Genomic DNA, 233,385 nt, shown 5'->3' with positions numbered 1-233,385 from the left:
CATAGCTCAGCTGATCATTGGCCCCTTCCTGGTATGCCTGGTGTTCCACTTGGTATGTAGGATTTTTCTAGGATAAAACTTTTTTAAATGCAGATATAAACTGTGATGAAATAATGTATCCAAATGCCTTCCTGAGGCTGACATTGAAAGCCTGAAGATTTAAAGAAAACAAATCCCCATTCCAAAAGTGTGATTTTTAGAATGAATCTTTTTTTTCTTACTGTTAACTAGAAACTTAAAGAGCTAAAAGGGAGTGTTTTGACTCTCTTTTAACTAACCAAAGTCAATTTTTTAACGCAAAATCTCTAACCTCATCTGCACCAACACCAAAGGACCAAATCAGCTGGCTGAGTCCATATCAGGGGTCAAGAACAGCAGGTCTTACCTGTCCCTTCCCCCCAGTCTGTTTGGGGATCGTGATAACCAAATGGATGTTTTGTTCTCTTTGTTCATGCAGACAGTAAGCATAGTCGGCTGTTTCAAAGAGTAATTCTTCCACTGTTGTTATGTAGTTTAAAAAGCAGTGAGTTTAATTGTGGTTTAGTGCTGCATATCCTCAGCAAGCCCCCTTTGTTAAGTTCAGAACTGCTTTTTCCTCTTTGGGACATGTACTGACCCACATTAAATGTGTGTTTAACACATCTAATAAAGGTTTTACGTCTTAGCAAACACTCGTGCTGTAGCTGTGATATTTACTGCTTTATTATTTTTATCAGGAAAGGATGCAGGTTAGGAATAATTATCCAGAAACAGGTAAAATTGCTCTGAGTCAGACAGAGAGAATCTGTTTGGTGTGCATAATGATTCACCTGGGCTGTACAGCAGAGAGTCAGGGCACCCGGTGGCCCCCATGTGTGTGTCAGGTGATTGTGAGAGGGTATAATCACCTCCAGTCAAAGTGTCTGTGAGCGGTAAACTAGCTTTGGCACAACAATGGGATTGTTCAAGTATTACTCCCTGAAAATCCTTACAGGAACGCAAAACAGTGACTGCACTGTTCTTATAAAAGCTGCTCTTAACCTTTTGATTAATAAGTACCAACTAACTAACTGACTACCAACAACAGGCTTGTATAATCTAATGCAACAGAAATGCTGAATAGGCATTTTGACATATTAGGAGCCAGAAAGGCTGATCAGTACATATAATGTACTTTGATTGAATTCACCAATTTGACTCAAAAGTTGAGTTAGTGACTGAAAGACAAAATTGAGAAGGATTTGCAAGATTTGGGGATTGTACTTTGCTCTATTTAGTAGATTTTGCCACTAGTATTGAGGTGAATTAAAGGTACAAATAAAGAATACGGTTTTCTCAGAGGGGTATTGCAAAAATGCTTAGAGAAATGTTTGAACATCCCATATATGTTACTTTAAAATACTGTGTAGTAAACTCACTAATCAGTGGTAATATAGCTCCATCTCTGAAAACATGGTGTTTCAAAAGTTTTTTTTAAAAAAGAGAATGAGCTTCAAAGTAAAATTATAAAATAATTTTAAGCTGTGAGAACAACACTATCAAATCAGGAGACTGACCAAAACATTCTGCCATATCACACAGCAAGCATCTATTATATAACAGACTGCATACAGTTTGCAGTCTGGGGCTGTTGCATGACTGCTCAGTATAGAGTAACATATTCGTCTATCTGGTGTTATCATACCTGTTAGCAAAGGCAGTACATGAGCTGCAAAATGCACATCCATTGTTTGATTTCAACAAATAATACAAAGAAGAAAATGATTTTTGTGTTGAGACTGTAAAGCAGCTGTCTGTGATTTTATAAATGGCTGCTGAGGACCCCGTCAATCACCGATACATCATTTCATATCATTATTTATTTATAAAATGTATCTATTCATTATTTATTATTATTGATTTGTGAACCAAAAGAAAACCAAAAGAATGAGCTTAAAGACACACTGGCTACCCATTTTTAAATTTGGCACCATGACACATATAAATATATTTTTATTTATCTTAACAGTATGACAGCTTGAATATAAATCCTTAAAAAAAATAAAGTGAGAGTAAGGAGATGATGAATCACCCGGCGTGATGAGGTATTTGAATATTTTTCAAATTCAGTGCCAGTAGAAAAACTGCAACAAATGCATACCCTTAAAAATAAACAAATACAAACAAACACCACATTAGGGAGCTGATTAGTGTTTAGAAAATGAGACCATAAGATGACCATTAAAACAAAAGCCCCAGAGCTGAAATTAGAAACAAACCGACTACAGCAAAATGTAAAACAACCCAAATCAGACAGACAGCAACAATACCAGATGCAAAACAGCAAAAACCACACAAACCGACTTCACAAGAGACAAAGAACGGCTGCAAAGGCATGCAAAATTACTAAAATACAACCAAAATGTGCCAAAATGAAAGGGAATGCATGCTTTGGTTCTTCATAGGATGAATGTGGGGCCTTTACGTATTTGTACCCGTTTGACCTCATAGCTTCTTCATCTGTCAGTGACTCTTAGGTAAAGAAAAAGAAAGAAAGAAAAACGCATTGAAGAATAGAAGACTGACAGCCCAGTTGTGCATTCAGTGCTCAATATGCTTTACAGTTTTTACTTGGCGATGGAAACATATGAGTCTAATAAGAAGGTCCTCAAATCAAATAATCATAAAATGCTCATTTTATCGGAAAGATTTTTTTTAAGACATCTGCAAAAATAAAACCAACTTACTCCTCCTGATCTGCTTCTTTCTTCTCTGTATATTTTTTCCAGGAAGCAAAATAATGACTCAGACTCAGTCTCACCCTAGATATACATAGAAGTAGATTCATATTAGGCCTGCTGTGCTATAATAAACCTTTTTAAGCAAAAACCTGGTATGTTGGATACATGTGCACATCCTTTTAAAATCTGTAGAAACATGAACAAAGAGGGCGTATGCTGATGGGAGGGCTGTGGCTCAGCAGGCTCCTCCTCCCTGCATAATATGCCGGGTCCATTGAAATGAGTAGACAGCAGAAACGGCGCAGGCAGCTCCACAGCGGCTTGTCGGGACACTTCAGAAAACAAGTCCGAAAGTGTCCGAAAATCAGAGAGCAGAATGACTCGTTTCATGACTGGCACAGAGTTGTGAGCAAGTATCCGGAAAAAAAGAGAAAAGATTTTATTATCTTACCGAAGCGGATGGGAATAATTTGGGAATACAGCCCGCTCTCCTCCTCAGCTGTGGTACCCTGAAGTCAGACTACAAAGAGCCGTGAGGTCGAGCACTGGTTAAGATGAATACTTCCTTTTTAGAGGTGAGTTCGCCTGCTTTCTCTATAGCGGTATGAATACTTTTTAGTAGCTCTTTGCTTTAATTTGGAGCCCTACATGGATTTTTGAGACCTTCACGCTCCTTTGTTTTGTTTCACCACACTGTGTTTTGAGCTTTTTATAAATGCGGGATGGGTTCAGACCACTTCATGATTTTCACACCCCTGTAAAAGCAGCCCTTATTATGATGTATTCTGCGGTCTTTGTGATCCTTTATCAGCCGCTCATGTGTCCTATACCTCTACAGGATGGAGCCAGAGTGGCAACCTCACTGTCCACAGAAGCCTCTTAGTCATACAAATGTCTGCCCTGACAAAAACTACTACAGCTTCTCAGGGAAACCTGTGTGTAGCTTTAATTAGAGGCTACACAATGCAACTCTCAATGTAGTGACTGCTGAGCTGGATGTGTCATCTGCCAATCAGTCCAGAGAGCAGCACACTCTGATGTAGGTGAAAGCCAGGCTGGCTTTAGGTCTGATTTGTCATGCCCCTCTGACTCAGAGGAGGGCACACACACTCACAGAGAAGACAGATGGAGTACAGGGGAGTGAATCTCCTCCCATCCTCTACTTCTGTACCTCCCTATCAGCCATGCCCCTCAGTGATGCTGTGACTCACAGAAGTTTCAGCATGCAGGAGGTGCTCCATACACTTTTCTTTGCAAAGGCAGGTTTAATGCTGATTGGACAATTATCGATGCATTTCTATTTTTCAGTGACTTCAGTCATACAATAATAAATTCAGCAGCTTCGAGTGTAGCTTTCAATAATTTGCTGCACACACCGACTGTGTAGCGAGCAGATGGAGGAGAGCTGGATTTTGACTCATAATCTGCTTTTATTACAGTGATATGCTGCGAAGAGGAAGGTTATTATTTCAGCTCAGTTTTAATCTGGTTTGTGTCTGTTGACCTTTACCAACAGAGCAAGACATCCTGTAGTATTTGCTCCAAATAGGTGTATGTTTTTTGGGGTAGGTTATATTTCATTCTACTTGATTTGTTAGGTTGTCTTTGGACTTGACTGCATTCATTTGCAGTGTTTTAAAATTTTAAGCTAAAATACATATTGGTTTGACTTCGTTGTACTTACTGCTGCTTTTTTACTGTTAAAATTAAACTGAGTCTCTGTAACAGACCACTAATGGACAACAACAGCATAAAAATATATATTTATCTCTACCTGCTGTTTCACATCTCCGGTCTGAGCTGTGTTAGAGGGAATGACTGACCTGTCCTGGTTTTCAAGTGAATTTCGGTGTCATGGAAAGATGCCAGGGTCTTGAACTCCACAGTGCCACAGCTTGGATTTAATTAAGCAGGAATTCTGGAAGTGAATTAAGATAAGGATTAAACTCAACTCTATAAACAAGTGCACCAGGATAAATCATATGGATGTGTCTTTGCTGTGAATGTCGTGGTTGTATAAAGCTGGAACTGTGTAGATAGGAGCACATCTTTTTTAACCTTTTGCATCACAAAACTCTGTTGCAGATCATGCATTAAAGAAATATGCACGTTTACCAATTTGCCAGTTACTAATCTAGAATCGGCTTTTCCTCATAGGCCACTGTTTGTTAAGGTGGAGACGTTGACAAGGGTTAGAAATCATGGTGGACTGAGAGGAGTGGTCATGGGTGTGCTCATCCTGATGGCCCATCCTGTCCACCATAAAACCTTCAGCACTGTCCTTTACCCCACACCCAATACGTTATTCTAATGGAAGTGACCCAACAAAAACACACAAGTATCGAAGGGTGTTTTTTTTATACTGCAAGGCTGCTGGATTTGGCAGACTTTATATTCACATTTTGTTTTTTCAGACATACGAGAAACTCCCTGCCCGCGTCACACCCAAATTTGGATGAATCAGAGCTTCCATTATGAAATTAATTTTGTTTATTTAGCTTTATCCACAATATCTGCTAATTTTAACCGTTTTTCCAGTGAAAAGTTTTATGCAAGAATCCATTTCATATAGCGTATATGAGAAACATTGTTGTGCCTTTGGGCCTCTTCCTTCCTGGCTATTAATTTGCCAGGTAATATGAGCATTATCTATACCTTTGTGCGACCTCCCTTTGTATGTGTGAGCTCCCACACGCACTTTAGATACTTGATACCTTTGTAGAACATCCTGAATCCCAGCTATTTTCTAAACTTGGTAATCAGTTTCTTTATAGCAGCAGCTGCTACACACTGTAAACCCAAGCAAGGAGGACCTTTCCACACCCATTAACCCCTTCATTGCATTACACACCAAATTCCTTCCTCTTAAAGATACTCTGACAGAGGGAATCCCAAATACCCAGCCTTGACCTCCCAAATTCCTGGTCACGGCTGCATGTCATCCATCCTGTAGAGCTGCGGTTGCAAGGCTTTAGGTTTCACACCGTCACCGCTGACCCCTTCACCCTCAGACACATTCTTCCCATCCTAAAAACGTCCCTCGTAGCTCTACGTGTCGCTTATGTCTGGATCTCTGAAGTCGGGGCCGTGGATCGGTATCCGAGGCTGCATTCTGTGGTGAAATGGGTAACGTGAGAAAGGCAAACCTGCCGTAGTAGTAGGTGGACTATTTTCCCCCCTTTGGCGACAGACACTTTTCTGCCCAGTTGTCACTTCCTCCAGCTGCCACTTTAAAGAGCCGAGAATCATTGCTCCCATGCAGCTGGCTGATGGAGTAAGGAAAGAGCCAGGAAGTACAGTTAGGATGTGAAGAAGGAAGGAAGGAAATGTAATGGGACCAGCATTCCTTTTTTTCTTCTAAGCGGTTGTTTTCATTTGTAATTAAAATTGAAGTGCTTATTGTCTGCATTGTCACATCAAATTAGGGGATTTTCAAACAAGGCTCTTTAGAGTTTCGGAGCTGCAGTGAATTAACGGGGCCGGTTGTTTATGATCACAAAGAGGAAGGTATTATTAAGGCAGCGGTTTGAGTGTGCGACAGCAGAACTCCTGCAGCTTTGGAACAATCTGGAGGTGGTTTAATCCACCACAAGAGCACAGAAGCTAATTACCAGCAGCCATTGTCTGACCATGCACCAGAAAACATGGATAATCCGTTCTTATCATGTTACAGATTTGCAGCGTCAGGATTTCGAGACCACAGCTTATTCAACGATTTCCTGAATTTTCCGTTTTAACGTGAAATAAATTGGAGTCAGCGCTCTGCAATATTCTGACCCGATCCCTTCCTAACTCTTTAGCTTGTGTTTGCATTTCTTGTGAGTCTAGCAGTAACCTGACCCCCGTCTATCAGTGCGCTGACCATCACACAGGGAACTCAGCGCTGTGATAACCTCCTGCTGACGCCATGCCGTTGACTTTAGTTTTATCCGCTATGTCACCGAGCTCTTCAGACAAAGCCGTCTGTGTTTGTGGAAATAAAACATATCTCCATCTTTCCACAGTTTCTTTACCAGTGACAAATAACACTGCACAGAATCGTCTCTTCCTGTCTGTTAGCTCCTGATGATGGACGAACTGTTGCTGCGTGGAGTCTCTCGTGGTCTTGGTTGCCTGTAAACCTGAAAGAAATAGTTACCACTCTCACATCTTTACAATCTATATGAAGCTTCTTCTATGTGATGTTCTGTGCACACGTGTTTCTGAACTTAAGCTGCTTTAATACCACAGGAACTTCCACACAGCTTTAGTAACTATTGGAGGTGCCATCATGGTTCATCAGAACTTGGTTTGGAGGATCTTTTTTGTCCTATAGAGTAGATATTTCCTTAGTGATGTAGGCGATTGGTCCAAACCAGTGTGTATGTTGATACAGCCACCATTGGCTGTGGATTAGAGACCTCTCACTCAGTTGAGGCACTACACATGAAAAATCACTTGTAATCTTCTCTCCAACGCCCATCCTTCCTGCCGCCCTCCCTGTGTGTGTGCATCAGGGCCGTTCTGGGTGTGCTGTTCTCTGAAATATTAATCACATCAGGGCACTTGGGCAAGTAAGTCGGTGATGACAGAGAACACTCTCAAACTATTATATGCCAAATCTGCTGAAAAGATACAGTCATACTGATCTATGTACTTTCTTTATTCAATGATAAAACATTCTCTGATGGAAGTAAGTGACTGGCTGAAAGGCTGCAGGGTTTAACTTTGGACCTGGACCCCTTTCTTGAATGGCAGAGCCTCTTGGTCTCTCCCTTCTTTCTTGCCTGCTTACTAATAATCCTGTCGAATAAATGCGAAACAATGCCGCCCAAAAAATCTAACACTCATCCATCCATTCTTTTTTTTTTTTCACTTAGCAGGGACCAAGTTGTACTACAAGTTGGACCAGTTAACCCTACACAGGACAGGCCCTGTCTGGCTTCTTACCCAGGGTCATTTTGTCAAGGGGAGACCCTACCACGGGTCGGTCCTGGGATCACTTGGACATACAAACCCCTCCACTGACCACAAATATAGCTGTATCAGTTGTGTCTTGCATGGGTAAAAAGAAGGTCCTGGTTCTTACTGTTTATTAGTTTCACTGATTTTCTTGGGTAGCCTCCAGAAAGATGTCATATATGTAAATGTCCCAGACTGTTATTTTCACATCTCAGTGGCGTCTTTCTGTCACCAGCGATGTTTCTGAATGATGGGTTGTTGATATTGTAGGCTGACTGGATGTCTGTGCCTGGGCTGCTCATGTTACTGGTGTGGTATCTGCGTTTAGTTTAAAGTGTCAGGCATGCAGTCCCTTCTGTCATTCATATCTCAAAATGATTTTCAGTACATCTCCGTGAGGTAAAGGTGGACGACTCAAATCCAAAGACAAATCAGATTTGTGTGCAGGATTTGAGATTTTTACACAGACAAAATTAAAGATTATTGTCGCTTTCCCTCATGCAAAAATTTTTTAAAAAGTGTTTGTTGTCTTTCACCTTGACTGGCCGACCTGATGGACATAGTGAGATGGTAATGAGTGTCGCTTAAATCCCCTGGGTTCCAAGGTTTCGTCTGGCAGCTTAATAACAGCCAACCTGTGATTTACTGCTCCCAGTCCAGATGTTGACTTTCCTTTTTTAGTCCCCTATGATTACGCTGCACAGAGTCAGCCTATTATGGGATGGAGTATGCGTGTTTCTAAGCTACACCATCCTATGAGTTTAGGTTAAACACATTGCAACTACCATATGTGAATATAGCCTGAGGTGAATTTTTTTTTTTTTTTAAAACAGTAAAATTTGTTGATTCTCGTGAAGCGATTAATGCTATAGCTGTAATTCCAGGACTAATTACAGGGGTGAGCACCCTGTAGAGTTCGAGTACACATCCCACTCTGCATGAGCCTAGCTTGCCGTGGTGTGAAGAGCCTGACTGGAGAAAACAGCACAGCATGGCACAATCCACAGTCATGACATGTTAGCTTTCCCATCCACTCTAAGTGTGTTTTATTATAAGTGTGTGTGTGTGTGGTTAGAGGCCCGGGGCTTTTTGTAGGATGATATGCTGAGAAGCTGAGACTAACATGAGGAGGAATGTCCCGTGTTTTTAGGACTCTCTGTGTGTTTATCTCTGCCACTTGAACGCACTGCTAAACATACTTCATCCCCCTGCTTTGTATAAGAAACACTCGCCACAATCCAAGGAGAGGTTTGAGCAGTTTCACTCATATTTGTTCTGGGATTTCTGATTGGAATCAGTCTGTGTGCTGTTGAAATGCTGCGCGACCAGTGGATCTAATAGTTTTGGCCAAAGTTTCTTCATCCTGACCTCCAGTCCTCCCTCTTTCCTGTTATAAATTATACATCTGACTATAACACACAAAATCCCTGTCTGCTCGTTTGCCCGCAAATTCCTCCAACACCATCAGGAGCTGAGCAACCAAGACTGGCACGCAAGTACATCTTAGCTCCCTGAAGGTTCTTATCTATATTATGATGCCATCATGTTGCTTAGCAACCACTTACCAACAGGTTAAAATGACCCATTTGTAGCGTTTATGCACCTCCTAATAGCATCGTATCATTTCAATGTCATGACAGTAGCATCTAATTTATAGCCACAAAACTTGAATTATGCATTATGTGCTGTGATGTCATCATGCTGCCTAGCAATCACCTAGCAGCTGACGAAAATCACAGACCAGACAATACCATAGCATGGGCGTGTACTGGTAAAAGTAAAATGTGCATTGTAAGCATGTGATGCAGTTCAAATAAAAGTTTAAGGGCATATTTCAAGAAGAAAAGTACAGAGAATGGTTGCACGTCACTAGTGACAATTTGGAGGTTAATTGCAGTTACAAGTTGTAAACTCAGATTAAAGGCAGCTTATTATTTTATTCTGAGTCTTTTATGTTTGTTGCTATCATATCATCAGCTCCTGCTGGATGGGTAACATTTGTTTTAAGGATAATGCTGCGGGAGTGTTTCATGAAGCTTTTCACAATTCATTACACAGGTGGTACTGTTTCTGCAGGCGCTAAATCAGCACCATTTTTAAAAGTGAAACAATATCCTTGCAGGTTTTTAGACTCAGGACATGTAAATAAATTCACTTGTGACAGAGGTTAAAACTGCATTTATTTTATTTGCTTACAGAGTCCTAACAGTGACTTTAACATCGACAGTATCACTAATGTGCAGCTTATCATTGCCAAATTGGATTTGATCAAACCATAAATAGCTTCAGTATGAAACACTCAAAATAATAAAATGCTGAAGATAGGAGAGTTTCTAGTAATCAGTGTGGACAGCATGAGCTACAAGGTCAATGGCAGCGTAACAGTAGCCGGGCTGCTTTGTAAGCTACCACTTTGCTTACCGTGCCCCACACGTCTCACACTCTCAAACACAACACTGACTGAGCAGCATTCCTCGAGTACCTCTGGGTTTCCTGCTGTGTGACCCCATAGCTATCAGACGAATAACAGAGGTATGCAGATGCCAGACGGGCGAGATGCTGGCATGTGGCTCGGTAGATATTCCAAGTCATCAAGCTTTGCTGGAAATCCAATCAAACCTGCAGTAATCACATCATTCGTTGCCTATTTGCCCCGTCCTGTAACCTATTCCATTGTGTGCACCCAGGATCAGGGCGCACGCTTTGATCAGCAGTGGAGTGAAAATATGTTTGCACAGGATAAGGAGGTAAAACGCGACACTGTGCCTGGAGTATGTGGCAGAGATTCAAGTGTTTCTCTTCTTTCTCTTTCGCTCCCGAAGACACAATTTGTTATTCAAATTCTCCTCAATACACTCATTAGCAACACAACAGATTAACGCTGTCAATGGATGACAGGGTGGTGCCCTCGAACCCCGCCTTTGCAGACAGTGTGTATCTGCTGACTGACAGATAAATGGACTACCAAACACACTTGGACACAAAAAAGACACACTCACTTAATCCTGCTTGTGCACACAGACTTGTGCATATTTGTTAGATTAATATTGTAACTCATCTCTTTCAGGTCCATCAAGTGTGATAATGATAATGGCTTGCACGACAGTGATAACAGACTACTGTTTGATTTCCATTTAGCTACGGATACTTCTCAAACAGTCCTTCTCAGTTAACAAAAACATTTTCCTCGGTGTAAAGCTTCTTCTGTTCAGGGTTTAGGCTGTTCTTCAGATTCAAGAACAACCAGCGACCCAACGCCCCCCACCCCACATCATCACAAACAGGGAAAGCCCTGTTCCCCAGGGGACTCCTCCTCCTCCATTAGCTAATTTCTGATCAGCTGCTGTCTCCATCATTAATTCATACGTCTTCTAGCACAGATGCTAGAGGTTGCTTTTAATCTTCTGATTTCTCCCCTCGGTCACACACCCTGCCCTCACCCCATGCTGGCTGGGGGTCGTAGGCTGTAACGTGTGCGGCAGGCAGACTGTGTAGTTGCAACGAGGTAACAAAGAAAGACGAAGACATAAAAGGCATGTGCCGAGACATGAATCCTTGGAAAATCTGTGCAACGGAGGATTTTTCCTTTGTGCTGCAACAACCGCTGCTGAAAAACCCTTGAATTAAATTACCTCCCTTTGAGTGAAGCTGTTCACAAGTAGATACATTTATTTTCACACACATTTACACACTAAACATGTTGTATAAATTAAAATAATTCTCAGGTATACTGTAATAAGGTAATAAATAAGTAGCGTCTTGTGTTTATGAGGGTAAAGAAACTGCAGTTAAGCATGGGCCTTGCTGTTTGTAGGATATACAGGAGACAGTGGTTTAACCTACTGGAAAGTCTTCTGCTCAAAAACCCAGAGGGAGCTTTGCCCAGTTTCCCCCTCCAGCTGCCTAGTCCTACTTATTAATCTCACCATCCACTTGGAAGACTCCCACTCATCCCACTCACCCGATGTTCAGGAGATACCATTACAACTCCTAAAATTTGGCTGTGCTCTGCTACAAAGTGATGTGCTGGTTTTTAAAAATATATATATTTTAATGGTTATAAACATCTATGTTTCAGCTGATATCCCAGCAAACCACCCACTCCTACAAATATGTTTACTTTTAGTTCTGAAAGGAAGAAAAAATTCTTTTTGAAAAGTTCGTTTCAATGATTCCAACATAAATAACTAATAACATATTTTCTGTTGAATAATTATTGCACTGGTTTCTGTGAAAGTGCACAGCATTAGCGTGCAAGTACCAATTTGCTGCTTGACCTTATTAAATGCTACAGATCCCGTCAATGCTCTGGACTGCACATCTGTCTGCACAGTGGTAGCGACACAACCTTGTGACTCTGTTTGTTATGCTAATGCAGTCTTAATCTCTGAGGTGTAAATGCAGCACTGGATTACACTTCTATCCATAAAAATGATGGAGAGAAATCTAAATGAGATTAATCGAGAGCTCGAGTTTTGTGTTGATTTTAAACAAGCATGATTGCAAACCAGATTGTTATTAGCGTTAATCGCCACATTAATTCTTTGAAAGGTGAAGTAGAAAAGGGAGAACGGAAACATATTCCTTTTAGTCGAATATGTTGCTGCTGCACATGTTCCACTGCTAACTTTATCCTCCTCCACATGTGAGCACAACAACAACTGATATGCTTGTCAGGATTCGAGCTGGAGGTTCTCAGGCATCGGTCCTACCTGCAGGGCAGCCGTTCGTTCACCATTCCCCAAAACCACTTTATGATCCAAGAAAGTAGCTTATCATAACTAATTGTTCAGCCGAGTCCAAGTCGGGCTGAGTTAATTAGCTTTCTCTTGTTCTCTCTAATAGGATCACCTGATACATGCCAGACGGCAGAGAAAGAGCCGTGGCACCTTGTACTGTGTATGACCTTAAATATTTAAGGGACATTCATTAGCAAATCCTTGAGCTGGATGTCTTTATACAAGCTGCTGAAACTTAAGCCTCCAGCTCCAGGATCACATCATTCAGCCTGAGTGGTCTCTGTGTCAAAAGGCATGATGGGAGGTTGGCGTGCAGCCTGTTTTGGTGGAGTCAGATTACTATTGTCAGCTGGTTCTGCCTCAGCAGTGCTACACATGCTGAGTGACGTGCAACATTAAGAATTTGAAATTAGCTTGAGCCGGAGATGTCATGGCAGCGTTTCTGCTTTGCTTTTTAATGGCGCTAATAAAACATCTGGTTACCAGAAGCAGAGGAGCCCGCTAACCGACTCTTCACAATTAATCCCACTTGCAACTGGGCTTCATCATCAAATGCACACTGTACTTTCCCATGATTACAAATAAAGATATGACTCTGTTTGTCTAGCTTGGAATGGGAAGCTGTGCAGCAGGAGGTAACTGAGGTCTGTGGGATTTAATACGAGCCGCTACCCATGCTCCTTTGTGTCCCAGCTGGTCTTTGTTTGGGATATTTCCGCCTGGCTAACTGCTGAGGCCTCAGTCAGAGGTGATTGTCTTTGTCCTGACTTAGTGACAGAGCTCCTAAAGATGGAGAGGACGAGGGGGAGGAGTTTTGTTTAGACCATCTGTTGCTGCTTCTTAGACAATTCATCTTGACTTCATACCCTACGGCCTGAGACTCGCATACCAAAATGCAGACGAGTGTCCAATAGTGCCAATGTATATCACAGGCAGCCCTATTAATTTAAGTTTGCATATATTTAATACAATTCTACAGTTTTCTGCAGCTGGTGGCTTATATTTGGCTCCTCACATCACATAATAAGACATTTTTTGGAAGCTAAAGTAGTTAAAACAAGCTAACGTCTACTAGGGGTAACCCCAGTCTCTCCTATCTGAACTGAGCTTTTTCTGGTTGTGCATTAGAAGTTAGCAAGAGGGATTTCTGCCTATACAGCTTACTAGGAAGAACCCAGAACCTATTTAAATGATTTTCAAACCACATGTTTACTGATATAAACCGAGATGTCAAAGCTGGTCATCAGATGTCATCTTTATAGGGGAAAGAGTTAAGTTTGCAAGTCGGAACTATTATGGTGCAGGTGTTAGCTTTATTATTAAGTCAACTTCCTTTATGATTAGTTTTATTTTTTGTCTATAGTACATAAACAAAACAGCAATACGGTAGCACAGCACAGTATCTCGTTGGGTTTTTTTTGCCCACCTTTGATTATAGTGTCTGGGAGAGATTTATCCAGAGTGCGAGTCACTCTTTACAGATGCTGGTGCAGCAGGCTGAGCTGTTATTAGCATCTTTATGGGCCACTTTGTCACTGATGCTTGGTTTACCATATACAGTCACATTTTTTTTATTTGAATTCCTAATTACTTTAATCTAAAAAAACTACGTGTGGTGGGCATGCAGCTGGTATGCAGTGGGTTTTTGTTCATGTGAGTGGAAAAACCTCTGAAACTGACTCAGCTGCTGAGCCACTCAAAACTTTCCTTCACTTTTTGTAGTGCTGAAATTTCTTTATTGAGGCAATACTGGAATGGGTGTGGAAATTTGCCATCTTATGAGCCATCACAGTCCTCTCCTTGTCACGGCTTGCCCCCTGTCTTATTCTGCTGTACATCTCATGCAATCTGTTTGTTACAAAATACTTTCGGCTCTTTTGTCGGCCTTACTGTTAATGTCAAGTCGTGACACAAGAAAGGAAAAAACCCCTATAAGATGACGAGAACTAGCAATATTCTGCTGAATTCCAGTTATGTAACTGAGGCTGATCTTCTTGAAATCTATAGAGCAAACACTTGTAATCCCTGCACTTGAGCAAACTCACGTGAATCAGCTTTTCCCTGAACAGGCCAGGCATGTAAGGCTGGTACCAGGCAGAAACTGGTGTGAAAGTCACCAGTCGTCTCTGTTAATGGGTGGCCACGTGTTGCAGGATACCTCTGTTATATTTCTGTCCTGATGTTTCTGTTTGTCTGCCTCTTTATTCAACACAATAGGAGGCAGGGCATTAAGAGCTGCTCGCACCCTTCCTCTTTCCCTTCTCTCTTCCCCTCTGCCTCCTCCTCCTCCTAATTTACACGACCCTCTTTTGTCCCACTCACTCCTGTCCCCCGTGGTTTAAGAGCCACATTTAGATGTGCTCCATTAGCTGACTGAAAGAAAAAAATCTGCGATGATGGAAGTGTTTCTTTTATTTTAGACTGACTTGCTTTGTCTAAGAAAGAGGCCTGAATCGAAAAATAAAGAAAACATCAGCAATCAGTCATCACACAAGCTGCTGAGGGACTTCATTTATTAGATTTTTTTTAGCGTCTCTGTGTCTCATCTTGTAAATGGAGAGTGGATAAAACAAAAGCATGTTGGTCTTGTGGCAAACACATCTGTGCTTCGTGGATGAAAGTGTGCACACACGTGGCAGCCTGTTGTTAATAGTTAATGTGGATTGATGTCTGGAAGTGGTGACCTTGTCTAAGGTTTCTTAGTGGAATCCATGCATATTGATCTCTTCACTTTGATCCTTTGTTGGTCACACACTTTATTTGCTGATGCTCGTTGCTTCTCTGGCCCCCCCACCGGTGGCACTTGTGATTATTAACCGTGTTCAGCTGTTAAAGCCAAGCTTATTACAAGAGGTTGCAACTTTTTGGGTTAAATTTTGTTAAAATCCACATCCTAGTCGTCTCCATCAACTAAAATGCTAAATGAGGAATTTTCTTTGAGATCGAGGACATTTTTCATACTGCTTTCATCTCTCCTTTGCAAAACTGCAAGTTTCAATTTGAGATTTTGGCTCTAATGAAACAATTAAGATTTTAATTACACAGAAAGTTGCTGGATTATTGTAAGCAATCAGACATGAAGGTGGTACCATCTGTCTTTCTGCAAAACTACATACTCCCGTTTACTATCAGACAAATGCGTATTTAGTCATGCAAAAAGATTTTTACTTTTTATTCCACAGGGTCAGACAGGCGACTGTTTGTTTTCATTTAGTACAGTCTTTCAAACAAAGCCAAATCTATAAATGTATCCGCCGGTGCTAAAGTGGCAAATGCTGTAAGGAAATGACAGTTTGCCTGAGCAATCAGCCTCAGATTCCTGTTATTGCTCCTAGTTACTCACATGCTAACAAACATGTCTGGGAAGGTCAGCGACTCCGTATGGATACGCAAACACTGGAAACTGGGCCGCTGGGATCAGATATTAGTGTCTGTCTGGAAGCGGCATCTGATAATGGCTAGAAGTGTGCTGCGATTTGCCCGACTGAAATATAGAAAACAAAGGAAGGATGATAGACATTTGAATCGATTGATATGCTAAAGTGGTAAATGCTCATTTGGGGTCATAGTCTTTTCCTTTATAAAGGAGACCAGGCACACTGAAAGCATTTTTGACAGTGTATATGACTGAGTGGTGTTTTGACTCTCTGGCACGGACTCATCATGCAGATCTGGTGAACAACTTCTTCGCTTCTAATCATAGTTTAATAAGAGACTAACTGTGTCCATCCAATCTTGGTGAAACAGTGGCTACAGTATGTGGCACATAATGGTAAGCAATTTTGAGGGGATAAAATGGAAAAAGACAGAGAGAAGAAAAGCAGAGAGGATAATTCTTACTTTTAGAGAAATTCTCTGCTCTTGCTCACCCAGCTCTTTTATAATATAGCTAAAAAGCCTGTGCGTGTGGGGAGTGGTGGTCGATCTTTGTCTTCCTTTGTTTCTGGTAATATGAAGAATAAGAACATCAATGGAATACTTAGTATCTGTAATGCAAATGTGTAAGACCTTTGTGTAAAGCGCATGACTCCAATGCAAGCCCAGTGTCCAGATGTTAAGGTTGTTGTGCTATTGTGTTGCAGGGGGCCCGTGTGTGGCTGAGACACAAAGAGCAGCTCCGCCCCTCTACTGTCAGCTCTTGTGATGATTCAACCCTCATCCTCACCACCGACTATGGGAAGGTAAGAAGACGTTCTTTTTCACTAGTCTTGTCCCTGATTCGTCACCTTGGCAGTATATCTGGAACATGAAGCTTTTATCGTTGGTTTAAGCATTCAGACTCTGTGTTTGCAAGTTTACGCTTAAACCAACATTATTCCTTTTAAAAATTAACAAAGCAAAGGCGCTGAGGTGCTCAGAGAGTATTTAAGTGTCCATAGCTGATTGTGTCCATTTAAAATCTCACCCTGGTTTTGTCGTGATCTGCGGAGGCAGACCGTGCGGCGGTGTGTGTGGTGGACCCAGGTGCGAACACAACGAGAGTAGACTGGAGTAAACTTAACTGAAAGCGAGCCTTTATTTTGGCTGGTGACAAGGAGTGCAGACAAGGCAGAAACGCAGAGACAAACTAAACTATGACTAAACTGAGAAAGTAAAACTAGGAAAAACTATGAAGACACAGGAAACCATAACTATGAATACTAAGACTGGCTGTAACAACATGGAGGGTGGGAACACAGACGACACGACACAGACTACATGAAACACAGAGACTAAATACACATGAGGGATGATCAGGGGAAGTGGCCACACATGGGAGCACAGCTGACACACATGAACCTAACGACAGGACAGGAGAAGTGACACTGAATACGCTGACAATGAATACAGATTTTCAAAGTAAAACATGGAGATTAGACATGACAAGAACTAAACATAACCACGCAGACATGACACATGAACCAGGGAGACTTAGTACAGGGGGAGATGACATAAATAACTAAGGAACAAAACTAAACTGCAATCTAGAAATTAACTAGGTGAACTAAGCTAGGTGCAAATGAATACAAAAGATACATGAAACTCAAATACTGGGTCGCTTGACCCAGGACCATGACAGGTTTCTGTTAACTCGTCCAGGGTCGTATAAAGTAAAAGGGGGAGGTTTGTTTCCCATTGTGTATATGTGGGAGACCTAATTGTTTGCACATATGTGTTTCATCTGAGGGCTCTGCAGCGGCATCAACATCTTTTGTAATAAAGTAAGAATGACAGGAATGGAGTCCAGCAATTCACTGGCCTCAGCTTATCTGTTTGGCAGTGCGTGGTGGTCTTTGTGTCTGGAGGAAATCCTGTTACAGAGGCAGAGAGAGAAACAGACACAGGGAAGCAGACACACACACACACACACACACACACACACACACACACACACACACACACACACACACACACACACACACACACACACAGAGGTGGAAGGTCAAAAATAATTTCTCATTCAAGTCTTTGTGAGTCAAAAACTGTAGATCAAAAGAAAGCTGTTTTATCTTGTGTTATATATCTGTACTTATATGCGCTTTGCCTTCAGAGGAGTCCTTCTAAAAAACGGACTTATAAAGTAGAGAGTAGGTTGCTAAATTGTAAGGAAGCTGCATTTTTTTTTCATGCTCGTGCATTAACTGGTTAAAGGAGTACTTGCTTTATTGTCACTGAAACTTTGTGAAGCTCTGGAGTTTTTGTCAGGTGCCCATTTCCACTGGATGCACTGTTTTTATCTAAAAGAGTGCCCCTTTGTACATTGATGTTGTTAACTTTCACACTGTTATTAATATTGTGGCCACACAAAACCAGTATTGGCAGTCCTGTACTGGTTGCTTAGGGCTTATGACAGTTAGCCATGATATTCGATGTCATCCACCATCGTTGCAAAACATTTTGAGCTGCTGGCTCTGGGTCATTTTACATTACATTCAACATTAGAGCCACACTAGTCTATAACACAACAGCAGCTACACAAAGGGTGCTGTCAACGCAGCACAGCAACAACATATGTAAGTTCACTGTTCATCAGTTCTCTCTCATGATCCTCTATCCTTCCTTCCAAGCTGCATTCATAGCTTTGGGACTTTTGCATCCCCATCTCCCTTTTCACATGGAGACTGGAGTTTCAGGCCAGTTCATCCCAGTCTGTTAGGTTACCTGTTCACTTTCTAACACCATCATCAAGTCTGCAAGTGACATAATGGTGTTTGGCCCAGACAGGTGCAACATGACTCAGTTCACAGGGACGAAGCATGGCACCTTGGTGCAGAAACAACAGTCTGACCTTGAACACAAAGAAGAGCAATGAGCTAATAGTGGATCTAAGAAAACAGAAGCTTATTGCTAGAAGCTGTGAATGCATTCCCATCCATATAAATGGTCTGGAGGTGGAACAGATGTCTGCTTTCAAGTAAACTCTATGGAATATGGAATTAAGTACTGGGCCAGTTTTTGGTGTTTGTAGTCTAATTGCGACAGGACTCTGAATTCGAATATGATATTGTTGCAGAATTCAACTGTGGCAACAAGTCAGCTTGTGAAATTTCTTCCTTCATATATTTTCCACAATCAACTGTAAGTGTTGTTGTTAGCAAGTGCTTGGGAACCATAGTACCTCAGCTACAAGGTGGTTACCACATAAAATTATAGAGCTGAGTGCTGAGGTGCTCTGCTGAGTCAACTGCAGAGATCGAGACCACATCCTCAGTATGAAAAACGTGCGCAGGGAGCTTCATGGCATGGTTTCAATGGCTGAGCAGTGTGTAGGTGGCCTTGTACTCGTCCATAAATTGTATCTGTGAGTTCAGGACTTTTAATTGACTCTCAGAGAGAGCCTGGAACAAACAAATCAGGTGACTTTAGTTGACTGCTGCTAACACCTGCATCTGCTAACCAACCAATAGAAATGTCCCATGAAATAATGTGATGAAGTTGACAAAAAAATTGTAAAGAAACAAGAAACAGAAGAAACTTGTAGAAGGATTATTGTCTGCTATCATCATGACTGTATCGAAGATATAGTTGAGAAAGAGTAAAGAACAGTGGAGGACTAGCAGCTGTGCGTGTTGGTTCTAGTTTAGTCTACATGCATTGAACTTGATATCCTGCTCAGGTTTATTAGATCTATGTCACACAGTGTGGTTTCCACAGAGTGCTGGCGCCTTAGATCCTAGTGAACGTTCATTGCCAATGACTCTGCCACAACCACTGACTTTTTTCCATTCTGCCATTCAGGAAGCAATAGAGGCAACTAAACACTTTAGTTTCTTCAGTGCTGGTGTTCTTTGATCTCAGACAGTGAACCATAAATGCACAATCAATAATCTGTGTACATATATACATAATTTTCCCTGTTTTTTGAAACACGTATACATGGCCCATTTACTCATCCTCGGGCCATCGTAGCATCTTCTGCGGTGTTTCTGTGGTCTGTGGAAGGGATGCAGTCAACCCTGCGCTGTCCAAAGGGCAGGGACAACTCTGGGTAATGGAATATGACTGGAGAATGACGTGGAGTGCTACTCCCAAAATATTCCACCACCCTCAGTGGGAGTTAAGAAAAAATAGCATTAGGTTTATGTGGTGCTCCACTTTTTTGACTGGTAGTAGGACCACTGCATTGATGGTGGCCTGAAGCTGGTCTCATATGATCTCGACATGTGAGCAGTGGATGCTGCTTATCGAGCCAGGCACATGTGTCTCTCCTCTGTTTCCAAAGCTGTAACAGAAATGCCAGGAATGTGAGATTGGGAAACAGACCGTCTCCACCATCAGGATTCCTAGCTGACCTGATGTCATCCCCCGTTCCTGGATGACGTACAGTATCTTCTTTTCTTTTCTTTTTTTTCTTTTTTTTTTTTTGCCTGTCCCATTTGGTTCTTTAGCCATCAGAATTGTTGTCTGAAGACCAACAAGGATACCCAATGGATTTACTTTGCCAAATGGATCATCGTGGCATTGCCGTATTGGTCCATTTGGTCGATCTTTGTTTTTATTATTTATTATATTTTATTTTCAGATGTTACAGACGGGACAGACATGAGTGAGGGATAGGAAAGGGAGAAAGAAAGAGGAAGGAAAGGAAAAACAGAAGGGGAGAGGGACAGTGAGAAAGGGGGGGAGAAAAAAAATAAAAATCTCCTGGATCACCTGTTGAGAGAAGAATAGAAAACAAGCAGAAAAAAAAACAAAGCAACATACTAAACACAACACCATCGCATTAATCTAGCTAAGTGTAAACAGCAGTAAATACTAAATATTCAATGTTGTTGTGCAGCACGCAGGACAGATGTGCTTCGAAGTAGCAGCCAAGAAAGGTGTAATTTGGGTCTACGAGCAGTGAACACCCGTGTGCATACCTGTGTGGATCAGCGCGCTTGTATTCCAAAGGTTTCTCCATGTAACGATCTGCTAGGGAGTGTGGGGGGGCCACAGCCCCGTCCTCCGGGGTGTGAAGCGGGTATGGAGGAGATCAAAACTCCAGACATCCAGAGGCCCCCAGAACACAAGAGACCATGGAAGACCAACAGAGGGGCAGCCGCGCCACTGTTCCAGTAAGAGCTGAGGAGAGTCCCAGATGAGGGCTCACTCAGCAGCCGCGGAGCAGAAGCCAGGGGGAGTTGCAGTGACGCGCCCATGAGCTCCGCCGGCCCCCAGCTGTGCCTGAGTGACCGAGCCCCAGGCCGAGAGGCCGGGGGCACGACGTACAGTATCTTCTGAGGTTTATAGGCACTTACTGATCTAGTCTCTGTCTCTTATTTAATTAAGCTTCTCTATCAAGCCCAGGGTATTGTGTCTGTGTATATGTGTTGTCTGCCAGCCTGCCTGTGTCTGTTTCCTACCATATCAGAGGGTGTTTGTTAAATGTATTGTGGCAGCATTTTAAACTCGGGGGTTGGGATATACTATTATCCATTGCTCCCTGCCTGAATGCCCAGCTTATCTCCATAGAGCACCACCGGAGTTTCTTTACCCACACGGCCTGGGCCTGGCTCCTGTCATATTAGCCATCATATCAGCATTCATCACTGCCATAGTCCTGACCGGACGGGTAAAATACAGCAGAGTGAATGTCTTTGTGTGTTTGAGTGCATGGATCCATCTGTGTGTCCGTGTGTGTGTTTGTGGCCAGATGGCACAAGCTGGATTAACGGTGTGTGAGTTATCCCCAGAGGAGTCTACATGTAAAGAAAAGCAGAAAGAGGATCGGCCACCTGAGCCGAATACCTGCTGCTGGGCTGTCATTGTTGTCCCACTTGACCAGTGTTAGTCTACGACCACCAATGAATCGTTTTACACATACAGTACAAAATGCATGTGGCTTGTGGCTTGACTAACTGAGAAAATCAATGGCATTTTTATTAATAAGAAGTGAAAACAGTTCCTTTTTGATGGCCTCAGTTAATAGTGACTGTAAACTAGCCTCCGTCCCGAGTTGATTGTACACTAAAAGCCTTTTTCATGACATTAAGAATTTAACTCGAGCGAAAAACCTATTCTTATCCAGTGTGAATCCTGAAGTTGTCCAGAGCCTGTAGACATGCTGTCTGCAGTTTTAAATGGGTCATTGATGGCCCTTCAGCCTTTTCTGGATAATTAGTCAATGGAGCTATTATGTGAGCCTTTATGTGAGTGATGCACATACACAAGTAAGCTGGAAGAAATAACACAAACATTATTGTTAGCATCTGTTTGTGTGATAAACAAAATCGTTTTTGAGGATTTGGATTTACATGGATACTTTGCCTGATTTTTTGAGCTGTACACAATCTCTCTCTGTTATTTCTTTTCATATTTTCACCAAGCCTCACCCCCACCCCCTTCACTGCCTCTCTTCTCTTGGGTCTGGGCGGGATCCCCCTGCAGCAGATGGATTCACTGTAAGACAGAGGGACTCAGAGTTTTTAAAAAAATGAGAAAGGGAAACAGAGAGAGGCAAAACAGCAACAAACAAGACTGTGTTTGTATCCAGAAGCTTGTGATTTTGTGTCTGTCCATGTGCCCCAGTAAAGGCCTGAATACAGCTGACATTAAAGCATAAGTGCTGTGAGCCACAGAGCCTGACTCCACCTATATGTGAATATTAAGTAGAGTTGCTTGGACAAAGCGCAGCAGCAGGGTGTGGTTTCAAGGAAGAGGAAACAAAAGGGAAGAGCAACACAGCTGCAAAACAACTTTAAAACTCAGTTATTTGCTGTTGCTTCCTTTTAGTCTGTGTAATTTTTGTATCATTTTAATTTATGTTATATAAATTTCTTTCTAAGGATGAAAAAACCCCAAACAATCTGCCAGTTATGTATTTCTTTAAGTCATCTGCTGTAGCCTATCCCAACCATCCCAGAGGGAAAGCCGGGGTACACCTGGACACCATGAATGTGACTATCCATTGATTTTCTTTTTATATAATCATTTTTATTTTAGATTAATGTATTGTTTTATCAAGAAAGCAGGGATAGAGTGCAGGAGGAATGACATGGAGGAAATGGCCTGGGGCCAACTTCAGTCCGGGCCCTCGGAGAGACGTTTCAGGACATGGGTCATCTGTTCGACCCAATGAGTTTAATTTTATTCATATTTTTTTATTTGTATTTCATGCACACATAACGATTTTTTGTGGGCTTACAAGACACAAAAAGTACAGGCACAGTGGTCAAACTTTTCATTAAATTTCTTTTATGTTTGTTATTTTACAGCTTGGCCTTCAACAAAATAATCTTCTTTCTCTGCTCAGCCTACCAAATAAAACAGCCATAAAAAGGTTTTCTTGCAAAAGTGCAACTCACTTTTTATGAGTCAACAGAAATGGAGGACATTTTGCCAACAATTATGTAATATCATGTCTTTAAATGATGGGAAACAAAACAAAATGAGCCTGATTGTCTCTCTGAGGCTTATGCCAGTGTTTCTGAATGCATGTGTAGTATTGTAACAGTGTAGCTGTTCTGTGTAATGCAATAAAATCATAATGTATGTTGATGTCTATGTCTTTATCGCTATCTTGACATATTAACAGGTTGCTTAACCTTATACGTGGGGTATCAGATCGATTTGTCACAAAGTAACCTGCTCAAGGAAGTGAATGACACTTTTTTTCAAACAAAATAAAGATTTTTTTACTCATTAGTGTGGGCATGACTGCAAAATGTTAGTCTATATCAAAGCATTTGATATTTTGGGGGTGTGGGATAGCTCTTTATTTTAAAAGCACAGTGTCACAAAGACAGGAAAGTAGGGAGAGATGGACTCAAACCCAGGCCCCTGCAGCTTTTTGGCACATGCGTTATGGGAGGTTCCCATCCCATATCTCCAGTAAATTCTCCAGAGTAATGATGATTTATGCAAACTGGAGATATTACTCCAGTTTGCATAAAACAGAGTTACAACTTTAAGTTCAAGGAAACCCAAAACACCTGCATATGCAGAACACACATGACCTGTAGAGTTATGTGTCCGCACCGAATCCTAATCTGTTAAATTTTTGAAAATTATGTAAAATATGTCTTTTCACTGAGTTGTATAGGACATTAGGTTAAATTAGGAGAGAAACTAAGCGAAACACGGGGTGGTTAGCACTGTCGTCTCATAGCAAGAAGGTCCTGGATTCAAGTCCCCGCCCTACATGAAGCCTGCGTGCCTCCCCTTTGTCCTTCCCCGAGGACTTTGGCCTCTTCCTGCATCCCAAAGACATGCACGTTAGGTTAATAGGTGATTCTAAATTGGAAGTAGGTCTGGATATGAGTGTGAATAGCTGTTCTATCTCTCTGTGTGTTAGCCCTGTGATAGCCTGACGACCCAACCAGGGTGTATCCTGCATATAGTCATCATATAAATGAACACTGGGGCTTTTTGCATTTTCTGCTTTGTGTGCTGCGCGTGTGTCCAGCATCATAGCTCTCTTGTGCATACAGCCTCCATTTGTAGAAGATCAATTTGCACCGCAGACAGCTTTGCTAATCAATCATGTCGTTGTAAGTGGCATGAAATAGTTTCCATCATTACACCACTCCAATCATTAACAGCGGTGACGCTGCCCCCTCTGTGGAACAGGCGTTGTGATAATTGTCTCAGGGATGTCTTGTCTGAAAGGTTATGACTTAAAAATGTTAAATGGACAAATTTAACAATAAATTCAAGCTGTGATTTCATTTGGTTTCGTTGAAAGGAGGAAAAATAGAAATCCATGCGTCTCAGGTGTCTTTTATCTCTTCCCCAAGAGGAACTCGTGCAGTCGATAAATCATTTGAAAACAAATTAATAACGATAAATATTGATGAGCTGTGGCTATTAGGAGAAAGTTCAAACTTCTCTCACAGGAAAGCAACCAACAATGAAACCAAGATCACAGTGGGGCAAAACAGAGGAATGTGAAACCTTTTGATGCCCAAAACTTCAGCTCAGTTTGCCCCTGGGCATCTCTGATGTTTCAGGGAGGAAAAAGTCCCTGCGGCTCGCTCTGTGAAATCTGAGCCACAAGTTATTTAAAGAAGATCAGAAACAAGGTGATAATGTGCACGGAGACAAACACCCACTCTGTGTCCCGACATACACAAAAATGCAAACAGGTAAATTATCTCCCCGTGTTACACTCTGCTCCCAGCCACCTTAAAGCTGCTTTGAACTTGCATTTGGTGAATGCTAACATCAGCAGTCAGTGTTATTGTAGATATCTGCTGTTTGTCATCAGTGTCAACAGAAACGCTTTTTAAACCACGTTTTTGTTTGGCGGTCTCAGTAATTATCTTAAAAAGAAAAAGAAACCAAAGAAAATCCATCAGAGTGTTTAAAAATGGCATCATTCCCTTTAAGTGACTGGTGTAAATGCTAATGCTGCTGACTGTGGATGTATTCAAAGTGAAAAGCCTTTCTGATTTATTAGTCACTCAGGCCCCATAGTGAATCTTCACCAATTTGCCAAAGGAGAGGGTGGGGTTAAAGCCAAATGTTGAAGGACATCTGGCTGCAAATCTGCAAACTTCTGCTCGCTGAATGACATCATTGCACAAATTGCTTTTTCTCAAAGGTCTTTACTCATTTATAAACGTTAATACCACAGAAACATTACTGACTACATTGTTGTTGTGACTTTTTCTCATCATACACCCATTCTATTATTTTGAAAAGTACGAGGCTACTCGGTGAGAGTTGTGTTACTTTTGTGTGGACACAGTCGCCCCTGCTAAGACGGTACGGTGTTATCCTAATAACAAACCGTGGGTAACACAGGAAGTCAAAGCTGTCCTCAACATGAAGAAGAAGGCTTTCAGGAGCAAAGTGAAGGAGGAGATGAAAGCAGCACAGCGGGAGGTGAAACGCTGCCTGAGGGAAGCAAAGGACACCTACAGGAGGAAGGTGGAGCAGAAGTTGGAGAGGAACAATATGAGGGAGGTCTGGAATGGTGTGAAAACCATCACAGGCCACAACACCAAGAAAAGCACAGTGGGGGGGACTGTGGAGAAGGCAAACGAACTCAACAACTTCTTCAACAGGTTTGACCAGCCCACAACCCCCCCACCCTCACCCTCACCTTCACTACAGAGTCCTCCCCCCACTCTCCTGCCTCCCTCGCTTCCCCCCCTTCCTGACACCATGACACCCCCCTCCTCCAATCCCTCTCTCAGCAGCAAGACATCTCCCCCCCTCCCCTCCTCCCAAACATCTCCCAGTGTCACAGTGGATCAGGTCAGGAGGCAACTGAGGAAGCTTCGCCCCAGAAAGGCAGCAGGCCCAGACAAGGTGTGTCCTAGGATGCTAAAGGCGTGTGCTGCTGAACTTGGGGAGCCGCTACAACGAGTCTTCAACCTCAGTCTGCGACTGGGGAGAGTGCCCGCCCTATGGAAGACATCCTGCATCGTCCCGGTCCCCAAAAAGAACCGGCCCAATGAGCTGAATGACTTCCGACCGGTGGCACTGACGTCACATCTTATGAAGACTCTAGAGCGGCTCTTCCTCAACTTCCTCCGACCACAGGTACAACATGCCCAGGACCCACTACAGTTTGCATACAAGGCGGGTGTCGGAGTGGAGGATGCCATCCTGTACCTCCTACACAGAGCCCACTCACACCTGGATGGGGGAAAAGGCACGGTCAGGATACTGTTTCTTGACTTTTCCAGTGCCTTTAATACCATCCGGCCCTGTATGCTTCAGGAAAAACTGAACAGGATGGAGGTGGACCCCTGCCTGGTGGCTTGGATCTCCGACTACCTCACCGACAGACCACAGTACATCAGGCTGAAGGACATCACGTCTGACACTGTGGTCAGCAGCACAGGAGCACCACAGGGAACTGTGCTGTCCCCTCTTCTCTTCACCCTGTACACCTCTGACTTCTGCTACAACTCTGAATTATGCCATATTCAGAAGTTTGCAGATGACACGGCCATCATGGGGTGTATCTGGGATGATCAGGAAGAGGAGTACAGAAGTCTGGTGAGGAACTTTGTCGCATGGAGTCACACAAACCACCTGCAACTCAACACCTCAAAGACTAAGGAACTGGTTGTGGACTTCGGGAGGTCCAGAGAAGGTCCACTGCCGGTTCAGATAGAGGGGGAGGAGGTGGAGGTGGTCAACAAGTACAAGTACCTCGGGCTGTGGGTGGACAATAAACTGGACTGGTCATGCAACACAGAGCACCTGTATAAAAAAGCCCAAAGCCGACTGTACTTCCTCAGGAGGCTGAGGTCTTTTAACATCTGCAGGAAGCTCCTGAGGATGTTTTACCAGTCGGTGGTTGCTGGAGTACTTTTCTATGCTGTGGTGTGCTGGGGGAGCAGCACAGCAAAGAGGGACTCATCCAGGCTGGAGAAACTGATCAGGAGGGCTAGCTCTGTGGTCGGCATGAAGCTGGACACTCTGGTGAGAGTGGCAGAGAAAAGGACATTAAAGAAACTGCTGGACATTATGAACAATGCTGGGCATCCTCTGCACACGGCCATAAACAATCAGAAGAGTCTGTTCAGTGACAGGTTGCTTCTCCCCAAGACAAGAACTAACAGACTTAAAAACTCCTTTGTCCCACACGCCATCAAACTGTTTAACTCCTCTCTGGAGGGGAGAGGGAGGGGAAACAGGAGGACAAAGGAGGGGGGAACAACTAAGCTGTAGTGCCTCTTCACCTCACTGTACAATACCTTTTGTGCAATACTTTTGTAAATAGTCAACAGTGCAATAGACTCAATACTTGAAATGTGCAATTCACTTGTATTTTTATTTTTTATTCCTATTTATTCTATTTATCCCCTTTGTATATTTTATTTATATTTGTCTCTGTATTTATATATGTGTGTGTGTGTGTGTGTGTGTATATATATATATATATATATATATAACAATTCTGTAACTGTAACTTCGGTCGTTGCTGTGCTTTTTGGAAGTCGAATTTCCCAGAGGAACCCACCCGAGGGATTAATAAAGTTCTATCTTATCTTATCTTATCTCTATAAACGGCCTCGTCGACATTTTTCTTTAAAGATTTACTAACTGCACATGTGATTATTTAAGATATTCAGACTCTAACGTATGCCATCCCGGAAAGGGTTTTACAAAATAAGACACATTTGAAAATGCAGGTCATATAGTTTATCTTCATGCAGCTGATTTTTATAAAGGTATAATGTGCACTCACTGGCCAATCTATTAAGGACAGCTGCTGGGATTTTCATACACAACGATCTCTAGCAGACCGAATGTTCTCAGTCTGCTTTGAGCTGACAGGAAGGCAACAGGAACTCAAATAACCACTTTTACAATCAATGTATGAACAAGACCATCTATGAGTGCACAACACATCAAACCTTAAAACAGAGGGGTTACTCCAGATGCCATCTACAAGAACAAAAACTTCTATTTGCATGCTCTATTAAAGGAAAGATTTGATATAGTCCTACTTCATGTTCATTAGATCTACTTTCAAAGAATCAACAGAGCCTCAAATGTTTGACTACAGTCTATTAGCAGCCTCATCAGCCAGCCTTTGCTGACTCAGTGTTTCTCTGAGACACAGTGTCTCCTCCCTGCTGGGACACACATGAACATGCCAGGAGAGCAGCAGTAGTGCATTGGGATGCCACAGCCTCTTATCCATCAGTATCGATCTGGACACCGCTTCCCTGACTGGTGACTGACATAGTTGTGGTCTCTCTGCTCTCTTATCTTGTGCATTAGAGTTCTGATAGCCAAAGAAGGCTGCGACCGTGGCTCAGGGGGTTTGGGAAGCGCATCTGTAACTGGAAGGTTGCCGGTTCGTTCCCTGGGCTCTCTGTCCTGGTCGTTGTGTCCTTGGGCAAGACACTTCACCTACCGCCTACTGGTGTTGGCCAGAGGGGCCGATAGCGCAATATGGCAGCCTCGCTTCTGTCAGTCTGCCCCAGGGCAGCTGTGGCTACAACTGTAGCTGCCTCCACCAGTGTGTGAATGTGAGAGTGATTGAATAGTGGCATTGTAAAGCGCTTTGGGTGCCTAGAAAAGCGCTATATAAATGCAATCCATTATTATTATTATTAAGAACCTTATTCGCTCTCACTCTTTCACTTCCATTATATAAATGCCGTTAGATCTTATCCATCCCTTAATTTCTCACCCAGAGAGAGGTCGTGAAAGAGCCATCCGGACATGAGTAAGACAGGGGCTCTCTGCCTGCCTGGTATGCTGGCAGCAGGCACAGACAGGCACATATCAGGGGTGCAGTCTATCTTATTTTACTTCAGTTATTCCTGAGTGATATTTCTGATCTACCTGTCACCAAAGCATGCAGCGGAAGACTGACGTTCTGTCAGGAGTTTGATTAACATCTTAAAGGTGACCCGGACATAACTTGTTTTGTTCAAACCCTGATGTAACTGGCTGCTTGCTGTCTTTGTTAGCCATGATTAGAGATGCCATGAGTAAACATGGGGTAATTTATTGTGTTGCTATAGTTTTACAATGGTTTTAAACTTTATTGGTACTCTTTACTTCAGAAATAAAATAACAAAGTTCATTCCACTAAATTATCAGTTACTAAACATGAAAAAGGATCCCAGTTGAATTTTAGTGAAATGCAGGAGGTATCGATGTCGTTTACTCTCCTTTTCTTGTGCAGAGACAAAATGGTGCAGCTTCAATGTACAACAACTTGTGCAGTTCCACTTATGGGCTCATATAAACCTTGACAATACCTTATGTTAACATATATGTCTATGTACGTGTGCCTTTTGCTGTTACAGGTGATCTGCCTACAAAAAGAGGAGCTGAACAGGGAGATGGTGTACCCAATGCACCCCAGCAGCATCCATGGAGTAGAAGACATGTCCACACTGGCAGAGCTGCACGAAGCGGCAATCATGCACAATCTGTTTCTGCGCTATCAGAAAGACAACATCTATGTAAGTGTTCATTGATGTACCAGTAGAGTCCTGACTTGAGGTTTGTGAGTCAATATTTCTGGGAATAAATAATGTGAGGAACGGTGAAAAGTAGAACACGTCTCGAACAGGGGAGGATATATTTATATACTGGAAAATGGTCAGAAAGTTATACAGGGACAAACAAAGAGGACTGGGGGCAGGGTGATGTTTAATAATATTAAATAATACTTACAATACATATAAACTCTGGAATAATGTGCGCGTATTCAGAACAGGATTTCTATTATCCTTGTTTCACCTACTCTCACCCCCAGGATTGCTTTCAACGTAAAGCTCTGGGCTTCCACGGAAATATTATCCAGGTATTATTAAAATAATCACTCCCCACAGACACACATTAACTATGCCTTTGGAAATCCTATCTCCTGAGCTCATCTCGGAGCATTCGCCAAGCCTGGCTTCGTGGTATTGGAGAATAGTATCACTGTGTGGAAGGATGACCCACAAACACACTTTTGTGTGTGGGGGGGACTTTTTTCCCAAAGCGCATTAACCGAGCAGAAGCAATGGATCCTAAAATATTATCATCCTTACAGCAAACTAGGCCATATGCAGTAGTTTAATACTATTGCTGAATGCAGGTACTCAGTGAATCCACCGAAGTAGGAGTATTCACTAACAGTACTGCAGAGCTCAATGAATAGCAAAGCGATTAGTGAATTATACATTTTAGTGTGTTCTTTCATACCACCTGTGTTATCCTCTGACTTCTTTTGTCTTCCTTCATCTATCTGCTCTCAGACCAACATAGGTTCAATTCTGGCAGCAGTAAATCCCTATAAGCAGATAGCAGGCCTGTACGATGGCGCTGCTGTCGACTTGTACAGCAAACATCACATGGGGGAGCTGCCTCCTCATATCTTCGCTGTGGCCAACGAGTGCTACCGCTGCCTGTGGAAGAGACACGACAGCCAGTGTGTTCTCATCAGGTGAGTCCTGCAAATTTATTGGCTGCACTATAAATCTTGAGAGCAGAATATGAAATAAGGAATATCGTAGTCTTCCTTTGACCTTTGCAAAATAGGTACTCCTATCTGAAAAATGTTCTCTTGCATTTCCCAAAAATACTGTATGAATAGACATAGTAAAGAATACAGTTGACCAACTGAATGCAGCACCGTTGAATCACAGCAAGAATATCCTCGGTTCAAATCTTTTGGTGGAGTTTGCATATTCTCCATACCTGCGTGGGTTCCTGCAGTCATGTTAGGTTAAGCAGTGGCTCTAAAGTTTCCGTACATGCGAGTGTGATTGGTTACCTGTCTCTCTGGGTTAGCCCCGTCCTGATTCTCACCCTGTGAGATCAGCTCCCGCATCCCTGAACTGGATACGCAGTTTAGAAAATGGATGCATGGAGAGATTCAAGCAGATCCGTTTATGTATCTTCTCTGTTTTTTGCATGCTCAGTGGGGAAAGCGGTGCTGGGAAGACGGAGAGCACCAAGCTGCTGCTAAAGTTTCTTTCAGTGATGAGTCAAAACTCAGCAGGTACTCCTCCTTCAGAGAGGACAACCAGGGTGGAGCAGGCCCTCGTCCAGAGCAGGTACTGTGTAAATGCATCTCCCCAGGTGCAAGTCATTATTTTAATGTTTAGGTTATTTGATTTTTAAATTAAAATTATTTGCATGGTAAGATAAAAAAATTTGTTATGAGCTTACCCTCAAATACCAGTTCAAACTCTCCAAACAGCTTGTGGCAATGGCAGTGATGTTAACCTAATTCAGCTTCAGACATTATTAAATAATCTGGATCCACATCACCGTCACTGCAGTGTGTGCTCACCGGATACATTTTAAAGGCTTCTTTATAGTAACAGATTTGCTTGATTGTCTTTATCCTTTCTGTAGTCCCATCATGGAAGCCTTTGGGAATGCTAAAACAGTGTACAACAATAACTCCAGCCGCTTCGGGAAGTTCATACAGCTCCACTTTTCCCAAAACGGAAACATCCAGGGAGGTTGCATCATTGATTGTATCCTTCACACAGTAAATCAACTCTCACATACTATAAAGATAGTATTTTGCACAGATGATCGAGTCGCTGTAACTTTTTCCTTAACTTTGAGCTATCAGACTTGCTGGAAAAGGTAAGCTTATATTGTGCTTGTGATACAGTCAGTATCTTCAGCAAGTCTTCTTCAATGACACCAGTGTTTAAATAAGTAATCGGAATAACTCGTTCAGTTGTAAAGTACTTGTAGCAGTTTTTCTAATCACGCTGTCTTTCCAAGAACCGCGTGGTCCGACAGAATCCTGGTGAGAGAAACTACCACATCTTCTACGCACTGTTAGCAGGGGCAGACAAGGACCACAGAGGTTGGTTTTTAGTCTGTGACTGACTATGATACCCATATAAACACTTCTTTAGTGAAGACATATGACTGCTATGTGACTGCTATCCTGAAAATATGTACTTTGGGGCATCTCTACAGCTACCTCTGAAATAACGTCTGTGTTGTCCGTTTGAAGTGTTTTATTACATCTACTTTGTCCGTTTCTGTGTCACAGATATGTACCTCTTGTCTGAGGGTCCTGAGTCGTATCACTACCTGAGCCAGTCGGGCTGCGTGAAGGACAGCAGTCTAGACGACAAGCAGCTCTTCAACAGTGTGATGGTGAGGATGAAAAGGACTCTTGTACATCATTTGTTTCCCCTCCAGGGGGCGCTGTAACTCTTTTTCATGAGTCAGAGACCTTGCTTCCATAGAACATGAGCCTTGGGTGAACTTATTATTTGGCAATCTCACATTGGGTCTGGTTTGTAGGTGGTTGCATGTTAATTAATGAATTTAATTTGTTTTAGGATTCCTTATTGTGGCACATCTGTGTAACTTTGTGTTGCAGGAAGCTTTGAAAGTGATGGAATTCAATGAGGAGGAGATCAGGGACGTGTTCAAGCTTCTTTCGGCAGTCCTCCAGATGGGCAACATTGAGTTCATGACTGCCGGTGGAGCTCAGATAACTTCCAAAGGAGGTAGAAAAAGAAATTAATACCAAAATCTTAAAAGATCTGGTGGTGTGTTAAACTTTATGTACATGTATCAATTTGTGTAGAACGCACTACTGAATATTTGGTCTGTTGTTGCTTCATTTACTTGCCTCAAAGTTGAGCTCGGTGCACTTAGTAATGCCAGTGGTTACTTTGCGTGTCATTGGTATCCAAGGTGTCGAGTTTCAGTCGACAGTCTCTGGGCACCACAGAGTCACTTCCTGAGTGTGTGCTCTTGATGACACATTCTCAATGTGAACCATATTACTGAAGCTTGGAATTACACAGATTAAAAGCAGTATAAAAACCTAGAAATGCTCTAACTCTATGGTAAAAAAAATAGGCCATCCACTTTCTTCTGCTTATCTAATTCAAAGTCAGGGTATGCAGGAGGAGCCACTGTGATAACCACCCCACCACTGTGCCTCAGCTAAATAAGCTAAACTGTGTAACTGGGTGTTACACTTGTATTTGTTTATTTATTTGCTGCTTCTTTTCTTTTGTTGATTCCTTTATTAGACTTTAGTGAAAGGGGAATTTTTGTATGAAAAAAAAAGATCCAAGCAGTGGTTTTAGTACTGAAAGCAAATGCGCAAGCTATGCAGGTTTTATCAAGCAGTTTAAAAAAAATTCCAAAATAAACTCAGTCCAATTGTTTCTGGTGAAATTTCCGAAGTAGAGAACTGGGTTATCAGCGATTTTGGACGGCTCTGCAGTATTCCTCACGGCCCTGAGTTTGACTGACATTGTACCAGCACACAGAGCACCAAGCAGGCTGTAACATGAGCTTCAGGCTCCTTTGTTTGCTGTGTCCGACCTCTTTTCCAAAGAACCTGTGAACTACGGTGACTGCCAACACTACAGACTTGCCTGCAGAGTAGAGTTTCCTGCAGATGGTATAGGATTGCTGTGTATATGCCACATCTGTTGTTTAACATGAATAGGAGTCACCTGAACTGTTTGCGTAAGTGATAGATACCCTGTGTACATCTGTGTGTGCTTGTGTTTGTTTCAGTGGTGAGTAACGTCAGCGAGCTGCTCGGCCTCGACTCCTTCCAGTTGTCAGAGGTGTTGACCCAGCGCTCCATGATCCTCAGAGGAGAGGAGATCTGCTCCCCCCTCACTGTGGAGCAGGTAACAACACATCCAGCCCAATTTCCCCCTCTGTTGCTCATTACATGAATCACACAGTTAACACGGAAACAGAAAAGAAGCACTTGGACCTCACTTCCCAGAATTCAGCGTATAATTTTAAGTTCAGGCACCATGCTCTGTCAAGAATCTTAATCATGCAGTGGATCCATATCTGTCCTCGCCCCTCTCCTTCTCCTGTCCTGGTGACACACTCACACACACAATTTTCTCTGACGCGCTCCACCACATGCCTTTCCAGATCCCCTTGCGTGACTCCCAGCCATTTCCTGCTTTTTGTCTGCCAGATTTCAGGCACAATAAAGCCATCGTGATAGTGATCTGAGTCAAAAGCACAATAGAACCAATGACTGGTGGTGAAGTAAGAGTCTTCTCCTCTGGAGGCAGTGCAGCCAGGCACTGAGACGCTGGCATAAATATCCACTTGTGTCTCCCTCAGCTTCAAATGTCTGCGCTGACATCTGTAATACTGTAAACATTGCACAAGTTTTCATCTGCATGTGTTGTGCTTTTCACCATATGCCACAAGAACACACATGCCACAATCCCTTCTCGGCTGGGCTCAACCCATCGGCCCACTCACGCTCATAAATGTCAGCGAATATGCAGGGAGGACCTTTATTATTATCACCGGGACACGAAAGCTACAAGAAAGCTTTTCATCAGCAGACAAAGAGTCTTGTGCTGTCACCCTGCTGCTGCTTGTTCTGCCTGGCCTTTGAAGCAACTTGCCTCTTAATAGAGTTCATTATTCCAGACCTAGAGTTGGCAAGAAAGACCTCTTCTCACAACAGCCAGGGGTCACTCCCCCTCACAACTTCCAGCAGTAGACCCCCACCCCTTGTCGTGGACAAGCAGCCATTCTTCTCACCCCCGTGACGGAGATCCTGGAGCCAGCAGCGCTCTGTTCGCTCCCAGTAGTCGTACAAGGTGACCGGGCATGATGGATTACTGAAAAGCCCAGGAGCATTGTGGCTCTGAATAAAGTACACACGGCCGCACTCTTGTTTTGTTTTTAAATCAAGCACAATACCTGTCGAGGAAGTGTAGCTGGCAAGCTCAGGCTTTGTATATTCATACACAGGCTGTAAAGCTTCCTCAATGGCAGCTGGAGAAAATTACCCTGGACTCAAATGTGGATGGGAAGTAGATTTTCGTTGTTGTTCACATTGTAGCATCTGTCCTACGAACCACGGAGAAGTAACGTGTCAAGTTATTAATTATGTTCTTTTCATGTTCTTCTGTGGAACTGCGTGTAGCTCACAGGACTTCTCATCAGTTTTAGTTTGAGTAATGATTTGGACAGTTTCATTTTTAGTTTTTACTTGTGAATTTATGCCAAGCTCAAGGCCTGTAGGCCAGAACCAGGCTGCTGAAGGATCCAGCAGACTGGATCCAGAGTGTAAAAATTGCAGAGGAGCAGGGTGTAATTTTGAAACTTTTCACTATATTTTAGAAGGAAGCATTGTGTTTACGTTAAGAATGAATCCTTCATGAGAGGCTTTGTCCGACCTGCTAATTTCATCCTAAGCCTGGGGGCTGACTCATCGGTTTCACAGCCTTACTAATGACAAAGACATTACACCGAAGTAAGATGCAAAGGCCAATGAGTCCTGTGGATGTGTTTTTGTGAACTGGGACAGTTTCCTCGAAATGACAGCACGCTGGCTTAATGTGGAAACACTGAGACATTCTTATTTTTCTTAGGACATCTGAGACTGTTCGTCATCTGTTTTGTAAATGGATGGTTCATTTAACTTGAAGGTTTTTAGAATGTACTTCTTTGTCATTTTCAGAGGTCTGGCCAACAAGTCCGGCCTGTATGTGCTGTATGTGGGCCCATGAATGCACAAAGCTTGACACCAAGAGTTTAGCACATGGCCTCCGTCAAGCCTCTTACTGAAGTAAAAGTGCCAACAATTCAGAAAAAAGCTAAATACATTTAAACTGTATCAGTAATTATAGATCAGTTTTCTGCTCTGAGCACTCAAAGCACTTTCAACTACAAACCTCATTCAGCTATTCACACACACACACTCATACAAGCACTTTTTATGTAACGCTCATGCTCCAGTGGATGCATCAGGGGCACCTTAGAGTTCAGTATCTTGCCCAAGGATGCTGCAACATGTGGGCTGTGGGAGCTTCCAGTTAACAAATGACCCGCTTTACCTCCTGAGGGATCGCTGTGAAGATCTAATGTGAGAGAAATGGACCTGAAGTCAGAAAAAGGGGCACATGTTCATTCTTTCTATGTAAAATCTTACTTTTATTAAACAATAGATGTCAGATAAGCGTTGTACCGAAAACAAAACATCAGCTCTTTCTGAAATTTAGTGGAATGGAAATATAAACTACAAAGCAGCTGAAATAAATCTCCAAGTGAACTTGGATGCCTGCCACCATGAGCCTCTTTCTGCCAGGTGGGCTTTGGGATTTTTCTGTAGGTGTCATTTCCTTTAAAAGAAAAATACTTAAAAAAACAAATAAACTTTTACGCTTTATTCCAGTTTGCCGTTGTTTTCACTGGATTTTTCTAATGTTACAGTGCAGTGCGTCACTCTGAAGATATTTGGGTGATAAAAAACACTGACTGTTGTGAAAACAGACGTCTTCTCAACTGCAGACAGACGCTGACATAACACACCTTTGTCTTCAAGCCACTATTTGTTTTATGGAACTGAGGCCTCACACACGCTATCATTCAAGCAGTCCAAACATATCTTTTGTTTTTAACTTCTTTAACCGCCACCTGATAGAACCGATGAAATGTTTACTGTGTGGTCATAAATGCTGTGTTTAGGGTACAGTTTGCAAAGTTTCCTTTTTCCCCCTCCTTTTTATTTATGCCTGACGTGGTTTCTGGTACGCCCTCCATCTCTTTTTCCCTGATCTGTAGGCCGTGGACTCGCGGGACTCGGTGGCCATGGCGCTTTATTCCCAGTGTTTCTCCTGGATCATAATGAGGATCAATCAGAAGATCAAAGGGAAAGACAACTTCAAGTCCATTGGCATCTTGGACATCTTTGGCTTTGAGAACTTTGAGGTGAAAGCCCCAAAAGAATCAAATCCTGGTTTAAATCACCAGATAACTTATCTTCTCTGGTGCATTGTGAGAATACCAACACAATGACTGTTCTATCAAAGCATTTTGCTACATTTTGTATTTCTTCCTTATCTGTGCTCTTTTTAGTCACGTGCATTTGACAAACATGAGTCACATCTGCGGTAGTAGCACACACTTGCACACACACACTGAGAGTATTACACCTTTTTTAATACTGATAACGAGACCTGCAACATTAGAGTTTTAACAATTTCCTAGAACAACAATATGCCAAGAAAATATCCCCCACACCATTACACCACCACCACCACCAGCCTGAAGCAAGCTGATACAAGGCATTATGGAGCTATGCTTTCACGTTGTTTATGCCAAATTTTGATCTTACCATCTGAATGTCATGGTAGAAATCAAGCCTCATCAGACCAGGCAACATTTTTCTAATCTTGTGTCCAAATTTGTTGAGCACACACAAACTGTAGCCTCAGTTTCCTGTTCTTAACTAACAGGAGTGACTCAGAGTGAAGTCTTCTGCTGCTGTTTGACTTGTTCTGCATTCAGAGATACTCTAACCCTGCTTTAGTTGCTTTACTATCAGCTTGAAGCAGTTTGACCATTCTCTTCTGAGAGTACTACCACTCACTGAATATTTTCTCTTTTTCCCACCATTCTCTGTAAATCCTAGAGATGGTTGTGTGGGAAAACCCCAGTAGATCAGCAGTTTCTGAAATACTTAGACAAGCCCGTCTGACACAATAAAACCATGCCACTTTTGAAGTCACTTAAATCACCTTCAAGTGAATTGTTTGACCTTCAGGGGGTCATCCTGACCATGTCTACATGCTTAAATGCACTGAGTAACTGTCATGTGATTGACTCATTAGAAACATGCGCTAATAAGCCGTTGAACAAATTAACTAAATAAGGTGGCTGGTGAGTGTGTGCTTTTATTTGATTTTAATCTCAGAGAGTATACTGAAAGCATGTTCTTCCATTGTGTAGGTGAACCGGTTTGAACAATTCAATATCAACTACGCAAACGAGAAACTCCAAGAGTACTTCAATAAGCACATCTTCTCCCTGGAGCAGCTGGAGTACAACAGGTCAGAAACCTTTACATAGTTTAACATCATACATGGATGCATACAGTGGAAAGAGCAGACAGCGCAGACACAGATGGGGATGGGGGTTGAGCCTCTTCATGATCATACCGGCAAACTGCCAGACGTTTGGAAATGCCTCACTTTCTCCCGCAGCCAGTTGTTTTCTGGTACAATAGGCCAGCAGCCTGGACATGGCTCATTTCATCACATGCTCACACTGGATAATGCTGCCATTGTGTCTTCCTGGTTGTTGATGTTTATGTATACATGGTGTGTCTGTCTGTGTGGGTGTTTGTCTTCACAGGGAGGGGATCCAGTGGGAAGCCATAGACTGGATGGATAACGCTGAGTGTCTGGATCTCATAGAAAAGGTAACAGACAGTCAGACCCTGACAGAGCAAAGTCATCACCAGGACAGACCGCTAACCACCAGCCAGAGCGGGGCTGACCCAGACGCCACACTGTGCTTACACTGACTCCCATCTCGCAGTCTATCATTATATAGTCTCATTTTGCATGTTGTTTGCACAGTAATGTACACTAGTCAGCGGTTAGAGGTATGGTTAGAGTAAGGCATGAATTTGTGTTATTTTACCACCATACTTATAATGACGTTAAAACTGAGCCTCTACATAAGTGTTTGAAAGATTTCTGGTTTAAAATCACAAACTTGGCAAGTTTGGAGGAAACACTACACTACAACTACTTCATCCCTACATATCTGTCTGATTTTAGTTCATTATAAGACATGAAACTACTCTGCTGAGCGCAGTGCCTCCTCTCTCTTTCTCAATTAAAAAAAGCATATTGAATGAATAACATTGCTGTTTCCTGTACGTATTGTTATAGCTGCCAGATGTGCCCCAATGGGATTACAACTAGTTCCATCATGACTTTGGTGTGTTTCAAACTCTTTGCTCTCTCTCTCTTTTTGTCTGTCTCCCCTTTAGAAACTGGGCATGTTGGCTCTTATCAATGAGGAGAGTCGCTTCCCCAAAGGCACCGACTACACCCTTCTGGAGAAACTACACAGTCGACACGCAGTGAGTCCACACGCACACGTGAAAACCTACATGGCTCCTTTACACACTCTATCCCTCCCCGATAGACAGCAAAGCCATAAAAATGACCCATATCCGCGCACCAAAGCTTCTTAACCCCAGCTGGGGAAATGCCTTCACCGCCCACCAGCTCAGACAGCCTCAAAGAGTTAAACCTCTGTCCTGGCTGATGAATCGCCTGTTGCATTGAATGTCTGAGCAGCACTCGTACACACCCCCGGGCGCTCCGGCACATGAACACAATAATACTGAAATGTGATCAGCCATTCTCTGGGTCTGACCAGCATTGTGTGCAGGAGAAAAGAGTTTTCTATGGCTGACGGAAAAAACAAGAACGATACAGAGCGAGACTTAAGAACCGCATGACCTCGCCCTGAGGTGTTTGCTTGGGTGCGGATCCGTGTGTTACGTTTTAAGGTCGCGATCAGAGCAGAAGATGTTTGTATCACATCATGTAAGGAAGTTGCAAACAGCGTAAATGAATCAACACATGTAAACGTGTACGTTGTATTTTTTTGATAAATTTGTTTATTAATTAGTTTGTAAACCCGGGTTCTAGTATCTTCAGCACAATAGATAGAAACTCATTATATACAGTACTGTGAAAAGTCTCATGACCTACCCTTCATTTCTTTGTATTTTGCTTCGACGTACCCAGACTTTCGTGTATTTTATAAGTGGTCTTGAGCAATAGTTCTCCAGGCTTTCTGAAGGTCATTCGAAGTTTTCTTTGGACACTGGCTGCTTTTTACTCATTTTCAGTCCAAACTGACCTATGAATCATTTAAGAAGAAGAAAAAACCTACCTAACTCAGGAAAGAAAAAGTGTTGTGTTTACACATAACAGACAACTAGCAAGGAAGCAATTTAAAAAACTGTACCACAACTGTCATAAAAAGCACATGTGTTTCCAATTCTTAATTCGAAGGTACAAAAAATTGACAACACATAGTACAGTTTGACAGGCTCGTGCCCCGAAATAGAATTTTGGGATCAACAAAGAGCTGTTAGCCGCTTGGCTAATAGCTCATTGTTGCCCTAATTAAATACTGTTAGCAACTAGCATATCTTGTGCTAATGGTGGAGGACCTAGAAAAAAATCACTACCAATAGCAGATGAACAGTATCATTAAGAAAAATAATTAAGAAATAGCAAAAAAAGACCTGAGAGATTCATCTGGCGTTTCCGTTTATCCACCGACTATTCGCTGAAGCCTCATTGGCAATGGTTTCAATAGAAGGTGGTAATTTTATCTTTTTTTAACCACTGTTCTGGTAGAAGGGCAATTTTACAATGGCTTTTAAAGGACTATAACTCTGTTACCATTTGTGCTAGAGACATAATTCAGTGGTTTATAGAAGAAGAGAATGCTTTTATGGGGATATTTGGTGTATCATAGTAACACAAAGCATTCACAAAGTACTGTAGTCTGAGCACAGATGTAAAACTCAGCTGTTACCATGTGCACGCCACATTATGGGGTTCCGTTTGTAAAGTGAAACATGCTGAAATTAACGGCAAAATTTTTCCACATTTAGCTCAAAACCTTACAAAAACATATTTTTTCGAGTAATTTTTTACAACATTTAGCAAAATATTTGTAACTTTTCATCAAATGTTAAATATTAAATCTAAATGTTAAATATTAAATCTAAATATTATATTTAAATCTAAATGTTAAATCTAAATGTTAAATCTAAATGTTAAATATTAAATCTAAATATTATATTTAAATCTAAATGTTAAATGTTAAATCTAAATGTTAAAAGTTAAATCTAAATGTTAAATATTAAATCTAAATATTATATTTAAATCTAAATGTTAAATCTAAATGTTAAATCTAAATGCTAAATGTTAAATGTTAAACCTAAATGTTTAGGCTAATATGCAAATGTATTGTACGGATCAACGGAAATAACAAAATAAAAGCTTCCCGAAAACCTCCGGTGCAAAATTGTGTCTGTTCTCCCCGCCATGTGCTGCTTCACTTCTTGCCTACGAGCATGTCCAGCGATTTTGCTGGACATGTGCTGCAGCGATTGTGAAGTGGAGACTGCAGCTGCTAAGAGTGCACTACTGCTAAACCTTTGGATGGCCGACAAAACGGATCTTCCGATGTTTTCAACTAAATCGCCGGACGTGCTTTCTCATGGTCGGGTTATGGCTGAATTCCAGTGGAATGACGGTCCCGCCATAATAGACGTTCCAGCCATGTGTTCCAGCCCTAAATCTAACCTTATCTAACTATAACCTTATTCCTAACCTTTACTAGCAGTTAAATGACGTAAAATAGTGTTTTCCAAAGCGATTTTTAGAAAATGAACGAACATGTGTAGATTGAGTCCAAACGGTTCTCATGTGCTCTCCTTTTTCCGTTGCCGTAATTTAGGAACGTGTTGGGTACCCGAAAGCATAAAATGTTGACAATTTGTCACCTAGCGAAAATTATTACGCTTTGGGAGTGAGAACGTGTCTGACCACTACCGGCACACTTTTGCACCGGAGGTTTCCGGAAAGCTTTTATTTTGGTATTTCCGCTGATCCGTGCAATAAATTTGCATGTTAGCCTAAACATTTAGATTTAACATTTAGCATTTAGATTTAACATCTAGCATTTAGATATAACATTTAGATTTAAATATAATATTTAGATATAACATTTAGATTTAAATATAATATTTAGATTTAACATTTAGATTTAGATTTAAATATAATATTTAAATTTAACATTTAGATTTAAATATAATATTTAGATTTAACATTTAGATTTAAATATAATATTTAGATTTAGATTTAAATATAATATTTAAATTTAACATTTAGATTTAAATATAATATTTAGTTTTAACATTTAACATTTAGATTGAATATTTAACATTTAGATTTAACATTTAAAATTCTGTTTTAAATATGAAAAGTTACAAATATTTTACTAAATGTTGTAAAAAAATGACTTGTTTTGAGCTAAATGTGGAAAAATGTTGCCGTTAATTTCAGCATGTTTCACTTTACAAACGGCGCCCCATACCACATTACCCTAACTGTTTAACAGTCACATTAATCACATTAATGAAAATTAGGTGCTTTTGAGAACCCTGCCTTAAAGGATTAAACTGTAACTGTTTAACTGCTATTCATAACTAGGCCTTGTATTAATTTTATGTGTTTTATTTTGTTTCATGTGCTTTGATGTTATATTTGATGTTTAACTTGTCACATGGCATTTTATTGTCTCTGTGAATCCAGCGCACAGTGTCTTCTACTTAATCTCTTTATAACTACATGAGTGGATGTCATGATAATTTCTGTATCTTTGTCCTTTCTCTCCAGACAAACCCGTACTATGTCAAACCAAGAGTAACTGATCACCAGTTTGGCATCAAGCACTACGCTGGAGAGGTATTTAACAACATTTACACATACATACACACATGACACCAGCTTTTTTTTTTTTTTTGCTCCCTCAATTGTTAGTTTCGGGGAAGTGAGGTAGCTGTTGGACGGACAGTGGGATCTTCCTGGCCAAAATCTGCTGCGGGATGTTGATGCCTGATGCCTCCTCCGCCGTCTTTTTCCCTGAGTCAGGAGAAACTGCTTTATGATCGTCTTCTCCTCCCTTTGATTTGCAAGATAAGGGAGGTCACTACTGATGTGAGTGTAGGAAAGGCCAAAAAGACACCAGGGCAGGGGAACAATTGCAGTGATTGAGTGGGACAGTGGATGTAATGTGGAGCAAGAGTAGAAAGATTCGCTTTCATATAAAGAATGGCTTTATGAAGCCTGCCTCGGACAAAGTCTCCTTAGTGCAAGTGGGGTGGCTCAGTCACAAGCCTGGCAAGGATGGCTATGGTAATGACCTGGTCCAGAGAAGACAGGCGCTGCCAGGGCAGCCAGTTGTTCTCTCTCTAGACAGTATACTCGCCTCTCTGAAAGCCCTGTTTGTTATTTGAAATGTTGCTGAGGTTTCTGGAGGAAATCGTAGCATCTTCCCACAGATTAGATAATTTGCTCGGTGCCAGAGAAAGACAGATAATTTGAAAAACAGACGGAAAGTTGTCCAAGAAAACTTAATGTCTGATATTTAAGCTTTAAGTGTTTATTGATAGTCCAAATGTATTCAGTTTGTTACTGTGTGCAAACATATTGCATTAAACTGTAATTCCTCCAGACAAATCTAATTTGCTTTAGAATCACGAGACCACCCCTGGTTTACTGTCTGAGTTAACGAACCTGAAATTGAGTGACGCAGAGAGCGTCCTATATGAGATTATTCCATTAAATCTGCACTGGAGTGTAATTAGTGTGTCTGCAACAAACATAAACTCTGAGTGTATCCCTCTGGATCAGGGTGAGCTTAGGAATGCCGCGGAGCTGAACGGGACACAACAGGTGACGCCCTCGACTGAGCTCGACAAGTCACCCCCACCGCCACCTGCTCCCTTATCTTTATTTACATCAAGCCTCAAACGCATATTCATAGTCGCTGTAAATCACTTGTGTCGCATTCGTGAGCGTAGGACATGCAGTGCAAAAGTTTACTTTGATTTTTAAAGTTACGGGGCAAAAGTCATAACTTGTTCCCATCCACAGTGCATTTAAACAGCTGTATTCATCTTATTTCTTTGTATCCTAACTCCTATGTCTCCTATGCTGTTCTTCAATCTAAACACGCTCAGTCTTTTTGGTTTTCATTTCCTCAGGTGCTCTACGATGTGCGTGGAATCCTGGAGAAGAACCGAGACACCTTCAGAGATGACATCTTGTTCATTCTCAAAGACAGCAGGTGAGTAGGGCACGCTCTTTTCCTTTTTTATTCTGAATGCACACCTATGCGATTGAGCTCATGTGTTTACATTCACGTGCAGGCTTGACTTCATCTACGACCTCTTTGAGCGTGTTGGCAGCAGAAATGGAGATGAGACCCTAAAAATGGGCACGGCCCGACGCAAGCCCACCGTCAGCTCGCAGTTCAGGGTGAGACTGAAGCTCCTCAGACCTAAATATCTCTCTCAGTTCTACGCACATGACGCCGTGATTGTGTCATTACACTAACAATGAGCCAGTTGTCTCCCAAATACTGCTGTGTGTGGTGATCACTTAACCCTTAACACTACACTTTTTATATTGGCATGGTGAGTGCAAGTGCAGCGGCGTAAATGCAGAACAGAAGGTTGAAATCCTGGAGACACAGATGGGGAGGAGAATGCCGTATGTGTACTTGATCTGCAGTAGATGATGGGTGATGGGCTGTGTGAAATATGTTGTTGTGAGCTGGGCTGCGGGTGGAGGAGGGGGTGGAGTGGAGGACAGCTTAGCATGCTCTAACTGTAGTGTGGAGGGAAGGAGCGGAGAAGGATTTGGCAGGCTGCCCTGGCCTACAGTTCCCAAAGCCAGGGGATTAGGGTTGATGGCTGGGCAGAGAGGGGCCAACCAGGGGCCAATCACACTCAGCTCTGCCAGGCCAGGCCTTACTGGAGACAGTCTGTCTGAGGCAGGAAGGAAAATGAACCTACAGGAGTCTGTGAGGTTCAGGGGTCCTCGGAGTGTGGCTTTGTATATATACATTTGTGTCTCTTATGATAAATATGGGAGTTGAGAAGTACCAAAGAACATTTACTCAGTACTTTTACTTATTACACCAATACCTTAATAACAACCCACTTATACTTAGCAGACAAAGTACAGAACAGTGAGACAAGTGTTTATATTTTTCGGCAGACTTAAAAAAACAAACAAGCAGTAATATGCTCTTGTGTTTGATGCTTTTCAGGACTCTCTCCATTCCCTGATGGCCACACTAAGTGCCTCCAACCCCTTTTTTGTACGCTGCATCAAACCTAACATGGACAAGGTAAGTCACGTCATTTTTATTCATCGCATAAAAAAGAAAAAAAAAAAAGTTCCTCTCAAGGTCAGCGCCTGTGGAGGTAAACCTCCTCGGTGTTATTCACTGCTTGGGGTTAATATTTAGTCTTGTTGTGTTTATGTTCTTATGCCTCCCACATCGCGATCGCACTTTGCCTCAAAGTCATTTAAATGATCCGTATTGAAAAGTTATTTCTTTTTTTTCCAAGTACAAGCGTTCATAAGTAACAAACGTTGGTGCAAAGGCTCTCATTGTACTTCCTCAAATAAAAGGGCTGTGTACCAGCACATTCCTACCACTTTAGCCTCTTTGCCAGAGGTCAGAGGTCAGTACTGGCCACTCCAGCTGCAGCAGCTTGGCTAATGCTCTGCTGATCTGGCTGCACCAGTGGAATGCCAAGATAAGATCACATAACTGTATTTGCGTTCCAGCTAGCGGGGTATTTATTTACTACTCCTATGCTCCCCTACTGCTCTTTACCACAAAACTGCAACCTGCTTCTTAATCTGTGTTATGGTTTATTAGATAGTTGGAGTGTCAGTTATATCAGCTTCTTTGTTTTCCTTGTGAATGACTGTGGTGTAATCCAGGGACATTCTCCTTCTTACTGTTATTATTGTACACAGAGCCGTGGTTGTCCTTCCTTCACTACTCTTTACCTCCCACTCCATATACGTCATTCCACAGCTTCTTGCTTGCTTGCTTGGATGGAAACTACTCTGTTGTCTGTTTTTCCTCACCCATCTGCTTTTTTTTCTGCCTTTCTGTCTCATGTGTCCCCTGCTCTCATTGGCTGTCTTGTATTCCTTTACCTAGCTTTGGTTGGTCAAGATGGAACAAGCCGGGCCTCTGCTAATCCTACAATATGATGGCATGGCATGCACAATCCTCTGACATGATTACATGCATGCAAATGCATCCAGACACGCACACACCAAGAATGTATTTATGCGATTTCCATGCTCCTGCTTTTCTTAGGATAAATGTCACCGAGGCAAGGGTCAGCTTGTTTTTCACTCAAGCAAGTCAACATTTCGTACCTTTTTCAAGCCGCCTAAATCCTCCGTTAAAGAGCAGAGTTCAGAGCGCGGAGGGCTGCCCTTTCACGTGTGTGTTTGATTATGAGCACGAGCACATGCAAAGCGTGTCTGTGCCTTTGTAAGTATGCCTGTTTCCATGCGTAGTAGCATTAGCCTGTAATTAGATTGACACATCGAGGAATGCTGTGGTCGTGTGGGGCTTATCCAGCACTCTGTGCCCTCTGGGTGATAAATGGCCTTCGTGTGGAGAGCAGTGATCAGGCAGCTTGTGTAGAAGGGCGGCAGACATCACAGATCCTTTTTGATAAGTAGGTCGGAGGATTACTGGTAACACAGAACTGTGAACAATGAGGCTGATTATTCCTCAAAGAAAAGGCAACTCCGTCTGGTTATGTCTTGTTCAACACTGTTCGGGTTTCTCTCGCCGGTGGTGTGCGCTTTCCTTTTAGTAACCTGATTGTTAATGTAAAATGATAGTCCTCGCCATGGTAATTTACTTTTTAGTTCAAGTTTAACTCGACTCAGCAGTAAAACTGTTTGACTAGGCGTGCCTGCAGGTTTTAGCTGCAACACATTTTGCACTACCTACAATAAGGAAGGTTATATATAGAACGCACAACAGGAAAAAAATGGCATCAGTATTCTAAACACTGATGTCTTACTGTTATTATTTGACATGAAAAACATGTTTTGTTGTTTACCAAATACAGAAGGCCAACCAGTTTGATCCTGACGTTGTCCTGAACCAGCTGAGGTACTCCGGGATGCTGGAAACTGTAAAGATTCGCAGGGCTGGATTCCCTGTCCGGAGAACCTTTAAGGACTTCTATAGCAGGTTGGAAAAATATGTGCACACAATAAAACTGAGATAATTGGCTAAATATTGTAGTCGAAAACTATTTTTAAAAAATCAGGAAAGAAGATTTGTGCTGTATGCTTTTTTTTTTTCTGCAGGTATAAGATGATCCTGACAAACAAAATCCGCTCAGAGGACGAGAAGGAGAGTTGCTTAGAGCTTCTCACACTTCACAACAAAGACAAGAAAGAGTGGCAGCTGGGGAAGACAAAGGTGCAGCACGCGTTCACACATGGACTCACTTATACACATGCCCAGACTTGTTTATGTCACTTAGCAGTATGTGGCACTGACTTTAACTTATGTCCTGAGATCTTTCAGTAACCAGAATCACTAAGCCAACCCTGCCCCTACCAGTAATCTAAATTTTAATTGATATACCTAATATTATGCAGAAAGAATTTTAACGTTTTACCTTGTGAAGATGAGCTTTTTGTTACCAAAATAGGAGGTGAACCCCCACACCTTATCTCAGGCCCCACAGTGTATTAAATACAGTACAAATGCATGCACACAGACACAACTGGGCAGCCTGACGGATTATATAAACTGCCACTCTGTTTTTCTTTTTCGAATGACTCTCCAGTACACACCTCTGTCAGCTACATGCTCTGATAGCATGCTCAAAAAACAATAAATCGCCATTTGATACTTAAAAAAAAACACTCAGTTCCCTTAAGATGAAACAGTGCACTGAAAGGCTTCACTCAGTAATTATCTGGGAGCGAATCTTTCCCAAGAAGTCGAGCTGCTGTCTTTCCCGAGCTGTTAATGTGTACCACAGTTGCTGTGACTCATGTCACAAAGATTTTTCTGACCGGTTGTGGTCAATCTACGGCTCTCTTGTTGACAACCGCAGAGTTACTCGGCCGCTCCTAAAAACCCTGACACTGTTACTGTAACTGTAACCGAGGGGCTTACAGTAATCCTGAGACGAACTTATTGTAGCTAGCAGAGCGTTAGCCTCGACACCGACTGAGTTGCTGATTTAATAAACTAAACTGCAAGCAGTGTGATTTCGAGGCGGACGGCGCTGGTGAAATGTTGCAGCCAAGCAGAGCTTTGTAGAACGTTACACATCATGCTTCATCTTAGAAAACTTATAACAGATATGATTGTTGGCAGCACAGCATATCGATGGCCGTCCTTCCTTTTCTGCTCTCATTTTCCAACAATCATCAATCCCCCCACCGCCAACAGACTGCCCCTTTTTTCCATGCTATCACTGAATGATTAACCTTTAATGACTTTTTTGAACTGGACAGTAAAACCTGTGTTAATACTCAGCATGAACGCGTCAGTACTGCGACAAGAAAGGATACAAATAAAGCAGTTTTTGTGGAGCTCTTTCAAAATCGGCTAAATCCACATTCGACTTCCTGCTTTAAGTTGTGGTTCCTGCGTGGCTGTAAAAATCACTGAGACATTTCGGATTTGTTGGTTTCTTTTTGGACACTTTTGTTGTAATACCCAATTTGGCTGGCAGACTATGAATAGTGTCAGCTGCACACATGGCATGCTGTACATCAAGACAGAAAATAATTGATGCGAGCCACATTTGGTTCCTTTTGAATTGGTCCATAACCACTAATGTGCACATGCCAATCTATATTAAATTTCTTGCACATGCACACAGTATACATCCCCGAAGTCACCATGCGGGTAAAGCTTCCCTTCTGTGATCAGCCCTTTGACCTCTGGCTGCCGCTGCTCACTTCTTTGCTCTGCAAAGCTTATCTACACATCGAGGGCGAAGGGAAAAAAAAGGCTAGTTTCTCAAAGCAAAACCCAAAAAGACATAGTGCGGCTGAGTACGTTTCATTTTGTGCATGGCAGGGCAATATTTTGGGGTTTAGGTTAATGTAGTGTGGGCTGTGGGAAAGAGACTGAAACGGACAAGGGGGATACATTTCCTTTGGAGAAACAATCTGCGTGTAATTATGTATGTGCTGATTGTGTGCAGAGGAAGCGTGTACCCAGAATTAGGGGCTTTGGTGATGTTGCATGGATTGTGTATGTGTGTTTGTGAGCCATTTGTTTTACAGACGAGGGAAGGATGTGGATGAAGGGGAAGTTTCCTCCTCTCACAGACTTTACCGAGACAGGCAGGCAGGGCTGCAGCTGTGGGATCCTTTGATTAGCGCAACATCTGGGACACAAATACGCATACGAGCAGGGGTCTTCCCTCGATCACCCAGTTGAGCGACAGATACTGCCGTGTCTAAGCTGGCTGCTGTTCCCAGCCTCGCAGCATATTCGTACAGTGAAAATCTGATTATGTTTCATGCAGGCATGTTCATTTAAGTCGAGTGTGACTTTCGAGCTGTCAAAAGTCATACAAAGACAAGGTTGCGAGAAAACTCCAGTAGTGAGGGAAGGGTTAACTAAACTCTTTCTCTTTCCTTCATATGAGCAAAGAGGGGTGTGACTTTCTATCTGGACACCAGCCACCATCCCTCCCCCTCATCCTTTCATCACTCCTCTCTCCCTACCTCTCCCCTCCCTCTCTGTGCCTTTCTGCCTGTGCACGTCAGTCGAACTACCAACGCAGCGGTAACAGCAGAAGGGAAATGCTCAGGAAGGACGCTTGAACACAATGAGGCGCTGCAGCAGCAGTAGCAGTAGCAGCAACACTGCAGTCTCAGTGCCAGTTTTCCCTTCTGCTCTGTTCTGCAGACAGGGAGGGCAGCTAGCCTGCTAGCCTCAGCTGCACCACAGCTTCCTCTGCAGTGGGCACGGGGTTCTGCCAGCAGACAAGAGGGGCCCTTTACATCTCTGTGGGCCCTCTTTTACAGCCTTACCAAGAGGAAGAGGAACTAACCCATCCCATTTTTTCCCCCTCTCTCCCTCAACCTCCTTCTCTGTGTCTCTCTGTGTCTGTGTCACTCCTTGTCGGCCGTGGCGCTGCTCTTCCCGCAGGTGTTCTTGAAGGAGGCCCTGGAGCAAAGGCTGGAGAAGGAAAGGGAAGAGGTGCGGCGCAGGGCTGGCATGGTGATCCGCGCCCACATCCTGAGCTATGTGGCAAGGTGAGTGGTGGGAGTGTGGAGGTGGGGGGAAGATGGATGATTGAGTGGCAGAGACAGTTGTCAGTGTTTGTTTTGTAGTACAACCTGCGTGTATAGGAGCGCAGGGCGGGGGGGGGGGGATTAAGTGCATTTGTGGAATCATTTGCACATTTGTTTACCTCTGTATGTGCGCCTGTGTGTGGATGTGTGTTAAGTGGGCTTAAACCTTGCTGACTTGGCGATGGCCAGCGATTACCACAGTGTTGAAATTGTAGATAGGAAGCCGTTTTCGGGCATGCAGAACCGTGTACGTGCACTGTTTTAAAGTTTCTACCTTAGAAAGCCTTGTAGATTGGAAGGTAAACTCATAAACTGATGAACTGAGACTGCAGAATAGCCCAAACAGTGTGAATTTTTCTGGTCACTTTAGTACTATCTTTAGATCTTTTTACGTTTATTTCTTTAAGATGAACATTTATTTTAAAAGTCTGATGAAAGAAAAGATTCCTATCAAAGGGAGGACACATGGTTAAGAGTGCGCTGGCTTTCATTGAAATTACACAACATCCCGATGATTCCCTGCAATCTAATGAAGTATTAACCCACTTGTGCCGCTGTCCTGTAGCTTCAAAGATGAGGAATTGCATGATTTCAACACCCTTTCAAGGAAAAAAAGGCCCAAACCGTCATCTTTCAAGTTATAAATGGCTATCCCTGAATTACTACATCTCTAATGATGTTCATGATAATTAGACTGCTCTGAAAAAGACAGTTTTCTGAGCATAACAGAGATGTCATTTATTCCTACACTATCAGAAGTGCACTTCTTCTTAAGCAAATCTATGTAAATCTGTCTTCAGCCTAAGCAACAAGTTCTTCGCCTGTCCACTCCGCCTGACTGGCAGAACATCCATCACCGTGGTGGTTTAAGAAGCTGCATTCATAGACACCCAGGGGCATCTAGCCGTACTCCACCTGCGTGCTGCCATATACAGTATAACGTTACATACAGTCCTCTGAAAGGCTCCACTGGGAGACTATAATGGGACTGATGACAGCATTCAGGTTCTGGGTTTGCTTCCCCTTAGAGACATTCATACTAAAGAAGAGCTTTGAAAAGTTCCCCTAATACACAAGTAAAGCCTTTGTATTATTACGTGTAACTTTATCTTCAGTCAGGGTCCATCCTGAGACCTGATAAAGGCCATGAAGTGATTACCGTGGAGGCTAGGTCGGACTAAGGGTCAGAGAGTCGGAGCAGTGTGTGTGGTCCTGAGAAAGTCACGTGTATTTGTGCGTGTTTATATGTGTGTGTTTTCAATGCATGTATTGTGTGTGGGTGATGGGGCTTAGTCAGAGGGCTAAACAGAGCAGCCCACACCACCACAATGGAAGAGCACAAGCTCGTCAGACTCTAAACATTGCACAGTTCACAACTAGCTTTTTTACCAGTGTGTTTGTTTGAACAGAGAATAGCAGCGGGCGTTAGGAGGAGGCCATGTAGGGCTGTCCAGCTTTACAAATATGTTTGAGGCGAGGCACAAAGTTCCTCAGTGAAGCTGGATTAAATATGATTTTTATGCCGATTATGAATGTCAATTTTTGATTTCGTCCTCAGGAAACAGTATAAGAGGGCTCTGTCCAGCATCGTCACCATCCAGAAGAACTACCGCGCTCACTTTTGGAGACGCGTCTTTCTGCGCCTGCGCTTGGCTGCCATTGTCCTGCAGAAACATCACAGAGGCCAGCTCGCCCGAGCCCTGTATCGACAGCTCAAAGAGGAGAAGCAGAAGCGAGAGGAGGAGGAGAGGAGGAGGAGAGAAGAGGAAGAGGAGCGGAGGCGAGTAGAGGAGGAGAAGAAGAGGATGGAGGAAAGGAGGAAGCAGGAGGAAGAGGAGGAGGAGGAAGAGAGGAGGAAGAAGGAGGAGGAGGAGGAGAAACGGAAGCTAGCCGAAGAGGAGCTGAAGAGGAGGGCAGAGGAGGAGGAGTTGATGAAGAAGGAGGAGCAAAGACTGATTAAGGAGAAAGAGGAAAAGCAGAAATTAGCAGAAAACGGGGAAAAGACAAGGTACAATGCCCTGTGTTTACCGCAGTCTGTGTATGGGTATGTTGTGATGGCAGCTGGTGCAGGTGACACCATCTTTTGGAGAATCGGCCACAAAGGCAGTTTTGAGCCCTTTAGCAGGCATTTATGTCTCTGCCGAAACTTTACAGGTGTGCCATCACAATTAAGGTCGAGAATTCAGATGGGTTTGGTTGGTTCACGCGTAGAGCGACCATTGCGATTGGCTCTGGACAGACGCTTTTTTAAGCTCCGGCTTTTTCCCAGTGGTTGTGAAAAAGCAGGGAAAGGCTGTCATCGCGGGGTGAAGTGCAGGTTAATCTGTCAACATCTCATGCCGCCTACACCACGCTAAACAGGGAGAATTGAGAGGCAACATATAGTCAGGAGCTACGCGGAGATTCTGATGTTAAGCGATGTAGTACTCATGAGACTCACAAGAATAATGTGGCTCAGAAACAGATGTGCAGATCTATGTATGCATTAACACACAAAACAGCGCCTGAAATAACAGCTTTAACTGTTACTGGAATAGAAAAATGCTAAATTTTGTGATTCGTCAGGAATTTCCAGGAGTAGCCAAGTCATCTGTCAAGTCATTTTCTTTCTTCATTTCATGACTAACGTATTCATATTTTATTTTTAGGAACTCACTCATGAACGGTGCTTGTCAAAAGGTAATTTCAGTTTGTCTTCCAATGTCAAAAATAAAGAATGCCCATGAATGCATTCACATAAATAACACAATTCTGCACTTTCTTTACTTGTGTGGTCGATAGAAGGAGCTGTCCCAGACTCTGTCCAGCAGCCACACGTCTGAGGAGGAGAGCCGTCAGATGGAGGAGATCCTGCGGCTCGAGAGGGAGATCGAGCGTCTGCACAAGCAGCAGGAAGACAGCGTGTCGCTTCTTGGGGACGTCTCACGTGAGGAGCTGCGTCAGATGAGGGATGCCGAGATCTACAGACTGGAAAAGGAGGCTTCTCGTGTGGCTACTGAATTCTTGGAACTGCTGGACTTTGGTGGTTTGGAGCCATCCCTCTCGAGCGAGGAGAACCTCCACGACCCAGCTGAATCTACCGCACCTCTAGCTGAAGAGGAGGTGGATGAGGGTTTCCACGCGGAGGATGAGCGCATCGCTTTGCCTGACTTCCCACCTCCAGCTGCAGTTCCTCTTGATAAGGAAATATTCCAAAGTATTCCCCCTCCTCCGCCTGCCTTTGCAGGAGGATTAGTGGTCTCCTCCTCATCAGCCTCCCCTGCAGCAGGAAAGCTAAGCCAAGATACCCCCAATGGACTGAGTCATGCCCCTGTCCTCACAGACTCCCAAATCCCTCCACCTCCTCCACTGGTTACTAATGGAGAAAAGCGGCCACGCCAGAGGGCCTCAGACTTTGAGCCTGTAAATGAAGAGCCAACTCACACGAACCTGCCAGACGTAGAGTCAGACTATGACCAGGAAGAGTTTGAGGAGGCCCATGGGAGTTCAGGTGCTAGCACTAACGATGGCCATATCACAGATGAGGAGGTGCTGCGAAAATCCTCATGCACTCAGAACAGCCTGGACTCCTTCAGAGGCAGCTCGGACTCGGTGAGAAATAACAACAAAAAGTCATGGCTGTTAAATTCTGTGGAGTTGTTTTAACTGGAAAATGTGCAGAGTTTCACTTTTAAATAGCTAGACATTTGGCATGAACTCTGAGGTCCAGTGGAAGAAGAAAGTAAATCAGTAAATCTAGCCAAGACGGGAAATCCCCTCTGGAGAAATTGGATTGTTTGTTAAAATCTTTTAAATTTTTGCTCACAGAGTTTTCAAAAACATGGGGTCACTGAATTTTCTGTTTCCATATCCGGTCTAACTTAAGCCATTGTTCTCCAGTACACCGAAACCCACCTAGATTTCCTCAGCGCTTATTATACTTCCTCGTGTTGCCTCAAGAGAGATTGTCTTAAAGTCGGTTAGAAAATGCATTTCTGCAAGGCTGCGTCTTATCAAAAGGCTTGTTTAAGAATCGCTGAGCAGCAATGCTGAAAATGTTTGTTTTGGCTCTGCTGACAAGCATGTGAATCTGTACTCAGCGACCCAACACTGTGAGATCAGCAAAATGTCAAAGGGGAAGAAGGATGGGTGCATGTAATGGCACGTGTGTGTTTGTGTGGGTGGATGTGTGTGAGCCAAGTTTAAAGGAGATTGGCAGCACCGTGGCTACAAAGTCAGACAGATTTTAGGCCCTTAAAGTGCAAAATAACAGCTCGACTTCACCATCAGAAAAATTAAAAAACGAAATTAACTTAAATTGTTGCTATAAATTTCTGCCTTTGTGGATTTTTTTTGAAGTAATTATTACTTTAAGATTTCAGTTTAAAAGTCTGTCTAATCTATTCAAATGCTGATGTCTTTTTTTTGCAGTTCATTGACAGCGATGAGGACAATGATGGATATGTTGACACAGATGAAGAAGTTTGTAATGGCAGAGTGAATCTGCTGAACGGCACCGGGCCTCCATATTTCCATGGCTACCTCTACATGAAGAGTGAGTAGACCTAATAAAAACACGACACTGACCAGCAGGCATGCACATTGTCTTTGTGCAGCTTTAATGTCCATTTTGTGAGTTTTCTTGAAGGCTCTTTTTGTATTTTACGCATTTGTTTTCCGCTGATGTTTTCAGGTTTATGTGAGGGCTGTGAAGTTTAACTCACTGAGGGAGCTTTTCATGCGTTGTGTTTTTGGGATGCATCTTTCTGTGTGCACAAAGTTGTGCGATCTCCATCTGTCGTAGAGAGATTTCACAGTAAACAAAATAAATTATCATCCTTTTCTCACCTCTCAGGTGGTTTGATGATCCCGTGGCGCCGTCGCTGGTGCGTCCTGAAAGACGAAACTTTCATGTGGTTCCGCGCAAAGCAGGACTCCCTCAAATCTGGCTGGCTTTACAAGAAAGGAGGAGGAATGTCGACTTTGTCTCGGCGCAACTGGAAGATGCGCTGGTTCGTTCTGCGCGAGTCGAAGCTCATGTATTTCGAGAATGACAGCGAAGAGAAGCTGAAAGGCACCATCGACATCCGTGCAGCCAAGTAAGACTCAGTTCCCTGTTTTTTGATTTGATTGAACTCATTGTTACCAGCTTGAAACAAACATAGCCACATGCAGTAATGGTTTATTCTTTTTGTTTGTGCAGGGAAATAGTGGACAATCACGAGAAGGAAAATGCACTGAATATCGTAACTGAGGAGAGGACGTACCACATCTACGCAGAGTCTCCTGAAGATGCCAGGTACATCACATCCACAGATTTCTCAGAACAAACTGCAGCTATTTTGTAAATAGTGTTTTCCTTTCACCTCTAAAATTGATGTGTAGAAATAAAGTTCCCCCTTGTGGTTGCCAGTGGAAGTTCACGGTGTCATTTTCAATTACACTTTTGCTGACTTTTGCTTTTCGAACTCCCTCTGACCCATTTAGCGGTTGGTTTAATGTGCTGAATCGGGTCCACAGCGCCAGTCCGGAGCAGCTCATGGAGATGCACCACGAACAGGCCAACCCAAAGAATGCAGTGGTTAGTGCTGTTTTACCTCTCTCCTGCCTGGGCCCCAGCCTCAACTCCGTATTTCTGCAACAGTGAAGAAGCATGAAATTGAATCGCATAGCAGTCCAGTTCTGGCTCATATAGTAATCTAAACTGAAGAAGAAAAGTGCACATACCACCATCCATTTCTTTGGTCCTAAAAGATTGCTAGATTTAAAAACATATATTTTTATATAAAGATGATTATACTCCTGTAGTAATGACACATTTTTTGACAATTATTGCCATTAACACCATTTTTCCCTGTCCAGGGCACATTAGATGTTGGCTTGATTGATTCTGTTTGTGCGTCAGACAACCCAGACAGGTAAGAAATGAGCAATTTTCCCCAACACCTGCCTGATTGCATATATGTATTAAAACCCTGGCCTGTGGTCCCACAGCAGATACATGAGTAACAAAAACAAGGACAAAAAAACCCAATTTTGCTATGTTTTCTTTCCCAGACCAAACTCGTTTGTGATCATCACGGCTAACAGAGTGATCCACTGCAACACAGACACGCCCGAGGAGATGCACCACTGGATAGGCCTGCTGCAAAAATCTAAGGGAGACTCTAGGGTTGATGGACAGGAATTTATAGTCAGAGGTAAGAGGATTTTGATATTGGATTTAATCTATCTAAATAAGATAAGATAAGATTATTTGCCATTTGTACACATCCACATGTGCAGAGCTTAGAGTCAAAGCTAAAGTCACAAGACCCCCAGTAAAAAAGTAGAAATATGAAAATTTAAATATACAGAGAGACTGCACATCTTATTGTAATATATATTACACTTTTATCACATTTTTTTAGGTGGTCCTCCTTTGTTATTTGCCATCAGTTTGACTATGGAAGTGTGTTGTGTGTATGATCAAACTGCCCACTCTGCTGCGTCTCAAACTGTATGCTGGTTGTTTTGGTCTGAGGAGGTTGTGACCTGGACAATGGCGGGCTCTGATGATGCGTTGTGCTTCACTGATGGAAGATCAGTCCTGACAGCCCTCTTATATGTGCTGGTTTAACAGCTGTGCGCTACGTGATTGTCTGGTGAACAGAATATTGAAGGTATTACAACTCAGCCGTCATTTCTTATTTTACCCCCACAGGCTGGCTCCATAAAGAGATGAAGTCTGGAGCCAAAAGCACTTCTCTGAAGCTGAAGAAGCGCTGGTTTGTTCTCACCACTAACTCTCTGGACTATTACAAGTCATCGGAGCGTAGTGCTTCCAAACTGGGAACACTGGTCCTCAACAGCCTCTGCTCCGTGGTGCAGCCAGATGAGAAAGTCTTCAAGGACACTGGTCAGTTAAACTTACTTCAGTGTCATCTTAATAAATTAATGCTTATAGAAACATAAGTTATCCTTGGGTCCTAAGCTTTAACACTTAAGAAAATATATAAACCCCAATGTGCACAATTTAGCCTTTATGGTTTATTTACTGAAACTTTGTTGTCTTGTGCATGATTATCTTTCCTTCTCACCCAGGTTACTGGAATATAATCGTCCATGGGCGTAAACACTCTTATCGGCTTTACACCAAAATGCTGAATGAAGCCATGAGGTGGGCGAATGCCATACAGGCTGCCATAGACAGCAAAGTTCCCATTGAAACTCCAACACAGCAACTCATCAGAGACATCAAGGTATTTACTGTTTTCCCCCATTTTGACTACAGACTACATCACATTTCATTGACATTTTTGTAAATCAAACTTTTTTCAGTCATGCAAACCTCTGGCAAGGACACACTCTGTAATAAAGTGAGGTACTTGTACTCACTATCTGTGTGCTGTGATCTTCTCTTGGCCTAAGTTTTTCCTGCTTCAGTACTTGTTTGAGTCTCTTTTTCATACATACACTTGGCCATGTACTCGATTTACCGCAGTGATAGTCTGCATCATCGCCGTTATTGCTGCTCTATTATTTTCTTATCAAGCGTAAACTTTCTTTTATGTAAGAAAAATCGATGATTTGAAAGGTAAGATTACTAATCTGCTCCTCTGTCTTACCAGGAGAGCAGTTTGAACGTGGAGGCAGTGGAGCAGACATACTGGAGGAACCCTATCCTGAGATATACCCAGCATCCTTTGCACTCCCCTCTTCTACCTCTGCCTTATGGAGACGTCAGCATCCACTGTAAGTGCGCTGTCCTGTAGCTGCTGCATACAAACTATTGCAGTCGATGAATTTGCTTGTCGAGAATCAGGAAATTTTAAATATTCAGTGCTGAGCAGTTTTTGGTTGAAAAATGTACCTTTATTCATGGATTTTTAAAATTTAAATTGTTGTATATTTCTTCAGTAAGTAGCAGAATCTGCCACAATATCTATTTTAGGATATAAAGCAGTTTTTTTTCTTGCAAATCTTGCACATTAATTTAGACTTTAAATACATTAAAACTATTCAAACGTGCTCAGTTGTAAAATAACTGGTTACTTAAGGTAACTGAGCAAGTTCAGTATCGAGGCTGAAGGTTAACTTTACCCATTTCTGTCTCCCTCAGTGCAAAAAGAAAAGGGTTACACCAGCCTGCAGGATGAGGCCCTGAAGATTTTCAACTCGCTGCAGGAGATGGAGGCTGTGTCTGACCCTGTGCCAATCATCCAGGGAATCCTGCAGACCTGTCAAGACTTGAGGCCATTAAGGGATGAGGTTTACTGTCAGCTGATCAAGCAAACCAATCATGTCCCGCACCCAAACAGTCCTGCCAATCGCGCCCACTGGCATCTCTTGACCTGTATGAGCTGCACCTTCTTGCCCAGCCGAGGCATCCTACGCTACCTCAAGTTTCACCTGAAACGGTATGGGCATGTTCCAGGGAGAAAAAATTAACACCTGGTTGCAAACCATCCAGCCGTGACAGCATGACTGATATTGTTTTTATTTTATGAGTGCTTATGTGTGTGGGTGTTCATGTTAAAATGTGGTGCTGGAGACACGTATTTTCTTGGGAAAAACCACCAAGAAGGTTGTTTTGAGTTCATGTGTCTTCTGATTTTGTAAAGGAGATGAGTGTCACAGTAAGGAGAGATATGTCTGGAGTTGAGATCAAAATAATAATAATAATAATAATAAATTTTATTTATGAGCGCCTTTCAAGTCACCCAAGGACACTTTACAATAGGATAAAACACTTAGTAAAACAATGGCAGAATAAGAACAATAAAATAAAGCACAAGATAAAATGAACAAACAGTGGATTCACAGTGAATATGCAGATTTGAACAGATGAGTTTTGAGTTGGGATTTAAACTGGGGGAGAGAACCAATATTTCTTATTTCAGGGGGCAGAGAGTTCCACAGCCTGGGAGCAGAGCAGCTGAAAGCTCTGCTTCCCATGGTGGTGAGGCGGAAGGAAGGTACAGTAAGCTGGACAGAAGAAGAAGAACGAAGTGAACGGGCAGAACAAGTGGTGGTTAACAGGTCAGAAAGGTAAGAAGGAGCGAGGTTATGAAGGGCCTTGAAGGTGAGCAGAAGAAGTTTGAAAATTATCCGGAATTTCACAGGGAGCCAGTGAAGTTCCTGAAGAACAGGGGTGATGTGCTGGTAGGAGGGGGTTCTGGTGATAATGCGAGCAGCAGAGTTCTGAACCAGTTGAAGCTTATGGAGGGATTTTTGGGGGAGACCATGCAGAAGAGAATTGCAGTAGTCAATACGGGAGGTAACAAGACTATGTACAAGAATGGACGTAGACTGGGTGGAAAGAGAAGGAAGCAATCTGTTAATGTTACGTAGATGGAAGTAGGCAGAACGGGTGAGGTTATTGATGTGTGATTTATAAGAAAGTGTGCTGTCTAGGATGACACCAAGGCTCTTAACCTGAGGAGAAGGGAAAACTGTGGAGTTATCGATGGTGAGTGAGAAATGGTTTGCCTTCAAAAGGTTGGATTTGGTGCCAATAAGGAGGATCTCAGTTTTATCCTCATTGAGCTTTAGAAAATTAGAGGTAAACCAGGATTTTACCTCGGATAGACATTCTGTAAGGGAAGAAGGTGGGAGGGAGGAATCAGGTTTGCAAGAGAGATATAACTGGGTGTCATCAGCAAAACAGTGAAACTGAAGATCAAATTTGCGGAAGATGGTACCTAGAGGGAGGATGTATATTATAAAGAGAAGAGGGCCTAAAACTGAGCCTTGGGGTACACCAGAGGTGACGGGGAATAGGCGAGAGCGGAATGATCTTAGTTGAATAAACTGGGAACGGTCGAGGAGATATGATTGAAACCAGGCGAGGGGTGTGTCAGAGATGCCGAGAGAGGAAAGTCTGCTTAGAAGGACAGAGTGAGAAATGGTGTCAAAGGCAGAGCTCAGATCTAAAAGGACGAGAATGGTGAGAAGACCAGAGTCAGCTCCGATTAAGAGATCGTTAGTGACTTTAAGTAGAGCAGTTTCGGTACTGTGACATGAGCGAAAACCAGATTGAAATCTCTCATAGATGTTATTATTAACCAGGTGTAAATGAAGTTGAGCTGCAACCACTTTTTCGAGTATCTTAGAAATGAAGGGTAGATTGGAAATCGGACGGAGGTTGTTAAAGTTGTTAGGATCTAAAGAAGGTTTTTTCAGTATAGGAGTGACTAGAGCAGTCTTCAATAAGGAGGGAACGATACCGGTGGTGAGAGAAGAGTGAATGATAGCACAGATGAGTGGGAGTAAAGAAGAGAGGCAGGATTTCACAAGTCCCGTGGGCATGGGGTCAAGATGACATGTGGCAGGCTTTGATTTACATATTAACTCGGAAATATCAGATAAATCAGGAAGATGAAAAGTGGAAAACGGCTCAAAAAGGAGAAAAGGTTCTGGAGAGGGCGTAGACACAACATTCGATCTGAGTTGCTGGTGGATGTTATCGATTTTCGTAGTCCAGAACAGCATCAAGGAGTTGCATATTTCAGAGGAATAGAAGTGCGGTGGTAAAGCGTTGGGGGGTTGAATTAGTTTGTTGAAAACTGAAAACAGAGTCCTAGCATTACCCTCATAAGAACTGATAATACCAGAGTAGAAGCTTTGTTTGGCCTTGTTAATGGAGTCTTTATACTGAAGTACATGGTATTTATAGATTTCTGAATCAACAGTTAAACCAGATTTCTTATATTTACGCTCTAGCTGCCGAGCTTTGGCCTTCAGAGCTCGGAGGTCAGAGGTAAACCAGGGAGCAGAGCGAGTGAAGGAAACAGAGTGGGTTTTTACAGGAGCCAGAGAATCAAGGACAGTGCGTAGACAATTATTATAATATAACAACAAATCATCAGGAGTAGAATAGAAGTCCGGAATCTGAACATTGTCCAAACTGGTAGTGAGAATGTCCATATCAATGTTCTTGATGTTGCGGGTCCAGTTAGGCCCATAGTTGGACTTAAGATAAAAAATGTAAAAGTTATAGGGCCTTCGGAGCTGACTGCCTGTCCTGCAGACTTTATACTCCCTATATTAAGTATCTCTTTGTGGTTTCTAAACATGTAAAATTTTCCATCATGGATGTGGCTCAGTTAACCTCAATGGGAAGATGTACTTTGGCTGAAACTTATTGTTCGCTCTCTTTTTCTGTTTCCTCAGGATTAAGGAGCTGTTCCCAGGCACAGAAATCGAAATGTTTGCCCATTTCATTGGTGAGTCTCTGAAGAAGACTAAGACCAGAGAATTTGTTCCTTCCCAAGAGGAAATTATTGCACTGCTTAACAGACAGGAAATGACCACCGCAGTCTACTGCCATGGGGGAGGCTCCTGCAAGATTTCTATTAACTCCCACACCACTGCTGGAGAGGTGAGCGATCTGCAGTTGCAACATAGAAATTTTTAAAGGTTTCTCTGCAAGCCGGCGCTGGGATTTTTTTTTTTTTACCTTAGCATGCACAGCAGGGGAAAGAGCCATACTAATGTGCCCTAAAGGCGTGGTTTTAATTTTGTCTTTTATTGTTCAGGTGGTGGAGAAGCTAATCAGAGGTCTGGCAATGGAGGACAGCAGGAACATGTTTGCCCTCTTTGAGCACAACAACAGTGTTGACAAAGCGGTGGAAAGCAGGGTCCTTGTCGCTGATGTTTTAGCTAAATTTGAAAGGTATGTTTTACACCACATGGATACATTTTTAACAGATAATATGTTTTATCATGCAAACACTTTAAGAGGTACATAAACATTTATGTCCAGGACATGATGAGAAGAAAAGAAGATATTGCAGTGATAGATAAAAACAGATGTGAAAGTGATAGTTTTATGCGTTCTTCCTCAGACTGGCTGGCAGTGAGGAAGCCCAGGATGAAGGCCAATGGAAACTATATTTCAAACTCTACTGTTTCTTGGATGTGGAAAGCATGCCAAAGGAAGGAGTAGAGTTTGCATTCATGTTTGAGCAGGTATGCTTAACCATTCATATTCTAGTTTATTTAAGAGAAAATCAAGTGCATAGTTTGCATCATTGTGTTTTTTCGTCTTCCTTCAGGCCCACGAGAGTTTAACCAGGGGTCACTTCCCTGCCCGTGAAGAGACCCTGCAGCACCTTGCCGCTCTCCGCCTACAGTTTCTGTATGGAGACAAAACAAGAGTCACGTGGAACCTGGAAAACGTCTACCCCGTGGGTCGCCTGCGCAATCGCATCTTACAGTTTACCAAGGTGGGTGGAGCCTCGGGGTCAGGCCAAACTTTGGAGCGTCGGAGGACCAGTTTCCTCGATGGGACGCTGCGTCGCGGGCTGAAGACGGGCTCCATGAAGAAGCAGCGCATGGAGGAGGAGCAGATGCTGGAGATGTGGATAAAGGAGGAGATGTCTGCAACCAGGGCGAGCATCATGGAGAAATGGTCCCGCCTCAACGGTTTGGACCAGCACCAGGCTATGCTCAAATATATGACTATCATCAAAGAGTGGCCTGGATATGGATCCACACTGTTTGATGTTGAGGTAAGCTTAAATCTTAAACCGCATTGCTGTCAGTAATGGACCAGTCCGAGTTTTTATTCCCTGCATTATTACTTCCGATACATTAACAATGGGACCCTGTAGATGCTAAGTATTGATCGAGCGCTTTCTTTCTCTTAAAATCTAAAATTTGTTCACTTCACTATGTGAAATGATTTCTTTGAAGTTGAAAACTGAAGTGTGATTAATCGCCCTGCTACTGCTTTTCCTACATCATCATAATTAATGTTTCTCCAGCAGGAACACTGACATTGACCTGTTACATTGTTTCAGCTCGTAAAAAAAAAGCCTTAACATCTGCAACTAAAACCTGAACGTACATTTAGAAATAGAAGTGAAAGTCCTGTAAATTTAGAAATGCAAATTTCACATATTTGGACTCATGTGACGCAAAACCTTCAACCTCTGGGTGAAATTCCTTCATTTGAACCTTTCATTCAACCCCAACCTCATCTGAAGTGGACTTTTCTGTTTGATTTGTCTTCCATTACAGGAGGAGCTGTGCTTAGCTGTTTTTTTCTTAAGTTTCAAAGCCATGACATCATAGTAGTGGGATTTCTTAGCTCCAAAGATGATACTGATGCCTTTGGTTAGCTGGTGTGATTTGAATGTAACTCAGAGCTGAAACGCCAAAACTTTATAACGATAATAGCAAAGAAACTGTATATATGTGGGTTATCATTATATCTGGCCTATACCCAGTCTGCCTAGTTCATTATCAGCCTGCAATATTAAACTGACAATTGATAATACTGTATTTTCGTGTCTTGGCAGTGCAAAGAAGGAGGATTTCCACATGATCTGTGGTTAAGTGTGAGTGCTGAGAATGTGTCCGTCTACAAACGAGGGGAGCCAAAGCCTCTGGAGACCTTTCCTTATGAACACATCATCTTCTTTGGTGCTCCACAGCCCTGCACCTACAAGATCACTGTGGATGAGAGAGAAATGTTCTTTGAAACCCCGCAGGTACACATGTTTGTCCTCTTTGTTTTCATTAGCGGGAGCTTCTTTTCCAAGAGTGATAAAACATTGTGGCGAGAACAAAAGGGCCACAGTTCCAGACAAAGAGGAGTCGGTTCCCCTTAATTTAAACATTACTTTTTTAGTGCAGCTTTTAAAAATAAATAACTTTCATCTGTATATTGGCAGGTTGGAGAGATCACCAAGATCATGAAAGCTTACATAAACATGATCGTGAAGAAGCGCTGCAGTGTGAAGTCTGTATCCAGTTATGGAACCAGCTGGATCAGGTGATTCCACTGGGCAGGACCACAGCACGCACTCAGCCACCGACACCTGGCAAAGGAAAGGCAACAGAGATTTTGACTTGAGCAGCGTAGCAACACGGGCAATCTCCACTCAGAAAGATTCCTTTCTGCCATGACACAATGTTGATTCTTTACTGCTTGAAGCACATGTGGGAACCATTCAAGCGATGGTGTGCCGCCGCCCTCCGTGCAGTCGCCGAAAATGTCAGCTGATCGCATTTCTCTTTACACTGGTCCTTTCTCACGTTACTTGAAAAGCTATTCAGGTGTCCTTTCACGGATTTATTTTAATGTACAGGCTAATTCGCAGGAGCTCGCGTGCTCTTTCCTCCCAAATTTCATCGCAAAATCGACAGTTCAACTCTCTGATTGCCACTATAGCGCTTTTCTTCCCCATTTAGAGGTCGTAAATGTGTTGCAATGGAAAACAAACACTGACTGAACTGGCACCTTTAAAAGCGGTTATTCTGTTGAATACTGCAATCCGTTGTGATGAATGTTCCCCTAAAATGGAGTTTCCCTCAGGTTATTGTGTAAAATAACTGTCATTCTCCCAGGAAGCAGAAAGTTTAGCCTCTTCACTTTGCCTTGTGGCTATTGTAATAGTTTTAAGAGTAGACGTGGCCTTGCAGGATCATAATATAAAATGGTGAGTTGCAGTTCTAACTGCAGTTTGCCTCGTGTAAGACAAGAACGAGAAATTAAATGTGAATATCAACTGCACCACAGTGTCTATAAACACTGTATTGTCTCATAAGGCGATGATGAATAAATCGGTCATAATATTTGTGCTTCTGTCCTCAAACAGGCACTCTGAGTCGAGCTGATGTCATGTTTGAGCTGAGTGTATGTAAAAGCCAAAGCTGATGTTCGCGGACGTGTTTGACAAAGCATACATGAAAACGCCTTCTCTGATTTTTTTTGTTGTTTGTTTGTTTGTGGGTTTTTAAGCGATGTCAGCAGCCATGTGAGGATGGGTTATTTATTTATTGAAGTGTAAAAATTGTTTGGGAGAAGCGAATTGTGTTCTTGAAATGCAGTGACGCAGTTTTGTAGTAAGTTTCTGTGTCTGTTATTTGTGGACGGAGCGATGCAGAAAAACTGATGTGTTTCAGAAGCGGACGAGCTGTTCATAACTTACTGTTGATTTTTAGCCACTCTGTGTCATGTTTCTCAGCTTCCGCCACTGCTGAAGTAATTGCTGTGTGTGTTGCCCTCAGCACCCAACTCGCTGAGTTTCTGTCTCACTAACCAGAAGACGTTTGCTGCGCTTATGCCATTGTTAAAGAACACAAGTGAATCAAGCTTATGCCAACCTACAGTATAGTTCATGATAGGATGATGCGATCGCAACATATTAAACTTAGTATTTACCTCACATTACATCACTGTCTTCCATAGCTCTCCAATCATACTCACTTTAGGCGCTCTGGTCAGCTGCCGGCGGCCAAACCAGAGATTGATCTTGCCATCGATGATGACTGTATTTCTGAGATTTCTGATTGTTTTGAAGAAGAATCAGAAAATGTTTTATATCAGAATTTAAAGATGCTTTAATAAATTATTGTATTTCAAAAGCTGTTTGAATCTTGTCTTTTATCATATCTACCTGACAACATATTGACATGACAACATTTATACTGTAAGGTAAAGACCCACTCTCTGTGAGTAAACTCTTTCCTGATGGTGGGAGGGAAAAACTCCCTATGAACAGGAGGGAACCTTCAGCAGAACCAGGCTTGGGGAGGGCAGCAAACTGCCATGGCCAGTTGGGGGGGGGGGGGGGGGGGATAAAACAGCACATGGAAATGAAACAAAACACAAACCAAAGAAAAGACGAGACTTTATGACATGAAAATATTGCAAAACGCTACCACATCTCACTTACGGTCCCGCTACAGCATTTTAATCAGGTTGAGCTCAGGACTTTTCTGGGCCATTGCAACACCCTGATCCTTTTCTCTTTCAGCTGTTCTCTTGTGGATTTTTTACTGTGCTTGGGAACATTGTCCTGCTCTGTAGCACACAGATGGCCTCAAATTTGACCCTAGAATACTTTACAGACGAGTTCACGGTCGAATAAATGACTGCAAGGTGCCCAGATGCCGTGGCTGCAAAACACACCCAAATCATCACCATTCCACCATCATGCTTGACAGCTGGTATGAGATGTTTGTGCTGATATGCTGTATTTGGTTTTCAAGTAACGTGGTGCTGTGCATTATGACCAGTCATCTCCACTTTAATCTCGTCTGTTTTGAAGGCATTGCGCCAGAAGTCTTGTGGTCTGTTCAGATGCAACTTTGCAAAGCTAAGCTGTGGTGCCATGTGATTTTAAAAGAGAGGATACTTTCTCCTGGCATCCTTCCAGACAAGCCATACTTGTTCGGTCTTTTTCCAATTGTATTGCCATGAACTTTAAAATTTAACATGCTAACCGAGGCCTGTCAAGTCGGAGATGTAACTCTTAGGATTTTTGCAGTTTCTTTGAGGATTACACAGTCTGATCTTGGAGTGACTTTAGTGGCACCGGAAGATTGGCAATTGTCTTGAACATTTTCCACTTGAGAATAACATTTTGTAGAATGATGAACTTTAAATTGCTTGGAAATGGTCTAATAACCTTCCCCAGATTGCTACTCTAAGATCAATACTGATTTCTTTCCTGCTTCCACTGTGTTAATACACACCTGAGAGCAGCAAACTGCCAAAAGTAATGCTTTTATAGAGGTGCTCACACTTGCTGGTGATCAGCTAATCCTTAGTAGAACCTGATAGATAGATGGGACTGCTGCTGGTTGGTAGTGCTGGGGTCAGTAAAGTCGTATTAAAGTCCGTAATTATACACCATAAATTATTTTCTGCTTGTATTTTTGTTTTATAAACTCAAATCTGCAAAGTTTTAAAAGATAAGGGAAGACAGGAAATACTTTATTTATCCCAATGACAGCGAAATCACGGTGTTACAATAGCAGAATAGCTTGGAAAGGCACAAAATTAATCTAAAGAAGATAGAAAACACAACAAAACCCCAATAAAGCTCACTAAAACGTCAATATTATACGATAAGAAGCTTGAATCTAGAATGAATGCAAGCATTGTGGTGCGAGGTGGTAAAGATTTTCCATGTCTGTCAGATACGGAGTATAAATAATATAAGTGGGTTTTTTTTTTTTTTTCTGGTATGTGCTGAGTCTCAGAGAGCTAATGAGCACAGTGCGTCCTTACTCTCCGCTCTCCCTCCCAATAATAAAACATGTTTTTCAATGAGATGTGTCACCCTGCAGCTGCTTGATGACACCAGCGTCAGGAGTTCGTGACGTCACCGCTAGTAAACCAGGGGTTCAGCTTCACTCCTCTCGAGCCTTTCTGTTTTTTCCATGCAGTCCAGCGCTCGTGTCACCATGTACAGCCCGTCCGCCTTTGTTTTTGTCCTAATTTCCTGCGGTATTATTACAGTTACAGCGCAAACACCGACTCCTGCTCCAGCGGACAGTAAGTTTGTTCTTCTTGTATGTGTTAGTGCAGCGCTTTGTTTTGGAGTGCCAGAGACGGGTCAGGAGGCAGTCACATGACATCTACACAGTGGACTTATCGTGATCGTAGAAGCAAATGTAAAGATAATCCTCAGTGGCTTTATACATATTCTTTTAGTATTCACACACACACACAAACACAAAAGAAAAAGTTTCTTTTGCCTGCCTCAGTTAGGCTAACGTTACTTCTTTTGTTGCAGTGATCCTTAATATGTCACAGAAAGTTAAATTCTCTCAGGGTTATATTAGTTTACTTCTTGTAGGTGTGTGTCATAGCTTTTCTCTGTTTCAGCTCCCTGTGCCTTGAAATCCAACACCACTTGTGATGAATGCTTGCAGAATGTGACAGTAAGTTTCCTGCAGTTCAGCCAAAAACATATCCTGTAAATGTTTGCCATAAAAAGGGGAAGTTATAAGATAAAATGTAACTGTTTATGACTGTGTTTGTTGCAGTGCCTGTGGTGCATAACAACCAAAAAATGCATCGAATACCCGGTGAAGAGCATCCTGCCCTCCAACAGCGTTTGTCCACTGAATGATGCACGTTGGGGGCTATGCTGGCGTAAGACTGGCACACACACTTGTTACTATTATTATTTAATGCGTGATGTTTGCATGGGGGAAATTTTTTTTTTTACATTGTCCAGGAAAGCTTCTCAGTTGTGATGACTTTCTCATTTTCTTGCTGGACGGTAAAATGAATATATGAGTTTGGACTTTGAGTTCAGTTTGAAGATCTTACTGCAGCTGTAAGTTGTCTGTAAAATACATTTATGACATTTTAGACTTTGAACAAATAAGTGAAAAAAAGCCCAAACTGCAAGATTAACCAGTAAGAAAAATAATTTGTAATGTACCATGTCAGCCAAGAAAGAAAAACTTATAAGTGTGCGTTTTTCCCCTGTTTTGTGGTGCAGGTCTTCTTCATAAATCATAATCATCTTTGAGTAAAATACATTAGCATCTTTTCCACTTAGTAGTTCATTGCTATGTTTACTTAATGATAAGATTTGCTCATGCAAGCTGGCGTTTTTTTTACGCTGTCCTTGTGTCCACGTTTGATTTACAGTCAACTTCCAGATATTGATCATCACCGTGTCAGTGCTGGCTGGTATTATCATCATCGCTATTCTTGTTTGCTGCTTCTGCTGCTGCAAGTGTGAAAAAATTGGGTAAGCATTAAGTCACATGAAGTGCTCACTGTTAAATCTGGATCAAAATGTAAGCAGAAGCAGGAGGAGGAGGACGAGGAGGATGGGAACACAATGGGTTGTTATTCTGTGAGGCTAGGCTGATACGGCTATCTCCAGAAGGCTGCCAGAATTTGTGGCTGCAGTAACTTTGGTCTTTCTGATTTTATAACTGCCTTCAATTTTGTTGCTCTGTAAATGTATAAAGCTAAAAGCAAATGCTCATATTTGATATATAATATAAATGTCTATGTGCAGATACATAAAGGTGGTGAATTGATGTAAACAAAAATGTCTTTTTAATAGGAGAAAGAGAGAAGACATGCAGATGGAGCGACAAACTCGGCTGAGGAAGGACCGCCAGAAAGCGAGGTGAATGTCTGTGGAGTATGTGTTTTAACTTAAATCTTCACGCATATAACACAATTTCAGAGTGTCTGATTAACTGAAACCTTACTACTGTGCCTGACTCAGATGGGCAAAATATTAAGTTCTGTGTAAGGTCTTGAGTAAGTTGATCCATATACTGTAGTATAAAGGACCCAAGGCACGCAAAGGTTTTATTTACAATGTTATTGAATTTTCCTGCTTGTGCAGCTTTCCACCTGCCTCACTCCAGTGCAGCACACAGCTCTCTCATCAACTCCTGGCATCCTGCTCATATAGGGGAGGCATGATTAAGTAATAGAGATCAGCTGTGTGGGTCAGCCTCCTCTGACGCCACACCCTGATAATGATAATGAAATAAATCTAGTTAGGCTCTTTGCTCTTTTTGGAGCAAACGCCATCAAAAACCCATGCCAGGTGCTTCACAGCCTTCCCCTGTTTCTTTTTCTTCATGGGCTCCAGGCCAGCAACTGTCTTGTGATGTTGGGCATGCCCAGGACATCTCTACCTTCTCAGGCTCTCTTCTTCCACGGTCCATCGCTCTATCTGTTGCTGCAGGTTGATGTTGCTCATTTTTTATGGCCACTAGAGGCACTAGTCCACGAAAGCTTTTGTAGCTCTCCATGTCTGCTTCGCACAGAAGCAGAGACTCTACATTTTTCATAACTATACAGTTATGAAACATGAAGATTGTTCACAAAGTCTCCCAGATTATTAATTAGTCATCTAAGTCTTAAACCGAATTTAACATTTATCCTTTTGCTGGACATGAACATTCACAGGTTATTTGTACAATCAATCTCAACTATCAAGTTTTAGCCATTAAACATAGAATTAATGTTACTTTAGGCTGTAGTATATGTTACCACAAACCTAACCAGTGACTTAAACACTGGCATGTGAAACTTTTAAGGTAATCGTGTGTAAAAATCGAACTCATCCATAAGGAACTAAATGTGTTACGTTATTATGCGGCATAAAATCATTGATGTTACATCAAAAAATAAGAAACATAATGTCACGTGTTTATTGTTGAGATTGAAAATGAATTTAACTTCATTAGATAAACAGCAGGCTGATCTCATTCCCGGGGTGCTGGTTCATTTTGCTCCTGGACACCATGCTGGAAAAGTAAATATTCTGGGAATCCAGCACTACTGTTTGGCTTTGTGTTTCATCACAACTGTTATAATTGAATTAGACTAATTGGACGGTGCCAAAAAAGAGCAAAAAAGATTGACAGGCAGGAAAGGTTTTTTTTCTGTGAAAATTTTGCTTTCTACTTCATAAACTAAAATAAGTAAATAAGTGTCATGTGACAGTGTCAGCGTCCTCTGTTGCCTAACAATTTGTCTTTGTTTCCCTCTCAGGAGGTCAGAAATGCAGATGAGGCACGATGAAATCAGGCACAAATACGGTGAGACTAATTCCTTTTTCTGTGTGGCTTAAACGGGTTATGTCTGTGAAGGTTCTCAGTCATCCAGGTCATCGTAGTCAAAGGAGCTTGCAAAGAAAAGCGTCTGGACTTCTTTAAGTTGCTTGAAGACGTTTCACCTCTCATCCGAGAAGCTTCTTCAGTTCTAAGGTCAAATGGTGGAGAGTCCCAGATATAAACCTAGTGGGAGTATCCCCCCACAGAGGGACAAAAGGACCCCCTGATGATCCTCTAATCGCCTGAGCCAAGGTGGGAAACTGGGCGTGGGTCCCAATCAGCCAGAGTTTCGGGTGTGTTCATTGTGAAACCTGGCCCCACCTTATCATGCGAATTCCTGAGGTCAGATGGCCCAGGATGTGAGTGGGCGTTAAGGCGTCTGGGAAGGGAACTCAAAACTGGATTATAGATGGCAGAGAGTTGGTGTCATAAACCCCCGCCTCTGTTCAAAGATGGTCGCTCACAGTGGACATAGATGGCTTCTTTCACTCCTCTTTCAAACCATCTGTCCTCTCTGTCCAAAATGTGAACATTGGCATCCTCGAAAGAGTGTCCTTTATCCTTAAGATGCAGATGGACTGCTGAGTCTTGTCCTGTGGAGGTGGCTCTTCTGTGTTGTGCCATGCGCTTGTGAAGTGGCTGTTTGGTCTCTCCAATGTAGAGGTCTGAGCATTCCTCGCTGCACTGTACAGCATACACCACATTGTTAAGTTTGTGTTTTGGCGTTTTGTCTTTCGGGTGAACCAGTTTCTGTCTGAGCGTGTTGCTGGGTCTGAAATACACTGGGATGTCATGCTTGGAGAAAACTCTCCTGAGTTTCTCTGATACACCGGCTACATAGGGGATGACAATGTTGTTGCGTCTGTCCTTCTTATCCTCCCTCGCTGGTGACCAGACACCAGCGAGGGAGGATAAGAAGATGAGATCCTGAGATCCCTTCCCAGATGCCTTAACGCCCACTCACATCCTGGGCCATCTGACCTCAGGAATTCGCATGATAAGGTGGGGCCAGGTTTCACAATGAACACACCCGAAACTCTGGCTGATTGGGACCCACGCCCAGTTTCCCACCTTGGCTCAGGCGATTAGAGGATCATCAGGGGGTCCTTTTGTCCCTCTGTGGGGGGATACTCCCACTAGGTTTATATCTGGGACTCTCCACCATTTGACCTTAGAACTGAAGAAGCTTCTCGGATGAGAGGTGAAACGTCTTCAAGCAACTTAAAGAAGTCCAGACGCTTTTCTTTGCAAGCTCCTTTGACTTAAACGGGTTATGAAATGTAAATTTTGATTATCAGAGAGGTTTGTTTTGAAAGTGCTCAGTTTGTATGCGCAGTGATCAAACAGCAGCAAAATAGAAAAAAAAATAAACCACAACACTATGATGAGATAGATTAAGGAACAGATAAAGATAATGGAATCTGAGCAGAAGAAAACAAAATGTGAAAATTAAAAAACCCATTTACACAAAGAGGGCGGAAAAAAGCTATCATTGAGTGCCATCTACTGGAGAAATACTGTACTGCACATATTTGATAAACTACAATTCAGTGTCAAAAGACTTAGATTTTAAATCACATTAATGAAATGTAAACCAAACTTCCCTGAATAATTTATATTTTGGACTCAGTTTTATTGATTACACATCCTTCTTTTCAATTATTCTTCTCAGGTATGTCGAAGGATAACCCATACGCCCGTATGGATGATCATTGAGAAGCAGCCGTTCGTTAAGTTGATCCTATTGAAGCCAGTAACACGAAGATACAACCTACAAGGAGCTCATGATAAACTGTGACTGTCTGATTGATTTCAGCGCGACAGTGTTTTCAGAATACTCTTAGCCCGATGCTGCACTGTTTTGCTTGATTAATATTTCTTATGCATTAATTTCAATTTAATTTGAAAAAGCAAGCATCCCCAGTTTAGTTTGTAAAAGTCCAAAGCTGACGAGTGCTGTGGTGCTTCTTCTGTAACAAGCAGTTTCACTTTCATACTACAGTTACAATATTCTCGATTTGACTCATCCATGTCTGCAGCTCAACACTTCTTTTTCTTTAAATAGTTCATGTAACATATTTGTCCTTTTCTCCATTTTTATTGCATTCCAGAATTATTTTCGTTTTTTATTGAACAAAAGAAAATGCATGTTTTTGAACTGCATCTGAATCATCTGCCAATAAAAAATAAATAAATAAATAAAAATCATACATTTTTTTTAGTTGTTTTATTTTTTTCCCTCTGTCTCTCTCACACATGCTCTTTTATGTTTTGGCCTATGAACAAATCAAATTTCTAAATATTTTTAATAAGTTAATTTTCCAAAATATCTCAACTGACAGTGGAAATTAAGCAATCTAAGAATGTTTCAGTTCCTGAGAATAATATTCTGCTCACTTGTTTGGTCTTCTGGTCCAGCCCCACCATGACAATAACAAAACGGATAATACGTTTTGGGGTGATTCATCACTCATTTTTGTAATTTTGGCTCTTATACACCACCTCTGTGGATTTTGATTACAGACATTTTTCTATACAGTCCCAAATTTCTGTACAAATTAATCTTGGTTTCATCTGCCCAAATAATTTTTTTCCAGAACTGTGTAGGCTGTTTTAGAATCTTTCTGGCAAAGTCTACTCTGGATTTCTTGTTCTTGACTGTAACCAGTGGCTTGCACCTTAAACTAAATCCTCTTTCTTTACGTTCATGAAGGCGTGTCTTGATTGACAATAATACACGTCCCTCCTCAGGAGCATTCTTGACTTAGCTGGATGTTGTGGAGGTGGTTTTCTTATCCATGGAAAGAATTCTGTAATCATGCACTTTAGTCCTTTTCAGAGTTTTTGATAACTCTCTGATATGTTTATTTGTAATCTTGAATCTCAAAGCTGACAAAACAGTTTATGCAACACTTTGCAAAATCACTGCTCATCCATGATATAATAACAAGAAAAGGTGTGACTATCCAAAAACTTAAAGACCTAAGTGTATATGGCAGATCTCTAAAGATTAATAAAATTAAAAATACAACTTTTGGATTCAAGGGATAAATAATAACGAGTCTATGTAATTACTATGGTAATGAGATGAGTGTGGCCAGCTTCCATGGTAAATTAGCTGCCATTTGAAAGCTTCTGTCCTGAGCTCCCGCGTTTTCTTTGATCAGGGCCCTTTTGTTTCCCCTATGTCACGGGAGTGCGCAAATTAGCGGACGCTCACGCATCCGCGGCCCCGACGAAAAATGGATCACGTGACGTTTTTGGTCGAATTACATTTTAAATATCACTGCGCGCTCCCTCGCCAAACGAAAGAGCCGGAGGAGCTGATAAACCGCTTCACCATTATCGGCCGGAGTCCACGTTACTCTTAAATACCGGAGGAAATAGCAGAATGTCTGAAGAAAAGCCAAAGGTCGGTGCCGCGCTCCTACAGAGACACATCTGGGTCATGTTCATCTTTAGGTGCTCATTATGCCCGCTGCAAGCAGCCGTTAGCATGTTCTGCTAAGCTAGTGCTGCTTAAAGGCTGCAGTTTCCTAGTTTGAGCGGGTAGACGGGGGAAACAAAGGTTGCTCAATTTGCGGATATTTTGGCTTTAAGCTCAGTTTGTGCCTATCCTGTTCTGTATCTTCCATATCCAGCCTCCTGCCTATCGGCATACCTTTCAGTTAAACTATGTTTGCTAATGTCGGTAACAGAGAGTGCTAGCGAAATGAATGGCTTGTTTTTTTCCCCTTTACTGTTTGCGCCATTGTGGCTTTCTGCGCCAGTTTGAACACGGACTAGCCTGCTATGCTAACGCTGGGAGAAGGCGAAAGGAAGTGTGTATGCGTGCGGGTTTTGGGTTTGAAACCTACCTCCCTCCGTTATCACGCTTTCTTGTAAACGTAGTTGGCTAACTTAGGTTGGCTGCTACTTTGAACTAATCGGGGCTTACTCCCGGACGCTTCTGTTGGTGACCTTTTTGCTTTTGTTGCAGGAAGGAGTGAAGACGGAGAACGACCACATTAACCTCAAGGTAGCTGGTCAGGATGGCTCGGTTGTACAGTTCAAAATTAAAAGGCACACTCCATTAAGCAAGCTAATGAAGGCATACTGCGAAAGACAGGTATGGGGCCCTTTGAGCTTTTTTGCTCATATTATTGCGTATTACCTTGTAAATGATTAACTAGATGCAGAATCTAAGAGAAAATTCCTTTCTGTCTTTTCCAGGGATTGTCGATTCGGCAGATAAGGTTTAGGTTTGATGGACAACCAATTAATGAAACGGACACACCTGCACAGGTTGGTAAAATACTAAAGGCCCAGTTCATTATGGAGGTTTGAAGATGCAAAATAGCATTGCCCTTGTTTTCTTTAACTAGAAAGTCTTTTATGCCAGCACAACAAGTACAGCCTTCAGGCCAAGTTGTACATCTCAGCTTCTCCAGAAAATGCCCAATCACAACCTCAAAGTGAAGACTTACAGCTATAAATCATAAAGTTAATGCATTTGGTTGGATATTTGTAATGTCGTCATTAAAGTGATGCAAAATGGCATGTAACAGCCAAATCGGAGGATAAGATCTACTTGTCCTCTTGTATTTTTATGCGTAATGAAAAGATATTCAGCGTTGGATATCAGTTTTATATGTTTATATAGTGTGAAGCATAAGACCACTTTTTTTTTTCTGCTCTGTGTTTAGCTACTTTATAGTTGCAACACTGAAATAGTACAGGGCTTAACAAATATTTTGAATGTAAAGTAAACCAAAGTCAAATTCTTTGTTTGTTGCTCAAACTTGGCCAAATAAGTAAAGATAAAGATGTAAAACCTTTTTAATCAGTAATATTTAGAATGCTAAAAAATTAGGAAAAAATAATAAATCCACTAAAATGTGGATTTAGTTTATTTGCCTGATAAATAAAAATATAATTTTTAGTTTTAAGCAACTTTTTTGACATTTAAAAGAAAGAAAAGGAAGATGTTTCTGGCGCTACTCTGGGTTCTCTTCCCAGTTGGGCATGCCTTGCAAAGAGAGGACTTAACCACCTCGACTGGCTCCTTTTGTAGGAGGAGTGGTTCTACTCCAGAGATCCTTTCAGATTTCGGTGTTCCTTGCCTTATCTTTAAAGCATGATTTAGACTTCTGTGGGAAATCTACATCGTTACTTATGACGTAACTGAAAATCCCTATTAACCCTATGCTGTAACCTTTCAAGTAGGGATGGGTATCGTTTAGGTTTTATCCGATACCGGTGCCAAATCGGTACTTTTGAAACGGTGCCGGTGCTCAAACCGGTGCTTAAAGAATGGAGAACACAAAATTGGTCCAAAAACCTCTCATGTTCAGCTGGTTTTTGTAAAAAGATAACAATGTTAGCCTTTTCTGCAGCTATGGGGCATATATGGTATCACTCTTGGCTGGAAGCAAGGAAGCAGTGGAAGCAGTGCTTAAACAATGGAAAAAACACAAACTTTGTCCAAAACCTCTCATGTTTAACTGTTTTCCACTTTTTTTCTTTGGTCATTTTAGCCTTTTTGGCCAGGGTGAAGGGAGTATCTGCCATCAAACAAGAGGACAGCCGCATGTAGCTATGATGTTTGCTAGTTCACCTTACATGCATTAATTTAATAACATGGTTAGCCTACTCAACGTAAATTACACACGAACAACATTAAGCTACTCGCGCAGAGAAGAACGGCTGCTGCTGCATCATCATCCGTCATCATTTCTGCTACACTGGCAGGGCTAGGGGCCAGGACTCTACTCTTCGTGTTTTTGGGGGATGTTGCATAACAGGCAACCCACCCGCAGTAGATGTGCTCGGTGTGAGGTCTCGCAGCAAGCTATCAAATACGGTGCATTTCTGGGCTTTAAAAAAAACGCTATGCGTCGCCAGGTGTTTCATCGGATTTGAGGTGTTACCTCCTTTGACAGTATCACAGTATCAGCTTAAAGCACTTGTTGCAGGCTGCTGAGTTTGCATATTTTGCTGTGAAGTACAACCAGACTTTTGACCGCTTCGCCTTGGACATCTTTAATCTGTAGCTCTGCTCTAAAAGAACGTACGTACCTGGGCCCGCCTACTATCCTCGGAAACGTAAAATGATTGGCTAGAAGTGTATCACAGCTCAGGAAAAAAAGCACCGAAATGTGCGCTGCTTTTCGGTCTGGTTACTACCGTTTGTCAGAATGATGACACCGGTACCCATCCCTACTTCCAAGCCATTCAGTTACTTCGTGGTGCATCAACCATACATGTAGTTACATTTGTCAGGAGGTTCACATCAAGCTACTTGGGAAGTTACTGGTAGGATCTAAAGGTTCCGGTTACGACGTAGATTTCCCCCAGAAGTCTAGATCATCATCACACAGTCAGTTTTCCTGCCGTTAAGTGCAGGAACCCGGTGCAGTATTCTCCTGAATGATATATCTGAGCTTCTGTACTGGAATATCATCAAAATGACTGTAAAATCCTAAATGACTGTACACACATGTCTTTAGCTTAGCTGCGGCACAACGTGCCAGTTTGCAAAAGTCGAGAGGCGGACGACCAGTCAAGGCGCTACAAATACTGTGGGTGTGCATCAGGCAATGTGACGTCAAACTGTGCACACACCACCCATGACGGAGGGTGTGTGGTGAACATGAAAACGCCATAAATCAGGCCTAAAGCTGAGCCCAGCCACCCTACAGAGAAAACTCATTTCTGCCACTTGTATTTGTGACCTTGTTCTTTCAGTCACTACCCCGTATTTCATAACCACAGGTTAGGGATGGCATGTAGATGGACTAGTAAATTGAAAGCTCCTTTCAGCTTAGCCCATTTCTTTATTAATGAGCCAGCACAAGCGCATATTACTCCTGACGTCACACCAGTCGAGCAGTCCAACTCACGCTTCACCTTCCCATCACTTGTGAATAAGATCCCAAGATACTTTAACTCTGCTTGAGGCAGCTTGTCTTCCCTAACCTAGAGCGAGCGTTCAACACATTTTTAAATTTTTTTTTAAATTGGCGATGCTGTCAGTTCTAAATTTTCTTTCCTGAAAGACTTCCAGCCTTCTGTTAATAATTGTGGTTGAGTAAAGCTCATACTTTCTCACAAACCATTTGCTTTTTGCCACTGGACTGACAAAAAGCAGAATGAAAGTCCAAAACGCTCAGTGCAGATTTGAGAAAGGGAATCCTATATTTGTGTATGTGACAAATTCCTGAACAGCTGCACATTACAAGACCATCGGTTCAAATGGTCAACAAGTTAGCCAAAGTCTGAAAAGACCAAAGAGGTTGGCTGAATGGAAGCTGGTTTGGATGGTGTGAACCCATCAAGGCATAGACCCATCATGAACTTGAAGCTGCTGGACCATTGGAGACACTCATGAGTTTGTATTGCTGTAGACTGAGGCTGCCATCCAAAAAGGACATGCAAAGCTAAACAAAAGCTTTCTGCTGACCACATGCACAAATGTTCTCCAGGAGAATGTTAATCAGATTAGACAAAACTGTTTCTGAGCAGAATTACCTGAAGTATGTCTGGAGGAGACATCCTTCAGACATAAACAAAGGAACTGTTACTAGCTGTTCCACATGCAGGTTGTAGCATGTTGATCTGGAACTGTTTAGCTACCAGTGGAGCTGGTACATTGAACAGACTGGATGTTGTATCTACCTCAGGATTGTTCAGTAGAAATCATTTCAAAGTGCAACGACCTCAAACCTATCAAAAAAAAAAAGTGGAATTATGGTAAAAGTCCAGTGTCTGCAGTGACCTTTCGGGGAAACATTGTCCAATATTAGTTGTGCTTTACACATACAGGGTACAAAATACGTGTAAATTTTGTTTATTTCAGAAAGCTCTTTTTGTGCACCAAATTGTCAGTGTTCATTTTAACTCTAATAATATATATTACACCTCAGGGATAAGACAGACAAACAAAACAGTCCTAACATGGTAATTTAAAAGTGGTAATTTAGGCAGGGAAACCTGCCTACATGATATTATTAGCATTACTGAAAACTTCCTGTCAAGACATGGTCTGAGAGACTAATGTGCACGTGTCTTTGTTGCAGCTGGAGATGGAGGATGAAGACACTATTGATGTATTTCAGCAACAGACGGGAGGAGTCTGTTAAGTGGAAAGAGTCAACAATTTTTTGTTTTGTTTTGTTTCTCCTTTTCAATTCAGTTTTATTTTTCTATTAGGTTTATCGACTGTGCTTCCCTAAATGAAAGACTTCACACAACAAAAAATAAAAAGGATAATAATGATCATTTGGGGCCAAATACAGACTTTGAGATTAGGTAACTTAATGTTTTATTCACCAAAACCGATTTGAAATTCATATGGACAGAGTACATCTCATATTATGGTTTGTAATGACGGGACCATTGTGGGGTTTTTGTGATGTTCAGCTGTCTGAGTAAGCTAAATGACATGCTTTCTTTTCTGTTTCTTGATATTTGTTTAATTTTTTTCCAGATAATGGTAAGAATTCATATTCAGGATGGACTTGACTATTTAAATATTCATGTACTTATGAGGAATGCTGCTGGGATAGTCAGTAGTGATCTGTTCATAGATGGGAGATTTTGTGACATTATTCTCATGTAGATTTTAGTCGCGTTTTTAAAAGAACATTTAGAAATAATCTGTCCATGCACAGTTTATCTTCAACAGGAGAAATACTTGTGCTTGGAAAGCGTCATTATGGATGGTTTACCTCAATACTGTTACCTTCAAAGTGGATTTATCTGACTGGTAGTACAGTAAGGTTCTTGGACCAAAAATGCTAAATGAAAAGGTTTCTTTTTATAAAAGGGTTTGACTAATATAAAAATGTAGATGTAAAAGTTATTGTAACTCAGTGGTTGGTGGTATTGCACAGCAGAAAAACGGTTGTTTTCATGTGTAAAGTTGATTTTATGCCTGTCCAGGACTTTAAAAGGGGAAAAACTCCTCACCTTTTATCAGAGACATTTTATCTCATCCAAGAATAAGTATTTCACTCATTGTATACATACATACATACATACATGACATGTTGCCAATTTGAATACGTTTGTAAAAAGTCTATCCAAACATTAACGTTGTTTTATGCTTGTGTGTTGATGGAACCTTTTTTGTTCTTGTTCATTTTCACCTGCGTTTCAAATTTAAACATTTTAGATTTGCATGGTGATGTTGGCAAATGTTCTTTTTCTTTAATTTTTTTTTTGTCCTTATACTGTATACAATAAATATAGTTTGATACTCAGCTGCCTGAACCCTGTTGGCTTTCATTTGTGTCAGAGTACTGTAAAGTCTTTAGTTGCCAGTGCAGAGCGGGTGTAAAATATTTACATCTTTGGCATAAACAGGAACTCATTTAAAATAGCGGGCAAAGAAACGTGCCTGATTTTCTAAATACAATGATGTGTTGGGTATTTTATTTTTTTTATATATCTGTGGTTCTTCCTCGTCAAACTACATGTGAAAATAAGTATCCTGGACACTGGTTATGATGGGAAGTAAATATGTTAGGTCATCGTAGTCTAAGGAGCTTGGAAAGACTTCACAAGGCCAGGTCAAAGAAATCTGCCAGCATGATTCTTTGGGCTTAAATTCTAAGAAATAAATATGAAAATTTACAGAAACCTCTGGTAGCTCATTACCCACTCTACTGTAATAAGCTTTTACTATTTAAAAAAATAAAAATAAAAAAAATACTACTTTTAAAAAAACTCATTACATTTAATGTTTTGTTTTGTTTTTCTCATGCGGACCCACCATAACAATAGAATTTTCTATTGTAGATTTGGGGGGGGGGGGGGGGTGAATAGAAATTATTTACTTTGGTGTTGTCTGCATGTCAGTAGGAAAAGCTGTTAAACTTAAATATAGTCAAGTCCCAAAACTGCCCTCAAGTGGCCACTTTTTCTTTTTTTTCTTTATTTTTGAAAGGTGTCCTGTGGCCCAGATTTGAGTCCTTGGCAGGCTACTTCTGGCCCCTGGCCCATATGTTTGGTACCCCTGACCATTAACCATAATGATCAGGTTATTTAGTCTTCCTTTAAAGGGTTGTGGACATTTAGCTTTGTCTTAATCTGCTCCAGAGTAGGAAGCAATATACACTAGATGGCACCATTATCCTTACGATCTGTTGGTACTTGATTCAATCACTGCACCCTCCAGCGCCATAAGTTAAAATACAAAGACACATTTGTTAATCTACTCGAGCCTTATGAAGGCTATAACTTCATGAGTCTCCTTTTAAGAGAGCTTGATTTCACAGATGTTACTAAACTGAGCAGCCAAGTGAACTCCCTGTGAGATTCCTCACACACTGGCGTGATTGTGCTGCTTTTATTTTTGGCACCTCTTTTGCATTTTATATTTCCTCATGGACATATCTGAGGCCATCATACCACCCCCCCCAGGATTTTTCAGAAATGCAGCTGCAAGATGCCGCCTCCACCCATACATGCAACATCCTGCTGGCATCTAATGTACAATCTTTGGAAGAATATTCAGCAATTTGTGTTAGGTAGAAAACTGAGGTGCTGTTGATTAAATGAGTAAAAGAAAAATTATCTGTTGTTTATTTTAATTAAGCTTATGTTAATCACCTTTCTGCACATTCTATATCTACTAAAAATGAAACCATTATTTACTTTGAGGGGTAAGAATGAAACAGTCTTCCTCACTGTTTGTTTTTATTGCTGCTGTGTCACCGTCCGCTGTGTCAGGAACGCTTGTTATTTCAGCACACAACCTCATTTGTTTGACACTGCACTTAATCGACACACAGTGTTGTTGTCATTGTTTTAATGTTAAGTCATTGTTGAGCTCGTGTCATGTGCTGATCATTGTAAAGTAAAGGCTGTTTATTGTCTGAGATAATAGGTGGATTATAGAGTGAGCTGCACATTTAGATTTATGTAGAGAAAAAGAAACAATTTTCAGAGAACAAATGCAAGATTCAAAGTTAAATTATGTTGACATTATTATCGTTGTTATTTATATTGCCATAAAAAAAACATGGAGCCCCAAAAGTCTGTAAAAGCATACAAAGAAAATATCTCAAACAAAATTACACCACCAGTTTGAACCGTTGATACAAGGCAGGATGGCTCCATGTTTTCACAGGTTTACACCAGATTCTGGTTCTACCATCCAACCATTAAAAGTTGCAGCAGAAATCAAGACTTTTCAGACCAGGCAATGTTTTTCCAATCTTCTGTTGTCCAGTTTTGGTAAGTCTATGCAAAATACAGCATCATTTTCCTCTTAGCTTACAAGAGTAGCACCCGGTGTGGTCTTCTGCTACTGGTTCTACGTATTGTGTGTACGGAGATGCTCTTCTGTGTACCTTGGTTGTAATATTAGCTCAAAGCAGTCTAATCGTTCTCCTCTGACCTCAACATCAACAAGGCATTTTCACCCAGAGAACTGCCGCTCACTAGGCCGCCTGGCACTAATTCTGATGCTCAGTTTAAACTTCAGCAGATCACCTTGACCGTGTCAACATGTCTAAATGCACTGAGCTGCCATATGACAAGCTATTTGTGTTATTGAGCAGTTGAATTGGTGTATGAAATAAATTTGTTGGTAAATTAGTATCTTCAGACATCAAAATGAGCATAAATGGCTTTTGAATAAGCCAGTGCAGGGGGGAGGGGTTCTTACAGAGCAAAATAACAATACTCAACTTTAAACACGTAATGAGCGAATGAGGTCAGTCAGCTGTGCTTTGCATCCTTGGTGTTTGCAGCCAAGTAACCTCATATATGACACCCTCCCCTACTCGGTCAGTCAAGCAGGCTGAATGAAAGCACTGTGCATCTGGAGAACCTCTGGATTTTCTCCAAAAGGTTGCATGCTGATGTCACCCAGTTGTGCGTAATGTGGTCTCCACCCTGACCGCATCAGATTTCATTTTAAGCCATGTTGAAGATCCTAATATGTTTAAAAACAAAAACAGACTGGATCTGATAGGAACTCTACAGTGGATGTTGACTGCCCTTCACCACTGAATATGTACTTAGTATAATACAGAAATATATGTATATATGTTTATTACACAAATGTTAAGGTGTCACAACTGAGCAGACTGCTACTACTGTCACTGAATGTTGATCATCACATTTTACACTGAATCCAATGTTCAAGAGGTTCAAGAGTTAGTTTTTTAAAATGTAAGTTCATTGGGGGGGAAATGTTTGAAATAGCTGATAAACCATTTTGATCAAGCTTATAGTTTGGGTCGGATGTTATGATCCTGAACCACCCCTTAGTCACATTGAGGGACTTTGCCTGATGCACTGGGCACTTCTCCATCCATCCATTATTAACTTTCCTCGCATCTTTGTTTAGCTGTCATTTGTCCCGTTTTTTAGAGGTCTCTCTTTTCCACCACATAGCTGTCCCACCCGGAGCCTGATTCTGCTGGAGATCGCTTCCTGTTAAAAGTTATAAGTTATAAGTTTGCTGTTGCTATAGAAAAGTACACACAATTAAAAACACCTGTCTGTGTTTGTTGCTTTGACCGCAGTGATTGGTTTGCACATTTTCAGCCAATAAATATTGTCTAATAAATGACTGTTCTGAGGGAAAAGGTCATTGTGTGCAAATCTTTTCCCTCAAATAGTCATGGTCAAAATTTAGAAATAGGTGTAAATTAAAATAGCCTTATCTCATTGTGACTACTTATGATGCCTGGAGTTACTGATTTATTACACTCATGTGCTGTTTTTGGAAAACATTGTTCAATATGATAACTGGTTAAGCTCAAAACTGATAATCATACATGTGTAGAAAACGCTTGACTAATGAAGTCATTGTGACAGAGTTTGGCAGGATATTATATAACAAATTAAGTTTATCTACACAAAAAGTGAAAAACACACCGTAAGAAGGATGGATTCACTTCACAGAGTCCCTGCACTCGCTCTTCTTTTGCACGAGGGCGTCCCTTGATTACTGGCCCCTGACTCTGGACTCAAAGTACCACAATGCAACACCGAGCATCTCCTTAGCTACGGCTTTGGGAGCTACGCCCCAAGAAGAAGTGGGAGGCTCGCCCCCCTGAAAGGACTCATTGTAAAAGAGGGATGAGAGTGTGCGCGCAGGCTGCGAGTGTGTCCAAGTGTGTGTGAGCGTGTGGACACCCCCTCCTCCTTAACTAGCTGGTCAGCAGTGGAGGGATTAGGAAAGCCGGACCCGCTCACTCACTCAGTCACTACTAAGTAACAGATAGGGTTGCAGTAATCGTGAATCATGCTCGTCGTCATTACTACCGGCTGGGAGTGGAGCCGAAATTGTGCAAGATACGGATAACTGCATAGAAAAGGTCCGAGTGAGTAAGAGGAGTCACGTTTCCAGGTTTCTTCCCTTTGCCGTGAAAATGTTTCATCAGGGACTCCTCTGCCGCCGCCGCCGCTTGCGCTCGGACCCGTCGCATTATGTTACTTCCCTCACATGTGCTTTATGTTGAAGAAGAAGAAGAAGTGATCTGGATAAACCTGCGAGGATCCTGCCAGGGCGACTGAGCAAAGCGAAGAGCGTGCGGATATTTCCCCTTTTTATCGCCGTGCAGAGTTTTTTTTTGTTTTGTTTTTTTCTCAAGTGGACTAAGAGGGGAAAAAGTTGGGGTTTCTGGTCAAAAGAGGAATCATGGGGAACGCAGGGAGCATGGACCACCACACTGATCTCAGGGGACACAACATGCCCCTGAAACTCCCCATGCCAGACGCAGGTGAACTGGAGGAGAGATTTGCAATCGTTTTGGTAAGAAAAAAGTCGTTTGCATCTGTCTTCTCTTTGTTCCCTCCATGCTCCGGTGCCCCGGGACGGGACAGCTGTGTGTGTAGGTTGGACCCTCTGTTTCTCGTCCTGCACGCCCCGATCCTCTCTTTGTTGCTCAGTAAAAAAAAAAAAAGTCATTCCAAACAGAAAAGTGTTTGTTTATTTGCACAAGATCTGCATCTGTTCCTCTGATATGACGTTTTTTGACCTTGACAAAACTTCTAAACTTTGTTGTGTGTGTTTTTTAAACCGTAATCAAAGTAGCGATGAAGTTGTAGCAGGACTGGGAATTTATTGATACCTTCTTTCTTTTTGATTCAACAAGTATCTGAGTCAGCTTTTACACTTTTTACCACATAGTCCTGAAATAGATCAGACACTACGTTTTGGCCCTATAAATAAATAAATTTAAAAAAAAAAGATAAAATGTTAATATTGTAGCACTTCCACAAGTATATGCATGAGACACCTACACTGGTAACTTTATGAGTCCAGACACAAGCTCCCCATTGAAGCTTTAAGTGCCTGGCATGTCAGGTCCTTTGAAACATCTGTCACATCATAGGCAGGCAGTGGATCTGTCAACAGTTACCTTACCTGGGCACCAACATAAAGAGTCCTCCATGCAAAAAGTTCTAAACAGTTGATCAAGATACTGACTGTGTTGCAGGGATTCACAAAAGGTTTGTATATAATAGGTTTTGATTGGCCAGATGTGTTGCTCATTTCTTGGTGTACTGGTGTACTAAAGTGTTATTTACCATCTTCTTGGACAATTTTATTTATTTAAGCCATCACAGAGTAACACATGACTTTCTGCTCTCCAGCTTTGTGCCCCAGTCAGTGAATCAAAACCTGCACAGAGGAACAGTGAGGTGAAATTTGAGAGCCGGCAAAATGTGGGTCAAACGTGATTGTCGCCTGGCCTCGCGCCCTCATACACATTAACTGCTTTAGGAGAAGGAATTTGACTTGAGCAAGCCGGTTCTTATCACTGCATCGTCGTGCACTCGTCACGGAGACGAGGAGAAGGTTTTTCATTTCGAGCTTGTCTTTTTTTTTTTCCAACTCGCTACAGAGCATTTTTGTTATGTTAGTGGTGGCGGGGCAGATCGTTTAGCCTGTAAGCACATCACAAAAAAGCAGTTTAGGTGGAAGTCAATTCACTGTGCTGTGTTGGGGTGTGATTGCTGCTTGTCAGACACTGGTGAATCCCTTTCTGTCCTGGAGGCAGCACGGAGAGAGAGGTTTGACGTCACACTGCCGAGGGATTTAGGCCCTTTTCTTAATCACATCTGCTACTAGAACCACCTACTTCCTACATTTTACAAGCATTAGGAATTCCCCTCTCAAATGAGAAATAGCAAAACAGTTGGGATCTAGAAAATTTAGTTTGTTGATTATAAAACTCATCATTATTACGCTTCCCAGGATACAAACCCCCGCCCTAATCAAACTATTTAAGTCTAAAATTTCTTAGGATGGCTATCTGAAACGCCCGTCCTCATACCATGTCAGGAACTCCCCCGCTGACTCCCCTCCTCTTCCTTGCTGCCAGCATGATGCCTCATCTCTTGGTGGGATGGAAGCCCTCCAGCATTAAAAGAACTTAGTGCTATAATCACAGCATTTAGTGTTAGTTACTGCCGTTTAAACCCTAATGTGTCTCAGCTGTGGCTCATGGCAGTTGGCACTATCAAGTGGCACTACGTGACTCTGATCACCTCACTTCAGTTTGAGTGGCAAACGATTAGGATGATTCCCCTCGCTCTGCTTTGTGTCCTGACATAACAGAGGCCTTCAGAGCTGATCAAGATTTAAGTGGGCCATTTAGCCCCTTGTTAGTCACCCATAAAGTTTTATCGATCTGATTGGCTGGTTTCCCCTTATCAGTTATGTAAACTATAACTAAATGACTGCTTTTGGACATGATGATATTAGTCTTCTTGTTGCATATTGACACCAGATTGGTCAAATAATAGCTGCAGGACTGTTTACTTGCCACTTTTAATAGATTTGATCAACAGGCAAGCTTTGGATCACAGCAGGGAACCATTTGGATTAAAGGCTTGCACAGTATGTAACCACATTCAAGTTAGGGCTGGGCGATATGACCCAAAATTCATATCTCGATATTTTTTAGCTGGATGGCGATATAAGATATATATCTCGATATTTTTTTTAAGCCATAAAGTAAGAACAAAAAGAGTTCTTAGTCAAAGCTGTGTCCCAGATGTCACACAGGCACTTTTATTAACATACAGCACAGATGTACATGAAAAATTACTCAAAATTAAATTATGAGCATTCATTAAATAATAATGCTCCATAAATAAAAGAAAACAAGGTTGTTTTTGTGCTAAACAAAGAGCTCACAATTGTGCAGTCAAAATGTAAACTAAAAGACGCTGAGCGTAATAACAAAGACAGACAGATTTCACAGCTGCTCTGTTCCCAAGTTTTACTGTGTGACTGATAGCCTGGAGTTTGAAATCCGCTTCATAACCACGTCTCTTACAGGTGCCATTTATGGTCCTTATACACACACAATACGGTAATATTACGTTGATGCACAGTACGTATCACTCCGCGAAGCTCCTCGGTAGCCGTAATGCGCCGACAATCTATCAAGCGGTGCAGCTCCGTAGCTTACCAAAGTCGTACTCAAACATTTTTGACAGATTGCTGAACGCCGTGTACCACATAAAATCGGTTCGCGGCCACCAAGCACAACCAGAATTCATACATAAGGCGCGCTATCAACTTTTGAGAGAATGAAAGGATTTTAGGGTTAGCGCGGTTAGCTCGTTAGCGCGGTTAGCTCGTTAGCATGTTTAGCTCGTTAGCACGTTGACGCCGTCCAGCCCCACGCATGGGGCGATGCGCAGTAACTCGTTAACGGAGATTTGCCGTGTCCGTCTTGTCGCTGCCTGCACGTGAAGCGATGGGGTAGGAGGGGGAGTTGTCTTCAGTGAAGGCGAGGCGGAGTAACGTTGCGTAGAGACAAAAGTGGACGAAAGAGAGGCAAACTTGCGGCTCCACAACTATAATTATAACGTAACATAGACTATATCGATATAAAGGATATTGTCACATCTTATATCTCGTATAAAAATATATCGATATGTTTTAAAAACTCGATATATCGCCCAGCTCTAATTCAAGTTGTCCACAGCTTTGTATTTGTTTTTTTCTTTTTAATCGAGGACATATAGTTCTTTGCAATAGTCTTGAGTTGCCTCTCATTTCATGATATTTTGTCAGGAAAATGGGAAATAGACAGTGATTTATTAAAGTGTGCAAACATGAAAGATTAAAAACAAAACATATAAGGCAAAAACAGAGTTTGTACTATTCTAATGAGGTTGACCATCACTTGTTGTAATTTCTTTATGTATTAGTCTTCAGGATTAGTTCTCCAGGCTTCTTGAAGGACATTCAAAGCTCTTCTTTGGATGCTGGTTGCCTTTCCTCATTGTCTCTGTCACTGCTTCAATAATGCTGAGGTGTTGGCTCTGAGGAGGTCAATCCACGACTGATACTGCTCCATCATTTATTTTTTTTCTATCCATTGTTCTGAGCTCCTCCGTACACATGATGACACTTTGATCCAAAGATTACAAATTTTGATTCATCACTAAATAAGACCTGTTGCCACCGATTCTTAGTCCAGTTCTAGTGTAATTTTTCATAACTCAGCCTTTACTCTGTTTTTTCTTCCTTATGAGTATCTGCGTTAAAACCACCCTTTCATGTGTTATCGTTGGCATTTTTCATGAATTCAATTAAAGAAATGAGGACATATGCTTTTGCAACAGACCGAGTAAAATAGCAGTTAATGTCCAGAGAAAAACTTTCAGCAAGCGTGGAGAACTGTTGCTCAAGAGCACTTAAAAATTACATGAAAGTCTAGAGCCTTGGAAGCAAAATATAAAGAGAAATGAAGGGTGACAAGAGTTTTGCACAGAACTACACTCTATTAAAATTTGCACGGTGTGTGATGTGAAAAGCTTTTCAAATATGAACTCGTGACTCAAATCATCTGAGCAGACTGCATCTGTGTGTAACCACACATGTAAAATTAACCTAGTTTCTACAGTAAAGATTTTGTGTAGCTGCACAAGTAATGTTGACTTGTGTTGTACAGGAACTGGTGTCACGGTGTTCTGTTAAACTACCCACTGAATGCTAGAAGATCCAGGAAGTCCAGGATCTTGGCACAGTCCACAAGATGAGTTAATGTGTCAATGCCATTAAATGGTCCTTCACTGGAGATTGTTTTAGCAAAAATGTTTCCAAGGTCAAGAATAAACTGTTAAGATCAATGCAAAATTCAGTGTTGTTAAAGTTTATCACCATATTATGTCTGTAGTTAATGATTTGTGTACATGTGCCAATCTAAATTATACTTAGAAGTCCCCACTTCTTGGCCGTTGTAATATCTTGTTGTTGTTTTTTTGTACTTATCGCATTTATCTCATTAAAATAGTTGAAAGTTTGTATTTAAGACCCAAAGAAATAATAGAAACTATAACCTTTGCCTGTGCTCAGTGAGCTAACCCTAACTTATACTGATGTAGTTTTAACTGCCTTCAGCTCCTTCAAAGCTGTAGTAAGTTAAATTTCAACCCACCTTCCTTAGATATGGTTGTTTGCTCTCACTGTGTGTGATTGTCATACAAGTGGCTTGCCTCTGGTGGAGTCTGCAGTTTCTACCAAATGAAAAGCTCCCAGTGAAGTGGCTCATTAGGCCAAGAACTGATCTCTGAAACAGACTTGAGCTAATAGTAATCTGAGGCCTCTGCTGTGATCGGACTGCCTGATTCACATGCAGCCTTGGCCTTCAGTCAGAAGGAGATTAAACCCAAATAATCTTTGTTTAGACGGCGCAGATTGTCATAGAGACATAAATAGGAATTTGTTTGTATGCCAAGGCTCTCTGCTTTCTATGACTCCTCATTGTTGCTGGTTCTTTTAAAGCATCTTTGCTCGCTTGTTGTCGTAGTATTGGTAACATAAGTCAACCACAGATGAGTTCCACATGATCATGAGTGAGCCCTCTTGATGTCTAATCTGCACGGCACAGTTCTGTCATGTCAGTGTGCTGCTGTTCAGTTAACCATGCACTTGCCAGATCCAGACAAAATTTCTGAACGGCATTTTTAACATGTTTCTTGGCTTATAAGTGCACAATAGCTGAAAGCACGTGAAATGATTACAGTCGGTCTTTGGGAGTCACATGTACAGTATTAGTCAGTCTATATGCTTCACACTGAACCAAAGGAAAATGACTCTGTAACAGGAATGCAGCCAAGGCCTCATGTCTGCTCTTCTGCCTCAGCTAACCACAGAGTTGACAATCAAATTAGATTGCACCCACATCCAGGAGACCGTCGAGTTGAATCTCTGAGTATCGTGCCTGCTGTCATGGAGACAGAGAAGTTCAGAGTCATTACTTGTTTAAATGCCATATGGGGGGGGACTGTAGCTTGGATGCTGTTGTTGCTCTTCTCAGTAGTCTGCCCAGATTACGTCTAAGCTGCTTTGTTTAAAGGCTGCGACGCACCACAATCTGCTGTTATTTCTGCTGTGAGGTACCGCATCTGAAATCCACTCCAGCAGATTAATCACAAGAGTAGCCCTCATGTTTAAATGAAGTCTAATCTGTCACATCGGCAGGTCCAGAGTGGGTTTTTACCTGGAAAACGCTTTCTGGTACTTCCCAGGGTAAGGTGTATCCAAAGTGCATTGGTGGTAATATGCAAATTGGCTTTTTGTTAGAATGTCATTCAAATGTGCGAAGACACTGAGCCCTGCATCTCACACAGTGCTACATGAAACCCAGGAAGTGACTAAGCTAAACCTCTTAGGTTTTTCCACGTTGACTCTTCTTCATTAATAAAATAGAACAGTGGGTTTTGTCTGTGGTGCAGAGGATGAGCAGTGGCTGAATCCCGTGCGTCAGGACCACCAGACAGAGCTGCTCTTTATTCTGTGTGAAGCCCAAGACGGAGCCTGGCACTGGACCCAGAGCCGGCAGGCCACGAGAGGCCTCCACACATACCCGTTTCTAAGCGTGTGTGTGTTTGTATCGGTTTCTGCTGTGCTGGATCCCCAGGATACTCACCCACCAATTAGCCAGAACAGCACTGAGGATGTTATGCTCAGGGAGCAATGAAATCCTGCAACCAACGCTCTGGCCTGTGAAATCTCAGAGGGGATGTGAGGTACTGCGGTGTGAAGCGATAATGTGCTGCTCAAGATCCCAAAGCATAGCCTGGAGGCATCTTGCCTGGCTGGCAGAGGCTCAGCTGATTATGTGAGAAAAAGTCTCTCAGCTGTGTGCAGTCACCACCCAGTTGAAACTACTGAGGGTCCAATCAGTATCGTTGGTCTAACTTCAGTTTTGACATGTGCACATTCGGGGGTTCGGTTTTCTACTCCACTATGTGGGTGGCACATAAACCCAAAGGAAATCATTGACTCTAGAATAATCTTTAAACCTGTCAGCTGGACTTTGTTTTGATTTTACTTTGCTTTTGTTTACCTGCTGAATCAAGTTTCAGTTGCGTGGTTGTGGACTAATAAAGCAGCCGAACACTTTGTTTGGCATCAATGAAATGTTGAATGCCAGCTAGCAACTGTGTTAAGAGGAAAAGAAAATGTCCCTGGGAGTTTTGACATCAGCCTGGAGTCATTGTTTAGACTTGGCCATCCATAGTTATATTTGGTGTAATTCTTCCTGCAGGTGTATGATGATGGAGTCTTAAAAAGACCAGTCTGATCCTTTCATGTGGGTAACAGTCCATTGCCAGGACCAGTCCAAAATTCACACAAAAGAGCAACAGAGTTGCAGCTCTTTTGAGAAGTGCATTATGGTCAGGATCTGTCCAGGCTCCAAGGTGGCAGCTGCACTAGAAAGACATTCTGCTTGGTCTGTCAAAGTTCTGCATAAGAGTGGGTGTTTTGTTGTGACCTCTTAAGAATTAGTTAATGTTAATGATGTTGAGTTTTATCTAAAACTTCCAGCAAATTCATCAGTTATTAGTGTCATTATGACAAGGATACACTTTATCCTCTGGGATTGACACTTGTCAATCCTGGGCCTTGAGCTTAATTTTTGTCCTCAGTTGTGATGTGATGTAACACTTTGTCTCAAAAGTTAGCTTTAACATTCTTTTTCAGGCTTTTATTTTAGTACGTTTTTATTATTTTATTCTTTGTGAGACATAAGCTGCTTTTGAAATGGCCACAGTAAAAAAGGCAGGTTCTGTCGGGTAGCAACTTGCCAGAATTAACATCTGCGGAGCAGAATGGGAGGTGCTGTTGAATTTGAATGGACTCCATTAGACCTGAAGACAATGTGGCAGTCTGCTGTTTCAGGTTTTATTGGACAGAAGATTTGCCTTTTACTCTAGACTCTTTACAAGTAGCTACAGAGAAGCACCAGCCTATCCGGGGTTATGATTTGGATTCAGTACCAACTCAAGCGCTTCCAGTAAATCTCAAAAACAGAGATAGGAAATTGGCAAGACATCAGTTTTGTTTCTTTCCTACAGTAGAAGCTTCAGATTGCTTTTTCGTTAAAAAAAAACACGTTACCAACAAATGGTAAATAATTTTATGCACCTATAAAATAAATCTATAATATATAATAATAGATTGAATCCTTCAAATTCAGGTGAGCAGGCAATTTTCCTCTCCTATGAAAATCTTGTATTAAGATGCTCACCATGGGACAGTTGAACAGGTTTGAATAATACCTGTGATCACTGACGCTGGTGTTCAGATGTTTCAGCTTTGAACAGTTTGATCCACACTGTTAAGTCTGCAGGCACCGTGTCCGTGTGCTCGACAGGGATGCCACTTGCAGCCCTTTTTTTATACCATAAAAGCAGCTCTGTGCTCAGTAATCATGTGGTTTCAAGCTCCCATGCAAAAGTGTACTTTTGTGGCGGGCACCTGCTGTTCAGAGTGCCTCTATCGTCTCGTTAGAAAAAGTGAGTGTACGGCTCTTTGGCGTTTGAGGGATGCCGGTTTAGACAGGGTGGGATTGGAGGGTCAAAATTTACAGGTGTGTTTGGGGGTTTTTTTGTGGGGGAGGTAATCATGATTCTGTCAGAAATGTTTGCACGCCTTCCAGAAGTGTCACAGAGCAGGAAAGTAATGTTTTAGCTGCAGTGCCACATAAAGGCGTTGAAACTGCAAACTAGGGGACAGTAATTCTTTCGAAGCAACGGTAAAGCTTCCTGGTTTTCCAGTGAAAATAAAGCGAAAGCACTCAGCTCTCAGGTTACGTCATGCCTGCCATCAGTGCGTGCGGGTGACATCATGGAAGCCATTTCAAAGGCTTTTTATTTTATCACTTTTTCTTGTGAAGTTTGTATGTAATCAGTTTCGTTATTGCATTTAACCTTTGAATTCCACTCTTGTGACTAATGAATAAGTGTGTATAACAGGATAAAAAACAACCCCCACCCACCCAAATGCACACATAAAACAGGATGCTGAATACTTTTACTTTATTACAGATCTAAATGCGACACAGTGACACAAATGTGGCCATCATTGTCACAGCTTACAGTTAGGCACTAAGCTGGTTGTATTTGTCAGGCTTGTGTTAATAAAGGACAAATTAAATGCTATTATTGAGCAGTAGTATTAAATCATCCGGCTTCTTTTTCATTTCATTGAAGATTTCCTGCCACAGGAGGAAGATTTAAAAGGTTCTTTTAAATATTATAATCCATGTAAACTAATTTTTCTCATCATTTTTAACTCAGCCGAGCCATTTTTTATTAACTGTTTTGAACAAACAACATTTCGGGTTCATATTCGCTCTGGAACGTGGACTCCACCTCAGTCCAGTCACTTTTGCAACCTCACAACATCTGGTCTGGCCAGAGCGCCTCTGTGTTCATGTATCACTTGTTTTATTTGGATAGCTTCCTGCTGTTCCACACCACCTCCATGATGTTTCCGGAATTTGGATAGCATCCAGCACTCAAGCCACAGTTTTTTTCCTTTCTTTTTAATCCACAACTTAAACATATTTTTGCAATATTTTGTGTATTTTACCCACAAAGTGTTATAGATTTTTTTTTCTGTGTCATGCTTTAAAATTGAACAAAGCTGTTGGGCTCCGATTTCAACATCGATCATTTGACTTCTTCTGCGTTTCGCTGCATTTGTGGCGAGGCTTGCTGAAGGCACTTTGATGGCATTGTGAGCAGCGTGGATAAAATGAGAATAGCGAGTACCCACTCTTGTTAGAGAGTGTGAAGCTGACAGATGGTCTGCTAAGTCCAGTATGTCATGTTATCGGTGAGCGCAGTGAGGTAAATGGATGAAATGTCGTTGGAATGTGTAAAACGAGAGGCAAAAACATTTGACTCACCGAGTGGTCAAGAGGCATTCTAGTGAACAGCTTCACAAACACAAACGCTACTGTCAGGTCAGGGGGGTCCTGGGGATTACAAAGCTAATCTGAGGACAGACAGGGGACACCTGTGCCCCCAAAGAACGCCAGGGATTACAGATCCACGCTGACACTCCATTATGAATATGACAGATTTCGATTCTGCCTGAGCTGCGGGGCTCCTCCGCTCCCCTGAAGGTTAACGTGAAAAGCAAGAAGTGAAGTGAATCATTTATTATGCAGTTTTGCCGTCACATATTAATACTCATAGGGATGGTGTTTTACAACTCACACTAGCCTGAAGCGCAGCATTAACCTCAATATAAATTTGTAAATGCCTCAGAAACAAAACACCCCAGCATTTGATGAAGCAAGCATTGGGAGAGACCAGTACAGCATCCAGTCATTTCCGTAGCGTTGAGCAATTTGAGGATTATTGCTCTGACTAGTTTTTAATAACTGATGCAATGTGAGGTTTTCTTGTTGTGGCACGCAGCGTGGCATCAGTCTGCTCATTTAAAAAGACAAGTGAGACGTTTTAGCGAAAAGCAATTGATTAGAGGTCGGAACGTGGCTTTGAATGATGCAAATTGGTTGTTTACAGCAGAAAGACGGGTCTTCTATTAAGGTCATTAGTTTCATTAATGCTGACAAAACAGTTATGCCGCATCTGTTGGTTTGAACACAGAGATTAAGTTCTTCTGGATTGTGGTGCGTTAGCAGGGAGAAGGTAGACGCAGAGGAAGAAAGAGGGGAGCGTGGGTTTGCTACCAACTCATGGCAACCCAAATCCTCAAGGAGAAACCAATCACTGCGCTGAAAGATATCTGAGAGGAGAGCTGGTGACAGTGAGGTGATGTACGGCACACTTTTGTCAGGTTCTGTCTCATGTTACTGTGTAGTAAACACAAGTAAACGCAGTGGAGCATGTTCTGAAAGTGGATGTTTTCTTTAATAGGTGGTCTACCAGGGTTTCTTGATTTTCCTAGTTGGATCGAGCTCTTTTGTTTGCATTCGCTCAAGCCAAAATTGCTTGGTATGTGAGATCACAGCAGGCAGCATGTGGAGTGATGATGTGAACATGTGGTTGTGGATTCTATCTGATGTAAAATTGGTGCTTTATCATTTTTTTTGTTGGCTGTCACAGAAAATTCAAGTGCTTCTCCTTAATCCCAGATCTATGTTTCAACTGCAGTTACCATCAAAGACGTTATGAAGTTTATAACTACTTTTATGTATACTTCACAGTATATGTTTTACTCCTAGTTTGTTCTGTGACACATTTGAAGACCTGCAGGGTGTTTTAAGAAAATGGAAATAAAAATGTGTGTTTTGTTTGTGTGTGTGTATGTTTGCACACCTAAAGGTGCAAAACACTACATTTTAGACACGTTCCAAAGCAAGTAGTTAGTTAGCCAGTTGTGTCAATATAGTTTAGATCTTGTAGCAGCATTACTGACTGAAGCAGGTCCTTCATGTGGGCTGTGTGTTTGCTTTTCTAGCCAGCTGTGCTGTGAAGGCTGTGCCTGAGCAGACCTCCTGGTAGGTAGTGGTGGTTGGTGGGCTTTGAGCCAGCAGTCTATTTTTACTTCTTTTATGACTTAAGCTGGATAATGATAGGATACGTGGGCTCTAATAAGTTCTAATGTGAGTTAAACATTGGCATAAAGTTATTAGTAGCAACTGTTAAAGTTGAGCTACACTAAAATTGGCCCCCTGTATCTGAGTAAATATGGCATAGTTTAGCACGACATACTGGCTCGTTGTCTCCACAGTACTGACAGTTATTAATGACCTGGATTCATGTTCAGGCTACAGCTTTGTTTCTAAAGGAACTCACTCAGTAACTGTACAGATGTGGGACAGCTGCTTTGGAGATGAAATGTGACTTTGGCAGCATGAAGGGAGGCTGGAGAGCATTGAAACCCCACATTTCACTGAGAGGGGATGGTCATCTAGCACAGTGAATTCCACTATTTTTTTTTTTCTCCCTCTTGTCGTTTGCGTTTTGTTGCCGTCTGGAGGGAGTCTCCGATGCTTTGTCAGGGTCTCCCAACAGGATTGTCTTGTTGACTAAGTCCCTTTCATTGTGCTTTTTTAGGATTTAAACTTCCTTGCAGCTGCACTGGTTGCACGCATCTGCTTTACCAATACTTAAAATGGCTTTGCCACCATTTTATATCAGATTATTATTAATTTTCAGCATGAATGAGTGCATCCTTTTAGCGTGTTTGCCTGTGTCTCAAATTTCTGTTATGCTTTACTGTTTTACTAACCAGTTAAATTTAGGTGCGTATTCGTCAGGGTGGTCTGCCATCAGGTGTTGGTTAAAAGCTGCCCAGCCCTCCTCAGCTGCACCCCATTAATAACACAGTTGCACAGATACCAGTGTGGTTGTAGACATGGGGTAACCCAGTGAGCTGAGTGCTTGTCACAGCTCATTAGCAGTGGGATGAAATGAAGGCTGGTAGAAGTGGTCTTTTGCTTTAGTTGGAGCCTCACCAAGCAGTTCAGTGCACCCACAGCGACTCAGCAAACCACCCAAACCACCCAAGCACCCAGGCCAAAGGTACTCTTAATTCCAAACAAAACAAGGTAGACGTTTAGAAGTAAAAGTCTACCCTCCTTCAGGTTTCTCTCTCCAAAATGTAAAAGCACTTCTGTGTGTAACATAGTAAACCCGCTGGTGGTTTTCTGTCACTTAATGTGACCGTCCGCTCAGGCGTCAGATTGTATTTTAATGTGTTTAGGGAAGACGAATGGATACAAAGCCTAGTCATCTGGTCAGCAGCCAGAATGAGTCAATAGAACCCTTATGACTCCCAATTCCCTGCAGTCAGCACAGCAGCGATCATTCGACTCAAAGCTTCGGCAGAATACTAATTCAATTTCCTTTAGTTAAATATCTACAGGCTACAACCTGAGTTTTTACCATATCCATTAGCCACCCCTATTTTTTTTTTACTATTTTGCCAGGAAAATGAGAAAGGGGTGAACAATTTATATAAGAGTGTATAACAGTATATAAGAGAAAATAGTTTGTGCAATTCTAGCAAGTTTGAAAGTCAATATCTAGTATGACCACATTTATTCTTCAACACTGCCTGAACTATCTTACACAAGCTTTCTTGTAATTTATTTAAGTCATCTTCAGGAATAGTTCTCCAGGCTTCTTAAAAGACATTCAGAGCTTTGGATGTTGGCTGCCTTTCGTTCCATTTGTCACCAAGATGATTACAGGTTGTTTCAGTAATGTTGAGGTCCATGGTTTGGGGAGGCCAATCCACGGCTGATAGTGTTTGACTCCGTGTTTGTTCTATCCATGCGGGGTTTCACTGCACTGACACTGTTTGGGATCAATGTTAGGCTGAAAAATCAAAAGCTTTCCAGATGATGATACTTGGTGGATCAGACTCTGAGGATACTTTTCTATGTTCATATTTCCATCAGTTTTCAGAAGATCCCCAACACTGCTGGCTGAAGTCTGTCTTCTAGGAGGCAAAACAAAAAAAATAATAGGTGGTGCAAGTAGGGCTGTTGTTTCATTTTACGCTATTGTTTGTTTCGTGGTGTCGCAAAATAAACTCTTTACGGCAATGTTTTTTCATCGTTTTGATGGTCACTGTAGTGGCTATATTCATTTCTTAAAGTTCTCTCTTTCTCTTATATTTTATATAACCACACTACAGACGGACAAGCCCCTGTTTTTAAGCGTTGTGGTTAGCAACAACGACGGTAACACCATCGCGTGTTCCACATAAACCTTTCACAATAAAGCTCAAGATCCTGTTGAGACTTTTCAAAATAAACCGAATCACGTGAAAGAGCAGATTATTTACGGATGAGAAGTAAAAAAGAGCCGCCGGGTGCTAATAAATAAACCTTAGACTCAAACGTTAGAACAAGGAAAAGTAGAAGCTGAGTGCGGTACCCGCTCTGATAGATGATGCAGCCCAACCAGTGTGGATGGGAAAAACAACCTCAACTCTAATGGTTATGTTTTCTAATTTTTTCCCCTGCTCTTTGCTGAATGGCTCTCTCTCACACATCTGTATTGTGCATCTGTATTATTGTGTATTCTCTATGACCGAAAGCTGCAGAAACACTCAGTTTAGCTATACACCTCTATGCTATTTTTGTGCTCTTAATGTGTTTCTGTTTTATTTCTATAAGAATAGCTGGTTAACCAGTATCCAGCTGGGTCGCACTTGTGTTTCCATGTTCTTTGCGCAGCATACTGGGAGCGCTAGATAATTGTTTGTAGCCTTTCTAAATCCACACGAGGGTGTGGTGAATAATGCTGGAAAGTGCAACATTTTGGACAGCTGCAGAGGTGTTCGTACATGAAGCAGATGTCGATAAAGTAAAACCGGATAAAGAGAAAGAGTTGTGCAAGAGTTGTGTTTTTTTGCACGATCTAAGCTTATTTTCAGTCTTAATGTGTTCGCCAACACATGGGTCACATTAGGTGTGACTGAACAACAGGCTCTTCACAGGAAATCACTTGCTTAACCTCATCAAAGAGGAACAGCTTTAAAAAAAAGTTTCAAAGCAAAATACTGAAAGATGTTCAGAGCATCCACCTTTACTTCAGACTCACTTCTGTACTTACGCCTTCGTTTCTTGTCCTGGGATAACTGGCTGAAGAGTCATAGCAGTAACTTAGAAAGCAGGGTTAGATGTTTACCTGTCCTGCCTCAGCAGATTTCTGTATCTGGCAAGACAGATAAACCATCAGCTGTTTGGTTAGTGGAAGACTTGATATTTTATTTGTAGACTGATGGCAAAAATCTTGTAAGGAATGTAAAAAAAATTCTACTTAGCAACAGGCTCAAACTAACACACACACACACACACACACACACACACACACACACACACACACACACACACACATATTAGTTGGAAAACAAATTCATGGTCAGATTTCCTTAATCATAGAAAATCTTTTTCTGTGCGCTGTTTGTCCAATCTTGTTTACAGAACAGAATATTTTCTTCTTAACAGAGTGGAACTTTTTGTGTTTCCTTCTAAACTTTCCTTTTGTTTTCTGTTTATATATTGTGGCCCATTTTTGTAAAACCTCTAAGACGCCTTAGGGAGGGGTCAGTTTCATTTACAGCTGGATTATCCCAAATGAACAGGAGGGAAGAGCACATGTAAACATTTTTGGCGACCTTTCCCTAATGATCCTCACTCACACTTTGGCTAATGTAACTCTTCTGTTGCCTGCTCATTGCTATGTTTAGCAACGAGAGAGCCCGTAACCAGCTGTTAGGTCAGAGGTCCATTAAGCTTGCAATCTCTTAATTACTCTCTTTGGGAGCCACGGACACCCTGATGTTGTTGGTGCAGAGTATAGTGTATAGATGCTTGCATCTTACCAATGATGACAGGTTTCTTAGTTTGATTTTATGTTTGGGATTAATGATGGTATTTATTCATTACATTGATCATCGTTTTGATTAACTGGGACCTTTCTCTCTCTTTCAGAACTCAATGAATCTTCCTCCAGACAAAGCGCGGCTCTTGCGACAGTATGACAATGAGAAGAAGTGGGAACTGATCTGTGATCAGGTGAGCATCAGCCACTCATCTAAATGATGTGATCCGATGTAGCTGCTGCATAAGTCACATTTAATTGATTGTAGCTGCTTAATTACTAAATCATTTTAAATGCTGAAAACATCTGGGTAAGGTTCACACAGAATGATGTTATATGTGCTGTCTGGACTGTCAGCTGAGCGTGTAATCTAGGAGAAGGTCCCACCCCACTGTGTGTCGTGACCGCAACACTCATGCTCCATTGCCTTGCCTTTATCCAGTAAGCCTTTTGCCATCTTTACACGCCACCCTGGCTTCCTTGGTCAAGTGGGTTAAGTGGCACAGCAGGGAGCGCACATCACTTAGCTAGTTGAAAAAACTCAGCCTCTTATTGGCGTCAGTGCTGCGTGTAGGAAATAACAGAGGGTGCACGTTGTGCAATGAGCTGTGGTCTGAGCGCTCTACTCAGTCCGCAACCTCTGTGCCAGAAAGTTTTTCTGCCTCCTTGAACAGAGGAGAAAAACAGAGACAAGATCAAGACCACCACCCACCAAAAACTGTATTGATAGTTACTGACCCTGAGAGGAACTGTAACAGAGAGAAACCACCAGACTGCTGACCAGCAGTCAGAGATCTTCATGGGGCTGACTGCAAACTGTCACAGTTGAAGTAAAAATAGTCGCTTTCATTGAAGCTAAACGTTGCCCGGTGATTTTTGCTGACAGTCTTGGCTTCTCGATGGTCACGCACAGAAGAAGGGAACATGCTCGCCACAGTTCATGTTCATAATAAACGTTTTATATTGTGAATTTAAAGTTTCTTATCCTTTCTGTGAGGATGGGAACCTTGAGACAGACCGCTTTGAGCTGGAAAACTATGGTGGAAATTTTTCCAGCCAGAAAATCGGTTCTGAAAGGAAACTAATTTTCAGCGCAGGAAAGTTACAGCAATGAATTTGTGTGGTACTGAAATTAGCAAGGAAAAAACCACAGTAAATTCATCTAAATATAGATTTACTATGGTAATGCTTTTAATCCTGTCAGATATAACATCTAGTTATATAATTCTCTCTTATGAGAAAGGTTACATTTGGAAAACCAAATTTAGAAGCTTAACCTGCTCAGACAATAAAGGTGGACATCAGTCATTTGAAAGTATGCTCCATCTCTTTCCTACACTTTGTTTGGTATTAGGTTGAAGTTATAGAATGAAATAATGCATTTTCCTCAGTTTTACTGTTGACATCAAAGAATATTGCTAACCCAGTTCTTCCAGTTCTTTATTCATTTTTTGTTTTCAAAATAAACCTATACCCATGACACTGCAGGCAGCTGTGGGACTAAGTTACTTTCTGTGTCATAGCTACAGTGAAGCCCTTAATGTAACCATGGCAACAGAGAGAAGCAGAGACGACAGGTACACACCCCCTCTGGAAAACAGCCCTTGCGGATGAAATATTAAATGTTTTCTTTCCAGCAATTATGAGGATTTATGAAATATTGATAAATTGTTGAGGTTGTTCTTGAGGTGAACGCAAGGTTAAAACATCCCGAGTACAAAGAGGGAGATCGGCACGATCAACTCTTCCCAGTCGAATGCTGTGGTTGTGATCTATTTCTAGCCATCGGAGCGTTGTACAGAGGCGTAGTTCATATAGATGAGTCGCTGTGAGAGTACAACAACTGGTTGGCAACTCTAATTTTAAAAGGTTTCTCAGATGTAGAGCAGGAAGTAAAGATCACTGCTCAAACTTAACTTAAACCTGCTATTCTGGACTCTTCATTGCCACGTAGCATGTTGAAACCCGCTTATATTCCTCTACATACCAAACATATTTGCTCACTGTGATTTCACCGGTCTTTATAAATTCACACTTTTATATTTGTGAGGTATTTACACACCTCACAGGTCTTTGCGCTCGTCATGATTTGCACCGTACCGTTCGCTCGTTATTTTGCAGACTCTCCAGCTCGAGCTTCCAAGCTTTAGAGCTGTCCGCCTGCGTGTTGCTGTCTGCTGAGAGCCGGCTCTTTTTCCTGACAGCTCTCTCGTCTTTCCTGTTTTTATGCGACAGACCCTGTGGCAGTGACAAATGTGATGTTGTCGATCCGTTCTCTGTATCTGTGTGCGGAGGGTGGACACCTTTCCAGGATGTGATTCATGACAAAAGCGGCACAGCAAATACTGTGCTGATGAAGCTGACAGTTTGAAGTTGTTTGCATAAAAGCATGTGATATGGATGGCTTTTGGTTACCAGTGAGGGAGGTTTGCAAGTGTATGTGTTCCAGTAATTCGCACACATGTACGGCCAACCTGTAACTGTCGCTGACCTTTAACGAGATCAGAATCACTGTATCCTGTTACATTTGTTTGAAGAGATATGGCTGTCCGTTAGAGGAAAGCCACTGGGAGATCAAGTTCTTGTCACTGCCTGCTAAATTCTCGCTCCTCTTTTTGGGGAATCTGACGCTGGACAGTAACTTTCTTTCTTTTTTCTTTTTAAATATTCTTGCTAGTAAGTGAAACGAGCCGCCGATCTATATCACCTCCCGATCTATAAATCTATACAAGATCAGAGCATTCAAAATTAGGAAGAACACTGGAGAAATGTGACCGCACTGCATGAAGAACACATTTTCCTTTCTGTGATATGGCCTGCAGTCTCAAACTGATGCAGTGTGGGCTACGATGCGGCACTCAGCCTGATCCAAACGCTCTTTCCTGCTCAACACAGTGATCCAAATCCAGCACTAATCTGCTGTATCGTATATATTTAGAGCATCGTATATAATGGTCTGGCGTCAAAAGTCTTGCTGGTTGAACTTGGGAGACTTAAACATTCATGTAGCCAGGTGTGGCCACAGTTCTCAGGCAGGCAGCTCTTTACAGCACGCTGAAATTAATGAAAAGATCATCAGTGAAATTTGTTTTGCATATAAAGGCTGGTTGCTGTTTACTAGCCATGAGTTCAGACTTGTGAGGCTGTGGTGTGTGTGTCTGTGTGTGTGCAGTCATCTGAATGAACAAAGTGGCTCTGTCAAACAAAACTGTGAAACTGTGAATATAACTTCCACTATTGTTACACGAGAACTGTCCAGATGTTTAGCTTCTGCCCTGTGCTCTTGTTCTCCTCTTCCTCTCGTCTTGTTTCCTCCCACCCCTGCTCATTTCAGTATTTTTGTTCCTTTTTACAGGAGCGATTCCAAGTGAAAAACCCGCCTCACACGTACCTCCAAAAGCTGAGGAGTTATCTAGATCCAGCGGTCACAAGAAAGGTGAGTGGCCTTGCTAAAACATGCTTCCCTGTTCCACTGGCCGTTTCAGCGCTGTGGCTTTTCCTTCCCCTCTGACCCCTCTATCTCTTGTCCAGGATATCTCTACAACTGAGGAAAAATTGTGCACATGAGTTCTGGAGGAGACAACCTGGGAACTAGTTGCAAAACGGGCATCAGAGTGACTTAGATAGAAAGGAGACAGTTGTTTATCTGGAACCGCCCGGGTTTGAGAAAACCACTGGCCACTGCTGTTCTGTGGCTGAGGGCATGCTCTGCACTCACCATGCACTGCCAGAAAGAGCAATGGAGAAATAAAAGTTTGAAACAAGCTACTTGAATGCAGAGCGACGCAGTCACATGAAGCGCTGCACTCACATCACCTTGTAGCATAGCAGGGACTAACTGAAGAGATCAGGAGCGTCCCAGCAACATGATAAAGATGGTCTTATGTCATCTGAGCAGCCAGTTCTGGCTGTTTTCCTGGCAGCTTGGAAGGGAGAAGGGAGTAAAAGGAGGAGCTTCGTGAAGACAAGTATCAGCCAGCTCTTAGGGGTTTGCCAAAATGAAGTCTTTTTGGCCTTGCTGAGCGAGCTGTGGGGGGAAGGTTGGGAGACCAGCGTCTGTGATAAACAAATTAACCAGAAGACTCTGCCAGAATAACAACAAATCGCTGAATAATTCAATTTGGATTGACTGGAGTTAAGATGTTAAAGCACAACTGGTTAGCTAGAGCAGCACAAACAAAAGCTGTGATGACTAAGGTTAAAAGAGGAGCAGAAATGTTTTATTGGTGCAAGAAAATACCCCAGACAGCACATTCTCTGTGTGTAGCCAAAATCAGCGTTATTAATGGGTACAGTGAGGAGTGACTCCTAATGGTAAATTATGCAGCTTAGTCAGGAATGAAAGAGTAGCTTCAATAATCTTTAAAGAGAAAGAACATAAAATTAATGCGATAAAAGTTTTCTCTGCACATACTGCGTCTCCTAGTACACCTAAATTGTTGAAATGCTGACAGTTCAATAATACGAGGCTCTCACAGAATTTTAAGAGCATTTTGAATGCTAGTTTAATTTACAACCACTCAGGTTAAGACTGACTGGTGATGGTGGCTTAGGCTGCAAAATATATGCTTTTCAATGATAAGTTCAGCAGTTTGACTCCTAGTTCTCGGCCTTGCCAGGCTGGGACTTTGTTTGCTTTTTGGCACAAAGAACTGCATTTGCAGCATGTTAGATGGTGACGATAAAGAGCTAACTAGGCTGATCTGGAGTATCGACCGTCACAGAGACTGCTTCACCTATCTGGATAATGTAATGCCTGAGAGATTGCACTTAAAGATCTGATAAAGGCAGAAAGCACAAAGAAAGTGACGCATGTCAAAGGAGACATGATAGACAAAACACTGAAAGGCTGTGTCAGTGGTAGAGGTGCAGGTTTGTTGACAGCTAGTATAAATCTGCCTCGGTAACTGACACCGACTGTGAAACTATAGATGGAGAAGTACTCCTCTTCCCTTCCTTCACACATGCTGCTGAAGTTTTCACACATGAATGCCTAGTATGAGGTAGTTACTGGCTATCACTGTGTTTAATTTTCACATTTCTTATCTCATAAGAGAACCGGAAGAATATTTTCAGGTGTGTAATAAATCTGTTTAGCTGTAGTTGCTAGGAAATGCATAAGCCTGGTTCTGGCTGAAGGTAACAAAATCCACCTACAAGCACTTTTTAAGCTCTCAAATTAACTTTTTTTTTTATCCGCCTAAAGCTGAGGTGTCAAAAACAATGTTGTTGATTGAGCTTTAGTGGTGCTAGTAGGTGTAATTGTAAGCAAGGCTGAGCTGTCCACCTCCTGGTTGCAGCTTTAAATTTGGTGTCTCAACTTTCTCCTCCAAATCTCCCGTAAAATTTGACTAAGCAAATTTTCCACAGTGCCATACTTTTTTTTTTTTTTTTTTTTTTTTGCCATACTTGAAGGAGTTGGTGTCTAAACACTCAGCACACTCGTTGTTGGTTCAAGTCGCATCCTCCTTCTTTTCTCTTTATCTTAAAGTCATCTGTGTCTACATGACTAACTGATCTATATTAAACCCCTTTAAATAAAACAAAGCTCTCTTTATTTATTTACCATCATATTTTTACCGATTAGTCTCATAGGCTGAGTGGGCCATGTGGGATTTTGGAAAGTCTTTGCCTGTTCTTTGCCCTGATCGGAAACCTCAAGTGGTCAGGCACAGGGGAATCAAATGAAAACAGAAAGTGAGTCGGGTAATGGCGAGGGAGGGAACAAGAAATAGTGAATAATAGAGCGGGTTAAAGGGGTAGGTGGGGGGGATTTGAAAGAGATGGACAGTGAATGAGAGAGTGAGAGACAAAAAAAGCATGAGAGAGTGTGGAGGAAAAGAAAGAGTTATGGGCTTCTTTCTACATTCCTGCACCATCCCCCTTTTCTTCAAGCTCAAACAATTGCCACTTTGTGCCACTGTGAGAGAGCTGGAGGTCATTGCCTCTGCTTTTCCATAGGCAGGCTCCGGTGCATTCCTCGAGGCAGCTCTCAACCAATAGGCAGCCAAGGAGGAAGAGCTGCAGTCCAACTAGTCCCCAAGAATGTATCAGCTATTGATTTGTTTCCAGGATGAGCCCTCCTGAGCTCACACTTCCCTAAAAACTCCCTTTTTTACCCTCCCTTCTCTACGGTTTCAGTGCTTTCCATGCGCTTGCTTTCCCCTTTCACTTCTCCCTCCGCGTCTCCTCCTTTTTCTCATTTCCCCTCGTGTCGTCTTCGCCCTCCCTCCCCACTGTCTGCTCCTCTCTCTTCCTGCTTTCTCCGTGTTGCAGCTGGTAGCACTTAAAGTGTGGAGTGCGGGGTGTTTGGTGGGGGCTCCGAGAGCCTGCGCAGTTCTCCCAAAATTTGCTCGGCTTTCCACACAAGCGCACAAACGACTCCTCCCTAATAAAAACACTCTGTTTCTCATCTCCTCATGTTCCAGACACACGCCGCCTAAGCCCAAAGACACAGGTCATAGCTATGGGAACAGCTCTTGTGAATGTTAATAATAGGTTAACGTGGGACTGAGCTTCGTTTCCCCCCCTGATACAAACGCATCATGGAAAGTGACTAGGCCCTCCAACCCTCGATGGACTTCTCTTCTCTTCTCTTCTCTTCTCTTCTCTTCTCTTTTCAACCACAGCTATCGGCCCAAGATGACCATATTAGGGATATCCACTCTCAGTGACATCATATGGAGAACAGCAGAAAAAACTGTATTTGCTTTAGTCTCATGAGGATTGCCTGCACTTCCGCTGACCTCGTTATTTGAAACAATGGCAATGTTTAGTATATTGTATATATACAGCAGGAAAAACAGGACAACACTAATGCAGAACTATCTTCTATTTAACTTGAATATAAAACAGCATGAAAAGTCTACAGTAGAATTTACAGTATCCTGTTTTGTCAGGAAAAAATACCTAAACGATTACACGGCTAACTATTAGCATGAATATACCTGAGTGTTATAAGACCGGGGGTTAAAGTGGGATTTGGCTGGTGTGGGTACCGTAATATCCAGTGTAGCAATGCAGAGTAAAATACGATCACTTAGAAATAAGACATATAAAAAACTGGCTTGTGAGCTGCACTGGGTTTGTTTTTTCTGCATACAGGATGTGATCAGCTGACCTGCGCAGCTGCTGTGTGCTCTTTGTGGATTTGACTGAATTCAACGACCCTCGATGTAACCAAACATCGGCCATAAACACCCCATTTTGCCCTATAACAGTCCAATACGCTGCATTAGTGCAAAATTCATCACAATACTGGAAACGAACTAGTTTAACATGCACTAAACTGCAGATCATGCTCATGCAATGTTTAAATAATACAAAAGTTATATACTTTAAATTGTTTTTTTAAGTCATTCAACTTAAGTAAGTTCGATCCAATAACTGATTAAAAAAAGATATTTAAAGCAACATTTATAATCTACCCAAACTTGAATTTCCAGTATATCAAATTTTCCTTGCTGAGCAGTCCTTATTTTCTTATCTTCCTCTCCTGTCCTTTATTTTTTTAATATCTTTCTCCATCTCTTAGAGCAAATGCTAACATTTTCTCCTCCCTCTAAAACTTTAACTTGCAGTCACACGTTTGTGTTTGGTGATATTTCACGAGCTCTTTCCAACACTGGAAATTGCCTGAGTTCAAGCACCGCTCCGATTACACTCTTCTGAAGTTTTTATTAACAAGACGGCAACGGGATATGAGATGGTGTTTTCACCTTTTGACACACTGTGTTTCAAACTCCAGTGCCAGTGCTCTATTATACAATCAATTTTCTCCCCTCCTCTCCTCCTCACTCCTCTGATGTAACACTTTTACTCTCCCCCTCTCTGTCCCGCTCTCTGATCAGGGATCCTCCCCGCCCTCCTGTTGCACTGTGAGGCTGTTTGATCATCACTGGTCACTCACTTCTCTTGTTTTGTTCCTGTGATTGTATAACAGCCTGAAGGGCCTTTTTGTTTTTGGTTTTGCAGAACACCTCCCGTTAGAGGATGAAAGAAAAGAGGAACCCGCTCATCTTCTCTGTTCTCTCGTTTCTCTTTCCCTCACTAGTTAGTTCACAGCTTCCTGCGTGCTGTCTTCTGTCTGTAGCCACAGTAACAGGGTTGAGAATGTGTGTGTGTGTGTGTGTTTATGTAGCTGCTACTGCTCCTGGCCAGGCTTGAGAGGTAGCCAATTAGGTGACTTGATTTTATCATGCTACTTCCAGGAGGGATTATTGCTATTTACAGAACCAACATGAGCAAACAGAAACAACATAAGTGGATAAAAAAAAAAAAAAAAAAAATCCAACTCATGCACTTTCACAGTTTCCAATGACTCAGCTGGCCTTCTTGTTTAGCCTCTTTATTGGTTACTGGCAAATAAAAGCATCATTTAGAAACCTATGGGAACAGCTCCATCTCCTCTTTCATTCTTTTATTTTGTAATCAGTGTGCAGGCTGCCTGCTTTTATATCTAAATGCCAATGTGGTTCCTTCTGTCTGTTTGTCTGACCTTTCTGTCAGAAACAAAGCTTTCTCCAGCCAAAATATCTCTGTGCTACCACATGTTGATTTACAGGAGTATGATGAAACTTTACCTCCCCCACTTTCTTTCCTCCTTCAGAAATTCAGACGACGAGTACAGGAGTCCACCCAGGTCCTGAGAGAACTGGAAATTTCGTTACGGACCAATCATATAGGGTGAGTCACTGCAGAAAGTGCGCGAGGCTTGTGTAGCGTTGCATGTCCGCGACCTGCCTATATTAGATTTAAGGGGAAAAGTCTGGCATTCCAGACACCCGGAGACGCAGACACTGACACTAACCACCACCATCCCCCATTCCTATCTGTGCTCTGACCTAATATTACATCGAAAGCCATGTGGCGACGAAGAAAAGATGAATCAGTTGATTGTTTCGGGCAGCTGACACATGAACGGCGTCTGGAGGGGAAACACATTTCTCTTGCAATAGTTGCTCGCTAGTCTGCGATTCTGGAGACGTATTGATACGGTTGCTAAAGAGATACTGATGTTGTAACAGATAAAACAATGATGCATTCATCTGCATTTTCTGGTATTCCAGGGTAACAAGCCTCGACTGGCTGCAGCTGTTATTGATTCAGTGCTGTATGTTTAGCCTTGAGGAAAGATCAATATCTCGGTGAGAGTCATACAAGGTCTCAGTGTTTTGTCTTGCTGAAGATCACAGGGCTCGAGTCACTAACTAGAGACCCTGTATGAGGATAACGATGGCCTGCTCGACATTAATGAGTCCCACTGGATTCTGGGACATGTTGGATTCAGGAGACTTCTATTACTACTTAAATAAATGAAGATGGTACAAACATTTAGAGAGAGACATAAAAAAAATTACAGTTTAATTTTCTTTTGCTTGTCAGCTAAGCAGAAAATATTCTTTGCTTGGTTAAAAGAATTAAGAGGTTATTACTGCAGTACTAGAGAAACAAATAGCAACCAAAGCAAGGGTTAGAGACTCTTGTAATTAGGTATAATCATACAAATCCCCTTTGGGGTTGCACCAGGAAAGGCATCTGGTGTAAATCTGTCAACTCAAACATGCAGCGCTACCTGGTGTGGCGACCCCTTGTGGCAAGGAAGCAGCCGAAAGCAGCTATCCTTTGAAATGTTCATACTTTAAAGGGAGCGGTTCAAGAGCACTGCTTCCTCTTTGAAAATATTAGCATAAAGCGAGTGTAAATGATAGTTGGTTATTGCTGATGGCTTAAAGTTTGGAAGAGGACAAAATGTGTAAAAAATATGCAGAGCTAGAGCGGACCCACTCTTCTGCACAATAGAACACACAGACCTGAATTTGAATGGAGCTCAAAGTTTTTCTTTTAAAGACACAGATTCCCAGTCGCTTTGCTTTCCTATTAAAAACGTTCACCTGTGGATTGTTTTTTGTGTCTGATTGAATTAGACTGCAGAGAAAATACAAGAATTTCACTCACAAACACAGGAGAGCAGACTTTTTGGATGGTTTGTTAGTACCATTACCTGCACAGCAAGCCATGCTATCTGTCAGATAATTACATAGTAAAAAGCATCAGCACAACAAACATGTTTGAAAGGTCCATTTTAAAAGAGTAGGCGACCACGTGCCGCGTGGCTGCAGTGCAGCGACCCGCGGTTTGAATATGCGCCTCGGTCATTTGCTATATGTCCCCTCCCTTCTCCGAACTTTACTGTCTTCTGCATTTCTGCAATAGTCAAAAATGACAACAAATCTTTAAGATAATAAAGAAAAAAAAGAGTACATTTCCTTGACTCCAGTTTGTTGAGGTGAGGCCTTGCAGTCAGCTTGCAGCACCTGCGCGTCACCCAAAAGTGGTATCTAAGTCTCTAATAATGCACTACTTTAAGCCTTAATAAAATTTAAATGGGTTACACTATAAATACACCACCATTTACATGTTATTACATAGTAAAATATGCGATAGAGACCAAAACTAGTATTGTGGGCTTCAATGGAGAATGATTCACGGCTGTGCTTAAGAGATGTGAATATTTTTAGTATAACCTTGTGGAAAACCTGTGCTGCTTGTGAATGAGGCACCTGGATTTACTGTACGAGTAATGAAAGTTAGCAACTCAAAGCAGAATGGTGGGTTGGATGGTCACAGAAGACATGGACACCCTGTCGAGGATTGGATGAAGCAACCCTGAGAACATCCGCTGCCCACAGGCTGTTGTAACAGCAACAATACTCTATATCCTAAACTACATCTCTCAGTCTCTCTGGTTTTCTCTTTTCCTGCCTCCCACACACATATTGTTTTAGTTCAGTGTGTCCATGTCAGCGACACTCACGTAAGTTATCTCATGTGTCTGACAACGCTGTCTCTCACACTCCTACACGCTGTTTACACAATAGTCAAATTCTGCTCTTCAAACCAAAAATACGTTCCAACCACAGCCAGAGACGATGTCCGCCTTCAGAGCTGAAGCTATGTTTACAAGGATAAAGTTATTTTAGAAACCTTATTGTTGGTAACTAGATTACACAAATAGTCTCACTAATCTAGATTAAACAATGAGGCGGTACCATAATAGCAAAAGGACAGGGAAAGGGAGATTGGGAGGGTAGAAGCGACTGATGATGTTGGAACACAGTGTCAGAGGTTAACAGATATTAATTATGCAGGCTGTGTATAATAGACAGATTGTCCCTTTATAAGCACTGCTGATGTGAGCCTGCTTCTGACTTGGTCACCAACATGCAGTGAATGGAGGATTGTTAGTTAGGGTCCTTTGGTAATAATTACTATGAGACCACACCCCCGAGCCTACTTAAACCACCACCGACCCCACTAGGCACTAGTTCACTGGACAATCTTGTTAGTCTTTTTCAGTCCCATGTAGTTACACCACAGGGGAGCTAATAAAGAAGCAGCTAGTGGATTTTTAAAGCAGTTTAGCTTTCATCAGCGCACTACCACTCTGAAGCCTGCCTGTGTCATTATGTGTATGCCCTACAAATTTACTTAATCGCTGAGCAATCAGCCCCATCGAAGCAGTTGTGGGACCAATAAAACGAAACGGCACCTCCACAAGACGCGATTAAATAAAGATCCTCTGTGATTCAGCTAACAGTGCTTATAAATACGAAAGGAGAGCAGCACATACCAAAGGTGGTGGGAGCTTTCCTGTGAAAAGCTCAGCTTTTCTGTGCAGAATGAAAACTAGAAAGCAGGCAAAGCGCTGGATGGGTGGCCCACTGTAGTGGCTGTAAGGAAAGCGATAAAGGGCTTTTGATCATTCTTCAGCTTTGTCTTTATCAGTGTGTGTGAGCGATAGAGAAATAAATACATAAAAGATTAATAATGAGTTTCTATTTGCGTGTTTGTGAACACGTTTGTTTCTCTGAGCCAGGAAGCTTTGAAATGGTCAATGCAATTCTTCTCTGCAAAGGAGGAGAGACAGGGTGAATAATCTGAAAACATCTACCGAGGCCAGGTTACAGCCCGGGAAGAATGTTTAGAAAAAACTAATTGCACATAATGTGTTATACGTAATGTTCGGGACAAAGATTTGATTTCTAATATGAGGCACAAAGAGATGTTGTTGCAAATGAGTAAAGCCAAAATTAGGCAGAAAAACCCAAATAAATCTATCAGGGAGCAACACCAAAACACCTGAAAGACCACAGCTAAAATGCATGATGACAGAATTATTTCCATGGTTAAAAAAAGAACCTTTACAACATCTAACCAAGTCAAGGACACTCTCGAGGACGTAGGCGTATCATTGTCAAGGCCTGCAATCAAGAGACGCATTCATGAATGGAAATATAGTATATAGTTTGTGTTGTAAACCACTGATTATACTCCAGAGGAGGAAGGTCAGATTAGACTTTGCAAGGAAACATCTAAAAGAGCCTTCAGAGTTCAGAAAAATAATTATTCGGACAGATAAAACAAGGTTAACCAACAAGTTTGTATCAGAATGACAGCAAGAGAAAAGTGTGGAGGAAGAGAGAACAGATATCACATCTAATATGGTGGAGGCAGTGTTATGCAATTATGGGCGTGTATGGCTGCCAGTGGAACCAGGCCACTAGTGCTTCGTGATGATATGACTGCTGATAGAAGAAGCAGGATGAACTCTGAAGTGCACAGAACTAAACTCTGCTCAGATTCAGCCAAATGCTGCAAAACAGCTCAGACTTTTTTGTACCAGACAGATTATTTTTCAATGGTCAGTTGGCTGATCTCAACCGAACAGAGCATGCTTTTCCATTACTAAGTACTGAATGCAGAGAGACCCACAGACAAGCATCAACTGAAGGTGGCTTCAATTAAGGATCTCAAGGGAGGAAATGCAGAATTTGGTGGTGAATTCTAGACTTCAGACAGACACTGGGTGTCTGTCTGAAGTATTTATTTGGTACCCGGGTTGGGTTTTTTTTTTTTGCATTTTTTAAACGATTACATAATCAGTGTGATATTTTTTTTCTCATACTGAAACCTGAAAGAATTGCACAAAAATTGTATTTTTGAAGCAATAAATGGAAAAAAAATGCCAGATGTAGTAAAATTATACAAATAAAACTCATATATGCAAATTAATATTGTCATAAGGTTCAATAAAATATTTGAATTTTCTGGCAATTATTTAATGGTTCAGGCTTTAAATGGTTAAAAAGAGTCTTCACATTTATGTTAGTCTTTCCCATTAATTTTAAACCTTTGAAAATTGGGTGAATGAAAATGGGTGTAATATTTGTAAGACCCCTTGAATTAAAGCCCAAAGTCTGCACTTCAATCACGTACTGATTCTTTGATTTACAACCCACTGTGTGCAGAGGCAAAACTACAAAAAATGTGTTTTTGTGCTAAACATTATGGAGAGCACTGGATAATAAACATTTTTAAAATACCGTGTACTCTTAAAAGCAATGTATTACTCTCCCTTTCCATCTTTCTATTTTACAGTTTAGGCTCACAACTGTCCTGCTTTAACTTGCCTAATTTGTAATTGTCAATTAATTTAACACATTTGAAGTGTTTTTGGTTTAATAGTTTACACTTCTCGTCAGGTGGGTACGAGAATTCCTAAATGAAGAGAACAAAGGCCTGGATGTGCTGGTGGACTATCTTTCTTTCGCACAGTATGCTGTCACGTAAGTCTCCAGCAGCTCTTTCTCCTTGCACCACAATGGTCTATATGCAGAACTCATAATCAACACAACGATGCTATTCTGCACAACCGCTGATGCATCTCCACACAGGGCCAGCACCACCGTCGCTGCTGCCCGGTTGTCAGAAACACTGAGTCACTCGACGCCCAGTGCTGACACATAGGCACTGTGTGTTATGCTAACCATATGCTTCTATTCATGGATTGACAGTGTGGTTATTAGTCACTCACAGAGTCGCTGTTCAGGCCCAGAGTGCCACACAGTTAAATTTTTAATTCACCACTCCACTTCACCATATGTTATTATAGTCTGTCGAAATTATGAATGGTTAGCCGTAAAATTGTGTTTACACAGTACCACTGCAGCAGCAAATTAAAGTCAAAGGACCAGTCTAAAAACTGAAATAGATCATAAAAGGTATGATTTAACAAGCAGCTTTCCATAGTTTGTGCCAACTACAACAAAACATGAGCTTTTTTCTAATATACAGGATCATGTCTAACACGAAAACCCTTTAAAACATTTGTTACCTTTTTTTAAACATGGAGTTGAACACTTTTTTACTTTTAAAAGAATTAGCCTCATATATAATTATAATTAGCCCTAATATATAAGATAATAAGATTGCATATGTTATGTTTGGATATGTTATAGGCAGAAGCAGGGTTTGTGGTTTACTAATGGATTCCTCATCTGTTATCGGTTGGTCAGTGTGGCTTTTTTAAAAATCTGCTGGCTAGCCTAGCATCATTCGATTAGCTTAGCAAGAGTCTGGCTAATTATCAGCATTTTTCACTTCCTATTAATGCCACTGCTTCAAAATTTACTGCATGTTTTCCTTGCTGTAGTCCTCAGTGAATTTACACCCACATCTAGAAAAAAATATATTTTTGTTTTAGGAATGCTTATGACTACATGTACATTGCTCATAACATGATAGCAATATGCTAATTCATACACTTTGCAGAGCATAGTTCCAATGTGCCACTTCTGTGGCACTTACATGGTTAAACAAAAGTGCCTTCTGTGGCACTTTTGTTTAACCATGTAAGCATGGTTAAACAAATTTAAAAAAAAAAAAGTGTGTATCAGACACGATGTATTGATTTGGTTGTAGTAGTAGGAAATAACTACTTCATGCTACAGTCACACCAAGGAAATTTTTTTTTTCCTAAAACGGACTTTTTGACGTGAAAGCGCATATTGCTCCTCTCAATAAGCAGCGGGTGCTGCGGTGGGCACCTCGCCCGTGCCAAAGCGCTCACAGGCAGAGGATAGTCCTCCCCCAGCTGCTATCAGGGCAGGGCTCCCGCACTGACTGTAACGCAGTCAGTTCTTCTTTTACCGTTATGTTGTTTTGTGGACCACAACGTTTAAAACTACTTATGAACACACACAAAGTAACTCCACCAGAGTGCCTGTTTCGGGTCACTTTTGACGGTCCAAGCCCGGATGAAGGAGCAGGGTTGGAATTGTGACATTAAAAAAACAATAATTGCTAAAATAAATTTAATTTGTAGTTCTAAATAAATTCTAAATGCATTTAAGACGGTTTTTTTTTTTACTGACTTTATGTCTCTTCCACGATGTTATTTCTCTCTCCAACAGCGTAGGTTACAATTACATTAGCATGACCAATTATGCAAATTAGGCGATGACATCATTCAGCGACTTATAGCGACTTTTAGGACAACCAATAGCGATTTTCCTTACTGGGGAGTTGGCAACACTGAAACTCACAAATCAGTTGCTGTCTACATGCAGAAAAATTCACATTAAAATTTACATTCAGAGTCCAGCCATAACCTTGTAATTTCGAAGCAAAAATTCCTCCCCAAATGACTTAGCTGCTACAGGATGGTGTTTAACTACAAAATGACACAGGAACAACCAGAATACAACTAGTTGGCAGCCAGTTAAGTTGAGTCATTATTGCTAACAGATGCTTTGCAGAGAACTTGCACTTATCGGCACAGACTGATTCAGATTGATTGCATTGCATTGGCATTGCAGTCTTATAAATTAGACGACCTGTTGTTCACAGCCTGTAAACAGCATCAGATGTAAAGCAATCCGAGTAAATGCAGATGTTCCTTGTTACAACAGTTTCGATGGCGAGTGCCTGGAGAACAACCCAGAGGCTGCGATGGATAAGTCTAAGCCCTGGAGCCGCTCTATAGAAGACCTCCATGGAGGAAGCACCCTACCATCTCCCATCACTGGGAACGGTATCACCCGAGTCGGGCGACATTCCACGTTACGGTACAGCACACACACGAACTGCCCTCTCTGGCTGACGAAATGACTAGCCAAGGGAATCGTGATTATTTTGAGAACTCACACATTTCATATGATGCCTCAGCCACGTCCTTTGTGTAGTCATGAGGTCTAAGTCTTTAAATGGCTTAAGATATGTGCAGGGGGGAAGTACCATTTGCCTGGATTTTTTGACTGTGATAATCTGTGATTACATGAGTAACAGTAATTTCTGTGACAGATCTTCTTATGGAACTAGGTTTTCGTCAGGTTTTATTGTTTAGGTTTTTATAAACACCAAACAGACCTTTTCACTCAAAATCCAGTGTGTAGAGGATTTCAGAGCAGTTTATTTATAAACCCATGCCAGCATAGGTGCATAAATCCTGTTCATTTGTGCATTATTTCTCTAATCTTTCCCATCATTCCATTAATGTTTTGGTACAGCACTCCTGCTGACTTCTGTGGCCTCTAATCCTTTAGTTTGAAGAGGTTAACTTGAACACACTGCACACAAAGAGCACTATTGATTCATGGAAGCACATGTCTTTTTAATATGAGATCCTTAAATGATAATCAAGTCAGCCACTTTTTGTTGTTTTTCCTGTTGTGTGGTGTCACAAAGTAGCGGTGTTTTCTTGATAAATATGTAAATAGATGCAATGGAAGAAATGCAGACCAGACAAACTGACTTGGTGTTTTGGCTTTTGGACATTTTTCACCAGGAATTTAGATGCTAATTTGCTAAATGTGGAAGTTGTAGACAGACCACATGATGAGGTCTCATTTTATTGTTACTTGCACATATTTCATCCATGCTTTACTGATATTTAAATGACTGTCAAATATCAATATTGTCCCATAAATAACTTCACCCTCCCATGCCATGTCACCTCACCTACACATCTGCTGGCCCCAGATGTGACATCACTGTTGGCTGACTGTCTTTTCTGTTTTGTCCTAATGCCCCCCCACCCTCCTATAGTCATCTGCTCTTTTGTCTGCCAGTCTTCGACAGCAGGCAGGTCTCAGTTTCGCTCTGCTGGCTCAGAGTGAGCTTTCTTCGGCTGTAACCCCAGCATCCCCGTCCCTTCTAGAGAAACAAACACACTTATAATGCTACGAGCAGAGACACACATGGATGTCCACGCACGATCCCCGGCCTCATTGTACTTTATACCTCCCTGGTAGAGCTGCCCAGTTTATTTGTCCCGCTGTCTGTGTTGGGGATGTGAATTATTTGTACTGCTTGCCCACCCCCCCTGCACTTGTGACTGAATTCTCCTTTCCTTGGAGCAAATGGATTTTACTGCACTCATTGTTCCTGCCTGTGTGTCTGTGTGCTGCTTGTGTGGCTCCCTAAATGCCATTCTGTGCAGACGTTAGCCTAGTTTCTACAACAACCATTAAAAGCTCAGCACTAGGCTACAACCAGTATGAGTAGAATAAGTAGCTTCTAACAAGCTTCTGTATTTTGGTTGCTTTTTTCTGTTTTCTATATTTTTTTAAATGGCAAATGAATTATGAATCTTTTGCTTTGGCCTAAGTGGTTTTATAATTCCTAATAATATCGATTTTGTCCATTATACAGATTATTTTCCCTTATGCTTTTTAGACTGGCTTTGAAGTAGAATGATAAATACCGAGAAACTGTTAGATCCCACATTAAGTCTTATCCATATGTCTTCTTGAAACTGCCAACTTGAAGGACACCGAGTGCACTGAGCTGTCCAAAGTGTTCTCAATTAAGACGGTATGTGTGAAGCGTTAGCTAGTCACATGTAGCCGTGTTAGAGCTGTTATTGATAGCTTGTAAATAGAGTTGTAGTGATTGATGTTCTGTTATTTAAATTACATTTAGGATTTTTTGGTGTTACATTTGCTTCACTCTGTGTCTCCTTTTCCTTCTTCCCATTCTTCTGCTTTTTCTTGTTCTTCTACCTCTGCTTCATTTACTTCTTTGTTCTTCTTCTCCTCTATTTTTTGCTTCTTCTCATTCTTTGTCTCGTCTTTCTTCTCCCTTTCCCCTCCTTCTTCATCTTCTTTCTTGTTCCTTCACGTTCTCCTCCTTGATCGCCATACTCGTGTTCTTCTTCTTCCTCCTTGTTCTTCTCCTCCTCCGTCTTCTTCTGTTTCTTCTGTATCTCTTCTACCTTCTTTTCATTATCGTCCTACCTTCCTATTTTTCTATTTTTCTTTCCTTGTCTCCCTTCTTCTTTGTGCTTTTTCTCTCAAACTTCTCCTTCATGTTGTTGGTGTTACATAATAATGTATCTATTCACTGGTTTGAGATTAGAAAGCGCTGATTAGTCATTTCCTGGATGTTGCCTAATCAGGAGTGGAAAAACTCCTGGATGGAAGGTTATTTCTGCAGTTTGAAGCAGGTGCTCCTGTTCTGTCAGGAAAAGGCTTGTTTATCTACTTCATTTGTTTATTTATTTATTTTAATGCTGCACTTTACTTAATGCAATATGCAGTAATGCTCACATAGCAAATGTGGATACTTGTGTAAGCAGGAAAAAAATCTAGCTCATTTTACTGCTAATTTAGAGCCGTCTTCATCCTCAAACCGCTGCCTCTCCCTTGAAAGCTCCGTTCCTTTTCAGACAAACACACATGCACACTCACACACTGTGTTTTGACACACAGAGAAGTCACGCCTACAGGCATGGGTGATGACACGAATTGGCATGTCTGTCAGTAGCCCGAAGACACATTTTTCCCCAGAACTTGGGTTTGGTAATTGTACCTCGTGATAAAAGTCTGAAAATGAACTCCTTTTCTCCGACTCTTTTTGCATATTATTCAGTTAGACTGCTGCTCCAGCATTTCTGTTTTAGTGTGGGAGCTGCACCAGGAGCAGAGGCCTTGTTTTTGTCCAGATAAAGCTGCACAATCACTGTGCTGCATGCAAATGACTGGCTGCTGTGGTGTTAGCTGTAAGTGATATCTCCATGAAGGTCTGTTGAAACAATTGAAAGAAGGCATCCGGTGGCTCTGTGCTCGGTTGTAGATTTTATGGCCTTTGTGTGTGTTAATATAAGGTGCCCTGGCAGTTTAACAGCCTCATTATGTGCAGAAGATGGTGTGCAATGAGGGCTTGTTTACAAATGGCATCTGTTATCTTGTTTATTCAGTTCTTGTGAACTCTTTTGTTCAGTCACATAGGCTTAACATTTTATTCTGTAGTTTTATTCCCTTTAATACTGACTTCTGATCTTTATTTATTAGTTTCAACACATTGCCCAGCCGGAGAACGCTGAAAAACTCCAGACTGGTCTGCAAAAAAGATGATGTCCACGTCTGCATCATGTGCCTGCGTGCTATCATGAACTACCAGGTCAGCCCCCAAGGCCTCTACAGGGACCATCCAGTCCACACAGACTGCACGTCTCTCTGAGCTGAGCCACATTTTGTTAAGCTAAATTCAGTTTTCTAAGTTGTTTTTATTATTACAAGTCCCATCTTGCTTATTCTGTGTCTCATCTTCTCTGTTAATGAACTGCTTTGTCTCTGTCTTTCATCTTCCAGTATGGCTTCAACATGGTCATGTCACACCCTCATGCTGTGAATGAAATTGCACTAAGCCTCAACAACAAAAACCCGAGGTAAGTTCGACCAAAGGTTGAAAAACAAAAACAAAAAAGGAACCAAAAATGAAAAGGTAGGTAAATAAAGAACAAAATCTCAAGTTTCTTTTTTCAAATAAAAAAAGAGCTGCTGGATAAAAGATTCAATAAGATGGGTTTTATGTTTTACCAACTTGGACCCACATCCATAAAAGCACAAACGCTAGATTTTGTGCACCTGCACAGTCTGAGAGTGGGAGCCCTTGTTGCTCAGGGGCACATTCATCTTGACAGACGGGTCAAGGCACCGCTGGCACAGTCCACCACACTGGCAGCTGCTCACTGAGACGGCTACGAGGAGCACTCTGTGTGTGTGTGTGTGGTCGTGTTTTCACTTCATGCCCCAGGGTTTAAGGATTTTCTCAAAAGTGGATGTGGAACCACTTCGCATCACCTGTCACATTTCATCTCATCCAGACATAGAAATCCCGCGTGAATGAACTGGAGACGGGATGAGCCGGCACTTTCAGTGTCTATGCACTTTAATAAACTCACATGAATCAGGCCAAGAAGTATTCATTTTTTATACCTGGCCTTTAACCCCCCTTTAACTCTGGGCTTTTGACTCTCAAGAGGTTAAACCAATGAATACACAATGAAAATTTGTTTCGCTGTGACAGTGGTTGCTGTTTATGATCTGTCCTATGCAGACGTTTCAGTAGCGAGATGATCCTAAATTACACAGTTTTCCGCTTTGTTTCCTCTGCGATTATCTCCTGCTTTTCTGTTCATTCATTAATTATTCCTGACATCATTTTCTCCCTGTTTTTCAGAACCAAAGCTCTGGTCTTGGAGCTCCTGGCGGCGGTTTGCCTCGTGAGAGGAGGCCACGAAATTATTCTCTCTGCGTTCGACAACTTTAAGGAGGTACGAGCTGCAAAGATGGTTCGGAGGAGACGAATATGTCATTACATTTTGCTTCAAACAGTGACTCAGCCCTGGAGGAATGCTCGTCTGGCAGTTGTGAGGCCGGCGTATTCCTCGTTGCTTCAAAGGGATAGCGTCTAGGAATTAATTCTGTTAGTCAACAGATTACAGACACCAGTTTAGCTGCGTCGCATAGGACGACACACACAGCCGCAAGTGATAACAGTTATATGCGTGTTAACTGGATTTGGCAGTAGCTTCAAAGCTCAGAAAAGCAGTGAGTTAGTTGTAACAGATAGCCCTGCCTGACCTCTGCCTGTCTGGATGAGGCATTCTGGCTTCTGGAGAAAGAAGTGGGAGGTTTGTGATGGAGAGAGCGCTAACAGCGGCCCCATTTTGTAGCATACGGCCCGCAAACATGGGCTGACTGCAGTTAATGTAATATTTACACTCCCGGAATGAAATATTGAGCGTTGCTCTCAGCGGCACTGGCATTAATGGGAGATTAAGGCATAGAGTGAATGTTGCCCGTCTAATGAGACGAAGTTTGAGAAAGCATTTGGATAATGTGAGTGCAGGAAGCACAGCAGCATGTTTTTCTATTCTGGTGGAGGCAGGGTTTAGTTGTTCTTTTCTTTTTTTTCCTTTTAGATGAAAAGTGACACTGTCGACCATAATGCGAGATCTATTTTTCTGAGTAACTTAGATATGTTGCTGAATGATGGGGGCTGCAGGCTAAAGCTCACAGCATTGCATCCCTCTTTTTTTCCTTCTTCCCTTCCTTCTAAATTCTTTATCATCCTCTGTCTGCCTCATTGACATCCACATGAACTCCCTGAACTGCACAGCATCTCTCTACTCCCTCTTTTTTATCTCCCAAATTCCACTCTAAACACGCTTTAACATACTGCGAGTAACATTGAAAACAGGTGCACGGTGCAAACTGTAGCTGAAATAAAATAAAAGAATGATCCTGCAGCACTTCATAAAAACGTATCTTATTAATTATCGCTTTGAAAACAGCTCTCTCTGAGATCATAGGAAGCTGTAAAGTATTTTGCAGCTTACATCAGTAGTTTTTACCACATATTGACACATGATTAATAAGTCTATGAGGTGCAATTCCTGGCTAAATCCCTGGCTTTGTTTCTCCAGCTGGTCTAAAACAAATGAAGTAAATTAATGTGTGGTTTTCTTTGCAGGTGTGTACGGAGGAGCAGCGATTCGAGAAGCTAATGGAGTACTTCAAGAATGAGGACAACAACATTGACTTCATGGTCAGCCTACGCACAGTTGTGATGACTGTTAATTGTGCTGCAATCCCCGAAAACCCTTTCTGTGAAGCCGAATGATTTTTCAGTGTCAAAAGTTCAGAGAAAATGATGTGAACTGTAATGTGTGGGCAGAAGAGGTTAGAAACAGGTCCTCATATACCTGTCTAAACCCCAATCGAACTTAAATGGTAAACATACTTGTACCTAAATGAGCTCTTTATACAACTGTTTTCTACGTCCGATTCTTTTCTTTTTAGCATTCACACACACATTCGCACTCAGAGAACACATCGAGAGCAGCTCAGTGTCTGGTATCTTCCTCAAGATTACTTTGACATGCAGACTGGGGCAGCCAGAAATTAAACGACCAACCTTTCGAATGGTAGATGACCTGCCCTGCCTCTACCAGGAGGTAGAGCAGGAGTTCAGTGTAAAAAATTAACAAACTGTTCCTCCAGTTTTGTGATATGCAGTACTATCAGTTTCTGTGCAAGGTCACTGCATAAGCTACAGATGTGTGTTGCAGTGGATCAAACCTGAGGATCCCTAAGCAAAGACCTTCTGTTTTTTTCAAGGCTCAGCAGTGTTAATTAATCTGACAGAAAAGACTTAAGAACATCAATGGACATGCCACCTTATGCTTGATTTTATACGTCACACCTCTGTGAATCCATTCTAATTAATCTGAGTGAAAACCAACAGAGGCTGTGCTTGAATAGTGCTTCACTTTGAACAAGTTTCCCTTGCAGTCCTCCCGATAGGCAGTCGTCACCTGACAGCAGCTCTGAAGTGAACAGACTTTGCCAAAAGCTGCTTTCTCACACTGGGGCAGCTGAGCTTGTTGTAGGATGTTCATGAAGCCCATTTTAGCGTTGGGAAGCGCGCGTGTGTGCATTAGAAACTGTGAGTAGATCCCCCTTGATCTGTTTATGCAAGCTCCCATAGTAGTGTTGAACTGGCAGCTTTTGTTCATTTGTTTTTTCAGATCCTTTTAATCTGCCAGATAAGCTACCCTGCCAGCTAAGCAAGCAAAATAATAAGGATTTATATACCCGAGACATAATAAAAGGCAACATATATTATATATGAGCATAAAAACCAAATCGTGGAAGTAGCAAACTGGTGTATAAAAACACAAACTTGTTGCACACTGATCTATAAAGGTGTTTTACAGTCCTATAAACAGTGTAATATAGAAAATGCATATGCAGTGAACTCTCTCTCTCGCTAACCTTTCCTACCTGCCATTCCCCAGGTGGCGTGCATGCAGTTCATCAACATCGTCGTGCACTCAGTGGAGGACATGAACTTCAGGGTTCATCTACAGTACGACTTCACCAAGCTGTGTTTGGACGACTACTTAGATGTGAGTTGAGACATAGTGCTGCAGGAAAATGGCTAGACAGACATTCTTCTGAACACTCACAGTCCAGAGGATAGGCTGTCATTACAGTGCCCCTGAGACAGCAACCACTGTCAATAATGGCTTTTCCATTACTTCAGAAACAGTGGTCAGCTTTGTAGTTCTTTGTCTCCTGACTTTCTGCAGAAAGATCGATGTTATCCCAATGCTGTGAGCTGAAATCAAACTACAGCTCCTCTTCCCTAACTTGTTGTATCTGCTCTGCAGAAACTAAAGCACACAGAGAGTGATAAGCTGCAGGTCCAGATCCAGGCTTACTTGGATAATGTGTTTGATGTGGGAGCGCTGCTGGAGGATGCGGAGACCAAAAATGCTGCCCTGGAGCGGGTGGAGGAGCTGGAGGAGAACATATCACATGTGAGAACCCTCTAGTGTTGGTTGTACTCTTTGACTTGAGGCGAAGTTGCCGTTTTGATCTTATTTCTCTTGCAGCAGTCTGAATATTAACAATAGGAAGTTGATGGAATAGCAACTTGATATGGTGCAAAGTTTTGTTTTGTTTTTGAAAAATGCAGAACTTTTAGGCCCTGACAGATCATTTTTAATCCAGATACATGAAAATATGAAACCCTCGTAGTGCCTCAGTATATTTCTGTGCTAACATGTTGATTCGAATGGTGTCTCTTCAGTTAGTTCACATCACTCTGCAATCTTTTCTTCCTGATACTGTTCCCATAGATGACAGAGAAGCTGCAGGACATGGAGAATGAGGCCATGGCCAAAATTGTAGAGCTGGAGAAGCAGCTGATGCAAAGGAACAAGGAGCTGGAATCCATCAGGGTCAGAGCCGCTTTCTCTACCTTGACATCAGTTCTTCAACTTGGTGATAGCTAGTTAAGCTAACGGTAGAGAAAATGTAAAATATCGCCACACGTATTTTTCTGTTCTTCTCATAAGTTCCTTTTTTCTGTTTCCCTGTACCACACAGGAAGTCTATAAAGATGCCAGCTCGCAGGTGCACTCGCTGCGACAGATGCTGAAGGAGAAGGACGAGGCCATCCAGCGACAAAGTAAACTCGAGAAGAAGATCCACGAGCTGGAGAAGCAGGGCACCATCAAGATCCACAAGAAAGGAGACGGAGACATCTCAATCCTAACGTCGCCGCCCTCCGCTACGGAGAGCTCGCCGGGCGCCGTGTTCGGCGGAAACGGTGTAGCCGTCAGTCCAAACCATGTTGCACTTACGGCGGGCACACCTGTTCCACCTCCACCGCCTCCTCCGCCCCCGCCGCTTCCGATGAACGGCACACGTAAGTTTAATATTAGCTCAGAATATTAAGCCGATAACAGCGGGTCAGCCTGAACTGTTTTTCTTACCCCTCTCCCAGTGTCAAACGGACCAACGTCAACAATTCCAGCAGCAGCTCCCCCGCCTCCACCACCACCCCCTCCGCCTCCCCCGCCACCCCCAGGAATGCCTACAGAGACGTCAGCCCCTCTCCCTCCTCCGCCTCCTCCAGTGGCCCCCCCACTGCCCGGCTGTGGGACTCCCACCGTTATCATGAACTCTGGGTTAGCAGGTAAGGTCATCAAATCAACTGAGTCAATGTTCTTTAATGCATTGTGAAAATGTGTAGAATAGGGATTATGCACAATTTGTTCATATAGGATAATACAAGAGGTGATGTTTATGTGGCTCTGCTTTAGCACTGCTTTTGATTTGCTTTAGTACAGGTTTGCTGCTGTACACACAAACTTCTGGAATATTACATAACAGCGGCTAATGTACTCAGCTGCTTCTAGTTTACCTTGAGGCTATCTGATACATGTTGCTGCTGCTTCACAGTAAAGACCTTGTGTTCAGTGTTCACTTTCATACAGACTCAAACAAGCTAGCTTCAATTCATAGTTCACGGTTTGCAATCCTCTGCAACCTCTACTCGCCTTGCAGTGGCCGCGCAGGAGTCTCAGGGTGTCACTGCGGCTTAATTGCTAATTAATGGGTGAGGGAGTTTGGGTAAAGGCGAGCCTGAGGTTGGCTTTTGAGGCGACACCACTTCTTGCCTTCGTGCTTTCTGGGAGATAAGTAGTTAATCTTTTAGCTGAGATTATTAAGAATTTTTTAAAAATAAAACCAAGGTTTCGTCAAACTCTGGTGTCAGGCTTGACTCAGGTTGTGACATTAAAGTTTTGAGCTTTAGATTTAGCTCACTGTCCCCCCAAAAATCAGCTGGTTCATTTTTTCTTTTTTGTTTAATGAGCTGCTCTGAGCTACTTTTTAATCAAAACCTCCCCCTGCGATTCATAAAGTGCACAGAAATCACTGCATATGGAGTCATATGGCGATTACTTTAAATACAAAGAAAAACCACAGCAAGTTTGAACAATTTAGCAAGTGGGAAAACTTTGGTTGCTTAAAGATGTATTTTAGCCCTAAAGGAACTTTTGCCTCTTACTTTGTGCCAGTTTTTTTAAAACATTTTTTTATTACCAGTCACTTACAAGTGTTTCCTAGGACTGGCTGAATTCTTCAGCTCCGTATGATCTTAACAATCCTGTTACCGATGTGTCTCCTTTGCATAAAAATGTGGGGGGTTTTGTACCGATTCTCCTGTAAAACTCCTTTTCTTAATAAGTATTACTTTCAGCAGTGTCACTCTTACATTGTGGTCAAGAGTTATGTCAGGAAGGGCATCTGGCGTAAGACTAAACACGCCAAATCGTCTGCTGTGGTGACCTCTTGGGAGATAAACAAGCAGCTGAAAGGACCATCTAACTCCAGAGATACTGCTGGGAGGCTTTTTACTGTAGAGCTGCTGCCAGTTTGTGATGTACTGAGTTAGACAGTAGCCACTGATTGGCCTCATTTTAGTTGGTGGGCTCAAACAGAATATTAAAAAACAGCAATCAGATAAATAGAAAGACAGGAACATATTTATTATATATTTTGTTTCCCATCTGTGTTGAGTAGAACACCACAATACACGTTCAGACTTATTTTACTAGGATTGCTCTGCTCAGTGGATTAGTATTGATAAGTGACCCTTGTGTGACTTGATGACTAAGTTCTGTCACTAATCAGCTCTTACTGTATGTAGATGGGGGTAAATATTTCCCCCTCGGAGAGCAGATTCTATACTGTACTGTGTGATTTGAGATGTGCATTAATTCTCACTAACCCTCCTTTTTATTTGTCTTATAATTGTTTCCTTTTTTTGCCGACCAGAGGGACCCATCAAACTCTTCTGTAGGTTATGCTTGTCGTGTTTGCTGTTTTGTCCCCACCCCTCCCTCTAGTGTCCCACATTTCACTTGCCCAGTTAAAAACACAAACCTCTTTGCTGTATTCATGCTGTATTTTCACGTTTCTCAAACACTTTCTGTCTTCTTTCACCATTTTCATTAACGTGCGCTTGCCAACATGCTATATAAAGCAACACATCCCCAACTAGTTTTCCCTTGAAAAACACTGCAATCTCCACATTTCTGCAGTATTACTCCAGTGTTTGTTTAAGTGTTTATTTGAATGAAATCTGGCAACATCAGAAAGAGTTGAGTGCATGCTGAGGCACAGTGACCTGCTGTGGCATGCAGATGATTAAAGCGATAGGCGCCGTGCATACTGGAATGCTGTTTACCTTTCCCATGACGGCCTTATCTTATTTGTCCCTGCTGACACCTTGTCTGTGTGGGGAATCAGGGCACCATGTCAATGTTCAGCTTCAATGAAGCAGCAGTGGTGGCTACAAATAGCTATAATCTGTCCAATAAATAGTTTGTCATCAGGCTTACCGCATACACCGTTTACTTAACAGGTACACCGATCCCCTTTGGCCTTTACTGTCCAGCCAAAGGCTAAGAAGCTTTGCTCTATTTGGGGAAAAAATATATACAAGGCAGCGTAGTTTCTGTTTTATTTTGAAGGGCTTACAGAAAGCATTTAGTTCATGTAAATAACACAAAGTGGGACTTTGTTTTTAGAGATTAGACAGATATGGCATCTAGCTACCCAGAGAGTCATATCCATGTGTGTTACCAGTCCCAGGTACTTGTCTACCCTTTCACCTGCATGCTTATGTGAACTGTTGATTGTAGATAGACACCCTGTGCTAACTTGTCTGTATTCTGTTTAAGCTGTTAAGATCAAGAAACCCATAAAGACCAAGTTCCGTATGCCCGTCTTCAACTGGGTGGCCCTGAAACCAAACCAGATCAACGGGACTGTTTTCAATGAGATTGATGATGAGAGGATACTGGAGGTAAAGTTCTCCGCTGATTCAGAGGTTACGCATCCGTTTCCTGCCTATATCCCAGGAAAATGAATCACGAATTGACTGCTGTTGCTTTTTAGGACCTGAATGTTGATGAGTTCGAGGAGATGTTTAAGACGAAAGCCCAGGGCCCGCCCATCGACCTCACTGCAAGCAAGCAGAAGGTCATCCAGAAGGGACCCAACAAGGTGACTTTGCTGGACTCCAACAGGGCAAAGAACCTGGCCATCACGCTGAGGAAAGTGGGCAAGACACCCGAGGAGATCTGCAAAGCCATTCAACTGTAAGCCTTCAACTGGTGTTCCTGCATGCAGTCTGTTTTTCTAAACTCACATAGCTGTATGCCTGTTTTTCTTATAAAATAGACTAATGGTTCATAACACGTGTCCTTGTGTCTCCTCATCGTCCAGGTTTGATTTACGGACTCTGCCGGTGGACTTCGTGGAGTGTCTAATGCGCTTCCAGCCCACGGAGAACGAGATTAAAGTCCTGCGACAGTTCGAGAAGGAGCGCAAGCCTCTCGAAAGCTTGACGGATGAGGACCGCTTCATGATGCAGTTCAGTAAGATCGAGAGGCTCATGCAGAAGATGACCATCATGGCCTTCATCGGCAACTTCGCCGAAAGCGTGCAGATGCTTACACCGGTGAATAACGACGCTACGTTGTCATTCTTAATGTTTTTATGCTGCAACCTTAGAAAGCAACAGCGCTGTGCTGGATTTGATGTCTCATTCTCACCCACAGCAACTGCATGCAGTCATTGCAGCATCTGTGTCCATCAAGTCATCACAGAAACTGAAGAAGATTTTAGAGGTAACGGAACCATTTGCGTCCCTTATGACGCATCGTGTCAAATGCATGCGTGGTTTCCTTTTTCATTCTTGTTTGCTCCTGTCCTGCAGATTATCTTAGCTCTTGGAAACTACATGAACAGCAGCAAAAGAGGAGCGGTGTATGGATTCAAGCTGCAGAGTTTAGACTTGGTAAGTTGCATTTTGTTACCTTTTAGCAAAACTTTAAAGACTTTTAGAAAATGTTTCAACATGTCTGTGTTTTCTTTCTTTGCAGCTACTTGATACCAAGTCTACAGACCGGAAACAAACATTATTACACTACATAGCCAATGTGGTTAGAGAGAAATACACACAAGTTTCCCTTTTCTACAATGAGATGCACTATGTGGAGAAAGCTGCAGCAGGTGAGTCGTACAGTGAAGTTAAGTTGGGCGGAAGTGAACAGCGCATAATCTGACTGCGTCTGTCAGTGAGAAACAGACAGAATCTTATCATGTTTCTCTTGGAATAAACTCCAGAATTTAATTGTGTATTTCTTTCTCTAGCCGGCGGTGCAATTTATCCATCTAGAATCTAGATTATTGCAGTGTGAGCTGCCAACCTGTGCAGATGTGAGTTGTAGTCTGTTTTAGGGTGAAAGGCACCATGCATAGGTCAGCTGTCTATGATAGGGTGATTCACACATATGGACAATTTAGAATAGAGACAAGTGTAACAGGAGTAAAGGTAGTGAAGGTACATGAGTTTAAATATCTGGGGTCCACCATGTAAAGTAACAGACAGTGCACACGAGAGGTGAAGAAGGGTGCAGGCAGGGTGGAGCAGGTGGAAACGAGTGTCAGAAGGATGGCAGGATGAGTAAAAGGAGCGGTTTACAAGATGGTAGTGAGACCCGCTGTGATGTACGGTTTGGAGATGGTGGCACTGACAAAAGCAGAGCGCAAGATGTTAAGATTTTCAGTGGGAGCGACCACCAGGATGGATGAGATTAAAAATGAGTACGGGACAGGGCTGAGATGGTTTGGACATGTGTAGAGGAGGGAGACTGGATATAAAGTACAAACCATGTTGAATATGGAGCTACCAGGCAGGAGGGAACGCAGAGCAGATTCATAGATGTAGTGAAGGAGGGACATGCAGAGGGTTAGTGTGACAGTGGAGGATGGGAGGATTAGGGTGAGATGGAGTCAGATGATCCACTGTGGCGACCGCTAAAGGGAGCAGTTGGAAGAAGAAGTTAATCTACTCCATGCATGTATCTGACTGTGAGAGTAAGGGAATAGAAAGAAAATGGCAGAAATGTAGAAAGCTAGACAACTCATGCCACAACAATCTAGATGCTCAAACTGCACTACAGCCCACAGGAGAACAATGTGATTTAGATCTAGAAGATGCTACACACTTTACATGTACAGGTTTGTGTCATGTAAGCTAAACTTCTCTGTGTTCACAGTGTCGCTGGAGAACGTCCTGCTGGATGTTAAGGAGCTGCAGAGAGGCATGGAGCTGACCAAAAGAGAATACAGCATGCATGGCCACAACACCATGCTCAAAGAGTTCATTGCACACAATGAGAGCAAGCTAAAGAAGCTGCAGGATGATGCCAAGATCGCACAGGTAAAAGGGTGATTCGTGGCTCGCTGTCAGACACTGGGGCATGTATTTGTATGCAAACGTGATTGGTCCACATACAGTGCAGGCAATGAGTCTGTGTTACTTCATTTGACAGATATCTGTGCCTTTTGCTCTTGTTTTTGCTTTTTTTTAAGGATGCTTTTGATGAGGTGGTGAAATTCTTCGGCGAGAATGCCAAAACCACACCGCCATCAGTCTTCTTCCCTGTGTTTGTGCGATTTGTTAAGGCCTACAGGGTGAGTTGGATATTAGTCTCGCACATTGGACAGAAACAGACAAAACACACATGATAAATAGTAGTCTTCACTTCATTTAATTGAATTGAATTTGAACATGAATGTGAAATCTTCTCAGCAAGCGGAGGAGGACAATGAGCAAAGGAAAAGACAGGAGCAGATTATGCTGGAAAAACTTATGGAGCAAGAAGCCATGATGGAGGAAGACCAGAAGGTAAGCACCCCACCTCCCACCCTCCTTTCCCAGCTCTCCAACTACCCTTTTCTACTTATCCCCAACCCCCTACTTTCTAGGACAGGAGTCTACAGAGGATAACAATGACCAGAAGGTAAGACAGCTCCACTTCCTCCCCTTCCGCTTCATCCTAATTTCCTCCAGACTCTTGATCACAGGATTAGTTGAGTGCCGACTGCCTGCTGGGCGCGCTTGTATCTAGTTCTGCAGTCTTATGCCCTGCTGAGTCACATCGCATCAACTCAGAATCGGCGATTATACGACTTGAACGGTTCAATTAACTCACACACACGCCTGAATGAACCGAGGCATTTTTTGAGCTGAAACAAATTACAAGTGGGAGAATCCTTTGTCGAAGATATTTTACTTACTGGCCGTAACACTTTTATGTGCCTGTGTCTTCCTCAGTCTCCATCCCATAAGAGCAAGAGGCAGCAGCAAGAGTTGATCCAGGAGCTCAGAAGGAAACAGGTGAAAGACAGTCGCCACGTCTACGAAGGCAAAGACGGAGCGATCGAGGACATCATTACGGGTAACGTCCCCCGGATCACGTGGCTACAGTCTGTGGCTAAACTCATATTTACACACATCCACACTCACACAGACACACACACACACACTTGGTGCCCTGCATGAAGGTCCTTTTCTGCTATAAAAGCAGTCATTAACAGAAGGATTCAAAACTAACACAATGACTTTGGCTCTTTTAAGTTTCAACTGTCAGGTTCTTGAGAACCAAAGGTAATACCTGACTAGTCCAAACATGCACTGACGGCAATCTGTTCAACTCAAATGTGTCTCATCGTGGCTTATCTGCTTTGTCTTTGCTTTGTAACACCATCTGTACATAGGCAATCCCGGATATGATTATCTCCAGCAATAAAAACTTAGGGATGAAATTCACCCTTTGTTTACTGAGGGGAGATAAAACTTGAGTAAACTCGAGCAACTGAGTGTATTAACTCAGTTCAGTACCTAAGTAAGCTTCAGTGTATTTTTTAGGCACTCTAGCTTTTATTATAGTCTTTGTATAGCTTAAACTAGGCCTCATTGAATCTCTTCAGTTCAGTTTAACACCAACCTCCCTTTAAGCCATCTCTCTACTGATTGGCTGCCCCTGGCAAACAGAAGTTCTGAGAAGCAGCAATAAAAGATGAACTTTAAGTATTTAGTTTTATCTTTTATATTTAATTACATTTTAGAGAGAAATGTTAGATAGTTTCTACAGAACACAGGCTACTTTTATAAAAATACAAAACATCTAATGGATTGTAACAGTAACAACCCAGGCTTTAAAGATAAAGTGGTGACAGTTGGCTCATTATCAAAGAGCTATAACAGTAAAATGTTACTGATGTCTCCTTAACAGTATAACCTTGATATCATCTGTTTTTGGGAGAATTCGGCCGTAGAATTCGCTGTGACCTTCTTTAAAAAAAGACTTCGCCTTTGCATCGAGATGGTGTTGTTGGGTATTTTGCTTAGTGCTAACCAGTGCTAAACCCCTGTAGGAGTCTGCTTTTCTTACATTGTATTTGTCTTGTTTTGTCTTGGCTGTTGTCCCTGTCGTTTCCAATGCAGTGCTGAAGACCGTGCCCTTTACCGCCCGCACAGCCAAGCGTGGCTCTCGGTTCTTCTGCGAGTCCGCTCTCAATGAGGAGTACCATTACTAAGCTTGTAGAACTCTCTATCTTCTCAAAGGTTGCTGGAAACAAACAGTTCTCTTCTTGGTGTCCTTCTCTCCTTCCTCCTCTGCATGCCTTTTCCCCCCCCCCCACGATTCTCCTTTAACAGTTACGCTCACCTCTCACACCTCGGACCTGTGCATGTGCACTGTGACAAGCCCTGGAGACACGCCCGAGTGCGGGTGTTGTGTTTCTTGTTTTTTTTTTTTGTCTTTTTCAAAACAATTCTCCCTCACCCCACGTGTGTTCACATTTTCTCCCTCACTGACCATCATAAGGTGCTGGGGTAACAGTTTTCTTTCCACAAATGCATGGAGTGTGACACCCACATTGATCATCATTGTTTTATCAAATACAGCAAACCATAATGTCACAGAGAGAGCAGTTTCCAATCTGGACTTTAAGAGTGCTGAGAAGTAAAGAAATGCCGTTAAGCTGGCTGCTGCCATCTAGTGGCCAAGACTCAAAAACAATTACTGAGCTATGAACATACTTAAAAAGTTTTTCTCTTCTTAGCCTCTAATTGGGTCACTATGACATTAACATGTCGCACTACATCTTGCAATATACAAGCTAAGGTCATCATCTTCACAGCAGGTATGATGTAGAAGTGTCTGTGGCATTATACCTTGCTTTTTTTTGTGTGTGTTTTCAAAGAGTGTTTTCATTCAAAATTCATGTTTGTTCACTATCACATGTCATTATCACATGTTCATAGTTGTGTGTATGCTGATTGCTTCATCCCTGCTGCTTGCTCCTACTGCACCCCCTGCTCTCCCAGTTAGTCCATGTGCCACGCTCGCTTTGCCACTCTGGGTCACTTCTCGGTGACTCGGTGTGGTCTGTCAGGCTCGTTGCTATTCTGCATGGTGTGTGCATATAGATCATCTGGTGCATTTCAGGAGTTTGTGTGTGCTACTAACATGCAACCAGGTTGCTTCACTGAAGGTTTTGAGGTGTTTGAATCACTGGTTGTCAGTGTTTTTCCCTGGCTGCATGCATGCTTCAGTGTTTTGTTTTTTTGGTGGTGATGAATTGTGTTTGTTTCAGTTTACAGTTGTGCTGCACAGAAAGGTAGAAATGGGCTCTCTTCCATCTTGCTGGTAGCCACTTTGCAAAGCAGTCTGGGTCTAGTAACAAGGAGAAAGAAAAAGCTTTTATCCTTCTCTCCACTCCCTCCTCCCTCCTCTGCCAGTTGAAACAGTTAACAACCTCTAGCTCTGTCCTCTCTCGTGTCCTTACCCAGCTCTAGCTTTTCTACATCCAGCCTACTGCCACACCGCTTGGCTCTTGCAGCACTCTTTTAGTAAAGCCAGTGTGAATTGTTTGGCTGACGTGCACCGGTCAGCCTCCTTCTCCATTTTTAACCTTCATTTTGTCTTCTCTTCATCTAGCCCTAAAGAAGAATAATATTACTAAATTTCCCAATGTCTACTCGAGGGTAAGGAACTCCTCCAGTAGCACCCCTGTAGTGGATGTGCCCCAAACCTGGCAAGCATCTCTTTATTACCTCAGTTTCTGTCATACTTCTTTCATTTCAAGTCCACTCATCATTGACCTACTTCTGTTCATCGATGTACTCATTAATGCTCCTTTGTAGCAGGAAGTTTCTGTGTGTAGTGATTAGCACATAACCTTACTCTCCTCACTTGTCGCTTTGGCTTTATTGTAGAGAAAAGATACATTTTCATGCATTCACAATATGCATGAGAGATTTCCTAGATTTCTGGCAGAGGTTTTTAAAAAGAATTCTGTGGACTGTCTCATGTTTAAAAACCAAAGACAGGTTGTTTGGCTGTTGTTTGTGTAGACATCACACTGCTTTGAAAGACAGGCTGCCAGCACTGTGAACATGTGAGCTCATCAAAACACCCCGATGAAGACGCCTGACACCATCTTTTTATCCATGTCCATCCCCGACCCTTCTTTTCTATCTCAGATTTGAGGAATCAGCCTTACAGGAGAGCGGACGCCGTACGGAGGAGTGTCAGGAGACGCTTTGATGATCAGAACCTGCGGCCGGTCAACAATGGCGACGTAGTCATGTGACGAGGGAATAGTGCATGTGCTAGGGCTGGGGATGGGGGGAAGGGAGAAAGGTATTGGGGGGGTAGAGAGAGAGAGAGAGAAAGAGTAAGGAGTGACAAAAAGATCGAAGCAGAGTGAAGGATGACGCGTGAAAGTCAGGTGTTTGTAGCAACATGTGAGATGATTATGTATATATATTACATAAGAATACTCAATATTCCACATCTGTGCTATAGTATTAGCGCATTTCACTATGAAGGACTGGGACACGTATGGGACTGAATTTAAAGTGTCTGAAAGGTTGATTTAAAAACCTTTGACGAGCCAAGTGCCTGAATTTTATTGTTGTTGTTTTTTTGTGGTTTCACGTCACGTTGCCGTGTTTGCCTAATGACTGTTCTTAATAATCCCACTCTGAGCAATACAACGTGACCTGGCTTTAATTTTTCAGATGTGTAAAACTGGACATGCGGTGGCCTTAAGAGCCACGTGAAATGGCGTTACGTGGGGAAAGATGTTGAATGTACAGGACGGGTTCTCTTTTTAGCTGTTACAATTATTATTGTTACGGCCCTTTAGTCCGCTCCTCTAACAACATGAACATGCTCAACCTGCACTTTTTAAAAAAATTTTTACATCTCATGAGGGTTTCTCAAATTATTAAAGGGCTGTTAATGTGGTATGAACTCTATATTTGTACTAAAGCAACTATAAAGGTAAATAAAGACCAGTTTAATGTGAATTCTGTTTATAGCAGGTATCTCCATACTGATTCTTCTGTCATGTCTTATTACGAGTGATCAGTAAGGGCTGAATTTGTAGCTTCTAATCCATTAAAAAACAACTTATTTTCAAGTTGTGCATATCTGTAGCTGCACAGCTGGTTTTGTGGAAGGAATTATGCAGAGCAAGAAAACCGAATACCTTTTCTGTTGGGGGTAGAAACTGCACGCAAGATGCGAAACTTTACTGGATGATCTTATTGTCAGAACTGGACATAACTAAACGTCGTGCTTCTGCGAGCGTTTTACAGGTTAACAACATTCCAGGTCACCGAGTCTACTCGCTTTACTGTAATTTTAATGTATAGTATTTAACCACTTAAAAGATTCATTTAAGCTTATGTCGTCATCTAATGTGTGTTTTAAAACGGGGCAAAACAAAAGTATACAACATAAAAAGTTTCCTAAATGTACAGATATTTTGCTACAAACTGTTTTTTTTGTTTTTTTTTACCTAATTCACATCACCAGATGGTTAATATTGTACATATTGTTTAAACAGAAGTTTTCCCTGCCTTGTGCTATACAGCTTGAATGTTATTTTAACTTAGTTTTTCCCCCCATTTTTGTATATTTAATTAAGCCAAATTCAGCCAGAAATCTACAGTAGTGTGTTTGATCATCTTTTACTGTTATGCAGACGGCAGTGGGGTCACGCACTTTACCTGTTAGGGTGTCAGAGGTGCATAAAAACAAAGAAAGTCTGGAAAAGGTTCTGATGTGCAGATGTTTATACACGCCAACTTAATGGCTACACTAACAATCAAAAGTAGTTCTGTTCATTGTCTCCACTGAAGCATGTGACGCCATCGGCTCCTTTTCTTTGCACTTCACTGTCTGTGGCAGCGTAACTTCTCGAACTGGATATTACCAGCATGCTTTTCTCTTGGACGTTCACCAGAAATGTATTTTAGGCAGTTTGTGCTTATAACAAAGTAACAATTTTTAAATTAGGTGATGAGATTTTCAATATGTTCAAATAAACTATTTACATTAAATATAAAGTTCTTTACTCTCTGTGGTTTGTTGTCTGATTCTTGTCAAAACGATGAAAATATAAGTTCGTGAGTGCAGATGCATTCATGTAGCTTTTGTTTTTTTGCCAAGAGCAGAACCTCACATTAAAAAGCTAACCAGTGTTTCTCCATTTGTTCTATTTAAGCAATGTCAATTCAACCTTATATTATGTGTTTAAACTGTAAGTAGTTACAGTCCATACACAGTGTTTGTCTGACTTATTCATATTTAGGACAGTGACTGAATATTAACCAGTAGTAAAGTACACCATAACTGAACCACAATGCAAACTCTGTCCCTTAAAATAAGCAGAAAGATACATTAAGTGGTTATGGCTGCATTTGTGTTAGTAAAGTGTTACCAATAACTAGCAATAGATGTAATTTTGTGTTTCCGCAACACAAGGAGTTAATATTCACCCACTTAATGTTTGCCGAATATCAATATTGGACCACTTGTTTCCCAGAATTAAAAAATACTACAAATCAACTGCAATGCAATGCAAACTATATCCCTGAAAATTATCAAAAGGTTAATGCAAAGACTGAGACAACATTAGACAGCATAGGTGTTCCTAATAAACCAACAATGGCATCACCCATTTAGTCTTCTTTGTTGGCTATTTGTAAATCTGCAACAGCATGGCAACAATCCTATAATCTTGGAAGGTTTGGCAACAATTTATCGTCTAAGTAAGTCAAAGCAACACCTGCAGACAACTTCCAGTGAAACTGTTTTATTACATTTAACTAAAGTATCGATTTCAGCAAATCCTCCAATTAAAACCTTTCATTCATTCAAACCAGCTGCAGTTAAATTACTTCAAATCAGACGTAACCCCCAGTATTCCTGGACATGTGGACAAGTTTCTTGTATTTCTACACATTTGCAGTGTGTCATAAAGATATGCTTTTAAGTGAATATAAAAAAAATTGTCAATGGAAAACATGTATAACTACAGCCAACTGAAGAAAGGTAAGCTAACAAAAAAACAACTCAGTATTTAACAGCTGATCAGTTTCCTGATATGAAATTAGTCAAAGTCTATGTAAAAGCTCAGTATATGGCATTCCCATAAATACCACAAATCAGTCCATTATGGGCGTATGACCAGCACGGTCAGATGAGCTTGAAGGGGAATGCATGTTTGGAGAGGAGAGAGCAGCATGAATTATTATCAAGGTGCGTCCAGCTGTTCCAGCAAGTTTCTTCTCCTTTTCTCCAGCTCTCCTTCACTCAGCTCACTGCCCGACGTGTCCCAGCCACCCTTAAACGCACCATTAAAAAAATACAAAGATTCAGTCATAGTGAAAATTTGATCTTTTTAAATAACTAGTTAACCGCAAGACCTTTATCTCATGCTAGAAACTGTAAGCTAACATATACGCTCGAGACTTCTTTAAAACACTGACTTTGACCTGAGCCCCCCAGCTAATCTCACAATATAGGGGCAATTTTTTATAATAATAATAATAATAATAATAATAATAATAATAATAGTAACATTCACCTCCTCTTTGGCTGCTTTCCTTTTGGGAGATTTCTGTTTGGACTCTGAGCGAGATTTCCCCCGAGACTTGTCGTTCTCTTTCTCCTTCTCTACCTCCTTTTCTCGCTTCCCATCACGGTCTCTTCCTTTCTTCTCGTTGTCAGAATCTGGAGACGCCTGTTTGTCATAATTACAGTTAGTGCACACACCAGTGTTGCCAGTACATTTGTATTTAAGACATCAAGCGCACACATTTGTTTCTTCCTGCACACTTACAGACTTGTGGCGTCTCTTCTTGCCCTTCTTCTTGTGCTTCTTGGATTTTTTATAGCTTCTCTCTGTTTTCAGGTAGAACATGTCAATGAACACACATTGTGGCACTTTTTCCCTTCCTAGATACACAAATCAACTGATCGGAGCTGTAAAAACACTCACCAGATTCTCCACTAGATGAACGTTCTGAGGGGGATTTGGACTGTGACCTCTTTTTCTTCTTGTGGTATTCCTCATCCTCAGACTCGGAGCCCTATTAAAACATTACAGATTAGCAGTGCATGATATGAGCAATGCTTTTTGTAAAGTGTGCTTTGCTACATCATTTTCCAGTAAATCTTTACATAAAATACAGAATGGAATGATGTGCATTCAGTTAAACCCTGTATTTGACTAAAACAGTGGGCAGAAAAGTATTTTTTTTAAAAAACATGTTTTTTTAAACATTTGATCTGTGATTTAAGTGTATAAAATGTTCATTTTCTTGTGGTGGTACTAACTGATCGAGAGCGGGAGCGCTTCCTGTGGTGCTTTTTGGACTTCTTTGAGTGTTTCTTGGTCCTCGAGTGGTGATGCTGGCACTCATGCTGTTAAATTAAATAAAAAGTAAATACCAGGTTAAACATCATTATAGTCGTCGTCAAGTTTAAAAACTTCATGCCCCTGCTAGCGTCATGACTCACCTCCAAGACATGCATGAAATCTTTGAATATTCTTTTCCTCTCCGACTCCAGAGTCACGTCTTCAAAGGCAGGCTCTTTTAGGAACCTCTCTCTGACCTGAAATGGTAAAATGTCAGTTATCAGGAAACATTAAACACAATCAAGACTGGAAAAAAGGGATGAGGATAAAAACAGAAAATAAACTGTGTTGCGAAAACACACGAATTTGATCCGCATTGAAAGTACATACTCCCTCCCACGTAGTCTCTGGCTCCAGTGGCGGTGTGGCCTGCTTCAGCATGTTCTTGAAAGCAGCTTCTTTCCTTTTCATCTTCCTGGCCTCCTCCTTCTCTCGCTCCCTCTCTCTGGCTTCAGCTTTCTCAAGCAACTAATTAGGAAAAAGGGTTTCTAAGTGAGTTAATCTTATAATGAAATACAACAAACAGCCATGGTTCAACGCAGACATCTTTCATCCCAAGTGAAGTCTTTCAGATGGGACAGGGCACAGAGCAAAAGGTGGGGTACACCCAGGAAAGGTCACCATATCCACACTTACAGCCAATTCAAACCTGCATACATCCTCAAACAAGCAGGTCAAGGCCTGTGCTTATGTATACTCATTAAAATTTCATTGATTTGGGCCTGTTTATCCTGAAAGGTGTATTATTCTCCTTTTTCCATAATTTTATAATCTGTAATAACATTTTTTTGTTTATTTGGGGGCCGTAGAAACAAGTAGGCTCAGCATTGACACATCTTGTGACGGGGATAGGTGGATTACATGTGGATACAGAACTGATGAGATCACTTTTAACTGTGTGGAAAGATCTAACATGAGTTTTAAAATAATTATTAATTCAAATGGATATGATGAACGTATTTTAACACCTAACAACAGGATAAAACGTAAAGCTCTCTAAGCGAAGGAGAGGTGCTGGTTATTTAAACTGTGACCTGTTTTACATTTATTATGCTGATTTAATAGATTAAACCCAGCTGCTGTAGGGTCAGCTACTTAACAGTTCACCCTACTTTAATATCAATATTTGTGTCCATTAATGTTTACGAACAGGTGCCAACTCAAAGCATATGATGCAGAGCTGGAGTCTTACACTGTTGAAGGCTAGCTTTATATTTCCTGCATCCAGCGTGGTAGCTCTCTTATCCGAGCTGATGACTGATCCAAAGTCATCAAAGCTGGTGTTGACTTCAACCAGGAATCCTTTGTCCTGGGAAAGAACACATCAGATAATTATTAGATGTATAATTGGATCAACGCAAGGGAGGTGCACGAGTGCGAACTGTTCCTTAAAAATACCAAATATAAATAACATTTTATGAGGTTAGAGTAATACCTTAAGAATATCTTTGATTATTCTCTTTTCATCATGATAGCGTGCTTTCAAGTCTTCCACATAAAATTTGAAGAGGTCCAGGGGAGTGGAACCTGCGCAACAAACAACATTAAATTTAAAAATGTGTAAATATTGATCCTTGCAGCAAATAAACAAGGTTCAACAGCATCAATGGACCACAACAAGGGTGCAAAACAGTGAAGCCAAATAATTAAAGATTTAGAGACTAGTGTATTATCGGAATAAGTATGAAAATTAAAAAGGAAAAAAATATGGAAATAATAAGGAAATTAAAAGAAAATATAACCTCAAAAAGCTAAACTGTGATTCATAAATCGTTTATGTTGTCAGTTGTGAATGTTTTATTTCAGTGTTTATGCTATGATTCAAGTCCGACTGTCACATTCAGCTCATGCAGACATGTGTGCGTGTGGCCCGCTGTCCTACCCGGCTGGCCCAGCATGTTGGCAAAGCGGATGTCTGAGCTCAGTGTCGGGTACATCTCCATCCAAGCAGACATAGAGTGAAGTTGGCCGTGATCATGAAGCTCATCCAGAAATTTCTGAGAAAACAACAAGAAGAGATGAGGATCGGGAAAGTACATGTGGCCTCTTCTTTTGGCTTATATTAAAACTGTTATTAACCAGATTAAATGTGAAAAATTACATGCAGCGCATTTTTTTTGTTTCTTTTTGAGACATCAATTCTTTGTTTTTGCTTCTCACCTGGAAGGCCTCTCTATTCTTGCGCTGCCGTCTTCTTTCCCTGAGAAGTGTCTTTTGCTTCTCTTCCTCCTCCTCCTTCTCCAGAGCCCGAATATGTTCCTCAAAACATATAAGGGCATCTTCTTTGTCCATATCTGTAAGCAGATAACGGCACTATCAGTAGGCTGAACATATACAAACACACATTCATGCAGAAGCACAATGACCTGATAAGAAATGTTTTTCTTCTAATTCTACTAAAACCATTGTATTATCTCATACTTTGCAGCTCCTCATCCTCTGCAAAGGTAGGGTTATCTAGCAGATACTGCTGGGCCTCAGACCAGGTGGTGCGGTATGTGACGTTTGCCATGTTGTCCAAAATGTTCTTCAAAGCTTCCCAGTTCCTTTTTCTCAGCTGCTTGGCTTGCTCCTAAAGTAGAGAATACAACCAGATGGTAATTGCACTAGACCATAAAGCTCCTACTCCTAAATAGGACACTGAAAGAGGACTTATACACAATAATTATGCCAAACATGCTAACTAAAAATAAAATCAAAGATTCCTAATGCACTTTGGAGCCCTTACCTTCTCTTTTTTAGCAAGGTAGAACAACACGTCTTCATAGATCTCTAGCCTGTCTCTCTCTGGCACGCAGCTCCACACTTCAAGCTCACCAAACATCTGTTCTGCTTTCCTGGATTGCAAGAGTACGCACACAGACACACACAGACACTTTAGAATATTTTTCCCACAAAGCCACGTGAGGGCACCATTTCACTTGCCAAATTTAGCTTTAAGGCACCAGTTATGGTTTTTTGCGAGCCATCCCAGGCACAACACAGAAAAGTTATGTCTTTTAAGATGTGTGCTGAAAATATTCAATATATTTGACGTCTGTTGAAACCCTGTTGCTCAGAAGAGTCACTCGGTGTTACAGGCTAAAACAAGGTATTAAATGCAAGGACATACACCCACACAGCATCAGAAAGCCTTGCTCTCACCATCCAACTGCCTGTTGTGTGCCACCCCAGACTACAAACCCAGTGCCAGCAGAACACTGAAGCTGGCTTGTTGTCAAGGTCACCAGTTGATTACCCCTTTTCCTCTGCCCATCATCACGACTTTCATCCAAAAACTAAAGAGTGCCGATGAAAAAGACGTTCCAAGAATTTATTAAGAAGTTATATGATATTTTAAGTGTTTATGTGTTGTTCACTGAGATCGAGTAAGTTTCCAATAAGTGTGTTTGTTGGAAAGCTGTTGTAGACATTAGCAAACAAAATCAACAACAAAAAAAGCTAAGAGATTTTGAATTAGATATAACCTTTATGTCACATGCACCTTGACTTTGAATAGATTCATCAATCATTAACTTTCTAATGAACTCATTACACATGCGAAACTTTGACCTTGTAACAATTTGTTATTGTGTAAACAAATTCAGCAATATCAACGTGACTAGCACTAACAGGTCAAAGCAGCTTAAGTGGAAGTCAACAGTGCTGTAACTGCACGATGGTGTGCAAGCGCCACAGATGTCCTCTCACTCAACCAGTCTGCATAATCATATTGACAGTTCAGAGAACTGCAAATCAATGCAGGGGGGAAAAAAACAAAATACTTTATTGCCATATCACAGTAACACTTACTTGTATCTAGTGGTAGATGTCATCTTTTCATGGTTCTCCAAGAATCTCTGAAAAGTCTCTTTTGACTCTTTGTATTTAATTCTGGCCTCCTCCTTTTCTTCCTTCTCTGTCTGGACTTTGTATGCATTGAACGCCTGCTTCTTTTCGCTCAGCTTCGGAAGTGCACTTTGTTGACAAGAAAAGTAACAAATTGTAAGTCAGAGATGGTGACAGTTTAAACTTACTATTGTATGAAGGATAAACAGATCTCTGGAAAGCATTGTACCTGTAGCGAGGATCATTGATAATCAATTTCATGGCCTGTTCCCAAGAGGAGTTGGAGGATACACCCTGAAATACAAAGCATAAGAAATATTCATGGTGGTTTCAAATAAAATCTGCACACAAGAAATATTTCAAAAATATTCATATGGATTGCCTTGTTGTCCTGTTAGAAAAAAGTACATCAACCTGGATACGAAAATGGAGCTTTTTGCTGCTTTGGTCTAGAACAGAACACATTTTCTTAATTACTAATAGATGGTGGGTTAAAAGGTGTGGAGTGGCAATAAATCAAGAAGTGCCACCAAGGACCTTTGTAAGTGCCCTTTCTGCCACTTGCCTCTCCCAAGGAGTGACTACTTCATCCATTATGACTGATTCCACTATGTGCCTCGGTCTTGTCAGTTGTCACAGTTATTCTAACTCACTCAGGCATGCCACTTTCTCTCGCTGTCTTAATCCCAGCCAGTCCTCGTGCCTTTGATCCAATAAAGCTAATCATAAAGACACAGCCATTAAGATCTTGCAGGAAATGGCAAGCAATCTCAGAGGAGAGCTTTGTGCACAAAATTAAAAAGCTCCTAAATATAGCAACATTCAAGGTGGGTGGTGCTAGGCCGCCGTGCAAGCCGAACACACAACACATCCACAGCAACAGGAGGTGAGGTTTAATAGGCCTCCCAGGGGCTCAAGAGCAGGGACAGGGATTAGATCCAGGTCTGAATGCAAATGATGTGATGATGAACACATCAGGCACTAGAGAACACTGAGGTGGCAAAAGTAGTCTTAAAAACAAATCAAGATTTGGATTCCAGTGCCAACAACAGAGCAACAGTCAATGGATACTTAAACACACACATTAAAAAAACAACCCTCAATGGAGACAGTTGAAAAGCTGTAGGATGACTTTTTGGGCACAAAAATGTAGCAAATTATCAGATATTTGCTTTCTGATTTAAAACACACTCTGCTTGATTAAAGAACCAAATTCGTGCAACATCATGAATCAAATTTTGCTGCACACTTGTTGACTGCCTAACATCTCACATAATTAATTTATACACTGAAACATAGAGAACATTTTAGAGTCAGAATCTGAAAACAAGAATTACTCCCCTGCAGTAAAGGCGTGCCTTCTCTCCTACAGCTTGTTAACAGCCTGACTCACCTTCTCCTTCAGCAGCTCTTTGAAGGCCTGCTTGGCTTCTTCTTTTGTATTCCATTTGTACGTTTTCTTCTGAAGTTCTGGCCTTTCTTCTTTTACAACCTCGACACTAAGAGCAAAGAAAATTATTGACACTGAGCACTTTTGTAGTTCTCTGCAATCAAAGATGCATTAAAAAACGGCTTTGTTACACCAATATTATAAGTAGAAAGTGCTCTGTGAACGCTAACCCAACAGAGCTGTGGTGGCCTGAGATGACCATAATGGGGATACCCTTTAAAGCTAGTTTTTGGTTACAAGCCCGACATGGAACCCGACGTATTAGCCAGAGGTCCCTTTACTACAGTTTGGAGCAGCGGACCTTTTTTATATGCACGGAATAGTTTTCCACAAGATCGCTGCAAAAAGTGCAGCCTTACCTAATGTCCACACTACTGTTACTCATTTTATATTAATATTTAAAAACCGTGTTGGTATTGGTGGCGTAACAGTAATAGTAATAAATCACACAGCAATAGTACAGTCATGTAGTTGTAAAAAGCTTGATAACATATTAAGTAATCCTAAGTATTCAAAATACATTACTCTCATTGAGTAACGTAACGGAATACGTTACAGAATACATTTTGTGGCATGTATTCTGTAATCTGTAGTGGAATATATTTTAAAAGTGCACCCCAGGGTGGCTGTGGCTACAATGTAGCTTGCCATCACCAATCTGAGTGTGTGTGTGAATGGGTGGATGACTGGATGTGTAAAGCGCTTTGGGGTCCTTAGGGACTAATAAGGCGCTATACAAATACAGGCCATTTACCAATTAAAAGTAACCTTCCCAACACTGCTGACCTCATTGTTTGAAACTTTACCCACATTTAATAAGAGCACCGGTTTAACAATACGTGACAGGAAATGAGGAAAAGCATAACAGGTCCATTTAAAAATTTGCTTTGACCATCATGTTCAATTAAATGAGGAAGCGCAATCTAAGCTGTTGGTATTTTGATGGCAGATGTGTTACAAGCTTGCATTATATTAACTTCTCACAATCACATGGGTTTCTAGCACCACTATAGTGATTTTATGAAAACAAAAACAGCAAAATTTTTAAACAATTCTTAAACTAACTTTCAAAATGAATTACTTCAGAGGCTTCCATTCAATTACAACAAGTTTAAAATGTAAAACACTGTAACTGATACTTTGAGTATTTCATGTTAACATCTGCATAAAACTGTATGAAGACCTTTTCCTTCAATTCCTTACTCCCTGTAGCCACCAAAAGGCAGCAGGGTGTACAACAATCAATCAGAACCCTAGGATTTTATGAGTACTATGGTGGAATACACTGTCATAAACATAGTATCTACTGTGTTTAACTAATTGAGAGGAAGATGGTACAAAACTGAGGAAAATCTCTGGCTAAATCAGCAGATCATTGTGCATTACAGCCTACTTTCCAACTTCTTCTTAAGCCAAAGCCCATTCATTATTTATTTTCTGAAATGGATTATGATACAGCCGTTGAGTCATATCTTATGATATGACTGTTTAATAATAATACAACTAGAATAGCTCAGACTGCTGTGGTTATATCAGTGTGAGAATTAATCAATTTTTATTATTTATTTACATCAATACTGTAAAAGTTAAATTTAAAAAAAAAAATCCACCATCTGCATCTTGCTGCAGATTTGTGGAGCTATGTGGTCTCTCTCCACTGCTCTGAACCATTCTCACAATAATGTCATTTCCTGGAGAGGCCTCTTTTCATTTGCCGAGCTATTGTTGTCATGCATCACTCTGACCAGCACAGCTGTTCCAGATCGATGAGAGCAGCAATGTGGCTGGCTTTGAGTCCATTTATTAATCACTACACCTTCTGATTCATAATCCACTTCAACCACAACAGCAGGTATGCTTGGAGATAGCCACACAGGCAGACATGTCATTGCGCTTGCTCAGTTAAACCCTAGATTTATAATTGTTTACCTGGCTACAGCCTCGGTAGCTGCTGAAGTCTCAGAGGAAGCCACAGGTGCATCAGCCGTCTTCACCTCAGGTGTTTGAGTCACTGCTGCCTGGGATGGTTGTTCCTCTGAGACTACTACCGCAGTTTCCGCCTCCACTACAGTCGCTGCAGGAGCTACATTATCTGCTTGCACAGCAGGAGCTGCAGTGGTTCCAGGAGCCGCTGCCTCTGCAGTCCTAATGTAAGATCATGACAATAAAGCCATACGAGATTAATAATTGTTGATGACTGCTGTATTTGTTAACCTCAATACAAAATGAAGACATCCAGAGTAACAGCAAACTCTTACCCATTCTCCTCTGCTTTGATCATAGCTGGAATTGACAAAAGAGATAACAGTTAAGGCGCTTGCTTTCATTTTTAATCATGCAGCAGATCAAGAGACCTTTTCAAAGATAAATGTACTAAAGGAGCCAACAAGTGTCCTGTGTTTTGTAAGTCCTTTGTTTGCACATCAATCACACCACATCCCCTAATGTATGGAGTGATCTGTTGACAAAGTCAGCATTCTTCCAGTCATTGTGCCATTAAAGGCTTTTCTGTAGAAGGCAACATTTTTCAATATAAAAATCCCTGCCTTTCATACAACAGCTTTGATATAATCAGATACCGCGCTTTACCTTCCAGGTCCTCCAGCTCTTTGGGTTTTGTCCATCTTGACTCCTTTGTCTGAGAGTTGTAATAATAAGGCTTCCCTGTGTCTGACTTGTACTCCTTCCAGGGGCATTTTGACAGCATTTGCTAAAGAATTCAAAGAATGATGGGAAAGGTTTTTTTAATAGTTTAAATGAACAGCAAGGCCTTACCGGTAATTAGTGTGAGTCAATATCCATAGTCCAATAACAAATCAGTTTTTTTAAGTATAGATGACGCACATATTTTAAAAATAAAATTGTTTAATATATGCACACAAAGGATTTAAATAATTCCCCCAAAATGAGTGGGGCAAAATCCAATTTAGCTTAATCTGGTACATTTACCATTACTGTAATTTTAATACGTGAGCACTGCAATTGCTAAGTGCCAAATGAATTAAATGTGTGTGAATATGCAAGTAATATAAATAGTTCAAATTAAAAGCTCTGTACCTCTGCAGGAGATTTGAGTTCATCCGGTTTCTCCCATGTGGATTGCTTAGTCTCTGTGTTATAATAATAGGTCTTTCCATCTAGTGATTTATGTTCAGTCCACACGGATTTCTGAAGCAAACAAACACGACAGATAAATCAGATAATTATTTTGGTTGCATTTTGAATGATTTTATAGTTCCTTGTTAATTGTGTCTAGTCTTTCAATGTTTCATGTGCACAAACCTTCTTTGGCTGTTCTTCCTGCGGGGATCCATTTGTGGTACTCTGCAGGGGGAACGGAAATAAAGGTTGTGAGACAGCAGGAAAAATACTGGAGCTAATGATGGTAGCTCAAAATTGTCAAAGCTCGTAGACTTCCAATTACTACATATCAAAAAAAAGTTATACTTACAGATGTTCCAGGAGCAGCAGCTGTGAAAATAAACAAGACAAAAAGTAGTCAGACTTTAAACTTCTAAATACGCCTAAACATTAATTTTACTGCATTAAGTAAAAAATCCTACCTGTGGAGTCAACACCAGGCTGTCGACAGGAAAAAAATAACAATGTTATTGGTGGATTATTTTTTTTCCCCAGTCTTAAAGTGCACATCTACAGATTCATTATTAACAACAAAACAGTAAGAGACACAGCTTTACTAATCAGTACATTACTCCACAACCTCAAGATGTATAGCTAGTGTTTGGTTACATGTGTCTTATGATCACTAAACCCATCTGGACAATAATAGACACATTGCATGCAAGTGTAAAATTTTCATTAGCTAGTGTTTAATTAGGTTTTTTAGCTGTTTTGTTTCAACATGAAAATATATTTTTTATGGAAGGTTATAAATTTATAGCCATGTTCCATGGCTGTGCAAATGTTTCATTAGGCATTTCACAGACTGCAGTGTATTTTAAGAAGTGTGAAGCAGAGCACTCAAGAAACATAGTGAAAAGAGTTACCGGTCCCGTTGGCTGTACAGCCGCAGCTGGTATGCGAGGGGGCATCATCATTCCTGGCATCATAGGTGGCATCATGCCTGGCATCTAATAAAAGAGGCACCATGAAATATTCATCTGGTATTTCCATGCTACCTAATCCAGGCAGAGGTATTTAGACACAGTGTGAAACAGGTTGCTGGTGTGTAGAAGGCTGCTTGACTGATTATGCTGCGCTTACTGAAAGTGTGATGCCACAGCCTGACACCTGTGAAGCAGCAATATACCAAACTACAGTGTTTCACCACCTCTTCAGACTTGCGTTTCTGGCACTCTGATCAAACACTCCTCCCCATGATCACGCCTATTTATGCATGACAGGATTACATGCATGATCCACTTTTTTTTAATCACTAGATAAAAAAAAAGAAAAAAAGACTACAGCTACATCATGCCTATTTATTCATTAACTGTCAGCTAATGAAAGAGATTTAAACTGACGAACTAGAGCAGGGCGATATGTCCAAAAATATTTATCACGATAAACATTTGAAAATTTGCGATAACGATATAACTGACGATATAATTGACACCAGACAAAATACTTTACAACTCCACAACTTTATTAGTGCAAAAAAACCCCAAAACAACAACATCAATGTATTTTCACTTAAACAAGCAGCTGTTTTATGTGCATTAAAGTTATATAAAAATTTAACAGTGCAAATGCAAATTCCTTTCTGACAGTTTAACCAAAAGGCATTTCCAGTGGAAATTGGCCGACATATCCTCAGCATAACCATGTATAATATCCACAAAACTTAAAAAGAGGTATTACACACACAATACGGTAATATTATGTTGAAGCACAGTACGTATCACTCCGCGAGGCTCCTGACTATGGTAGTCGTAATGCTCCGACAATCCATCAAGCGGTGCGGGTTTGTAGCTTAGCAAAGTCGTACTAAAACATTTGACAGATTTTCGAGCGCCGTGTACCACATACAATCGTTTCGAGGTCAGTAAACACAACCAGAATTCATACATAAGGCACACTGGATTATAAGGGGCACTGTCGATTTTCAGAAAAATCAAAGGATTGATTTTAAATGTGCCGTATTTTCCAAAAAACACGGTAATAACGACGGCCCGCTAGCTTGCGCTACCAAAAATAGTGCTTTGTTGTGTTTTTGACGGACGAAAGCTAAACCAGTTCCACACCCCTGAAGTTGCAGCATTTTTACAAACCAGTTCTGGTTCATCCGTTTCATTTAACGATCTGCTTTCGCCGCCATGCTTTTTCTGCCGTGTGCATATGAAAACAAAGGCACTGCGCATGCGCGTTTTACCCATATTCTATCGCGATATTTCATTTTTCTATCGTTGCCCAACATTATACTGGTATTACCGTAAACGGTATGATATGGCCCAGCCCTACGACGAACAACATTTTTTTCTTCAGTTAATTAGCGCCCCTATCAAGCATTTGGAGCGCTACAAGATAAGAAAATATACCTGGTCTGTAAATGTTGATGGATGTGGCTAACATGAAAGTATAACCACTTGATACATGCAACAATGATCAGAACAATTCAAGCAAATAACTAGAAAAAAATGTTAATTCTTTCACTTTAAAACATTTTGAGATGTGTCTCATTTAAGGTTATGCTTCTCCCTAAATTATTAAAGTGGAGGGAGAAATAAATAGGCTGCCTAGTCCCTAGACTTTATAAGGCACAGAGGACAAAAAGAGGGAAAAAAAACCCCAATACAAACAAATCTATGAGGTTACTACAAAGCTCACCTGTCCCATTGGCGGTGCCCCCATTGGTGGCATTATACCCGGGGGAATTATACCAGGAGGCATTGGTGTCATGCTGGGAGGTCGCTGTCCCATAGGGGGCATTCCAATGGGAGGGAAATGAGGTGGTATTCCAGGTGGTCCCATCTTCATAGAAGAAGGAAGACAAAAACATTATATCGTAGTTAGAAGAAATACTTTCTTAACCCTCTGAAATTACCTGGATCTCTGCAGTGTTCCATATAATATGCAATCTAACATTATACTGAATCACAGTTAATTACACATAATGAGTAAGACCTAAAAGGGGGAAATGAAAGAAAGCAAGTGCAACTCTCTGCTCCTTCAAAGGCTAATTTAAGTTAGGTGTTCTAGCTGAGGAGATAAAATAGGGAGTGTGTGAACACTGGCTGCCACAGTGTGTGATGAACATGGCAGAGGAACTGTGCTTCAGTCACACTAACTTTCACAGGACCTTAGGAGAAGCACTACACATGCACTAAACTGGAAAGAGCAAAAAACTAAATCAAATCTACAGATGTGGAAGTTGACACGCGAAACAAACGCAAGTGAAGAATATATGATCAGGTTTGCAGGAGGATGATTAATATGAAAATCAAAAGAATTGTGATTTATAGTAAAGTTATTGTTTTAAATATACAGATGTTAATAATTACTGTGTGAGAGAGGACGTTTGTACAGTTTTCTTGAGATTGGGTCACCTATAAATACATAAATACAAGTAAGACTGTCAGGGTTTCTCCTGCACAGAAAAAATGTTTGAGCATGAAAAAATCCCCTCAGTTTCTAAATGTACCTAGACACGAGCCCAATCAGCCCAATATGCAATATTGAAAACCTGCAGAAATGTGTGCAAAGATAAAATCAATGTCTGGAAAGGTCCTTTCTTTTTTTCCTTAAAACAAAAGAAGAGAAAAAAAGGGAGTTTGTATCATTACTTAAACAGCTACTGGAAACAGTTTTTGTAAGATGTTGCTGCTGCTATAGGAAGCAAGAGTTTACTGGTATTCTTGCCTAAGAAATTTATTCATATAACTGCCTATAATTCTAACTTTAACCCCCAGCAAATTTATAAGTAATCAATGCAGAAATCAAAGTAATTCAAATTATGTTCTTTTGGATCTGTAAACAAAACTGCATTTTGATGACTTACAAATGGGGGAGGTATCGCCGCGGGCGGTACACCTGGATAAGGTGGTGCTTGGCTCGGCCCATTATTAGCTTCCGACGAAGACTGTGAGGAGTAAGAAACACCACACAGAGTTAGTGAACTCCCAACAGCCAGTTGTGCAGTTAGCAGTGTGCTTCAATCAGGAAAACTACCATTTCTCCAGATATGTGTTTAAGGAATTGTGAAATTAAGTAGTTTACAGCTAATAAAGCACTCTAAATAAATTTGGCTGCTCCCAAATAAAAAATGCACATAAAAAGTAAAGTAATAGCTACATTGCCCATTTCAATTAGTGCAGTTACATGAAACCACAACGAGTGTGTGAATATTTGGTTTGAAAGTTTAAATGAGGTAGTACTAATTGGGGTGTCAGTAATCAAAACATTATATGAAATCAGTTTTAATTTGACATATATAAAGCTTATAATGTCTAAAGACAAAAGACTAGAAAAACTACACAATTCTCGTTTTGCGACAAATTATCAAGCATTTGGTTTATTTAAAAAAACGTATTAATTTAAAAAGTAATATCTGCATCATTAACTGAGGATGAAACGGTGCCTACCTTAATCTACACCTTTTAAACAAGTGCTTCCTTTTTCTTTTTACATAAAGAATATTTCAAAGACTTCCGGTTTATTCAGAATGAATAAGGGTCCTCTAATGCGGACACCAACATTACATATGGCACAGGCAAACACATGTACCCATAGCCTGGGTAACAACAAATTCATGCGTGAAGCTTTAACATTTTTTGTATCTGAATAACGAACCCTAAAGAAAGCCTTGTAGTTTAACCAGACAATATATTATCATGAAATAGCATAGTAATGATTGTTTTCGGTGATCATATGTCAAATATGGTCTATTTAAGTCCACTCATTTGGGTGCATGAGTGGGATATTCTATTTTACTACTACGAAATTACTACTTTTAACCGATAAAGTTCACTTAACTCCTGACTTAATCTGATCAGTAACGTTGGCTGTGCTAATGTAAATTATGTGGACTGGTAACAATCGTAAGAACCTGAGATAACTGCTGCTGTTTGTGATGAATGACTGCAGGCTCCGTCTAATCTCTGGAAATGAATCGTAAAAGGCTAACGCAAGAGTTCAACTGCTTAATTATTCAACTAACCAAATACACTTTCACCACCGTAATTTTACTTCACGAATACCGTAACACGTTTTGCTGATTTTACACATTAACAAATCAAAGGGCGTGCTATACCCAAAAAAGCTTCAGCTAAAGGAAACCGCTTATAACACGAAGGTAGGCACATACCGCTTTATTAGCCCACTGCTAACAAGAAATGCTAACCCGTGGTCTTTGATACACGGCATTGTAACGGTATAGTTTAGAGAAGAAGATGGCTGCTAACAAGGCCTTAAAAATTCATACACATAGTCTTAACAGTTTTCGTCTTTTTCGTTACCGCTATAAACTATTTTTTGAACGCCTGCACTCACCATGTTGAAGAGAACAACCTCCGAGAAATTTGAGCACTTCTCAACAACAAGCAAAACGATTGGTTGAGCTTCCGCCTAGCGCTCAGAGGTCAAAGGTAACAATTCTGTAGCGTCATTCTGCGTTGGAAATGCGCACCAATGCGCAACACCACCGTTTCCTCCAAAAGAAACTGGCGTGTTAACCAAGGAAGAAACAGCGATGGAAAAAAAGTCCACTTTAAGTCAATACGCTATAGTCAAACTTAAACATAAAATTATATGTTTCTTGATGTTAAATAGCTTAAAGTAAAAAGCTGCATGAATGAATGAATGAATAAATAAATAAACAAATTCTATTTTCTATTATGAAATTTAATTTATGCCATACAATATATGCAAATATAGAGAAAGCCACATAGACTTGTCTCATTAATACGATATATGGTACTGTGCAACAGTCTTGATCCAATCCTCATTTCTTCATATTTTGCTAGGTAGAATGGGCAATAGGCGCAAGAATTTATTAAAATCTGCGTAAACGTACATGGAAATAAAAATATAAGCCAAAAACAGAGACTGAATCATTCTAACAAGCTTGAAAATCAATATTTTGTTTGACCATCTTTATTCCTCAACAGAGCCTGAAATCTCTTAGGCAAGCTATCTTGTAATTTCTTCAGGAAGGTAGTCTTCATGAACAGTTATCCAGGCTTCTTGAGGGACATTCAAAGTTCTTCTTTGAATGCTGGCTGCCTTTTGTTCTGTTATCTGTCAGGATGATTGCTTCAATTATGTTGAGGTCGAGGCTCCGGGGAGGCCCATCCATGATCGATAGTATTCAACAGCTTATCAAATCAGATAAGCAGCTTAATGCATATTACTAATCAATTAGTTTATTTTTCATTTGTTGCCTTAAATAATTAGGAACACCTGGTAAGAGGTAATTGTCATTATGGCACTAATTTACGAACTGTTAAATCCTTATTTTTAACTGTTTTAGTGTTCGTGAATAAATACCGATCAGGTTGCTCTTTACACCGTAACAGAGAGTGATTCCCTTTTTTATTTTTGCTGTTATTTTTTTTTTTTTTTTTTTTGCTGTTATAACAGGTACCTATTTCAGAAGCCGAGGTAGCTGGTGTTCAGACACAGCAAAATTACCTCAGTGTATTGGGGATCATTTGAAGGACCGGCTGTGATTTTCCAATTATTGGCTTCTGTGACACAGCTCTTAGACCTCTGTGGTGCTGCAAAGACTCCCCATGACAGCGGAAATTATAAAGCAGTCAGTCTACACAGTTTAGCTTTAAGTGCCTTTCACATGGCTGCAGCACTCACTTTTTCTCCTTTCCTTCTTGCTTCTGCATTCCAGTCATATATTTTCCACACAAAACAAGGTTAAGGAGTAGCTCACCCATTAAGGTGTTTATTCAAACAGAAAATTAGTTTGATGGCCTAATGAACATGTTTTCATTTATTGCTGTTCTTGCTCTGCAGATCGCCTGGACTCTATATTAAAGATTTTGAACAATCAGATCCGTGCGTGTGTGTTCAGATCTTTTCAAAATGAAAAATCGATTATACAGGTATACGCGATGTCCGGTTTATCTTTATGCTTGTCAGTGAAGTTGTTTACCGGAGTTGTCCCTGGGATTTAGAGTGCCACCGAGGTGTGAAGCATGCAACAAAGAGTTGGAAAACAGATGAGCCCTCACTTGAGGCAGACTGCAATAAACTCTGATGCATTTCCTGACAAGCGCAGGAGAATTCCCTATCGATTATCTTAACAAGCTAAAAAACAAAAAAAGGAAGTGACAGTGAGGGGCAGAGATAGATCAGGCTTCAGTCTAATGATGGGAGTCAGTCAACCACAGTGCATCAAACAAACAAAAAACAGCCATGCGTCAGCATCGCTTGTACATAGCTGCTTTGACAAACTGATTTATTTTTTATGAATAAAGACATATTATATTTAAAATCCTTGAGAATGCTATGATGTTTCCAAACTAGTTTTCACTCTTCAGTCCTATACGCTGTATATTTATGCGCATTGGTGTTCCATAGTTTCACTGTTTGCCAGAACCTCATTCTTGTGTTTGTGTGTGTGTGTCTGTTTGTCTGTGATTGATTCACAATATTTGATGTGGTCAATGTTTGCTTCTGGCCATTTTACCCAGTGAGCTTTGAGCCCAGCCTGCTGCTGACCTGCCTTACAGGCACTCTTCTCTCATCTGACAATTGGCTTCCTGTCAACCACAGTCACATTAACTATCTACAAAACACAGTATTACAATTCCAGCTTGCTTTTCCATTTCCTCTCATAAAATAAAGGAGCAGAAGAAGCTTTGTTAAGATTAGTTTTTTCTTCTCTCAGCTGCACAGATTTTACAAAGAAAAAACAATTTTGGGTTGTAGACGCATATTAATGGATTTTTTTCATGATTTATTTTTTAGCTCTTTTTAGTTAAGATTTTTTTTATGTTCACATTGCCTCCAGTTATTTCTTTGACAAGCAAAGGCACGCTGCTTAACCAAAGCTCTTGTGCTTTTTATGTTTCTTGAGAAAATATTTTTTTTCTTTCTAAAAGCCTTTTTAACCTGTGGGTGATTATTGAGCCACATAATCAATGAAATCATGACCTCTCAGCCCTGCTCTTAAAAAAAAAAGTCAAACATGACATATGGCGTCCTTGCTATATGCTGCCTGGTTTCTACTTGACTTTACATTGTACTGCTTCTAGGAATTCAAGAGATCGCAAATTAGGGATGTAATTTTTCTCACCCTGTGTTCTGCAGAGAAAATTTATTGCAGGAGTTGAAAAACTATTTTTGGCAAGATTCTTGGCTGGGGTGCAATTATCTCACACAACACAAATCTGTTGATTGCCGAGCACCAGCTAGTCACAGTCTCTGCTTCTGAAAGAGTTGCTGATTTCACAGATATCAGTCATTTTGGTCAAATGGTCTGTTTCTTTCCCTTTGCAATGCCACCCACACACATGCGTTCGTTGCTTTCTCAGACAGAAATGACAGAAAACCTATGACCACGGCACCAGGGCAAAGCGGAGTAAAGTAAGCAGGCATCTCATTGAATGTCACGGGAAATGTCAGACACTGTACTTGGTGTTATTTGTACACCTTTTAGACTTCACTTAGAAAATCTCTGAAAGATTAGTCTATAGAGTAAAGAGACAACTTGAAAAGGTTGACTTTCTGAGTTGCTGAAATATGACTATTTCTTGTCTGATAAGTAAGAGATGTTCAGCACTTGTAAGTTTCCACTGAATGTTTTGGTATACCAGATGAATTCAGAGACTCTAATTTAGTTTGAAAGCAAACGTGTGCATACAACACGTTCACACTGTCTCATCTGCAAGCCCCTGCATGGGTGATTTAATATGTTTACTAACACTGATATAGATATCACAAAAAATATGAATGAAGTTAAGTCTTGCTAAAACTACATCAGAATGGTATCTAGATGGTCAGACTTTCTGGACTTGAATTGCAATTTCCATGTAATTAAGTAATTAATACATATCAATTAACTTTAAGTATTGGGAATACTTTAGGTATTAAGTTACTACCAGAAGACCTAATGTTAGTTTGGTGTGTAGATATTTTGGGGGGCTGCTAAAGCAATTCGTGGTGACCATCTCCAGGGTTTCAAAAGAATGGTCCCAAAAAAGTATTCAGCTAGCAGCAGTTCTCTGTGAGAATTGGGAGAGTTCATAAATTGCTTTGAGATTTCAGGAAGGCATCAAAATTTGACAAAAGAAAAAAAAATTGCCTACTCTAATGGATCTCATTTTCAGCTGAATATTACTCCTGAGCTGATCTTCTGATGGCTACTTCCAGCAGGCCAATCTGTCTGTCTATATTTGCATATTTGTGTGCATGTTTGACTGTTAGTATGATGTTTTTCTTAATGAAATGCTGTGTTAGTTTTACACTAGATCATCAGCTTTTTTCTTGCTTTTTCCCAAAAAACTTAGAGGAGATTATCAAGAAGTTGTTTTTTGGGGGGCAAATGTGAGATGAGCCATTGTGTTCTTTTTGGTCCATAGTAGTTTTCACATTGGAACTCTCCCATGGATATCATCAGTTTTCTCCATCTGTGGATAATGGATCTCACTGTGGTATACTGGAGTCTCAAAGGCTCAGAAATGGCTTTGTTGCTCTATCTATCTATCTATCTATCTATCTATCTATCTATCTATCTATCTATCTATCTATCTATCTATCTATCTATCTATCTATCTATCTATCTATCTATCTATCTCTCTCTCTCTCTCTCTCTCTTTCTCTCTCTCTCTCTCTCTCTCTCTATATATATATATATATATATATATATATATTAGGGGTGCAACGATATTCGTATCGATATTGAACCGTTCGATACAGTGCTTTCGGTTCGGTACGCATATGTATATTGACAGTGGCTTTGACGCATTTGTAATTTATTTTATCAACTTTCCTTCTGACGATGCTGTCTGTGTTGAGCGCTCAGTGAATCTGCGTTCGACTACTCCGCCTAGGCTGCACTGTCGAGCGCAGATCCACTGAGCGCTCAACACAGACAGCATAGTCAGAAGGAAGAGCGCAGGGCACCTCCCCCACCCTCATTCAGTTCTGGCGTTTGGAATTATTTTGGTTTTCATGTGACGTATGACCCTGAAGGTAAGCGAGTCATGGACTAAAGTAAAACAGTATGTTGGATGTGCCATGCAATGCTCAATTACATTGGTGGGAACTAGTGTGTTAGCGCAGTTAGCTCGTTAACGTGTTGGCCGTCTAGCCCCATGCACGGGGCGATCGGCAGTAGCTCGTTAACGGAGATTTGCCGTGTTGTGGCGTTAAGGTCATTTCAACGAGATCAACCTGAAAGCACTAGTGGGAACACAACGAATATGACTGCACATTTACGCCAACATCATCCTAGTGCAAAGACAAAAACAACAAGCATGCTACTAACTTTAGCCGAGTCATTTAGACAGCTGTTAGCACATGATTCTCCTTATGCTGCTGAGAATATAGCCCAGAAGAAGCGGATAGTATAGCTTTTATTTTGGAAAGAGCCATTTCTCTGTAATAAACTCTCTTTTCCAAAGATGAGTGATTCCTCAATCAGATACAGGGCTTGCAATATCGCTAGCCTGACGTCCTGGGGCTAGCGATTTTTTCAGTCGGGCTACCAAAATCTATCTCTTCCCTGCCCGTCGGGCTATTGTAGGAAGGAAAAATATATGTCAATGCTTTTGCATTCTTTCAGAAATGTAGCTGGGTAATTATGTCATTGGCATCGGTGAGCCACTGTCAATATGTGACATATTGAAATCGCGTTTGAATTTGCGCTTGTTTTTTTGCTTTCACTTTGCAATCGTGCGAACTGTGTATAGAGAGCGACAGCACTGATCTGTGAGTGATGATAATTTGTGCACCAATTCCTCTGACATCGTCTTATTAATCGTTAGCTTACTATGCAAACATGACAAGTGAAATCTCCCGCAGCTTAAACATGTGAGAGGTTGATTGCGCAGAGAATCGCTGAGCTTATGTGAGTGCGTGTGTAAAAGCAGCAGGATTTATATTTGACTACGATGACCTGGATGACTGAGAACCTTCACAGACAGATATATATTTTAGTTCTGCTGAGCCAAATAAGACAGGTCAGGGTGAAGAAGTGACAGCCAAAGAAAAGCTTACCACAAAACGGAGAAGTTATGACAAATCAGACTATAAGGCAAAAAGAAAGTGCAGCTTTATGGTTTCATGGACAAAAGAATTTCTGTGGCTGCAATATGACGAGCTAAATAACCAGGGCTGCACATAAGTGGTCCGCAGGTGCGCATTCGCTGTCAAAATAAAAAACGCGCACAAGGGTTAGGGTTAAATTTAAAAACTGTACTTTTGAGTTAAAATATATATTTATAATTTTAATAAATGACAAATTAAAAAGGCATGAACATTTTTTTTGTATCGAAAAAATATCGAACCGTGACACCAAAGTATCGAACCAAACCGAACCGTGAATTTTGTGTATCGTTGCACCCCTAATATATATATGTATATATATATATATATATGTGTATATACATGTATATATGTATATATGTATATATATATATGTATATATGTATGTATATATATGTATATAAAAAAAAAAAAAAAAAACACCCAGCACGCCCCTGCGGGCGGTTTATCCCTCAAGCTCGGGTCCTCTACCAGAGGCCTGGGAGCTTGAGGGTCCTGCGCAGTATCTTAGCTGTTCCCAGGACTGCGCTCTTCTGGACAGAGATCTCCGATGTTGTTCCCGGGATCTGCTGGAGCCACTCGCCTAGCCTATATATATATATATATATATATATATATATATATATATATATATATATATATATATATATATATATATATATATATATATATATATATATATATGTATATATATATATATATATATATATATATATGTATGTATATGTATATGTATATATATATATATATATATATATATATATATATATATGTATGTATATGTATATATATATATATATATATATATATATATATATATATATATATGTATGTATATATATATATATATGATATATATATATATGATCCCCCCAGGGATCATATATATATGATATATATATATATATGATCCCCCCAGGGATCAATAAAGTATTCTGATTCTGATATATATATATATATATATATATATATATATATATATATATATATATGTATGTGTATATATATGTATATATGTATATGCATTCTCAATGAAACTTTTACATTAAATTATTTGAATTTCAGCTTTAGATACTGAAGATGTCATTCACTTTGTCTTCAGTCAATCCTTATATCCAGTATTTTCTGCCTGTTTCCATTAAGACAGGGAGGATAAAATATAGATTCTCATTTGATTCATCTGAGGAAGGAATAAAGGTGGTGAGTTGTTTTCATTTGAGCACTGATGTCCAGCTGTTGCCAGTGGCACTCACTCGCCTCCGTGTCTGTGGCCTATAATGAGGGGAAATTGCTGGAAAAAATGGGGGGTGGGGGGAGCGTTGGAGGCGTAAAGAGGATGCCAGGGGATTTATGTGTAATAGAAGCCTTTGAAATGTCCCATATTTCAAATTTCATGCAGAATATTTTGCTACTGAGATGTGTTCTCATCATTGGAGGTGGTGGGGGGTTCATCAGGAATGAAGGGCTGCTGGAAAATCGCTTGTCTTATATGAAACCAGTAAATCTACGTGTGCACATACAGTAGTTTGCTGTTGTCTGTTTTGTGACGGCTTCTTTCCTGAGATTATTTTCTATGAACACTCGTTCTGATGAAGCTATGAGTTAAGTTGAAGAAAGGAAAAAAGTTCTTTATAGTAAAATTGAATTAAAGTGTGTTCATCAACTTTTGTTTGTAATTCAACTCACTGTGAAATCTAATCACAAATTAATATTTAATGAAAAATAAATTTTTTGCTTAAGAAAATGGCATCACAGACATGGTAGAAATTAACAGTGCATAGAGATGTGTCCACTGTAATTGCTTGTTTGACATATAAATGAGAAGATGATGATGAATAAAGCTCATAAGCTCATTCTTATTCTGTCTGTGCAGCAGTTTAAATCATTTCAACCCTCCCATTTTTTATGACGCATATTACTTAAATTTATGCCTTATGCAGCCACACATTACACATCTGTAAACTCCACAGCTTTAATTAACACATGAGATCTCCATGGAGTGCAGCATCACATACACTGTCACATACATAAGACTTATCCTCAAACCCAAGATGAATATATTTGCCACAGGATCTTCAGCTTATCTCTATGAAGAGGGAATGGGTTACAGTGTAATCTCTGGATCAGATATGGCTTTTACCAAAGTCTCCATACTGCTCTCACAAGATTACTTCAAATTTTAAGCTTCTTTCAACACCAAAGCCCATTTAAAGCCGTCCTATCTCAAAGGAACAGCACAGGTCTTTCTTTTCCAAAGGAAGGGGAAAATACACAGAATCGATAAGCACATTGACTTACACTGCTCAATGTAATTGCTAGTATAGTCCCTCCACTCTTCATGGAACATTGTGTTCAGGACACGAATGAGCGGTCAATTAGCTATTACAGTACTCATTTGTGTGTTATTAATACCCTTCCTGTCAATCAGACAGGAAGGGTATCTCCATGGAGATAATGATGCTCACTAAACTTTCTGAATTATACAATCAGAAGTAAAAGATTCCCATCTATAGGGCTGACGTGACATCTGTTTGTGAAACTAAGCATGGCTGCTTTAAAAAGAAGTGCTGAGATCAGGTGGGTAACTAACATCAGGTGTGTAAAGACACACAGATCCCAAAGGGGGCTGCTGTGAGTAGTCTACTGTAAAATGGGTCCGTCATGGCAGGTTCACCACACCTTGTTAAATCCCAGAGCACTTGACAAACTTGAGATAAATACCTCCCTAAAATGCTCATTCAGAGGAAACATTTGACATCTGTTATGCAACAGCACTAATTCTGTAACACACTGGAATGCTTCTAAACATCTGGCAATACCAATTAGACACGCAAGACTGACCACTGGGGCCACAAGAGAGCAGAACATTTTGTTTTGAAGTTTTGTTGTCAGATGTTAATCTAGTTTTTAAATATACATTTGTGCATTAAACTTAAACTGATATATGTAGAGAGATTTTTAATATAAAAAATATTGCACTTAGAGCATGTGTGAGTTATTACAGCAAAATGTGTGAGAAGAAGCAGAAAATTCAACTCGCCAAGACTTTATCATATCAGAAAAATCATTTTAGGCATAAAATCTTATTGCTGACCTCAGGAGTAGAATGTGTGACCAAATCATCTCACCTTACATTTCACACTTTCTTATATATAGCTATCTAAAAATAGAATGTCAGTGATTCTGAGAAACTGGTGATATTTCAGCCAGCCTTAAATGTATTTTGTATTTAATCAGGAAATAGCATGCTGACATGAGATTCTGAGCATACAGCCATGTAAAAAAAAAAACCCAGTCCTGTGAAAAATTAGCAGCCAGATGCTGTTAATCAAAAGCATTTGATTAATTGGTCATTAGCAAGTGTGAGCACCTCTATAAAAGCAGAGGTTTTGACAATTTGAGGTGCATGTTAACAAAATGGCACGCTCTTCCCAGCAATGGATGTTCTAGCAAATTCACACACAGAAATTGCAAAAAGAAAGAAAAAAAGAAGAAAAGCAAGAGCTCCAGGCCTCAGTTGGAATGTATGGCTTGTTTAACGGGTAGCCATTAGGACATCTTGATGCATGCTCAATCATCCAGGTAAGTAAATCCCCAAAAGTTGATTCTGTTCATCTGGACGTAGCGTATTCAGTGGGAGAAACGTTTTGTCACTCATCCAAGTGACTTCTTCAGTCTCAGCTGACTGCAGGTTTCCCCAATCTTATAAACAGTACATTTGCATAATGACTGAAACTAGCATGGGCTGGGTGGTCTGTTCCTTGATCATTAATATGCAGATTCTCATGACCATTGATCAACAACCACTGATCAAAGCCATGAGAAAGTATTTTCTCTCTAGAGAGAACATGGCTTTGCTTAGATTTGCAAAGGTTAGGTTTGCAAACCTCAAGACTTCTAGAACCTTGTCATTTGGTCAGACGGGACTAAAGTGGCCAAAAGTGTAGCATGTTTGGCAATATTACACACAGCATAATAGCACAAACATCTCAAATAAACAGCCAATGCATAGGTGGAGTGGTTGATTTGAGCTTGTTTTGCAGACACAGGACCTGGGAACCTTGGAGTCATTGAGTCAACCCTGAACTTCTCTGTGTACAAAAGTATTCTAGAGATAAATGTGCTCTGCAAAAGCTTTGCCCAAATTTGGTCAGGACAATAATTCAAAGCACAACACAAAACAGAACAGACTGAAAAAGAAGAATCGAGGTGCAATGTTGCAATGGGTCAGAAAAAATTCAGACCCCAACCTGGCTGAAAAACTGTGGCAGAACTTTAAGAGAGCTATATATAAACAAATAGCCACCAAACTCAATGAGCTGAAGCAATGTTGTATAGAAGAGAGGGCCAAAATTCCTCAACAATTGCATGAGAGAATGAGAAATGATTATTACTGAAGGTAGTTCTATAGACTACTGAATCAAGCAGTGCACTGTATCCAGTCCTGTGAAAACTTTCTCTTTCACACCACTGTAATTTGTTAGTACTCCCCAAGAAGCTATGCTGACAAATAGGCGACTGAGTTGATCATTAACACTGATAGTCAACAATGGTAATATTAATGCAACGTGCAATGCCACTTATATGTATGACTGCAGTTTTTAAATGTTGTTTATCTGCAGTTTTCAACCCTCCCTTTTGGGTTCTGTTTTCTGCCCTATATTAAAAATTCAATCTCTGAGTTTCCCAGGGACCCATGATACCCTCACAGAGTCAGACACTGCTATCTCATATGTTGTGACTGGCACAGCATTATGATATTGAGCGTGCTGAATGCACCTGCTCCGTATGTGCAATGTATATGTGCAGGCTTTGCTGCACATCAACCAAATACTAAAAACCTGATGGAAACTGTGAGCCCAGGTAAAATGACCGCATGTCTGACGCTCGTGTGGTGACTCAATTTAAAAATCCCTTTAGCTGAGTGACATATTTGATATTTCATTTAAGCGTTGCCTTAATCTGCAATGTGAGAAACTGCAGTTCTCTGTGGTACGCTCTCCTCAGAGGTTTGTTTTCATGATTATTCCAACCTACAAGGCAAATTCTCAAAACATGGTTTAACATTATTATTATTTTGTGAGCAATAAATAAAAAAATAATGGGGGCAATCATACATTTCCATATTATGATATTAGAGGAGACTGGAAGTAAGATATTTAAAACAACATTTGAATTTGTAGCTAAAAAAGGTATACTAAATATGCTTAAACATTAGATGATGTACATGTTACTGCAAGGCTGTTAACTGCTGTCTCCTATCTTTTTTAGTCCATTATAAAATGTTGTTATTTATCAACATGAAAACATCTAATTTGTTGGATAAGAGATGCTTAAATGACGCTATAATGGCACTCCTCCAATCACAGAGTATGGATAAAAGCTCTCAACTCTCTCTCTCAGGTTGATTGTGATCACTGATGTGAATTAGGGTGGAAACACATGGCAAAATTTGAATAGTATCTAAAAGATTCTTTCAACTTAAACAGATGAAAAGTAATAGATGTATAATTACGTGTACCAAGGGTTCAGTTGTTGTTCCATTAGGGTAAAATTTATTTATAGCCTTGACTCATGTTCCTGTTAAATCTTAGAGTTGGGATCTGCTGTCATTTATATTTGCTGAAACTTCTTTCATTCTCTAAGGGAAAAAAATTCTTTCTTCTTCTGTGATAAATCAAACCTGCTAACGATGTGGGGAAATTCGCAATTCCTCAGTGCCGCATTTCAGCCAAATTGGACACTTTTGAACGTGTCAGCATCTGGCAATCCCCGATTGTTAATTAGATATCATGTTAAACTGTCATTCCCTGTTTGCCTGACTTATTTAATTTGCTCCATCCCAAGTGCTCTGTTCCCCCTTATCTCCAGGAAACAGTTGGGCTGAAGCCATCTCTCCACTGGCTCTCGTTTAGGCTGCTGCAGTCCTGTTGACTTCACACATGGAGCAATCCTTTTGTGCCGTTTCTTAGAGGCTGTGATACCACAGGTCTGTCCTGTCAGACTTGAGACAGGCATTTAATTAAAAGACCACTTCTTAGTTGTTTTTCACTGTCTTGCATTGAGCCGTATCACTTTCCCTTCAATTGGTTAAGTGGTATTTAAGGAAAAAACGTCTGGTGTTTCATCTGTTTAAATACAGCTCCAGTTTCATTAATATTGATAAACCTTTCAGCCCATTCGGATCAGTTTTTGGACCGAATCTATGATTATCACATTCAAATGTAAATTGAGAGCATTACCATTATTAAACAGTGCTCTCAATCGTCTGTACTCTGTTGCAAAGTTGTGATACTTATCAACACGAAAATGTTTAATTGTTTAGATAACAGATGCCTAGATGTTGCCGTAATTGCACTTCTCCAATCACTGAGCGCAGATAAAAGCCCTCGACTCACTCTGAAGTTGTTTGTGATCACAGATTGAAAATAAGGCCATGAGATTTATAACACATTTAAGTGATTCTTGAAGTGAATGTAGTAGATTAAATGAGAGTGCCAGGAGAAACACTTATGCAGATTAATTTCTAGAACTGCACAAGCAGCCAATTAAGAACAACAATAAAATGCCTGCTGATACACCATTTTCCCCAGTGTTCAGTTGCTTGGATTGAAGTCATTGCATCGCTTACAAATGGCTGACGTATACGTTGAACAGAAGTTAAAATAGTCTTGAAACCTGAGAAAGGTTTTCAGCCTGTTCAGCATCATGATGTATGTACACTCATGGCCACTTTTTTTAGATATACTTGTTCTGCTAACAACTGCTAATTAATTTAAATAACCAACCAGCCGATCACGTGGTAGCAACTCGGTGGATTATTTACATATTTGGGATGTGATGGAGAGGATGATTTACATCAAGGATGTGCAGCTGAGAAACCTGCAGCATCTGTGATGCTGTCATGTCAATATCGACAAAAAATGTACCCAATTAAATGGCAGATGAGTGTATAAACCAATCTACACTCTATATAGTGTCCAGTGGCAGCATTGCTTTACTTCGTGGCCGAGTTGCTAGCATTCTTCATTGCTTTCAGTTTGTTATAATACCACTTTCAGTTGACTGTGGAATATTTAGCAAGGAAATTTCAGCTATCCTGGTTCCTCACTGAAATTTGCTGAGCTCCTGAGAGGGATCCATTCTTTCACAAATGTTCGTAGAAGCACTCTGCATGCATAGGTGCTTGACTTTATGCACCCGTGGCTGTGGAAGTCATTGGAACACCTGGCTTCAGTGATTTGGTTGGGTGGGTGAAAATGTTTGCCGATATTGTGTATGCTATCTGCCTTGATTTGACATCACTACTACAAAAGTAACAAATAATAACGAATCGAGTTAACGCATCTTTTCCCTAAAACTACAGAACCTAAAAAGATCTGCCTGTTTTTAAATGTTGCATTTTATTATTTTTAGACAATGTTGGAAGGATTCAGAAAGAATAAATAAATCTTCAGTGTTACACCAAGACAGACCCAACTAACACATGTCAACCACCTCTGTGCACACACAAAGCAGTAGATACCTTCACTAAGTATGGAAATAAGTAGGGATAAACTGTAGAAATCAATCAACACGAGCAACAGTTGTGTGATGCGTAAAATTAACTGGTTCACTGACTTCCTACATGTGATTATTTTCTTCTTTTTTGATTGATTAGTAATTTTAACAGCCTCATGAAAGGTTAATGTACTGTACTGCTGTGGTATTGGTGTTTGATCATGCTATCCTACTTCTTTAATATTCTTCTTCTTTTTATTTTATTTCATCTTGAGTCCGAGTATCATAAGAAACAATGAAACATACTCTAAAATTCACATTCGCCCATTTAAAAATAAATCCTAACATTAGCTAAAAGGCAGTTGTGTACAATGCAGTTCAATTCAACATGAAATAATCTAGTGAGTGAAATTTACTGAAGATTGTGTTGTTATTGTTTGAGTGGCAGCTGCCCCTTATTAGAGTCACTTATTAATTCTGCTGGCCCACTCACACGCTCATTTCCATAACAGGAATCTTTGAAGGATGTGATGCCTATTATCTCTAGACCTAAACATGGAAGTAAAGGTCAAGAGCTGGCAACATTAATTCAGTTATGAAGGGCTTGAAAGGAAAGAAGTCCACCGATCCTCACCCTGTTCTGCACGTGATGCTGTGGAGGGACATAAACATGGTTTAAGAATCACACAGGCAACAGTCACATGTTTAACAGCCAGCTCTCAGATTACATTCCAGTGTCCTGGCTGCTCAAAACTGAATCTCAAAGTGTCAGTTGCCTTCTGTCAAACCTGTTCAACCTGCCAGTAATCAGTGCCTGCATTCAAAGGCTAACGCAACATGACAGTTGTCAAATCGATGCACCATGTCACCCACCGCATCTTTCCAGAAGACACAGCCTTACAGCTCACAGCTACATATCTGTGGCATCGCTGTAGAAATTGGATCTGTTCAGCGTTGTGCACAGACATAGGAAAAGAGGTTTCTGACCATGGTCTTGTGACCAGCTTTTAGAATGACTGATATTTTACGTAGAATTTTGGTTTAATGTACTGAAAATGCAAAAACAATTGTACACTTTTTAATGGCATATATTTATATTAACATATTACAAGGACTTAAAAAAAAGTTTTAGTCATAGCCCTTTATGAAGAGGTGACAGACAAAGGAGTTGTAACCAAAGGCAAGCTTTTTATATTTTTAATGAAAAACCTCTAAATATCCCAGTTTAAATAATGACATGGATCTTACAGTTTTTTCATGTTATCTGTGGTTGATGGATAATTTTGATTTAAAGTTGTTACGTTTTGTGGGCTTTGTGTCAACACCTTATTTCTCTTATTAGTGGAGCATCACTGGTTGAATATAACACTCACACCCTGGAACTGTGGAAATTCACAACTGGCGTTTTCATGTAATCAACTCATCGCTTAAGGGTTGTAATCTGAAACACGTTGGAGCTTTTTAGGATAAATGTGACCACGCCATGAGAATAAAGACATTTTAAATTTTATTTGTAAAGAGTCTGCCTTTGGGTTTGTTGTAGTTTTAGCTGACATGCATCCCTCCCAAAATGATTTCGAATTATTTTACAAAAAAATAATTTGAATTTTCAAAGCATGCTGTGGTGGGGCGTGGTCTGTGGCACCGCTGACACACTGGAGCTGCATCAGCAATTATGCGTCACCTGCTTAGGAAGAATGAACTGGGTCCTGACGTTGTTGTTGGTGGTAGTGTGTGTGGCTGACAGCTGAAAAGCTGCAGCTGAGTGTAAGAGAACGACAACCGTAATAAAGTGTGCTGAAAAGTGCGAATATGGTGTCGGGTCTGCCTTAAGCCTTCATGTGTTTGAGGTGTGGTCCAGAGTCTGCTGGTAGAGTGAAGCGTTTTGTATTCCTGACATCCACATTTATTCAATCAGTCATAAATGTAAAAAATGTTATTACTACAAAAATAATGATTTGTGCAAACGTAGATTTATTTGTACAAATGAGGGTAAATTCAAGGTTTTGCTTTATTAGTATGCAAACAGCTAGCTTTAGTGTGTACCCCAATGCACTGTGGCCATAATACAAGCTATGTTTTTGCAGACCAACAACTGGCAGTTTCTAGATGCAGCCTCTTGATTTTTTAATACCACAGTTGTCCCCCCTCTCTTCTTAGAGATCTCCATCAGAGCATTGCCCACAGTGGCGTATTTCCAGAAGAGCCTCTGAAATTGGATGCTACAAAATCAAGTGGGGATTATGAGGCTAGCCAATACCAAGCCAGTCATTCGCAGTGTGTGCTTGTCTCATTCTTGACCAGACGCCAGAAGTAAGTATTTCAGTTCACCCACAATGAGAATGATTGATTAGAGACTATTAGATTATTCTGTTATTATATGTTACCTTATATATGTAATCAAAGTAGTTGAATTAGAATACTGCTGTAGATCACATTATACCCTTTAATATAGAGTGTGTGAGCTGTATGTAGTTTAGTTCTCATTATACTTTTGAGTTAACAGAACATATTCACATATTAGTTCATTAGATAAATGTGCATCACTCTGTATCCTTGATCTGCTGGGAATGTGTTACACTGTTTTCTTGACATGCTTAATTGTTGAATCATGAAGAGAAGGTTGTAAGCAGGAGACTCTGTGTCTAAAGACAGGGGAGATAGACCACATTCCACACCCCCACCTTACAGAAAGCAGAGAAACAACTGCCGAGGTCATAACTTAGGCGCTGTAACAGAGAAAAAATGTGATGTTTTGGCTTTTACGACTAGCTGGGGGCCACTAGAGACTATAAAAAGCTGAGCAACCCGTCACCATTTTGAGACATGTGCCTGACCCTCTGGTAGCATCTCTCCCGTCCGGACGTTGTAATGCTCTGACTGTTGAATTGTATGGAAATAAATGATTGTTGATTGAGCATTGATACACCGAGTATTGTCCCTCCTTCAGCCCAAAGATTCAAAGAATTGGGAGAATTCAACAAGACAGAAACCTTGCAGCTAAGATTGTTTTTTTTCGAAAGCCAACAATGATAAGTGTCACAATTTCTCAGTTGCCTAGAAAAATGTGCCGCTTCTTAATGGCAGAGTTAATCCCAGTACATGTTTCGTGTAACACTTTCAGTCTTATACGTATGTACCCTATTTTGACACCTTGGATCTTGTGAATGTGCACATTGCTGTCTACAGCCCTATCATTCTTCAGCAAAAAACATTCTCCCATTTATAGGTATTATTAGAGTTCAATTTATGTTCCTTTCAGCTCAGCGCAGTCTGGCAGGCTCTGATTGGAAAAACAATGCATTTATTTTGCAGGATGAAGGAGCAGGTTTAATGTTGTGGTTTCAGGGAGAGATGTGGGTGTCTGTAGCCCCTGTGAGAGATTTGCATTTACAGAGCCAGAGCTGTGGAGCCTGGTGGCACTGAAACCTATGCTGAAACAGCTGATGTGTTTTGACACTAGTGTCACCAAAATGCAAGCTGAAAGCAAACAGGGTCCCACTGAGGACTTCAGAAAGAGTGACACAGCAGAGATGGGGGGGAGTAGAGAGAAGAGGACTGAAGACCATTAAAACAGGATGGATAAATGCACAGATAAACATCCACGGAAAGAGAGATATTTTATATCTGACAAAGTTTTCATAGTGTTGCCTAAAAACAAAAGAAGCTCCATTTCAGCACTGTCTACCTGAGAAATCTGGCAGCTGACCATGTTCTGTTATTACTTTTTCATCATGAAATGAACAGCTTTCCAAATGTCACCTGTAGTTTTCAGGGCTTTCATCCATCAGCAGCTGACCAGCTGAAATAGTCTGTGTAATGGAGACAGCTTCTCATGCACTCTCAGGTGTCTGTGTGCTGCTGGTATTGAAAGCTCTTAGAGTTCACTAACCCTTATATAGTGAATGCTTTAGGGCTCTGAGAACGACAGCTGTCACTTTCATCTTTGTCAGAGGGTATTAATCATAAAAACACAAATGCAGTGTCAAGTCTAAGAAGAACAGTGCATTTCTTCTAGCTTTCCACAGCCCCTGTTTTGTGCTGGTATCTTATCAGGTTAGAAAAAGATTAAAGGAGCTAGTGATATTATCAGATCATCCCCAGGCTTTTCCATCCATTTTGTGCCAGTATCACATCTGCTATGTAAAAATAACCTAACATGACAAGGCACCACCCGGACTGAGATATTTTTAGAGCAAACCTTTGAAAAGTAATTTACCTTTCCGATAATCTTTCAAACAACCAGACAAAGTAATGCCCGTGTCTGACATATGACAAAGAGGTCCCCCCTCACAGGCTGCCTGTTTTGAGGTGCTTTGATGTGCGTTGCGTGATAAAAGCTGGGGGCAGTAGAGCACTACTTTCCTCTCTGCCCTTGGGCAGCTTCAGCAAGGACCTGCTCAACCTTTACTGGCTGTCAGCTTGGGGATTTTGTGTTGAGCTGGTCTAACCCGGTGAGCGTACTGAGGTAATCCATATATGTCTTTGGCAGTGTAAGAGGAAGACTGGGATATTGGTGAAACTGTCACAGGATGGCTGTCGTTGTCTGCAGTGGAAAGTCCCATGGATTCATACACATTGATTTTAATTCAGTCTTGTAAATGAGAACGAATGAACAGGAGGCGTGGCAGCAGCAGGGGATGTGGCTTTGTTCGGCAGAATATCTGAACTGAAATTGCAATCCAGAAAGCAGCATTCATTCTGAATTTTAGCTTTAATTATTATGTTCCTGCAAATTTATTTTATATTGAATTTATATGCTAAATAATGCAATCATTATGCAATAAAATGCCCATAAATTAGAATTTCATGCCGAATTAGAGCCTAACGTGTCCACAAGCTAACAAAAACATTAAAAAGAGCAAAGACAGGACATATTCTCTGCAAAAGGTACCAGAACAATTTGCATTCACAGGTAAAAGTGAGGCATTTTCAAGGGATGTGATCACCTTTGCAAATAGTGGAGCAGAGGGGGTCGGAGTTTGGCTTAGGGACACCAGCTGCAGTTTCTGACATTACTGCAGGGCACAGATTAATGGCAGCCATGACCCCTTTGCATCAGGCGACAGCAGCAGGAGAGTAGGAGGCTGATAGCACTCTAATGATCCCTCTTTTCACACTTTATGAATATGTCCCCAGCACAGCCCCTCCCTTTTACAGCCATTTAGTACACACAAGTTTTCTTTTTGTTCTCGCCCCAAAGCAGAGCCTCTTAAAAACACTTGACACATCTGTCTTTGATTTAACTTTAGACACAGAAAACAAAGCTCTTGAAAATAGATAAAATATACTAATATTGTCTCACTGACACTTTGTGGAAATAATTTTAGAAGAAAACTTTTTGTTCAACACAACACACATGTTCCTCTTGCTCATACTTATCAATCCAATGAATGTTGCTATGCCACGTGAGCCGAACAGTCTGATGACAAGTAGTGTTTGTCTCTAAACATTCATTGTTATTACTTCGTCCTGAGTTCAGTTCACGAAAACAATTTTTTTGACTGTTTCTCGTGCTCTGAGCTTGATACGAGCCCAGCCCTCAATCTCAAAGAACGTCTGTAAAGACAACTGAAGACGGTGCTCGGCTGACAATTCAGAAAAGAGATGAGTTGTGTGAGTACATCCAGACAAGCCAAAAGTATCAATACTTGATCATAATAATTAAACTAAAATTAAAGATGAAAGATACAATTCTACATGGCAGGGAATAAGCAACTGAGGATGTACAGGGACAGGTATAATTTTCAAAATAAGGTTTTTATTATACACTTAAAAAAGGCAAAATAATATAAATAAATACATTATCATGAAAAAACTATTTTAAGAAATAAATGAGTCACCTAAAGTGAATTCCACTAAGAAATAATGCTTAAAAAATAATATCTGAACACACTGACCTGTCCAAATGGGAGACAGCTCAATCTATATATTATCTGTGTAACTATTGTACTTAAATTCCTCCAGATGTTGACATGACTAGCTTACATAACTTTAGTTCAAGTAGCGGGTCAGATTTACTGCATGAAGCACTCCTGCAGTGTTCTCACCTGGTAAAGAAGAGGAAGGTAATTAAGTTAATTTGGGTACCTGCACACGTTGGTATAAGAGGAAATGAAATGGCAGGTACTGGGGCCAAACAGGCACTTAAACAGGGAACGGTGGAGATGGCACTTAGTAAAATGGAAGCAAAAAGCATTGACAGCACTGACGATGAAAAAGAAGCTGCAGCACAGGTGAGACAACAGGTCAAAGTGAAGACACTTATGTAATATATAAGAAAAAGTGGGGCAAGTCATATTCTCTAGGTTTTGATTGGGTCATACAGGGTTCAATTCAACCATGCAGCTATTAGAAAAGCATTATACAGGACACTGAAAAATGATAAGAAAAGGAAAAGTGTAGCAGTGTTACTGAAGTGTAATGAACAGTGTTGGGTAAGTTACTTTAAATTAGTAACTTAGTTACATTACTAGTTACTTCTATCAAAAGTAACTCGGTTACTTCAAGTTACTCATTACTTTCAGAGTAACTAGTTACTAGGGAAAGTAACTTTGGTTTAACTCAGAATTCTCTTGTTAATGTGTTGCTTCCGTAACTGGATACCCAGCAAGAGTGCCAGTCTTCTAGCTTGCTTACTTGCCACAAGTGCACTGTGCCACCTACCAATAGAAAGGAAAAAATAATGTGCACATTTCCACGAGAGAAATCCCACGCCTGATTCTATCCTAGCCATTCTATCCTCGCTTTTTACATCCAACACAAAAACTGCAGTCGTGGTGCTTTCGATTGTACTCAGAACTCAGAAATTCTGCCTTCTGAATAGGAAGATGTAGGTAACACCAGACTGCAGATGAGCTGCATACAGAGCTGGACTGGGACAAAAAAATCGTCCCGGGCATTTTGACTAGAGACCGGCCCACCATTATAGGAAAAATCATAAAGTCTTTGAATGAAAATAAACACTGTTGTGACTGTGATGTTCACTGTTCTGATGGTATATATGTATCAATCTATCAATTGTTTGTTGCAAGACTCAGATAATTATTTTTTTAAAAGTGAGACATTTTAAATGAGAATAAGAAAGTATTTCCTTGTGCCCCCCTTTCCCTTTTAATGCCCTACATGGACCCCTGGCAACACTTTGCTAGACCCGCCCCTGCACAGTTATCAGCTGTCAGCTACTTAGAAAAGGATCCTGGTGTTATTTGTCTCTCAGAAACAGTCCATAACTTCCCTTCAACTCATTCATGTCACCTAAAAGGTAAACCTGTTTCTCCATCACAGCTCTGATGATTCAGTAAGGACATCTCCTGGTTTCATCTTCATGTTTCCCTCTCACCACATAACCAAACCGATATCATGACCAGCAGCTTTACAGCTGTGGCTCCAGCAAACATCAGCTGATACTAGAAATTAATATTAAATAAATTCTAACAACAGCTGATCAAGCTTAAACGTGCTGCTGTTGTTTAGCGCGACATCCGCTGGTTTCCTCTTCCTGGCGCAAAGTGGGCGATAAATAAACAAGAGAGAAAAGCCGATCAGCTGATCATTGATCAGTTTCATGATTGAAGCAGAAACAGGAGAGAAGAAGAGGCAGCTGTGCAGCAAACACACAGTAACTCCAGCTTTGTGTATTTTTCATTGTAGCTGAAGTCCGGGACAAACTGTGTTTCTTTTCACCTAAATACGAAATGCGTAATATTTTCTCTGAATATGAGACGATTCTGTTTTTTACGTGACGGTTGGCAACTCTAATAATTAACCTTATGAACAAAATAAAGTTCAACATCAGTAACATAGCACCACCCAGCTGTATAGAAACTCCGTCATGCTAGCTAGCATGCAGTACGAAAAAGTCAGAATAACGAAAATAAACTCCACCTAAACTTGGTTCATATCTGACCCAGAGAGACTGCAGGTCATAACTTCTTACCTGAAGTTCAGTTCAGCTGACACTCTCGGACCAGCGGCCGCTTCGGATCTCTCCTCTTGCCTCCCATTTCCTTCATCCACCTGCTGGCTTCCACCACTTGCTAATTTTATTGAATCTGTAGAAGCTCTGCGATAGCCACCACACGAAGTAACGAATAACGAGCCTATCTAAATCCCAGTAACGAGTAACGCGTTCCCGGTTTTGGCATAATAACTAGTTACTATGCTCGTTACCACAATAATAACGTAGTTACTGTAACGCGTTACTTAATAACTCGTTAGTCCCAACACTGGTAATGAATATATAGAAGAGCTTTAGAAGTTCTCAAGGTGAAATAGAGAAATAAAGATAGACTTAATTTTGGGTATTTTGTTGCAAGAGGTTGTTAATGCTGGGACCTTCTGCACAAGAAGAAGAAGGAGCAGTAGCAGAAGAAGAAAAAAACCAGGAGCCTCCTCTTTTATTTAAACCAGGAAGGATTGGAGCAGCAGACGGATAACTGAAGAAAAGTGTAATGTAGTGTCATAATGTATTAAGACAAATTAACCATATTTATTAAACCAACTGTTTCCTGCATAACTTCAGTGAAAATAAACTAATGTAAAAGTGGAAGTGTAAAAACTTACTCTACATTACAACAACCTTTTTTGCGTACAGCATATTCCAAATGGCAACGCATTTCTAAGACCAAAGAAAATAATTTAAATAATTGTCTAGATTCATGCTTTTTTAAACACATCTTTTCCTCCAAGTTCATACTTTGCATTAGAGCAGGGCGATATAACCAAAAATATTTATCACGATATACATTTAAAAATTTGCGATAACGATATAACTGACGATATAATTGACACTGGACAAAATACTTCACAACTCCACAACTTTATTAGTGCAAAAAAACCCCAACAACAACATTAATGTATTTTAACTTAAACAAGCAGCTGTTTTTTATGTGCATTAAAGTTATATAAAAATGTAACAGTGCAAATGCAAATTCCTTTCTGACAGTTTAACCAAAAGGCATTTCCAGTGGAAATTGGCCGACATATCCTCAGCATAACCAGAGATGGGTAACGCGTTACTGTAATCTGATTACTTTTTCAAGTAACGAGTAAAGTGAGGGATTACTATTGCAAAAACGGTAATTAGATTATCGTTACTTTCCCGTAGGAACACTGCGTTACTAAAACCGTGATTTTTTGCGAGAATGTCTCACGACAGTGACATAAGCGAGTGCGCCGTTAGTGACAACAGCTGTGTGCAGATCAACAATGGATCATATATCGAGTGCAGAGAGAGTATGAGCGTGCAGCGTTTAAAGCGTGGAAGTACTGACCTTACTTTGAGTTTGATTCCATAAAAAGTGACAAAAACATTAGCGTCCATCATGCGTGGGAAGAAAACTTCTTTTTACAGCGAAAAAAACCCCTAAACTTCCAAGCAAGCACCGAGTGCGCTACGACGTAATGGGAAATTCACAGAGAAACTTGCGGATTCTTCCATTGACCGCGGCACACCTGCACCAGGGTAAACCTCCGCCTACCGCAGTCCTGCTTTACAGGTGAAAATAGAGCAACAGGACCGCTGAGTCTTTGACTTTATTTATTTTCTGCTGTGTTTTACTTGCATCTATTTGAAAGACTGAGTGTAAACACCAAAAATATTTTATTTTATGTGCTGGAATGTGTAGAAAATAGGTTTAAATGTTAAACTAATTTATTCAAGTCAGAGAATGTTGCTTATAGTTAAATTTTTGCTTGATGCATAAAGTTAAAAGACTAAAACTGATAAAACAAGTTAAAAAAAGAGACTTTTCCATTTGATTACATTTTGTATGATGGATTATGCAGAAAAAGTAGAATTGGGCTGAAAGATCTATCGCTTTATCACCTCTTCAGGTTGTAAATCGTGTTTTTTAAAAAGTAACTAAGTAACTAAGTAATTAATTACTTTTGAAAATAAGTAATCAGTAAAGTAATGGGATTACTTTTTGGGGGAAGTAATCAGTAATTAGTTACTGATTACTTTTTTCAAGTAACTTGACCAACACTGAGCATAACCATGTATGATATCCACAAAAGAGGTTATACACACACAATACAGTAATATTATGTTGAAGCACAGTATGTATCACTCCTCGAGGCTCCTGCCTACGATAGCCGTAATGCTCCGACAATCCATCAAGCGGTGCGGCTTCGTAGCTTAGCAAAGTCGTACTGAAACATTTGACAGATTTTCCAGCTCCGTGTACCACATAAAATCGTTTCGAGGTCAGTAAACACAACCAGAATTCATACATAAGGCACATGGTATTATTTTTCTGTTGATTTTCAGAAAAATCAAAGGATTGATTTTAAGTGTGCCGTATTTTCCAAGAAACACGGTAATAACGACGGCCTGCTAGCATGCTCTACCAAAAATAGTGCTTTGTTGTGTATCTGATGGACGAAAGCTAAACCAGTTCCACACCCCTGAAGTTGCAGCATTTTTACAAACCAATTCTGGTTCATCCGTTTCATTCAACGATCTGCTTTCGCCCTTCTCATTCTGCGTCACCGCCATGCTTTTTCCACGGTGTGTATGAAAAAAGGCATGCGTGTTTTACCCATATTCTATCGCGATATTTCATTTTTCATATCGTTGCCCAACATTATACCGGTCATACCGTGAACGGTATGATATGGCCCAGCCCTACTTTGCATACTTTCAAACAATCTTTGAATACAGTTTGAATGGACTTTAATGTGAGCTTTAAACATTTGTTTGTAGTGCAATGCAGAGATCAGATAATTCATACAGATTTAAGGAATGCACTTTATTGAATAGTTCATTCAAGTTCTTACAGCTTCTTTTCTGTTTCTGTCTGCTTTGTTCTATAAGTGTTCCTTCAAACCTCCACATAATAGGTAATGTGTGGAAATATTAGCAAACTGAACCCTGACTGTGCACAGACCTTTAGATTTTATGTAACAACTGACACCACCCAATCTCAAGGTGCTGGACAGGATCCTTAAAGCAAAAATCACCTACACTGCTGTTAAAATCAAATGTGTAAAGCCTTCTACTGAAAAGGAAGCTTCATCCATCTGGAATTAAATCTAGTGCAAAATGCGCAGGGGTCTGAGTACTTTCAGAATCTGCAGCCAGCGTCACAGTCTGTCTACTGCATGAGCCAAGATCACATCATCAGTTTCTTTTTATTCAATTTTCTAACACAGAGGAAGTAAGAGTACATGTGAAATACAGTGAAGTGTTTCACTACCTCCATATGCATAAAACGATTGCTTTAGCAGCTTCAGATAGATGTTATATTGCGGACATCTTCTTGCTGTCCTCTCCAAACAGTGACTCTGCACTGTAAAAACCACCCACAGACCCGGGAGTCTGTTCAGACACAAAGACGCCTCTCCTCCTCTTTCCTGTTTTTTTCTTTTTTTAATCGCTAATCAATTTCCCCTCAAAGGAACCAGAGAGCTGTTTAATGGTTACAAAAAAGCGGAAAACAAGCAGAGAAATAGATCAAAGCGTCTCTAACACTAGCCAGGTGCAAAGCTCTGGGATCAAACCTTTTATGTGTAGCTAATTCACAATATTATAGTCAGACTTTGTCTTTTAAATTGGTGGTTCTATGGCAATTAAAATGCAGCGACGTCACTCACCATAGTCATTTATAGGCTAATAATATCTGAGCATCTGAGGTGGCTGATTGGATGACTGGTGCTTTAGATAAGACGTTTATTGCACATTATATTTAATATCCAGCAAGAGCTTCTTAAACACTTCAAAGTATGTTTTGATAATTTTGAAGAAAAACTTCATTTCTTTATTAATTTTACCTGGAAGTTATACCGTTAATAGCCCACAAACACTTCTTTGTGGCACCGTACACCTGAGCTGATGCAAACCGACACAGTCAAACAGGTGGGCGCTTATTTGTCATATGATGGAGCTGACCTTTCATTGGTAAGAATAAGCAGCTCGGACAACAGAACAGCAGAGGTCTTTCAGAAAGCAGCTCCTGGAGTGTGGCAGGCTGGGCGCTGATCTTTTGTGACAGCTGTTGTGCGGTAAGGTGCGGCTCCGCTAGGCCGAGAAGTCATTTCGCACACGCGCTGCTGCAACACTTTGTGGTCGCAGCTGCACCTGCGATGCAGACCCTTATAGTGTATGAGCAGAGGAGAGAAAGGTGTCACACACATAAAGACGCACGCCACATGGTGGAGATAACACCGCGGCGACTGCAGCTCAAGCTGAAGAAAAGAGACCTGAAAGGAAGATGTTATCAGGACGGCTGTAGTCAAAATCAATTTGCCAGATTATTTACTTCTATTTTGGCAACACAACAACAACAGCTTCCCAGCGGCTGTTGCTCATGCACTTACTGTATGTGGGAGAAGCACTGTTATATGTTACAGTAGTGACATTTCTGAATGTCACACACGTTACTTGTGCGCTGGATAATTTTGACACTGAGTGATTGGCACTCTTCTTCTGCACTCAGATGAAAATCATTTGCACAGAAAGAGCACTTCGAGTTATCTGCTTTTCTGACTCATTTGCTTCAACTTCCATCTTTTTCTTATCTTTACTTTTTCTTCTTGCTCGCTCTCTCTATCGCCACGTCTCCTCGGCTATATGATAGATCTGTTCTGTCAACGCAACTTCTTATCTTTACTCACCAAGTCTCCCCTTTAAAGAGTCTGTCTTTTTCTTATAAAATATGATGCTTTTAATAGAAAAGTCATACATGGGAGTAATTATTGTCTTTCATAAGGCTTACTGTAGTATACTTTCATGTGTTCACCTTTAACACAAACTGAGCCATGTGGCATTATTATTTTTCCTGTGATAATTTAAAAGTTTTCTAAATTCAAATCAATCGCATGCACTGTGGAGTTAAGCTGCAGTATAACTTAAATAGAGGAAGTCAGGGATGTGACCGTAACCTGCAGACAGAGTCAGGCGATAATGGAGCCAGGCCTGGGGGAGGAAGAGCTTGCAACACCGTGAGAAGCAATTTGAGGTAGCTCAATAAGTCATGACCCTGTAGAGGTTTTATCATGCAGCATTCAGGCTTTCATATGCTGTGACAGAATCAGAAGGTGCACCATTAGGCATGAATTCCCAAGGTATGGCATCAGATCGGAAAGAAAGGACACTTTGCCCAGCTGGCAAGTCACATTTGACCTATTGTTCATACTGGATGCATAGAATAGGTTACAAATGTAGTCATTCTGTTTTCAGATCTGTCCTGTAATAATATATTCGATCCATTTTAAAATATATTTGCTCATATAAAAGTGATATACAAGTGCTTAAAAGGGCTTGCCCCAGATTATCTAGTGGATTTCTTTTTACATTCCTATGCCCCATATTGCTCACTTAGAGTTGTGGATCATCATCCAGTATCTCTTGGTCTTAGTCTATTGTTACCTTCATTAGGTTTATAATTGTGATTCTGTTTATTGTATAGGTTTTTATTTTGCTGCACTAATGTAAGGTGACCTTAAGGCTCTTTAAAGGTGGTATAAATAAAATATATTATTATTATTATTATTATTATTATTATTATTATTATTATTATTATTATTATTATTATTATTATTATTATGAATTCCCAGTTGGCTTGTAAAGGTGACTGTGTATTCAGTCACAGTACCAACACTCTGGAATAGTCTCCCTCCTCAGATTAGGCCATCTACCTCGCTAAAATTCTTCAAATCCCATCTTAAGACATATTTCCTTTCAATAGCTTTTTGGGCTTCGTACTACTTTTGAACATGCTGCATTTCCCCTAGTGCTTTCTTGTTTACGTTTATTATTTTAATTGTTGTTTTTACTGTGATCATTTTAGATTTTTACATGTTTTTTTAAAATATTGAATTATTATTTTTATTCATTTTATTGCCCTTAAATCATTTACATTGTGTTTTGATGATTTTATTCATTGTGCAGCACTTCGGTCAGCATCTGTTGTGTAGTTCATTAATGGTACAGTGACTGAGTGCAGCTGACAGCTGGGGCATGGGAGTGCACTGCATAGGCAGATAGGACAGTGGTGCTTGGCAGGGAGGCCAAAACTGTCACGGCTCATTTCTACGGTCAGGAATGAAGAGTACACTTCTCATCAGTGTATCTTTGCTCAGCCAAAAGATTAGCTCTTCACATAAACGCTGCAGAAGACTTTGTACTTTTGAAAACAGAATAGTTATTAACTCTATTAATTAGAGGTTGTGTGACCTTATAATTGCTTGTTTTTATTGTACTGCACCATCACTGTTTCTCTCTATCCTTTCAAACGGTAAAGCACTCGAATGAGTACTCCTCTATGTCATTCAGGTCTCACGAGAGCAGGTGGTGGTGGTGATGATGAAAGCCCACAGACGGGTGTGTGATGCCAGTGTGAGCCAGATGTCAAACTGAGGTCTTCAGCTGTTTTCCTGGCCACTGAAAGTGCACAAACAGCTTCACACACAATTGTCTCAAAATAAAGACCGCTTGATTAAAAATACACTTTGGTCATGGTGACAGGTCAGGGAAAATGTGATGCAGCAAACTGTAAAAGCAGGAAGAGCGCAGAAGGTCTTTTGTTGTTCTGTTGAAACCATCTCATTAATAAATAAAATAATCTGTCTGTGTGGGGCTGGTCTTAGCTTTTGTTGTGTACCATTCATCCAGTCTGCTTTACACTTGGTGGGTTTAGGCCTATTGCTGATAATGCAGAGCCAAGCTTGAAGTAGTTTGGATGAATGCTTCAGGTAGAGTAGAAATACAGACTAAAACTTGTCCAGCTCCTCATAGATTACCAAATGTTTTCAAATTCATGGGTTTTCTTGGAGAATCAAGCAGTTGTAAAAATGAAGACATTGCAGAAATGGCAAAAACTGTAGTTTCTCTCCTGCTCAGTCCATTGTGTTAAAGGTATATAATAGATGGATCCTACTGTGAGATCATCTACTGATTTGTGAGCTTTACAATGAGTGTTTTTGAAATCACCATCTTGATGTTTTGAAACCATAATCTAAAGTCATTTACTCATTCAGGTCAGGGCTGTGGACTGTTTTTCTTATGGATTCATACAGAACTGAGGGTCTTTTTGCAGCCACTGATATCCCTCGTGTGTGTCTTATCTATAAGACAATAAGTTAGGGGTGTGGCTGCTTTGATTGACAGGAGCTGTAGCTTATTCTGGTGATTTGAGTTAGTGAGCTCGACTTCTTGACTGTCGATGTGTGGAAAATAATCACAACATTTCACTTTTTCCACATTTTGTCACGTTACAGTATTACTTCTCGCTGTTGAAAACACTACATCCACATGAACAGATTACAGATTCAAATCATTACCCAGAAATATTACTACACTAAAACAGTTTGTATATCAGGAATGAAAGATAGCAAAGTCTTCTCATTCATCAAAAATCAGTTTGAAAGTGCAATTTAAGAAAAAAGCAAAAAAAAAAAACAACTCCCTCCCTTGATACTCTGTCAGAGTGGTCTCTTGAAAAGGTTATTACCTGGTGGTAGTGGTGTATAGAGAAACTTCCCCCCGAAAGTCAAGTAATAATTCCCTTTCGGTGACAACACTGTTCTGATTGTAGCTGGCAGAGAGTGGCATGGTTAGAAGGTCAGTAAAGTCTGAAACGCACTCACGCAACAGCTGTAATGGATTGCAGGTTCAATAACACATCGACACCACTATTATTTTAAAACAACAAAGACTCATTACATATTGTGCTGCACTGTGCTTGCATGACTGCAGTGAATGATGAGTTCCTGCTGTTGTCTGTCATGAATCTTGTCTTTAGCGTGAAAATTGTTTGGTTTAGCAAAATCTGATGTATCCTCTAATTACAAGCTGCCATAGCAAAGCTGGTATTGCTTTTACCTTGTGAGTCTATTTGTGACTGCGCTGTGTTGGGTACACCTACCACAGCCGCATCTATGACAAAGGTGGCTGTGCGTACTTTGGCAGGTGCATTTTTGTCTGTCTTCCGAGTGGGGGGTATAATTATTTGATCCCCTCCTGAATTTGTATGTTTACTGACTTACAAGGTAATGAAAAGTCTCTAGTTTTTATGGCAGTTTCATTTTAATGGTGAGAGACAGAATATTAAGCAAAAATTTCAGAAAAAAACATCACATTAAATAAAAGCTATGAACTGATTTGTATTTTACTGAGTGAAATTTGATCCCCTACAACTCATCCAGAGTCCTACATATCAGCTGTGTGCTGATTTTTTTGTGATTACAATCAATCAATCACAATAAATAAATAAAAAATGCTATGTATATAAAACACACCCGTCCACATAATCAGTTTCTTCCACTCCAAACTCTCCACAACCACCGGCAAGACCAAAGAGCTGTCAAAAGACATCAGGGACAAGAGTGCAGACCTGCACAAAGCTGGAATGGGCTGCAAAACCATCAGTGAGAAGCTTGGTGTGAAGGTGACAACTGTTAGTGCGATTATCCGGAAAAGGAAGAAATATAAAATGACCATCAATCGCCTTCAGCCTGTAGGTCCATGCAAGATGTTGCCTCATGGAGTGAGGATAATCAAGATTAAGGTGGTCGATCAGCCTAAAACTACAAGGGAGGAACGCTTATATTGTGTTTGGGTCACATTTGACTTGTTTTCAAGTTTAGATATGTGAAAAGCACTCTGCTTTTTTTTTTTTTTTGAAACAAGGGTTCATGTCAATCTTCAGAAGCAGGTTTTTTAACAGTGATGTAACAACAAAAATGTGTTTTCACTTTCACCATTTTAGTAAAGATCTTCAAAAAAAGGCCCATTTGTTGCGTTACAGGTCAAATATGAGCTGGCAGAGAGCACTGAGAGCATCCATAAATTTTGAGTAAGGGGACATTTTATTTTACAAAGGGACACTTCACATTTCTTCCCACATTGTTTTTAAATTTTGACTGTATTTGTAAGTTTATCAAACGTTTAAAGATTTATTTACATGATAATGTATCTTATGTCTTTCACTTATTGATGTTTTATTATGGCCGTTGTCACAAAAGAGGTTTTGAGTACGTTGACAGGTTCTTTTTATTATCACTGTGGATTTTCCCAACACGATAGCATCACAACCGGTGTAAGATCCTGTTACAAAACTTAACAAGTGTCTATTTAGAAAATAGAAATACCCGATTACTTCTTCAATACACACTAACACACATGCACACACACACCTTTATCCCAACTCTGTCCTTAAACTCATATTAACCTACTTTTTAAGGCACCAACTGACTGTCAGATTTCAGAAGTCTTATAAGTTTATTGCAGGCCACGCTGTCCAGCATGGATAACAAACCTGCATACACAACATCAAGTTTTATGTAAGTAGACTGAGAGATGATAATACTTATTAAATTGTAGGCTAGCATGCATGGATGCAGTTTCTCTATCCCTGTATTATCTCCTCCTTGATGCAGCCATGATAACAGCTGGAAGACACATTCTACGAACAAGGCGTCTGCTGGCCAAACTAAATGAGATTTTCTTTCTTGTTTAGCACATGCAGTGTATGAGCTTTTGGGTTTGGACTTGCTTTGTTTTTTCACACCAACATGAGTGTCAGGGTACCTCTCATGTGGTATTCCTGTTGGTTGATTAATAAATAGATTCTAGCATTTATATTATGAGATAGTAATCTTGTCAGTCTTGTCAGTCAGTTATTGTTTTGTCCAAGTTAGCGTTCTTAACAACCCGTCATTTGTTAAATTTCTGCAACAAATGTTTTAGAAATCTGTCAAAAACTTGTTTATAACTATAAATCATATTGTTATATATTAGTCAAAAAACAAAAACCTAACTGAATTCATGTTTTTATACCAACATTTGAGCAGGCACACTGGATTTCTATGAAATTAATCAAATTTCCTCCACTTCTTCCTGTTCAGGAGTGCAAGCAAATAGCTGTAATTTGGCACACAGAAACATAAAAAATTATTTCAATAATTAACAATGGTGTTAATTTCAGGCAGCTGTGCCATAAACCTTACATTGAGTGGTAAAATTGCTTGAACGGTAACTTAATCAGAGGTTTTTCACAAAAAACGGGAACCTGACATGAATGAACACAACAGCATTAAGCAGTTAAAGTCACTCCGTAAACTGAAAATGATGCTTCATGGAGCTGTGATGTTCAGCCAAGTTGGGATTTTGCATTACTCATTACCAGCTGCACTTCAAGAAACAAAAAGTGAACGAGTTGTTCAGCTTGAGAGTAATCTAAAAGTGAACAGACTTTTGCTCCTACTCTTTCAGTAATGTATGCACACACACGTTGGATTACACTAAAGTGTTAGTGGCAGGATTCCTCAGATGTTAAATCCCAGTGATGCTTCAGTGTGAAACAATCAACAGTACAACAGAGCCATGACTCATCCTGTAACTGCTGTTCGAGATGTGAAGTAATGCAATCAGTCTTCAGAACTAGTCCTCGTGGATTTATCACAACTTGTCTTCCACAATTATTGCTTTTGTTAGATTTTGGCATCTCATGACATCTGCACCAGCTGGTTCAGACCGAATACATTTTACTGTTGATGAAAATATCTGCATTTTATAGTCTGCATTCAGCTTTTTTCCAGCCATGTTTCCAAAGAAGCAAGAAGGCTGTGGTAAATGCTAAAAAAAAAAAAACTATCCAAATGACTGGCAAATCCCTACATTGATTTAATAGCACAACAAAGATAAAATGAAAAATGTTTTTCAGTTGGAATTGGGTGCAAGACAAACATTGTAAAAAAACTGGAGTAGAGGTATGAAAATACTGCAAAAGAAACACCTGGTAGAACGTCTCACAATTAATGACGCTAATTAGGAAAATGACGGGATATAAAAAGAAAATCCCATAAATCCTGTGTTTTTCAGAAGTACAGATAAAGGGGGGTTCAGGTCTCTGTGAAAGTTGGTGTCGGTAAATGCTTTGAGATTTTAGAAAAATAAAAGATAAAATAAAATGTCTAAATGTCTAGATTTCAGTAGATTTCAGCTGTGGTATGTAAAATCTTTAAAAATCTGTCCACATACAAGTGATATGGGTGAAAACCAATACAGAAGGGTTGTAATCTTAAGGCCCTTGGATAACACTGCATTAAAATAATATCATATTCTGGGTGTAAACTGCATTATATACAGATTTAGGAGTGTCATATGGTACCCAGATGAGGCTTGCTTATTTCTGAACGACAATGTCAAACCAGATTCTGCACATGCTGCAGCAGCATGTATCTGTAATAAAAATATAGTACGAGTTAAATCTCTTGCCTGTGATGCTTATGCAAGGTTTTTCAAAGAAGAAGTGAATTGTAGATATAAACAAGCCCCTGTCCTAACTCTTTTGAAATGGGCACAAACACTATTTTGTTTTAAATACAATTAAATTAATCACATTCAGCAATAGAGAATTGGCTAAATTTGCTTATGTTTTTTTCCTCTTTTTAAAATGTGTTTCACATTTTAATTTTCACTCTTATTTCAGTGTACCAACTCTTTAAAAATGGGAAAGTAATAAAGAATTACATTGAGCCTGAGTAGTTTTGAGAAGAAACATCTCACTGTTTAAAGACACAGCAGAGAAAAACTTCATCAAACCACAATTCAATGAGATAAACATAAGACGACATTAACAGATTTATTTCTCCCACATCACGGCTATAAAATAAACTGAATGGGAATAAAGCTGTGGGAGAATAGGAGTAAACCGAGGAGGTGGCTGTGGTGCCTTGCTGCTATTTGGAGCTTTTAGTCACTATCCAGTTCATCGACTGAATCTCTGCTTACCAGCCAATCATATGAGAGCGAGTCAGGACCCGAAGCCTCTTTTAGCCCACAATCAACACCCTGCAGATGCAGTCACAGTTGAACAAAGCTGGCATACAGTCCACATGGGATAAAGTGAGTTAATGCTGTTTTTACCTGTGCTGCGGTTGTGATATAAGTTACTCTAACCAGACTGCAAGTGTATTAACAAAATAAGAACATGTTTGTTTGTTTTGTTTTTAATCCCAAACACTTTGTGAATAAATGATGATTAACACAAAACCAGGTAACATCAAGTTATAAACTGAACCATGTTATGAAGCCCTAGCTTGGTGCTTTTGTTTTACACCGAGTAAAACTCTTAATGTGTGCCTAAATATATCGAGAGGACTTTAACATAAGCTATGCGGGGAACTATCAGATTGCTGAGAGCAGGAAGGCCGGCGGTATAGATGACTGTTTGCTGTTAGAATCTCCTAAATCTCCCTCAGCATTGGTGTGTGACAGGTGTGTGTATTCTTTGAGATGGCCTCTAGTGGTAAATCCAAAGTAAAATCCTAAATAAGAAGAAAAATTATAGTATTTAAACTTGAATTTCCAACTTTAGATCTGCTTCTTTCAGGATCTCTAAAATGAGCCAGATTTCAGCCTATATAAATGTGTATGAAGCACTGCGGGATAAACTAACTACAGCTCAGCTGCAGACAGAAGATTGTTCTCTGCTGGATATTTAATATTTGAGAGCTATTCTCAGCACTACCTAACAGAAGCAATCACAGAAAAGAGAAACGCTTGGAGTCATATATACAAATACAATTATACCTGCTGCATTTTTACTGTTATTGTATCCCATATTCAGTTAGGCCAAAAAAAATTTTGTGTTTATGTTTTATGTTTACTTATATTAATAACACTTCATGCTGTTATTAACAGAGAAAGACATGTTTCTCTTTGCATCATTTGCTTTGTTAATGTGTTGCTCTAACTACAGAGAGTCATACCTGAGGTGAAAATGTGAAAAAATCTATTGCTCAGCTTGAAAAACTAAATGTGGCTTAATTATTCAGAGGTAAATTTATGGGGTGTGAATTTTACATGTAAAGAAGCCTATTAACTTGCTATGAATAACCTCCCAGGATTGTGTGCTTTTGCAGTTATTTCTTATTAGAAATTTGAAGAAGGCAAGACAAGAACAGAATATGAACCCTATAAACCCAGCTCAGCTGTATATTTAAGATTTCCAGCTCTGGGTTTCTGTGGAGGCTGACTCCGAGAGGTGTTGATTCAGTTGTTGCAATTTCTCAAGCTGTTGTTTTTGGTGGTTTTTCATTAAACTCCTCTCTTCTAAAGAATCTAGGCAATATTTGCCCCCCACTGTTGAAGACTATAAAATATAGCCGCAGTAAAGTCAACATCATAAGCTTCACAAATGCAGCATTTATTGCCACTCTACTGGATTGTGCCATATTTGATAGCAGTTGTTTTAATTTCATGTAACCCATGTGTAGGTCTTCCACCTATAAGAGTATAAAATCTAATTACTGCTTACTCATTTATTTTTCCTCAGCACGATTAGTAAAATAAGTGCTTGCTTGAATTCTTCAGATCCAGCATGAGGACAGCAAATGTGGCCTGAGACAGTTTCCACCTTGACAAACATTCATCAGACGAGTAAGGCCGTGTCAGACAAGATGCATAGATCAGAAAGGGTAAAACAGATGGAGTAACTGGGGTGAAGGGCATTTTAAATTAAGTTGATTCTATTTAACTGCGAGCGGAGCACAGGTGGGCAATCAGACAGCAGCGTATTGTCCGATAGCTTCATCCTCTCTGAACTGAGAAAGCAAGTCATTTTTAAGGCTCCAGGGGAGGTAGAATCCAGGTGAAGCAGGGGATGAGCATAACAGATGTTTTGGCAGAAGGAGGAAGGATGTAAAAAGCTGCATGGATCAAAATCTGACCCAGACAGGGCTCTCTTGGGAAGGCGGGAAGGCTTTTTTTTTTCTTGGACTCTAGAGCATTTTTAAGGCATCCTTTTGGGTAAAATAATTCATATTTAGATGTTAAATCTAAATCTAATTTAAAAAATCAAAAGAGGGAAAAGCAGCTATTTCTTTGTTCCCTGTAACTGTACAACTCTTCATAGATATAGATAAAGCTTAAAAATATATATTCATCGGGATCAGTACCCTCTGTTGTATTTTAACATCATGTCATTATCACAGTATGAATCAAAGAGCTCTTTCTCCTGCTGTAATTTTAGCTTCTGAGATCTCAGTTACTTTGGCAGAGGGCGTGGTGGAGGATATGACAGAAAAGCAGATCTTAAGAAGAAAACTTTAATTACAGAATGAATTTATTCAAATGAACATGATACACAGCATTACGGACTTTCACCGCTGCCGACAAAGACACGCAAACAACTGTCACCAGAAAATAGAGAGCTGCATGTTGCATGCAGAGGCATACAACATTCATGTATTTTGCCCTTGCATTTTCGATGCAAGGAGGTATTTCTAAGCAGCAAATACAAAGACTTTGCCACTATTTTGACAAAGGATGCTGCTTTACAAACAGGGAAACTATACTGAAATGACAACAGTGCGTGATTAAATAGCCTACAGTACTTAATACAACAATAGGCTTAAAACGCACTATACCTCTAGAAGATGAATGAGTCTTTCTTGGCTTTAAAGGCCAGCAGAAATAAGGTAGACCCACCCCGTGAGTATCAGCCACCAGCAGAGTTCAGTTACCTCTTGCAAGGTGACCGCTCCTCTGAGTTCTTGTTTCTTTTTCTAAGTACCATTATGAAAACGGGGCCCGGTTTTGGCGGCTGATCATCACACTGTCTCCGATCTGTGGCCATCTGATCAGAGTGTGATCACTGTATATGTCTTTATCAGTCAGTAGGCTCCAACAATAACTGCTTCCGCTTCTTTTGACGGTCTTCTGTCCGTTACCAAAAAGTTAATCATCCCCTCTGACTTTATGAGGAGGTTGCAGCCTAAGAAAAATATGCCAAACACCACCGTGAGGGATAAAACGCACATGACAGCTATCTGGACCACCCTCATGATGAAGAGGCTCCTCTCATCCGGAGCGGCTGCCACAAAGCCATTATCAGTCACCACGGATGAAAAGTTGCAGCAAAAAACCTCCTCTGTCTTGTTGAATAGGCCGCTCTCTGTTTGGTTGAAGCCGGTGTTATTCATGTCTACTTTCGCAAAACCAAACTTTCAGTGCGACAGATGCGGAAGGCGGAGAGAGAAAGACGCGCTGGGCACGATCCGGCAGAAATTGTCATCAAGTGAAAAGTGAAGATGAGGAGGCGGCGAGTTGAACAAGTTCCCTCAGATCAGACAGCGCTCTTCTTGAGTTTAACAAGCTGCTTTGGCATCGCATTACTGGGGATTTCATGTGGTGTGCTGCCAGTTTCAGAGCGGAATGAAGCCACCAGCCCCGCCGTTAAATAGCCAGACTGTCGCTGTTTTCCAGTGGCAGGAAGGCACAGCAAGAGCGCCACCATACGACCGGACCGCATGCGTGCTACTAATGTGCATGTATGTAGGACATTACGTACTGTCTGTTACGTATGTTTGGGTGTTTGCGGCCATCTGTGTGTTGGTGTGTGTATACATGCATGGTTTACTGAGTTGGTGGTTCATTCAAAACCTTGACAGGTCTTTGCTGACCCCGTGTCAGAGAGAGGCCAGAGCAGCTTGCATCGTGTTCCTGCAGCCATACTGAAGACCAGAACTGTTCAATATACGAATGCAAAGTGAGCTTCATAAGCTTTACAAATGCGTGTTGCAGCTGAAACTGCACGTCTCAGTTTTTCTACATGAAGTAAATGATGTAGTAAATGTAGTAAGATGTAGTTAATACATGCGTAAAATTACAGAAAAAGTCCTGATGAATTTGTCTGTGAATTGAAAAGCAAACAAAAAACGAAAGAGAGAGAGAAATTTCTGTAGTTTTAATTGTTATTGTTGATCTGTTACTTAATTCCTTTTTATGAATGGCAACGATGATTATCAGATTACCCGGAAAAGCTGAAACCTATGAATATAAGTTAAAAGTCCAAAATATATTCCCTCCTACACATGATCTAAAGCCGCCCAGACTGGATGCTTAGCTGGCTGATTTAAGCTCCCCGTGATAATAATAAGAACACAAGTGTTACAGATGTTTGTAACAATGGCTTTGTTCATGACAGTGAACCAACATGCACAATATGAGGACCCTGAAATGGCTTGGAGGCAAATTTAATAATATGAATCAGTGTTTTTTCCACTGCCACATGCAAAAGGCCTGCTTATAGCACAGTGTTTTCCTATCTTGCCTTTAGGAGGTTTATGCCTCACACCTCACAGCTTTGGCCTGTCATAAACAATAAAAGGAATCCTTTCTGAATTTTTTTGAAATAAAGTTTTGAGTTCAAAACTCAGGTTATTTCCACTGAGTTTTACTTTACATTTCCCTCACAATTACCCAGCCAGTAGAGCTCACTCTAAAACTTGAAAAAAACTTTATACTATACATCAGCTGTCGTAGAAAAACATACTCCCCAAAGCCATCTAGTTACTCAAAGTCTTAAAACTACTACTACTAATAATAATGATAATAGAAGTATTATTTTCAATTTTTTTTTATTACTTTCTAACTCAAGGAGGGCGTGTAGTGACATCTAGTGGATAATTTGGGTCTGATCTGAAGCCAGTGTTCATCTGCATACACTGCAGATATGAACGGAAGTCAGATTTATTTCACAGAAAACAGATTGCAGTATTTATTGCAGCTTCTTTATTGTCGCTGAGGTAAATGAAATAGCAATAAAGGAGAGTTTGGAGTCTGTGGCTGCACATTGTTGACAGTACATCAGAGTTATTATGATTCCCTGAATGTTTATTAAATGCTTCGGTTAGATTTTATCTGGCTAATTGCCCAGGGGCAAAACCGAGTTTCTTATCAATAACAGTAGATGGCAGCATTGTTCAACACGATCCACCAAAAGTCTGCTTCAAAATAGCTGTGATGTACACAAGTGTCTGTGTCGTTTGGAAATTTTCAGTGAATTGACCTTTAGACCCTGACCGGGTGTAATCTGCCTTAGAGTGCATTTTAACCAGCTTTCTCCTTGTCCCTACTGGAAACATAAACAGGAAAACGCTCTAACAGTTGCTTATAAGCTTTATAAAGGCGAAACTACAAAACCACACGAGGAATCAGGCTTAGTTCAGAATATTAGGACAAGGTTAAAACCGAGAATGTCAATAAAAGATCATTTCACAAAGAGCATAGGTATTTGGGCGTTTCTTTTGATTGCTTTTATAGCTGTATTTCTTGCTGCAGGTAACCTATGCTAAATGAAAAGTATGGGAAATAACTGTCATCAAGTTGACCTCCTAATATATGTCTGAGAAGATTCCGTGAAAACGAATTTAAAACAAAATAAAAATTCAAGTATCTAAAATCAAATTAAGCGTATTTCGATAAATGTATGTTAATATATGATTTAAAAAAACAAACACTATATTTGGTGGCATGCACGCGCCTACATTTACCAGAAGCCCGTGAAGCCCTACTTCAAAGGGATTTCGTGAGCGACGTCGCTGTGAGCCAATCAGAGAGGAGACTCGGTATATATGCAGGTCGGTCTGAGCTGAGGTTAGATTGTGCTGACTATTATCTCAGCCTGTCCTCTTAGCGTTACAATATTCACTCGGAAAACAGGTGCGCGGAGAGAGGCGTCTGTTGCAGTGACCGCATATCCATTTAAACGCAAAAGGGGAAAAATAATGGAGACTCTTCATATCCACCGGTTTAGTGCGGCTCAGCCGGAGACTTATCACATTAAGGAGTCCACACAGGTACCATGAGAAGGTTTACTGGACGGACTGGATTTTGGACTACTCTGCGCTGAGATGGACTGCAACTTAGGTGTCTTTTTACGAGATGTTATGCGCTCGCGCGGTAAATTTGGCCCCGTTTTTTTAAACCAGTAATTAGCATTAGATTTGGGTATGTCGTCCACGTTCAACACGTTGCCCGGGAGCGAGTCAGGAACAGGTCAATGGTTCACTCCATCCATAATTTAGGTAAGCAAAGAGTGTCCCCGTTTTCTGTTGCGTGCACACCTTGCATAGCAAGACTAAAATTTGGCTCCTATGGTTACACATCACACCATTAAACCGTGATCTTAATGTGGTCGAGAGCTTGGTTATAGTTTAGATTTAATCTATATTACCATAAAATGAGTGGTTTTGGTTGGCTGCTCTTACAGTATTTGTCGTCTTGTTCATGTGACATCTAACAATTAATAAACCAGTCTTTGAAGCCAAGGCCTAATGTACCTGAACATGAATGAAAGATTGACAGATTGAGGGTAATCAACACTTTTAAGACCACCACAGTGAGCTATATAGATGGAGTCTTTTCTTCCAGTAAGCCTATGATTTTCTGCTGCCACAATCTCTTGCATATGCATAGTGGGCAATCTAAGATCAGTGTATGTATTGTTATTTTTCAGTGCCACTGCCAGTGTGACTTCCAGTTTGTACCAATATGTTTAACCCAATTATTAATTGTTTGTATGCCAGTTTTTTTTTCTTTTACCATACATAACAAATACAGTTTTCATTTAACACTTAAGAAAGTACTGCAGCTTTACATGATGCTTGTGACCTTTTAGATGCAGGTGCGTGATGGGAAAATATCAAAGTCAATTATTAGCTGGCCTGGTCTCTCTTACTCCTAAGAAAGCACCCAAACCTCAGTGGGTGCTTTGATGGTCAGCAGGGTTTGTACTGTAAATGTGGAGGAGAAAAAGATTCATGCAAAAATGTTATGTTTTTTTAATTTATTAAATTTTTAGTCTCCTGTTACTGTCACAGCTCCATTGTCAGATGCTGATGTGAGCCGTGTCAAATTATATTACTGTGAAACGCAGTTTGGCAGCTTAAGTATACAGCCTTTCATTTGCATACAGTAGAAGCACTCCTGTTGAATGGGCGAGGAATACATAATTTAACTTGTAGCACTGCACCAGACATTTCACAACAAAGAGTGTTGCTAACAACACAATTAAGTGTCACTTGAGAAGCAGTTAATAATGGCCAGTGGTTTACACTCCTATTGAAAAGATTGAAAGAAAAAAAAAATTGCTTCAAGTCGAGAATGTAGACATGTATTTTTAGAGCTGTGCACAGCAGACAGGAAATATTCATCTCTCCAGATGGTGGGACTAATTGAGTCAGACTTCTTCAGACCAGCAAACTCTTGGTGGTGTGGCTGGTGCAGTCATAGTCACCCAAATATGTTTGTAACACACATGCAGCAAAGCAGATGGTTAGAGATGCAAACAGACATCATAAAGGCAGAATCATCATTGATCTGTCTACAGTGTGAGTGGAGGTGATATGCTAGATGCAGACTTGTGTTTCGCTTTTAATGTCACAGTTTTGTTCATTACAATCATTAAGTGTAGACTGCATCCATCTACTTTATTGAGTAGTGTGCAGTTTCTGTCTGAGTGACTGAAATCATCCACTGCACTGTGATTTCAGTCTTGATGCAGCTGGGTAGAGGCTGCCTTGTTTTTGAATGAGATAAGAGTTAGCCTAAGGTAAGCGTGTCAGCCTCTGTGATGGACATTTAGACAGGGGGCACAGAGTTGGACTGAGAGATGCGTGTGTGTGTGTGTGTGTGTGTGTGTGTGTGTGTGTGTGTAGTGCAAAGTCTTTACCATGCTGCATGCGAAAGATAAGGAAATCTGTCCTTACTCCTCTGCAGGCGTTTTTCAGCTAGTTATGAAAGTAACTACTCAGGTAAGTTATATCTAAATGCATTGGCAATTAAATGCATAGTTATTTATGGAAACTATGTTTAATGTATTTTACATTTTGAGAATATCAAGAGGCTCGTGTGGCTTTAATACATGGGATGTACCACATCATCCTAGGCTGGAAACAATCTGTAGACCATCCAATCTTTTTGATCTGTTTTACTACCCAGAGTAATGTAAAAGCACTGTGGTGTATTTTGTTACAGATGTTCAAAAAACTCCTGACCATTTCTGTGCTTGGTTTGTGTATTTGAATGTAAGCGTTATTCATGACTGTAATATCATCCAGATTGTACTTTCGTAAGTCTTTCAGTTAACAAAAACCTATAATTTCAGTCAAGTATCCTTTTAGACAGAAAATTATGTTGTCTTTCATCAGAAATATTGTGAGGCGCACTTTCCATGCCAATGAGATATTTAACCTCTGCAAATTGCCTCTGGTATTTAAGCATCCCAGATGGTCTTAGCAGCACTACTGATGAAGTGGGTGAAGACTGTACAAGGGAAATGAGCATTCACTCATCCTCTCAAATGGAAGAATGCGAAGGGACTGTGGTCAGTCCAATGTGGGAGACTGGATTTGACCTTCATTCCTCAGTTTTTAATTTTTATTTATTTATTATTCTTGTAAAAGCAATAAAGAATGGAAATAGAAAATGAGAACCGTGTATGAAGAAAATATACTATGTGTAGTGCTATTTGTCTCATATGTTGCTCATCATTATTAGTTATAATTAGAAAATGTTTGCAGTAAAGTTAAACACCTGTAGAGAAGCAAAGATTGCTTGAGAATTGACCGTGATTTATAGAAGCACAGAGTTTGAGTAATAAGCTATTTGGCTATTATTTTACTCACCTTTTTTACTCTCTATGTGTTTATACACGTTTCTGCATTTAATCATTAGTTATTATTAATCTAGGCTCTCTTCCACCATATGTCTTTGCCCTGTCTTCCTCTCCTCACCCCCAACAGGTCGCCCCTGTCTGGTTGTCTGGTTCTGCCAGAGGTTTCTTCCTGTTAAAAGGGAGTTTTTCCTTCCCACTGTCGCAAAAGTGCTTGCTCACAGGGCGCTGTCTGATTGTTGGGTTTTCTGTTTTCTCTCTATTATTATAGGGTCTTTTCCCTGACAATATTAAGCTTCTTTCGGCAACTGTTGTTGTGATTTGGCGCTATATAATTTAAAGTGAATTAGACTCAGCTGAACCTAGAGTCATGATAAAAGGAAAGTATGCCCTAAGGTTTTACACTCTATGGTTTTACATAGCATGTAAATGTTACCAGGTCATAAAGTTAAGTAAATACGACATCAGATGACCTATAAAACATGACAAATTGCAGTACGCTGTGTTATTATTTATTTAACAGAAAATGAACTGAAGTGCAGATCGGTGTGTGAAAAGCTACATACCCACATGATTTAGTGGCTTATAGAACAACTTTTAGCAACAATAACTGTATTATTTGTTCACTTTCTCACATCACTGTGGAGGATTTCTGTCCCACTGTTTTTTCCAATGTTGCTTCAATTCATTTAGTTTTGCAGATATTTGTTCATGCACAGTTTTCTTAAGGTACAGCCTGTTTTCTTTTTCAGTCATTCTGTAGATTTGCTGCTGTGCTTGTGATGATTTTCCCGTTGCATGACCAAATTTTGGCTGAGCTTTAGCTGTCGGACAGATGGCCTCACATTTGACTCTAGAATATTTTGGCATACAGAGGAGTTTGTGGTTGACTCGATGACTGCAAAGTGCCCAGATCCTCTGACTGCAAAACAAACCCAAATCATCACCAATTTATCACCGTACTTGACAGCTGGCATGACATGTTTGTGCTGATTTGCTCTGTTTAGTTTTCACCAAACGTGGTTATGTGCAACCATCTCCACTTTGGTCTCATCTGTCCAAAGGAAATTGTTCCAGATTTTGCAAAGCTAGGCTGTGCTGACATGTTTTTGTTTTTTTTGAGAGAAAAAGCCATTCATTCTTGTTCAGTCTTTTTCTAAACATATTGTCTTAAACTTAAACATTTAACTGAGTCTGAGATGTAGCTCATGGGTTTCCTGCATAACATGTGGACAGTGGAAAAAATAGTGATAAAAAACGTGGAGTGTTCACTCACAGCCACACACTTACATGCTGTTAGCATGAAAGCTCTTCACTGTAAGCGAAGACCCAAAGTTCACCAAAACAAAGCGTAGGGGACCACTACGAAAATGTTCCTATCAAAAAACCTGATCAGACACTGAAGTCACACTCATGTAGCTGAACAAGAAAAAATAATCCAACAAAGGAATTTGTTGCATTGAAGAAGAGTATATTTTTGTCTGTATATGCTGTCAGTTATACTTCATCGGAAGAAAATATGATTTGCAAAAATCAGTACAGGGAGGTCATGCTTAGAAAAAATGAAAAATTAAGTGTGATATACAGTTGAATACAAAACAGGCTACTGTCAAGCAAGATCATTTTTCATGGGGTGTAGCCTGGTGGTCCTCTCAGCTGTTGCACTGTGTCACATGCAAGTGCATCCTTACTGCTCCACAGAAACTAACAGCTGGTTTTGGCAGATCTCACCATATGTTTATTATGTCCTGACATGAAAACCATTGAACTGAAAGAGCAGTGTACTTTTACAGTGACTCCATATAGCAGAGTGGAGTCCCAACAATGCTGGGACAGGATCCCCTGGAACCCAGATGCTGGTGACGGTGGAGAAGAAGTAATGAAAAGTTAAATGAAGATATTTTAGTTAGGTGGAGGCAGGGAGGAGGCAGGTCGCACGAATGAGACTCTGAAAGGCAGAATGATAGAAGAGCGCTGAGATCAGAAGGACATGAAAAAGTGGGTCACTAGCTTGTAGAAAGTGGGAAAATGAATGGGCTAAAGTGATGAGCTTCATAATGGTCCTCCTCCTAAAACAGTGAAGAAGCAGTGTCATTACTAGACTATAGCTGATCAATCAATATCTTAGAAAGATCATAGAAATTTTACTTAAGTTTAGCAGGTCATACTCATACTAATGTTTTTGCAGGTCTTTTAAGTAGCTACTGGAAACCTCTGACAGAGGATGCTAACAGAGCAATGGAACTGATAAAGTGAAGCCTGAGAAAGGTTAAAAGAGGTTAATATTGATCTACTTTAATGTAGTTCCTCCTTTGCATTTTATGTCATTTTATTGTAAGGATTGATATCAGTTGGATTCATAGCAGGAATACTTAAACTATTATGATGTCATTTCACATTAAATTTAGTATTCTGTCCTCTTTTTTTTTTTTTTTTCTTCTCCCATCTCCTGAAGGATGATGCCCCGCGGTCAAACCTGCTTGGTTTCGTCCCTGTTACTTCACCCTGTCATTGGACTTCAGATGTTTCACTGGCAGCCTGAGTGCTCCTAAGTGCTCGCTATCAACTTGCCTGGCTGTCATCCTAGAGAGGTGATGCGACGGTTTGTCTACTGCAAGGTGGTGTTGACCACCTCTTTAGTGTGGGTGCTGGTGGATGTGTTCTTGCTGTTGTACTTCAGCGAGTGTAACAAATGTGATGATAGGAAGGACCGCTCGCTGCTCCCTGCTCTTCGAGGTAAGTTGATGTTGCAGAATTTCCCTGTTATTTTGTATCAAACATGCATGAGAATGTAAGCTGGAGACAATAATACCTTCTAAAATTTCACTTGAGTGTAAAATATTCATCATCTGTGACAAATCCTATTAAAACAGTGTTCACTGAGGGGAAAGCTTTGCCTGAAAGAGCAGAAAAACACATAAAACATATGAAACAGTTAATAGTTGATGGTAATGTAAGAAAAGGTAGGAATTCTGGTTTTATAACTACAAAAACATTAATACATTTATAGGAATTAGACATTTCTGATGTAGTGTCTTTTTTGCTCAATGGACTATGAAACAAAACTGATGAAATTGAGTTTTTTGTTGTTGTTGTAAAACTGTGCTTTTCTGTATAAAGGTGTGCTGCTCAAATCACTTTAACACACTTCCTCTTGGAGAGTTAATTTCCTCACATGTCCTCAAGTAAGCAGGTTTCTAAGAAGCTTAGTAATCTGCTTTTAAGGTTAGAATGATGCTGAGCTCCAAGTTACTGTCTCATTACCATACAAAAGTCAGCAGTTACATTGGATGTTATTTTGCATTTAAGATCGCAGGATTTTCTGTGTATATGAACTATATCTTAGGATTGCTGTCAAACACTGGATTTTGCAATGTCTCTGCAGGTGTTTCAAGTTTTATCTTGTTTAGTGTACCCCTGTTTTATTTTGTTTTTTCAGCTGTCAAATGAAAATATAATTTTTAGTCTAGCACAAATTCACTGCTATATTTTGGGTTTAAAATAGTTCTTTGCTTGGATTCACATTAGTGAAAACAAGTCTTGCATGAAAAATTTGCTTTGTCAGTACTGCAAACCTGCTGAAAACACAATAAAGCACGTGTTAGTATGTTAAGTAGACAAAACAAGCTCTGAGGCTGAATAATGAAGCCCTTGGGGTTCCACGAATGACTGCTCGAGGCCGATTAAGTATTCCCTATAGAATATGATTTAAAAATGCTTAACTTCAGACAGAAAATTCATATCTCTTGCAGTTTAATATAAAAATAAGTTTTGTATATGTCTCCATAACAAATTTCTTCTTTCTAAAAAATATCTACAAGGCAGTTTTAGGTTATCAGGAGTATGGCTGCTTTGGTACACCAGTGCAACAGCTTGATAAACAAAATGTGTAATCAATGACACCAATCAAGTGGTAGCAACTCAGTGCATTTAGACATGGTCAAGATGACCCACTGAAGTGGATCATCAGAATGGGAGCAAAAAGGTGAACTAAGTGACTTTGAATTTGGTGGTGTTGTTGGTGGCAGATGGGGAGATTTCATAAACTTGGCTTTACAGAAAATGGTCCAAAAAAGAGAAAATCTCCAATGAGCTGCAGTTGTCTTTGTGAAAATACCTTGTTGATGTGAGAGGTCAGAGGAAAATGGCCACACTGGTTTAGGCTGGTAGAATCAGGGTGCGTTATTACATGTCAAACCATGAAGCAGAAGACCACACCGGGTGCCACTCTTGTCAAGTCAGCCTCAGTTGCCTGTTTTCCTATAATTCGCATGGTCTCACTTGATTGATCTCCATTCTGCATTGTTGCTGATCATATCTATTCCTTTATGTGCTCATCTTCAGATGGCATTTTCCAGCAGGACAATGCACCTTGTTACAAAGCTCGGATCATCTCAAGCTGTGAATGGTCTTCATTGTCACCAGATCTCAATACTATAGAGCAACGTTGGGATGTGGTGGAACTGAAAATTCTCTTCTTGGATGTGCAACAACTGTGTGATGTTGTCATATCAATATAGACCAAAATCTTCCTGTAATCTTTGTTACATCTATGCCAAGAATAATTAAGCCAGTTCTGTGTACTTACATTTCACAGATGGTACATTAATTCTAATTGGCTGGAATCTTTCTATGAACAAAGCCCCTTACCTGTCATGTACCACCAGAGAGAGTTACAGTTAAAGTACATATCAGAGACGTGTAGAAGTACTCTGTGTGATGTGTGTTCATGGTCTTCTGTGGTTATGTGTTCAAGAGGAGCTTCTCTGATCTTTAATGAAATGGCAGCTGTGCCAGGCAGGAAGCAGAGCAGAGCAGGAGAGGGAAGAAGAGGAGGTAATGTCTGGATGAAAAAGAATGGATTGAGCCTAAGGAGGAGACTCCAACTGTGTAACACTACACAGATCTTTTTCTACGTAAACGAGAATGAAAACAACAGGGGAACCTTAGGAGCCATGTGATGATGACTGCACAAAATCTGCACGCTCACGTGTGTGTTGGTCTCAGCTGTGGCTTCTTCTCTTACCTGGCATTGCCTAAATAGCATGTTGGCTACTGTTCTGATATTCCACTTTTACATCTTTCTCTCTTCCAGAACCTTTCTTTCTGATTTAGCTACCACAGCATTACAGAAGGTTGGAAATATTCTAGAAAACCAAGCAATTTAATTAGATTGCTAATTGCACTGGTCTGTTGAAGTGTTTCTTTAGGCCTCTAGGTTCTCTCTTTTGTTAAAATCCTGGGTTCAGACTGTTTCAACACTTATCCATGCGTACACTGACTCGGGCTCAGAACGTCATTAGGAAGTTGGGCCCTAATCAACTGATAAGGACTTGGAAACCAGGTCAAGAAGTGTCATTAGGGAGTGTCAGTTTATGATAATTCAGAGACTGATAAATTATCAGGCCCTTCAAATGTTATGGGCTCCTTTAAGAAAGTGACCGATGATGTGAAGTGAAGCTAATTGGTGCCTACAGAGTAGGGGAAGACTATTAAAAGATGTCCCTTCCAGCTTGCATTTTCCACTAGGACAAGCTTTATGACCATTGAAGGCTTTGGAAAAAAAATCACAATGCCAACACAAAGCTCACAACAAAGATGCATGGATGTGTTTAGTGCACATGGTTCGTAGCTAACAATCAAAACATGACAACTCTTACCTGTATAGTTTAAGTTGGATCTTGAGAATTTACACATAATTACACATTTAACTCTCATTTTAGCACCTTTCGCTGCCTTTCATTTGCCCTTTTAACCCTATTTTCACATTAGCATATCTAATACTTTGTCAGCCGCTATAAATTAGGCAGTACAAATTAGCTTTCAGATAACACAAACCTGTACTGTACAGCTTCCAGCTTTTAGTCATTGCACTGCTGCTTGGCCGCCATCCATCTATCAAGCAATATTGCACAGTCTCAGCTTTGCAGCTGGCAATTTCACTACAATTTCTTTAGAAACCCAAACTACTATTGATGGTTTGCTTGGTGCTCTCTCTCTTTCAGCAGGACGTTTATCCACACACAAAGAATGATGGATTGGAGTATGGCTGGAGCAGGCTGAGAATGTTTTGATGCTCAGTCATGCAGCTCGAGAGCTGTGTCCATCAGATGTCAGCTGGTGTCCAAATGAAGAGTGTCAGCAGCATTATAAAGAAAACCCAGGATCAGTTTAGGTTACAATCCGACCGATCCCAGTCCGTCTCCACAAAGGGGTCTTAGGAAATCCTCTTAGCAGGAGGCCATGCAGCTAATGTGAACTATGTGTCCCCCTTTCATGGAAATCACAGCCTCTGTTCTAAGAGATTATTAGAGAGAAAGAGAGTGAGAGAGAGCAGAGCCATAAATCAATGGGTGGTTACTTACCTTCGGTGAAAGAAGCTTGCGCTGTGCAGCACCAGTAGCAATTCTGATATTTTCCAGGCCTTTCATAGCAAAAACTGTAGCAATTGTTTTGCTGTCATGCTGCTTTTTTTTCACCTATTAATACATCGGCCTAAATCTCTGAATTCAAAACCTCCTAATAGATTAAATTTTTAAATTAAATATAGCTGGCAAAGTGTACAGTGCTTAATACCCTGTCAGCCTAAGCCAGAACCACCAGGAGAGGGCTTAAGCGGAGTGGATGCACTGTCGCTGTGTTAAAGGTTTTTCTCTGCTGAGCATGCACTGATGTTTGAAGAAACACATTTTTCCTTGCTTTTAATAGCACAGGCTTTTAGAGGCTTTCACTTTTTTTTTGTATATACAGTATTATAATAATGTAATAAATGTGAACATGATGTACTGTTCATATGTGAACACCAGCTGCCAGTACATTTATTTCTGTTATCAAACGCACATGCACATTGATCTGGAAAATTAGGTTTTCATGCTCTGGGTGCTATATGAGTTTAGAAAATTTACAAAGTGGACAGAAATAGAACACGCACGCTTTTCTGCACTCTCCTTGTTCCACAAGGTCCATTTTTTATGCAGTAGGATTTGTTTTATGATGCAGTTTGATGTTAATTTTTTGCCTCATTGGTGAGAAAAAATATGTTTTCTTATCAAATATTTTTCTGTGGTGTCCTTGTTACGTTACAGCAGTGATATCACGGAGCCACGAGGGTCCAGGTGAGATGGGCAAAGCGGTAAACATCCCTAAGGATGACCAGGAGAAAATGAAGGAGCTCTTTAAGATTAACCAGTTCAATCTGATGGCCAGTGATATGATTGCACTCAACAGGAGTCTGCCAGATGTGAGGCTGGATGGGTGCGTAGGCTCGTGTGTCCTCACTAACAGCAGATCTTTGATATCCATCACATTTCATGGCACATAATGTTTTTACCGTCATTGCTAAGAGGCTTGTTTTGTTTTTGGTTTTTTTTGTCAGATTTTTACTAACATATAATTAACTCAGAGTTACTGAGAAAGCAACAGAGAATAATAGAACAAGACTGACTCACTCTACTCAAAGCAAACAGCCTGGTAAGAATACAGAGGTGACTTCCATGGTCGACACCATATCTGGCATTTTATTCTTGGAGGAATTTTTATAGTGATAAGCCGCTACACAAAAACCAGAGCCAAGTATGTGACGCACTTACAGTTTTGAGCAAGAGCTGAACGAAGCTGTACGGAGACTATTTGAGTGCGAAGGAGACTGCAGAGAGAGCTTAATGATATCTGAAAGTGAAATCAAGAAATTATGCTATCAAATTGATTGAAAGATGCTTATCTAGTCTCATAAGGACTGCAGAAACTAAGGAAATGTAAGAAAAGTTTTATGATAATTTAAATAGAATTTAAACAGTTGGGTCCATTACATGTTATTAGTAATAACAACTGTACCCACTGTGAAAGATATCTTTAATAATGACTATCATTTCCATGCAGGATCTATTAGGTCCCTCGCGTTTTGCATTAGGCTTGACATTTGAATGGGAGTAGAGTTTGTTTACTGTCATTCAAGAGCCTCTTGAACACCTAATGAAAATTCAAAATGCATCTTGTATGAAACATGGGCACATTCATTTAAGGCTGCTGATATGCACAGACGTTTGCCTAGTGCGGAGACAATATCCAAGTGATTCATGTTTAACTATTCCAGTTGAGTTCTTCACGGCACTTTTCATTAAGTGGTTATCAGAGTCTCTACCTGTCAAATGAGAAATAAGCCACAAAATTATCTTTCTAAACTCCTACATTCTTTTTGTTTTAGCTCCTGTTTTTGCCTGTTTCAAGAAGAAGACCACTCCAGATTGTCTGGGATGTGGAAAAACTGTATAAAATACAATACATAAAAATTTATACAGTGCAAAAGAAGATCTATATTAGAGAGAAAAAGTTGAACATTCAGATGATGTGAACTCTGTATTTCTGCCCAATATGGGTCCATATAAATAATACAGCATCTTTATTACAGCGCACAGCTGAGCTGTGCAAAATTTCACCAGCATTATGTCTTCAAGGCAGCCTCCTGGCCTAGTTATGTCAGTCAGTGCTGTCACATTGAATAGACAGGACAGAACTAGCAATGCTGCCTGCTCCGGTAACCCCCCCCCCCCTCCCCCACATCACCACCTCCTCTAGCCATACATGCTGCCTTCACTGTCCACATCCTCTTCTGTAATGTAGCTAATTCTTTATTCAACAGCACTGACTACAGCACCGTCCCACATTTACACCCTTTGGCTTTGACAGACGTCACATTAATCCAAGGACATGCTGACATAGCTGTCAACACTGGTTTAACTTTTTCTACTTTCTTTCTCAATATCTTTCAGTAAACCTATTGTGACAGTGTTTTTGCACTGATGGCGAAACTGGATAACACTTGGGAACTTTATGTTCTCTGATACAAAATAATGGGCTGCATTTTGAAACTAACTCAGTAGTAGTACAGCAACAGATTAGATGCTCTGTGCAGTGGTTCAAACATATTGAGAAATTATGTTTGTCATTGTAAATGACCATTTTAGTTTTGGGATACATTTTCAAAGTATGAATCCTTTTAATAAACAGAATATCAAAGATTATAACAAATGATAATCAGATCATCAGCTATCGTAACATTACAGTTTTACCATATATTAACCTTTTAGAAACTTTAATTGTCACAGCTTGTAATTTTACAGGACTAAATTATTTGAGACTAAAAGTATAATTGTTTTTCTTTCAAAAAATGAAATAATATTTTTAAAATTTGTTATACAGTAATACATATTGTTACACAATAATCTGCAATCTCCAACAATTGTCAGTGTAAAAATCTAAACAGTCTAAGATTAATATATTGTAAAATGGTGATTACATATTAATAATTATCAGTATGAAAAACATCCAGTATAGTTAAAATATTTGTGAAATATTTGAACTATAAAAAAATAAAAATTTAATGTTATTTTATCAACAAAGGACAAAAACACTCTTTAAATTAACTGTCAGCAGATATGGATTTAAATTAATAGGGTTTATTAAAGCTCTGACTTTTCACCTAGTTTGTTGACTCTGCATATCTAAGGGAACTTTCCTCTGTAAAGTCTTATGTCACTGATTTGCCTTCTCCCCCCCTGTGTTACTCTGTCAGCTGTAAGACCAAAGTGTACTCAGATGACCTGCCCAACACCAGCATTGTCATCGTGTTTCACAACGAGGCATGGAGCACGCTGCTGCGAACTGTTCACAGCGTCATCAACCGCTCTCCTAAACACTTGCTGGTGGAAATTATCCTAGTTGATGATGCCAGCGAGCGAGGTTTGTAATCTGTGTACGTTAACAAAGTATACAGGATGTATGTGATGGAGTACTGTAGGATGATTATGATAAAAGGGATCCACGTTTCTGGCTGTGTAGCAAGATAAATTAAAGCTAATCTAGCTTTTTTTTTTTTTAAATTACAACATAAGGACTTTATGGTGTTAGTATTTATTTTTAGAACCTGATGAATAAATACACCAATTAACCTTCGATGTAAGGCTGTGAGTCCCATTTGTTCTTGTAATCTTCAAATAACCATTTAAGATCTTTTAGATTAATAAAAAAGCCAAATGGAACGTTTGTGGTTCAAATTTACATAATTTTGGGGTTTTTTACTCTGAGAACTCCTCACTAAACCCTGGAAAAAACAAATGAGGAGTGTGATGTTGAAGACTCAAGTAAAAACACATTGATAAGTACATTTTTGAGCATTATAGAAATAACGGTCGGGTTTCCAGGTTTTGATTCAGCCATATCACAGTTTAAGGAATCGTGAAATATTGAAAGACATGTAAGTAAAGAATTTCTTCCTTTATTGGTTATGCTATTATTTTAGGTGGCACATCCACCTCTGATGAGTCAAGAAACAATATTTATGCGCTCAAGTAATTATGGTCTTACTATCTTTACCTTATTTTTTAATTTGCAGTTCTGTAACCCATAAATATGACATATAATCCCAATAGGTAGTAGCTAAAAACCTTGTTTTCAAATGTTATTATTTTATTTTGGAATCCATAAGATCTCAGCTGGACATAAGCTGACTAGCTCGAATTGATAATTTGATGACCTGATTGAAATCTCATCATCATATTGTCCATATTTAACTTGTTATGAATTTTCTTTTGCATAATTTCTTTCAGATTTCCTAAAGAAGAAACTGGAGAACTATGTGCGTACTCTGGAGGTGCCGGTGAGGATCCTGAGGATGGAGCAGCGTTCAGGTCTAATCAGAGCCAGGTTGAGGGGGGCAGCCGCCACCACCGGTCAGGTCATCACCTTTCTTGATGCTCACTGCGAGTGTACTGTTGGCTGGCTAGAGCCCCTGCTGGCTCGCATCAAAGAGGACAGGTAGGAGCTAAAATTGACATCACTAAGTATTTTGAATTTAATGCTGTTTTTTTGAAGGCACTGATAGGAAATCACACATATGTTTGACGTTTTTGCAGCAGTGCACCACACTACTGCAAAACCTCCTATTGTTTTGACAGTTTAGTGTTACTATTGAGCCCTAAAAACGCTTTATTACTGCAGTTGTTATCATATTTCGCCTTGGTTGCATCACTGGGTACTTGAGCCAAAACTATCTGAATACTGATGGGAAAGCAAACTTTCAGTTATTAATACGCTGCCTGGCACTGCTGATATGAGATAATAATTATGCTGCAACCTCAGAGGAAAAGATAGCTTCTGTCAATCTGCAGGTTATGCAAACTGTGTAGAGTGTAAGGTTGAGAACCCAAAAAACAGACACAGGAGGCAGCAGGGTTTAACAAAAGGTAAGCCGTTTAATTAGGCTGATGGCAGACGTCCACAGAGCAAAACACGAAGAGAAACAAAACCTAAGCCGCAAGAGCATGAAGACAAAACCACCCGGGTGATGATCACAGACAGGGACAGAGGGGAAGACAACAACACTTATATGACAGTATTTATAATTAAGGGAAAGCGGACACAGCCCTGTAACGAGACACAGGTGAAGATAATCAAAGACAGCGAGTCAGGTGGGGAAGTAAGACTAAATCCAAAACACCGGAGACGAATCATTACAGGGAAAAAAAGGGAAATGGCTAATAAATGCAGAGATTAGACACACACCTACACACAGCAGCTTTACACTAAGGCAAATACTGGGAAATTTCAGTAAAGTTATACAAGAAAGTCATTAAAGCAAAATAATCACAGCATCAAAAAAGAAACTGTAATAATAAACAAAACCACCAACAAATAAGAATCCTGGGACCATGACAATTAACACCGTCATCATGTCAACACTATATGACTTACGCAGTATCTGTATTAAGTGGGCAAAGGTTTGAGTTTGCTGCATCTGTAAAACCATTAAACAAATAGCTTTGATTTAAAGTGATGAAGAATTCATTTAATTTATGCTGTTTATCAAAATATTAAGATACTACATAAGGCATTTGCCCATGCTCTGTAGACACATTTATGCCATCCACTGTTTCTGTGTGACAGTAATGAATGATGATGATCCTCTTGTGATTCTTACCTTATCTGAGGTCAGACACATTAATTTACCCTCAGGAGGAAATTGGTATCATATGACTCCGAATATTGTATTATGGAGCCATTACACTTTTACTGAATGCTGCTGCACATGTATTGATGTCTTTAAGTCTGAGTGCAGACTGTTGAGATGGTGCAGAAATTACACTGTATGTTCAAAGATTAAATTTCCAGACCTGCTCTTTTTGATAAAGAAATAATTTTGTCTGTGACTATCCTGAGAGGAAGTACATGCATTTATCTTACAAAATAATACCTGTGCAACCATACTTCCTACACATCTGCACCGCCCTTCAATAAAAACAACGCAGGGATTCCAAGAAACTGTATTTACATTGTCTTCCAACACACAGAACTGAGAATGTTTATCGTTGTTTGTCAGCTGCCCAAGAATTTCGGTGGTCCTGTGTTCGATTTTGTTCAATGTATAATATGTAAAATGTTTAAATAAAACCTCTTATTGTGGGGTAGCTACAGTCTTACTGTGCTGTTGTAATGCATGCAAGAAAATTGTCTCGATCAAATAAACATAGACATTGTCTGGATGGCAGCATATAAAACATAGAATATATCTTTTTAAAAATATATCCCATAAGATTTTAGCCTTTCAACTGCGCTGGTAATAAGTTGGGTGGTCCTTTTCCTCTTTATCCCATAGGATGTAGGATCTGTGATTTCCATCACACCACCTGACAGTTTGCCTACTTCCTCTCAATCCATCTTAAATGAGCTCGGGCTCCGTTTTTCTTTGCATGGTAAATTTTTAGCTGCGATAAAATTGCGTTCAGTTGCAATGATTTTCAGAGCCCGTGAAGTGATTTCCATTACAGAATTGTAGCTGTTGTTTTTTTTTTTTGTTTTGTTTTTTTTCTACTGCAGTGTTGCCTGAGGGCAAATTCAAAATATTCAAGCTTCAATATTGGTTTTCTCCGTGTCCCTTGTGTACCGAGATCTCCCCTGAATATTGCTTGCATAATTTCAGAAATGAAATTATTGTGTTATTCCATGTGCCTGCTTTTCTAGGTGTTTTTGTTGTCACTGTTGATCTTTTCTTTGGTCACTTCCGCTTTCCCACTATTTTAAATTCCACTCATTCTTAATTTTGTCGTCATCCCCTCTGATCCCGTAATCTTCTTGACTCCTTCTCCAAAGCCAATCAGCCTCTCAGATCCCTGTCCTTTAAAACACAATGTCATTCTGCCCTTCAAACTGTTACACAATCCTCATTCCCCCAGCTCCACCTTAAAAATGTTGTTAGATATAAATTCAACATATTAAGCTATTATATATTCCACCTAATATTCAATATATTGTCTTTATTTTGTGTTTGGGGTTTAAATGACTTCTGTTTTGACTTCGTATTTCACAAGTTGAAACAGGGATTCATCTCTGTTTTTACAGAAATGTTGTTTATATTACAGCAGCTGAGTGGACAAAAGGAGAACAACACATTTGATGATTTAATTTTCATATTTTCTTGTAACTTTTTAAAGACTAACCAGTTAATTGATTAATCAAAACGTGAATGTTCAGCTGATTGCAGCGCTTTACGATTAATGATCATTTTCTTCAGAACATTTAATAATGTGAGTAATAGCTAGTTGCTGGCATGGTGTGCATAGAATTTGCAGTTACAACCCAGAACCTGATTTCTTCACAGTATGCGGTCGATTTTATGATGGTGGGATGTTGAGGCACGTTGAATATGATAATGAACCACATGCTTCATTTCAGTCAAGCCTGTTTCATCATACATGTGAACATTATGGCACTTTGTGTGTTTCAGGACTGCAGTGGTGTGCCCTATCATAGATGTCATCAGCGACGAGACATTTGAATACATGGCAGGCTCTGATATGACTTACGGTGGATTCAACTGGAAGCTGAATTTTCGATGGTATCCTGTTCCCCAGCGGGAGATGGATCGACGCAAAGGGGATAGAACACTCCCTGTCAGGTACATCTGTGTGTGGCTTTGCACTTGCATATCGTCTTGAAATAAGAGAGGCGAGATCAGATTAAACGCTGAAAAAGTTGGAAATATTTTGTAAGCTTAATTAAATGCAGCTTTTTTTCTGTACAGCAGGCTACAGAGGAAATGCTGAAAGTTAAATTTCTCTACAAAATATTATTTTATAAAAAGCTCCATTTTTATCTAGAGCTAGAAATAGATCATCTTTCCCTCTGTGTCCCACTGATGCCAGCTTCTGCCTAAATGGCATCCACAGAGTTGTGATGTTTCTCTTTGTAGTATAAGCATCCATGTATTTTGAAACAGGAAAATAGAAACTGCTTAGAGCTGCCTTTTTTGGCTTCACAAAACTCATCTGTATGCAAATCACTCCAAGCAGCAAACAATATCCTTTATTTAGGACTGACTTGAGTATAGAATGAATTAAAAGATAAAAGTAATTGCCCCTCTAAGGCTTTGTTTCAAATTGTCAAACAAATTGGCCTGTTATTATATCCTCAATGTTCCTCTTAGTTACAAAAAGATGCTAACGAATTCAGTATGAGGAAATGAAATATTACAAAAAGGTTTTGTGTTGTTGCCTTAATTTATGTTTTTTGCAGGACTCCCACCATGGCAGGAGGATTATTCTCTATAGACAAGACGTATTTTGAAGAAATTGGGAGTTACGATCCAGGGATGGATATCTGGGGAGGAGAAAACCTGGAAATGTCTTTTAGAGTGAGTGGTTTCTCTGTGTACCAGCACATGTTTCTGCCTTTTGATGTTCCCTTTTTATAGATATTTATAGATATTATAAAATTGGATGATCTTTCTAAATATAAAAAAAATAAAAAATACACTGTTGCAAACATTTTTTGTTTCCTGCTGCAACCATGTGGTTGCTGCTGCTGATTTTTTTGTGAGAGTCTCTCTTTGTGCATCATCCTGGCAAATGTACTATTGTGCATTGATGGGTTTGAGCACTTTGGCAGACATCTGTGGACAGATTTTTGTCATTGTTGTAATGTCACAACTGTACAGGATGTACTCATGAAACCTTGCAGATGTGGAACTGACATCACATGAAAGCCTTAGATGTGTGTGCTCATATTACATGTTGGTGTGTACTTAGCTTTGAGCTTACACAAACATAAGGGAAAATATTTAGTCTCTTTGCTTTATGTTTGTACAGTTTATTGTAAAAAGTATATGTTATTATTACCAGTTAGTGATAGTGTGGTTCGTACTTCACCTCATGAGTCTCTCTGAATTTGCTATCATTGAAAATTTAGTTCTGGGGACACTTACTGTACCAGAAACTATGACAAGGGCAGTTTATAGAAGGTGTTTTTGTCTTCCTGTCACAGCTTGTCGTTAGTAATCAGAAAACATGAAGTGCTGTTATAAGGCATGCCTGTGAGCTGCAGCATCTAGTCACAAACAGATCTACAGTAAGTGTGTGTGTGGTACGATGGTACGCTGTTAAAATTTAAGAGCAAATCTTTTTACTGGTAACAAACGTTATCATTTATGTAGGTCACCTAAGCATCAAGGGGGTAGAACAAAGGGAACAAGCATTCACTGACTGTTTCATCAGTTTTTATCCAGCCTATTTGTCTGCTTTCCTGTCACATACTACATAAATCTGCCTTGTCTCTACGCTTGCAGATTTGGCAATGCGGTGGCTCCTTGGAAATTGTAACATGTTCACATGTGGGCCATGTTTTCCGGAAGGCCACCCCATACAGTTTCCCTGGAGGAACGGGCCAAGTCATCAACAAGAACAACAGGCGCCTGGCCGAAGTCTGGATGGATGATTTCAAAGACTTCTTTTATATCATATCACCAGGTACAGAGCAATGAAACCGCCACCATGTCACTACTACTCTCAGCCACTAAAATGATGCAGAAAACTGAAAACCAAGAGTTTAAATCAGCTCTGCTGATTTTACATGTTATAAAAAAGGTTTCAGTGTGCACTGCTGGTCAAAGGAAGACGTGAACAAACCTCATTGCTGGACCCCTGTGTGGTTAATTTAGCAAATTGGTGTAAAAGGAAAGACATGTCACTTCCATTTTAGTCTTTCATTCTCTTGCAAGGTTTTTTTTTTATTCTTATGCAAATGTACATTTTCTTTTACTTTTATATTTGAATTTAATGCAGCTTTGCCATCTTCAAAGTGGGATTAATTAATTCCTTCTCTCAGATACATTTTTTTTTTAGTGCTCTCTTGAACTTGGGTTCAGAAATTAGTCACGAACGGCCATCTTTCAAACAGAGCTCAAACACATATGGACAAACTAGAACAATACGACTGTGCAGATTGAGAGATGAGTACCCCTCCATCTGTCGACTTAGTAATGTGATTACCCTTTTGCAGGAAGCGGTATCCCAGAAATCTCGGGTTAACTGTTTTAGATGCCAGCCAACCTATAAGGGATCATCCCCAATCTTTCGATCTTACGGCACAAATTGTGACCTTCTCTTCCTCTCAGTCAGGCAGGATTCTCCACGGGCATGTGTGCAGACAGAGCCAGGGCTGTGATGGATGATTCTCTGTATATTGTGGCCCCGCGATGACTGTCTGTTCCTCCAGGACATTAGGGAGAATGATCTGGGTTGTGCTGCTGCCAGACCTCCCTTATTGGTGGCGAAGAGCACAGTAGGTTGCTCAGGCTGAATTTGGGAGTGGCATCTGGTGATCCTATTAAAAGTGTACCCCTTTCCTTGTCCTTCCTCTGCACTGGATCTAAGAGGCTATTCATCATGAGCTATAATATGTGATGCTTAGCCCCCGCAGATAGAAAAAAGAAAGGGAGAGAAAAGTAGCCTTCAGCTCACTGTTTTTATCTGCCAACTTGATATTTCTGTTTCCCACATTAAAGCCTGAGATGGTATTGGTAAGCTGTTTGCAATATCTTAGTTATGTGTGATAGATAGATAGATAGATAGATAGATAGATACATACATACAGTGCTGTACGTCTTACATGTTGACTGGTTTTTGAAAGCTGTCCTCTATTTTCCCTCATTGCAATCATGCTCTTTCATATTAAATTACCACCTTGAGTCTATCTGCATTCAAGCTACGAGTCCTCAAGCGGCACTTTAGGAAGAAACCATCTGTCTAATGTGTTTGTAAGTGTCTGTGCCCAGTCGCTGTCTAATCCTTTCTTAGTCTTTAGTTTCATCAAGGCTGATACATCAGGCAGTTCACATTTGGCTAAAGTGACTTACATCATGGCCCACAGTTATTGCACAGCTTTTGCACTTGTGCGCTATTGAAGGAGATGCATCTTCCACATTACACTGTTTGTAAATGGGATTGCAGGCTAACATTATGATTGGGATATTTTCAGGTAAAGCGCTTTGTTTCCCTTCATAAAGGTTCCCTCTGGTGTCGGGTCTCGGTGGTGCACAGACACAACCATCCTATTTTTCAGAGCAGAAAATGTGTCTCTTAATGTGACGGATGATGTTCACTGATACATATGGCTGCATTTCCTGTCTTGACATTTCATTTGCAGGCGTGATGCGGGTGGAGTACGGAGACGTCTCCTCTCGCAAAACCCTCCGTGAGGCCTTAAAGTGCAAACCGTTTTCCTGGTATCTAGAGAACATCTACCCAGACTCCCAGATCCCAAGAAGATACTACTCTCTTGGTGAAGTATGAGCTCTCTTATACTCTAATCTTCTATAATGTATCGCATACACCGGCTCCTTCTGCGTTCAGTCAGATATATCCTTTTAGCGCCTGGCCTCGTTTTTTTCATTTTCTTTCAGAAAGACAATATCTCTGTGAGATATAGCCTGAAAATATCAGGATCTAGGAAAGGCTTAAAAAAAGCTGAAAAACAAACAACCAAGTTTGTATTGAACGTGCATAATAAACAGACGTTTGGCTGTTCAAGGAGTCGGTATTGATCCCCCCCACATGTTGAGGCAGTGAGATAAAGCTCGTGTATGCATTCTAGATAGTTTTGTATTCTGCTCTTTAAAGAACAAAAAAAGACTGTTTCCGAGTACCTACCTTAGAAATCAGATTTTTCATAGGGTTGTTAATATGTAGAAATTGTAAGCATGTAGTATGGTTTGATAACTACTCATTTACAGTTTTGACACAGCTTATTTTACGAGAGATTTTTTTTAGTTATTTCCCTTCTGCTTTTTTAAAGTGACCACAATCAGCTTCTTGATGAACATAGCTTTGTGCGGGAAGCATTGAAGCGGGGGTCAACTCAGTGCTAACATGGGCCGTGCTATCTGGACATAGATGGAGGTCATGTAAAAGTAATGTCAGTCTAAGAACTGAGTGTGAAATGAGGTTGTAATCCTCTAACACTCATACAGCTGAGGATGAGGGGACTTTTCTCTCTCCTTTGCACTGCTCTCCTATACTGCAGTAAAAACTGGTTTTCTCTATCTCCCTTTAGCCACTGCAGCACCTTTTTTTTTTTTTTTTTTTTTTCCATTTTCCTCTAAACCAGACTACTTCTGGCTGATTCTCATCCCCCATAACACACAGTCAGCCTTTCCTTAACAGCCGGAGCCATTAGGTTTTATATCACTTAATTATTATGAATGCCATTCCGTTCCTGCATGATAGGCATGGTAATGGCTTAGGCAACATACATAGTCAGCTCCGCTTCAGCTCTGTGAATGTAGGAGTTCATTAGATAGCTGAGTTGACTGGAAGTCAGTAGGAGCTGTGATAATTGCTTATTGAGAAGTGTGCAGTCAACTTAGCTCAGTTTCATCTTTAAAAGTGGATATAATGAGCAGAGGTTGGACTAAATTAACTCAGTGACATGGTATATACATGATTTTAGCTATAGGATTTATGGAAGATGGTGACAAACTTTTTCCAGTTTCCAAAAAGAAAGCATCATTAAATCTGTGACTTGCATTTAAAGTGGTTTCAGCATTAGTGATGCTGCAATATTTGCAAACCTGGGGTGGCAACTAACATTATTCTCTGTTATTTGCTTATATGATTATTTTATCAAATGCCAAGAAATAGGTTAATTTTTTAACCCTTTAAAGCCTGAACCATGAAATAATTGCCAGAAAATTAAAGATTTTGGAAATCGAGTGATTATTAAACCTTCTGACAAAGAATTAAAAACAAAACACTGATGTATGTTTCCAAAACTCATGGATCAAATATTTGGGTTTAAAAGGTTAATTAAAAAACTAATCAAACCCTAAAGATACTCAGTACAACTGAGTGAACTAAAATGCTGTTGCTAATTATATATTAACAGATTAATTTCTTTGGAAGACAATATTTAAGATGTAGTGATTGATAATCAATTTGCACAAGAGATCCTTGGATGAAGAATTCAAACAATAAGGGAGGACAAAAAACAAGGACTTAGAAAAGGAATTTTTTTTTATTGATGTATTAAATGGGACGTCATTATTCTGGTAATGTATGTTTTTTCCTGTTCCTGTAGCCTAGCTGTTGTCAAAAGAAACATAAATAAAATGCTATGATGTAACCCTTTAAGACTTTAGTGTTACAAAGTTAATAAACTTGTACTTCTTATTTGTAAATCTGAACTTCCTGTCTATAGATCAGAAATGTTGAAACCAACCAGTGTATGGACAACATGGGGAGAAAGGAGAACGAGAAGGTTGGCTTTTTCAACTGCCATGGCATGGGTGGAAACCAGGTGAGGAGATAACAGGAAATACTGTATTGAGAGTATTATGCTTAATTGTGAAAAGAAATACTATTGTCTATATTATAATAGAATTTGCAAATGTAACTTTAAATCTGAATGAAACTAAGCACAGCCTTAAGCGTTCTACTTGGGTAGCAGCCAGGTGTTGCTAACTAAACATACTTGATTAATTGATCATTAGCAGGTGTGAGCACCTCTATAATTTGCTGATCTGGAGCATTTAGGTGTTAACACAATGTTCCCAGGAGTAGACATGCCAACAAATTTACTCCAAGGTCAGGGCATGTAATACTTAAAGATATTTAAAGCACTATCCCAAGAACTAGATCTCAGACCATCCAGGCTTTAATTAGCATGTTAAAGCCGAAGGACTGAAAAATAAAATGATCACGGTGTTGCAATGGTCCAGTCAAATCAGACCTCAACTTGACTGAAATGTTATGGCAGGAGCTTAAGAGAGCTGCGCAGAAACAAACTTCAATTTCTCCACAGTGATTCGAGAGAATGATGATTTCAAATTATTGCTCATCATTTCAAATTATTACTGCTAAAGATGGTTCTCCAAGCTACTAAATCATGGGGTGTACTTAATTTTAAAGTGCAGCCTCTAGCAGTACATTATCTTGCCCAAAAACTTGACTTCAGGTTGGAAGCAAGGAGTGTGTTAATCTCCAACTTCTAAGTCAATGTGCAGATTTTCAATACAATGCTTTCTCTCTCTCATTTCTGAAGCCCAGTGTTGATTAGACTCAAAGATTTCTAACCCAGAATTCACTTTGGTCCAATCAATATTCTTTATACTCGAATCTCATTATAGTTTTTTTTTCTGCAGCACACAAGACAGAATATCTGTCCAGTCTTGTATAAAAAATATCTGTAGAACATCCTGGAAATGCCCAATAAAGTACACAATAAATTTTTAAAAAGCTCTGGAGTGTAAATAAAAACAAAAAATAAAAAATAAAAAATAAATTAAGGTTTAAAAAATATTTACAGTTTAGTCATCTATCCCTAAAACCCCTTACAATACTGTTGTTTTATTTTTTGTGATGTTGATGTTACTGATATTTTTCAAGAGCTAAATAAAACCTCTTCCTGTAGGTGTTCTCGTACACTGCGGATAAAGAAATCAGAACAGATGACCTCTGCCTGGATGTCTCCCGCCTCAACGGGCCTGTTGTCATGCTCAAGTGTCACCACATGAAGGGCAATCAGATGTTTGAGTACGATGCTGAGGTAGGATCTGTGGCCCTTTTAGGATCCAAATAATTCAAAATAAGGGTTCTAAAGCAAGTGGCCATTCTTTTCCCCTGTTCCTCAATTTAACGTTTGTACCTTTACCTGTCAAAAGGTAATTTCATGAGCAATAGGACACTGAGGATCTTTGGTCGTGGGAAAACTAGAATGACTGTTTTCTGCCACAAGATGGTGCTGTGTGCTGTTGTTGTTGTTTTTTTTTTTTTTTTTTTTAAAGCACCACGGAAGTTGAGTTGCTATTTCAACCCAGCAGCTGTTTCTCTTTTCTCGTCTCATTATGTAGTATGTTGGCAAGTGGGAATATGATTTTGAGGTAAGCTGTTCAATTTGTCCCTCCTGAAGTGCCACATTGTGATTTAGTATTGTGAGTATGAGTGTGTGGACGCTGAAGTGTTAGTGTTTAGTACGGTAGATCGTTTATATAAATATATTTTTTGGATGTGTACTGAAGTCTTTTTCTACATCGGTGACCTGGAATCACGCATTGCAATTTATCCTTTTATATTTTGTAGACAAATATATTGTATGTGCAGCAGAACAATCAAGTCACCAAATAATTTACATCGCAGAGAGAAACTGAAGTCTAACCTATAACCCCCCCCCCCACCCCACCCCAAAAACAAGCAAACAAACCAAAACACAAGTATCACCTACAAATATCAAAGACAAATGATTGCATGCATTAGGTGCAAAATGGTGAGGTGAAAAAATAATAACCTTATGTTTTTTTTTTTTTTTTTAGCTGTGTTGCTCATTACAGGTATTTCTATATGTGTATATATGTATGTATCAAAGTCTTTTCCTTTTGCAATAGCACTGAATTAGAAAATATAATTGACAAAGCTAGACGCTGCATATTGAACACCAGGTTTTCACTTTACCTAATATTCCTGGGTATGCAAGCAGTAATAAGCTTGCATTTTTGATATTCAGTCAAATGAAGAAACAGATGTTGTGGGCAGGAAACAAAGACATTTTGAATCTCATAGGAAAACTAAATATTCTTCTCAAGCCTTGTTTCCTTAGAATACATCAAAATACATTATGGATTACACAACTCAAAAAGCATTTTTATATGAACAATTTATGCATTTTTAATCCTCTGGGAGATGGTTAGACGAGGCAGCGTCGCATGCAGAGTTGTCTATGAGTGATTGAGATGTCCTATCACTGACATGGCGGTATGACAAAGTGAGGAAGCTCAGAGGCCTTTCCATCGAGCATTGAACAAATCCATGGAGAAATCCTTTCATTACACTTTGCTCTCAGTGTGTTTTCCTTAAAATGGGGGGAAAAAAAGAGAATAAAATGAATAATTCATAACGAAGAGGACCGGTCTCTGTTGTAAACAGCTCTGGGGTTTCATCGCTGTCAGTAGCCGGTGTTATTTTTAGCCCAGGTGTGACTGACAGGGACTGAATCCTGGATGACTACAGTACCATTAACATTTCATCTGGTCATCAGTTTCACTTTCACAGAAATACCTGGCTTCTCCATATTCCTCCTGTATTCATTTACAGTTGTGACCGACATCCACTTTCCTGTTCACCTACTCTGCTGTTTCAGCCAGCAATAAGTTCTATTTGCTGTGCTTTCCCTCGCATGGATATCCCACTCAAACACATGATAGCCAAAATTTCTAAGTGCGCTGAAGTTTTCACCAATTTATCTGTACTTTTTAACTTTGCTGTGCTTGTCAAGTTGTGTTTTAGCTTTAGTAGAGTCTAATGTAGTTTTTAAACTTTTTTTTTTCCAGCCAGTTTTCTGGCTAAAGAAACCCAGAATGTTCTTTATTTTTTTAAGACTTAAAATATTTGAGCTAATCGTTATTTAATTCACACTTGAACTATTGCAGCAAAATGCAAGTAATGAGTTTATTGGAGATAAAGAGTTTGAGGCATGGATTGGCATATTGATTGAATAGCTATTTACAAGTGAGGCACACTAAGCCACAGGCTGTATCAGGGAGTAAAATGGGAGAATCAAATAGATAAACTCAAATTCCTGCAGGTAAGGGGCATGACATGACCGCGTTTCACCACTGTTGGACATTCTCTTTATTACGCTTGAAGCTCACACAAGTCGGCTCAGCTTCCCAGCTGCCAGCCACATACCAACAGCAACACCACAACAGGACTCTATACCGATCTTAAGTTGGCGAGGCGTGATTGCGATCCTGTGCAGCTGGGTCCGCTTTCCCTGCCGACCACGCCCTGCCACGAATTAGAACATAGATATTTAGTAAAAACATGTCATCTAACTTTTTTTTTTTTTTTTTTTTTTTTTAAATTGTCCATCTCGTTTTATAAATTGCCCCCCAAAATTATTTGCATTGTGCTAATTTTGGCAAATATCGTCTGCCTCATTGTAAGGACATGTTCAAATTGTTGATGTGGTCATTTTCTCAGGGGTTTGAACTTTGAAACCAACCTCCTAGACTTTCAAGTGGTTGCTTTGGAGACAGCAACCAGGCCTGCAACTACTTGCAGTCAGTTGCTGACCCCAAAGCCACTTTGTGCATCAAGATGTCTATTAAAAATAAGTGGGTCTCCTATCAGACTGTCAACAGTCTGCCATTGAATGGGGTCAAGTTGGCAGTTACATGCAATCTGTGAGAACAGAGGGATTCACTGTGATAAATCAGCAGAATATGGCACCTTTATATTAAACATTAAACTGTGATGTAATTGCTGCAGGATGGCAGTTTAACTAAAGAATGACATAGGCACTCTGCTTGCTTTTATATAGGAATTTAACCAGGAGACTTTCAATGGGCAAGCGCTTATTGGTGCAAACACACTCAGATTCATAAATGCAGACAGATTTTAATGTGTTGCCAATCTGTCTGCATCAATGAGATCTGCCTACAAGTGATTGTTGCTACTGATTTGATGCAAGGAGGTTGCCATCCTGTTACCTTTTTTCGTGGGTGACTGAGCCAATAGTCACATGAATAATTTGAAACATGACCCATATCGCTTATGAAGATATGGTCCATCTAATAACTAAATAAAACAAGAAATGGACCAAATAAGTCAGACATTTAGTCAGTGTCTGGGAAAGTTTACTGCGAAGAACAGACGCATCAGTTTAAGAATTACTTTATGACTCTGTGACTTACCTTGAAACCCATCTGTCCCTTTTCCCTCCTGGCTCACTGCAGAAGCACACCTTCCTCCACATCATCACCCAATCATGTCTGACCATCGGCCGTCTGGAGGACGGCACCTATGGCCCCACTGTGGAGTACTGTAACAACAGTCCAATACAGTCGTGGATCCTCCACAACTACACTCGTCTGGAGGTCGCTAGACACCTCTACTTCAGTCCCACGGATTATTTTCTCTAAACTCAAGTCTGCTCTCGGGGGCTACGGGGGGCGTGAGGTGAGCAGATTAGCACAAGTTAGGTGTAGAATTAGAGGTTGGTGGTCATCATAGTTGCTCTGTAGCAATGTAGTTTCACACTGTTAGAATTCACTAGACCTGTTTGGGCTGTAATAGGCAACTTTGGCTGTTTTGAGAGTATGTTTGATTTTCTGATTTTTGTCAGTGAGAGTAGACTTGTGGTTCTTCCAGGTGTACGCCTGAATGTGCATGTGTTTTAGGAAGCATTAACACTTTTTTGTTATTGGTGACCTTTCAAGGGGGGAGTGCACAGAGACGTGGGAAGAGCTTCATTACACAATGACAGATGTCCTGTCAAGATGCTTCTCTGTATAAGATGCTATCTGGAAGACCTTTAGCTAATCTTTTTGCTAAATTACATCTCAATTGACATTTATTTTCCAAAATAAATATTATATTTTGATGTGAAAATTCACTGGCTGTCCCCTGGACTGCCTGCACATGATGAATGATGGCCGAGATGGAGGACGTGCTTATTTTTAGCTGATTATCTGCATGCGGAGCTTATTCAAATGGGCTCGCCATTGTTTACAAGTTCTTTTGAAGTGATCCTTCATTGTGAACCTATCTTTCATGGCTGTAGTTGCTCAGGCCACTCTCTTATTGGCCAAAAGCAGCTGTGTACACAGTGTTCCATGTACATTGTAAAATGCCCATTATCAGTGTTTTTTCACCACTAAGCCTTCTTATTTACATACTTTTGTGAGGAATGTTCTTCAGCTCAGCATTTCTGTCCATTTCGGAGTTGTTATTTTCCTGCCTTTTCCAGGCTTTGTGTCTGTCAGTCATTCTCTCTGTAGCCAATTCTGTTCTGTTGAGTAATTTGGAGTGAACACCTCAGAATCCTGTACTGTTGTATCTCTCAAAACGCTAAAGAGCAATTTCACTGTAGCATGCCACAGTTTCTGTGTCCAAGCAGGGCAAATTGGGTAAGGAGCTCCCGGGACTGCTGGTGTGTGTCAGAGTTGTGGCAGTATAGTGACCTGCTGTTAGATGGCCTGATTTGCTGTTCACTCTCAGACGTCCTCCTAGCATAGCAAGCAGAGAGGAGCACGTACACAAGAGAAGGGCTCCATTAAAGCAAATGACACTGTTGCTGAATCTGCCCTGAGATACAAAAGTATCTGCTGTGTTTGTATCCCACAAAAAAGCCACTCCTCTATCTAGATCCCTAGCAGCAAGCACAGAAGATCACGTCAAAACAAGAACCTCTCTGCCTTTCAGCAAGTCCAGTGTGCTGTGTGGTGATAAAGAGGATGCTATTCCTCAACCTGGGTTATGGTTAGAAACGGTCATCATTTAATTAGCTGGTCTCAGCTGTGCACACACTCGGTTTCTTGCTCTGGAGACTGTGCTTGGTTTGCTGGGAGGAAGATGGGAGTTTTCTCTGCCCCAAAGCAAGCATGAAATAATTATGAGCAAAGGACAGGGCCTCCATATTTCGAGTAATTTCATTGAACATGGAACTTTTTTCTTTTTCAAATCATACTTTTCTTGTGCCACATGTTCCCCTGGAGTAAATTTAGATTTTGAATGAAAGGAAAAATAGTATCTTTATGATTTAAGGCTGTTTAGAAAGGCTTTGTAAATGATTATGCCCTGCGCATGGCTCAAAAATGTAGTATTCATTCAGTCTGGATTAGGAAAAAATTGTTGATCTTTGCTTCTTTTTTATTCTTCTTCTCAATAGTTTAGGGAGAACTTTGCTATGAAGTTACAACTACTATTAAAGAACTACTTTTTAAATTAAAGTATAGTGTAGCACAAGCTTACTGTTCTTTTCCTTTGTTTTTAGACAGGTGTGTGAGGTTGTGTGCCACCTGCTCTCTTTGTTCTCACTCTGTTTGAACAAGTGTGCCCTGTAGGGCAGTCTGCAATGTGTACTTCAGGAAAGGTGTGTGTGTGTGTGTGTGTGTGTGTGGCTGTGTTTGCATGCACTTCTTTGTATCCAGGCAGATAGTGTTGGGCCCTTGTGTTTTATAGCTTGAGATCAAACATGGCCTGAGCGTCTCCGTGAGCTCATTAGTCTGTGCTTTGACAGTTAACAGAGGATATTCAATCTTGTTTTAATGAAGAATTATGCCTCGATTGCAGAATTTAAAAACCCCCAAATCATGCTTAATGACCAGTTTTTATGCCATGATGTATTTTTAGGTTACTTGTTCACCTGCGTTTTATTTTTTATGCCAATATAACATTGTGTTAAGCTGCAAACTGCTAAACCTGAGGCTATCTCTGTTTTGGTTTTCATTTATACGCTTATACATTTTCATATATTACATGGCATCTTTGTAGCTCCTAACATAATTTTCACAATTTCTCTCGTGGCATTGTTTTTCTCTGCAGAGGCTCTGCTTCTCTTTACAAACCAACTCTCAAGTCCCCTACTCCTCTGCATGTGATCATTAGGATGAGAAAAGCAACTCAAGTGAGGAATGAAATTGCGGAAGCATGTTACTACTGAGGGTTTAAACATAAATGGTTAATCAAGGCTATTGAGGGCTCTCTCACAGTTGTTAGTGGGGGGTGTTATCTCTGGTGACGTGTGGCAGATAGCCACAGATTCTCTCCTGTGGTACATACCACTTGTGTGGTGCTTGAGTTCGAGCTCATCACAACAGGTGTGTTATTTCCAGTCTGGTCCAGTTTGTCCTGTTTTCTAGCCTTTCTGGTTTCCACGAAAAAGCATCACATAGGACAGACAGGAGCGATGGAGTGGAGCAGGAGAAGGAATACTGTAATTACATTAACGGGGACCCTGTTCTATTTAAGTGTCTTGATGAGCTATGGCAGTGACAGTGAGCCAGTATGCACAGTACCAGATCCCTGAGAGTGTAAATGGTTTTCACTCATCATTATTTTACTAAAATGTCTTTCATGAAGAAAGCCAGTTAATCAGTCATTGTCACCTGAGCCCAGTTAGACAGAGCCCAATCCAACTTGTCCCACGGTCAATTTAGTTAGCAGATGATGGCATATTTGGCCTGTGATGTGTAATGAAGCCACTGTGAGAAATGTAAGGTTATTAAAATACTTCTATAATGATAAGCTTTGCAGTTACACACCTTCATTAGTTCTGTACAGGTGTTTTTACTGGTATACAATGCTGTGCAAGTCTAGAGCAACCAATTATTTCTTTATATTTTGCTAGGAAAAAGGGAACTAAGTGCAGTGATTCTCAAAACGTGCAAACATACATAGAAATACAGTTTATAAGGCAACAACAGAGTTTGAGCAATTGCAATGAGCTTGAAAGTCAATATTTGGTGTTACTGACTTTATACTTTAAAAAATGACATGGAAGCTGCCTAAGACAGTTCACTCTGTGTTAAAGTAGTCTTTAGGAATAATTCTCAAGGCCTCTTGAAGGACAGTCAAAGCTCTTCTTTTGTTCCGTGCTTTTACTGCATTGCAGTGTGTTTGAGTCCACGCTGAAAACTGAAGCTGCTGCCAATCAGATGCCTTATAGTTGTTGGTGGGTCAGAGTCTGACTTTACTTCTCGGTGTCAATAATTCCATCTATTTTGACAAGGTCCCTAGCACCACTGGCTGAATTGAACCCCCAACCATGACCGATCCTCCGCCATGTTTAATACATAACTGTGGACACTCCCTGTTGTACCTTTCTCCTGAACACCTCTGTTCATGATGATTTGAACCTAAATTTTCTAAACTGGATTTATCACTCTATAAATATAATTTGGCATGTCTTGGCCTTTTATCTTCTCTGCCTCAATTTCAAACAATTTCTTATGATGTGTCAGTGAACAAGAGATGGATCAGTTCAATGGCCAGATACATCTCTCTGGTTCTGTGTCAGGTCTTTGCTGGATTCCCCCCCCCCCCCCCCTATTTTATAAGGACACGACAAATACAGTGAATCTGCTGTAGCCACTTCTTTTGTCCTTCACTTGTCTAGTTTCCTCAAAAATTTTAAGGACACACTGCACACCCTGCTCAAATATGGCAGGTTTTCTGCTAATAACTCTTTACAAATCACCTTGTTGGTAGGGATGGGTACCGGTGTCGGTTCTGACATAAACGGTAGTAACCAGACCGAAAAGCAGCGCACATTTCGGTGCTTTATTACGGTGCTTTATTTCAGTGCTTTATTTCCTGAGCTGTGATACACTTTAGATTCTAGCCAATCATTTTACGTTTCCGAGGATAGTAGGCGGGTCCAGGTACCTACGTTCTTTTAGAGCAGAGCTACAGATTAAAAATGCCCAAGGCGAAGCGGTCAAAAGTCTGGCTGTACTTCACAGCAAAAGATGCAAACTCAGCAGCCTGCAACAAGTGCTTTAAGCTGATACTGTGATACTGTCAAAGGAGGTAACACCTCAAATCCGATGAAACACCTGGCGACGCATAGAGTTTTTTTTTTAAAAGCTGAGAAATGCGCCGTATTTGATAGCTTGCTGCGAGACCTCACACCGTGCACATCTACTGCGGGTGTGGTACCTGTTATCGGACCCGGAGCAATATCCCCCAAAAACCCGAAGAATAGAGTCCTGGCCCCTAGCCCTGCCAGTGTAGCAGAAATGATGACGGATGATGATGCAGCAGCAGCCGTTCTTCTCTGCGCGAGTAGCTTAATGTTGTCCGTGTGTAATTTACGTTGAGTAGGCTAACCACGTTATTACATTAATGCATTGTTAAGGAAGAAACGCTTTTATGAGTTTTATGTTGCATTAAAGTATATGTTCATATTTTACTCTTATAGGAAAGACTTGCTCCTTTGCACAGATACAACACCCACAGCTTTGTTCGCAGAAACAGGAAGCTGACCCCGTGTCATTTACAGCAAAGAGATTAGCACACACACGAACTTAGTGACGCATACACCCACACACACGTATGCAAAATTAAAGGAAACTGCTATGCTTGTCCCACCCTGCTACTATAAAAATAAACGAATACTGCAGCTCGGTGTGACTCTCTCTGAGTTTCACCCGTGCCACACGTTATCAGTATCAAGTGTCTCAGTGTTGTTTATTCACCTGACTGTTTGTTAACTGTAAATCTCTGACATGCATGTAAGGTGAACTAGCAAACATCATCATAGCTACATGCGGCTGTCTTCTTGTTTGATGGCAGATACTCCCTTCATCATGGCCAAAAAGGCTAAAATGACCAAAGAAAAAGTGGAAAACAGTTAAACATGAGAGGTTTTTTGGACAAAGTTTGTGTTTTTTCCATTGTTTAAGCACTGCTTCCAGCTAAGAGTGATACCATATATGCCCCATAGCTGCAGAAAAGGCTAACATTGTTATCTTTTTACAAAAAACAGCTGAACATGAGAGGTTTTTGGACCAATTTTGTGTTCTCCATTCTTTAAGCACCGGTTCGAGCACCGTTTAAGCACCGGCACCGTTTCAAAAGTACCGGTTTGGCACCGGTATCGGATAAAACCTAAACGATACCCATCCCTACTTGTTGGTGCAAAAAATTTAATGCTGTCAAACTGTGTTGTCTTTGAATCAGCTGAAAAATGGCAACAAATTGTGTGGTTTTTTTTTTTTTTTTTTTTTTTTTTTTTTTTTTTTGTGACACACTGCTAATACATGGACTGGTTCTTATATAGGTTTTTTTCAACTCTAACTGAGCACTTAAAGTGCTTTATACAACTTGCCTAATTCACCCATCCATACAAGCAACTTGGATTTACTATCTTGTCCAAGGATATTCGGCATGCAGACTGGAGGAGCCAGATATCGAACCACCAGCCTTCTGATTAGTAGATGATCTGCTCTACCTCCTGAGCTACAGCAACCATAGTAACAAAAATGGAAAATTTTTATCAGATTTTACACAATTTGCAACTGAGAGGCGATCATTGTGGTGTACTGATTAAGGCACACACAATCATTAGGGTAGAGATATTTGTTGCAACTAATGTCACATTGTAACCTTTTTCTTCTCCTCGTGATCCCTGGTTACTTATGTGTTCTGAAAAAAGATGCTGCTATAATGTGTCGCATTAACAATAAAAACACAGTTTATCCCAAGCATGGTGTTGAATAAATAATCGTGATGTGGTCAGTGCTAACAAGCACCAGCAGTATTACTGCCTATTATACTGTAGCACTTTGATCAAAAAGTAAATATAATGAGCTGCAGTGTTAACAATAAACTCTTTTTCCTAGGTTATTTTAATAATTGGAATAAATAAATATTTAAAACTGTTTATTATTGTTCCTGAGAATGGACCAGATCACCACATGTATGTGATAAGGGTCACTCAGAGGAACAAACATTATTATCACCTCACATCGCTATCATTTCAGCTCTTTGGTTTGCAAACCTAAACATAGTGATAAAACTGAAAACACTGTAGCGAGTTTGTTGCAGTGGTTTTAACATTAAAACAACTCCTTTTCCCATTACCACTGAATGTGGGGGGGAGTTGGCTCTAGAGAGGTTGATGCTTTTGAAGCTCAGTCAATCACAGAAACATCCTTTTGTTAAAGTGCCAATGACAAGTTTCTCCCCCGACAGGAGCCTCGATTTCCACAGCGTTTCACAGTGAGAGATGTATTGTATGAGGGGTAACCCTTTTTTATGTTCCTTATTTTGTCATTCTGTTTTTATTGTTTTAATAAATGGTGCAGGCACAGACTTAAGTTTATTTACTGGGTCAATGGTACAACAAAGCTGAAATTTGGGAAATTGGTAGTTAAAATGAATCTGAGGGTTGGTTTGAGTGATGCGCATAGATTCAGCTTTTCTTCAGACCACAGTTGAAGCAGTGAGGCACTGGCAGCTGACACTGATGCCCTCAGTGATGACCTGCATCTTTGAGAGTACATGACTGTAAAACACAGGGGAGGTTGGTCTTCAACTTGTAATTGTTTAATGTCATGCGTATATATTTACATCAGTTGTAACTGCCTGTTGTTTTGTTTTTTCATCTTTTCTCTCCAGCGACTTACTCTGCTGCATGTGAATAGCAACCAGTGCTTGGACATGCCCTCTGAGGACGACAAGATGGTCCCCACATTGAGAGACTGCAATGGCAGCCGTTCCCAGCAGTGGCTGCTCCGTAACATGACCCTTAGCGTCTGACTCTTCACCTCAGTCCTCTGTCGTTCTCCACCCAACCAGTCCTGGCTTTCCTTACCCTCACCAGATGGCTCTTACCACACATCATGCACCTCTTGCTTTTACATCCTGGCCAAGAAGTGCAGAGAACTGGGCAGCAGCGGCTTTTCTTCCATTTGATCGTATTACAGTTCAACACAGGTTTGAGGATAAACTGCACTGGCACCTGCATTTCTAAAAATATGATGAGCTGTAGCTTTGGGAACTTTTACAGATCTGAACTAGGATAATGACGTATCGGGTCGTGCATGGAAAACACTCACATCAAAGGAGTCACACTGTGATGGACACCTGCTAGCTGTGAATCTGCTGCACTGACTGCTGATTAGCTTCTGGAAAAACATAAACAGGAGACCATTTGTCATTTTCTGAGACGTATCTTTGCAATGGTTGAGATTCTATAACCACCACTGTATCCAGACAGGCATTGATGTATCTACTATAGGTACAGTTGTAAAAGAAAACAGCTGGTTTGCTGCTCATTCTCTTTTCGTGTCGGTGTCTACTGTGTCTATGCTTGAAGCAGAATGGTGGTCATTTTAACTGCAACTGTTGACTAACATATGGAGATCAGCACTGATAGGTGTTACCCTCTTAAGGTGATTTACTGAAGGGATAAAGTCGTAGCCCTGTATAACCTACAAATGCTTTTCCTTCTTCTTTATCAAGCCCACTGTAGCATTAGCTATTTAGGACGTGTCTTTTTATCACATTTCATGAGACCGTGTGGTAATAAATCTGCTCGAGAGAAAACTGAAGCCCAACCTTAACAAACTGAACAATCAAATTTCAGTTGAAGCCCTGACACCCATATCAGTTGTTACAGTTTAACTTAAGAGGAGTGCCATTTTTATGAAGATCCCTTAAACTTGGTTAAAGAGTTGTACTAATCTCTTTAAAGTTTCTAGTACTGTGCAGAAAGTCTTGAGCCACCCTTAACTTCTTGATATTTGCAGTGCTTTATTGAAGTATGCAAACATACATGGAGATGCAGTATAAGACAAAACAGTTTGTATAATTCTAGGGAGCTTTAAAAAAAATCAGTTTTTAGTATTCTTCAACACAGCCTGAACTCTCTTAGGCAGCTTTCTTGTAACTTCCATAAGTAAGTCTTCAGGAATAGTTCTCCAGGCTTTTTAAAAGACATTCAAAGGTCGTCTTTGGATGTTGGCTGCCTTTCTTTCCATTCTGTCAAGTTGATCCCACACTGCTTTATTAATGTTGAGATCCGGGCTCTGGGGACGCCAGTCCATGATTGACAGTGTTTCACTGTGTGCTTTTCTATCCAGGTATGTTTTTGCTACATTGGCGGTGTGTTTGGGGATGGTGGATCTAAATCTGATCAATTTTGATGAGTTTTGAAGATCCCCCAGTAATAGTGGCTGAATTGCAGTCACAACCATGACAGAGCCGCCACCTTGTTTTACAGATGGCTATAGAGACTCACTATTGAACCTCTCTCCTGAATGCCTTTGTTCATAGTCTTGGTTTAAAGAAATTGTGGGGAAAATGTTTTTGCAACAGAATGCTAATAACAAAGCGCCTAAAGATACCCCCCCCCCCCCCCCCCCCCAAAGAAAATGCAAAATCCCCCCAAAACATTAGTCTGAAAATGGTCAGGTGCAAGAACTTGTCTGAAATTAAAAACAACAACAAAAAAAGCAGTCAATGTCCAAAGACAAAATTTTAAAGATTCAAATGATAATTATTGCTCAAGACCACTTTAAAAATTGCATGAAACTCTAACTACTTTGGAAGCAAAGCAAAAGGAAATGAGGGGCAACTCGAGACTTTTGCACAGCACTATACCTGAAACATATCTTTGAAATTCCAGGTCGGTTGTTAACTGACGCAGCTGTTGATGTTCCGTATTACTCCAACAGGAATTACATCAAGGAAGTTAATCTATTACAGGTGATGAGAAATATGATGTTGGTTTTGGACTAGAAATACAAGTGATACATTTTGAATGAATGTAGATTTTAACAGGTACTTTTGAGAAAATCACACTGTAATATTATAGCTATCAAAACATCATTACATCAAAAAGATTATTTTTAAGTCTGTTTCCATATGATTTCAAATTCTTTCCATAGGAGATATCATGACATATCCGGGTGCAAATCTTTCCTTATAAAAGTTGTTACATGTTTGGTTTTTAGTGATTTTGGATGGTTGAGGTGTTTTATGTTTGAAAAGGATGGTTTGAGATAAAATATTGCAGCTTATTGATATTAAATAATTACCATATCTCATAAATAAATGATACAAAGTCTTGATCATTGCATTAAGTGAATATGAAGTATATCAGTACTCATCGTTACCTTTACAGATATCTTTCACCACATTCGGCAAACAAATTGTATTGTACATAATGCTGTTCAGATGTATCTAGCACCATTGTTGTTATATATACAGAACCAATTATTTTTCTAAGATGCTGTAAAACTGGAATATTCTTGCAAAACATACTGAATGATGATTAAACGAAACCACGTGATAGATTTGGAAGTAATAAAAACAGTGCTGACTGTGGGTTTTGAAATTGTGCTGTGTTTTGGAAATCCTCATTGGTCCCACAAAAACCAATTCGGAGACTATCTGAAGGACTAAGTACATGAGGGGTGGGGTATACTGCCCATGCTGCTTGAATACTGAACTGATGCCAGGTGCCTGCTTGGCATTCAGATTGAAAATCAGTGACCTCTTTGATATTACGCACACACATTTATTGTTTTTCATTATCTTAAAGTGCATGGTGTTAGAACAGGAATGTAATGTTTCAATGTGTGGGTTGCACATTTGTCATCTGTTTGTACATTTCGCTTTTTTTTTTTTTTTTTTTTTTTTTTTTTTTTTTTTTTGTAGAAAAAAATAAAACTTCTGAACATAAAATAATGATTAGCTTCACTGTTGAGCACCTGACAGCTTGTCGCACCAAAATATACGGTTGATTAATAAGCTTTTAAGGCCTCACGTACATCTCATTACCCGGGGTTACTCTGTCCTTTTTAAATGTAGCAAATTGTACCGTCTCTTTTATTATGAGCTAGAAAAAAACACCAATACAACAGGATACTATAAGAGTTACATTGTAATGAATGTTAGTTGTTGGTTTTTTGCTTTATGTGTAAAGGAGTTTGTCATTATTCTGTGTGCTTTTAATCACAGAAGGCTCGACCTTTCAGGTGACTCTGAAAAAGTCTGAGACACAAAATTGTTCTTTTTGAGCAAAGCTTTGAAAAAATAAAGCTAGCAGAATACCCAGCAGACACTGGACGTCATGAATTATACAACTTTACTAATTATTATTTGGAATATTCATTCATTTTTCTGATTTTTGTTCAGTTGATTACTTAACGGCTTAGCCTTGAAGCCTTAAGTTGTTGAAAAGGACAGCATATATTTTTAATATTTGTTTTCTATACTCAAACCTCTTACAGGCAAAGTTGTCTGAACAGCAAGTCTGCACATTTCAGAAGCTGGAATCAGGAAAAAAAAAGGCTTGATGACTTACTCAATAAATGTCAGGCTTATTGATTGGAACCAGGATTTCCAAAGTGCTGCCCACAGTCCAGTGGCCACCATGATATAACACAAGGTAGCATTTCCAACTTCTTCTATTATAGCTATCAAATCAGGCTTCATAATAGACTTCATAGCAAATCATGTTAATACTTTCAAGAACAGCTGGTGTCAGTCTAGTCACCCAACTAAAAACTAGTAAAACGACTAAAAATGGCATAAAACACCTTCCTCACTGCAAATGTGTTTGAAATCGGCATTTTTATCCAGCACAATATTATCTGCTGCCACTCTTTGTTAGCACAGAGTGTAGGAATTAGAAAACGATTTGAACATGCTGACGAACATCCTTACACTCATCACTTTATACAGTAAGTTAGGCTTGACTAGTACCCACTTTTGCCTTGCGAACTAATTGAATTTGCTATTGCATAGATTTGTTTTCTGCACATCAATGATGCAACTGCCTCTTTCCACCACATGAGCTATATTAGATTGTAACCAGGTGCCTATGAAGGCCGTTTAAGTACAATGAACTGTCATGTTCCAGTTTGACATTGGACCAGAGAATTGCCGCTCACTTGGTGTTTTCTCTTTTTCGATCCATTCTCGCGAAACCCCAGAGATGGTTGTGTGGGAAAATTCCAGTACATAAGTAATTTCAGCCAACCCGGCGCCAACAACAACGCCATGTTCAGATGACATCTCTTCCCCTAGGTGATGCTCGATTTGAACTTCAGCCGATAATCCTGTCATTATCTGCATGCCTAAATTCACTGGCTGTGATTGGCTGATTAGATATGATGTTAGCAAGTATGTGAGTCTCAACACCTTTCTCACATCTACATGAAACAAAGAATCTCTGAAGCTAACTTTTTAACTTGTTGGGTATAGCATCATTAATCCAGCAAAAATATATATATATATTTTTAATATAGTGCCAAATCCCAACAATGGTCAATACAAGTCACTTAACACTGTAAGGTAAAGACCTAGTAATACAGACAAACACCAACAATCAGGCGACCCCCTATGAGCAAGCACTTTGGCAACAGTGGGAAAGAAAAACTCGCTTTTAACAGGAAGAAACCTCTGGCAGAACCAGGCTCAAGGAGGGGCTTTGAATAAAACCTGACAGCCTCATAGAGATGTGTTGGCTCGAAGTGCAATCCAGAACAAAGTCCATGCAAAAATATTTGTACAAAAAATATAAAAATAGACCAATAATGAATATTGACTGTGTTGGGTGTGCTGATGTTCCTTGTTTCTGCTCAGCTTCGCATTTAAAGTACAGTGAGGAGAGTGGTGTAAGTCTTCATTTTTTCATCAAATAAAAGAAAGAATAACCATTTAAGCATAAAATTAGAAACAAAAACTATTTGTGCCTAAAGTCTCATTAGACATAGTGGGTAAATAATAAACACTCATAGCAGATATACTGTGCATTTTCATTGTCCTCACTTATGGTAGCTTTTTGATCAGTATTTCTCAAAGCTCTCTAAGGTGCCCACTGCAGAGGTATTAACAGTTGTTGTTGTGGGGCTGACAAAACATCAGTGCCTCACAGCGCTCCCAGCAGCTGCCCTGAGGGGACTGACTGTGGTTTCAGACAGTTTCACACCTGTAGGAAGCGAAACCCAGGCTGGTTAACGGGCCCTGTGAGGATAAGATAGCGAGTTTGTGGGCACACCAGGAGGGTCCATTAAGGGGTGAGATGCTTTAAAATAATAGCCCTAATGGAAGCCTTATCTGTGGCTGTCTGCAGCTTTCTGTCGCTCCGGAAGGTAGAACATCCTCACGATGAAGACTCTGCAGTTCTCCGCTATTTAAAACATGGTCTTTTTTATGCTCAGGAAATACTGTATAAATAGGTGGTTTTATCTAGAGACCAAAGACCATATTACACCATGTCTAATTCCCCCATTTTACACAACAAAGTCCCTATTATTCCTGAGACTGTTTGTTTAGAAAACACAAGGGAATTATTTAATGTTTTATTCAAAAACGTGAATTCATTCAGAAGCCAAGCATGCACACTATAAAAGTACCTTTAGGTTTACAGTAGTATTTGTGTCACCAGCAAAATCAAATGAGTGCAAAGGAAATATTTAAGTTGCAGCACCGGTGTGTGAGACTTACTGCAGTGCATTCAGCTACATGTGGCAATAAAAGACGATAGTGTGTGATTTGTGTGCACTAAATTGTGTCTTGTGTGTTGCAGTTAGTTATAGTTAATACAAAAGTAACAGTATGAACAATAGAATAATTGTGTTGAAGTGCATAAATGTGTTTTAGTGGGTTATTATAAATAGTGCTATTAATAAGGTTGGTAAATGCCATCCTTTTAAAGGTAAATCCAAGCATTAACTTGAGTTTTTTTCCCCTTTAAATCATGACTACTGTTGCTTATAGAAAAGCTCATTTTTGTTTGTTGTTTTTTTTTCCAACAGGAGCAATTGAACCTCGTCTCCTTAAGTCTGATAGTCTCCCTAACCCGTTTCCATTAAACCATCATGACAAGAAACTCAACACTTTCGTGCCCTGACTTCAAATCCAAGGCTGGACATTTTGTGTCCTATCCCTCCAAGTATCTGCAGTTTGCTTGATTGTATACCGGTCTGCCTGGCTCTCCCCTGCACTATATATAGGTTTCCATCAACTAAGTGAATCCAATAATGGGTAGTAGAAGAGAGAGAGAGGGGATAATCAAACCTCTGAATGTGTCTTTTCGCCTCGCTTGAGACCAAAGGAGAAATCCTGCACTTAATTGTTGAGGGGACCTAAAGTTCCAGAGCGCCTACGTTGGAAAGCAGCTTTAATTAGACATAGTTTGAGGCTAATATCTCAGATGGGGTAACATCCACTGCCACAGGAGGCACCCACACACCCACACATACCGAGAATAATGTACAGTACCTGCCTGTAGATGTGCAGAGCCAGCCTAGGGATTCAACTGAGACATTTCTGATGTATGCTTGCCATCTCTTGAGTAATTTTTATTGATTTTCAGGGAGGAAGTGGCTCTAACAAGCTTCTCCTATGTGATAATCTCCTTTTTACGACGAAAGCAGTGATTAGGAGGAAGGGCCCCGCTGCTTTCAGCAGTAATTGTGTGGTAATCAATCATCAATCTCCAGGAGCTGTTCGACAAAGCACTCCTGTTCAGATGCTATTTTTGACCCAGGCAACAACTAATAAGGTCTCGCTTCAGCTAGGGACAGAAAAACCAACAGACGCAGAATAATATTCCCATTTGCTGTTCAGTGTACCTACAATTTTTATCTCTTTTTAAATCTATGATTGCGTAGCTGTAAGAGGTATGATAGTTTGTTTTGCGGTTAAATGTTGCCATCTCTTTCAATCACTGACAAAAAGCTGTAATGTCATTTGATTACCACAAGATGCTGACAATTTCATATGTCCCTTGGAGGCACCACATTGTGACCCAATTGCTTTACTCCCATTTCTCCACCAAAGCAAGGGCTGAGGTGGGTCTGAGGTGAATGTCATGAAACTTGGTGCAGAGGTGTAGCAAAGGAAGAAGCCGTTCAGTTTATGTGTATGGTTTGTGTCTGCAATATATCCTTTTCTTTTAAATTGCAAAATAGGGCATTGCCCCATGGGCTCATTGAATGCACTCCCAGGGTGCCCTTTTGTTTAGAGATGCTGCTCTTCTTATCCACCACATGGTTTTACATTACATGCCAAGTATAGAGGAGAGTCTGATAATGCTTCAGCATCCAATCAGCATGCTTCAGATCATGTTAAAGCCTAATCTTTGCAGGGAGAAAAGACATAGCACACATCTTTTATAAGAAGAGGATTGCTTGTTCAAAATTCAAGAAATCAATACTGTAGCAGCTAAATAAGATTACAGAGAATTTTTAGTGAGGAAGTCGTAAATTTGTGGGGGGCGTAGAAGAACAAATCCATCAAAGCCAGCATCAAAGCTGAGGCGGTTTTCCCTGCACTGTCTTTGATTGTAGAGATTATAAAGGAAGATAGAAAATAAGAGAAGATTGCCTGACATGATGGCTGATCTTCCGAGAATAACCTCAAGTGCTATCCTAGCTGATTTAGGGAGGGGAACAAATGCATCTAGTGTCCTACATTGGTCTGATTAGATTAATAAATCAATCCCATCCTCACCCGCCCATCAGGTTTTGCCCAGGCTATTTTTAAGAAATGGGTTACAGAAGATCATCAAAGTATTTCTGATCACTGACTAACACATGACACTAGCTGTTGCATAACTAACATCTGCATGGAAAGCGCTAGTTATAGATGGCAAATGGAAGAAGTGCTTTTGGTGGAGAAAACCCCTTTTTCTTTGTTGAAGCAAAATGCACTACTTTTTTAAAATTCTCTCATTATTAGATGAGAACTTATCTGCATATATTCCAATTTAGTGCACAGAGTTACACATCAGCTGCCTGCTGGTGTGTGACAAGAACAAGCCCGGACTTTAACCTCTTTCTTGGATTTAGCTGTCACTGACAAGGCCTACCGTATGTGCTGAGCAGAATTAAGGAAGCGTGTCTGCAGGGTTGGGGATGCTTGAATGATGCTTCAATTAATGGTTTCTATAGACTCCCTTACAGTTGATAAGTTCTGCATGTTTGGATAAAAAACACTTACTAACACTGCATGATCTTTTTTCTTTGTAATTGTCTCTGTGGCTGCAAGTTAACCTGAAATCAATCCATGTGGAAATGGGAGCTTTTGTTGTGAATTACATGAAAGTAAAGGTACACAATGACAAACGGTTCCAGTAACCAGGACTGTGCAGTTTCAAAGGTTCCTGCATACCATCTCTGAATTGAGGAGGGAGCCTGAGGGTACATCTTTCACCTTCTCACAATGCTGTTAGTCAGTGGTGCTAGGTTTGGTCATTATGCAAATGTACTGTTTATAAGATTAGGGAAACCCGCAGTCAGCTGAGACTGAGGAAGTCACTTGGATGAGTGATGAAACATTTCTCTTCTCTACTTCCTAGAATTTGGCAGCATTTCAATGAAAATCATGGGCTAAACTCACATGCTCACACACACAAATAAAAAACAAAGCAAAATAAAGGCAAGAGGATTCATGATTTTTTTAACCCAGGTTGATCTGAGTTACAGTTTGAGCTATGCAAGCAATTTTATGAAAGGAGGGGCGAGCACATTTCACATTTCAGACAAACAGTTGATGAGGATTCAAATCTCCCTACTCTTACTCTCTGATTGGTGAATGCTTTTTTTTTATGTGTTCACAAAGTGTTCAAACCTTGTCTCTCTGTCAGGCAGCTGGTTGAATCTGATAACGAATCCCTGCTTGAAATGGACTAACTTACATTTTCAAACTTTTAAAGCCAATTTCTATATCTGTCTGTCAGTATCACTGACTCTGCCACAGTTTCCACACATTTAGAATTTTGATTTTACTATGTAAGCATTAACAAGAGTCATTGTTAGTAAGCCACTGGGTGCATTGTGTGCAGGGTGCTGTGTTCAGCACACAGGCTTTTGGCTCTTTTATATTCTTAAAAAAAAGTGTTTTTTTCTTACTTTACTCGGTGCCTATTTAATCAGGAACATTTAATTTTCTCTTGATTTGGAGGCCTCAGGGGATTTTTAAATCATGAACACTGAAGATAATCCAAAGGGACTTTGTCATTAAAAAAGCTCCACTGTATCCTGGAGTTAATTGCTCTTTTTCTGGAAGTACATGCAGGAGAGACACTTTGACAAAAGTAGTGTACAGACTTTTGTTTCAGTGAGCATATGTATGAAATACAGCAATTAAAAATTTCTAGCTCGTGGTGCTGGCTGGCTGGCTGATGGCCAATCCAAACTAATAGCCATATTTTTTGCTCTGCAAATATGTGAATAGCCTTTTCCTCTTAATGAGGGCCAGAATGCAGGAATTGGGTGACCTGTGTCCCCCTGCACTCATTATAAAAGCACAGAATTGTGCAGAAGCTGAAGCCAATGTTCACCTGGCAATTATGATGGCCTGGTGACTGATGGGGAAATCTTTTCCTGTGTGTTCTCCTCAAGAGGACTGAATCACAGTGCCTTGCAGACAGTGCTCAGAGGCATCTCAACTTTGCTCTGTGCTGCCATGCAATCATTCATTTGGAAACAGTTATGTCAGGCCTTAGTGCTGTTTTTAGAAGCTACCATTGGTACAGTAGGGCTTGCTGGGTTCTG

At 40.6% G+C, this 233,385-nt stretch overlaps 7 protein-coding genes across 18 annotated transcripts; 5 read left to right on the top strand and 2 right to left on the bottom strand.

The window, feature by feature from the left end:
- Positions 1 to 2,972: 2,972 nt before the first annotated feature.
- myo10l3 (myosin X, like 3) lies at positions 2,973 to 65,301 on the top strand. 3 transcript variants are annotated; one of them, XM_085384785.1, is made up of 41 exons: positions 2,973 to 3,274; positions 16,462 to 16,560; positions 29,569 to 29,727; positions 30,511 to 30,698; positions 31,177 to 31,311; positions 31,616 to 31,740; positions 31,842 to 31,855; positions 32,000 to 32,084; positions 32,277 to 32,383; positions 32,613 to 32,742; positions 33,773 to 33,891; positions 36,809 to 36,955; positions 37,976 to 38,076; positions 38,381 to 38,447; positions 39,027 to 39,119; positions 42,469 to 42,537; positions 43,839 to 43,921; positions 44,004 to 44,112; positions 44,909 to 44,989; positions 46,755 to 46,879; positions 46,999 to 47,113; positions 49,820 to 49,926; positions 51,524 to 51,973; positions 52,614 to 52,644; positions 52,750 to 53,556; positions 54,376 to 54,499; positions 54,800 to 55,043; positions 55,148 to 55,243; positions 55,432 to 55,525; positions 55,807 to 55,862; positions 56,002 to 56,144; positions 56,648 to 56,842; positions 57,028 to 57,185; positions 57,555 to 57,678; positions 58,046 to 58,343; positions 61,099 to 61,306; positions 61,464 to 61,600; positions 61,773 to 61,896; positions 61,983 to 62,438; positions 63,231 to 63,422; positions 63,606 to 65,301. In XM_085384785.1, the coding sequence occupies exons 1-41, from the start codon at positions 3,254 to 3,256 to the stop codon at positions 63,708 to 63,710; spliced, it is 6,321 nt and encodes a 2,106-aa protein (XP_085240911.1). In that variant the 5' UTR covers positions 2,973 to 3,253; the 3' UTR covers positions 63,711 to 65,301. The 3 variants fall into 3 exon arrangements, with proteins under 3 accessions (XP_085240911.1, XP_085240909.1, XP_085240910.1); XM_085384783.1 differs by having other exon boundaries at positions 52,747 to 53,556; XM_085384784.1 differs by lacking the exon at positions 31,842 to 31,855 and having other exon boundaries at positions 31,616 to 31,754; positions 52,747 to 53,556.
- A 1,729-nt stretch (positions 65,302 to 67,030) lies between these two features.
- pttg1ipb (PTTG1 interacting protein b) lies at positions 67,031 to 72,472 on the top strand. Of its 3 annotated transcripts, XR_014907923.1 has the most exons (8): positions 67,031 to 67,219; positions 67,553 to 67,608; positions 67,714 to 67,822; positions 68,330 to 68,432; positions 68,757 to 68,822; positions 69,300 to 69,395; positions 70,208 to 70,254; positions 71,942 to 72,472. XR_014907923.1 is itself a non-coding variant. In XM_085384787.1 (7 exons), exons 1-7 carry the CDS (start codon positions 67,105 to 67,107, stop codon positions 71,983 to 71,985), a joined length of 540 nt encoding a protein of 179 aa, XP_085240913.1. In that variant the 5' UTR covers positions 67,031 to 67,104; the 3' UTR covers positions 71,986 to 72,472. The 3 variants fall into 3 exon arrangements, 1 of the variants encoding a protein (XP_085240913.1); XR_014907924.1 differs by lacking the exon at positions 69,300 to 69,395 and having other exon boundaries at positions 68,757 to 68,837; XM_085384787.1 differs by lacking the exon at positions 69,300 to 69,395.
- Positions 72,473 to 73,525: 1,053 nt separating this feature from the next.
- sumo3b (small ubiquitin like modifier 3b) lies at positions 73,526 to 79,521 on the top strand. The gene is made up of 4 exons (XM_085384429.1): positions 73,526 to 73,681; positions 74,249 to 74,377; positions 74,482 to 74,553; positions 78,327 to 79,521. The coding sequence occupies exons 1-4, from the start codon at positions 73,661 to 73,663 to the stop codon at positions 78,387 to 78,389; spliced, it is 285 nt and encodes a 94-aa protein (XP_085240555.1). The 5' UTR covers positions 73,526 to 73,660; the 3' UTR covers positions 78,390 to 79,521.
- Positions 79,522 to 83,349: 3,828 nt separating this feature from the next.
- fmnl2a (formin-like 2a) lies at positions 83,350 to 134,555 on the top strand. Of its 6 annotated transcripts, none has more exons than XM_085385155.1 (28): positions 83,350 to 84,022; positions 98,952 to 99,035; positions 102,197 to 102,277; positions 107,450 to 107,526; positions 112,386 to 112,469; positions 114,594 to 114,749; positions 117,975 to 118,083; positions 118,275 to 118,351; positions 119,146 to 119,239; positions 120,442 to 120,516; positions 121,769 to 121,879; positions 122,144 to 122,293; positions 122,615 to 122,716; positions 122,865 to 123,186; positions 123,265 to 123,456; positions 125,103 to 125,123; positions 126,011 to 126,135; positions 126,228 to 126,430; positions 126,558 to 126,792; positions 126,893 to 126,961; positions 127,051 to 127,131; positions 127,217 to 127,346; positions 128,396 to 128,559; positions 128,712 to 128,813; positions 128,932 to 129,027; positions 129,457 to 129,580; positions 132,128 to 132,224; positions 132,673 to 134,555. In XM_085385155.1, coding segments are annotated over exons 1-28 (3,276 nt in total). In that variant the 5' UTR covers positions 83,350 to 83,908; the 3' UTR covers positions 132,674 to 134,555. The 6 variants fall into 6 exon arrangements, with proteins under 6 accessions (XP_085241281.1, XP_085241282.1, XP_085241284.1 ...); XM_085385156.1 differs by lacking the exon at positions 132,128 to 132,224 and adding an exon at positions 130,630 to 130,749; XM_085385158.1 differs by lacking the exon at positions 125,103 to 125,123.
- Positions 134,556 to 135,280: 725 nt separating this feature from the next.
- prpf40a (PRP40 pre-mRNA processing factor 40 homolog A) lies at positions 135,281 to 150,706 on the bottom strand. 2 transcript variants are annotated; one of them, XM_085385160.1, is made up of 27 exons: positions 150,631 to 150,706; positions 149,141 to 149,221; positions 147,970 to 148,113; positions 146,190 to 146,273; positions 145,746 to 145,764; positions 145,634 to 145,653; positions 145,465 to 145,506; positions 145,240 to 145,350; positions 144,772 to 144,892; positions 144,441 to 144,465; positions 144,112 to 144,327; positions 142,126 to 142,231; positions 140,962 to 141,026; positions 140,697 to 140,861; positions 139,633 to 139,741; positions 139,326 to 139,476; positions 139,065 to 139,198; positions 138,787 to 138,901; positions 138,340 to 138,431; positions 138,097 to 138,213; positions 137,235 to 137,372; positions 137,006 to 137,101; positions 136,823 to 136,909; positions 136,485 to 136,575; positions 136,326 to 136,387; positions 136,071 to 136,226; positions 135,281 to 135,827 (listed from the first exon to the last, which is right to left on the bottom strand). In XM_085385160.1, exons 1-27 carry the CDS (start codon positions 150,631 to 150,633, stop codon positions 135,738 to 135,740), a joined length of 2,640 nt encoding a protein of 879 aa, XP_085241286.1. In that variant the 5' UTR covers positions 150,634 to 150,706; the 3' UTR covers positions 135,281 to 135,737. The 2 variants fall into 2 exon arrangements, with proteins under 2 accessions (XP_085241286.1, XP_085241287.1); XM_085385161.1 differs by lacking the exon at positions 149,141 to 149,221 and having other exon boundaries at positions 150,631 to 150,704.
- Positions 150,707 to 185,938: 35,232 nt separating this feature from the next.
- rprma (reprimo, TP53 dependent G2 arrest mediator candidate a) lies at positions 185,939 to 187,070 on the bottom strand. The gene has a single exon (XM_085384944.1). It carries the CDS (start codon positions 186,793 to 186,795, stop codon positions 186,487 to 186,489), a length of 309 nt encoding a protein of 102 aa, XP_085241070.1. The 5' UTR covers positions 186,796 to 187,070; the 3' UTR covers positions 185,939 to 186,486.
- Positions 187,071 to 189,266: 2,196 nt separating this feature from the next.
- Positions 189,267 to 226,486, top strand: galnt13 (polypeptide N-acetylgalactosaminyltransferase 13). 2 transcript variants are annotated; one of them, XM_085384687.1, is made up of 13 exons: positions 189,267 to 189,681; positions 194,725 to 195,005; positions 199,355 to 199,523; positions 201,841 to 202,007; positions 202,874 to 203,081; positions 206,047 to 206,217; positions 206,835 to 206,952; positions 207,883 to 208,063; positions 209,742 to 209,881; positions 211,791 to 211,889; positions 213,003 to 213,137; positions 216,322 to 216,544; positions 223,490 to 223,628. In XM_085384687.1, exons 2-12 carry the CDS (start codon positions 194,864 to 194,866, stop codon positions 216,505 to 216,507), a joined length of 1,716 nt encoding a protein of 571 aa, XP_085240813.1. In that variant the 5' UTR covers positions 189,267 to 189,681; positions 194,725 to 194,863; the 3' UTR covers positions 216,508 to 216,544; positions 223,490 to 223,628. The 2 variants fall into 2 exon arrangements, with proteins under 2 accessions (XP_085240813.1, XP_085240814.1); XM_085384688.1 differs by lacking the exon at positions 216,322 to 216,544 and having other exon boundaries at positions 223,490 to 226,486.
- The last annotated feature ends 6,899 nt before the right edge of the window (positions 226,487 to 233,385 follow it).

Source organism: Rhamphochromis longiceps, linkage group LG16 (assembly GCF_057381845.1).
Source record: "Rhamphochromis longiceps isolate RC_006_pf linkage group LG16, R_longiceps_female_GT1.1, whole genome shotgun sequence".
Classification (NCBI taxonomy): domain Eukaryota; kingdom Metazoa; phylum Chordata; class Actinopteri; order Cichliformes; family Cichlidae; genus Rhamphochromis; species Rhamphochromis longiceps.
Note: the sequence above shows the minus strand (reverse complement) of the source record. Positions and strands in the feature narration are given on the sequence as shown.

Coding starts and splice junctions, on each gene's coding strand:
- rprma (XM_085384944.1), bottom strand. CDS start 186,795: ATGAATAACACCGGCTTCAACCAAACAGAGAGCGGCCTATTCAACAAG.
- sumo3b (XM_085384429.1), top strand. CDS start 73,661: ATGTCTGAAGAAAAGCCAAAG. Junction 73,682..74,248: donor TGTCTGAAGAAAAGCCAAAG/GTCGGTGCCGCG, acceptor CTTTTGTTGCAG/GAAGGAGTGAAGACGGAGAA. Junction 74,378..74,481: donor AGGCATACTGCGAAAGACAG/GTATGGGGCCCT, acceptor TGTCTTTTCCAG/GGATTGTCGATTCGGCAGAT.
- prpf40a (XM_085385160.1), bottom strand. Junction 139,199..139,325: donor AGAGGATGAGGAGCTGCAAA/GTATGAGATAAT, acceptor ATCTGCTTACAG/ATATGGACAAAGAAGATGCC. Junction 138,214..138,339: donor TAATCAAAGATATTCTTAAG/GTATTACTCTAA, acceptor GTTCTTTCCCAG/GACAAAGGATTCCTGGTTGA.
- galnt13 (XM_085384687.1), top strand. CDS start 194,864: ATGCGACGGTTTGTCTACTGCAAGGTGGTGTTGACCACCTCTTTAGTG. Junction 199,524..201,840: donor CCAGATGTGAGGCTGGATGG/GTGCGTAGGCTC, acceptor TTACTCTGTCAG/CTGTAAGACCAAAGTGTACT. Junction 203,082..206,046: donor GCTCGCATCAAAGAGGACAG/GTAGGAGCTAAA, acceptor TGTGTGTTTCAG/GACTGCAGTGGTGTGCCCTA.
- pttg1ipb (XM_085384787.1), top strand. CDS start 67,105: ATGCAGTCCAGCGCTCGTGTCACCATGTACAGCCCGTCCGCCTTTGTT. Junction 67,823..68,329: donor ACGTTGGGGGCTATGCTGGC/GTAAGACTGGCA, acceptor TTTGATTTACAG/TCAACTTCCAGATATTGATC. Junction 68,823..70,207: donor AAGGACCGCCAGAAAGCGAG/GTGAATGTCTGT, acceptor TTTCCCTCTCAG/GAGGTCAGAAATGCAGATGA.
- myo10l3 (XM_085384783.1), top strand. CDS start 3,254: ATGAATACTTCCTTTTTAGAG. Junction 58,344..61,098: donor CTCAAGTTTCACCTGAAACG/GTATGGGCATGT, acceptor CTGTTTCCTCAG/GATTAAGGAGCTGTTCCCAG. Junction 61,307..61,463: donor CCCACACCACTGCTGGAGAG/GTGAGCGATCTG, acceptor TTTATTGTTCAG/GTGGTGGAGAAGCTAATCAG.
- fmnl2a (XM_085385154.1), top strand. CDS start 83,909: ATGGGGAACGCAGGGAGCATGGACCACCACACTGATCTCAGGGGACAC. Junction 112,470..114,593: donor TTCGCACAGTATGCTGTCAC/GTAAGTCTCCAG, acceptor TTGTTACAACAG/TTTCGATGGCGAGTGCCTGG. Junction 122,294..122,614: donor TGGAGGAGAACATATCACAT/GTGAGAACCCTC, acceptor CTGTTCCCATAG/ATGACAGAGAAGCTGCAGGA.